The sequence below is a fragment of the Camelus dromedarius genome, chromosome 14 (assembly GCF_036321535.1).
Source record: "Camelus dromedarius isolate mCamDro1 chromosome 14, mCamDro1.pat, whole genome shotgun sequence".
NCBI classification, from domain to species: domain Eukaryota; kingdom Metazoa; phylum Chordata; class Mammalia; order Artiodactyla; family Camelidae; genus Camelus; species Camelus dromedarius.
The window spans coordinates 14,486,150-14,713,694 of record NC_087449.1 but is presented as its reverse complement, the minus strand read 5'-3'; the positions used below and the strand labels follow the sequence as shown (position 1 = coordinate 14,713,694).

The following is a 227,545-nucleotide window of genomic DNA, read 5'->3' as shown; positions in this document are numbered from 1 at the left end:
GAGTGTCAAAACTGAGGGTCATGATGCCAGCAGGGCTGGCTCCATCCTGAGACTGGATGGATACTGAAATGGCACAGTCACTGAAATCGTAAAGGTCTGTTACTGAAACATACCTGGATAGACACAGAAAGCCAATCTTATCTATACCACGAACTGACTTTAATTTTCAATCTAAGTAAAGACTTCTTACTTTCTGATACCACATAAAGTCCCATAAATTGTGAGTGCTTGGTTATATAATTATACTCAAAAGATAATAATATTATGATAAAACACTGTCAAAACTGAAGTGAGCAGATCAACTCCAAATTCACTTAACTGTGCTCAATTTAAGAATACTTTCAAACTTCAAATTCTGAAATTGTGACTGCTTTGGCTACCATGCATGCTAAACATGGGCTTCCTATTAGTAAGAGAGAGATGGATGGATGAATGCGTGAACTGATCAATGGGCAGATGAATGGATAAAAAATAGTATAAACGGAGAGTGAGAAAAGGAAGGAAGGAGGCAGGGTGGACAGAAGGAGAAAGAAAATACTGAGAATTTCAAATGGCAATGTTAAGCTACAAGAAGGCTGCTTAGGACAAAATAATTTGGGTCAAAAAGACTCATAAAATGAAGTAGCTGAGAGGTATAAGTTAAAATAGCACCACGGAAACGTGGGGGAAGATCTTTTTTCCACTTTACATCATGCTTTAACATATTGTGAGCAATCTCAAGACAGCAGAGAAGAGACAGAGTGGGGGAGAGCTATTTTAAGCATACTCTGTTTTTCAAATATCCATCGTTCACTGAAAAAGAAATCCCACCTCCGTCCTATTTAAGACAATACTGTGATAGGTTCAAGTTTGCTTGTCAGGGAGAAGGGCCAACGGATTTTAAATTACAACTCAGCAATATATCCCAGAGCCAAGTTGTCCTGACACGGGGTCACAAGGGTTGAAACACAATAATAGCCAACCCATTAACAGAAAAGCCATCATAAACTCAAAATGTGATATACGTACAGCAATAAACTGCTCAGCCTTACACAGGGACATAAAAGAGGAAAAGATTTAAAAAAAAAAAAAAGAGCAGAGGTAGCACCCAAATTTCAGAGAAGATGGTGGGCACACTCTGAAATCTTGTATCGAATTTGGGGGAAGGTGACCACATAGTCATTCTTTTGAATACCATTCACGGATGGGCTACTTTAAAATTCCCCCCAAACAATGAAAAGTCTAAGAACAGAGAAATTGTGTGATCTCTGGAACTACATAAGCACTGGAGTGCAGACAACACTGATGTATCAGCATCAAGGATCCTCTGTCACTCCTAACTCTATAAAGCTGGAAAAAAAATACAACTTCCCCATGTTTCATTTCTTCTCCTGAAACATGGATGTCTGCCTGACTTGCCTCTTAAGGTGGTCAAAGAGCTAACATTTGCGAAAACACTTTAAAAAACCATAGAGGACTACAAAACATAACGTAGTATACTTTAAAGTTAAGAATAGGTTCAGAATAGATGATAACTCGCTGTATTTCAGATCCAGCTCTCTTTTTTCTCTCCTGGCCTCGTATCTTCTGGAGGAAAAGTGCCTCTCTGCTTTTCCTTTCAATAGCCTCCACAACCAGCAATGTCCACTATGTAGAACGAGAAAAACCCAAATAAAAATAGTCCAGTCATGTTTCCTGAGATTCCTGTATTGAGCTTAACTGCTCACCTTGACCCAAACGTCCTTCCCCAGTGTTAGGATACCCGCCAGATTCCTCCCACCACCTCATCATCACACAGGCATTCACTGGCAGCACTGGAGGACCGACTGTAGCACAAGAATGTACGAAAGACACTCTCTCCAGTCTGGTCCTCTCTCCACTCTCTAGTCCGATGTTTATGTCTTAGAACGTGCCCCCCAACAACCTGGAATTAAACTACATATGCAGTGTTCCACTTTCAGAAATTGAAGATGGCTTTCTTATTCTGAGCAGCCTTCAAGACAGAAGATAAAAACAAGGATTAACATTTCTTTCAGTGACTTAAAATGTACTTCTTTCATTTGTCGATGACCTGAAGTCTGTCTCCTGTTCCCTTCTTCAAAGTACGAGTCATCAACGTTGGAGGAAAGCAGAGAGAGCAGCTTTTGAAAGTAGAAAGATGAAAAGGCAATCATTCCCCTTTCATTTGGCTCCCCTCTAACCCCTGCAGATTCGTTAGCAGATGATTATGAGAACCGTTTTCTAAGTGGAAGCCAGTATATTTGAGCACCTTCTGTCTGAGAGGGTAATAGGAAATCCCTCTATTTTTACATCAGGCATACCCATTCTTCTGATCCTGCCTTTATCATGCAATTAAGAAAAAACAACTCCTGTCTTTTTGGAAAATTTGTATCTCCTAAGACGCTATGGACTGTATGTTTGCATCCTTCAAAATTCATGTGAAAAGTCTAATCCCCAATGTGATGATATTTGGAGATGGAGACTTTGACAGGTAATTATGTTAAGAGTGGAGCCCACATGTTGGGTGTGTGTGTGTTTCTCTCTCTCTCTCTCTCTCTCTCTCTCTCTCACACACACACACACACACACACATACACACAGTTAGAAGGCAGCTATCTACAAGTCAGGAAACAGTCTGCTGGCAAATCACGAACTTCCCAGCCTCCAGAATTGTGAGAAATAGTTTGTTCTTCAAGGAGGCTTTTTTTGTTCTTGTTTTTGTTTTGTTTTGTTATAAGAGCCCAAGCCAATTAAGGCAAAGGATTTCCAGAGTGAGCAGTACCCCTTCCTCCAAATCTCTACACAGCAATAAGCATATTTCCTTCAAAAAACAAAAAACTGACTAGGTTGGGAAGCCCTTCTTGCTGGGACTTCTGCGTGTCCTCTGATGTTCTCCCTGGCTTTCCCTGAGAAGGGAAGACGTCTGTCATACCCTGACACACAGACAGAAAGCCAAGAAAGCATTAAAAATGGCCTGCATTGGGTGACTTGGGAACAAAACACACAGAAGTAACATAATACTTTTTCAAAAGGGTTTCTAAACCTAAGAATGAATTACTGGCCTTGGATACCACTAATCCTGGAAAAAAGCATACCTAGATTTACAGGAGAATTCAAATTTCTTTACCACCCATTGATTGGTAACATTTCCAAGGGACAATTTTACTTCCTTCATTTTAAATCAATTTCTCTTTTTAGCAACACCGTGCTTTTTGAGAGCACTGGGGCACAGAATTCATTTAATTTTACTTTTTCAATCAATGTCTGCGAGGCCCCCTCAATCAATGGACCACTCTGGCTCTCCATTAGACACCTCTCTGGGCTGCTCACTGGCCTTTTGTGTCCCGCGTACGATCGCTGTATTCTTGCAGCCCTTTTAGTCAATCTTACAGGAAACGTTTTTGTCATTTTCCACCTTTGCTCTTTCTGTCATTTTTAAACTCTGAACTTCACTGTGTAATTTTGCAGCTTCTCTTTTGAACTTGACATGTATTATGTGCCTTTCGTGCCCTTAATCACTTTTTGCACTTTGGGGTTGATGCTTGTTGGTCTTTTCTAATCCTACTGTATTGATTGCTGTACAGCAAGCATTCTCTCCTCTCCTCTAGGAACACTGTTTGTCCTTAAACTACTTTCTTTCCTTCCAATGGCAAGAACCACCGAATTTTCTTCTACTAGTCCTTTCCAGGAACCCTCAGGTTCTCCATAGTTGTAACAACCAAGATCTATTCACTAGAATCATAGCTACCTCTCTCTCAACATTAATTCTGCATACTCAAATTTGAAAAAGGAACCACAATGGCAAAAGGTGGAAAGGACTTACATGTCAACAGCAGGAAAGACAATGGCAAGAGAATATTCAGGAACAAGAACATGGTAACTTACAAATGATACCAGAGAGACAGTAAGAACAGTTTCTTAAAGAATTATAAAATGGGACATTGAGTTAAAGAATGATGCAAACACCTTAATCTTGTAGAAGTAAGAGTAACTAATTTTAAGGCTAGTGTGCCAGATACAAAAATATCAGCCATTAAGAATGCCAATACAGGCTACCATCTTCCCTTACGTAAAATTCTGCAACAGTGTCCCCAGTGGTCTTGTTGTCTCCGTTATTATCTCCCTCCAACTCGTTCTCCAGAATGCTGCCAAAATTATCTTAAAATGCATACCTAATCAGTTTTCTGCTGGAAAACTTTTCAGCAGTTCTCCCTTCCATCTAAAGCCAAATGTTTAGAAAAATCCCACATGTCTAGGCTCTGTTTACACGTCTAGCCTCATTTCTAACCACTTCTTCCCAAGATCTGTGTGCTCCAAACAGAACACTCTTTATGATCTTTCTCCAGACTTCTGTATGTGCCTTGTCCCCTTAGCCAGAATGCTCCTTCTGGCCCCAGCTCCTCGATCTGTCCAGTGCCTGTTCACTCTTCACGTAGACGCCTCTTCTTATCTGAATCCTTCAGTAAAAGTCAAGTACCCCGCTTCTGTACGTTACCATGGTTCACTGTATTTCTTCTCTCATAGCACATAATATACTACGTTATATTATCTTGTTTACTTATATGCACCCACAGAGGTCAGCAAGCAGTACGATGGCAGTGACAACGTTTAGCTTTTTTCACCTTGGTATTCCAGCACCCAGCCCAGAAGCTGGTATTTGACAAATACATTATTGGATGGGTGTTGCACATATATTTAGGTGATGTTATTGTCTAGTAACCCAAGGCTTAATTTGAATTGCCAATTCTAATCCTTGTTGAAAATCTTTCTAGAATAAATGCTGGCAGCCTTTAGCATGTATGTTAAGTAGGGTTCATTAGTAAGGTACCTTGGGCATGTGGGACAATTGCTGCCTCTGTTATCTCTTGCCTGTGACCGTAAGGGTGTGTGGTTGGCACAAGTTACCCATGCTGTCCAAAATCCAGCAACTGGTGCTCTCAGGGCACCCACCCAGTCCTCTGTGCCTGTTCAGAGGTAGTCACTCAGCTACCACAATCTCCCTCATCTCACTCCGCTGAAGAGTCGGGGGGTTTCTAGTAAACTGCATCTCCCACCATTGTTAGCCTGACAACAGGCACATCAAGGGCCTTAGCCCTCCTTCTAGGGACTGCCAACCCCTGTATATTCTGTAATGAATCAGTCTACTTTTCTGCCTTAGTAAATCTAGTAAAATAAGAAAAACTGAATTTCTCTGGGATGGCTTAGTAGCTTTTAAGATCTCTGGGCCATTATTAGAGTGTTAGTGTTCTGAGAACTACAGATTTTAGAGACCCAGAAAAGGGGATTGGAACAATACTAAGCTCCTCTAGAAGTTTATGAGATCAAAGACTACTTAATTCAATATATGCTGCTTGATTTGTAAAATTTTTTTCCCTTCTCTTCAAAATTTCTCCTGGAAGTGCAAGAAATTCTGTCAACTAAGGGTTCAACAAAGAGAAATGGAATTGAATCAGATTTGAAACATTTACATATCCATGTTTACCCATTAAAGCAACATCAAATTTTTCAAGAGAAAAATTCCTAAGTTATACTGCTGTCATAAATAGAAATAACAGTACTTCCCTGATTTTTCAAGAAACGACATTTTTAAAATGTCAGGGAAAGTGAGTAAAAAATAAAGCCTTTGAGCATTTGAATGGATGGGTCCAAATCAAAAATACTTTCCACTGGTTTATTAACAGAAAAGAAAAAAATTAAAAATGATGTGACTTACTGCCCAAAGTAAGGATATCATTGAGAAAGTATCTTCCTTCCCCTTAGGGCTAAGAGTAGAAAGTATTCTGCTATTGAAAAAATAAAAAGTGAAATTTCAGGTCAAGGATACATGAAGGTAAAACAGAGTGCTGTCCAAAATATTGGTATTTTATTGGAGAGTATAAAATCAAATGTGTTCTTAGTTATAGAATGTGGGATAACCAACCTGTCAGAGTTAAAATGGGCCATGAATTTTCAAAAAGGGCATCAGAAGAAATCATCTACAGAAAAGCCATTTGGTACTGCCTTTAAACAACCCTAGTTCCCAAATCTATCTGTTCATTTGCTTCCTTTTCTTTCTGAATATAAATTTTCTGGCAGACATTGTGCCCCATAATTGTCAAGCTTCCATGTTTCTTCTTTGTTGACCCAGTAATCGCTCTCAGCCATATCTCCTGATTTTACTCATACCACAAATTAAACTTTGGGAAATTACCAGTGACCCTAACATTTTCAAGTATCTCCTCCCCATTTCCATCAGACAACATAACCAGCAACTAGCTCTTAAATGTTTTTCCCAGACCACCACTGACAAAACCCACAGACCTATCCTGACTCTGTCCAAATAGGGTTCAGCCAATGAAAGTGAGTCACAAGTCAAGTCACATACCTGGACCAGTGATAGAAAGGTTGGGCACTTGGACAGATAAGTAACAGACATTAAATTTAGAAAGTGTGAGATGACCAGGGCCTAGAATGTCTTCTAAGTCTGGAACATTTACCAAGATGTGCTCCACAAAATAGTAACATGTGAAGATGCCCCCCAGACTCACTGCCAGGATCAATAAATATAGAAGCAGCTACACAATACAGTTTTTGTCTTGGAGATTCAGAAAGTGCATGAGCATATTAAAAGATTAAAGAAGCCTAGCCATGAAGAAACCTGTTTAGTTTTGTTTAACCTCGTATTTGCCAAACCTTTTTGACCATCGAATACTATTAAGATCCCAGAGTAGGGGAGAAAAAAGATCCCAGAGAACTGGTGTCCCCAGGAACAGGCTTCAGGAAAGGCTGACCTGCTCAGCCACGTACATTTGCTGCTGCTCCTCGACCCCCGCTAGGGCTACCCTACATGCCCAGGTGGTGGTCACATGTTTTAAGCAGTGTTCTTAAACTTCCATGCACATACAAATCACTGGGGATCCTGTAAAATGTAGATTCTAACTCAGTGGGTCACTCAGGGGCCTGAGAGTTGCATTTCTAACAAGGCTCCGGGTGATGCTGCTGCCGCTGGCCTGTATCATATTTTCAGTAGCAAGGTTCTAAGGGAACATTGCAACAGAAAGATCTTCACATTTCTAATCTCTTTATCCTACCCCTAATAGTGAGTCCTCTTAAAATACTACTTTCACTGTGTCTCTTTGCTGGTCAAAACCTTTCAGTGGTTCCCTACTCCCTGCTACATGAGTCACTCAACAGTAGAGATTTACTAAACTTTCACTGTGTGTCAATAGATTAACACATCCCCTGACCTTTTACAATCAGGAGCCAAGTGGGAGAGTAAGAAACAATGGACAGAACGCCAGGAGCCAGAACAAGAAGGGAAGTTATTTCTTCAGACGTCAGTTTCTTCATCCATAAAATGAAGGATAACCTAGGCTGGGGTATTTAATCCTCCGTGCGCACTGTAGTCCTTAATACAATCAGAGTCTCAGCCCAGACCAGTTAAATGCAGGCTCTCAGTATCTCCTGCATGAAGGCACAGGTAGGTTGTAAAAGCTCCCCACACGAAGCTAACGCACAGCCAAGTTTGAGAACCACCGGACTAACCGATGATTCCCAAACCATCAGCATCGGCACCAGCTGCGCACTTGTTAGAATGCAAGTGCCCAGGCCTCACCCCAGACTTACTGGATCAAAAATGCGGGGCAGGGTCCAAAAATCTAGGTTCTAGCCAGCTCTCCAGGTGACTCTGACCCCCTTTGAAAACCACTGTATTAGACAGTAAGTCACTTCCCTCCAGCTCCAAAATGCTATCAGTTCTTTGCCCTCTGACAGCCTTGGCAAGGACTTTTGCCTTCCAGACTCGTAGGTGCAAAGGATCAGCTCTGGAATTAGACTTCCTGGATTGAAGTCCCAGCTCTTACAGTTGACTGCTGTGCACTCTAGATGACTTCAGTTGTCGGTTTCAGGTCCTCATCTGTAAAATGAGGATGCTAATAGTACCTGCTTTCATAAAGTTGCTATGAAATTTAAATGATTTCATATCTGTAAGTCACTTTGCAGAGCAGTACTCAGGTCATAACTCAGTCATCACCCTCCTGTTGAGCACTTCCTTGGCCGCTATCCAAAACTGCAGCCCACCCCTACCATTCATTCCATTGTCCCCTCCTCAGGTTTATTTTTCTCCTTTGTACTTACTACTCTCTAAATTACTATGTGTTTCACTTATTGCTTTATTATCTGTTTTCTCCCACTAGGATGTAAACTCTTGAAGATCAATTATTTGTCCATTTTGCTAAAAGCTGTATCCCCTATCTAGAACAGGGTCCGACACATTGGAAACACTCAAAAAATACTGGTGGAAAAATAAATAAATGTTAACTATTATCAATGTTAATATTATTAGCAACCCAGGTTTTTCTTTATTGGAACCTAACAGTTTATACTTCCTATTTATGGTCCCAAATTGTGCTGATGTTTTATTCCATGCTTTATCTAAATTCTGCCCCATACCTAAAAATGCCCTTTTATCTAACTTCAGCCCACTTTAGGTCTTGAGCAAGTTCTACCTCTTCTTTTAATATTCCCTGATGACTCTAGCCCTCTAGTTCTCAGAATAGCTACAGTGTTTACTGCCTACACTACACAACTTAACACTTAATTTTCTTAATTTAATGTCAGTAGAATGACTTCTAAGAAATTAACTTTTAAAAAGCTGCATCATTTCTGCAACAAGAATTTCATGAAAACTGGGGAGGAAGGGCCCCCCCAAAAAAACGATGGGAAAGGTTATCATTAATTAGCCATGTTGTTCTCAAATAACTAAAATAGTGCTCTACATTTTACAAGGCACTTTTATACACACCAGCCTAGTTTTCACCAGATGATCTCAAAGACTATGGTCTCCCTGCTCTTAAATTTTCAAAATATCTTCAAGTATATAGAGAGAACATTTCTTGAGGTTGAAAATTAAAAATAAATCATGAAAGTCATACTAAAAGCGGAAAATGACCTAAGAAGTTGTTGCGTTCAGGTATGGCGACTAAGTAGCTCTCTTGCTCCCAGGCTGCCTGGCAGCTGGAAGAGACCCACCCTCATCCCCAGTACAGCCCTCGAGGCAGGCAGTACAGTCGATCAGAGCTGGCACACAAGGGGGCACCTATTTGCCCTACCAACTTAGTCTAACCATCTTGGTTCTAAAAGGAAAGGAAACATGCTAAGAAATTGAAAGTGATTTGTCCAGGCACATACATGGTAGCAGACCAAGACCAGAACCAGCACCCAACTCCTCAACCAGGGCTCTCTCCACTCCCCTCCCAAGTCATTTCTGAAATTCAGTATTTCAATTTCCATTCTAAAGCAATCAAAACACAAGACCCAAAGCTTTGACAGAGACTTTTCATATTAATGCTCATGAATATAATGTTGAAACAAAAAATGACAGCTTCAAGCCAAGTGATAGACAGGGCTGGTTAGTCTGTTATTTTTCAGTTGGGTTTATTTACCGAAGCCTAGAATGTGCCATGACTAGAAACAGACAAAACTGATTATTTTAATTCCACTGTCCTAGGAAAAAAGGGAAATAGTCTTCATTAATAGGAACTGGGCTCGACTCCAGTCCTGAAATAACATACTACTGAATCAACTTTTTAAAGGTGACCTTTCTCTCATTAATGGCAAAGTATTATTTAAATATACTTTAATCACTAAATTTAAATTATAGGAAAACACACATATTTAAAGGAATATGAAAAAGAGATGAGAGAGAAATAAACATCTATTTTAACATAATGACCACTTCCTCACCATGGAAATGATGCCTACATTATAGAATTATCATTTTTCCAAAGCCTCTCTCTAAAAGACAGTTTCCAAATGCTACAACCACCTTTGTAACTCATTTGGAATGAAAGTCACTTGCCAAATTTTACCTAGCCAATTGATAGCTCTATCTTGATTAAATCTCATTTTTAGGCATACTTTAATTGAAAGCTGCTTTTGGGGGGAGGGGGGGAACTATCTAACAGTTAGAAATTGCCTCTGGCACTGTCTGCATTACCCAAGGAAACCAGGATGACAACTGGCAGTTCTGTTACTGCATAGAGTTAAGCCCATTTAGCAACTATGTTCCTTAGTTACAAGGTACCAGCAGTTGGTCCTGTAACCTGTCCTTTCACCCTGATAAGGTGAGCCTAGCTCACAGTGGAGGGTAGGATGAGGGAAGAAGCAAACACATAGGATGTCTTCAGTGTGTACTCTGCTACCATGTCAAAGTAGGGGAGGGAGTGGCGGTGGTGCTCAGACAGCCAGAGGAGTTGAGGATCTGCACTGCCCCTGCTCCACAGAAAAGTGCAGTCGGTTCAAGGGTGCTCCGAGGGTCTGGATAGACACAAGAACATTCTCCGCGGGCCTCAGAAAAAACCTAGCCACAGACTGATGCTTGCTACGAGACCCCCAGAAGGCTGAACTGATTCTCCCCTCCACCCCCTTTATCAGTCAAGATCACTGGTGCTCCATGAATAAGCAAGAATAAAACCGAGAGCTGTGGTCAGACCCCATCATGCTAGCCTAGGCATGGGTCCTTTAAGCGAATAGATCAGCCAAGGCAAATCTTGACATCTAAAGTGGACCAGTCATCCCTGAACAATGTTTGTGAAACACTGAACCCTCTGCTTCCAGCCTGGTCATTCTAAAAATTCAGAGGTCGCACTCCCTGCACCATGTTATGTATCATTTTCAACCTACTTACTCATCTGGAAAAGCGGGCAACTACCCCAACTCACGTAGCAGAAATATTCTTGGTTGGCATCCAAGACACCATTAACAATTATGGAAAATACTTAAAAACACGACTATTTATAATAAAACTCCAAATTCCTTAAAACTGACTATATGCTGGCTAATCCAATAGAGTCAGTAGAGAATAAATTTGGGAGTTGGGAAGACTTGGTTTGGAATCAGTTTTGTCACCTCCTAGTTCTGTGACCATGAGCAAATTACTTATTACCTTTCAGCCCAAGTTTTCTCTTTTATAAAATAATCACAATGAAATTTATTTCACACTGTAGTTCTGAGGATTATTTGAAAAATATAGAAAAAGGCATAAAAATGCCTGACTCACGATAGAAACTAAATAAATATCTATTTCTTTCCCTCATTTTCATTTTTCTAGTAAAGAAAATACCTATGTTAAAATGTTTTTAAATGTTGTATGTGGTTTAGAAAATTAAGCAACATGCCAACGTCTTAGCCATGAAACTCTAGTCTATATGGCTAATTTGAAGCAACTACTATTTATGTATGTGATTATACATAAAATCTGAATGAATTATAACTCTGTGCATTCATCTAGTTGAACAATTTATCTGGATCTTTTTCCAGAAACATATCACAGCTTTATTTCAATCCCACTATGGTAGAAGAGAAAGAGAACACAGACACCTCTTCAGCTGAATAATAGCAATATTTTACAGCCTTTTTTCCATCAAGTGCTTTTCTTTTGTGTTCAATACCATGCATGTCTCAAAATAATTGTGCTTATCTGTCTTCCAAAGCCTGCTTACAGCCTTTAATATTGCAAATACACCCCGACTGCATTAGGAGCAAATATGTACAGTCCTGGGAGAAAAAAAAAAGAGGCAAAGAAAGGCATGTTTGATGCACATGAGAGAATAGGCAGGAACAGTCTTATGGCCAAGAACAACAGCAGGCTTGTCCATCTGTCCATCATGGAACTGAGGGAACTGAGTTGTGCACACTAGTTATCAACAGGAGGTGGCCATGTGGGCATCACACTAAAATAGAAATTCTGTCATCAGGAAGACAAGGTGAGAAAGGAAGAAAGGATTAACCGTTTCAGAATCAATTTCTGGGTTAGCAGGGTAAACACAAAGACTTGCTGCATGTTTCTTACTCATAGATTATAAAGCTTTTATTCATTCATTAAACATTTTCTGGGTGCTTTTCAGAAGCCAGACAATGTGCTATCCATTATGGATACAAAGAATAATTTCTTTTTTTAGCAATTCATTTGAAGGACAGAGAAGTAAACAAATAACTATAATACAGCAAGATGACAGCTAATGTGTATATACTGTGCCATCAGAACCCAAAGGAAGAAGTAATTAACTATGCAAAAATATGGCAACTTTACAAATTTGTGAGTCATCTTTGCACAGGGGCTATGCCAGTCTTCTTTGTAATATTCCAGTGTTGTTTTATGTGCTCCAGGAGTGAGGCTGACCACAGAAGTAGACTAGAAAATCCAAGAATGAACAGATGGGTCTTGATCAAGATAATCTTTATCTTACAGTGTAAGAAAAGTATTATTGCTTTTACCATCATTTATTGCAGTCTTTTTTTTTAAAGAATGGGAGCATGTTTAATTTTTGTATGACTTTTAATCTTATTAACTCCATCTAAACATGTCAATTTCTATTTTTATATAACATCAGTATGTTTGAGAGTGTGACCATTGGACAATAAGATAGATATAGATATTGATATAGACATAGATATAGAAATAAATGTAGAAACAGTTTCTTGGCTTCTGGAAATACTAGTTATGACATATTTCTTCAAATTTTACAATGAAACATTTTCTTTCAGGCAACTGCCCAACAGAGAAGTGAATATAAGGCATACCATTTATTGGCATTTTGCAAAATTAAGACGTTAATACAAATAAATCCTCAGTGGCTGTAAGACATACTATAAAGACTTCCTTTCAATTGCAGAAATGAATAAGGAGTGATGTGAGGCACTCCCATTTAAGCTGAAGTAGAAAGTCTGGGTAAACTGCCAGCTTGAAAATTCTCTTTAAATGTCTACTGGCTTTGTTGGTAACACAGTAGCACTTGGAAACAAAATTTACAACAGTTACAGATTAAATTTATTATTCATCTCTGAAGCAATTTTTGGTCCTAAATCTTTACCCAAATAAATCTTGACCAATCTTTACCTTTAAGGTCTCATCTTGATTATCTCTCTAGCACTGGCATGCCTCTTAGTTGTTCCCAAAGCCATGTGTTGCCCTGGAGTTATATGTATAAAAATACTAGGTTCCTCTCCCAGACCCCTCCCACAGTCACGGCAGCCAATGGCACATTCTGAAACTAATGCACGAGGCATTATCTTGCCTCCTGGACTAGCACCAGGCTCAGCCAGAGTCCAGGCCATCCGGGAAGAATACACTCCAAAGAGTAATCACAATCATTCTCCCTGCCACTGGCCCGATGTCCTCTCCTGGTGGCCATCAAAACGGAAATGCTTTATGCCCTGACAAACTCAACAGACCATAGTCACACTATTATGATTATGCATCTATCTGACAAGACGTGAAAATCCTAAACTGTATTTCTAATCTCTGCTTCAGTCACATAATTAACCTTTTCCACATGCCAAAATTTAATTTGTAACTTACTTACATATAATGAAAACCACAGTGCCTACATATAGATAATTGCTTATTGTTTGTATTCGGCCCATCTGTCAATTCTCTTTCAGTAATTCCTGGTCCCTGTTCTCGATGTGACTCTCATATCATGACACCTAGCACAACTTCACAGGTAATTTTATGTTTACCAAGGAGTCTGACTTATAAATGCCAAAGAGAAAGTCATTCATTAATTTAAAGTCAAAGGCCTGCAAAGCTGCTTGGCCTTAAATGAAGGCCAACGGAAGGATCAATTAATGCAAGTTAGAAAAAGTGGATATTATGTGAAAGAAATGGTTTCTTTCTGATGGTGGAAGCTGGGATGTCTCTTCTGGGTTACCTAATAGCCATTATGCAGAAAAGAGAGATAAATATTAAATGAGCAACAGGGAAAAGAGCTGGGTAACGCTCAACCTACAAGGGCGTCATAGTTCCAAAACTCCGGGAGGATGCCAGTCACGTGGTTTTGAGAAACTGTTTTCCCTTTAAGAGCTGTTAGCCACGATAGCAATGTCCTGATCTCTACTCACATAAGCCAGTCTAAACCACAACGAAGCTCAGCTGTAATACGGCTCTAGTCATTCTACCTCAAACACACTTAACCATTTGTAACACACTTCTAAATTTCAATTTGCGAATAAAATAAAAACCACTGTTTATTCAACATATACATACTACGTCACCAGCACCGTGCCAGTTTAATCCTTACTTGGGTCTATGAGGTGATTATTTTTACTCTCTTTCACAGAGAAGCAAACAGGCCTAAAAAGCTAATCTTCCCCAGGCATGAGAATGTTAATGACACTGTATATCTGCGTAACAGAAAATGTCCTGAAATCTGACATTCCCCAGTTTTCATTCTTGAGGAACACTTGCAGTACACATGCAGAGGGCAGAGGCTCTGGACACAGGACCCCCCGTAACCCATCCACGGGAGCCAGGGCCCCCGTCAGTGATGGCCCACGCACTACAAGGCTGTTGCAGCCTTCTGGAGCCTATACAGACTTAGACAAAGTCCTGGGCCCTTTTTTAAGTCTCATTAGACCTTCAGATCTTATTTTTAATAACCCTTTTAATCTTTTTAAAATTCTCAGCCAAAGATCAAAGCCGCTGCTTAGCTTTCAGCTACACACTCTATATCTTCCATTTTAATTTGTACTTATGCAACATTTTCCTTTTTTTTCTTTTCATAGCAGAGAATAGATGTGCCTTCTTGAAGGAATAAAAGTTGCCCTTAAGGAAGAGTATTCATTTTCAATAAACATTTACTAAGTAACTACCTTTTTGAATGTTAAAAGCTAATCCTGAAGAAGGTTAAAAAATTTTTTTGAAAAAAAAGGACAGGGTGGAATAAAACCTGGTCTTTTCCCTGCCAGGGGCTTAAAACCTAATTATAGAGACAGAAATAGTAGGAATTAGGGTCAAAATTTAAAGTGTAGCCTGATGGTCTCTCTCCAAGGAATGACTTCTGATACGATGTTGCTTCTCTAAGGAGCAAGCTCTGGCTTCCCAATGAGACATAAGAAAGGAGGCTGAAAATAATAATCTTTTAAAATAAATGTCAGGGAGCCTGGTTCTAGCAATAACTCTTAAGGTAGAAGGGACAAGGGAGGAGAAAGGGAGCAGTTTCAGAATTGACTTGAGTGTGATGGGGATGAACTGTTACAAACCCCACGGCCCCTGCTCACCACACCTCCCCCAGAATCACTGCTTTAGGGAGCCCCTGGGCATAGAAGGGGAGGGTGTGATACATCTCAGAGGTCTTGAGAGAGAAAACACTGAGGACCACAATGCCCAGTACGCCACAGGTTTTCAGGTGCAGCTCCTAGTGACACCATAGTGTGTACTCATTTTTCTATATGTCCTTATTTAATATGGAGCAAATAATGTTTTACCCGAAGGTCTAGATCAAGAGGGACTTAATTCAAGTAGGTGATTACCTTGGTCACTCATTAAGATTAGAGGCTGTTTCTTCAGAAGACCTGAACCATTGCAAAGTTGAGTTGCTTACAAAGGGGTCCGTGATAAAAATAAGTATGAAGGTGGTTATCTAAAGCAAATGATTTTAACTTATTAAAAGACAACCTTTGGGGAATACTCCCATAACCTACTGTGATTTATGCTCCCTAGACACCCAGAGAATTAGCCTCATTCTCTTCTAACATAAAATACTGCAGGTATCTACTCTCTTTTGAGAAGACTTTGTTCTCTTCTTTACTACTAAAATAAAATCCTCAGTGCCACAGTCTTCTAAATCTACCTCCGTTATTTTTACCACCTACTCTCACACTTCGCATCCACCTGTAAAGTGCAGCCCTAACCAGTTTACGTCTCTGTATTATCCTCCACCCATATGCACCCTTTCTCAGCATTCACATTTCTGTTTTTATGTTTAGCTGCCACAATGACTAGTAAATTGATTGTGGCAGATGGCGTAATTTTTTTGAGTTTAGCTCTATTGTTGTTCTAATTTTAGGGAGAGGGGTTGTGTATGTGTAATTATTATTTAACATATAACTTGCTGTAAAAAAATTTTTTTCTTACCGAAAAGTACTTTTTAAATGAAAGGGAAAAGCTGCTTAATTTTCTACCATGTAGAAATTATTAGTAAGATTTTGTTGTTTTTCCTATCAGTCCTTTTTCTATGTGTTTTTTAACTTTTTGTTTTGAAATAATTTTAGACTTACAGAAAAGTTGCAAAAATAGTAGTGCAAGGGCCTGTCTACTCCTCACCCAGTTTTTCCTACTGATAACATCTTCCATTATTATAGAACATACTTATCAAAGTCTTCTATGTATATTTTGACAAGATGAAATTATACTTTTTGTTCACTGCTTCTTACATTTAATATGATAGCATAAGGATTTGTTATTTAAAATTTTTCAAAAACATCATTTGAATGTCCAGGTAATGACACACGACATCAATGCATATTTTATTTAACTATTTCCACACTGCTGGATAATTAGATTGCTTGCAATCATTCTCTATTATTAAAAATTCTCATCAACACAGGTTATAATTTTTAAAAACATCTACTAATTTTATAGGTCAAAAAATGGACTATCATTATGAATTAATTTTTAAATTATTACTGAAGGTGAACATCTTACATGCTTATCGGTCATCTTTATTTCACCTCTTATAAATTATTTATCAGGTTCTTTGCCCATCTACTTGTGGGTGTCTAAATATGTTTCTTACAAATTTGTGTGAAGCTTGCATATGAAGAATATTAAGCTTTTGATTCAAAGACTACAGTATTTTTTATTGTTTGATGATTGTTCTTTTTGTTTTCATTTTGATAGTCCAAAACACTTTGCCAATTGAAAACAAAATATCTCTTTTACAGTCGTAATGTGTAACTGAAAGGCATTTTCATTCTCAAACTGAGATCCACCAACTACTAAGCATACGAAGATGTGACCGTTGGGAATTACGGGAATTTCTTTCCTTAAAAAAGAGAAAATATATTATTCAAACTTGACAAAAGCCGCAAAGGTACAAAGGTCAAAGGAGGAATCCTAAGTTATAATAAGATGCCATGTTGTACAAAATAAGGACAGCTTATGAAAGGAACAATTTGTATTGTAAGTTCTTAAAGTGTTAATTTGTATACTATTTTAGTGTCATAAATATTCATAGCTAAACTAAAACTTAATTTATTATTATAAATTGAAAATCAGAAAGCTATATTACACTGCAACAATGTGAAACTGCATGAGAGTCCCACAAACAGCCCAAGTTTTCTTGCATCTCCTGCCTCTGTCCTTACTGGTCCCTTTGCCAGGAATCTCTACCGCTCCCTCCCTCTACCCACACCACGTGGAAAACTCCTGGGTCTCACTGTCACTCCCCTCCACCAAGCCAACCCCTCCTCCTCGACATCATCTTAATTATTGTGTCTGCTTCTCCACGTCTATTTTTACTGTCTCATAGGAAGTTTTTATCGCTGCCCCCCCCCCCCCCGGTCAATAACCTGAGAACAAGAGATTCAGCCATCACTGAGCCCCAGTGCCTAGCAAAGATTTTGACATATATCAGGATCCCTGTTAATGTTTACAAAATGAACTGATTTATCCACATAAGGTAACAATCTTCAGGGAGACTTACAAGAAACTCAGCCTTGTTTATGTATTATACCAATAAATAATCCTGCAAGTTCATCTACCAACTCTGCCAGGGCTCTGTCTTCCTGGAGGCCACAGTTTCACCTTGGCACCGTCAGATGGTTTCTAGTCAATGACAGTGACTCAAGCGGAAAAGAACACCTTTCCTCAGGTAGACAATTAATAATCTTTTTTTTTTTTAATTTTTATGTTGAAATAACTTCAAACTTACAAAGAGTTGGAAGACCAGAAGAACAGCTGTGTACCTTTCAACCAAATTCACCAGTTGTTACCACATTGCTGCATTTGATCTCTTTCCACATACACACACTCAGACACAAACACGTACACACGCCACGAGACATTTTCCCTGAACCACTTGAGGGTTATGTGCAGAATCATGCCCTTTTATCCCTAAGTACTTCAGTCTTCATTTCCTAAAAACAAGGACATTCTCTTAGGTGGCCACAGCACATTTATCAAATCCAGGAAGATAACATTTACAAAACACTTTTACACAATATGCAGTCTACATTTCTTTTTCTCCCACTGTCTCAATAATGTCCTTCATGGAATTTTTTTCTCTGATCCAGATCAAAGACCACAAAGCACATACTGCTGGCATGACTTGTTAGTCTCCTTCATTGGAAATAGCTCTTCACACTTTGTTCTTTATTACATGAATATTTTTCAAAAGTACCAGAGGAGTTACTTTGGAGAATGTCTCCTTGAGCCTATCTGATGTTTCCACACGATTAGATTCAACTCATGCACTTTGAACAGGAATACTACATAAACAATGTTATGACTGCCTCAGTGTATCATGTCAAGAATCAAATCTCAGTTTATCTCATCAACAGTGGTGTTAACTTTATCATTCAATTAAGTGGTGTTAGTCAAGCTTGCCTGCGGTACAGTTACCATTTCTCACCTTGAAATGAGTAAGTAATCTCTGGGGAGATACTCTGATAATATATAAATATCCCATTCCTCTTCAAACTTTTAACATCCACTGATTCCTCTGAATCCACTGTTTCCACAGTGGTTGCAAAACGGTGATTTTCTACTTCCATTATTCCATCTACATTTATTAGTTTATGTAATCATTCTTTTCCTTAAATTTCTTCTCCTTGATTTGCATTTTTACTCCTTATAAGTATGTCCATCTTCAAAACTTTCAAAAGTTATTTTTAAATCTATTTTTAAACTTTGTCACATTTTTCTTTAACTTTACAATTTCAATGTTTCATGTTAAGAAGCACAGAGCTGACATTTCATATTGCTCCAGTTAACCATTTCCCTACTTCATAAAACTTTGTTCAAAACTTCTAAATCTGTTTCAGACTTCTGATTGTAATCCAAGACTAGCCCTGTCTCATTACAATGCTATCTAATCAGTAATGCAAAAAGTCTAACTCTGACCTCAGAATCTTGTTAACACATCTCTGGTTTGTACAGACTGACTCGTATTTTTATTATATTTCATTTCATAGTGAAGAATAAGAAAGATTTAATCTAATCTTATAATTTAGGTACAAGTAACCTTCAATTATACTAGTTTAATTTTGTTCAGAAAAGAATCAAAATGAAATCCTTGAAGAATGGATTGATCTAACAATTTTGGTGAAAACAAAACACTTTGGATGTTAACTTTCTAAAATTTAATGTTTTTTTCAATGTTTGTGTTCCCTAATAAGCAACCACTATATTAAACAATAATTTAGTCAATTTTGCTATAGTAATACAAATTCTTTATTTTTTGAGGTTATATCTTTAGTCAGTAGTTTAAGGGCTACGGGTCCCAAAATATGCTATTTTCCCAGGTCAGGTAGCCAAGACAAGAAGGGCCACTCTGTTTGAAAGGAACCACAAAGACGCACAGACACACTTAACACTTCTTATGTCTGTGGAGATTGTTTACCAATGAAATCATCAAGAAAGAGTCAACATCAATTGTGTTCCATAAAAAGTCATTTGAAACTTGGAAACTATCATTGAGGATCATGGACTGTCAGAGCTGGATAGGATCTTGATGGCTGTATTCAGCCCAAAACTCTTACTTTGTAGATGAAGAAATTGAGGCAAGGGAACATGATGTGATTTGACCACAATCTATTCATGTCAAGTGGTAATTAAAAATGCAGAAAGGAGGCTGATGATCTGAAGAGCATAAGTCTGTTAGTGTTTCTACAGCACAATTCTGGGCTTGTCAAGCCCTGCCTAGTTGCTCAGCTTTTGCACCCCTCCTCTCCCAAAAGCTGTGGCTGTAACCTCAGTCCCTGCCTGGTTTCTAGAAGCAATCCTGATTTTAGAAAGGTGATATTCAAGGAAATTTAGCCAACTGCTCTAGAACTGACATCAAATTAACCATGCTCTTCTTTCCTTAACTCTGACTTTACATGTAGGGGTTTTGCTCTGACTCTTTGACCTAATTCCCATTTTGAACACATGACTGACCTGCCCTGTTGGCCACCCACCCGCCTAGACTTTCTAATATTAGCATAACTGAAGATTCCCCACCATCTTGCTCTCTTTGCTAGTATACCTCTCTCACTAAAAATTGAAATTACTCTGTCTCACCTCCAACACCCATGATCCTTCTCATTTATTCATTTACTCAATAAGCACTTAAGGAGTACCACTTCTATGTCTTGTGCTAAGCACAAGTGCAGATAAGTAATGATGAAAAAGAGTGTACCTTAATTCATGGCCTTAAGGAACTTATGTTCTTGTGAGGGTGACAGACAATAGAAACAACTATGTATTACAAAGTGAGACAATTATCAGGAAGGAAACAGGAATAACGGAGTTTAGGCAGGGAAAGCCTCTCAGGGAAGGTCACATTAACGATGGAGATTTGAAGATGAAAATGAACTAGCCATGTGAAGCTATGGGAGGAGCATTTCAGGCATGAATACTCTAAAAAGGCTTGGGAGGTTGGAGGAAGTTAAACAGAGGCAACTGTGGTTGGAATCTATTGAGGGAAGAGGAAAGACATTTCAATGAGAAAGGAGAAGCAGATTATGCAAATCCTTGCAGGCCAAAGGAATGAATTTGGATTATAATATAATTGTAATGAAAAGTCATTGAAGGCTTTTAAATAGGGGAACCACATGATTTTCATTTTTAAAAAATTACTCTAGTGAGTTGAAAACAGGTGTTAAAACAAAAACATGTTACACGAATGTTCACAGAAGCATTATTCATAAAAGCCAAAAAGTGAAAACCACCAATGAACAGATGAACAAAATGTCAGCCACACAGTAAAATAATATTCAGCCATAAAAAGGAATGCGGTCCTGATACATGCTCCATCACGGATGAACCTCGAAAACATTACTTCTCATGAAAGAAGTCAGACACAAGAGACCACAAATGTGTTGTAACATTAATATGAAATGTGCAGAATAGGCAAATTCATGAAGATAGAAGGTAGATCAGTGTTTCCAGGGGCTGGGGGCGAAGAACGGGAAGTGACTGCTTAACAGATGAGGGTTTCTTTGTGAAAATGTCCTAGAATCAGAGTTGCAATGTTGCAAAACATTGAGAATGTACCAAAAGCCACTCAATTGTACACCTTTTAAATGATTAAAATGAGTAATTTTACATTACATGAATTTTACCTCAATAAAGCAAAAGAGCACTCTTTGGAAGCAAACTGCTTTGTAGGGGAGGGGGGCTAGTGACTGAAGGAGGTAGTCCACACCTGGACTGTGGTGACTGCAGAGGAGGAGAAAAGGGCAAAGATCCACTGTGTATTTTGGAGGTAACATTTACTGGATTTTCTGACATCAGGAACTGAGAGCGGAGGGAAGGAAGGAAGGAGAGAAGTAGAGAGAGAGAGAGAACGAAGGAGGGAGGGAGGAAGGGAGGGACAGATGAAAGAAGGGATCTAATACCCAAAGTCTTCACATCTGGAGGAGGAATGTGTTTTAAGAAATGAAGGGCTAGACTTTGGACACATTAATCTTGAGACACCCCCAATCCAGTATGGACTACCCTATATTAATATTCCACTTTCTAGTATATTTCCTCAACTTTTTTTAAATGGAGGTATTGGGGATTGAACCCTGCTCTATCTGTTCCTCCTACTAGCATCTAGAAGATTTGTTTTGAACAATCTCTGACTCTCCAAATCTACTCTCTCTTACTGCAGCTGAGTCCACAACTGGCTGTGATCTTAGACATATTGACAGAGGGACCTGACTGGCTAAAAATAATATTCAAATCCCTAAGCCAGGCAAGTGTATTCCTGTGGAGAAGGCACATTGGGCTCCAGTAACTAACTGCATGACACTCTCCTTACCAAAAGCATCCAATTCACTTTCTTCTAATTTTGTATTTCCTTGACATCCTCCTGTCCTTCATTTTATTTCCCAAGTATTCTTTCCCATAGGGAGTAAAATGTTCTGACAAGCTGACATGAATATCCAGCCTACTTGGCGGTTAATTCCCTCATAGAGCCTTGTAAATTGATGTTCTGGTTTATAATCAGACTCTTGTCAGTTTGGCTAGAGGCAATCAACTTGCCTGGGCCTGTTAACCTCTGGGTGACCATGTCATAGCCCAATCACTGAACACGAGAGCTGTGTGTCAGACTCTGGTCAACGATGATCCCTAAGGAAGGACACACACACTGTGACACCACACCAAAACAGCCACACAGACCTAACAATACAATATATCACAGAGTAGTTGTGAATATTAAATGAGTTAGTATATATTAAAGTGCCTGGCACATATTAGATTCTCCATAAACATTAGTTTCTTTTCCAACTCATTAAACCATATGCAACTCAACAGGGGAAAAGCCCAAGTTTGAAAAGTTTTCTGATGAACTAAAATGATCCTAAAATTGTTCCCCCACTCCCTCCCAATCTATCTCTAACTCTCTTCCAAAGAGTTTCCCTTTTTAGTGGTTTCTCATTTGTGCAACTACTTTTTGCCATTGGCTATCTTCATAATCATTCAGTAATGCTTAGAGAGATGATTAATGCAAACCAAAATTATGCCTAAAAATACCTTATATATTCTGAGGAATAAGTTACAAGTGCTGTGATCTTGGGCAAGTCACTCAACCTTATTACATGTCTGTGTCACACTAGTCAGTAACTGTTCCCCACCAGCCTATCTTACAATGTTTCTTAGTGTCCCTTCATTCTCCAAAATCTATACACTGTATTATATATAATATATATAGTATATATAACCACTGAATCCTCAGTATGTGTTATTGACATATATGTTGAATGACTGGATGGATGTATTTTAAAACCATATGTTCCTCACAACTCTCATAAATAAGCCCAATTTTTACAATAAAGAAAATGGAAATCAGTCACTAACTTGCTATCCATAAAACTTTAAATTCTTGTTTAAAGAAACATGATTTAAAAAATTGATTGATGAGTATTAAAAACAGACTCACGCAGGCTTTCTACATGCCAACCTCAACACCATTATAATGGGTGGGTAAGCCAGTGGGTAGATTGATGGACCAAGTGATAAACAAATTACCTTAATCATACAAAAATACACCCTGCTAATTTTAAAAGCACAGATTTCCAGGCCATTTTTTTTCACTTGGGCTTTCCCCTCACCTCTGAATGCTCAGAGAACCTTGCTCACAGTAACTAATTCAAGAAATCTAGCCCTCTGGAGTTTCTGTCATGTTTAAGAAATGATGACACACTTCAATATTGATCATCAGCACAGCACATAGAAGAGTTTACCATTTGCGGCTCTGTGATTTTGTAGTGACGTATTTACTTTCTAGATGTTATCTTTAGCTTTCTATCTCACACATTCCATATTTATAGCTATAAAATAATTGTAAGTGATAACTTTCCCAACTCTTTCACCTTTGTTATTAAACAATTTCAAGAATGTGGGGGAATTTGAAAAATTTAATTTCAATCTATTACTGACAGCATATAGCAGAAGCTAGTGCAATCGTTTGAAAATTAATAAACCAAGAATAGAAAAACTTGAGCTTACAGAAGTTTTACTGCCTTTTCTAATAAACCTCATGTTTCCAGAAAACATATTATTAGAACTATATTTCTCATTTCTGTTTTACTTCTTTTATCCATAATCACTATATCCTAGCTGAAAATATTTATATTTTCTAGACTTTGGTTTCCCTCAATTCAATTTAATTCAGCTTAATAAATATTATTGACTACCTGCTGGGAGCCAGCCCACTATTCCAGGTTTTTAGGAGTCAAAGATTAATAAGACATATTTTCTAACTCTTATGAAGTTCATAGTTTAATTAGCATATTGTTTTTTGTTATACAAAACCTCTGGCCTCACTTTCATTTCAATCAGAATTGCCCTACTTTTACCAGTTGTGTATTTTGTGGTTTGATAAAAGGTATTATGGCTTTAAGATGTCTGAAAACTCACTGGTCTGGAGGAAGTAACAGACATTTAAATACAGTGTTATATGGGTAATAATAATTGTATTTTCTTAGCCTGGGTTCTCCAGAATACAGAGCCTAAGACTAAGGAGTATGAGTCAAAGAACAAGATTTAGGGACGAGGGATCAAAGCAGGGAAGGAAGGAGAGTCAAAAAAAAAAAAAAAAAAGATTTGTTATTGAACTGACTGGTCACCCATACAGATGGTTGGATACTCAGCCTTATAGGACACCTTAATAACTTCCCAAGGAAAGGAAGCGGGGAGCATTTACCCATTACTCTGCTCTTCGTGGGTCGAGGATGTCCCCCCAGGACTTTAACTCCCCATCATTTCTTGTGTGACACATGCTGAGTGCTGAGCAAAATCCCAGGGATATTCCATGCTACTTCACCATCAAGTAAAGACTCTATAGAGGGTGGAGTGGGGAAGTGAGAGGTGAACTGAGGCAGGGCACTGTCAAGTTGTGTCTGCATGAAGATGAACAGCATCTTCAAAGAAATGATCAGTGCAGTTGTGGCTGGAATAAGAGGTGAGGCCAAGAAAATTTAAAGTGGTGCAAGAAGCATCTGCTGCAAGTATGTATAAGGGACAGACGCAGAACAAAGTAGAGAATAATTAATTCTGCCTGGAAGGAGAGGAGTCAGAAAAAGATTTACATATAACGCTCCAGAAAAAAAAAAATTAAATGGCAAAAGAGGGTGGGTATTCCAGACAGTAGGAACAGTTTTTCAATAAGACACAAAGGTTTGGACCAGCCAGATATGTTTGAAGAACTGTAAGAAAATCAGTATTCCTGGAATTGAAGCAGTATTAGATTAAGTTAGGGATGTGGCCAACACCCAAAACATAATGAATTTGATAAACCATGTTAGGAGTTTAAATTCAGTATCAGAAAAAATGGAAAGTCATTGAGTGGTTTTTAAATGAAAAGGTGAATTTGGGAAAGGGTGTAAATGGAATACTACAAATTAACATTATTATATTTGTGAAATGAGAAGTGGAATGTGTGAAAAGTAGGAACACAAAAAGGTAGAATATCACTTTAAAATAGGCTATACTAGTTAAGGATATATTTTTTTTAAGCCCTAGAGCAACCACTGAAAAATAATCATAATAAAAGATATAGCTAAGAAGCCAATAGAGGAAATAAAAATGAAACACACACAAACACAAAAATATTCAATCAGCCCAAAAGAAGTCAAGAAATGAGCAACAGAGGAAAAAACAGAAGGGACAAAATAGAGAAAAAAAGTAAACAGTACACTTAAATTCAAACATGTCAATGATTACACTAAATGTAAATTGACTAGTACCCCCAATTAAGAGAATAAATCAATGAAACATGGTTGAACCTCATGGATATTATGCCAACTGAAAGAAACTGGAAACAAAGTGTACATACTGAATAATTTAATTATTATGAAAGTTTAAGTAATACAAACCACTTTACTTTGAAATCGGATTAGTAGTTGCCTGGGATAGAGGGTTGCAAAAGACCGACAGTCTGAAACTGTCAAGGTACATGAGTAAATTTTTGAGGGAGATTAAAAAGTTCTGTATCTTAGTTGGCTTGGTGGTTATACAGGTCTAAACATTTTTCAAAGTCGTTGATCTGTACACTTAGAATGTGTGAGGTTTATTGTTTATGAATTGTATCTAAACAAATTAGATTTTCAAAAAGCAGCAAACATGTCTTAAGTTTCTGACTTGAATGAACCAGTAAGTGGTGATGATGGAGACAGTAAAGGAAGAAGAGAGAAGATTTGGCTTCACCTAAGAGGGCTGTTTCCTTGGAGTACCAGTTTGAAACTACACAACTATGCTAGGGGCTGGGAGAGCAAGGATGAATAAGACTCAGTTCCTCTATCTTGATGGGTAAGCACATAGTCTAATGGAGGACGTATGAAAACAACTTAGATTAACATACTATGAGAAATGCTCCTTTAGGCTTAGAACAAAGTATTCTATGAGAGAGATACCTAATGTGTTAATTTAAAATAATTGAAAATACTCAAAATTCCTCATCAATAGGTGAAAACAAATGTTTGTATATGTATACCATAAAAAATACTATTTCAACAATAAAAAGAAATGTGGTCAAACATGCAAAAACATGGATGAATCTCTAAATAATTATGTTGAGTGAAAGAAGCTAGACTCATTCTGCCTCAAAAAAAAGAAGACACACTGTCTGGTCCCATTCATATGAAGCTCTAAAAACTGAAAATAGGTGGTGGTCTGTGGGGAGAGGAGGGTGGGAAGTGATGGAATGGAGGGAGGACAAAGGGACATGAAGAAGTCATTGCGGGCGATGGATATTTTCATTACGGTGATGGTCTGAATCTTTTTATGAGCCCTCTTCCTCCAGGCAGAATTAATTATGCTCTATTCTCTTCTATTTCTGTGTCTTATATCGGTTTCACAGGTACTACATATGTCAAAACTTACCAAACTGATCATTTTAAATGCATACAGTTCACTGAAGCCAATAAAACTCAACAAAACTGTCCTTTAATATGCCAAAAAGAATCTTGGGGAATGAGAGAGAGAGATCATGTTATAGTTGCACTGAGTAGCACACAATCCACGTTACGACGTAAATTTTTAACACTAAATATAATGAAGAAAATGTTCAAGTTGGAATATGATGTTAGCCAACCCTCATTTAGTGTTTCCTCTGAGCCAGGCACTTGGCTGTTCCTCTCACATCATCCCACTTCATCCCCACATCAACCCTATGAAGTAGGTAGCTTTAATAATCCCAAGTTATAAATGAGGAAACTGAGGACACAGAGTTAGAAATGTGTTCAACTGTAACAGAATAACCAGCCCCAGTGGCTTAAACGAGAAATGGCTGTTGTTAAAAACAAACACCAAAAAAACAAGAAGGCTGGAGGTAGGCAACTCAGGTGTGTTGTAGCTGCTACGTGGACAAGGGCGGGAAGGCCCTTTCTCCTTCCGCAACACCGTGCATTGTGTGCTTATTGCCTCTAAGTTACATGGTAGCTCCTGCGCTTTCCAGCATCACAGGACTCCAGGCAGAAAGCAGAGAGACAGAGAAGCAGGAAAAGACAGAAGGGTCCTGCTAGCTGAACACCCTCACATCCCCAGGGGCCCCACCCGGCAGGCTTTTGCTTATTTATCATTGACCAGAATTGTGTCACGTGGCCACTGGGAGACTGCTAGAAAGCAGAGGAGATAGATGGAGGCCAAAGGGGCAAACCAGTGATTTCTGCCTCAGCTATTAACAGGTGGAGGCAGGCTTTGACCTAGATTTATTTACCAAGCTTGTTGCTAACTATGATTTTATATAAATAGAGTTTTCCATAAATTCTTCCAAAAGCCACCTTAGTATGCCAAGCAAGGGGGAAAAGTTTCATCCTGAGGAACATGGACTTGATAGAATATGAATGCTACAGGGAGCACGTAGGTGTTTGTTAAGTGACACATTTATTTCTTTGATAAGAGCAAGTGTAATTAAGGAAAAAGCTTTACTGTTTTTCCTTAAAGTGGAAGGAGTACAGGGACGCGAGAAGTGGGAAATGGTGACCTATCGTTTAACTCCACGTACTTTCTATCTAATCAATAGCTTTACCTCTCGTGTTACCCCGTGATGTAGCACCAGTTCCTGAATCTCATATCTAGAAAGTTCTCTGTTCTATCAGGGCAATTTTCACATTCTACAAGTTTCATCTGAGTGTGAAGAAGAGACAGAAGAGACAGAGGCAGAATATCATCTCTAGGAAAACAAATTTTTAAGACAAGGAAAGAAAAAGAAGGCTTAAATGTTTAAATGTTTCTACAATGACTGAAATCCAAACCACACTCCAGTCATAATTTCCAGCTCTGTGATCAAGCCCATACACATTATGTAAATAGCGTGTGCCAGTGTCCTGGTCAGTTAGACTGGATCTCATTCACTTGCTTAAGAATTCAGTAGAATTGAAAAGCATTTTTTCAAGTATTAAATATGATATGAGTGTTAATTGTTATTCATGAATCTATTAATATATAAATTTTGGTCAGTGAGCCAAACATTAAGAATCTACTTTTTCAGTCCAAATTATTAAAGCTTCATTATATATTAGCCCACTCCAAAAACGTAAATTCAGCAGCCATTTATTGAGAATCTGTGAGCCATGCATTGTGCTAGGTTCAGAAGCAAAATAAAGCATAGTCCCTGCCCTCCAAAAAAAGCCAGTCTAATGATGACAATTTGAAAAATGCTATGGTAGAGATGTATATACAATTGGCACAATAAATATCCTTCCAGTATAATTTCTGTTTCCTTCACATTTTTCATCTTTATTACTTCTTTAGAAGTAACAGCAAGATAGTTGAGTAAAATGTTCAAGCAATAGCAAGGCCACTGTAGAGTTTATGCCTGAGAGGTTTTAGAAACATACTATCTAAAATTTTTATCACTTGATAAAATGTAACACAAATTTTGATGTAGGCCCTGAGACCTTAATACTGAGTCACTGTCATAAAACCAACACTGTCTGATCTGAGAAAAACACATTCATGTGGAATCAAATTCCTGCAAAGGGAAGGAAAGTTCAGTGATCTCAGCCACACATTCCATGCCACCCCCCACCCAAACCAACAAAACACAAAATAGATTATTATAAAACAAAATTCATATAATCTCAATGACAGAGACTCAAGAATCCCAAAGGTATCAGGGAGTCAGTGTATAAACACTAAGGGCTAATCAACCATCTGCCACATTTCAGGCACCGTGGTAGATGTGCAAACATTGATTTGCTCACAAGAAGCCTATTAGCTATTGATAAGAAAAGTCTGACAAGCAGAAACCCATGAAAAAATAAGTGTGTTCTTAAAGTGTCAAACTGAACTGTTCAGAGTATTAGAAATTGTAGTAAATAAACAGTTCTTAATCAGTAGTAATTGGCTCAAACAAGTGTAATAGGAAATCATGATGAACGATTGGGAAAAAGAAGGCAAAACTGAGATAGGGTGGTAAGTGATGGGCAGAATATGAACATACTGAAACAGCAGGGGGATGTAGAGGAAATATTCTAGGGAGTAAGGAATTGGAGGAGCTGGTGGGAATTGGACTGGGATCTTATGAAAATTAAATGAAGTAATTTATGTAAAGTGCATGACACCTAATGATTGAGTGGCACATCCAGGACCGGTGTTAAACCTCACCTCCACACAATCTCAGAGAAGTTCTCATTAAAAGCAAACAAACAAACAAACAAAAGAACATTTACAGGGACATGAAAGTCAGCAAAATTTCAGTTTGCTGACATGGCATCCCAGACAGGAGAGACTCCATCTTAGATCCGGAAAGTTATTCCAACAGTATTCATATAAACGAAACTACTTTCAGGTCGAACTGATCTCCTTTGCAGTAACTCTCTATGCCCTCAATAAAACCTCACTTATTCCAGAAAAAAAAAAAAATGAAGAAACAAACAGCAACAACAACAAAGACAAAACAAAGCCTCTTTAAGAGTTTAAGTGAAGGGGAAGGAAATTTTCCTAGCCCTCCTAAAAATGCCTCATTGCATTCCCATCCTTACTTCTGAGTAGCTTGCTCAAGCCCCTTAAAATCACAGTAGTTCTATGAACATTTATCCCTTTACCACAAAACCTCCTCTCAAATATAATTAAATTATTCATATGATTTATGATGTAACTTCAGAGAAGTTGCCAATCCCCAGACTCACTTACTCATCCTTAGCACTTTGTATGGTGCCCGGCACAAAGCAGGTGCCTATCGACTACTCATTCAGATGTTTATTACATGACATCAAAAGCACAAGTGAAAAAAGAAAAACTAGATAAACTGGATTTCATAAAAACTTTAAAACTTTTTGTGCTGCAAATGATACAATCAAGAAAGTAAAGAGACAACCCACAGAATGGGAGGAAATATTTGCAAATCATACATCTGATAAAGGACCTGTATCTAGAATATATAAAAAATTTGATAACTTTATAATGAAAAGACAAATAGCCCAATTTAAAAATGGACAAAGATGTAAAGAGAGATTTCTCCAAATATGCATATAGCCAATGAGCACATTGAAAGTGGTTCAACATCATTAGTCACCAGGGAAATGCAATTCAAAACCACAATGAGATACCACTTCACATCCACTGGGATGGCTATAATAAAAAAGACAGTGTTGGTGAGAATATGGAAAAACTGGAACCCTCACAATTTGCCTACAGGAATACAAAATGGTACAGCCGTTTTGTAAAACAGTTTGACAGTTCCTCAAGAAGGTGAATCCCAAGTTACTCTCTGACTCAGCAATTCTACTCCTAGGTATATTCCCAAGAAAACTGAAAATATATGTCCACAGAAAACTTGTACACATGTGTCTATAGAAACATTATTCATAATAGCCAAAAAGTGGAAACCACACAAATGTGTATCAATTATTGAATGGATAAACAAAAGGTGGCATATTTCCAGACAATGGAATTTTATTTAGCCATAAAAAGTATTTATGAAATGTCCAGAATAGGCAAATCCATAGAGATAGAAAGTAAATAAGTGGTTGCCTAGGATTTGAGGATTTTGGAAGAATGGGGAGTGACTGCTAATGGGATTGGAGTTTCTTTAATGGGGGACGAAATGTCCTAATGTTGGTTTTTGATGATGGTTGCACCGTCCTGCGAATATACTAAAAAAAAAAAATTGAATTGGATACTTCCAATGGGTAATGGTATAATATGTGAATTAAATCTTGAAAAAGGCTGTTTTACAAAAGCTTTTACATTTTTGGCAGGTTTTTATTTGTCCAACAAAGTTTTGCCTATGGTGGATTTGGTCCTCTACCTTCCTGTGCCCCAAGACTGAGCAAATGCACCCAGGGATGGAAGTAGCCTCAGTTTCTGCTCAGTTTCTCAAAACAGCCTAGTCCCTCAAAAAGTATTTGTCCTCACTATAAATCACCTACTACATTGACAAATAAGCCTATATCTTACTCAGATTCCTAATTGAGTTACATTTCAGATGTATGCTTTCAGTGACCAAAACCTAAACCAAGTTGATAATAAATTAAGTACTCAATCCTATTTAGCAATGCCTACTGTAAAAATTCTAATAGGGTTAAAAATCAGCTCTGATTAAAACCACTTTGCTCCAAGACTCCCATACATCTACCCATGGGCTAATCAACACTCTGCTAGCTATTTGGTTGTGGCTTCTGGCAGCATACAAGATGTCAATGGCTATTTCCATGGACCACTTCTATCTGAAATCTTTTCTGTGCATGATCCAAATTTACTAGAATCATAATCTGCTCTTTGCAAAATGTGAAAAAGTGGAGAAATCAATTATGTGTAATTAGACATGGAGTCTCACTATACTCTCAGAGTTTATTATTAGTAAATTTCTTGACAATAGAAAGGACAAGAATAGAAGTATTTTATTACAATGAAGCTATGCTAGGGTAATTTATTCAAACTAAAAAAATTACTCTCACCCTGCTTAATATTTTTCTCTGTAGTATTTAATGCAAATTGGTATTCTTTACATGCATTTGTTGTTTCTTTTTATTATCTTTCGTCTCCCAGGGAATGTAAATACTATGAGGATAGTGACCTTGGTATTTTTCACTACGTATCTTCAGCACCTGTAACATCCAATGCTGTAGGGCTCAATATTCCAATGTTGTAAATGATCAATAAATATTTAATGAATTTATCATTTATGAAGCATTGGAAGAGTCTTATGATCTTGGCTGAATAAAATTAAAAACAAAATCAAATGCTTTAAAATTTATTTTATGTCACAAAATCCCTCCAGTTTCTTGATGATCCTATCTCTACTGTATACAGAATAAGATTTGACATTTTCAACAAATTGGTGAACAAAAATGTTTGAGGTTATCACTTACTGTCATACTATGGTTATTTAAAATGTTTCGCTTATTATTGCTGTAATTTACTATGAAGTGATGGCTATAATCTGATTTGCATTGGAATACAGGAAACGAGTAAATTTTATTTGGAGATACAGGTTACTTCCACATTAATGTAATATTTTTCATTATAACAAACACAATTTTAGGATTTTTCAGTAAAATTTTGATAACCATCCTCATTGTAGATGGGAAATATTAGAGTCTAATATAACTATTTTTATTATTCACATTTCCTTTCTCCTTTGCCTTACCCCTATCACCACTCCTCTATAGAAAATTTCAATTCCTAAACATTTTTCACTTTTTAGAAATAATTCCAAAATTTATATCATGACTTTTGCATATTTTATTTTTATGAGACAGAATTTAAAAGTAATTGCTAAGATAATAATGTATCTGTTGTCTTTCTATTTCTTATGAAAATTTCCCTTAATCTTTACCTTCAGCCAACTCAGGATCTGTATTCTGCCACAGTTTCTTTATCAGATCAATGACATCACTATTCTTAGCCATGATTTTTTTTTTACTGCTATGCTTTGTTCTAGCCATCATAACATCATAGTAAGCTTCACTATGTGAAACAACTCAGGAAATAGTTCACAGGAGAATACTGAGAAGTTTTTCAAGATATATTTGTATATTATATTTCAAAAATTTAGTCTGTTTTGAGAGTATCTAGAGTTCCTTTCAATTACTGAAATTTTTATTTGTTATTTTTTCTCTTTGATAGATAATAATTAGATTCTGGGGAATTTTAAACATAGATTACACATATCTTAATATCATTAAGATAGTATAGTTCAGTTTAGTACAGTATAATTTTAAACAAGAATATTTTATATGTGTATTATTCACAATAGCCAAGATGCAGAAGTAATTTAAGTGCCCACTGATGGAAGAGTAAAGAAGATATGGCATACATACATACAGTCACACACCCGTATACACACAATGGAACATTACACAGCCATAAAAAAGAATGAAATCTTGCCATTTGTGACAACATGGATGGACCTAGAGGTGTTATGCTAAGCAAAATAAGTCAGAGAAAGACAAATAACATATGATTTCACTCATGTGGAATCCAAAACAAAAACAAGAAATGAACAAATATAAAAAAACAGAAAGAGAGTCATAGATGCAGAGAACAAACAGGTAACTGCCAGAGGGGCAGGAATACAGGTATGAGTAAAATAGATGAGGGAGATTAAGGGGCACAAACTTCAAGATACAAAATAAATGAGTTATGGGGATGAAATGTACAGTGTGGGAAAATAGTCAATAATAATGTAACACTGCTATCTGTTATGTATGAAAGTTAAGAGAGTAAATCCTAAGAGTTCTCATCACAGGGAAAGATTTCTTTTTCTTTTCCTTTTATCTTGTATCTATATGAGATGACAAATGTTCACTAAACTTACTATGGTCATCACTGCATGATGTATGTAAGTCAAATCATTATGCTGTACACCTTAAACTTATATAGCACTGCATATCAATTTTATCTCAATAAAACCGGAAGAATAAAAGTGTGCAAAGAAAAGAATCCTTGCTTTGGTAGGAAAATAAAGGATTTTGGATGTAAGTAGAGTTTCACAGTAAAATCTCAGGGATAGTTTTACATCTCCCACAAAAACTGAGTTAAGCAATTGCTGAGGTTAACAGTTTAGGACCAATTGTCTTATCAACTCACTAACACTGAAGAAAAGGATAAGATGATAAGTGTAAATCAGTCTTTTTAAAATACTCATTTGTAACTTTAATGGCACACCAGAACAAGAAGGGGCCTTATTCAGAAACCCTTCTGTAAAAGAAGTGGTTTATCTGTTGTATCTACTCTGAAACCCAAAATCTTGAGATTTTCTACCTTATTACCCCAGTTCAGATACTATCTTTAATACTATTTGGAAAAAACTATTTTTCTATAGTATTTTAAATAATGGCCAAAAAGGATTAGTTAAGAACAATGGAACCAATACCATAAGATAAACTACATATATTTGTATATATTTATTTATATATATATATATATATATTTATTTATTTATTTATATATATATATATATATATATATATATATATATATACACACACACACACATACATATATATATATACAAATAATTTAGAATATGCTTTTATCCTGAAGGAATTTTAAAGTCTCCTCTGTAAGACAAGCCAGCACCACAGTCTTGGTATCAAATGTAAGGGAAGTGGTTATATTTATGTGAACTCATCATCCTAAACCACAGAATAACTGAAAATAGCACAACTGCTCCATTATATTATATATGGAGGCATTTGACTGTTTCAGTTTTCATAAAGGTGTCTGAAGATCACACAAACAGCTTATGATATTCAACTCTGCTTCAAACCAAATCCTAAGAACTGTCTTCAAAAAGTTTGACTGGAAAACATTCAGATTAGTAATGGAGAACATAAGGCAAGAATCCAAATTATGCTGCTAAAACTTTGAATCTGTACCCTGTAGCATATAGAAAAAAAGACTGGTTTATTTCCCGTGACTCTACATATTTAAATGGTGTGAAATTATATTAAAAGATTCTTGCCATCAAAGTCATGAAAACATAATTTCACCTCATATATCAGAATATTGTCCAAATACACTCTGGTTTTTTGCTACAAATTGTAAGATGCCAATGAATGATCTTGACCCAGTAATGACATGAAATGCACCGTAACCTGACAATAAACCCAAAGAAGCAGTACTGATGGCTTCCACAGGAAAAGTAGAGCTGTTTCTCCCTTTGGGAGAAATAGTTTCAAATTGAGCATTCTGATTTTATGCTGAAGTGATCCATGAGGAGAGGGGAAGAGCAAATTTGATTTTCAAGCATCAGTCAAAGGCATCAATTAGCACTATCGAAAGCTTATCAGTTTAGCTACGAGGATTTTGTGAATGGACCACCTTCCTCTTATCATGCCCCCAGCAGGAATGTCAGTATCTGCAAGTGACCTGGAGAATGAAAGGATAAATGATCAAAAATTATTTATAAATTGTTACCCATTCACAAACGTTTACCTGAAGTTTCCACCTCAGGTTAAACCTTAATGAGGTTGCCACCATCAGCGTCACTGAGTCGGCCCATTTCCAGAGCCCACGACTGGTGAGGGAGTCTTTCCATCTATTTCCATCTGAATAATCTCACATTAAATTATGCTGGAAAAAAAGCATTCACATTATTGAAAGGATGCAAAACACTGATTAGTTCATCCTCAAAATGTTTAACAAGATCTCAGCAGGAGATTAAGGGAAGTCTAGAGAGAACAATCAAGCTCTTTGCTAAATAGGAAAATTCACCTAGCCTTAGAAAATTGTCATTAATGTACAAAGTTACAGCAGCAGTAATTATGGCCAATGCCATATCCTCATATACAGGAACAAAACTCAGAATTAAAATGTGTAACAGAATGTTCTAGGAGAGTGGGATCATTCAGTAAAGGGATTCAACTTTATGTTGATGTTTGTTGTAACAGGGTCCAGCACTTTTCATATTAGCACTTGGCAGAACTACCCTTCCAGATGGTCATATCCATTTTCACTTCCCTACACATATTTCCTTCTCCTTCACTCCAGGCAGTCGAGTGGAAAGGTAGATAGTCTTCGGTGTCAGACCCAGGTTCAAGTCCTAGCTTTGCACTTACTAATTTTCCAAATCACTTTACTTCTTTGACTCTCAATTTCCTTCTCTGAAAAATGAGGGTAATCATTCCTACTTCCAGGAAAAATTATGAGAATTAAGTAATACAATTTATCCAAAGTGCCTGACACTGGAGAGCTACCATTTAAATGTGAGACGCTCCCCCTACCTGACATGGATAGAGCTTTATAAGCAGTAACTAGTATTTGAGACGCAAACTTCTGAAGTTTCCTGCAATTCAATTTGGCTTCCAAAACTTAATATGGAAAGTGCTATTTTTCACACGAATGCATTATCCAAATGTAAAAAAGAGAAAGAAAAACATTGCTATCTTTAAATAGCATACATTCCACTGCCGGCTACCTGTTGGTGACAATGAACCAGAAACATTATGCAGTAATGAGGTACTTCTGAAATCAGTGTTTGAGGCCTGTGAGAGCTGGGAGAAAACAGAATGCCACAGCACCACAAGTTACTGAGACTTAGTGCCTGATCATTAAAGTACCAGCTCATATAAAGTTAAAAGGGGCAGAAACTTACCCCAGCACTCTTATATTATGATCCAAGTACACATGATAAGTCACTTCAGTCTACTTGTAACAACAAAAATTCTTCTATGAAATGCAGAAATCATTTTGATAGAGTCAAATTAGCGACAAAAAATGCCTTTATTTTTCAAAGGTCTGAAACTGAGTCTATTAAAAAGGTCAATTCCAGCTACAGTTAAAGCAGAATATGTGTTGTCTTTCTTACTGTAATTTTACACAGTCATGCAGAATAGTCCTATCATAAAAGTTCCAATACCGGCATGAAAATAAATCATCCAGCTGAAAGGTAAATATTTGTATCATCTTTGGCAAACTTTTATTAAAACCTTTGTGAAAATATAGCTAGTTTTTTAAATAACTGAAACAAGTATATACATACGAATGAGGTATAAACTGTTATGAAGTTAGTTTGATACAATGCAGAGTACAGCAGAAATTATTTAATCCAAAAAGCTGGACAATGCATTTCTTTGTATAGTCAATAACAGATTTTAGCACAGACTTAAAGAAATGGTCCTTACATCTTCTGAAAGTAACAAATATCAAACAGCTTTCACTGGTCAAGTACTGGATGGGAATGTTGAGTGGATGCAAAGGTGGATACTCAATTTCCATGGTCTCTTTTAGACACCTAAGCTTAACGATTATATGATCTTGGAAGCAGATAAATTTAGACAGAGTCATACAACTTCTACAGGTATTCAGGTATCCCTGGTTTCTTCAGGATGCTGCACTTTTTTCCAAAGCAAAATGTGGAAAGAAAGTGTGCTACCTTCTTAAGCACAGCTCTACCTCGTATGTAATAACCCCAGAAGTTCCCCAGAGGATGTACGTCCTGTCCCAGCATTAGAATCTTTCTTATAATTTGCTAAGCAGAAATATCTGACAGTAACCAAGCAGCAATATTCTAATTATGTTACAGTAGATAAGCAACGATATATTTGTTAAAAAGAATAGGTGAGATTTGAAGAAAGATTTTCTTAGGGTACCTGGGGGTTTCTGAAGAATTGTGTATTCCAAAAATCCTAAGAAGAATGCAGAATTCCTATAGAGTAGCCAGCTTTCACGTTGTTGGATGGCAAAAAAAAAAAAAAAAAAAAAGCAGGGGAGGGGCAGGGGGAGGAACCTTCAGAGTAAATGACAAATGAGTAAAAATGCAGAAAACTGGAATAGTGTGGTATCACTTATACCAGTTGCTAACAGAAAAGACAGTGGGAGGTGACCTTGAAGGGATGTGTGAAATAAAACAAATGCTTAAGATTTAAGGTCTGAAAGAGCAACTAATATGCTAAAATAATTCTAAATGCTGTTCAGTTAGGTTGGGGAAGGGGGGCAAAGACCAGTTATGAGATAATTTAAGCTTTCCCACTTCTCTGAGATTGTTGTTTTCTGAATTAATTTTATTCCATACAGATATCCGAGGGAGAAGAAAAACAGAACATAGGCTACTCATTATTGGTAGAGCAATTTCTCTGAAATAGTAGCTCATAACTTATTAATGTGTAGCTACAGCTACCTCATAGTTGCAGTAATGAGCACAGTCTTTTCAGCATATAGTTATAGTCTATGTACCTAGACACAGGGTGTCCTTCCCCACTAATAATGCTAATTTGTGGATTGGTGCCTAAGAAATTGACATTGTGGGAAAGCAGTAAATTCTATTTTGTACTTTTTCTCCATACAGGAAGCCTTCACATGGAAATCGGCAAAATAACTGTTGTGACTACAGTAGAAAATCAGTTTAAATAGAAACTCTAACGTACAGTTTGAAAGCTCCAAGAGTCTCACTAAAGCTCAAGACTTTATTATCAATGAAGAATGTATTACTTCCTATTTTTTTAAACTATTCCCATTGAAACCCCTTTAGGGAATTGGTACCCCAAAAAACTTTTTTTTTTCCAAAATAAACTTAAAGCTTAACCTTCAATATACAGTTCCTCACCAACTCTTCTGAAGGACACAAATGATCAGAAGTAGTGACAGGATAAACAGGAGATGAAGCAGAGTTTTTGCCAATTAGCCATCTAGCTCTCCTTCTTAATTCTAACAGGTCCAAATACAGGCCTCTCTCTTTTTTACTCTCTCTAGTATATTTCCTACTTTGAGAGATTCCCAAGAGCTTGATCTCTTTCTGAGAATTTTTCCTTGCTTTTCCATTCTCCATACTTCTCTCTGCTTTTTCCTCCAGATTTCTCAAATTAGCACTTAGATTCCTAATTCCACAGCCTCTCACAATGAAGCAGACTGAAAAAAAAAAATCACCACTCACCTGTAATACTTCTCGCTCATCTCCATTCAATTTATCCCTCACAAAAATAAACCATTCTAAGTCACCGCATTCTCCCTTAAAGATGTTTTTAATTTCTCTTCTCAGAGGAATCTGATGGGTCCCCTGTGTTTCCCACATCAGATCCAAACTCCTAATTATATAAATCATTTGTCAGCAATCTCCATCAATATTCACATGAACATCTTCCTACCATTTGAATTGATGAATTTTTTCTCTCACACACACATATATACACATTTATACACATACACACACCTGTGTCTTTATAAGCACTTATGCTTGTTTACAGCATTTTGTCCTCTCTCAGAAACAGAAGGCTTCTCTTGAGCCAACCATTCCTCTTCTTACGCCCCTTGAAGAGGGTTTGTGTTCATTCCGTTTTCTCCCCTATGAATGTCTAGCCTCATCATTCTGTTTTCAGATTGATTTCCCCTTTACCCAGCTGAAATCTCACACCCCTTCTGAAGTCATCCCTGATCACCCACCTGCAAATATATCTTCTCATGCCTGCTAGGCTCCATGACACATACATCTCAAACTCTCTTAACAATACTTCAAACACTCTACTGTGTGGACTATATGCTCCATAGCACACAAGCTCCTTGCAGGTTAGAATTCAAGTCTAATTCATGATTCTATCATCCACAAATAATGCATATATAATATTGATTAATCAGATCCAGGTTCAATATAATAAAAGTACTCAAAATTATCTGCTCCTTCTGAGATTTCATTAAAAATATAATAAAGGAAAAAAAGACTAACTCACATCTCCGTTTTGTTTCCTCAGAAGCACTCTCGAGAATGATTTGAATACAAGCAAAGAACGTGAGCAGGAATCCCAGGAAACTTTTGTAGCAGAGAGAGAACGTGAGTCACGAGTCACGCAACAAGGGAGAGCCAATAAAAGGGTTCATCATCAAACAAGATACTGTTAGCACCTGGGTTTCAATCCCGCTCAGCAGCCCTGGAGCCCGTGGAGAACATGCACCTTGGAGAGATCCCAACCGGGGAGCAAGGAAGCTTGGGTGTTCACTCACCTGTTAGCCATTGGTTGAGGGCTGGTGGGAGGGGGCAGGCAAGCAGAGCAAGCTCCTACAGCCAAATAGAACCTTCACGCTAAGAGCTGCAGGTGCTGGCAATTGAAAGATGTGATGGGTACTGGGAAATTGGAAGTGATGAGAGGATATAGGTACCAACAGCAATCTACTACCCACAATAACAAAAAGAATGAATGGGAAAGAAATCATAAGTAGACATGAATTTTCAACAGATTCTTGGAAGACAGAAAGCAGACGAAAGACTAGTGATTGAGAAATCAAGAGGAGAAAGAAACAGCCCAGAAAACAAAGGAATAAAGGCTGAAGCTCAGGAAGGGTGGCAGGTGGGGGATGCAGGGGAGCTCAAGCTGCTTTTAAAAATCCTAGTCCCAGATAGCTTGAGACTCAGAAGTTGAGAGTGAAACACAGGGCTGAAAACGGATTAACTGCAGGTCTGTTTTGTAAGAGTTGACAAACTACAGCCCACCACCTGCTTTTATATAATCAGTTAGCTAAGAATGTTTTTTACATTTTATTTATTTATTATTTTATTTATTTTATTGCATGTGGCCAAGAGATCCTACATATTACTACCATGCCTTTACAGAAAACATTTACTGATTCCTGGTTTATAGAAGAGTCAACAGTCATACAAGCCCCTCCCCACAACCCTGGAAGTAAGACAGCCAGCTAACCCAGCGCACAAAACCTGAGCTGTCCTCTCTGATCTCACTAAGAAAAAGCAAGGCAGCGAGTTTAAGTGTTAGTGTGCTGATTAAAGCCTTCCTTTGCCTGGCCATTAGGGATCCCCAAGCTTAATGGCTGGTGCCCCAGCCACAAACCAAAAAAGCAGAGATTGCCAGTCAGGAAAACACCTCATATACCCAGAGCCCCGAGTCAGTTTCATTCTTCCATATAAACAGGCCACCAAAGTCACCAGACATTTGAGTAAAGCCTGTAATATTAAAGAAGAAAGATACAGATGAAGTAGCAGGGGAAAACGACCACGTAAGAAGAAATGATAATCCAGGGGATTTAAGAGAACTTTTTAAAACCTCAAAATATTTTTCTCAGAGATTCCTGAAAACGTAAATAGGAGGAAGATACAATTTTAAGAAAAAAGGAAACAGGAAAATGCTCTTAGATAGAAAATATAATTCAAGAGAAATATTAGAAGATAAAACCAGGGAAATCTCCCAGGACATAGAATAGGACAAAGAAACAAAATACGGAATAAAGAAACAGGAGGAGTAAGTCCTAATCCACTAATGAATTCTGGAGAAAAAGGGGAGAGGGTACATAGAGGGGAGAAGATTATCAAAGAAATAATATAAGAAAATATCTTAGCGCTAAAAATATATACATATATAAGTTGTTTGATTGAAACACAAAGGACGAAGATCCTTTAAAATTCCAGAAAGAAAAAAAACAGATAATCAACAAATAAAATTAGTCTGACAGATCTTTTTCATCAACAAAATTAAGTGCTAAAAAACAGTGAAGCAATGCCTTCAAAGTTCTGAAAGCAAATAATTTTCAACCAAGGATTTTATTTTCAGCTAAATGAATGGGACAGTAAAGCATGAAACTTGAATAAAGACATTTCTGGTTTGCAAGATGTCATTCATTTTTCCTCCTGTGCATCCTTCTTTATGAAGTTAACTTGAGGATGTTAAGCCAGAAAGAAAGCTTAAGACCCAAGAAACAGAGGGCTGTTCAGGAGAGAGTGAAAGGAAGTCTCAGGACAGCTCTGGAAAGGCCCCAGAGAGGAGCCAGTACAGAGGACCCGGGGATGCAGTGTCCCAGGAGGAAAAGAAGGTGGGGGGACTGAATGGATTGAGAACTCTGAAAAAGGTAAGGATATGATAAAGAATGTTTAAACAGATAATCCATTGCTATTTGAAGCTAGGAACATTCTCCACTGAGTGACAGAAAATTCCTAACATTAGCCTCACAGAGAAGTGCAATACCCATACACTATATATGGCTCTGCAGTAAATAATATTTATCTGGCAAGGTTAATGGAAATGTTGTTTATTGACTTGGAATATTGGGAAGCAGAAGATGAGAAACACTGAAAGAAAGAACCAGAGTTATAATGTGTTCATCTTACAAAGTGGGTAGTGAAGAGTACTGTCCACGGTTAATGGAATAAGAAATGAAGATTTAATGGAGTTTTTCAAGTACCAGAGGTAATCTGTAGGGAAACAGACTACAGTTGTCCTCAGTATCCATGGGGCTTGGTTCCAGGACCCCCGGGGATACTAGCATCTATGGATACTCAAGTCCCTTGTGGACAGTGGTGTAGTACAGTGTGCCCTCCACATCCACAGACTAGAACCAGTGGACACAGAGGGCAGACCTACTGATATAATTACATGTAGATAAAGGGAAATGGGACCATGAAGAGTGGTACAGATAAATTCAGTGCTAATCTAGCACACCAAGAAGAAAATTAAAAAATTAAATCAGATATAGTGGTGTGTATGTCTCTCTCTCTCTCTCTCTCTTTCTCTCGCACTCTCTATATACAGCCACTCCCTTCCCTACCTCCAGGGGTGACCAACTTTTAACAGTTTCCATTTTGATTCTTCTATTAGTTACTGCTGTATCTCTAAGATAGTGTGGCTTTTATTATAAATTCTTCTGTATTGTTGGATTTTTTAACCACATGAATTGATTATTTCAATACAATTCAATGTTTGTCAAAGCATGGATAAGTGAAAATGTTCTTTAGAGTGTTCCCATCACAGGTAACGTTAAATGAATGTGCTTAAATGTTGTTGAGTCTGATTCTGTCTCCTAAAGGTGACAATGATTACACGTAAGAGGAGTGACTCCACCCCGAACAGGCCCTGCTGCCACTAAAAGAGGCTGGTTTATTTTATGAAACAAATAGAAGCTGCTCTAATAAATATCACATAAATTAGCACAGGAATGTTTCTTTCTTCTCCTTATTGTGAGAGTATTTTTGCTGCTTTGAGAAATATGTACAGTGTTTTTGCCATATTGAGGTTCAAATATAAGACTTGCATCTTCTACCTCAGTATAATATTTACAGCAAAGATAATTATGCACCCCGTGCACTGGTGCACCCAATGCATCAGCAAATATGGCTAGAGACTCATTTCAGTCTCAGCTGAATAAGCTTCACGAGGTAGCACTTGGAAAAAGACAACACACCAAGAAAGGAGAACACATCAAAGCCAACACCATGAATTGCACCTAGGAGTAAATTGTGGAACTAGAGGACAAAGCCAGTGTTCTCCCTGTGGTTTAGCAGGCCTTTCTTATTTTTTGAGTTGCATTTTCAAAAATTGTTCCAGGTAGACAATGTTGCATCAATCTAATCTCAGGGAAGCCTGGACAGAAAATATGCCATCATATTGTTCAGTAAATGATCTAAATAGCACCACTTGGCTTTGGTCTACCTGACTTAAGCAAGAACACCCTAATAGTAAATTATTATCTGTCACTAAACTTGAGGCCTTTTCTTCTTCTGTGTCACCTGAAATTTATGCAGTTTTAAATAACAGATAAACCTTGATGAATATTTAAAATGATAAATATTCCTGATACTAAACGACAACCCAGCAGTGCTGACAAAGCAAACTGCTTAATAATATAAGAGCAGGAACAGATCTGGCTTGTAGGCGAAACTGGGGAGTAAGTAACCTTCAGTGACCCACCTCTGTTGCAGCCTCACTCCTACAAGCACCCCATAATCCAACACCTGCACCCTTCAAGATCAGCCCAATGCTATTTCCACCTTACAAAACACATCCCTTCTAAATGGGGCTCTGTCTTCTCCTATTAAATTAAATTATTAAATAGTGAAAGATACACCTGAAAAATTGATTATGCACGTATGAACAGTTATATGCAGCATGCTTGAGGACTAACAGGCGTCAAACACAAAAGAGCCTGCTGGGTCGGTAAGTGAATGGTAGCTCTACACATTCCTTCAGGGTCATAAACAAGGACAATGAAGAATGAAGAAGCCTTAGGGAGAGGGTGCTCTGAGAAGCAGAGTCCAGGGAAGAGGGGTGCTATCGCTCCTATTTTTCAGACAAAACTTATAACACATTAAAATGTTTATTAAAGTTTACACAAGTAGAAAATCCAAAAATTATTTTCTTTTCCTAAAACTACTTATTTCTACATCCTCCACATTTGTAATAGCTAATCAACTTCTTAAGTCCAATTTATGCATTGTTTCAATGCACCATGAGATTAAATCCCCTCACCAAATTACATTGTTTCACTAAATGCTTCCAGCCACAGGTATTATTATCTGTAAGTATGAAGTATAATGAGTTCAGACTTTTACCCCTTTGGTTTAATCATGCAGTAACAAGCACACAATATAGGAAGGAAAAACTGTAGCGTTTTATAATACTGTACTTATTCTGATGGGACCAACCGCCAAGTGACAAATGAATCATATTATTGACCGTGCACTACATCTGTATTGATTTGGTGCCTGTATTGCTGAATAGTTAATGGTATGTCAGTCAGTCATTTACAAATACCTGTTTCCAGGGGATGTCATGCCAAGATATAAAACATTTTCTATCCTGAGCTAGCAGGAAACTTAGCTCAGATCATAAGTAATTCTTTAAAAACTAAATGTTTTAACTCCATAATGAAGTTATAAAGATGAACTATATAGGGGAATCCACATTAATGTGATCCTACCTAATACAGAGGGTGTGTATTAAAATTGTCATCATCTGTTTTGCTGTGTTACATACTGCACGATGCAACACAAGTCATCTGGGCTGGGCTTGTATGGCAAGACTAACTGACAAAAGGACACCTAAACAGCTGCCATGTGGTAGGTTAAAGAATTGTAAGTACGTTGAGCCAAATGGAACTGTAAAGATACAGGAACACTGAACAATACCACTAGCTATGGACTCCTAGGAAACCCGGATACTGGATTAACCAACATTCAGGAAGTAATCAGGAACCACAAGAGCTTCTTTGAACCTAAGATACTGGAGAGCTTGAGACTTAGAAGCATAAATACAAACAGCACCAGAAATCTGTAGTAATCAAAATGAGAACAGTTTCCACCGCTATATAGAACTATGGAACATGGCTAACTCTTTCCCACTCCAGCAAGACAGGTACATCTCTGGGATAAAGGTGAAGAGGAAAAGAAACAGACAAAGAGATAGAGATGGACATGAACATAGTGCAAACCGCTTAAATTTTTATGAATGGTTGTATTGAAAGAGCAATTTTAGCCTAAGCAGATGAGCTAGATTTGATGGTTAGTAGGATTTTCCATGTTATAATTCTATAAAGCTCAATATGACCACATTCATTTCTAAACTCCTTAGATATAGACCCCTCAGTGTTTAAAATCAGGAGCTGTGGTGTGGTGCCTGGGTTTGAATCTTACTTGTTACCTCCTGAGTGAGTAAAGAGAAGTTAACCTTTCTGTGCTGATACTTCGTCTGCACAAGAGGGACAATAATGGTAACTACCTCACAGAGATGTCTCTATGGGTTATCTCTACTACTACATAGAGTATCTCTACTACTGAACAAGTTCAAAATGTTCAGAATTGAATTTCTGATCTTCCCCTTCCAAACCTACTCCTCCCACAGGATCCACATCTCCATTGTACTTTTCCTCTTTCCAATGTTCAGGGCAAAAGCCTTGGGTCATAATCTATTCCTCTCTTCCTCTCAGACACCACATTCTATTGGCTCTACTTTCCAGACACAAACAGAATCCAACCACTTCTCACTACACTCCCCACAACCCTGCTCCAAGAACCATAATCTCTGCTTAGACTATTCTGACAGCTTCCTAATTGATCTCCTCTTCTATCCTTGCCCCCTCATAGTCTATTCTCAGCACAGCAGTTAAAGGAATCCTGTTAGAATGTTAAGTCAGGTTGTGTCGCTTCACTGCTCAAACCCTACACTGACTTTGCATCTCCTTCAGAATAAAAGCCCAGGTTTACATGTCAGGTCCTTGATTATCACTTTGACCTTACCTTCTCCTGTTTCTCTCCTCCTCATTCAATGGGTTCCTGCCACATGGGCTTCTCTGCAGTACCAAAATGAATGTGTGATGCTGCTTCCACCTCAGGGCCTTTGCACGTGTTCCCTCTTTCTGGGCCTTTCTTCTTCCAGAAGTCCAGATATCTTTAGCACCTATTTCAGGTCTTTGCTCAAATGTCACAGTCTTAATGAGGGCTTCCCTGACTAACCATTTTGAAATTAAAGAATCTCCACATTCACTCACATACCCTTTCTTCCTTTACACCTTTATTTTTCACTATAAAACCTACCACCATGAAACATACTATGTTTTATTTATTAATTTTGATTACTATGTGTCTTCTCCCACTAGAATATAAATTCCCTGAGGGCAGAGGTTTTTTCTGTTTATTGTCCAGTATATCCCCTACAGAGCCTAAACTAATACCATCACCAAGTAAACACACAATAAATATTCATTAAGTAATTGAATTCAATAAAGTATAAAACACTTAAAAATGTGTCTGACACACACTAAATGTACAATAAGTGTTACCTCCTGTTTATTTAGGGTATTAGTTTATGTAATCACATCTAGTTTTTTATAAATCTTCTCAATATATTCTTTGATCACAGATTATATTAGTTGCAAAATAGTTCATTTATTAATGTTTTGCTTTTTTGTCTTCAACGTGCAATTAATTTAACATTAAAAACTCATGATCATAAAGCTCCAAAGACATTCTCTACAAGGAGAATCTGTTAAAAACTAGTTTTTAGTAGCCATTAAATACATATTTTTATACACTTCAAGCAGTCTCTAAATACATTTTCCCTATGTGCATTTTAAGTAAGTAGAATTATAAAAGTCCCCAATAATACAGAATTTGTATATATTTCTCTATTCATTGGCTATGATTTCCTAACGGTTATAAGCCAAATGAGTTTAAACAATTAATTAAAAGAATTTTACTCCAGCTCTGTAATACATTAGTAAAATGGCAAAGAAAAAATATAGCGTACCATTATTTTCCTCAGTAATTCTCTTTACCACTTTTTAAATTCCACACATAGCAGGATCATAAATGTGAACAGTACTAAGGTGGCTCTCTGGAATCCAACATAACTAGAGCTCTTTAATTAGCACCTCTCTACATCTATGGCACAATGATAGCAAATGTTCACAGTGATTATTCTGACCACTGTTACAAAGCTCTGATCATTTTGCACTTTTAGTGCTGTAGGTATTTTATTGTATTATAGTCTTTGCCAAATCAGCTATTAATCTATAATGCATACATAACAATTTTGAATTAGCCCAAATATTTTATTTACCAAATGCCTTATTCTTCTACCTAATAATGCAGGTATACTGGACCATAATACATGTTTTTATATAGCACTTTTGGGTTTCCAAGAAAAAAAATCATCTATGTTGCCAAATTTCTGCATTTAAAATATAAAAATATCAACATGCAAAATCTACCATATGAGCTAAAATGGTACATCATATTATAAATGTTCTCATTGATACCAGTAATATTGATTAAAAACTGGGATCTTTGGGCTTCAAATGCCTATTCTAAACCAAAGAATTAAAATCCACAGTTTAATTTCCTGAAGTCAATGGTTTCAGTGAGGAAATGAAATGGACTCTGAATTATGACCATTAGTACTAGGAAAAAGAGTTGCTTGTAATCAGCAAAATGTTACATTGAGATGACTACTGAAGCCAAATTAGAATGAAGGGAAATGCCTTAAATAATCAGCTGGATTTGGCCAGAATATATAAATTTAAGTCAGAAAATAAGAATAAAATCTAGGTCCCTAAGCAAAACTTTTAAAAGAATCTTTCACTCACTTCCCTACTCTAATATATTCCTCTTCATCATGCATTCTAAATACCCTTTTTTCATGGACCCAATGCATTCAGGAGATAACTTTCCTAGTAATTAAACTTCCTGTCAAGAGTCATATATAGTGGGTTAAGACCTAGGAATACTTTTGAAGATGAAAATAGTTTTCTCAATAGATAGGATTTGGGGAAGGCAGAGTAAAAACAAATCTGGAGAGGAAGGGCCAAGATGGTGGAGTAGAAGGAGCTCATAGCTCACCCTGTCCCACGAATACATCAAGAGTGACATCCAGGGACCCACACAGCCAGTCAGAACACCTGCTGAACTGTGACAGAACATCACCTTCTTCAAAAGACAAAATCCACAAGTCTGGTAGGAGAAAAGGAAAAAAGAAAGAAGAAAAAGGAAAATAATGTGGGACTAGTCCTACAGGGAGGGAGCGGCAAAGGAGGAGCAGTGCTCAATCACTGGGTCTCCCCCTCTCCCACGGAGAGGTCAGCGGGATGGAGGGGGAACCTCCCAGGCTCCAAAATGTATGGAACAGCCCTTGACGGACAGAACTAACATAAATGGACACAAAAGGTCCCCGCAACCCCCAGCCCTAGACACGAACCAGCAGGGGTGGGACAGGACAAGCTCCCCAAGCCCGGCGGAGGACTAAGGCCGGCTGTAAAGAGGCAGTCTCGGGGGACTGCGGTGTGCTGTGTGCCGTGGCTGGGAGGATATACAGAGCAGAACAACCTGGGTCGCCCATAAAATACAAGGGAAAAAAAAAAAAAAAAAAGCAACACTGCTGGTGTGCCCTGGGGGGAGGGGACCATGGCCTTTGTCTCTGCAGACCCCCCAGCGCCATTACTGGCGCACTCCTGGGAGAAGACAGGCGGGGCGCAGCCACAGCCACCATAGTCTTAGCTCTAGGCAGAGGCGGGGTGGAAACCTGAATACGCACCTAAGAGCTCCTCGACCTCACAGGCGGGACTGAGATTTGTTTACAGCCCCAGGCTGAGGGGAATGTTCTGCCCCAGTGGCTCTGTGAACTCGCCTCTAAGACAAACCCACAAGGAGCAGAGTTCGGGCACACAGCAGGGCTGAGGGCTGCTGCAGCCGTTTTCTCAGAGCCCGCATACGACGCACGCACCCTACACGGCGGTGTGGGGAGAGGCACTGAATGGGGAAGTGACCCGCCACCTACCATGCACAAGCGGGGCACTGGGACATGGGTTGGCAGGGGGTGTGACCCGCCACCTACCAGGTATGAGCGCGGCTCCGGAGTACAGGAGTCCAGAGTGGGCGCGACCCGCCCGCCCACCGTGCACAAGCGCCGCGCCCGGGATGAGGCATTGGGAGGGGCGCAACCTGCCCCCCTACCAGCGCTGGGAGCTGCACAGACCAGGGGCGCGACCTGAGGGCCTCTGGAACCAGACAGCGGAGTTTGCACAGAAGGGCGAGGGCAGGAGTGGTGACATCACAGAACAAAAAGGAGGCCCTGCTCAAAAGTCCACGCAGGCTCTGCCCACCACAGCGCTGGCCACACCCCCAGCCAAAGGGATAACAGACAAAAGGCACGAAAGGAAGATTCGGCAACCACCCGTACTTAAAAAGGACCTCCCAACAGAATTATCAAGAGCAGAGTCTCCACGGGAACACGTCCACTTGTTTCTTCCTTTCTTTTCTTTTTCTTTTTTTTAATTTTTAATTTTTTTATTTTTATCCCTTTTAAAATTTTTATTAATTTTTTTAAATTGGTCTCAATTTGATTTTTATTTCTCTTTGTTTTGTTCTTCTGTTATTGGTTATATTCTGTTTTCAAATCTTTTTCTTCTTTAAAATTTTTAAAAAATTGTCTCAACTTGATTTTTATTTCTCTTCATTTTATTCTTATTATTGATTATACTGTTTTCAAATATTTTTCTTCTTTTAAATTTTTTTTAGTTTTATTTCCACATCAGCTTTAGATAGATAAACAAACAAACAAACAAACCTCTTCAGGATCACAGTAGATAATTGAAACTCCATAATCCATAGTGCCAGAGAGATAAAAGTAAAATGAAGATGCAGAGGAACCACTCCTAATTAAAAGAACAAAAGAAATCCCCTGAAAAAACAATCAATGAAATAGACCTTGATAGTCTACTAGATAATGATTTCAAAAAAGGAGTGATCAAAGTACTGAAGTAACTAAAAAAGACTGTGTTTAGAGACAGAGAATATGTCAAAAAGGAAATTGAAACTGTAAAGAGGAGCCAATTAAAACTGGAAAACTCATTTGCTGAGATAAGAGCTGAGCTAAAGGCTGTAAAAAGCAGGCTAGATAATGCAGAGGAACAAATAAGTGACTTAGAAGACGGGACAACAGAAGTCACCCAATCAGAACAGCTGAGAGAAAACAATATAAGGGATCTATGGGATAATATAAAGTGTGCCAACCTACACATAATAGAAATGTCCCGAAAGAGAAGAAGGAGCAAAGGGGATTGAAAAGGTATTTGAAGAAATCATGACTGAAAACTTCCCAAACCTAAAGAAGGAATCAGATATCCAAGTACAGGAAGCACAGAGGGTCCCAAACAAGAAGAACTCAAATAGACCCACACCAATACATAGTATAATCAGGATGGCCAGGGTAAAGGATAAAGAAATGATTCTAAAGGAACCAAGAGAAAAATAGTTAGTCACAAGAGAACCCCCATAAGGCTTTCAGCTGATTTCTCTTCACAAACACTGCAGGACAGAAGGGAGTGGCAAGATATATTCAAAGTCCTGAATGAGAAAAAGCTGCAACCTAGGATACTTTAATCCAGCAAGGCTATCATTTAGAAGAAGAGAGAGAAAGAACTTCACAGAGAAGCAAAAACTTAGAGAATTTAGCAACACTAAACCGATGCTAAAAGAAATATTGAAAGGTCTACTCTAAATAGAAAAGAAGCAGGATTTACAGAAAGGAGAAAACCATAATGGGAAAGGTGATAACTATCATGAATTACAAATAGAATAAACATGAAGTTGTAAAAGAGGACATCTAAATCATTAAGGACATGAGAGGGGAACAAGAAAATATAATTTTTTTGTTTCTGTTTTTGTTTTTGTTCTTGGTAGGATGGGTTTGAGCTTATATTACTATCAGTTTAAAACAAACAGATATAGTAATGGGTTAAGACATGTACAAAACAGGTAACCACAATCCAAAAGTTTACAGCAGAGTCACAAAAACTACAAAGAAACCAAGATAATACGAAGAAAAATTATCAAACCACAAAAAGAAAAAGAGAAGAACAAACAGGAAATACCAAATCAACTGCAAAATTAAGTTTAAAATGGCAATAAACACACATCTATCAATAATTACTGTAAATGTCAATGGACTAAATGCTCCAATCAAAAGGCATAAAGTGGCAGACTGGATAATGAAACAAGAACCTACAATATGCTGCATATAAGAGACCCATTTCAGGGAGAAAGATACACATAGATTGAGAATGAGAGGATGGAAAAAGATATTCCATGCAAATGTGGTATATTTATACTCAGCCATAAAAAATGATAAAAACTGCCATTTGCAGCAAAATGGATGGCCCTGGAGAATGTCATTCTAAGTGAAGTAAGCCAGAAAGAGAAAGAAAAATACCATATGATATCACTCATATGTGGAATCTAAAAAAAAAAAAAAGAAAGAAAAGATAAATGAACTTATATAAAAGACAGAAACAGACTCACGGACAGAATACAAACTTACGGTTACGGTGGGGAGGGGATGAGAAGGGATAAACTGGGAGTTCAAGATTTGCAGATGCTAACTGGTATATATAAAATAGATAAACAATTTTATGTTGTATTGCACAGGGAAATATATTCAATATCTTGTAGCGGCTTATGGTGAAAAAGAATATGAAAAGGAATATATGTATATTCATGTATGACTGAAGCATTGTGCTGTACACCAGAAATTGACACAACATTGTAAACTGACTATACCTCAATTAAAAAAAAAAAAAAGAACAAATCTGAAATGACTCTCTAAACTTTCCTTTAAAAAAGAGAGAAAATTCTGAAAAGCCAAAGTACAATTATCTACACTAAAAAAAGAAATGTAGTCAACCTATCTCAATCTGCCAACCAGGAGGGAAAAAAAGGGAAGAATTCAGGGAGATTACACAAAAGGCTCAAGGAGTGAGTATAGCATTTATTTTTTATTGGTTGAAAATTGGAAATAATCTAGTGAGCATGTCTCTATGGTTGTACTCACATTACAAACACATCTATTGGTAAAACATTAAAAGCAGAGAGTCTCTTATTCATACGCTTCCTAAAACACACAATTGAAAAACCGATCTATAGAATAAAGTAAAGAGATAATATTTCTAGAGTCAAAAGATGTGAATCTATGTCCAAGCTATAAGACTAATAATATTAGAAGCAAAAAAGTAAAAAGGCAAAATCCTAAGTTAGGCTTTAAAGAATATTTATGGACCATTGTAGAATCTATGAGCCTAGGCAGTAAGAAGCAAAATTTGCAGCATCCTGAATAATGCATTCCCACAACAGAGAGGGTGAGATTCTCTTACGACAAACTTGTGATTTGAGAGTCATATGCAAATACATGTGTGTTCTTATGTTGTCTCAACCACATGGTGCACAGTCCTTTGATCATGGAGAGGAAACAGTAAGCACTAGATAACCAGGCTTGTTAGCAGAAAGGGCTGTGACACCTAATGTTAGTTCTGCTAAGAGGTTTGTAGGACCTAGAGAGAATAATGAGTTAGGACCAGTGTACTTAGAATATTGCACAAAGAAGAGATATTTTTTAATCAAAACCTACAAGATAGGATTAGTGCCCATGGAGAGAAAGAATTTTTCTTAGATACCTACTATCCACAATGCCTAACTATAAGTACTTGTCAGAAAGTCAGAAATATCCTAAGACAATGAAAGTCTTTTAAACAGATGGCATTATTCAATTTTGCCCATTTAAAACTCAGATCAGCCAGACCCTGAAGGCTGATGAAAATAGCCAAATTCAACATACAATGACTCCAATGATATAATTCTTTCATTACCTAAGGAGAATCCAGACCATTAGCATTAGTAGACAAAGGCTTTAAAAAAAGAGAGGAGGACCTAGCACTTATATCACAATATATGACCAAGCTTTTTAAAAAACCAAAGCTCATTGTCTAAAAATTGATCATGAAGTCCGTCAATATGTTCCAAGCTGTATCTTGGCTTTAAAGAAATAATGGAACTAGCTAACTGAACTGGCTTATATTCAAAGGCTTGGTCCACTGGCATAAAATAATAAAAACGCCAACTAGTTAATACCACTATTAGGACCAATGATTTAAAAGCTGCATTGTCAGCAATGAAGAATGAAATCTCAGGATTATAATGAAAACTCTCCTACAATAAACTCATGAAAATGATGTATATGGAAAGGTAGACAGTATTCCAAAAATAATATTTGAGCCCCAGTTATGTACAAAAGCATATCGAGAGCTGACAAGTTATTCTCAGCCACAAGCTGTTAAAAAGTCACACACACACACACACGCACCAAAAAGGTATAGATTTTTGTAGTTTGAAGATATTGTTAGGCAGGTAGATAAGTGGGGACACTGGGCAGGTAGGTGGAGGAGAGGGAAGGTGGTCCGGAAGATGGTATTATGCCCGCCTCCATCATGAAAAGGGGCTTTACTTCCTCTAAATGAGTGCCTGCAAGAAACTGGTTAGAACCCTACAGCCACAAATGTGTGGTAGAAGAAAGGACTTAATCAGACACAACCCAATGCTCATTGTAATATAAGTAGCATTGTGGTTTAGGCACCCCCAACCATGGGTTTTTTTGTGTGCATCATGGGTAAGAACATGCAAAAAGGGGCCAAACATGACTAAGCATTCCAGGGACAAGAGCCATCAATCAATCAGGAGACCACCTCTAAGCGAGGGCGTAAGGGAAAGGGGAGACAAAAACTGCTGCTTTTCCTCCCTTGGATCAGCCGTCTCCTGTTCTTGGAGGTGGACTTTACCTTTATTTTTTAATAAATCCTTTAAAATCTTTCACTATACAATGCACCGTCTCCCGACTGTAAACTTGACAAGAACAGGGGTCTTTATCTTTTGGAAGAACAGTATTACAAAAATGATTTAATCTAGCTTCATTTAAATGAAGCATTCCTATACAGTAGTTTTCTAAATTGTTGATAATTCAGAAAGCAGAATCCACTTCCATCATTTTCTTTTTCTTACAATTTATCTGAGAAAGAAACTGGCACCTTCATTATTCATTATTGCATGAGCTGGATTCAGTGACAATCAGGAAAGAAAGTCATTTTTCTCCTATGACTGCATCAAACGTTCTCTGTCAGGTCTCCCCTCCTCTACCCTCGAAAGCATCTCTTTCAGTTTTCTTTTCATAACCATTTCGCCATCAGGTATTAAAAAGTTCAGTCTCGTCTAAATCAAAGCCTTAATCTCATATTCGATTTGGAGTTTCTCCCCTCCTGCCGGCTCGGGGATGACTGATGTGTGGGAGGAGGAGAAGATGGGGGAGGAAGAGATGGGGGAGGGCTCTGCTCTGTTCTTTCTCACTCCTTTCTTCCCTCCCCACCCCCACCTTTGCCCTTTGCATTTCTCAATCCTGGGACGTGGCTGGGATGAAAAAGGGAAGTCTTGTTTATAATTCTCATTTGACTATTAAATGCACTCAGCATGGTGGGCTTCCAAATATTGGATCTAACATCTATGGATTTTGAGGAGACCTTCAGCAAGGTCCCATGACCTACGTGTTTCCTGAAACACACAGTAAACTCTTCAATCGACCGGTTTTAATCACCGTCACCTGCTCTCAGCTTTGCCCAGGAGGCAGCCCTATTCGATGGAGTTTAAGTGGCTCCCAGGAATTACAAAGGAAACACAGCTTGACAAACTGCTGACCGCTTCCTCCTTGCCCTGTAGTCGATGGCAGCTCTACTTAGCTGCCTCTTTTCAGCCTTCCCCAGAGGAGCAGTGGAGACAGGTTATTATCACACTTTGCTCCAAATTATGGGGGTCCACATGTCAGTTCCTCTCAAGAAAATGTTCACACTCTGCTTGAGGAGAGACATGGGAAAAGCAGGCTAGTTTCTAAAATTTTGCAAGCAACCATCCAGGGACTGAGATGCCAATCCACCATATCGTAGACAACTGTAACTTTTATAAGCAGTACTCTTGGGGTCCCCAGCACTTGACTTAAGGGTGAGGGAGTCATCCCCCTTCCCTCTCTGTAAAAGAAAACCCAGAAATGCTGCACTGCTTTCTACTCCTATGAATTCCTTTCAAAGATTCTTAAATGAATCTCTCTTCTCGTAAATAGACCAGAGGCCAATACAAGAATTGATGATCTGACCAAATTTCAGTAATCCCTGTGGGGCCATGTCTAGCACCTCTTTTTGAAGTGTGGAAGTAATTGTCACCCAGTGTCCTAAGCTTTGAGGTCTCCAATTTTAAGACAACAGGACATCTCCCATTCCATGTATTATAATGTGACTTTTGAATAAAGCTCTTTTAATGAGAATTTGTCTTTCTGAATTGCGATCCAACTACCCCAAAGGAGAAATCCCAAACAAAAGGCTGAAGGCTCTCACCCTAAATGGCTCTGTCCCTTTAGAATGAAACTGTCCTTTTATTGAGCTTCGCCTGTGGTCTAGGCTAGGTAGAAAGGACCTAAGCAAAGGTAATTAAAAGGGACATGACAGCAAGATCAGCACATTATTCTAATTGCATTCTTACTGGTGTAAATAAATCCATCGGCTTCAGTCGCCACACTAGCAAACTAGTCCAGGTACCATGTAACACTAGAGTGTGACACCTCTATCATAGTAAAATCACTATATACATTCTGAATTAGGAATGAATTAGGACACTATCAGTATATCTGTTAGCTAATTAGAGGAGCTAGAATCCTTGTATTTGGAAGATGGGTAATTCACTCACTTTAAGACTTAGGAAAATAAAATCCAACCATAGACACTATGCTAATTTTGGTATTTTGAGGGTTTTTTTTTTTTTAATTTCTAAGTAAATTTAATGATCAGGAAGGTAATTAATCCTGCAATGTCACATACCTACCTTTCTTAGTCTAATTTTATTCATAAATATGTAGTTAAGTAGTCATGGGAAAATGCTGAAATTCAGTCAGAAAATCTAGATTCATACCCATGGCCCCAGGACTTGATGGCTGAGTAATTTTCAGCAAATCAATCTTACTCAGACTTAGTTTTCTAATTTGTAAAATAGCAATGATAATAACATGGCAAGGTTGTTATGCTTTGTAAAAGAACTGTAAATCACCTTGCAAATATTAGCCTTCTCGCTCTTTAAAAAATCTTTTTTTTTTTCTGATAGATCCCATAAATAGAATTTACCTGCATGATTAGGAGCACAGTTCTTGAAGTCAGACAGTCTCAGTAATCATTCAATGTCAATAACTATTTGCTGAGCAAATAATGAAATACTTGTTCAGCCTCTTCCTGTGTCAGAACCCCTAGTCATGTGTGTAGAATATACAGATACCTACTTCAGTGATTCTCAGTCACAGTACATACTAGAAACCCTGTAGTTTCTGATTCAGTAAGCCAGAGACAAGGCCTGAACATATTTAAGCTTCACAGGTATTTGGAAGCTAACCCAGGGCGGAGAACCATTAAGCTCCCTCTTAGGGCTGCTGAGGGAATTAAATAAGATAATGTATAAAGGTACTGAGTATATGATTAATTCATATAAATATGTAGATTATATCCTGTTTTTAAAAAATATTATTTTATATATTTACAAAAATCATTTTATAGAACACATTTAAGAAATAATGAATTATTAAAGCAGTAGCTCTCAAACTTCAGCATGATTGCAATGAGGGGTGGGAAACTTGTAAAAACACAGATTGCTGGGCCCTTCCCCACAAATTTCTGATTCAGTAGGTCTGAGGTCTAGAGGGAGGCCAAGAATTTGCATTTCTAACAAATTCCCAGGTGATGCTGATCTGCTGGTCCAAGGATGAGATGTTGAGAACCACTGCATTAGAGAAACATCAGTCATATCTAAAAAGTGATGTACGTATAAAATAAAAAACAATAGGCAGAAAATGCAGTACCAAAATTTAATAGTTAAGATGTCAGTGAGATTGATTTTGTTGAATGACTTGAAATATACTCTTACATGGTTACTACTTTCTCAATAAAGTCTTAACTGATACCCTTACCCTGGAGGGAGCAGGGGAGGTGGCAAAGTATAGTCCCATTGCACCTTACATTGACTTGAGACATAGCACTGCGCTTAACAGCTTTGTATAGAAATAAATTGGTAAAGCATTACTTCCTCCCTTTAGTAGAAAGCAAGCTCCTTGGTGAAAGACTTACACATGGAGAACTACAAAACATTGATTACGGAACTTAAAGATGACTTAAAGAAAAGGAAAGATATCCCATGCTCTTGGGTTGGAAGAATCAATATTGTTAAAATAGCCATACTGTCCAAGGCAGTCTACAGATTTAATGTGATCTCTATCAAATCACCCAGGACATTTTTCACAGAACTAGAACAAATAACCCTAAAATTTATATGGCATCACAGAAGACCCAGAATTGCCAAAGTAATACTGAAGAAAAAGAAAGAAGCTGGAGGAATAACCCTCCAAGACTTCAGACAACACTAAAGAGCTATAGTAATCAAAACAGCATGGTACTGGCCCAAAAACAGACATGTGGATCAATGGAACAGAATAGAGAGCCGAGAAATAAACCCACAGACCTACGGTCAACTAATCTTCAACAAAGGAGGCAAGAATATACAAGAAAACACAATCTCTTTAGCAAGTGGTGTTGGGAAAACTGGACAGCAGCATGTAAACCAATAAAGTTAGAACACTTCCTCACACCATACACAAAAATAAACCCAAAATGGCTTAAAGACTTAAATATAAGACAAGACACTATAAACCTCCTAGAAGAAAACATAGGAAGATGGCGGAGTAGGACGCTCGCAGGTCACCCTCTCCCACAAATACACCAAGACCCACATCTACAGACCCACTCAGCCAACCAGAGCACCTGCGGAACTCCGACAGAACATCGCCCTCTTCAAAAGATAAAGACGCCAAAAATCTGGTAGGAGAAAAGGAAAAAAGAAAGAACAAAAGGCAAAGCAGCGCGGGACGGGTCCCGCGGGGAGGGAGCGGCAAAGGAGGACTGGCGCTCGCTCGCTGGGTCTCCCCTCTCCAACTGAGAGGCCAGCGGGACGGAGGGGGAGCCTCCGAGGCTCGGATCTGTACAGAGCAGCCCTTGACTAACAGAACTAAGTTAAACGGGCACAGAGCGTCCCCCCGACACCCAGCCTGAGACGCAGGCCGGCAGCCGCGGGCAGAGCCAGGCTGCACAAGCCGGGCGGAGGACGGGGGCGGCTGCACGGAGGCAGCCCCAGGGGAACGCAAGGGGCTGCGCACCGTGGCTGTGGGTGCACAGGGCAGAACAACCTGGACCCTCCATAAAACAGCAGGGTTAATGTGCTCTCGGGGGAAGGGTGCACACCCCCATCTCTGAAAACCCGCGGGAAGTTTTCGGGGGAAGAGAGGCGGGGCTCAGGCACAGCCGCCATATCCTCCGCGCTGAGCACCCAGGCGGGGGGCGGAAGGGCTTAGCAGCCTCAAAGGCCAGACTGATACTGGCCTGCAGCCCGGGGCAGATAGGATCCTTCCATCCTGGTCCCTCAGAGAACTTGCTCCACAAAGACAAACAAGGAGCTGGGTTTTGGCTCGGAGCAGGGACAGGGCTGTCCCTCGGTCTTCCCCGAGCCCACCCTCGGAGCAACGACCAGGGCGGAGCGCCGACCAGGGCGGAGCGCGCAGCTGCACAGAGAGCGGAACTACCGGCAGTGCAGGTAGAGCGAGAGCGGCCCCCCGCCTTTTGGGCAGGAACACAGCCCCTGACAGAGGTGCTGGGAGGGGGCACGACCCGCACTCCTACCTGGCCAGTCTGCAACATCTGACTGCGGCATCCGGAGGGGCAGCGACCCGCCCGCCCACAGCAGAGAGCTGCACCTGACCCAGTGTTAGGAGGAGGCGCGATCGGCTTGCGGACAGGTGCTGGGAGCAGCACAGAAGAGGGCGCCAACGGAGGGCCTCTGAAAACAGCAAGCTGAGCTTTCAACACAGGACGAAGAAAGAAAGACTTCACATTAAAAGCACACAGACTCCAGGAGAACACCGACAACCACCCCCCCCCCTTTTTTTTTTAAATTTGTTTTTACCTGTTCTATTTTCTATTACTCTCTTAATCTTTACTTCTTAATTCATTTCTATTTCTCTTGGGTTTTGATGTCCTGCTATTGATTAGACACAGGTTTCAAATACATCTATTCATCTCCCCCCCTTTTTTTGTAAAGGTTTTAAAAGGACGTCTCAACCCGATTAATACTCTGCTTCAACTCACTCTTCTATTATTTATTATACACTGTTTTCAAACCCTCTTTCTCTCTTCTTTTAAAATTCTCTCTCTCTCTCTTATTATTTTTTTCTTTTTTTCCTAAGTTCTATTCCTAAATAGGCATCAGATAGATAAAATCCTTAAGGACCAAAATAAACAACTGATACTCCATAAACCACAGTGCCAAAGAGGTATGAGCAAGATGAAGAAGCAGAAAAACCTTTCCCAATTAAAAGAACAAGAGAAATCCCCTGAAAGAAAGATCAACGAAATAGGCATCGATAGCCTACTAGATCAAGATTTCAAAAAAGGAGTGATCGAATTGCTGAAGGAATTAAAAGAGATAGTGTTTAGAGATATAAAATATGTCAAAAATGAAATTGAAGCTATAAAGAAGAGCCAAGTAGAACGGGTAAACTCATTGACAGAGATGAGGAATGATCTAATAGCTGTGCAAAGCCGACTAGATAATGCAGAGAAACGAATTAGTGATCTAGAAGACAGGGCAATAGAAAGCACCCATTCAGAAGAACTACAAGAGAAGCAAATAAAAAATAATGAAAATAGCATAAGGGACCTATGGGATAATATAAAGCGTCCCAATCTTCGCATAATAGGGGTCCCAGAAGGAGAAGAAAGATCAAAGGGGATCGAAAAGGTTTTTGAAGAAATCATGACTGAAAACTTCCCAAACTTAAAGAAGGAATCAGATATCCAAGTACAGGAAGCTCAGAGGGTCCCAAACAGGAAGAACCCAAATAGACCCACACCAAGACATATGATAATCAAGATGGCCAGAGTCAAGGATAAAGAAATGATTCTAAAGGCAGCAAGAGAAAAGCAAAGAGTAAGTTACAAGGGAACCCCCATAAGGCTCTCAGCTGATTTCTCTACACAAACACTACAGGCCAGAAGGGAGTGGCAAGATATATTCAAAGCCCTGAATGAAAAAAAGATGCAGCCTAGGATCCTTTATCCAGCAAGGCTATCCTTGAGGATAGAAGGAGAAATAAAGAGTTTCACAGACAAAAAAAAGCTGCAAGAGTTTAGCAACACTAAACCCATGCTAAAAGAAATATTGAAAGGGCTATTCTAAATAGAAAAGCAGCAGGATGCTACAGAAATGAGAAACACACAACTGGAAAGGTGATAACTCATGAATTACAAATAAAGTAAACATGAAATTATAAAAGAAGACATACAAATCACTGAGAGTGGGAGAGGGAGGCAGGGAAATATAGAATATATTTTTCTTTCTTTTTAAAATTTTTTTAACAGTAGGATGGGTGTGAGATCATGTTACTATCAGTTTAATAAAAACAGTTATAGTAATGGGTTGACAGATTTACAAAAAAGGGTAACCACAAGCCAAAAATTTACAAAGGAGTCACAAAAATTAAATAAAATCCATGATAATACAAAGGAAAATTACCAAACCACAAAAGGAAGAAGAAAGGAACAAAGAGGATATACCAATTCAACTGCAAAGATAAGTTCAAAATGGCAATAAACACACATCTATCATTAATTACTATAAATGTTAATGGACTAAATGCTCCAGTCAAAAGACACAGAGTGGCAAACTGGATAATAAAGCAAGAACCTTCAATATGCTGGATACAAGAGACCCACTTTAGGGAGAAGGACACATATAGATTGAGAGTGAAAGGATGGAAAAGGATATTCCATGCAAATGGAAAAGCCAAAAAAGCAGGTGTTGCAGTACTGATTTCAGACAAAATAGACTTTAAAACAAAGGCCATAAAGAAAGATAAAGAAGGACATTTTATAATGATTAAAGGAGTGATACAAGATGAGGATATTACACTCGTTAATATATATGCACCCAATATAGGAGCACCTAAGTACATACAAGAATTACTAACAGAGATAAAGGGGGATATTGATGGGAATACAATCATAGTTGGAGATTTTAACACTGCATTAACATCACTAGACAGATCTTCCAGACAGAAAATAAACAAGGCAACAGAGAAATTAAATACTACAATAGAAAAACTAGATTTGGTGGATATTTTCAGAGCATTACACCCCCAAAAAATAGGATATACATTCTTTTCAAGTGCACATGGAACATTTTCCAGGATCGATCATGTACTTGGGCACAAAAGAAACCTCAACAATTTTAAGAAGATAGAAATTATCTCAAGCATCTTTACTGACCACAGTGCCATGAAACTGGAAATCAACAACAGAGAAACAAAGGAGAAAAAAAGGAAAGCATGGAGATTAAACAATATGTTATTGAAAAAACAATGGATCAATGAGGAAATCAAAGCTGAAATTAAAAAATACCTTGAGACAAATGATAATGAAAGCACAACCACTCAAAACCTATGGGACACAGCAAAGGCAGTGCTAAGAGGGAAGTTTATAGCGATACAGGCCTTCCTCAAAAAAGAAGAACAATCTCAAAGAAACAATTTAACCCACCACCTGAATGAATTAGAAAAAGAAGAACAAAAATCCCCAAAAAGCAGCAGAAGGAAGGAAATAATAAAGATCAGAGGGGAATTAAATACAATAGAGATGAACAAGACCATAGAAAAAATCAACCAAACCAAAAGCTGGTGTTTTGAAAAAGTAAATAAAATCGACAAACCTCTGGCCAAACTCACAAAGAAGAAAAAAGAGAGAGCACAAATTAGCAAAATAAGAAAGGAAAATGGAGAAATTACAACAAACAAAATAGAAATACAGAATATCATACGAGAATATTATGAAAAACTATATGGAACCAAACTGGATAACCTAGAGGAGATGGACAAGTTTCTGGAAACATACTGTCCACCAAAACTGAATCAAGAAGAATCTGAACACTTGAACAATCCGATCACTAGAAAGGAAATAGAAATAGCAATTAAAAACCTCCCTACAAATAAAAGTCCAGGACCGGACGGCTTCACCGGGGAATTCTACCAAACATACAAAGAAGAACTCATACCAGTCCTTCTCAAACTCTTCCAGACGATTGAAAAGGAGGGAATACTCCCAAACTCATTCTATGAAGCCACCATCACCCTGATACCAAAACCAGGCAAAGACACTACAAAAAAAGAGAATTATAGGCCAATATCACTGATGAACATAGATGCCAAAATCCTCACCAAAATTTTAGCAAATAGAATCCAACAACACATAAAAAAGATTATACATCATGACCAAGTGGGGTTCATCCCAGGGACACAAGGCTGGTTCAACATACGCAAATCAATCAGTGTAATACATCACATCAACAAGAAAAAGGACAAAAACCACATGATCATCTCAATCGATGCAGAAAAAGCATTTGATAAAATTCAACACCCATTTATGATAAAAACTCTCGCCAAAGTGGGTATAGAGGGAACATATCTCAACATAATAAAAGCTATATATGACAAACCTACAGCCAGCATAGTACTCAACGGTGAAAAACTCAAGAGCTTCCCACTAAAATCTGGGACAAGACAAGGATGCCCACTATCACCACTCCTATTCAACATAGTCCTGGAAGTCCTAGCCACAGCAGTCAGGCAAGAGAAAGAAATAAAAGGGATTCAAATTGGAAAAGAAGAGGTAAAAGTGTCATTATATGCTGATGATATGTTACTATATATAGAAAACCCTAAAAGGTCCACACAAAAGCTACTAGAGCTGATTGAAGAATTCAGCAAGGTAGCAGGTTACAAAATTAACGTTCAAAAATCAGTTGCATTTCTCTACACTAACGATAAATCAACAGAAGAAGAAAGTAAAGAAACAATCCCCTTTAAAATAGCACCCAAAGTAATAAAATATCTGGGAATAAATCTAACCAAGGAGGTGAAAGAATTATACACAGAAAACTATAAACCATTGATGAAGGAAATTAAAGAAGACTTTAAAAAATGGAAAGATATTCCATGCTCTTGGATTGGAAGAATCAATATTGTTCAAATGGTCACACTGCCCAAGGCAATCTACAGATTTAATGCAATCCCTATCCAATTACCCAGGACAGATTTCACAGAACTAGAACAAATCATAATAAAATTCATATGGAACCATCAAAGACCTAGAATTGCCAAAGCATTACTGAAGAGAAAGAAAGAGGCTGGAGGAATAACTCTCCCAGACTTCAGACAATACTATAGAGCTACAGTCATCAAGACAGCATGGTATTGGTACAAAAACAGACATATAGACCAATGGAACAGAATAGAGAGCCCAGAAATGAACCCACAAACTTTTGGTCAACTCATCTTCGACAAAGGAGGCAAGAATATACATTGGAATAAAGACAGTCTCTTCAGCAAATGGTGTTGGGAAAACTGGACAGCAGCATGTAAAACAATGAAGCTAGAACTCTCCCTTACACCATATACAAAAATCAACTCAAAATGGATTAAAGACTTAAACATAAGACAAGATACAATAAACCTCCTAGAGGAAAACATAGGCAAAACATTATCTGACATACATCTCAAAAATTTTCTCCTAGGAGAAATAAAAGCAAGAATAAACAAATGGGACCTAATGAAACTTACAAGCTTCTGCACAGCAAAGGAAACCAGAAGTAAAACAAGAAGAAAACCTACGGAATGGGAGAAAATTTTTGCAAGTGAAACCGACAAAGGCTTGATCTCCAGAATATATAAGCAGCTCATACGACTCAATAAGAAAAAAATAAACAACCCAATCCAAAAATGGGCAGAAGACCTAAACAAGCAATTCTCGAAGGAAGACATACAAATGATCAAAAAGCACATGAAAAAATGCTCAATATCACTAATTATCAGAGAAATGCAAATCAAAACTACAATGAGGTATCACCTCACACCAGTCAGAATGGCCGTCATTCAAAAATCCACAAATGACAAATGCTGGAGAGGCTGTGGAGAAAGGGGAACCCTCCTACACTGCTGGTGGGAATGCAGTTTGGTGCAGCCACTATGGAAAACAGTGTGGAGATTCCTCAAAAGACTAGGAATACACTTACCATATGACCCAGGAATCCCACTCCTGGGCTTGTATCCAGAAGGAAATCTACTTCAGGATGACACCTGCACCCCAATGTTCATAGCAGCACTATTTACAATAGCCAAAACATGGAAACAGCCTAAATGTCCATCAACAGGTGACTGGATAAAGAAGAGGTGGTATATTTATACAATGGAATACTACTCAGCCATAAAAACCGACAACATAATGCCATTTGCAGCAACATGGATGCTCCTGGAGAATGTCATTCTAAGTGAAGTAAGCCAGAAAGAGAAAGAAAAATACCATATGAGATCACTCATATGTGGAATCTAAAAAACAAAAACAAAAACAAACAAACAAAAACAAAGCGTAAATAAAGGACAGAAATAGACTCACAGACAGAGAATACAGACTTGTGGTTACCAGGGGGGTGGAGGGTGGGAAGGGATAGACTGGGATTTCAAAATTGTAGAATAGACTACACTGTATAGCACAGGGAAATATACACAAAATGTTATGATAACTCACAGAGAAAAAAATGTGACAATGAGTGTGTATATGTCCATGAATAACTGAAAAATTGTGCTGAACACTGGAATTTGACACAACATTGTAAAATGATTATAAATCAACAAAAAATGTTAAAAAAAAAAAAAAAAAGAAAGAAAACATAGGCAAAATATTCCCTGACATAAATCTTAGCAATGTTCTTCTAGGGCAGTCTATGCAGGCAAAATAAAAGCAAAAATAAATAAATGAGACCTAATTAAACATAAGCTTTTGCACGGTAAAGGAAACCATAAATAAAACAAAATGACAACCTATGGAATGGGAGAAAATATTAGTGAATGATGTAATTGACAAAGGCTTAATTTCCAGAATATATAAATAGCTCATACGACTTAATAACAAAAAAACAAACAATCCAATCCAAAAATGGGCAGAAGACCTAAATAAGTACTTCTCCAATACAAATGGCCAATATGCACATGAAAAACTGCTCAGCATCACTAATTGTCAGAGGAATGCAAATCAAAAATCCAATGACGTATCACCTCATGCCAGTCAGAATGGCCATCATTTAAAAGTCCACAAACGATAAATGCCAGAGAGGATGTGGAGAAAAGGGAACCCTCCTACACCGTTGGTGGGAATGTAGTTTGGTGCAGCCATTATGGAAAACAGTATGGAGATTTCTCAAAAAACTAGATTTACCATATGACCCAGCAATCCCACTCCTGGGCATATATCCAGAGGGAACCTTAATTCAAAAAGGTACATGCACCCCAATGTTCATAGAAGCACTATTTACAATAGCCAAGACATGGAAACAACCTAAATGTCCATCGACAGATGACTGGATAAAGAAGTTGTGGTATATTTATACAATGGAATACTACTCAGCCATAAAAAAGAATAATGCCATTTGCAGCAATATGGATGGACCTGGAGATAATCGTTCTAAGTGAAGTAAGCCAGAGAGAGAAAGAAAAATACCATGTGATACCAATCATATGTGGAATCTAAAAAAGAAAAGAAAAGGAAAGGGAAGGAAAGGAAAGGAAAGGAAAGAAAAAAGAAAAGAAAAGAAAAAAAGAGGACATTAATGAACTCATCTATAAAAGAAACAGACTTGCAGACATAGTAAACAATCTTATGGTTACTGGGGCAAAGAGGGTGGGAAGGGATAAATTTGGGAGTTTGAGATTTACAAATGTTAACCACTATATATAAAAATAGATAAAAAAAAAAAAAACCAGATTCCTTCTGTATAGCACAGGGAACTATATTCACTATCTTGTAATAACCTTGAATGAAAAAGAATATGAAAACAAATATATGTGTGTATATATGTTTGTGTGTGTGTGTGTTTGTGTGTTTGTGTGTGTGTGTGTGTGTGTGTGTGTGTATGCATGACTGGGACATTATGCTGTACACCAGAAGTTGACACATTGTAACTGACTGTACTTCAATGTAAATGAATAAATATAAATAAATTTTAAAATAAAAAATTTTTCAAGAGAAAGAAAGCTCCTTGAAGGTAGAAATCAAGTCATTCCTATCTATGTACCCACAGAGCCTAGCAGAGTGCCAATAGACAATCAACAAAATGCTTAATGAATGATTGAAAACTCAATTTGAGATAGAGTAAATTTTGTGGGTTTTTTTAACTCTCATTGTAATTCCGTGGACTTTCATGGGACAGTATAAAAGTATATAGACAACCTTCTCCCTTTCATCTCTTTTTCATCAGAGCAGAGGTTCTGAAAAAAGGGGAGGAGGTACCTTTGGAAGATATCTGGCTATGTTAAGAGACATTTTTGTCTGTCACAACTGGAGAGAGTCCTACTAGCATTTAGTGTGTAGAGTTCAGGATGCTGGTAAACACCCTACAATGCCTGGGGCAGCCTCCATAGCAAAGAATTATCCAGCCCAAAATGTCAAAAGTGACTACATTGGAGAAACTCAGCATTAGAGGAATCCGATTAAGCTAGTTAAGCAGGTCCCAAATTCTCCCACCACCCTCCTAAACCAAAGTTTGGCCTTAAACCAAAGAAAGAATATCAATAGCAACAATTTACAAACATATAACAGTTTGTTTCACAGATAGCATTTTGCAACCTTGGGGCTCAAGGTCACACAGCTAGTCAGTAGTAGACTAGAAATAAAATACAGTCTCACTGTGAGGCGAACACTTAAAGACTTTCTTCTTAACTCTTAGCCCACTGATTTGTTATCTAATCCGAACCTCTCCAGCAGCTGCTCAACCACTGACTGCTCCTGATAGCTCACTTTCTGAGCCCAGGCAAGACTGCCTGTGTCAGGAAAGCCCTGATCCACCAACATCAGATGTTGTTTTGATAATAATTAACTTATTTTTATGATTTTCTTTCATTCAGTTACATGGCTCAGCTCTTCTTTTTCAGATTAGGCCTGTTTTAAATATTAATTCTAGTCTTAGACACGTTTTGCAACGTAGCCTGATGGAAAGATAATGAAACAGCATCCTTACCATCAAGAGCAAGAAAAACAAACAATTGTGAATTTCCCCTTCTCATTTTTCAAAGGAGCCCTGAATGTCATTCCAAAGACTCTGCTCCTGGAACAACTATCTGCCATCAGCACCACTTCTTGGCGTTTTTACTGCCTGGGGCGCTCCCAGGTTTCCCTGTCCTCACCAGCTCTCTTTGCTGCTAACTTGCTATGAAATACATGTCAACCATCAGGCATACGGCAGAATAATTGGATTTCAGGCAAACCAACATGGGAAACAGAAGGTAAACCTGGTCCGTTGTAGATGCAAATGGGGCAGAGAAAAAGAAGTGTGAAAAAACAGAGGCTGACCTGGTAACAGGCTGAGGCTGAGAGTAGTTTAGTGGGCAGAGCACCTTGGCTATAAGAAAAAGCTAGCTGGGACCACGCTTCTGATCTTGTGTAGCGCTCTCCCTCCCAGCAAAGGGAAAGGGGGAGAAAGAAGGAGGAAAGGAAGGAAGGGAGGAAGGAAGGGAAGGAGGAAGAAAGGAAGGGGAGAGGAAGAGAGTGAAAAAGGATAAGAGAAAAGGGAATGAAATGAGCATTTATTCAATACCTACTCCACACACATGATGCTATATACTTTGGCATTTATTATGTTATTTAATCCTCACAACAGTCCTGTAAGGTAAGATATTGTCTGCCTTTTTCAGATAAGGAAAGTAAAATTCAAAAAGACTAACTTGCCCGAGATCACATAGCTGGGATTTGAACACATATTTCTGGCCTCAAAGTCCAGAAAAAAGGGAAGGGGGTAGGCTCTGGGAAGATGCTGTTAAAAATGTTAAGAAAATTCATTTTGCAAACATGTGACCAGGCATGATAGGAAACTGAGTTAAGATATGGGATTGCTCTTTCTACAATAGGATATCCAATTCCTATACCTACTTCGTAATGTTTTCCTTTTTAAAAAAGGATAATAGTTATTCATTTCCTCAACAAATAATTGTGGAGCACTAAGCGTAAACAAGGCACTGTGCTAATTACTATCAAAGGTACACCTGTGAGCAAGGCATGCCCTTTATTGTCTACTAGAGAAGACAGACAAGTATACATGCACTTAGAACACAGTTTTATTCTGTATAGCACAGGAAACTATATTCAATTATCTTGTAGTAACCTATAATGAAAAAGAACATGAAAATGAGTATGTGTATGTATATGTATGACTGAACTATTGTGCTGTACACCGGAAATTGACACAACACTGTAAACTGACTATACTTCAGTTTAAAAAAATACACTTTGAAAAACAGAAGTAGACTCCTAGACACAGACTTACAAAGAGACTCACAGACATACTTACGGTTACCAAACGTAAGGGATAAATTAGGAATTTGGGATTAAAAGATATACACTATTATATATAAAATAGGTACATAACAAGGACCTACTGTATAGCACAGGGAACTATATACGGTATCTTGTAATAACCTACAATAGAAAAGAATCTGAAAAAGAATAGATGTTTATATAGAACTGAATCACTTTGCTGTACACTTGAAATATTGTAAAATCAACTACACTGCAATTTTTAAAAATATAGTTTGATAAATGCTATAACAAGTGAAACACAAAGAGGTATGAAAACACGTAAGTATTGACAAGAAGGACTGTCCAACGAAGTTTCAGGTTGAGATTTAAGGCATGAGTAAGAAAATTTAAGGCACCTTTCTTCTGTTAACACTAAATTTGGAGGAACTGCACACGTGTGTACATGTGTGTGTGCACACACACACACACGCACACTCAAAACAATACTTTAATTCAGGTCATAAGTGGAAGACCTCTGTTGCTCCCTCTGCCACGTCATCCATAGACAATAGAGCCAATTCCAGAACATGCAGTAAAAAGCAACACTGGACTAAAAGTCAGATCTGAATTTTAATCCAGGCTTGCCCAAGTTCTGGCTGTGTAACTTCAGAAAAGTAATTTTAGCCTCTCTGAGCCTAAGTTTACTTATCTGCAAAAGGAATTAAGCTAAGCCATCTCTAAAGTCTCTGCCACTTTTAACATACTGGATTTTTAACTCTAATGACTTCTAACTACATATCACAGCTTGCTAATCAGTAATTGGTTGGAAACCATCTCAGAATTTTAAATTTTTATATTGATGACTATTTCAAGTAACGTTATTTTTAAAATATACTGAACCCCAGTCACATGAATTTCACAATCAGTATTAAAGAGGGAAAGAAAAAATGATACCATAAATGGAAATATTGAAAAATTGAAATGAAAAAATGAAGTTCCAAAAAGGAAAAACATAACATGTTTAAACACAGCTTTAGAATCTTCAAAGCCAGATCCAACGTCATTAGTGTCTGCAAATGAAAAGAAATGTTAAAAGATAGAATTTCCTCATCTAGTAGCATGGTATCTGACTGCCTACAGGGTAGAAAAATAATAGGACTAAAAGTTAGAAAAGCTGAATTTCCATCTTAATAATACTTCATACATAAGTCAACCTTTTTAAAGTGTTCATATGTCAACTAGAAAATGACATTAAAAATTATAGTGAATTCATCAAGTCATATGGAAATGATAGTAAGCAACAAGATTCTATGCTTCCTCATCTTTAGAAATTGGGAAAAATAACTTCTGCAAGATTTCCCTACCTCTTGAAGATTAATGAGTTAACAATTATAAAGGTCTTATGCCTTGGAAGAAAGCTGTAATGCAACAGAAACAAGTAGAGGGACCATGGTACCTTTTTCTTTTAAATCATTTTAGTAAAAAGTAAAGATGATAAAACTCACAATGTTAATTATAACCTAAAAATCAAGTTGGCTTTTCAAGGTAAAATATTTTGCCCCAGATTTCAGTGAAACATACAAGATGAACACAAATACATAAATTCATTTGTCAATCTTTAAAGTTATCCTTGATATTATATATCTGCAATTTTTAGTGAAACCATTTTCAATAAATTACTTTGTGTTAAACAAGAATAATCCAAAATAAGAAAATAATTATAACAAAGGAAGGAAGGTAGAAAGAGAGGGAGGGAGGAAAGAGAAAATATCTTCCCAGGTATATAATTCTAGAGTAATGAGATTTAAAGATTCTGAATGTGGAAAAGTCATTTATTAGGAACTAACTAAAGACTATTTCTAGGTGACAGTGATGTATTCTCTGGAAAAAGACACTGCCTAAGGGCAGCCTTTCAAACTTTATTCACCGCCCCTAACCCATTGCCTATATTTTTTAAGCGGAACTTTCCTAACCAAGCTTACCAGATTTCAGTATTTCAAAAACATCTCAAAGGCCCTGACCCAGAAGTTACTTACTCCCTGTGGATCATGGAACTAACTTTTTTCTATAATAAAAAAACTTTCAGTGAGTTGAGCAGTTCCCTATTTGAAATTTTGAAGAAATAGAAATAATAATAGTCAACCCCTGATTATTCAGAAATACATGTTGTAAGATTATTCAGGTATAGTCTGGGAACTCTTCCTACTACAGGAAGAAGCAACACCTGTTCTGAGCTGTACCTATGGGTTTATAGGTTCCAGTTCATTGGGTGGTACTCTAGTCCATTTATCATCTTAAAAGAACTGCGTCTTTAAATTTACTCATATTTTCGTTCAACAAATTAGTATTGAACGCTTATTAAGTGCTAGGCATCAAGATAAAGACTTAGTAGTCTCTATTTTCAGTATATTTACAGCTCAATTTTATATTCATGTGAAAATGTACCATCAATAAAGGAAGAACAGGACGGAAAAATGAGTACTTGGAATAGAAACCTTAGGAGTTCCAGCCAAAACAAAATAATTTAGAATCACTTCTGTACCTTTTTGTTAGAACTAAAGCAATTATTACATATCTGACTCTAGGCTTTCTAGCAAACTTCCTGAGAATTTATAATGCTATTACAAGATAATACTACTATGATTTACAGCTAACATCAAATCTTCTAATATCCAATCAGTACAAGTCCCTCGATACATTAATAACAAATTCACTTCCTCTTTCATGGACCACACTTAACTGTTAGACTCAGATGCTACTGTGTCTCTTTAACCTAAAGAGATGGTTCAACACAATAAACATACATACACAGATGCTCATTACACTATTATATTTGCAGAGAAAACCTTGAAGATTTAGGTAATTGTGCTCAGAATATTAAAGCAATGCAATTAAATATTATCAAACATTAAAACTAAAATTATGAAGAGTGAATAAAATATAGAGAAATGTATATGCTTGATTCATTCAATAATATATTCATTCAGTATCTGTGAGAAACCCAGAATTATACTAAACATTTGAGAGTCAAGGATAAATATCACACAGTCAGGACCCTCAGGGAGCTCATAGCCTAGTAGTGGGCATCTATGAAGAGACCTAGAGGAGTGGACAACAAACACACACAGGGCAAACCCCTCTTGCTGCGATCCCATAAAACTCAGGTCCAATTCTAGATACATGATAACCTAGACAGAGTCAGGTTTGACCCAGGGAAATTCATGCAAGATGCAGAAAGATTGGAAGCAACCCTAGGAAAGAACAGAGAGTTTCTAGGATGCTGGTTTGAGCATAGGGCACTGTTGTCTCAGGCACCAAGCACAGACTGGCTGGCCTAAAGCTGCCCTATGGTGTCACTGGAACCAGGAGAGGTGGGGGTAAGCTCCAGGAATACTTTGACCCTGCAATGTTAACCAACGACTGATTTCCTGTCAGGCTTTCTTTCGGTTCCTTTTGCTTCAGGGCAATCGTAGGACTAAAGACACACAGGAGGACTGAGAAAGGAAATGGACTATTAAACTCAACATTTTAAATCAATATAGGAGCAGTAATAGATGTGTGTGCAAGATGCAAAGGGAGCAGCAAAAAGGAAGTGCTTAACTGTGCTTAGAGGAACGGGAGCAGGGTGGAGAGTGTCAGAGAAGATGGTGAAAATTTTACATAGAAAGTAGTGACATTTGTGCTGAGGCTTGAAGGATAAAAAGGAATTTTCAACATTTTACACACACACACAGTGTCACAAAGGCAGAGAAGCATAAAAGAGTGTGTGTGGCCCCGCAGTATTAGAATGGTGGATCATCAAGTTTAGGGTGGATGTGGGAAGTGGGAGAAATGAAGCTGGAAAGGTAATCATGGGTCAGATCCTAGAGAGTCTGGTATACCTTGCTGTGGAATTTTGATCTTTGTCCTGGGTAGAGGTAATGGAGGCCGTTATTTTAGGATTGTGAAATGATCAGATTTGCCTGTCAGGAGTATCATATTTGCAATTATGTGAAAAATAAATTAGAGGTGATTTAAGACCTAATGCAAAGATACCCGTTAGTGTATAGGTGGTTCTAATTGATACCAGAAATGATGAGCACTGAATTACGTCTGTGGCAGTGGAGGTAAAGACAAGTACAAAGTTAGGAACGACAGTAATGGCCAACTTAACCAGGGTTGAGAAGAGGCCTCTGAGAGAGAGTCAAGGACAACTCCAGATTCTCAGCTTGTGCAACCAGGTGGATAAATGTGACATTAAATAAAATCTCAACTATGGGAAATTATACACGAACAAAAACTAGATGGTTGACCTGCAAATAAAAAGTTGGCTTATTTGTTTTAATTTTCTATTGTATGTAAAAAAAAATTGATTGGGGCTACATCTAGGTTTAAATGCAAGCTTCTGCAACTTACTAGTTTATAACTTCAAGTAGATTATTAAATTTCTGTAAATTCAGACTTAGCCAATATCAATTTGATTATAATTAACCTTGTTTAAATGAGATTTAAAGTAGCTTATAAAAATACATATAATTCAACAAAACAAAGTATACGAAGTGAGACAATGAGGGGAAAGAAGAATACGGATATGAAAAACAAAATTAATCAATCCTCAAATGCATGACTTATGATAGTTTTGTGCAAGAAATGGGCTTCTTCTCAGTTCTGAGCTTCCTAGCTGTCTACTCATAGTGAGAAACTCAGTGAGCTCCATGATGCACTTTGTCTATTGTTAGCTAGTGACATTTCAGAGAAACTTCTCCATCAGGTATTCATAATGCAGATACTTCATAAAATAGTGATCAGCACGAGAAACAACTTCCTTGAACTTAATATGATGTTAAGTTTCTCAGTGCCAGTCAGTGTTACAACAGCTAAACACAAATCAGCAAAAACACGTCTATGGGGACCAAAATAACACAAGCTAGATAAAGAGCTAGCTCAGGGTCTGGCTGATTCCAAGAAGAAATTTTAGCATATCTAAAGAAACGAAAAGACGACATGTTTATTCAGGCCATCTCTCACAAAAAGCCCTCCCATAAAGTTACTCAAGGACACCATCTAACTCCAACAGTCTTACTGATGATTACTGAGCCACGGGTCAGCCAGTGGCAGTTTTCAAGGTTCTTCACCCTCAGTATATGCAAAAAACTAGTTTTCAGAAATACAAGATGCAGCATAAAACCCACACTAAATAGGGCCAACGGAAGAAAAGGAAGTCTAAACTCATGAAAGTTCTAAATGTTCAAAAGATAGTCCAGTTCTTTAATATAAAATAAGCAATTAGCTAAAAATATCGCCATTCAAATTCCTCAGACTTGCTTTAGTAAGTAATTTCCAATTAATATACTTTTAATCATTTAATGCTGCTAAAAACTTGAAAACGATCTGTTTCCCAAATAGGTTAAATAGGTTACGTGCCTCTCTTGACCCATTTAGACATACACACGGTCTACTAATTTGTTTATTCTTCATCATACTTAGGGCATGAATCCAGAGTCAGCTAGTGAGAATTTACAGAGGTTAAAACATAACCATTCTTGGCCTTAGAATTATGCACTTGGAGCATATGTCTTTTTGCTTTTGTGTCATTCCCATGGATTACTAAATAAAGTTTATGTGTGAGAAGTGTGATAACTATTCAATGCAGAATTTCCAGACAGTTTTACAAGGTTTACATTTTAATGTAAGTCTTTCTTAATGGTTGAGAAGAAGGGGAGGGATGGATTCCAATGCTATTCTTTATAACTTCAAGTCTGTCCTACCTCACACAGCTAAGGTATCCCTGGACACGTTTACTTACGACCAAAGATTTCTTTAAACAATATAATGTTCCCCTTTTAGTCACAGACATTCTTTCACTACAGTAAAGGTGTTAAGTCAGCAGAGTCAATGTCATTGCCATGGGAAAAGAATGCGATGACATTTTTCTGCAGCCAAACAAAATAAGTGTGAGGGAAAGGAAAAGAACAGTGGATAAAAAGGAAAAAACAGCTTAATTCAGAGTGAGCGATACTGTTGATACCAGAATTTGTGGGATATGAATGTAAATTACAGTGTTCTTTTATTCTCAGGAGCCTCGAAGTGGCAGATAGGTCAGGGGAAACCCTGGAGTAATTGTATAAATAAGTAAATTCATCCCATTGTAGTGGAAGATTTTTTTTAAAATACTCTTTCACACACACCTTTCTTTCCTAATATTTACATGCCAATAAGAGGGTCCCTATCTCCCAAGACAGAGGTGCAAAAATAATGAACCACAGATGTATTCATTATCTAATGCTGTATAATAAAATTTGGTGGCTCAGCCCAACAGTAACCACTGATGATCTCTCACAATTTTTGCAATCCAGAAGCAGCTGAGTTGGGTAGTTCTGGGTTAGGGTTTCTCAGGAAGTTCAGTCAGATGTTGGCTGAGGCTACAGACACCTGAAGGCTTAACTGGGCTAGAGGATCTGTTTCTAAGGCAGATCACTCATACGGCTGGTAAGTTGGAGCTGGCTGTTAGCAGGAAGCCGCAGCTCCCTCCCACATGCGCCTCTCCGCAGGAATGCTTGAGTGTTTTCACAACACCGCAGCTCTTCCCCAAAGTAAGCAATATAAGAGAGTACCAGATACACAAGAACAAGGCGGAACCCACAAAGCCTTTATATACATCATAGCCTTCTACTGTACTCCACGGGTCACATAGGTCAGCCCCAATTCACTGAGGGAGGGGAGTATGTAAGGGTATGAATACCAGTAGGCAAAGAACATTGAAGCCATCTTAAAAGCTGACTACCGCAGCAGTCAAACGGCTTACCACTTGAGTGGCAAAATAATTCCAGTCCGCCTCAGAGTTGACCCAGATGCATCTTTTCCCACTTAGACCACTTCAGAAAGTGAGAATATTCGTTCACCTTGTCTTGCCTCCCCATCTCTAGAGAGCCCTACGACCTCTGCACAATATCACTTTAGCATCTGTGAGCAGTTAGCCTACTTTTGGTTAGCCAAGTATTTCTAATTTTAAAAGTGGATCACAAACAATAAAGCTGTGACATTTCTGAGGAAAGAAGATCATCATCTTAATTCAGCAGGAAAAAAAATTGATCTACCTTTCTATGTTAGACTTGATAGACCTTCAGGAAAGTAAACAGATTAAAATACTGAATGTAGACAAAGGAGAAAGAGTCAGGGGGCTTGGTTATGCTTCTACCCACAGTACATAATTTATCCTTAGACCTCAAGAAAGTACCTAATGTCTTGGTATCTCAATTTCTTTATATAGAAAAGCAGATATTACCACACTCACGTGTATAAAGAGTGAAGTCTGAATATAAGTTGGAAATTGAGCTCTAGTTTACATGTATATCAAGACACATATATATAAGCATATCTTGACTTATATATAAAATGTATTTACAAATAATAAACTTGACCAAATTCCTTAGAGACATAGACTATTCACATTCGGCAGCATCACTCACCTCTTACTGAAGCATTCCTCCACTAACTCTGTGAACACTGAGCCTTCTAACTCTAACGTATTATGACTCTCAAAGCTGTGGGAGAAAAAGCTGATGTCATAAACACATTGTGTTCCAACATCACTCCTTAGTGAGCCAGATCCATGCTGAGTTACATAATCTCTGAGGTACTAACAGCCTTGCCACCCTCAAAAGAGACACTTGGAGTACAAAGAAAGTGGGGGTGGGGGGGACTCAACAAAGCCCCAAAGCTACAAAAATTCTTAATATATTTTTCATTGTTAATCCTTGGCAAAGAAGCAGTTTTGAGGTGGGAGAGGCAGTGGAGAGCTTTAAAATTATTATTTGTATCTCCCCAAAATATCATGGCACCTTCTAGCCACAAATGCTTAGGGGGCAGAAAATCATCCAACAGACCCCATTCCCCCCGCCTAAGCCAATATCGCCCCAGCGAGCTAGAGACCCAAGAGTATCATTTCCCTGCTAACTAGCTTCCTCCAACAAATGGCAGCTTTTATCATCAGTTTTTTTCATATTATTTTCATCTGTGAGGTTTATAATCCATCAGAACAACCTAATAATGATTAAGTAAAATCAAAGAACTGTTTTAAAAGCCTGTATGATTTTACTGCTGTAAATGTTTCCCAAGTGAAAAAATCCGTCAAAAGCATAAAGGTACCTTGATTTGAACTTCCTTTGTGTTTGAATTAGAGTGTTTCTCTTGGAACACTCTCACATCAGGCTTCTGCCTCTTGGCAAAATCATGAATTGGCTGATGTTGTCTTCAAGGCTTTCCCCTGTCCCCTTTCCCAGCATCATTCTTCTTTTACCGACCCCTTTCCGTTACCTAGGAGCCCCTCATGCTGCCTTCCACATTCCGCCTACTGCACAGTGATGTTCCAGACTCTTTCGAATCCTCCTTTCTACCATTACATTTGTTTTCCTAAAACTTGCTTGCTTTGAGAAGTTTGCTGGTGGGGGTAAGGGGGCGATGGGGGGTGGGGAGGGGATGACTAACCTGATCATCTTTACTAAAATGTTGAATTAACCCTCATTCTCTTTAGAATTGTTTTTTAAGCAGGTATCCCTAGAAAGGCTATCAACACCTCAGCCCCCAAAATTGTAGGTCTTCTGGTGAATAGTAAGAGGGGATACGTGAATATAGCTAAACTGTTTAGAAAAAAAAGTGAAGTCCCCTGGGTGGGCTTTACTTGGCCTAAGGATTGATGTAGGAAATCTGCGCTCCCCAAACCATCCTCAAGGATAGGAAAGTAATCCTAAACATCTGAGGGGTTTCCAGTTGGCTTCTCACTACACTAAAAATAAAATCTACACTCCTGTTTAGGGTCAAAAAGATCTGGCATCCTTTTACCGCTCTCTACCTCACACAGTACTCTCCAGCCAAACTGGCCTTCCTTCTGTATTTGAACATGCCAAGCTGCAACCTCATTCCAGCCTTAAGGTCTACGTTCCAGTTCTTGGCAAGCAAATTACTCTTCACCATTTGGTCCTCAGCTTAAATGTCACCTCTTCAGACAATCTAAAGTAACCCCACATTTGCTTTCTAGCATACCCTTATTTTATTTTCTTCATGGCATTGATCACTGTGAGATGTTCTTGTCCTTGCATTTGTCTGCCTGTTCTTTCAAGGGGCCCTCCTGGTGTACTCTTCGCTGTCTATCACTTTTATCACTGCATCTCTAGTGTTTGGCATGGAACCTAGTACATATTCAGTGCTCAGTAAGTATCACTCAGTAAATGCATAAATAGATGAATCCAAGCATAACTTAACCTTTAAACTTAAGTAACTAAGTGAGAAATCCTTGTTGTACTAATACTGGAAGAGGGAGTATTAATATCACTATAACTAACATAACTAACTTGTGCTTATAAGACTTTTGTTGATCACGGACTACAGCATTTTTTTCATTAAAACATTGTAAACATTAGATTGATAAATATTCTATCTGCCTTTCTGAAAAGCTGTCCTTTTGATGAGGTATCACAAGTGAATGTTAGTATCCCTTGAGAAATGCTGCCAACTCATCTTATTCTGCTGTCAACATTAAGAAACTGCACTTCCCTTTGGCCAATTTCTAGCTGTTCTGGATGTGTAGTACCTATTGCTAGAAGCCAATGAGCAACTTGCCTGTCACATGCTCCAACCAATGAGCTCTCCCTGCATGCAGTGTAGCTAAGCAGAGAAACAGCTCTCATAAGACAATAACACAGGCTGCAATATTGCTAAACCTGTAGTTTATTATCCAGCAAAGTTCACCTCAGACTGCCAAAAAACAAAGGAAACAACCAAACAAAAAAACCCCTAGTAATTTAGCAATTTGGTTTTCTACCAGGCAGTCCCTGTTTAGTTGGTTGTAGCTTAGAAGCATATGTCTGAGAGCAGTTCAGCAAGCCTGCAGTCAGATGTTTTTGTAGAGCTCTCCTCTTAAAAGGCAAAATTGAGACAAGTCAATGGATTGCAACTCCCTGGAATTGCTTTTGTTATCTATAAGACATCACAGTTAACTGTGCTTTGCTAAAGGCAAACTCCAAAGATTATTTTTAAGGTATCATTGCTTCTAAGAAATATTAAGTAACCTGGTTTTAAAAGAAAGAAAGAAAGAAACATTAGTGGGGGGGGAACACAACTCAGTAAGAGCTAAATAACATAACTTTTGAGAAAAATATGTAGTATGAGAAAACCTTATTTTTAAGGAACTGCAATGAAATTTCTTGAGACCACATATCTTAGGAAAGCTTGACTGTTAACTCTTCCAGAAGAACTGTTAAATGACAAAATTCTATTAATTGCTATTCTTCAATTTTTTCACTATCAAGTTAAATTTAAGAAAATACACACAATTCTGTCTTGGCATACAAATCAAAAACTTCTTGGTGTTTTTGAGGGGGAGTAATAAGGAGGTAACTGTTTAATCACATCTCTTACACTAGTTCACTTCTCATTAATTTGGTCTCCTTTGTATCTTTGTGCTTCTACCAAGATTAATTTCAGGGTAAGATTGTCTCCAGCTAGCATGTACTGTAAAACTGTAAAATTTTTTCCACTCTTCATGGACCATTTACAATCTGCAAGGTTTGGGGTGGGTATGAAATGTATTCCTGCCAATGGATAGCCACATCAGCAGTGCTGAAAACCAATCCTTCTGTTTCATTCATCGTGCCATATGGTTCCATAAAAAAGGAGCGAACCAAAAGTGCAGCTAATGCACCCTGTCAATCTGGGTTTAGACTAATTCTTTGATAGTATAATAAGGAAACTTCGTAGATGAATATATTCACTCATTCTTTCTTTAGTCGCCTACCACTATAAATATGTACTAATTCACTAGGAGAGAAAAAAAATCAGGTTTAAGGAGCTGTATTATTTTTAAGGAAATACATTGCAATAAAATTATTATTATACATATACGATGATTTCAAACAGGAAATCCTGAGTGTTTTGTAATAACGCCTTTCCAAAAGATTAAGGATCACGGTTTGAAACCCTTTCCAATTAGTGATTTGAGTACTCCGGGGCAATTAAAAAGCAAGCTGAAGCACCAAGATAAAGTTGTGTCCCCCTAGTGACCTCTAGAGTGGAGCTAAGCTCTCACAAGCAAGACTTAGGGAAAAAAGCTAAAAGCACGCCAAAGCCAGGCACGCTGTTGTAAACCTAGCCTATACATGCAATAAATAGTACACCCCTTCGCATCTCGGAGTATGGTCCTATTTTATGTAATCCCAAGGCGCAGTAAGTCTCCGCCTCCCAGGCCATCAGATCCTTTGGATCGAAATCCAACTTCCAACGCCGCTCCTTCCTCCTCCCCAACAAGCTCAAGTCCAGTGCCCCCGCGCACAGCCCTGCTCACCCCGCATGGTGTCGAGCTGGCTTCCACCTCTCTGCAGTGCTGCAGACAACCTCTCGGCCGCTGCTGGTTCCCCAGCTAGAGCGCGGGAGCTCTAGGAAGCCGGCGAGCGGCGACCTCTGCGAGTCCGCGCTGCGGACGCCCGCGGCCGGTACACCTGCTCCCCAAGCGCCGCGCAGTGCGAGTCCTGGGGACACCCCCCTGCCCGACTCTGCCCAGGAGGCTCCCTCCCGAGTCCAGCTCCCGACCACGCCGCGATGCCTGAAGTCACCCCAGCAACAAGCTCTTCCGTGTCCTTCCTGCCAGCGCTTCTCTCCCCTGAACTTTCCAACTTTAGAAGCCCTGGTTCCAAAGGAGCAACAGGGGTCCTGCTCAGCCAGTCACCGCCAGCCTAGGCAAGTCGGGAAGGGAGAAATAGCCTGCAGGGAGCCGGCCAGTAGCAAGTCCCCTTGACCGTTGGGGAAAAGGAGAGCTGTACATGCAGCTCGTATCTCCTCCTAAGGATGGAGGCTGGGAAAATGGATGCAGAACTTGTTACCCTGGAATGAAGGGACGGAGGGAGGAGGGAATAACAGAGACCATGAAAAACTAACTCTCTCACACTCATATAGAGAGAGACAGAGAGACAGAGAGAGAGACTGATTCTTAAAAGGTTAAGACCCTAGGAGCCGAGAGTCGCTTGTTCTCCCCACTGCCCTGAGGGAGGAAGGTGCTTGTGGAGTAGGAAAGGGATGAGGTAGAGAAAGAGTCTCCAGGTTTCCCCAGGTTACAAGGGGACAAACTCCTGTCGTAGTCTCCCCACCCCACCCCCCTCCACCGCCGAGGCAAAGAGAGGTGCAGCGGTGCTGAGGTCTCCCCACCTACCGGAAAAGGCAAACTCTTCCCCAGCACGCAGCCTTCCACTTGGCAGAGCCTGAATGTAAACAGGACAGCCAGAGGGGCAGAGCGCGGGCAGGAGGTGGGATGGAGAGAGGTGGAAATGGAGCGGAACTCACCCTTGATGCTGGGCGGCTTTCTCTTCTTGGCCATCTTCTGCCCCCTCCCCTCCCCCAGGCCCCCCGAGCGCTTCCTCCTGCTGCCGCCCAGTCCCGGGAGCCCCCGCCGTGGCTTCCAGACGAGCTCTCGCCTCGGCTTTCGGCTCAGCAAGCTCTTTGTTGCTGTGATGGCATCTGCGAGGCGGCGGCGACGACTGCCTGGCTGGGCCCTCGGCTCGGCTCGGCTCGGCTGGGGCGGGCGCCGCCGCCCGTCTGCGCTCCGCCGCGCAGCGCTGCGAGCCTCGCGCTCGCGCTGCTGTGGCTGCTGTGGCTGCGGCGGCAGCTGTGGATGCCGTTATACTGCTCCTGCTGCTGGAGGGGGCAGCGCTGGGTCCCCCGAGTGCCCGCCAAGCGCTGACCTCCCCCTTTCCCACACCCTCCCTCCCCCACTTCCCCACCCCTGGTGTCCCGTCTGAGCCGCCAGCTCCAGCCCAACCACGGCGCCCTCATCCAGCAGCCGTTCCTGGGGAAGGCGGCGGTGGCCGCAGCGGGGGGCTGCCGGGAAAGCCGGGACCCAAGGCCATCTGCGGCGGGAAAGGAGAAAGCCAAGCAGCCCGACTCTGGTGGGGCCCACATTCTGCCTGCCTCCGGGCCTCCGAAGACCCCTCCCAGCGGCAAGGCGCGATGTAAACGGCGGGGTGGGCCCTCGAATGGCACCCATCTCCATAAGTCAGCAAGAACTCTGGCCGACTGTAAGAGCACAGGCACCCGCACTCGAGACCGGGCCCCACCGCGGTCCTCTACAAAAAGCCTGGTCCCGGGCACCAAGCCGGAATTCCAGGCGGGCGATGAGCCCCGGGACGGGCGGATGCCCCTGCCCTTCCGGAACCGAGAAGGGAAGAAGGAAACGAGGTTAGTGGAGAGGAGAGAAATTAAGTTACAGGGGCAGTCCAGCGACAGACACATGGAAGAATGACCTAGTTCAGGCCCTAAAGCTCTTAATAGCGAACACTCAGGACAGGTCCCTTGGGGCTGTGGGGAAAGGTTTAAGAAAGTTCACGCTCTCACAGGTTGGAGGAATTAGCAGGGGGAGGAGTGATTTCTTGGCCTCCAGTAGAAACTTCGTTCCAGTGGTCGCGTTCTTTTCTCGCTTTGACTGTGGGTTTGGAAAGTTTTCATTTTCCTGGAGGAGCTGTCCTCCTCTAGCGTGCTGATCAGAGAAGGGATCTCACCAGTGTCCCGGGACACCAGGGTCCTGCGGAAGTTTAAGACAACATCTAAGAATGTAAAAGTAGTAACCAGGCTTTAAAAGAATGACGGAAGGGGTAGGTGGGGAAGGGGTTACCAGTATGCACGGGGGAAGGATGCCAAATCATTTTTTTCCTTACAGGAGCTGGAGTTTCCCCCAAAACCCACTTTCTAATTCACAGCGATTTTATTAACACGTCTCCTTTCCTCTGCCTACGTTCTCATCCCAACCTAATTATCTAAACATCCCGTGATTCAATTCAGTACCAGGAGCCAGAAGCTGCCCCAGTATCAATGCGGTGCTCCAGTAAGAACACTGGAGTCCAAACCCCTGGTTTTAAGCTCTAGCCCTCCAACTTCATAGCTTCGAGAACTTGCACAAGTCACTTAACCTCTCTGCTCTTCTGCTTTCTGGTTTGTAAAATATCACCTCAAAGATTTCTTCCAGCTCTGACAATTAATTCCGAGATTTCTTAGTCACAAAACCATCACGTTATTTTTTGCATTCTTCTGAATTTAACTTTATATACTGTATGACATTGAATAAGAAATCTGAAGAAAATGTGAAATACCCAACTCCTCTCACAACAAAGGTGTGCATTAGAAATAAGACACAAATAGCAAGCTTATTTCAATTAGCAAAATAGGTCCATTCTCAGGTGTACAGCTAGAAATGAGACACAATGAAAATTTCCTCTTCCAAAAAGCTGTCTCTGGTTTAATTCAAAACTACTCTTCATGCTCTTGAGGTATGTAAATATTAGGCTTGTAAATATTCTTAGTTTATTTTATGTGTTCATATTTTATCACTAAGTACTAATTATTACCTATATTAAGATAATGTCTTACAGTTTATTCACCAATTTTGCATACTTTATTTCACTTGATCCTGACCACAAACCTGTGAGTTCGGAAGGCAGGTTCTGTCTTCCACATTTTATACATAAGGACATGAGGTTCATGTAGGTGCAATTACTTGTGAGGCTCTTCTAAGAGCCTAACTTGTAAGGCTCTTCCCATGACACCAGCTGTCTATGAAACAGACCATTTCTGCTTCAGACCAAGGATAGTTTCCTGTCTTCTATTTATTCCACCCACCATGCCCATAGTATTCTTAACAGAGGGAGCTCAAACTTCTAGTTGATGAACTATGTCTATTTTTTGTACAAGGATATGATTAACGTGTGTTTACCCTTGTAGTACTTCAAAGTGTTTTTACATGAGTTGTCTCAGTTGAAGGCCACAACTATCACAAAAGACCATTGAAAGAGATTTATTGAGCCCAATGGAACAGATGAGGAAACAGAACCAGAGACATTACAGTCACATCTACCCAGGCCCTGGGTTTCCAAACCAGGCACTTTCCGAGTAACCCACAGTGCATGCTTTCATTTAAGGGTTGCAAATAGAATGCCTGTAGGCATCAGCAGAGCAAAAATACAGGACACAAGCAGTATATGTAGGCTGTACTTGAGTGAGGGGTAGGGACTTCAGGGTGCTGGGAGCACTGCACCACTATAAAGCCGCATGTTGCCTTAGGGGAATGGAAACCTGAGAATGTGAGGATTCTGATTTTTTAAGAGGAGTCAGGAATCCAGATTTCCAGGTAGAATATCCTTTCTGATATCGGTTAACATAAAACAAAGCAAAACTAGGCAGGCTTAACAGAACATAATTGCTAGAAATATACAACTTATGGGCTGTGTTTCTGTGTCTGTTTTTACATCCCATCAATTGAGTTTTATCACCAAAGAACAGGGACTGAAATGAATCCTTGGCTCTAGTTCTAATTCTGATGGTGTCTATATACCATTAGAATTAGAGGTTACCAAGGTTTAGGGTCAATTTAATCATGATTTCCAAAGATAGATTTGCAGAAATTGGTGTTTCTAAATTCCTGGCTATTCTTAGAGCCATCAATGAGAATGACCACAGTAAATCAAATAATTTTAAAGTCACATGTGTTTCTGCTGGGCACAAGGATATTTATGCATTTCATTTGATGATGATGATGATGACAAAGTATGGATGATGATGGTGATGACAAGGACAAAACTGGCCTATTCTCTATTTCCCCTGTAGGAAGATTCTAAATGAATTTTTTCAAAAATAGTCACAGTGCTAACATGGCAACTTTAGTTATATGTAGTGTAATCATTCTTCTTAGATTATTCCAGCCTTGTCATGACTACCTACAGGGTAAAAGATACTCAGAATGGAGGAAAGGAGTACATGTTCTTCATGTGGAAGTATTGTGAGCTCAACAGGGAAAATGAACTTGTCATACAAATTATACCAAAGACCAAAGTGAAAATATAATTCATATTACAAAAAGCATGATTGTCATTAATTGGGTGTTACTGCAATTGCCGTAAAAAGGTTGAAAAATATAACCCTCAGAAGAGTATTTTTGGCTGAAATATTTTCTATTGAATGCCTATCCATAAATTAACTACTGCAGTTTAGGGAAAAGGACAAGGAAAAACAAAAGCACCACTGATTTTGATCACGTTAATATTGAAGAATTTCAAAAGAATCCAAACTTGTCCCATTACTGAAAAAAATACCTAGTATTTTAAAATTTTAGGTACAAAAATATAATACTCACCTCAGCTGAGATTTTAAGGGAGTCTGCAATTTTGTGACTAGAGCTAAACAAAGGTAACAAGAGAAGAGATGGTGGGAAAACAGGGGTATAGTCCAACTAATGCATTAAAAAAAAATTCCTGCAACTCTTAAATAGTCAAAATAAACATGTGAAGGCGTGGGGAAACTGAGGCTGGCCTACCCCATCCCACACACCATACATGAGGCCCATAATAGCACTCCTCTCCTTTCTGTCTGATAATCAGGCTGACATAGATATTCATGACAACAAAAGTTTACCTGAATTTAGATGGAGGGTCCTGGAATGAGAGCTTATGGAATCTTTGTCCCTTTGCCTCATGCTGATTCCCCCACTGATGAATCCTGACCTTAAGAAATGTGATTTCTCTTTTGCATGTTTGAATTGCACAGAAAGACATGAAATTCAGAGACATCAAAGGTAAGTTCTAGGTTTCTCAGACAAAACCTTCTCAAAAAGACGCCTTAACACTTTACTACTTTCAGAGCAAACCTCTCCTACAGAGATACCTGCCTTACCCCTGATACTGCAATACTAGCAATTGAAAATACCATGCTGAGTCTGTGTGGAAGAAATTTTAATTTTGCTAAGTTCAATTTCCTAGTTGTCACCTAACCTCTAGAACTATGTCCTTCTAAAAGGGAGCCAATTAACAGGGAGCTTTTTTTGCACCCATGATGAAGTGTATGTGTAGGAGAGTTCAACCCCGCAGAAACCCACAAGAAACAAAAGAAAGCATTTGGGAGGGCCAAGAAATTCGAAAGCTAGATCTCTGTTCAAATCACTCAGAAGTTCCTCTGAGGGAAATGGCACAGACCTGGCCTGAGTTAAGCAGAGTATGGACAGAAGGACAGTCAGACATTACATACAGGTAGTCTGCTATGGATAACCCATAGTTAAACTCAAGATTTTAGGGATTCTATATAAACAACTAAAATTGTTTTCTTTAACTCCCCCAGTTGGCCTGCGCAAGGACAGAGTTCAGTCTGATCTCTACTAGCTTCCAAGTAATCACTTTGCCCCAAAAATATTCTCAAGCTGTCAGCAGTAACCCCCTCCATTATAAGACTGTTTATAACTTTGTTCTTCTAGTCAGTCTACCAGTCAACCAACCGATTCCTTCATATGTGAGTGAGAAATTTGCATGCAAAATAAATAGCATACAAAATAAATAAATGCTTCAGAGATATTTTTGACAACCGACCAAATTGTATTTTCCATTCTTTTCTCTTCTATTTCTATTTATTCTCTCTAACATCTATTCAACAAATACGTATTGAATAATACTATGTGCCAGTCATGTTCTAGATGATTGAGTATACAATGGAGAAATAAAACAATATGGTTCATGCATTCATGATATTTACAGTTTTACAGAGGAAACAGAACTAACCTGTAAATTCCTCATGGAAATAGAACATCTAAAGATTCCATCAGGAAATTCAGGATTAAAGCAGTTGTTTCCAAATTCCGAATTGATAAGCATCTCATCAATTTTTAAAAAATCGCTCACCCAACTTCAATCATATTTATTTGGTTATATTTACATTATGTGTGCTGTTGTACTAATAAACATACACATTATAAAATATATACAAAATTTTGAAAGTTTTAAAGGGTAAGGTTTTTTAAAATGGACCATCATGTCACCTCCAGGGACTGTTACGTTAGAGGAACTGAAGGAAGATCAATGCAACTGAAGTTTAGTGCATGATGATTTTAAGCAGGGGAAAATATGATATAATTTACCTTTTCAAATAGCATTCTGATGCCTATATGGGCAATTGGAGTAAGCCGAAAAAGTTAATTATATGGTTATGAGGTAAATAACCATATAATTGGTTATTTGGGTGAAAGGTAAATTTTCACACTAACACTCAGAGGTGCCCTGGAGCCCCTTATTGGGCCTAGAAGCAGTACACTCTACAGCAATGAGCACAGCTGGCAGCCAAATCTTGGTTTCTAAATATCGTCATCCATGGAACAGAGATAGGGATCCTCGAAGAAGCAACTCCAGGTCTGTAGCAGACAAAGCACTAGGTGAACCTGGAGCATTCTGATGTGTCAGAAAGCGAGGACGTGCTCAAGGACCAGTGAGGTCATGCCAAAAGGACAAAGAAGCCAGCTTGAAGTTGTTGCCCACTGATCAAATATGTGAAATTCTGAGCTTCAAAAAATACAAATAATGATGATAATGGATAATAATACATTGAATAAAATAAAAATAAAATTTATGAATCCACAGTGATATTCAAAAGAGAGAGAATTTTAGCTTTTTTTCTTTTTTCAGAAGAATAGCACTAGTAAGCGTAGAAGAAATGATAGAATTAGAAAATCATTGGGGGGAAGGTATAGGTTAGTGGTAGAGTGCATGCTTAGCATGCATGAGCTCCTGGGTTCAATCCCCAGTACCTCCATTAAAGAAAAAAATTAGAGAGAAGATGGAGAGAAAAAAAAAAAAACATTTTTTAATGAACCTACTTACCTCCCCCACCAAAAAAAAAAGAAAGAAAGAAAAAGAAAAAAATAAAATCATCATTTGGCAAACCTCCAATATAATAACTAAGGATCATCAATAAAGACTTTGAATAAAAGGTTGCTGGGAACATAATATTCTTACAGTCTCAAAGTATTATATCCTATATATTAGTTATTGATTGAAAAAGGAAAAATGTATCTTTATAATGGAGAGATTGTGTGGTCACCATCTTAATCAACTAAATAATCAAACTTAGCATCACCAATATTTGAACCGTGTGTCATGTGCCCCTTGGTAGGACTCGATAAGAAGTGCACAACCTCACCTATGTAGTTTTCTTGTCAAAATGTTTAACCTAAATCTACTCAAGAGGAAACAAGTCAGACAAAATCAAAATATGCAGTTTTATAAGACATTGGTCTTTTATTTTTTGAAATATAAAAATCAATGTCATGAAAAGATATGGGGACTAAAGAGGCAGAAATACCAAATGCAATGCATGAGCCTCAACTGGACCTTGGATCAGGATGGAGAAAGTGAATCATCTATAAAAGATATTTTGAACAACTAGAAAAAGCTAAATGTGGACTGTATATTAGATATGACCGAATTAATGTGAATCTTCTGATGGGTGTTGGTAGTACTGTTGTTATATGAGAGGATGTTCTTTTCTTATTCTTAGAAGATGCATACTGAAGTATTAAATTAAAAATATGGAAATGACTAAATATTAGAAATTTCATAAAGTTAAACCTAATAGTTAGATACGAAGGCCACGATGTCCACAACTTGCTTCCAAATGCTTAGGAAAAAAAAATTAATAGATGATAGATAAGTAGGTAGATAGGTAGGTAGATCAATTAAACAAGACAAAATGTTAAAAGCTGATGAACGCTGATGAAGGAACAGGAATGTTCATTGTAAAAATTTTCAACTTTTTTGTAGGTTTGAAAATTTTCAAAATACAAAGTTGAACAAGTGAGGGGGTAGGGTGGGATGAAAAACTCAGGTTTTCCCAATTAATGGTAAAACAGCTCTTTAAGATAAACTCAGTCTCTTGGGAGATGAATGCTCCATTTTTCAAGGGTTTCCCCCTTTTATTCTTTCTCTTCCCCTCTCATCTTTTGAGATCTGGGCACAGAAGACGTTGATATGATGTCTTAGCAATAGCCCAGCACAGGTGTTGCCTGGTCTACACTTGGTCGTCCTCCCCTGGCACCCAAATGATGTGTGGCTGCTGCGTATCTTGCCTCACCTGAGCTCTGGGCATTGGTCCACGTGTTTACCATGATCGCTGCTAAAACTGGAGCTGCTTGTCTGATCTCTTGGCATAGGCAATCCATGATGATGGCACTCAAGAAGCTCAGCCATCTCCTCCTGCGGACCAGGCTATCTATGTTGATTTTCACTGATGCTGCAAATCCTCTGAGACTTAGCAACACCCTCCATCTGGACCTCAACTTAGAGTTGCCCACTCACAGCTACCACTATTGTGTTCCTTTGAACAGAGACCTCTACTGAGACCTCCTCTGCTATGAATTCCTGGCAAGAATGTTCATGCTTCTTTCTAAATTACCCTTTATATCCCCTCAGAGTTGCTCAGGAACCTCTGTATCTCTTCTGCTATATGCACCAGCCATGGGAAACCAGCTACAAGTCTGCCTAAAACCACCATGACAAAATTCTTATGATACTGTGGCCATCCCTTGTTGCCACAAAATTTTTCTTAGAGGTTTTCACTGTCTTAGCCAGTGAGGTTCCCAAATTTCCCCAAAACGTTCAACCCACGAGGCTGCACTGTGAGTAAAGGACAGTCTCCTCTCTTGCCCCCTTGCCTCTCACACACACGCCTCACGTCTTTCCCCAGCACTTGCTACTTTTCATACAATGGGACTTCTTTTGGATCAGCACCTTCATCATTTTCCTTTCATATCTGAAGGATATCTTTGCTGAATAAAGTACTCTTGCTGGCATTTTTTTCTTTTAAAAATTTGAATATATTATTCCACTCTCTTCTGGCCTACAGGGTTTTTGCTGAGAAATTCACTGACAGTCTGATGGGCCTTTTTTTTTTTTTTTACAATTTTTTTTTCTCTTGCTGCTTTTAGGATTCTTCTTGTCTTTAATTTTTGACAGTTTCATTATAATGTGCCTTGGAGAGGGTCCTTTGCATTGAGATAATGGAGTAATCTATTAGCTTCATGAACTTGTATGTCTAAGTCTCTCCCCAGGCTTAGGAAATGCTCAGCTATTTTTTCTTTAAATAGACTTTCTGCCCACTTGTCTCTTCTCCTTCCAGAAGTCCAATTATTCTAATATATGTCCATTTAATGGTGTCCCATAGATTATGTAGGCTTTCTTCTCTCTTTTTTATTCTTTTTTCTTTGTTCTGCTTTGACTGGATTATTTCAAAGTTGCTATCCTTTAAGATCATTGATTCTATCTTCTGTTTGATCTGGTCTGCTGTAGACAACCTCCACTGCACTTTTCATTTCATTCATTGGATTCTTCAGCTCTGGAGTTTCTGTTTGGCTCTTTTCTATTATTTCTATTTTTTAAATTAAATTTCTCATTTTGTTCATGGATTGTTTTCCTGATTTCATTAAATTGTCTTTTTATTTTTCTTGTCACTTGCTGAGTTTCTTCCAACAGCTACTCTGAATTCTTTACCTGCTAAATTACAAAATTTCATGCCTTTGAATTTGGATAGTAGAAGATCACTGTTATCCTAGGATGATGTCATGTTTCCTTGATTGTTCATGTTCGTTGGCGTTTTGCATTTCTGTTCTTGCCTTTGAAGCAGCAGATACCTCCTCAAATCTTTACCTGTTGACTTCTGGTGGCAGATTTTTTTGTCAGTCCCACTTACCTGCTGCTTTCTCCAGCCCTGTATGGATACACCCGCTCCACGCTTATTGCGCCCTCTTGTGGCAGAATTCTTAAGATTTTTATGTCTTTTCTGGTTCTTAGAACTCACGGGGCTGGCGGCTAGAAACCTTCCTTTTGTTTTCCAGAAGGTGGCGCTAAAGCTCAAGTTTGTGATTTCTTGCCCACAGATCCAGGCCTGTCGGCGAACGGACTCCCTAGAGGAGCTTGCTCTCTCCGCTGCACTTGGGAGCAGACACAAGGAGACAGCTGCAGACTTGGAGGGAGATGTGGATTTAGCACTCGGGGCCTTGGGGTTGCCCGTGGGCGTGGCGGGGTGGGGGAATCCTTGGATGAGGTTTTCCTAGCGGCTAATGGGTGGGCTTCCTTCTGCACTCCCGAAAGTTGTCCACAGGAGGAACCTCATCCCTTTAATGCCCTTTGATGTTCTTAAAAGCTTTCCTGATCTTGTCCCTCCCGCTAGTCACGGAGGTCCAGCATCAATAGTCTGGGTGCTACAGGACAGAAATGGGCTTCTCCAGCAGTGTTCCAAATAGCAGGGTAGCCAGGCACTCGCCCCCCTCTCTCCCTTTGCCCCCATGGGGTAGGTCACCAAGGGCTAGTTCAGCCTCCCAGCTGTGCTGCTTTGCAGGCAGGGAGGCCCTGGCAAAGCTCTCCTCACCCTCTCCAACGCGTCAAAACTTGAGTTCTTTCTTGTTCAAGTGAAGGGCTGGAATCTCTCTTTGGCCAGGCTGTCCTTGTACAGTCTCTCCTGGCTTTCCTCTGCCAAGATCAAGAGGGACTATGGCCAGTTCACAAGCTCCTGCTGGTTCCACTGCCCATACCAAGCAAGGTCTGTCTGCCTGTTGCCCAATGCACAGCTGGGGCAAGACTCCCCCTGGGCCCCCTGCCGTACAGTATTGAATCTCACAACTCCCGCAGAGGTGCTTTGGTTCATAGATAGATGCCGAATTTGTTGTTTAAAGAGGAAGACGGGGACAAAAAGGAGGAGGTCTTATGGTGCTGACATCATTCCCCTGCTTCCGAGCATCTACTATGAATTGGAAGGGGACTTATAGTCCATCTAATTAAACTTCCCCAGTTTAAACATAAGAAAACTGAGGCCCGGTAACTTGAAATGATTTGGTGTACATGCAAATATATGGTGGAAAAAGACTAGGAGCTAGTCCTTACATTGCTTCCTAACCCAAAGCTTCCCAATTTTAATACGAAATCTTTACATATTTGAGTATGTGATAGACAAGTTAATGGTACCCGGGAAACCTATGAGGAGCAAGAAACCTGATTACCAAATTCAAAACTCTAAGACATGAAAGAAGTTCCCCTTTACCTCAGACCCTCCCTCATGGCTTCATGTCTGATTCTATGAAACCTTTCTTCCTAGCTTGTTTCATTGCTTTCATAGTTTCCTCTCTGAAAATTCATCTCATCTATCTCTACCAGACCAGGAGCCACCTCCCAAACCTGAAATGAATGTTTCATTTCATCAGTCACCTATTTAAAGCTCCTCACTACTCTTTATTGACTGCAGAATAGAATATTGATTACAGGATGAAAGGCAGGCCTAGATTCAAATCGTGGCTCTTCCCTGCCACTTTCTTTGATTAAACTGTGTTTCAAGCAACTCAGTTAAACATTATGACTTTTAATTTATACAACTGATGATCAGGAATAAGAGTGCAAGGCTTAGATACTAGAGTTCAACCAAATCTAAAAATACCCCTTACACATAGCTTAATTATTTCAGTAGAAAATGGAAAAAAAGAATTTTTAACACCTTTATTGTCGTTTGGTTCCTGTACGGTAAATTACACATATTTCAAATGTGCAATTTGATGAATTTTGATAGATGTGTACACCAATGAAACCTCTACACAATCAAGATAGCTAACATTTCCTTCATTCTCCAAGAGGCACAATTTTTGAATTCTCAATTTATCTCTTCCCACCCCATTTCCTCCCTAGTAACCATAAGTTTGTTCTCTATGTCTATGAGTCTGTTTCTGTTTTGTGGATAAGTTCATTTGTGTCCTTTTTTTAGATTCCACATATAAACGATATCATATGGCATTTTTCTTTCTCTTTCTGGCTTACTTCACAATTTTAAGGCAGCAAAAACATATATCAATAGCAGTCAAAGAAGGGGAAGGGTCATCATAACTTTCAAAAATTGGTAGCTATCAAAGGAAAACATTGAAGTTTCCAAATATTTATGGAACAAAGCTCAGAGCAGTAGGGCAAAGCTTTTAACATCATCTTCCAAACTCTGTAGGGAAGATAAATGAAAAAAATCCTGAAAAATTTAAGCCATCCTCCCACCCTGCCCTGCAACATGGGAAAGAGAGATTCAGACGAGATACGGGGATCCTTTGGAGAAGACAGAGAATTTTGTGAAAGAGGAAATGTTTCATCCCAACTACCTTCATGTCCTACCAGAAAAGGGAATTTTTGAGACTCTCTATTTCAGTATCTTCAAGCTGGAAGGAAAATGGAGAGGATACAACAGAGCAATCATAAACACACAGAGTTAATTATCTTCATCAATAAATGGAGATTTAGGAGAAAGGCAGACAAAAGAGAATTATTAGGACAAGAATCTCTGAGGGAGGGAAAGTGGAAAAGAGACATTCTTAATGTCTGAAGGGAAGTAACCTGCACACTTATTATTGATACAGGGCAAAACTCTCCTTTTATTATTTATCTTTTCCTCAGAGGAGGAAAGAGTGGGGGTGGGGAGAGAGAGAAAGAAATGGGTGACCGTGAAAAGGAAAATCTAGTGGTATTGAAGTATAGAATCCAATAAATAAAATGAAACAAAATTTTAGATTACTTTCTCTAAAGGAAACAAGGAACTCGGGACTCGCTGATAATTTGAAGGAATAATCCAAAGCCTAGTGATGTTCTTAGTGTGATGGAGATAAACCCCAGCAGTCGGACAGAGTTCAGCACAAGAAACATTTAATAAAATCCCAGGAGGGCAGCATGCAGGTGCCCCAACCAAAGATGTACACAGTCACAACTGAGCTCTTCCCCTGGCCCTGAACCTAAGAGAATAGCAAAGCAAGTGGAATTCATCCACACTGTGGCAGAGCAAATAGAAAGTGTAGACAAAGCTGCCCATACACCATATAAAAAAGATGAAAAGAAAGGGCACGACAACTTTGTAAACATATATCAACACAAATAAATAAATATGAGAAAGAATACAGATGAAGAAACCATTCTAGAAGTTAGCAGAGCCCCACAAAAAAAATATTTCTTGCAAATGCTTCCTCATACAGACTTAGAGAGAGCATAAAATTCATTTTTAAAAGTAATGCGTAAAGAAATAATAAAGGTTAAAAGGGAAAGTGCAAAGCTAAGAAAAACTGAGAACCATACTGCACTATGTTAGAGCTAAAACATTAGAAAGCACAGAAACAGCTCTATTGAATGTAATTTCAAAGTCCAAACCCATTCAAAGTTAACTCCCTTCTATCCCCTAACCTATGTGGAGTAGGGGATCAAAATTACCTTCTTTTCTTTCCTGGCTCCATCTCCCCAATTTGCTAGTCACTATATTTAATATCTGGAGGGTAGGAGTGTTGCTGAAAGATCAGCTCTTCATCCCTGATGAGCCAAATTGAAACTCAGAGACAGTGTCTTGGAACATAGAAGAAAAGAGACAGCTTTATTACTTAGCTGGGCAAAGGGGATTCACAGCAGGCTAGTGTCTTCAAAACTGTGAACCCACCTTGGGCATGGGGCAGGGTGATGATATAGCCATGGTACAAACAATAAACAATCAACAGAATCATTTTCTCATCAGAAGACTTAGAGTGGCGTCATGATGCCTCCAGGTGACCAATTCCATAAAGGCTAGTGGTCTTTCTATCTCTTTATCTTATAAGCACCCAAAGTGTGGTCTTCTTGGTATTTAGCCTGTTTTGTAAGGTTACAGTTCCATGACCTTCTCCCTGGAGAATGACTCAGAAACCAAGCATGATTATTGTTTTTGATTACTGGAATAAAAAAGAAATAGTAAAATTAATAGCTTTATTTAAACAATGGGCCTGGAGCTGTGAGTAGCAACCAGTCAGTCAGGTCAGTTGACCGTTTTAAGGGCAAGCATAAGAATAAGCAATCTGTTAGCCTAAGTGCGGCCATTTTATTAACTCTCCTTCAGGAGGGTGTGTGTTGGGGAAATGCAGCTCAGTTTTTGTGGCAGGTACAGTTGTAATCCACCTGCAGGGCCTTCTATGTGGCAGCAGTCAATTGCTGGCTCTATGGGGTACCTTTGTGAGTTCTTCACAAATCCCCTCGGGTTGCCTCGTCTGCCTTTTTCTGTCTGGCTCCTGGATTTCTGGGATCCACTCTCTGTTCCTGTTCCTTAGGCTAGGATCATTTCCACAGGGTCCTTATCAAGTCTCAAAAACATACACCTTTAACCCACCGCGGGAGGAAGGACAGTTTCAAAGTAGCCACCTTGGCATTCTGCCGCCAGATGGGGCAGTTCCAGCCACAGCATCTCGCCCTTAGAATAGTCACTGGTAAGACCTTCACGCCCCTAGAGACATGCATAAATTTCTCCAAGTAGCTCCCTAAAAAGAATGACACAGCAATTGAGGATGGGGCATAAACTGGTTAAAACCAACTGGGCTCAAGATGGCAGAAGATTCTTGAGCCTCATGATGCACTTATTGTCATACATTAGTTGCTAAATGACACACCTGCAGGCACCATGACAGTTCCTAGACTGACCATAAAAGTCCAAAAAGTGGGTGGGAGGGCCCAATTCCTGGAAATCCCCAACCTTTCCCGAAAATTGTTGCAATAATCTTCCTGTTTGTTAGCATATGAAATTACCCAGCCCACAAAAACAAACAACCCCTTACGCTGGGGCCACCTCTCTTGCCTTCTGAGACAGTCCACACTCTGTCTATGGAGTATATATCTCCCTGAATAAATCTGCTTCCATTTTACTATGGCTTGCTCTTAAACACTTTCCTGTGAGAGAGAAGAACCTACTCTCCAGCAACAGTGGTAGTAGCAGTACCAGTAGTTCTAGCCACAGTCATATCAGGCAATTTGTCAGGTCCGAGTTCAAGGACTAGTGAAAAGACAGCTTGGTCTATTCAATATATATATACTTTTTAATTCAAGGTTTCTTTTACTTCTGTTTACTCCCAAAGCAGTAAATATACTGCTGCTGATAAAAATAAAGTAAGAGGTCAGTGGATGCAGCTCCCCATGCTCATGTACATTCCACAGAAGCCCATCCAGAGTTTGCTGGAGTTGGCAGCCTGCCAGTTTTCCAGGTCAGAGGAGGATGCAGACTTCATGCCAGCTATATCAACACCCAGAAACAACTTAGACCTCCAGCAGTAGGCAATAACTCTGCTGTCCAGGGAGCCATATTCTCCAGGCTCTGAAATTCTTGCTGTACCTGCACTGGAGCCATCTCCTCTGAGTAAGTGCTGTGGTGCCGAGGAGTTCCCAACCGTGTCTACTTAAGGATTCCTACCACAGAGGGAGGCACTCTTCTCCTTCCCCTTCAGAAGCGGGTAGGAAGGTGCGTGAAATGCAAAGTGCTCCGGCACCTCCTCTCCAGGGAAATCCCTTTTTCTTCAACCTCAGCTTTGTATGTAGACTGGAGATAGGGGAACAGCGAAAGCTGGCAGAACTACTTAAAGACAGTACACTTAGAATGTCTACATGAATGGTCTGGTACCTATCTTCAAAATGAGAGGCACATATCATTTTGATGTCACCTTTGGGGGCCTCCAGTAGAGCATCCTGAGATTTGTCTACTATATCCTGATGCATATAATTACTGATGGGGTGTCTGTAACTTCCTTCAGCCAGAGACACTGTCCCCTATTCGCATTTTCTCTGCAGTGCCTGGGATGGTGACTTGCTCACTGAAGAGAGCATATAATTGCTTGGGAAATTGAATTTAATTTTAAGGAATTGCAAATTTCCACCTTCTTCCTTTCTACCTAGGTACATTCTACCCACTTTTCAGTACTGGAACAAGACTAACTTTTCCATGAATTACTCCAGTCCCATTTCAACCCCATTAATTTCTCCTTGTCTCTGAACTCCTCCAAAACTCTGTTTTATGTCACCATTTAAATTTTTGATGTATCTTGCCGCTTCAGTGAGACCCTGAGCTCTTTAGGGATATAGATCATCTTACACTTATTTGTTTAGAGGAGGTCTTAACTAGCATTTCAATAAGTATTCAAAAATATGCTAAATCAGGTAAAAATCATCTTATCTCTCTTTCTCTGTCTCTGTCTCTAAATATATATGTATATATATTTATATATATATATTATGGGCTACTTTTCAATTGTGTTTTATATTGCACTGCACTAATGAAATTCAGACAAGTATCATCACAGAATGTCAGAGCAAGAGGGACTTCAGAGATTATGAATTCTGCAGTTTATCCCATTTTAGTGTAGCAGGACCTTCCAAATGCTGCCTCCCTCCACCCTCTGCTGACCATTCTAGTCACTGCATCTTCTTGAGTCTCATTTCAGAATGACGATCATACCTCTAAGTTCCTAAAATTATCTAAACCCGGTTTTTAATTCTGCTTATGTAATCCCACTTGCTCACACTGCAGAAAAATTGAAATTCTACAACCCACAGGTAGTATTCATCTAGGCGCTTGGGTTCTGGAGCCGGACTGTCTTCATAATCCGTTCTTCCATAGCTCGGATTTAACATCTTAACATCTCTAGTCCCGGTTTCCTGTTGTGAAAATGATGATGATGATGATGATAATAATAATAATAATAATAATAGTAATAACAACAACAACAACAACAACCACCACCTCGCAAGATTGTTGTAAGACTAAGTGAATTAATGCCTGCAAATGACTTAGAACAGTACCTGAAAAAAAGCAAGTCCTCATTATTCTTACTGTTTAGTGGTGGTGGTGCAACCAAGCAGAACGCTATGGGGCCCTCCCTGGGGCAGACCTCTCCCCTCATGCCCTCTGCTATAGCTCTTCTCTGAAGTGCATAGATAACAGTATCTGATGCACATTTCCTGAGTTTGACAACTCCCACTAAATGGAAGATGGTAATTACTTGACAACCATGGATACATAGTCTCCAACCTACTGGAGCCTGGTGATTGATGATGTTAACTCCTGTGAAAATATCCTGTTACCTCATCACCAATCAAACAGAACTGTGCATGAGCTGATCACATACCCTGCAACCCCTCTCTCTCATCTTGCATTTAAAAATGTTTTCCTGAAACCCATGGTGGAGTTTGGGCTCTTAGAGCATGAGCTGCCCCCCCCAGACTCCTTGTCTGGTGACTTGTAATAAATGCTGCACTTTCTTTCACCACAAACCAGTCAGTAGATTGGCTTTACTGTGCACGGGTAAGAAGCCTCAAGTTTGGTTCAGTAACAGTGGTAGTTCTGTTTAATAATTTTCATACCAAAGACAAAAGTTTCTTATTTGTTCATTCTAGTACACTAAGGTCCTAAAAAAGACATGCACACTCTTCTCTACCTTTAAATCTCTGCACTGTGCACATGCTTGGCACAGAGTAATTTCTGAGTAAATGTTTGTTAAATGCAATGTATAAATAATGTGACTATTAAGAGTGCAGGCTTTGGGTCAGATGACTTGAGTTCAAATTCTGGCTCTGCCATTTACTAGCTGTGAGACCACTTTTCTGTACCATCATCACATATATAAAACAATGGTGATTCCAATTCCTTCTTCATAAGACTGTTGCAAGAATTATATTATTGTATTCATGAAAAACCCCATAAGGTCTGACACATAGTAAATGATCCATAAATGTTACATAATACTGTTTGTAAAGACTTCCCAAAGTAATGTGGACAAAAATGTCACCTGCCATTTCAGTAAACAAAGGGCGTTGCAGTCATAAAGCCATCAGCCACTGCACTGCTCCCTGAGCACCCAGGAGATTCAGGATGGAGAAAAACAGGATACTGGTCTCTCAGAGTTAAGGTGCATATCAAAGGAATAATTTCAATAAACCCAGACTCTTGCACCTTCCCATAGAGAGAAAATATTAAATTCATTAATTTGAGATATCTGGGGTTGTTTTTGTTTTGTTTTGGTTTTGTTTTGGTTTCTATAATTAGCAGTAATCGATTGAGATTTGACTACCTGTTTTTTTTTTTTTTTTTCTTGCCAAAGCTCCTATATATCTTGACTCCTCCCTTACCTCTTCAAACCTGTTCCTCAGAGCTGAGAGGCTGTTTCCAGGCTACAATCCTCAATCATGCTCTGAATAAAACATAATTCTCAACTTTTAGGTTGTGCATTTTTTTAAGTCAAGAGTTTTGTTCATTAAGTAACATAAGCAGACGTGTAAGAGCATTGGACAGACCTGAGTTTAATCCCTGATACTACCATTCATTAGAAACATGGTCTTAAACCGACTACTTAGCCTCTAAGCCCTGTGATCTGAACTAGAATTCCAGTAGTACCTCCTTTCCTAGATCTGTTGTAAGGAGTGAATAAAATGGAGTGGGTAAAATGATTAACACTGTGCCTGAGGCATTGTAATCATATAATAAATGGCTTGCTTTGTTTTGCTAATGTAGTTCTTGTTTTTATTATTTTGCCACTAATGAACTTTAAATCTAGATAAGAAACTAAAATATATATATATATATATATATATAAATAACTACAATGCAAAGTAAACGTCATAGAAATTAAAAGTTAACAAATGTGAAACTGAGCAGGGCACTGTGGGGCCCTCTTGGGTACAAAAACCTTTCCTTGTCTCCTATTTCTTATTTGTAGAAAAAAGCTTCAACCTCCTAGATCTTCCCTGAGTTCCAAAGGGCAAGTTCAAATAAATGAGGGAATGCAGAATATATCTTTGAGTTTCTCTATGTAGGAACTCAGGCCCCCACCCAGCTGGAAGATGGTAACTTCAGGCTGAGCACAAGATTCCTGGAACACCATTCTCTTACCTCACCACCAACCAATCAGAAGAAAGACACAGCCCTCCTCCCAAATTTTGCCTTTAAAAACTCCCCAAAACCATCAGGGAGTTCAGGTCTTTTGAGCATGAGCTGCCTGTACTCCTTGCTGGGGCCTGCAATAAACACTGTACTTTTCTTCACCACAACACAGTGTCAGTAAACTGATTTGCTGCATTTCAGGCAAGCAAACCCAAGTTTGTTTTGGTAACAAATGCTCTGATGATTTGTGAGTGGAAGAGATCAATGTAGGCTGCAGTGATAATATTTCCTGAAAGACTGTAGGGGAGCAGAATTTGCCTCTTTGGCATATTAATTGTTCTAAGCTGATTATTTTCTGAGAAACAGCAGACTAGGGAAGAGATCTAACAACCAAGTAGGAGTTACCCTTTTGTGAGAAACATTTACATTTTTAAAAGAAATCTCCATTTGTAAGGGTGTCTCCCTCTGTACCTGGAAGAGGAGGATGACCAAATAAAAGTTCTAGAAACTTTTATCACTGGAGAAGGCAAGGATGTAATTCTGCATCACAATTATCCGTGTTTACTGTGCTTTCCTGCACAGTAACACAGCCCCTCGTGGTGGCCTGCTCTCTCCCTCTTCAGAGACGGCTCACATTCTGTCTATGGAGTGTGTACCTACTTTTTTTTTTTTTTAACATTTGTCTATTGAGTAATAGTCATCCTACAATGTCGTGTCAAATCCCAGCGTGGAGCACAGTCCCTCAGCCATACGTGAACAACCCTCTCATAACTAACTCTGCCCACAGTCAACATCTTTTTTTGTCTTGAGCTGAGTACGGTATTTAAAGTGCGGATGTCAGCCATGCTGGGGAGTGGCTCAGGTTTCCGGGTCTATCCCATACATACATGTTATAAAGCTTTGTTTGATTTTCTCCTGTCAGTCTGTCTCACATCAGTTTAATTCTTAGACCAACCAGAAGAATCTAGAAGGGTAGAGGAAAATTTTGTCCTCCCTAAGAGGGGATGTATGACATCATTGTTGTGTTAGGTAGTTCAGATAGAAATGAGCACTGGGCAGGGGGAGAGGAAGGGGAAAGCAACAATCCAGAACACAAGGAACCTGAGCTGTCAATCAACCATAGCACAGGGAACCTGAGCTGTCAATCAATCAATCAATCAATCAATCAATCATCACTCAGTCATGAACCGGGATCTAAAAACAGGAAAAACAAAGAATCGGCACCATTTTTCCTCTGTTGGATCGGCCCACCCCAATCTTGGGAGTGTACTATCTTTCATTATTTACTTTTTTTTTTTACAGACAGGCCCCCCAGTCCTCCTGAGTCCTTTACAAAAGGTCTATCTAGCTTAATAGGAACTTTGGTAGTTCTTTAAAAAGGTCATCACCCATGACCTATCTTTATTCTCCTAGTGTTGAAACGGGATGGAAGTGGGTAGGTCATAGCCATTCAAGGAATGCTACAGCAATTAACATCAAAATGGTGAAAGATTCAACTCCCAGTAGGCCTTGAGGTTCAGGATGATGAGAGATTTAACTTCTAGTAGATCCTGAGCTTCATTATACGCCCATGGCAATGGCGTCCCAAGGCTAGCCACCAAAGGTCAAAGACTGGGAAATGGCCAACTTCTTGGGAACCCCTCAGCCCCTTCCCCAGGCTACTTAGACTGGTTCTTCCACTTATTAGCATATGAAGCCACCAAGCCGATGAAAACCAGCACACAGCACCTTGTGGCAGCCCTCTCTCTCCCTCTTCAGAGACGGCTCACATTCTGTCTATGGAGTGTGTACCTACTTTTTTTTTTTTTTTTAAACATTTCTCTATTGAGTAATAGTGATCCTACAATGTTGTGTCAAATTCCAGTGTAGAGCACAATCCCTCAGCCATACATGACATACATATATTCATTGTTACATTTTTTTTTTTTTTGCTGTGAGCTACCACAAGATCTTATATATATTTCCCTGTGCTATACAGTACAATCTTGTTTATCTATTCTACATGTTAAAATCCCATTCTGTCTCTTCCCACCCCCGACCCCCTCACAACCACAAGTTCGCATTCTATATCTATGAGTCTGCCCCCGTTCTGCATTTATGTTTTGTTTTTGTTTTTGTTTTAGATTCCATGTATGAGTGATCACACAAGGTATTTTTCTTTCTTTCTCTGGCCCACTCCACCTAGAATGACATTCTCCAGGAACATCCATGTTGCTGCAAATGGCGTTAGGCTGTCAGTTTTCGTGGCTGAATATTATTCCATTGTATAAACATACCACATCCTCTTCATCCAGTCATCTCCCGATGGACCCCCAGGCTGTTTCCATGTCTTACCTACTGTAAATAGTGCTGCCATGAACACTGGGGTGCAGGTATCACTTTGAAGTAGGGTTCCCTCTGGGTATATGCCCAGGAGCAAGATTCCTGGGTCACATGGTAAGTCCATTCCTAGTCTTTTGAGGACTCTCCCTACTGTTTTCCACAGTGGCTTTCCTTGCTTCCCTCTCCCACTCTTAATGATTTAGATGTCTTCTTTTACACTTTTGTGTTTATTCATTTTGTAATTCATGGTAATTATCACCTTTCCAGTTATGAGTTTCTTATTTTTGTAGCATCCTGCTTCTTTTCTATTTAGAGTAGACCTGCCAATATTTCTTTAGCATGGGTTTAGTGTTGCTAAACTCTTTTAGTTTTTGCTTGTCTGTGAAGTTCTTTATCTCTCGTTCTATTCTAAAGGATAGCCTTGCTGGATAGAGTATCCTAGGCTGCATCTTTCTTTCATTCAGGACTTTGAATATATCTTGCCCCTCCCTTCTGGCCTGTAGTGTTTGTGTAGAGAAATCAGCTGAGAGCCTTATGGGGGTTCCCTTGTAACTCACTCTTTGTTTTTCTCTTGCTGCCTTTAGGATCATTTCTTTATCCTTGACTCTGGCCATCTTGATTTTATGTCTTGGTGTGGGTCTGTTTGGGTTTTTCCTGTTTGGGATCCTCTGAGCCTCCTGTACTTGGATATCTGATTCCTTCTTTAGGTTTAGGAAGTTTTCAGTCATGATTTCTTCAAATACCTTTTCAATCCCCTTTGTTCTTTCTTCCCCTCCTGGAACCCCTCTTATGCGTAGATTGGCATGCTTTATATTATCCCACAGGTCCCTTATATTGTTTTCATTGTTTTTTATTTGTTTTTCTCTCAGCTGTTCTAATTGGATGTTTTCTCTTGTCCTATCTTCCAGGTCACTTATTCATTCCTCTGCATTATCTAGCCTGCTTTGTATAGCCTTTAGGTAAGCTCTCATCTCAGCAAATGAGTTTACTAATTCTACTTAGTTCTTCTTTATAGCTTCTATTTCATTTTTGACATATTTTATATCTCTAAACACTATTTCTTTTAGTTCCTTCAGTACTTTGATCACTCCTTTTTTGAAATCTTAATCTAGTAGGCCATCAATGTCTATTTCCTTGATTGTGCTTTCAGGGGATTTCTCTTGCTCTGTTAATTGGGAGTGGTTCCTCTAGTTCTTCATATTGCTCATATCTCTCTGGCACTGTGGCTGGTGGGTGGGTGGGTCACTCCCCCTCCTGATGCCACAGTCAGATGCTGCGATTGGGCGAGGCAGGTGGGAGGATTGTGCCCCCTCCCAGCACCATGGTCAGGTGCTGCGTTCCTGCCAGGGAGGCGGGTGGCCGCCTGCCCTCTCCCAGTGCCAGTCGCTCTGCTGCACTGTGCAGCTGCCTGCTTTGCCTGGGGTCAGTGCTCCAAAGGTGGGCTCAGGGGAGACTGGAGAACAGCCCCGCCCCTGCTCCACGCCAAAACTCAGCTCCTTGTTTGTTTTGGCAGTGTGAGTTCTCTGAGGTGCCAGGGCAGAAAGATCCTATCTGTCTCAGGCTGTAAACAAGTCTCAGTCCTGCCTAGAAAGTTACAGAGCCCCCAGTGCGGATTCAGGGCTTAGCCCCGCCCCCACCTGGGTGCTCGCACAGGAGGAGACAGTGCTATGGCTGTGCCCCACCTCTCTTCTCATGAGAAGCACCAGTAATGGCGCCACAGGTCTGAGGAAACAAAGGCTATGGTGCCCCTTCCCCCAGGGCACACCAGCCATGTTACTTTGTTTTTTTCACAATTTATTGGGGACTGAGGTTGTTCTGCTCCTTATCCCCTCCCAGCCACGATGAGCAGCACCTTGCAGTCCCCGGGGCTGCCTCAGTGTAGCCACCCCAGTCCTCTGCCCACCTTGGGCAGCCTGTCGCGGCCCCCAGCTGCCAGCTCGTGTCTCGGGCTGGGTGTCGCGGGGACACTTTGTGCCCGTTTAACTTAGTTCTTTCGGTCAAGGGGTGCTCAGGGCAGATCTGAGACTCGGAGGCTCCCCCTCCGTCCTGCTGACCTCTCCGTAGGAGAGGGGAGGTCCAGCAAATGAGCGCCAGTCCTCCTTTGCCACTCCCTCCCCGCAGGACTGGTCCCACACTGTTTTGCCTTTTCTTCTTTCTTTTTTCCCCCTCTCCTACCAGATTTTTGATGTCTTTGTCTTTCGAAGAGGCCAATGCTCTGTCGGAGTTCTGCAGCTGCTTTGGTTGGCTGAGTGAGTTTTGGTGTACTTGTGGGAGAGAGTGAGCTACAAACATCCTTCTACTCTGCCAACTTGCCTCTCCCCAAAAAGCACAATGTGTACCTACTTTTAATCTGAGCACCCAACCCCCACATCTCATGGCCTTTCTCTTGCCTTTCAATGTATCTCTGAATAAATCTACCTTCACTCAACTGTGGCTTGCTCTTGAATTCTTTCCTGTGTGAAGCCAAGGACCCACACTTAGCGGGGCACGTCCTAGGGGCTCAACCGAGACCTGGGACACAGCCCTCCTCATGCCCCACATCTGTTTTCCTGCATCAGTGTCAGAAGGGACTCCTGGGGCTCCTGGAAGATCTGGCTGTTCCTTCAGGTTTATTGTTCTGTGACATTCTTTTCTTCCTGGAAAATAACTCCTGGGCTTAGGTACAAGTTATTTAGGGTAGGGCATAAATCATGGGGTTGGGGTTGCTAAGCCCATTGTCACTCAGACAAGTTAAACAATAGCAGTAACAAGGAGGAAAAACAGGTTAGTCAGTTAGAAGTAACTCAAAGAAAGCAAGTTAACAGATCACAATAAATTCTTAAAGCTGCCTAGCGTCAGGGAAGCCATCTTGTGTATCTTTCATGGGGTCCTCCCTGGTATGAATCTTTCCCTGTCCCTCATTTCTTGTTTGTAGGAAATAGGTTTCATTTAGCCTCCTTCACCTTCCCTGCGTTCCAAAGGGCAGATTCAAACAGTTGCTGATCAGGAGATGGAGGGAATGCAGAAACAAAGGAGGAGCAGCTGAGAAATAATAGTGCAGCCTTGGGACAGGGTCCTGGTACCTTCTCAAGGAATACACATAGCAATATCTTTTCTTCTGCAGGAACTAAGGTCCCCCCACCCCCACTGCCTCCAACCCCAACCCCTGCCTCTTATTTATAGAAAAGCTGAAGCTTCCCAGGCCTTAGATGGTTTTTAACTGCAGGACATTGGGCCCACCCGATTGCCAGCATTCTGATTAAAAGTAACTTTCCTTTTTGTTACCAAGGCTGTTGCCCCCCCTGGGATCATACCCCTACCCCTTCCTCAAATAGAAACCAATTATTCTTATCTAAGTCTCAGGAGGCAGCTGCAAAGAGAAGAAACAAGAACTGGTTAGAACTGTGGAGTCCAAGATGGCAGAGGATTTGACTTCCAGTGGATCTTGAGCCTCATTATATGCTCATTAGCATGCTAACTGACACACCCCCCAGCACCATGACAGTTGATGATCGTTGTGACAACGGGAAAAACCCATACAAGGACAGAAGACAAGGCAATTGGCACCAGCGCACCCAGAACAAGGACAAGGATGATGGAAGCCTCACATAAAAGTTCACGTGGCCTTAGTGGTAGTGGGAGCTGTCTCCACTGGCCATCTTGGCCAGTGGCTCCCCACTCGGACGCTTTTTCCTGGCTTGAGAGCTTCCTTTCCTTTTCTTATTTTGAGAAATAAAGCAGCCATTCACTTTGTCCCTCTGCCTTTGCTGCAAATTTATTCACAGCCAGTAGTGAAGGAGTTTAAAGCAAACTAACAAACTCTCTGCGGACTGATTAAAAAACTGCTGATTCATTCTTTACTGAGAATAACTTTAACCCAGAGGCTCTGCTCCAGGAAGGAGATCACAGGCTGATGATCTCAGAAGAATGAACAGACCCTCCAGAGTTCCTCCTGAAGATTCATTGAATTTAAGAGGAATGTAGCACCTTGTAAAATGCCCTAATGGTTACCACTTTTTCTATAAAACCTCAACAGCCCAACCCCATGATGGGCTCACAGTCTTTAAGGCAATGACCTGCTGTCACTCCCTTTGCTGCTACCTCCGACTCTCAATTCGGCTATTGGGGTATAGAGGCCAGTTTTCTGGCAAGAGTGGCAAGGACCCACACTTTGGTGGGCCTTCTAATTTAGGAGTCTCTCTATTGGCTAACAAGTGTAGATTTTGGGACTTAACAGCTTCCATAATCAAATGAGACAATCCCCTATAGTGAATCAATCAATCTTTCTCTGTCTCTCCCATATATACCCATTTAGTCAGCACCGATGAATTGATTTGTTTCCAACAGGTTTTTTTCTAGTGCTAATGCAACATTGTAATGTATCTATTATATTATTCAAGCAGCACAAGTTACAGTGATATCTAAGTAAACTATAAGTGGTAAATAAATTGAAATACTTATAACTTTAAATTATATTGTAATTAAATTATTTTATGATTTAAAAACATAATGATGCACACATTTTAAATTCTGTATGAAGGCATAATATAATGTACAATCAAATAGAGTTAAAGAAACTAGTAATATGATTGGAATGATAAAGAAAAAAAGAGCCTGGAAGAAGGTATATTGCAAATTGTACAATAAATAGCACTTGAAATTTGCTGCAGCAAAGTTTAAAAGCTGTTTTTGTGTAAGAAAATCTATAGATAATAAAGTAGACTTTTTTAGGGCATAATTTCAGCAATTGCATAGGGAATTTGGAAAAAAAAATAGTTTCCCCTCAATAGTAAAACAAAACAAAACAAAAAAATCCATGAAAGCAACCACCTAGAATCAGAATCAAATGTCCAACACATATCGTTTTAATGATTTGTAACAGGATGCAGCTTGTAACTTTGGCCAATCATAAATTAGCTTGGATTTTTGACCACATAGGAATAATTTATATGGAGAGATAATAAAATATTTTATTCATGGAAATTAGATTAGAAAGTTTTCAGGAAAAGACTAAAAATGAAAATGGTATTTTACAAAAAAGTGAAAGATTTTCAATTAAGCAACCAAACAATTGGTTCCAGAATATGAGACCTTACATACAATATCAAGTACCATAGATTCGAATAATTTCTTTTAATTGCAAACACTTTTCCTGGCTTTAGATTAGATATACAATATGAGACACTGTCACAACTGGATATCCACATGCAAAATTATGAAGTTGCACTCTTATTTCACACTGCACACAAAATTTACTCAAAAGGGATCATAGACCTAAACGTAAGAAGTAAAACTATAAAACTCTTAGAAAGCATTAGAGTAAATTTTTATGATCTTGGGTTAGGCAAAGCCTTCTTAGTTATAATAGAAGCACAAGCAACAAAAGAAAAGGAGTAAATTGATAAATTGGACTCCACTTACAAACTAAAATCTTTTTCAAAAGATACCATCAAAAAAGAGAAAAAGATAGCCCACAAAATGGGAGAAAATATTTGCAAATAACATACCTAATAAGGGACTTATATCTATAATATGTAAATAACACTTACAACTCAGTAATAAAAAGATAACCAAATTTTAAAATGAGCAAAGGATCTGAGTGGCCATTTCTCCAAAGAAGATATACAAATGATCAATAAGCACATGAACAGGAGCTAGACATCTTTAGTCATCCAGAAAATACAAATCAAAACCACAAAGAAATAGCATTTATCATCTCCTACAATGGCTGTAATCAAAAGGACAGACAAGTGTTGAGAAGGATGTAAAGAAATTGGAATCTTCATATACTGCTGGTGGGAATGTAAAGTTGATGTGGCTTCTTTGGAAATCAGTTGACAACTCTTCAGATGTTAAACATAGGATTATCATATGACCTAGCATCTTCCCTCCTAGGTATGTACCCGAGAGAAAGGAACACAGACATTCACATGAAAATATGTACATAAATTTTCATAGCAGTATTTTATCCTAATAGCCAGTAAGTGGAAAAAACCCAAATGTTCATCAGTTGATGAATGCATAAATGAAATGTGATATATAATCACATAATGGAATATTATTCAGCCATAAAGAGGAATGAAGTCCTGACACATGCTGAGACAGGAGGGAAGAGGGCAAGGCACAGCGACTCAAGGAATGACAGCAATTTAACACCAAAATGGAAGATTCACCAAAATGGTGGAAGACTCAACTCCCAGTTGGCCTTAAGGATTAAGAGGTCTAACTTCTAGTAGACCTTGAGCTTCATTATATGCTCACTGTAACAGCGTGATAAATAACATGCCTTCAGGCGCCATGACAGTCTCAAGGATAATCGCAAAAGGCCAAAGAATGGGTGGTGGCCTAATCCCTGGGAATCCCAGCCCCTTCCCAGGGCAGTTGGAATGATCCCACCTGTAGGCACGTGAAACTACTAAGCCCACAAAAACGCAACACCATGCCTAGTGGCCTTTTTTCACTCTCTCCCCTTTGGAGATGGCCCGCACTCTATGGAGTGTGTACCTACTTTTACTTTAACCTGAGCACCCAATTCCCACACCTCTTTCCTTGCCTTTCTCTTGCCTTACACTGTATGCAGGGTGTAGCTCTCTAAATAAATCTACCTTTACTCAACTGTGGCTCGCACTTGAATTCTTTCCTAGGCGAAGCCAAGGACCCAGACTTGGCAGGGCACGTTCCAGGGGCTCAGTCAAGACCTGGGACACAGTCCTCCTCACGCCCCACATCTGTTCTCTTGCATCAGTGCAACATGGATAAACCGTGAAAATATGATAAGTGAAAGAAATCAGTCGCAATGATATTCTATCATTCCATTTATACGAATTGTCCAGACTAGGAGAATCTATAGGAACAGAAAGTAGATTAATGGGAGAAGGTGGGAATGTGGAATGACTGCTAATGGGTATGGGACTATCTGGGGGATGATGAAATGCTCTAATATTAGATAGTTGTGATGGTCCCATAGTTCCATGAGCATACTAAAAACTATCGTGTGTTTTTAAAGTGTGAATTTTAGGGTATGTGAATATATCTCATTGAAGCCATAAAAAAAAAAATGAAAGAGAGAGAAGGGTAGGGGAAGAAAGGGGATGGAAAGAGGAAGGTAGTATAGAAAAGAGGACAGGAAAGATAATGAAAAAGTGAGAAAAGCAAGAGCTGCAGTTGTGGGTCTTTATAAGGAATGGAGAGTAAAGGAAGAGATAGAGTTGTGAAGGAAAAACCGGGCTGGTCTGACAAGATAACTCATAAGTCTAGGAATGTGAAGGAGAGGCTGGGCTGGTTTAACAAGATAACTCACAAATCTAAGTATTGGAATACTGATCTGAGTTCTGCTAGACTAACTTGTAAATCGAAGTTAATTAGTGTTGGTTTGCTGTTTATGTTTTTTTGCTAGCCAGCTGGATTTTCAAAGACACATATCTGGCTTTGGAATGTTGGTTTGCTGCCTCCCGCCTCCACTTTTGTGATGCTGCTGCTGCTAAAGCTGTTCCATGCCTATTGGCCGAATACCCCAAGCTTGTACTTTACCCTATAAAACCTCATATGCACATCTTGAAGGTGCTCAGAGCTTCGGAGCAGAAGCCTCTCTGAGCCCGCCGGCGTAATACATCTGAGTACTCCAACCCTCCGAGTGGTGCTTGTTTCTTGACTGGCCTGTCGTTTCCATAACAGAGTGAGATTTGATTGTGGTTTCAGAATGGAAGATAATAAATCAACAGAAAAAACAGAAAAGGATTTAACAGATCATAGCCATGGATTATAAATAGAATTGAGACAGGAGGGAAGGGGGCAGGGCACAGCCACTCAACAAATGACAGCAAACAAACTGGTAAAGATTTACCTCCTAGTTGGCCTTAAGGCTTAAGCAATTTAACTTCTAACAGAATTTGAGCTTCATTATTTGCTCATTGTTAACAGTGATCAAATAACAGGGCCGCAGGCATCCTGACAGCCCCAAAGCTAACCGCAAAAGGCCAAAGAATGCATCGGTGGTGGTCCAGTCCCTGGGAATCCCAGCCCTTTCCCCAGGGCAGTTGGATTAATCTCACCTGTAGGCCTGTGAAGCTATTGAGACCATAAAAAGTGACAACACCACACCTAGTGGTCCTTTGCACTCTCCGCTTTGGAGATGGCCCGCACTCTGTCTATGGAGTGTGTACCTACTTTTACCTTAACCTGAGCACCCAATTCCCACACCTCTTTCCTTGCCTTTCTCTTGCCTTACACTCTATGCAGTATGTATCTCTCTAAATAAATCTACCTTAACTCAACGGTGGCTCGCACTTGAATTATTTCCTGTGCGAAGCCAAGGACCCACACTTGGTCGGGCACGTCCTAGGGGCTCAACCAAGAGTGGGACACAGCCCTTCTCATGCTCCACATCTGTTTTCCTATATCAGAATCGCTATAGTTTTCTTGAAGAGATGTAAGTAAAAGATTACAATCCTTATTTAATATTTTTATTCTTATATTATGTACATATAACTGTGAGGAGGTTAGGCCATATAGGACCTAACCCTTTATTAACATTATATTATAAAAGAGGTTTTGTACAGAGAGCATACAGGAGAAATTACTTGATTTGACAAATAGCTTTGAGAATCTCACTGAAGGTGATATTTGAGCTGCCTCTCATAGGACAAATAAAAACGAGATGGGGATCTAAGAGGCAGGGTATCAGTTTGTCCAGAGGTATGGCGATGTGAAAAAGTATAGCATAAAAGAGAAGTATGAGGGAAATGAAGCAAAGAAATTACTTGGGGTTAGGAAGAAATGGTTCTTTTCCATTAGACAATGAAGTTTTAACTTTATCCCATAAATGTTAACAAGCCATAGCAGGTGTTAAAATTAGAGATAACTATCAGATTTTCATTTTAGAAGGGTAAAGGCTTCCTTTGATTTCTTCTGATTCCAAGACAAACTGAGTTCCCACTTTTCCGAATTTCCCAGGTCTTTTTCATTTAGCTCTTAACGTTCTGCCTTGGACACAGTCTGAGTAAATACATTATAATTTCCCAGAAGATAAAGTGGAAGGTTCTTGTAGGGGAGTACAGTAACACTGTATAGAAAGTAAACAGCTGAATTAGAATGAGATAATGGCTACCCTTTACTAGACAAAAAAGTTGTAAGATTTAGGCTGTGAGTTATGAGGTCTTGGGAATTACTAGAAATATTCATACTCCTGGCTTGCTTGGTTTTCACTGGTTTCATTTTAAACTTGCTTTTCATTATCTTTCATGTAGAGCTATCCAAATCTTGGCAGCTTTACAAATCCCTGGACTTTGTAACATTACAGTTATTATCTCAGAACTCTGGGTCTAACTGGGAGAAGGTAACTAACAGAATTCCTCAGGCAGACACTCACTTTCAAACATTCATTCGCTGAGCCAGGAGCTTTAGATAGGGTCATCTTGCACCCCTATTTCCAAAACTACTCTCCACATCCCCACACCTGTACAGTAATAAATAGCCTTGGGACTATTTGGAAAGGTCAAATTTACTTACGTGATTAGATTCCCGTTTGTTTAACTTAACTAAGAAATGACAGAACATCTTTTCGCTTTGGGGGCAGCGTTTGATAGTAAAGTGAACTTTGACTCCTTAGAGCAGAAACGATTTGGATTGGATAGATTCCTCTAGGTTAAAGGCAAGGTCGAAAGCCAGGGAGACTTCGTTCGCCAGGCGCCTCTCCAAGCCCTCTCACCCAGATTCCCGACCGCCCGCGGCCCCGCCCGGTCGCCGCCGGCAGCCCGCCCAGCCCCCGCTCCCGCGGCCCTGTCGCCCTCCGGGTTCCATCTCCGCACTGCTGTCAGCCTCAGCTTCCCCGCAGGACGCGCATCTTCTGAACTCAAAGGACCAGCGGGAAGCAAAGCCTTTTCAGGGGCCTCCCCTGAGGACCAGTCAGGCCCCGAGAGCGCGTCAGACCCCTTCCCAAGATGGCGCGGACGGCGCAGGCGAGGTTACAGGCCCAGCGAGCATTCGCCTAAGCTGCCAACGAAGCCCCGTTCCGTCTTCCATTCTCGTCCACCCTCTAGTCCCAGCCTTCGGAGGCCCCGCCCCTCCTAAGCCCCGCCCGCGCCCACGAGGGTGGTTGGGGCAAGATATGGGCGGGGACAGACGGATCCCGCGCCTGGTGGATCCGCCGTCTCGACACAGCCGGCTGGGTTAGAGACTGAGTAGCGGACCCGGAGTCGACATGGCAGCGGTGTTCAGGCGAAGCTGCGGGGTGAGAGGGAGAGCTGGGCTCGGCGTGGGTGGGGAATGGAGGTTGTGGTGTTTGGCTAGGGGAAAATGGAGAAAATAGGTGCGGCCCAGAGGGGTGCGAAACGAGGTGAAGAAGGAGCCTGCTTCGGGGAGCCTTAGCGCCCCCTACCTGCTCCCCGCAGCACGCGCACCCCCTCCTCTCATTGTGGGACCAAGTGCTTCCTGGGTTTTCACTTTCCTGTATCCCCAGTCTGCAATTGCCCCGTATATTGGCAGCGTCCACTCCTCGGAGTATCCTTTTTCTTTCTTGGCCCGAGAACTTTCCAAAGATTTCCCCGAGGATCCCATCCTTTGCAAAGTGAACCCATCTCTCAATTGGGCAGGGCCTGTTTTTGCTGAACTGGGCTAGTACGTCTTGGAGAAAACTATCTGCTTTCTATCCCCAGCCTAAGAAGGGAGTCCTTAGTAAATTTCATTCCTCATGTATACTGATGAAGATGTATACTGATGTATACTAGAAAATGCAGCATTCAGATAGTCTTACCTTGGGTGCCTGTCAAGTTACCGGGTCCAAGTCACGGGGGAAAGAGAAAACAAGCAGCTGAACTTTGTGAAACTTAATATGTTTAATACGCGTTTGGTTTTGTAATGTGGTAGAGGACGCTTACACGTTGTGAACGTTTAAAAAAGTGAAAAGAAGATCCTACCGCTGAATTTTTCTTGATGCTTGTCTTTATGTTCTAGTGTTGTGTCACAGATTTTGAATTGTCAGTCCTAGATACATTTTGCTATCTTAAATACTATTGATGTATTCACACAAGACTGTCATTTAAATGTCATTTATAATTAAGAAAGTTATGTCCTTGACCATAATAGGAGCAGTTTTAGAGTTTAGAATAAAGTCTAACGGATTATTGCTCAATATTTGTCATTGTTATACAAGTTAGTGGGCTCTGAAGGCAGAAATGGGGATTTTTTAAAATGATTTTAGACTCTGACACCAGGAAAAAAAAGACACGGATTTCTCAATCTCTCAAAGAAAGAATATAGAGAAACCTGATCCAGAAAACTTATACAACTGTGTCTTTTCTTTGACACGCCCATAAAACTAAGACTCTTATTCCTAAGAAATATGCAAATATGTTTAACTATAGTTGTACTGTTACTGCAGAGTTGATGCTTGAGTAAAGTTGCTGCCTTTTGGAGATTTGGAATTCCAGTGTTCTGAGCAGAGAGCCCAACGTAATAACCAATATTTATATGGCATTATTGCTTCCAAGATATTATATTATTTTAGTCATCTCAACAATTACCCAGTAAGATTAGCCCCATTTTCCACGTTTGAAAAAGAAATTAATTAACAGGTGGGTTGGCATTTTTTCCCTCCCAGTGGCTACCTTTGTACTTTGTTTTATGTAACATGTTTTCCTGAAAAATCATACGTAAGCTTTTTGTAAATTATTTTAAATACACTAATAAGTCCCTATTTAAAGCCTCTCAGCACACCATTTTACCTGTATTGTGAGGTCTAATTTTTGTCCAATGCTGTCTAAACACACATTTAGAAGAGTCAAGTATTTTGGTCTGATCTTTGTGGGAATTTTTTTCTTTATATAATCTGTTAACCAATTAGGTTAAATTGAAAGAGCCGTAGAGCAAGGTGGTAAATGGCATTGGCTCTTGATAGTGAATGTTAGAGTAATAATTCTGGTTCCTAATAGTACAGTGACCTTGATCAATTTTACTTGACCTTTGTGAGCCTCAATTTCTTCACATGGAAAACAGGAATAAAAATAGTGTCTTAATCTTAGTCTTGATCTGGAGATTCAGTGCATTAACATGTAGAATGTGACTAAATGAGAATAGGTTTAGTCTATGATGACTAGACAATGGATATCAGAGAAACCATGTTTTACTTCCAAAATAAGATTAATGAAAATTGCAAAGAAAATGTGAATTTTTAATACTGTAATTTTTTCAAAATTGTAGTATAAAGTATGTTATTATTTTGCAAGGATCATTTAAATTAAGGTATTTGACAGTCTATATTGTCACTTTAAATGTAGGTAGTTCTCTTTGCAAGTTGAAATTGTCATCTACAGAGTGGACAGTTTCTTCTCACAGATTTTGGAAAACAAGCAAGTTCTGTCCTTGATCTTTTAGTTTTTAGTTTCTGCTTTCTTTCAATGTCTAGCTTACTAGAATTGTCCAGAGATAGTTCTGTTAAATTCTTCGAAGTGTTAAGTGTTTAATTTTGGCTGTCTTTAAACATTTACCCAGGAGTTCCAGTATGGTTTCCAGTTTGATAACTGTAGTAAATCCCAAGTGGTTACTTTTTGTGTACATTAAACTGTTATGAGTATAAAAATGGGTTGGAAAGGAACAATATCTGATTATATTTTTATATATCCTTTTGAAGAAATATGAGTATATTTCAGATATTAAGTAGTATATTAATGGTTTAAAACAAGGTTTGCAAACTTTTTCATAAGGGGACAGCAGATATTTTTGGCTTTGTGAACCATATGGTTTAAAAACTCTGCAGTGAAAGCAGTGTGGTATGGCTGTGTTCCAATAAATTTTATTTACAAAATTGATGGGGACCATAGTGTGCTAATCCCTGGCTTAGAACATTCTAAGAATAATTATACACAACAGAGGAAAATACAGAACATGGCTTTAGACTAATTTGTTTTGTTAAATAGAGTGAGGTATCTTAGAAAATGGGATCCTCCAAGGGGAAGATTCCCAGGGGCATAGCTGGGAGGATCACAGGGACAGGGTATCAAAGTTGATGGACTAGGCAACTCTTGAACATAGTATACCATCCTATTGTTGCCTCTTGTTCCAACTTTCCAATCACAAGTGTTCTAGAGCTTCTGGGTGAGATTTCTGAAATAATGGCCTGAAGTTTACTACAACCCTGACTGTTACTTGCCTTGGAAACACTCCATTTTAGTAGTGCAGATACTACTGATCAGTTTTATTTGCATTGTGTTTTAAAAGAATTTCTACTGTGATAGGTGTTCAAATTTCTGATAATTGGCTTAATACAGAAATCAAATTATGGTTGAAGGCATTTAAGTAATTACTCAAACTATGTTCTTTTAGATATGTATGTATATATAATTATTCTCATTTTATTGTACTTTATACTCATTTTACAGTAGATCTGACACAGGCATTAAATAACTGCAGAGAGACCACTGGAGAGAAGGGAGTGCAGGGAAACATGGGAACCCGAAGGGAAGAGACTCAGATCAAATGAGAGCAAAAAATATGAAGGGTTCATCTGATCTGTGTGTAGGGTGTGGAAGCTGCTTTTTTTTTTTTTTTTTTTTTTGAATGGAGGTACTGGGGCTTGAACCCAGGACCTCAAGAATGGTAAGCATGCACTCTACCACTGAGCTGTTTCCCTGCCCCGTAAACTATGTTGTTGAATATGGTCAAACAGGTTGCTCTACTCATTTGCAATTGTCAATATTCTCTTATTGGATTGATGTTTAATTTATCAAATTTACTGTAAAAAAAAATTGTTCTTTATAGGTACTGAGAAGTCTTTCTCGTTTTGACTGGAGATCACAGCATACAAAAGCTGTCCTAAAACGTGAACCAGGAGCGGGATTTAGTTTTGGTATCTGTTCTGTTCTGCCTTTTGACTTTAAACTTATATTTGTTATATATATGCAGCTTTTTATATGTATTTGGAATGTATTTGTAAACAAACTTAGTAATGTCTGTCAGTGAGTAGAATCAATCAGTATCCATAGATTGTTCATAGTTAGTCACACTCATTCTTTCTGATCTTGTTTTCTTCTTGAGCATAATACCCTATTCATAAATCTATATTAGCACTATACGTATATATTCCTGCCATTTTTCCTAAGTAAATAGCCTCAAATAAATAACAGATTCCGTGATACATATGAATATTCTCAACTTAGAAATTTGAATGCAACAAATACTTATTAAACACTTATTGTATATCCAATGCTAGGTACCTGCTAATAAGCCTGTTTTGGCCATAATATATCTGAACTGCAATTTGGTGCTAGTAGATGTGGTTCTCAGTCTTGAGATCAGGGAGCCATGTGGTGTCAAAGGGAAAAGGAGTAAGATTTTCTCTCCCCTTTTCTATCTGAAACAAAGTCCTGGGCAAAATAGTTGAAATAATAATCCCTTTCTTTAGCATCCGTTGGCCCCTAAAGTGCTTCTTGCTTCAAAATTATTACCTTTCCTCTAATTTAAAACCCATTTTCTCAGTTCCCTTGGTTTCAGAAAATAGTTAAAAGGCAACTGAGATAATTAACTCACACTCAGGTAGAAATAAACTCAAAACTCTGTAGAGTTATCATTTTGAGTTTTATTCTTTCAAGATTGTTAGAGTATAAAGTTTTTTTTTTTTTTAACAGAATTAAGTAAAAATTTTGAAGCAATGTAAGGATAGCAGTTTGGGAGACTGGATCTTACTTCCTTATTGAGATGTTAGGTTTGGTATGATTGCTGTTTAGTTTCAGTTTGTCACATACAGGTTCATACTGCAAAGTGAAAGACTAGCAGGAGAAATCTATGGTGGTTTGCTAAGCGGCAGAGTATGAGATATGTTTAGAAGAGGGTGATTGTGAAGCTAAAGTAAAGAAGTAGAGGCAACACCTGTGACCAGTTGCATCTGGTTCTTTATCTATAAAATAAAGATAATATCTAAACACAGGATTTATTTGAAGATTAAATTATATAATATATGTAAAGTCCTAGCACATAGTGACTGGATTAAAGAAAGATCTCATATAATACATAATAGATCCCTGCCTTCCCTACCTTTTACCCACCCACAATCTTAATATGAACTGGCCCCAATTTTAGAAGTAAAGTTGTGAATGAGAGAGCGAACACTAGGCTGAAACTCTAAGTATACTTTTACTGCTAACTCCATTGTAAGACTTATGGGGTTATCATTTCCTCACTCTGGGCTTTTGTTTCCTTATCTATAAACTGAGAGATTTGTTCTTAGGCTATTCAATTCAGCAGCAAATTTCTAAAACCTTTTACATTTTATTTCTCACATCCCTATAGTCTTATGCATTCTTGCTCATTCTTGCTTCCCTGCCTTTGCTCTCATTCTTCTTGTCCAAAATACCCTGTATCTCTTAAATTTCACCTATCCTTTAGTGTTGGATGCAACCACAATAAAACTGTATGACAGTGTGGATTTGAAAAAAGTGCAGTCATAATTGGCTCCTATTCTCAGTTCAGCCGTCCTGTTTATTTCATTAATTTGAGAAACCTTCCCACCACTTTTGCCAGATGTTTTGTGCTAATTTATAAACTTAAATTATCTGAGTTTAAAGGAGGAGTAAAATTGAAATTATGGTATTAATATTTTTATATGGTATGTTGGAATGAGTTTTATAGGTTTGTGGTCACTAGTCATGTCTTGTCTCCCTGTTAGATTGATTCTTGAGATCAAGGCATGTCTGACATACTAGTTTCATTTCAGTCTGCTCTGATGAGTCCAGATAATAAGTAAGAAACCTTTTTTTTTTTAACCTTAACCTTTGGAAGAGAAAAACTCGTTTGTATCTGTTACTCATTAATAAAAGCTAGAAATCTTACCTACTCTTTTGGCATTAGCATTGACATACATTTATTCGTATAGTACAGTGAAATCTTGATTAGTCTGAAAGCACATTATAGGCTTTGATCTTTTGGTTATCAGGGGTTAAAGTCATTATAAATATAGGTTTCCACATACTAATTTCATTTTCTCAACTCATTGTCCTGTTTTAATGTTTTCTAAATAACTTTCCCTTAGAGTTAACTGAACAGCAGAAAGAATTTCAAGCTACTGCTCGTAAATTTGCCAGGGAGGAAATACTGCCAGTTGCTGCAGAATATGATAAAACTGGCGAGGTAGGTATATGCATTTTAAGGAGAGAAAAGTCTTTTACATTTTTTACAAGATTTTAAATATAACTAGATCTTAAGTGTAATTGACTTTTTATTTAAAATATTTTTTTTCTTTCAGTACCCTGTCCCAATAATTAAAAGAGCCTGGGAACTTGGTTTAATGAATACACACATTCCAGAAAGTTGTGGTAAGCTTTCTTAACATTTTTAATGCTAGGATGCATATGAACAAGAAAATTTTTGTTTTGAACAAGAAAAATTTTGAAACTCTATTCAGTCATTCTTTCAAATATTTGTTGCCATTAAATGGTTTTCTATTATGTGCCCCTGTTCAGACTTCAGTATTTGACAGCTTTTAGAAGCCTTGCACTCAACACTTTAGAGGCATTTTTCCATCTTTATAACAGGTTCCAATGTTAACTTGATCCTAATTCTTGGTAACTTCTCTCTCTAGAGTTAGTCAGTTGGTTGCATTTTAATTCTACCTTCAATTTTACATATTATTGAGACTTCTTTCACTCCTTCCACAGTCAGAGGGTCAAAGTTTTAGCAGAGTTGAATCAGATTTTTACAAAATCACGTTGAAACATAAAGACAGATCCAGATTACAAATAGTAAGAGAATTTTTTGTAATTTTAAAACTTACTTTAGCGAAGTATAATTTGTTACTGTACTAGCGAGAAAACTTAGTTTCTTGTGTTATAGACATTGTATTTTCAAGTTTGCATTTAAAATCAATTAGGATTTATTGGAAGTAATTTAAATAGTTTACCTTTATTTCTATCGAGATGTGCTATATATTATAATGGGTTCTTAAAACATTTTGATACTGTAGGAGGTCTTGGACTTGGAAGTTTTGATAGCTGTTTAATTACTGAAGAGTTGGCTTATGGATGTACAGGCATTCAGACTGCCATTGAAGGAAATTCTTTGGGGGTAAGTAACTTGGAAAATTATTGCCTACCTGAGCTGTGCTAATGAAGTAGTACTGCTAGGTTAGGTTAGTGGAATATTGCTCTCTTTAAAAAGATTCTGCAGTGAACCCTAGAGTTCTTCTTTCATGAGTTGATCATTCTGGCCCTGTTGTCTTCAGTACTTGGAGTTCTAGCTGTCCTTGTGGGGAAACTGTACACTTTGGCTACGGCTTCAGTGGCAATTCTTAGGTAAGGACATTTCTGGGGAAGGATCAGGATGGCTTGCTGTCACTGCTGGCGATGCTGAAATTTAGTGAGTTGATTCTTAGGAGGCCTGATCATATATACCTTGTCAGTTATGGTAAATTTAATTCTTGTACATTTTACTATAGTAGATATTTACATATTGTATTACCAACAAGTCCTATGTAACTTAATTTTATGAAAATACTTGGGTTAACAGATTTATACCATTATGGTTCTAGATGTCTAACTTAGAGGCAGAATAAAGGCCAATTCTTTGGACTTACTCCCTGGGGAAAGATAGTTCTCTTGTTCTGAATTATAGTATTTTAATTTTCATGCCTAATTTAAAAAATATCTTTTTTTTAACATCACTTTTATTTGGTTGATAGCAAATGCCTATTATTATTGCTGGAAATGATCAACAAAAGAAGAAATATTTGGGGAGGATGACTGAGGAGCCACTGATGTGTGTGAGTATGTGCAGCTGCTGCTTTATTTCACATTTAAAGAAGGGAATAAGTGTGCTCCTTTCCCTGTTCAGTCTATACGTATATATTGTACTATAACACATTAAGACCAAAGCAGCATAGGGACAATGATGTTTCTGGGATGCCAAGAAAGTATCATAACAATCCTCTAGCTTATTTGCAGGAGAGAAATACCTACTTAATGGAGCACTCTGGACTAGAACTGAGTGGTTGTGTCAGGAAGTTTAGATTGACTACATGACAGTAGGTGTTGCAACTAGAAATTTTTTGAACTAATAAATTAATAATGTGACTAAAAAGGTAACAGTTTGTTGAATGACTGACTTGGGTAGGACATTTATAGATTTTATTTAATTCCCTGAGAATTACTTAACAAATTTTTAGTTGAATTTCTTGAAAAAGATACTTTTGTACAGTTTACACACATGCATATTGCAGCTCTGTTCTGAAAGTGATTTTACATAAGAATTTTTATTTCTTTTGGTTATTAGATTTGAATCTAGGATTTGATTGTGATACCAAAATATAGTAAATTGTTATTAAGTTTTGAGCTAATTTTGAGAATTGGTCTGAAAGAGTATAAAATAATATTTGAAAGTAAATATTTTTTATTTAAATCAGGTACCTAAATTTCAGGCAAACTAATTAAGACATTTATACATATTTCCTACTTTCTTGGCAATTTGTTTCCAACAAATGAGAGTTACTTAGTAGGCTGTTTCTCAATACCAAGAGTTGTGTGGAATATCTACATTCTTTTCTTATAACATATAATATTAGAAATAGGGTTTAAAAAAATTGTAGCACAGAGATGCTTAGGAGAACCTAACTTAATGCATTGATATGAATATTTGTAATTGTCTTAGTACAAATCTGTATTTCTAAGATTTAAAAAAGTCTTTAAATGTAGTTCAAATATTTTAAACATTTCTTTGGCAGTTTCTGATTAATACCTTCAGTATGTATAAAAATACATTTATTCTTGTCCCTAAATTACTCTAACTTCTGAATTAATGAAGACTTCCTGTACATTTTCCCCCTAGTACATAATATATACTCAAATATGTACCTACTGTAATTGATGTACTCAAAATATGAAGCCAAGGGTGAAAATGAAAATAGGTATATTAATTGTAATTATTGATTAATTTATACTGAGATTCAGTTATTTAACTCCCAATAAATATTTATAAAATTAACTACATATAATACTATGTTTTATTTAAACTTTTTAAAATTAATATTTAAAGTTTTTTCTGATTGTAAAAATAGAGAAGATTTAGAAAGTATGAAGAACAAAAATGTCTCTAATCCCTCAGATGGTGAAGTTAACTGGTATTACAGACCTATTGTATACTCTGTTAGATTTTTTTAATGCATATAAATATTTTTCACAATAAGGGTCATATATGCAGTTTTGTATTTTTAACACGCGTATTTTTTATGCTCTACTTTTTAAATACTGTGACATTTATTACTACATAATATGCTATCTAATTGAACTACTATAAATTATTTTACTATTCCCTATTGTTGAATATTTAAATTCCTTAGATTTTTGCTTTTAAAAATAATTTCATGGTAAAAATTGATACAGAAAAATATGATAAGTTTTTGGATTTAACTTTTAGTACAGTTATAGTGTTAGTGCATATTCATAAGATTTAATCTCTTACCACATCATGTGATCAGTTATACTACTGTTGAGGAAGCAAGTGCAGAAATAAATAAGGGCCCCACTGTAATTATTTTTCAATATCACCTGGTGGAAAAAAATTTTTGAAAAATTAAAACTAGTTATATTATTGCATATATATTATATATATATAAAATGTTTAAATAATAAGTTAGAAACATACTTGTTTTTCAAATATTGGATTAAATCTTTTAAAAAGTATATACCTAAAATAAGCAGAATTTTTAAACAGTTAGAAACAAATATTAGACTATTAAGCTTGTTTTGGGCAAGATATTCAGTAAATTTATTTGTCCAGCCATGGTCTAAGAACTCGGAAGTGTTTGTAAAAAGCCTAACAATGGTACGGAAAACTCTTGTTATAAAACCATGCATTCCCAGGGGAACTAAGAAGTAGCTGAAATGTAACTGAAACAACACTGAACTTGTGGGTCACAAGACCTGGCTTCAAGTCATAAAATAGCAATGTGATCTTAAATAGTTACCTAACCTCAAAGTCACTTCTGAACACAGGGTGTATAACATCTAAAAAGGATATAGTAAAGATAAAACAAAATGCTATTGTTTTTATAAAAATATCTTTACATAGTGTGCCTTTTGTAAAAATATAGTAGAGAAATTTGTTTCATACCTAGTGACCAGGGGAAACTTTGTTTCTCTTAACTTTAACTCATTCATCCATTCATTTACTCAGTATCTGAGTTCCCTGCTGTATGCCAGACTTCAGTTTATGGGCAGTTTACACTTATAACTGGTATTTTTTTGTTTTGGTGAGTAAGAAGCGTAGGGCCAGTTATATAGTCCACCACCAGTAATTATTTGAACCTCAAAGCATGTGTTGCATTATATTCTTCTTCTTTCTGATTTTATCTTTATTTTCACTTCATCCTAATTTTTTTAAAAGACATGTATTGTATAAACTACCTCTAGCCCCCTTAGAGTCTAAGGCAAAAACTAAAAAATTTAACAGAGAATAAATGCAAAATTGCCTAGTAAACTATACACAGATAAGGTGGTGATGTCATCACCAATAAAGAAAGGTATAATGTTATACTTAATTCCTTTAAATACTTGAATACTGTGTACCAGGTGGCTTGGAATTAAAATACTGAATAAAACTGGGCCTCCGCTCACAAGATAACAATCTGGTAGACCCTTAGATCCTTACCCAGAATGTATTATTCATAGAATTATAGAACTCATAGAATTATGCAAAATAAGTAAATAATAAATTCTTCATAAATAAATACTTGTGCATAAACAAATGTTACAAATTTGCTTGACTTCTAGTGTGATAAAGACGAGAGCAAGTTGTGGTGGAAACAAAATGGCTTCTGCTGAAAGGGCGTTATAAAAGTAATTTCCGTTACTAAGAACAACTCCAAAGAACAAGCCACTTTGTAGGGAAACACACAGACTCATATGCTTGATAAACTCTAGAAACTGTGCTTTATTGTAAAGCAGAGGAATGGCTAATAGCATATTTCAGGGGGAGAAAAATTCCCAAAGGTACTTAAAATTTTTGTACTTTATAGGGTTATCTTTTCTGGAGAGTTCATTTATATAATACCCTTTTTTGTTATGATGGTGGAAGCATCTTTGAACCTCTAGGTAGGAAAGTAACCTGGTTGACTCACGTGACACCTGAAACCCCTCTACAGCACCCCTGTGAAAAAGCCATCTAGGTCCTGTTTTCATGTCTGGGAATCACAGCCTCCTATAGCAGCTCTGTTTGGAAGGATCTTGGACCATTAGAAAGCTCTTCTGGATTTCATGCTCCTGAGGGAAAGGATTGTCTCACTTCCTTTTATAATTTTATCACCCAGTACCATAGTAGGTGTTTAGTAAGTTTAGATAATTTCACAATAGTTTTCTTCTATCAATTTCAAATTCTCTCCCTTGGCTGTATAACCCTTCAGGTATGTGAATATGGCTATCATGTGGATCTTGTCTTTTCTAAGCTAATAAGCCCCAATTTTTTCATCTTTTCTTCATATAACACAGTAAAGTCCCATCACCTTCTTAGTAATCACTGACTCAAAAGTGTTATGGAGCTAAATCTAGTACTCCCGTATGGTCTGCTGAGTACAGAGTAGGATGGTTCCATCACCCTTATTTTAGATAATATACATACTTTTATAAATATAGCATTGTTGATTTACATAAAGCTTACTCTTGACTTAAATTACCAAATTGGTCTCCCCATCAGGCATTAAGTTTTGGTGTATTAACTGAATAGTCTATTAACTCTCCAGTTTCAGCCCTTCTCCCCTGAGCTTTACCTTCCTATATGTGCTAATCTAGTAGACAGTTCTTCTTGGCTAGACTTAAACACTTTAAACTAAATGTGTCCCAAACCAAATTAATTTCTCCTCACTGTTTAGAACTGCTTCTCTTCTAGATTATCCCTATTTGAAAGCTTCCTAAACTAAAAAATTGAGAGTCATCATAACATCCTCTTTAGCTCCTCAGCATCCTATTTAGTCATCATGTCCTGGGATTTCACACTACAGTTCGCAAGTTCATCTCATCTTGCTTCTTAGTTAAAGCTTTCTTTCTGGCCTGCACTATTGCAAAGCCTCCTAATTTGTGTCCCTAACTCCTGTCTTATGTAGGTACCTTCTGCCACTTACTAGATCTGTCAACTTGGGAAAATTATGTCACCTCACTATGTTTCAGTTTCCTCATTTACAAAATGTAAATTCCTAGTACCTATGCCATAGGATCATTGTGAGGTTTAAATGAGTCAAGTGCTTAGAACAGCACCTGGAAGATAGTAAAAAGTTGTTGCTGTTGTTATTATTATTATTATTATTATTATTATTATTATTATTATTATTATTATTATTATTATTATTATTATCCCCTCTTAAATCTGTCCTTTATGCTTGTGTAATAATAAACTAAAATGTGAATCTAACTATCACTCTCCTGCCTTTACAAAAGCATTGTGTTTTCATTTCATCAATGGCAGTGATATCTATTTTTTGTTTGTTTGTATGTTTGTGAACCCATTTTAGAATGTGACATCCTCAGAAAAATGCGTATGTATTCCTCACTTTTGAACACCGGCCTGTTCTAGGTTCCCCTGAAGCCCACTTACTTGATTCCTTAAGCTTCTGTGGCACAGTAGCAAGCGTTCTAAACTTTTGTTGAATGCATAGAAGTGTACTCTCCTAGGCATGGCGTATGCCTCAGCCTCCGTGACCAGGTCCCTGTCTGCCTTGGTAGCCTGCTTTCATGGCTTTGAGCTTCATGCTTTACATTCGAGTACTGAACCGCTAGTCCTTGGTCTGGTACAACTGCTGTTTCCTTCTTCCGTGCCTAGATCTGCTTGCCTCGCTTACTTGTCCTTCAAGATCATTCCTCCAATGAGGATTACTTGCCACTTCCCTTGCCACTCATCACCTCCTGCCCTGCTGCAGGTCTAAGTCGTTGTTTCTCATGTCCCTGTGAACCCTTACTACTTTGAATTAAAATTAACTGCTAAGATTTCTCTCTTTGGACAATAAGTACCTTAAGGATATGGAACTGGTGTCTTTGGGCCTGGTATTCACAGTCCTGGTCACTCAGGTATATCCATTACTGCCTATATTTTGTCACATCTCTGTTGAAGAGCCTTAAGAGGCCCCCCTTTACCAGATTAAATTTTAGCTGCTTAGTGTAGTATAAAGGGGTCTTTGTCCTCTCTTCCCTTCCTTTCTTTCTAGACTCATTTCCTACCATTCCCTTACCTGCACAGAATATACATGTTATAGAACTTGGGTACTTTTGTGTTGCAAACACCGGGTAACCCTGCTTCTTCTCTTGATATCATTGCATATATTATTGCTTCTTCTGAGAGTACATATTCCCCCTGTTCCCTACCCTCTAAGAATTCCTTGTCCTTTGTGAGACTTAATTTAAGCATCACCTCTGGGAAGCTTTCTGACACGCTAAATCTAAAATACTTTCTTAAATCCATTGTGTATAACTTTAATATATATATAATTACAATATATTACTCACCTCCGCTGTTGCGTTGTAAAATCTTGAAGATAGGATGTCTTTCGTTTCCGGTTTTTCCATCTCCTCCTTCATAACCAGTACATAGTAGGTGCTACTCAATAGATGTTTGAGTGAATGAGTATATGTGAAATTGAATTTAACTTGGTTGAAGATATCTAACATTTTAATTTTTGATATGGTTTATTGGTACCCTTCATCTAGTTTTAAATTATATATTAAATGTTTTTACATTTGAGCAGCTAGATTCTTTAGGAATATTTTATTTTTAGGTATTTTAAAAAATTTTAAATACTGGCTTAAAAAATAAAATACCCTCCTTGTTCTAAATGTTCATAATTTAATCATTAACATTTAATCATTTCCATATACTCAAGGCCTACTGTGTAACAGAACCTGGAGCAGGCTCTGATGTAGCTGGTATAAAGACTAAAGCAGAAAAGAAAGGAGATGAGTATATTATTAATGGACAGAAGATGTGGATAACCAATGGAGGAAAAGCTAATTGGTATGTTGTTTAAAACATCTCTGTATATTGCTTCTTAATTACTTTATATTTAGAATTTCCCTTCTCTTCTTTCCTGTATTATTAAACCACCACAATTAAGTTAAGTTTTATCCATGGAACTGGAAGGTCCATAAAAGATTGTAAGTAGTTCAGTGATTTTCAACAACTATTTTTAAGTCCTGAACTATTTCTTTAAATTGCCTCAAAAGTTTAATTTGTGAAATAAAATTAAACAAAAATACCTACCTACTCTGGCTGAATCTGATTAGGAAAGCTGGAGCTCCCTCTGCTGGGCTTACCACTCCCACTCTCCATACCAGGACCTCCTTGGAACTGTTTCCCTAAGACTCCAAGGAAAAAGGAAGCCAGTGGTATAGCACATTTCTCTCATTCTGAGCAATATACACTACCTTTTAGAAAGGACATAATTTTAGTTGAATAAAATCTAAGAGGTCCAAAAATAATGACATGAAGTTCAACAAAGAGTCATAAATGCACTTAAATATAAAATGTTGAGGAAAAACATTTGATAGCATTGTTTGTGGGAAAAAGATGAAGAGAGGTTCAATAGGAATCAACAGTGTGATGTATTTGCCTTTAAGGAGCTAATGTGATTTTTTGCTGCAGTAATAGGAGTATAGTATCAAACTAACAGGGAAAAATGGTTCTGGGCAACACATTTTAAGACATGCATTGACAAAATGGAATAAATTCAGAAGCCAATACATGTCCTGCATTAGGATGAGCCCAGAAAACAGGTCCTGTAAAGAGTAAAGGAATTCGGTTTCATTATGTTGGAAGAAGTTTGAAATTTTTGAAACAATGTCACACACAGAGGAGAGCAGGCTCATAGTGTTTGCTTCAGAAAGCCAGTTTAAAAATAATGGGTGAAAGTGAGAGAAACGTAGAAGAATAAAGCTCAACGCAAGGATGAGCATTTCAGCAACAGTTCTGTCCAATGTGTGTTAAGTTATCATGATAAATACTGTATTTATTCACTTATCACTGTAAGCATAAAAATAGAACCTCTGATTTCAAATATAAGTATGCTCCTCAGTGCTGTTTTCTGGCAAGTAAAGCATTATTCCTGGGAGTGAGCATGCCAGCAAGTTGTTTATTTTAAACATCTATCAAACACTTTATGAGTGTCTGGTATTATGGAGTACTGTGTCATTAAGTAATCATAATGTCAGAAAATAATAAACAAAACGTGAAGAGACAATTAAAATGTCACAGGTTGAGAGAAATCCAACAATGCAATTAGAAGCTTCCATAATTTTAAGAACTCATGAAGTCCAGCTTTTCATGTAGTAAGACTAATTAGGTAACATATGATACTAGAAAACAATTTCTACTATTTTTTAAGCTATTATTAAGTAAAACTGTAGAGTGAATAATAATTTATTAGTTTTAAGCATAGAAAATAAATTTAAGGAATTAAAATTTCCTATATCAGGCTATTTAGAACATGGGCTACGTGAATATTTGGATGTTTTGCCTTTTCCTCATATTTTGTTTTTAAACCTTTCTGGGAAAAATTCTTCTGGAGAGAAAACCCAGCTGATATTCATAATAATTCAGTTCTAACAGAAACACTGATTTTGTTGCATAGAGAGGACAGTAGTCAGAATAGGAGTTTGTATCTCATTTCTTTTCACAGGCAGCCCCATTTACCTTCCTTTTCCAGAGAACTTGTTTATCCCTTAAATACTTAAACCAGTCTTGGCAAAGAAAGAGTGTCAGTTTCAACACACACGTACTTTCTTTTAATTTTACGTTATCTTGATACAAGGAATTTTTAATTACAGCTCAAACTGCTAAAGAAAATTAAATACCATGTTAGTTATGAAGCAAGCCTGGGTTGAAATACTAGCTCTGCTACATTGTATGTAACTCGAGCAAGCTTTTAAACCTCCCTAATTCTTCATTTCCTCATCTGTAAAATGGGGGTAATAATCATTGGGATTGTTGGGAGGATAACTGAGATGCAGTCACCATGCGTTATCTGCTGATAGCATTATCTTTATCATGTATGTATATTTGTATATGTTAGGTATTTTTTGTTGGCTCGTTCTGATCCGGATCCTAAGACTCCTGCCAATAAAGCCTTTACTGGATTTATTGTGGAAGCAGATACCCCAGGAGTGCAGATTGGAAGAAAGGTGTGTATATTTGTCAGTAATTAAGGCCTCCAATATTATTTTAACTAAAAATTTCAAAATTACAGTCTGTTTCCTTTATTGAAAATATGTTGTTTGTATTAAGTTACAATAAAAATTAAGCCATAGTTGATGTTACCAGGTGAAATAGTTCTTACTGAAGATTTTAAGTTGAGAATAGTTGTTTCAAGAAATTACTTGAAAGAGTGGCTATTTGTGGTGCCAGTCTACGGAGAATGCCAGTAACAGCTGTGAGGGATAATGAAGCGGAAATCAAAATATGATTTGTATGGCCTGCCCAGTAATAGAGTTTTAGACATTTCAAAAGACTTTCCCACTCTTTTTCCTTCCTCACAGGAACCTTTCAGGTAGGATAAGTGGCATTATGCCACTTATGGATTAAAACAATGTAACATAAATTGATTACCCAAGGTCATACAACACTCAGAGAAAAATCTTCCTGAGAAAGTGTGGAAATGGCAAAGAGCCGTGAATGGGGGAAAGCAAGAAAAATTTTATTTAAACAAGAACAGGTAATTTAACATATTTGAAAGGGTTAGTAATCTGAATGCATGGAGATAATTTAGCAATAACACTTAAAGTAGACTAAAGAGAAAAGAAATTAAAATTTAACAAATCAAAAAAGAAATGAAGTCATTAAAGTAGTCCAAGTGAGAGCTGCGGAAACAAGGTTTAAGATTGTAACTCTGAGAAAAGAAAGAGGAGTCACAAGTTTTCAACTGTAAAACTGTTGTTTTCAAAATGAATTTGTAAAAAAGAAAACCTATTCATGACCAAATGATGTCGATGTCTATCAGGCAAAGGAGGAAGTATGGAACTTAATTAAGAGTTACATGAGCATACTTTCTTCCTCCCAGATGGATAAATGTTCAGATTGTCTGAATAGATATTAGGCTAAGGGTTGCATACCTGAACTGGAAAGGGTAGTTTGAGTTGAACAAGTTGTGCAAACTTCTAAACTATTCATATGTATTTGTGTAATTCTGTTTTATTAAAATCCATGACAATCTCTCCATTGTACCCAAGCCTCTTTAAAATGGACGCATGTTGCTTAAGTATGTAGGAGGCGTAGGTTTTAGGTTGTAGACTATTAAAAGTGGGAGATACTTTACATATTATTTATAGTCTCTTTATTGAACAGTAAAACTGAGATCCAAGTGAAGTGATTTACTCATGGTTACATACTTAAGAGGCAGAGTTGAGATCAATGCTCAGGTGTCTTAGGAACTTGCCCAGTGCAGTTTCTGACACTATATTATGCTATGTTTTCTTTTAAGAGTAGATATTAAAGGTAGACTGCACTTTACAAATAAAACTATAATGAGATTGTTGTGTATAACAAAATATAACTGTTACTGAACTCAGGTCTGGATGCTTGCTTCTCAAAAATCAATACTGAGAGGCAGTTATTGGTAGAAAGGAAAGTTGCTTTTAACCAGAATGCTGGCAATGTGGCGAGAAGGTAGACTTATGTCCCCCAAAGACCAACTCCCAATATTTTGCTCAGCCATGAAAATTTGAAAGGGAAAAGGGGAAGTGATCTCAGTTAATCGTTGAGATAGGGGATCAAGTTCATCGCCATCTCCCACTGCATGCAGGCTTGTAGACTCCTTGTGATCTTTCTTCAGTTGCTATCTCGTTCACACAGTTTGTGAGATTGCTGAAAGGAGAGCTAGGGAAGAGATCTCTTCATCTATTAATTACTTATTCTTCATGTCTACTTCTTTGACCTATGGACAGAACCAATAGTTAGGCGAGGTATTGTGTAGTCAAACGATTTGAAGGGTGTGCTAGAGCTGGAGATGAGTAGAGCATGGGAGCATTTGAGTTAAAAGTTACAATATGCTTTGCTAAAGTGGCAAGACAAAAGGAGTTTCCTGCTGAGGGTGGTTTCTTGCAAAGAGCTGTTTATAAATCTCCCCTCCACCCCCATCAGATACCGTTATATTTCTGTGGGATTAGGAACAAAGTTCTGTCTTCTGTAACTGCTTCATGCTGAGAAAGGGCATCGAGGTCTTAAGGTGAAAGATACCGACATGGATTTGAAGTATCTCTGCTGACAGTTTTAGTTGCCCGCTTACATATATGGGCAGAACAAGCTGCAGTTATTTTGATGTTCACAGAGATATAGATTATTACGAGCTATATAGTAGTGTTATGAATAGCTATTATGATAGTTTTAATTCCATTCTCTTGACACCAGTTCTTGGAACTGTGCTGGCCATAGATTCAGTGCTGCTCAAGAGGGAGCAGCTTATGTCATGGCTGCGGTCTAGTCATCATACAATTAGCTTTTTCCCTCTGGTGGCAGTTACAGTACCTGTAAAACAATTCAGGATTGTGCACAGACAGTGAGTCTGTGACTCTCTTGTCCTAATCAGTAACTAAGCCTGTTCTTTTGTGACTCAGGGAGGACTGGGAGATTTTAGCTTTTCTACAAACAAGAGGCAGGGGGACGTAGAGGGCCTTAGTACTTGGCAGGGGGAGGGGGTGACACAGATTTCTGCTTAGTTTCATAAGTACTAACAGTGGTTGTGCTTCTTCTAAGCAATTGGTTTGTTTTTATTTATGTTTCATTCATGTTTCTCTTTTAGGGATGGTTGCTAGAAAACTCAGGGCCAAATTTATGGCCATCTCTAGAAAGTGTAAAGGTCCTGACAGATTATACTTTTTTCAGTAGTAAACCCATTTCTGATTTTAGCTTGCTAATTTTAGTCTTTCTTTTTTCCCATTTTCTCACTTTAGAAAAATCTCTAATTCAATAAATATCTATTGAGTTTATTACTATGTGCTAGGCACTATTCTAGATATTGAGACTACTGTATGAATCAAAACACAAAAATCTCTGCCCTTGGAGAATTTACTTTCTAGTGAGAGAAACAGATAAGTATATGTTTAAACCTCTTTAAGTCTTTTTTGAAATATATTGAATTTCAAGTTTGTGAAATTTGATGTTTTTCAAAACTTTTGTGTTTTAGAAACTATATGGCTTGAGATGAGTCCAGGAAGCATTTTGGTCTTAAATGTTCTGGTGATTGGATGAGTCTGGGAAACAGGATAGAGTAAAACAATGTTTTTGTAAACATCCGAGTAAAGGTCTAAGGTATTAGAGTTTATCAACTTTAAAAGACAAAGAGATGTTAGTTTCTCTCTTGTTCAAACTATGTATTATTGTCACTGTTTCTTCGGGCCTCGAAGCAGACTATTGGTATTAAAGAATTTGTTTATAGCTCTATGTTCCCATTGACCCCACTGCATATTAAAAATGAGATTACTTTTTTTTTCCCTAAGAAGGGTCATGATATCTGCAACTTCTCAAATAATTCAGCAAATAATACTAATAGTTATACACACACACACACACAAAACCCCACAGAAATAAAGCAAATGTGCCAAAATGTCGACAATTGGTGAATCTAGGTAAAGGGTATAGAGATACTTGTTTTACTTATCTGGCAGCTCTTCTATTGGTTTGAAAATTTTCAAAACAAGAATTTGAGGGAATATTGTTACCTTGGCAATTTCTTGTGTGTGCACTTACCACATACCCAGCACTCAAGAGAAATGAATATAAGGACCTATGTTTATAGCAACTTTATTTATAATTACTGAAAACTTGGGGGGTGGAGGGGAGCCATCTACTTGTGGATAGGATTTATGGTACATCCATATAGTGGAACACAACTCAGCAGTAAAAGAAATGAATTACTGATCAGCAGCAACATGGATGAAGCACTATGCAGAGTGAGAAGTCAGGCATAGCAGGCTGACCTTATTCCACTTATATGACATTCTGGAAAAGGAAAAACTTATGGACAGAAATCAGATCAGTTGCTTGAGGTTGGGAGTAGAGTAAGGGAATTGACTAAAAGTGGTACAAAGGAACTTTTTGGGGTGCTGAAGTATCTTGATTGTGATGTTGATTACACACACATACATTTGTCAGAAATGTGTTTGTAAAGTGGGTGAATTTTTCTATATGCAGATTCTATCCTGTTAACCCTAATTCTAAGACAGAGTTCCGGGAAAACAGATACAACTATTACCCAGTACATTCCTTTGCTAGCTCTGTTAGTTAAGCTAAAATTAAATGTTTCAAAGCAGATTCTGTTTGCTAAATGTTTTTAATGACATTACATTTTACCACATTTACTATGGTAAAAAAGATAATCTTCAAACATATAATGAAATTTGTCTTTGTAGGTAATATGTACATGTAGACTTTAGGCTAGTGTTGGTTTCAAAGTTTGTGAAACACTGTTTTAGACTAGGAGTTGATGAACAGTTTTTGGTAAAGATCCAGAATATTTTGTAAATACTTTAGATTTTGAGGGCTACATGGTCTCTGTTACAGCTACTCAATTCTGCCATTGTAGCAAGAAAGTAGCCATTAGGTGATATGTAATGAATTGGTGTAACTGCATTCCAATAAATCTCTCTCTACAAAACAGGCATTGCAGGCCTGTTTTGTCTACCCCTGTTTAAGACAATTGCAGAAAGTCATAAAACAGTGGTTAAAGCAAAAATGTATCCTAGCTCAAAGAAATGTTCCTTAATATATATCTTTTTCCTTATTAGGAATTAAATATGGGTCAGCGATGTTCAGATACAAGAGGAATTGTCTTTGAAGATGTGAAAGTGCCTAAGGAAAATGTTTTAATTGGTGAGGGAGCTGGTTTCAAAATTGCAATGGGAGCTTTTGATAAAACCAGACCTTCAGTAAGTAATATGATTTGATAATCTTTGTAGGATTTTTTATTTATTACATTGAGTGGTTTTAACATTGTGTGCTTGGTGTGTATTTCCTTTTTAATATCTGCTTCTTTTATTAAGGGTGGAGAGATTGTTTTTTGTTTTAGACTTCTTCAACTCTCTTGTTACCTATTACAGAGATTATTTTAGCAAATATAATATTACTGTAGTTGTTGGATTTACAAAGAAGCAGCTCACATTTAATCATTCCTGGGGAATATGTACTCATTTCCTCCTTCCTCACATATTAGGAATATTTTCCATAAGAAGCTTTCCCTTGTTAAACAGAAGGAATGACTTGTCTCTAGGCTATGATCCTGAGCTTTAAAAATGCCTTCCATTAACCTTTAATTCATAAATAACATAAATATAAACACTTGTGATCTCCCCCTCCCACCCACTTTATTGCCTTAAGGTATAGGTCGGCTTCTCTTTGTGTACCATTATACTGTGTGTTTTAAAGACAACATCAAGTTTTGCTTTGTAAAATGTTAAATTTCTAGGTGGCAGCTGGTGCTGTGGGACTAGCACAGAGAGCTTTGGATGAAGCTACCAAGTATGCCCTGGAGAGGAAAACATTTGGAAAGCTGCTTGTAGAGGTAATTTTAATACTATACTTGCTTTTTTCAAATGTAAAAACAATCATTTTCATCTAAATATTTGAAAGTTATCTTTTAAGTACAAACTGCTATCTTTCTGCTTTGGTAGCAAGAAGATAATATGAACAATCAGTGTGGGCTTTAAGAATAGATTTTAGACTTTGCCATTAACTGTTGTCCACTTTGAGAATTATGTTAATTAAGAGGACAAAGAGCAGATACTGTTTGAGTGCCTGTGCTGTACTGACACTGTGCTACACGTTTTAAATACATCATCTAATTCCTCTAGTACTACCCTTGTTTTGGTAGTACTGTGATCTCCACTGAAGATCAGGAAACTGCAGCTCAGAGAGATTAAACAATTTGTTTGAGGACAAATTTTTGTTAGCGTTTTATTAGCATTATTTGTTATGTTATCAATGTCTTACAGTTTTCAGAGTACAGGTCTTTCACTTCCTTGATTACATTTATTCCTAGGCATTTTTTTCTCTTCGATGCAATTGTGAATGGGAGTGTTTTCTTAATGTATCTTTCTAATAGATCATTATTAGTGTATAAAAATGCTACAGATTGCTAATAGTTTTTTTTTTTGTGGAGTCTATAGAGTTTTCTAGATCATGTTATCTACAGACAGTGACAGTTTTGCTTCTTCCTTTACAATTTGGATGCCTTTTATCTCTTTTACTTGTCTGATTGCTAGGACTTCCAATTTTATGTTGAATAAAAGTGGCGGGAGTGGGCAACATCTCCTTGTCCCTGATTTTAGAGGAAATGTTTTCAGCTTTTCACCATTGAGTGTGATGTTAACTGTGGGTTGGTCCTTTACTATGTTGAGGTATATTTTCTCTATACCCACTTCGTTGACAGTTTTTATCATAAATGGATGTTCGATTTTGTCAAAAGCTTTTTCTGCATCTGTTGAAATGATTATATGGTTTTTATCCTTCATTTTATTAATGTGTATCACATTGATTTGACTTGTGAATAATGAACATTCTTGCATCCCTGGGATAAATCACACTTGATCATGATGTATCATCTTTTTAATGTACTACTGAATTTGGTTTGCTAATATTTTGTTGAAGATTTTTGTATCTATATTCATCAGGGATATTGGCCTGTAATTTTTATTTATTTTTACTTTATTTTTTGGGGGGTGGTGGTGGTCTGGTTTTGATATCAGGGTAATGCTGTCTTTGGAAAATGAGTTTGGAAGCATTTTCAATTTTTTTGGAATAGTTTCAGAAGGATAGGTGTTAAGTCTTTTTTTTTTTTTTTTTTTTTTTTTATGTTTGGTAGAATTTACCTGTGAAGCTGTCTGGTCCTAGACTTTTGTTTGTTGAGATTTTTTTTCGTTACTGAATCAATTTAATTACTATTAATTGGTCTGCTTAGATTTCTGTTTCTTTCTTATTTAGTCTTCTTATGTCTCTAGGAATTTATCCATTTCTTCTGGGTTGTCCAGTTTGTTCGCATATGAATTTTGTAGTAATCTCATGATATTTTGTGTTCCTGTGATATTGATTACAACTTGTCCTCTTTCATTTCTAATTTTATTTATTTGGGACCTCTCTTTTTTTTCATGATGAGTTTGGCTAAAGGTTTATCAATTTTATTTATATTTTCAAAGAACCAGCTCTTAGTTTCATTGATTTCTTATTTGTTTTAGTCTTGATTTCATTTATTTCTGCTCTGCTCTTCATTATTTCTTTTGTTCTTTGGGATTAACTTTGAGATTATTCTTCTTTTTCTAGCTCTTTTAGGTGTAAGGTTAATTGTTCACTTGAGATTTTTCTAGTTTCTTGCGGAAAGCCTGTATTGCTATAAACTTCTGCTTTTGCTCATAGGTTTTGGAATGTTGTATTTCCATTTTCATTTGTCTCCAGGTATTTTTTGATTTCCTCTTTGATTTGTTCAGTGATCCATTGGTTTTTTGGTAGCATGTTGTTTAGATTCCATGTGTTTGTGTTTTTTGCAGGGTTGTTTTTGTAGATGGTTTATAGTCTCATATTGTTGTGGTTAGAATAGATGTTTGGTATGATTTTAACCTTTTAAAATGTATTGAGACTTGTTTTGTGGCTAACATGTGGTCTATCCTGGGGAATGTTCCATGTGCTCTTTATTTTTTAATTTATTTTATTTTTTTTTAATTGAAGTATAGTCATTTACAATGTCAATTTCTGGTGTATTTTGCTCTTTGGGGGTCATCAATATATTTTTCCAAAGCTGGAAGCATATGACATATTTGAAATTTTCACATATCAATGTATGATGAACATATTTCCATCCTATAGCGTATCTTGGCCATATAACTCATAGAACACTTACTGTCTCTTTTTGAAAGTATTTGCCCTAAGTCTCCTGTTTGATTATGAACCTCTAGTGGATAAGAAACTTCTTTTATTTGTCCTTGTCAGGGCACTCACTTTCCCATCAGCACCTTATATAGTGCTACATTATTTTTCATTATCTATGGCAATTTTCTTTTAAAAGTCCCAGGAGATACTTAGAAGGATCCATGTAATTTTTTTAAATTTTTATTTTATTTTTTTGGTGGGGGGAGGTTATTAGGTTATTATTGTTATTATTTCTTATTTTTAGAGGAGATACTGGGGATTGAACCCAGGACCTTGTGTATGCTAAGCATGCACTCAACCACTTGAGCTACACCCTCTGCCCTTATGGTATTTTTGCCAAAAATGCATAACTTCATTCCAGTCCTGTGAAAACATCAGACAAACCCAAATTGAGGGACATTCTACAAAAAATAACCAATAACCAAAAATAACCAATATTCTTCAAGAGTGTACTGTGGTCATGAAAGAGAAGGAAAGACTGAGGAATCCCAGCAGCCTGAGACAGACTAGGCAGAAATAACAATTAAATTCAGTTGGAATCCTGGATGGGATCTTTCGACAGAAAAAAGACATTAGTGGAAAACTTGGCCAAATTTGAATACAGTGTGTAGATTAGTTGATAATATTTTACCAACATTAATGTCCTGTCCTTGATCATTATACTATGGTTTTGTAATATGTTACCACTGGAGGAAGTAGACTGTAACAAGTCTAAAATTAGTTTTTGAAGCTAAAAAAAAAGTTCCAGGAAAAAAACTTTTAAATTAGTCATCTTTAAATTAAGATATCTTTAAACTTTTTTTCTTTTTAATTCTAGCACCAAGGAATATCATTTTTGCTGGCTGAAATGGCAATGAAAGTTGAACTAGCTAGACTGAGTTGCCAGAGAGCCACTTGGGAGATTGATTCTGGTCGCCGAAATACCTATTATGCCTCTATTGCAAAGGCATTTGCTGGAGATATTGCAAATCAGGTAGCTACTGATGCTGTGCAGATTTTTGGAGGCAATGGATTTAATACAGAATATCCCGTAGAAAAACTGATGAGAGATGCCAAGATCTATCAGGTAATGTTAAAAATGATTTTTGTGTATTTTTAGGGATCATAATATTCAAAATGTTATGGTAGATTTCTGATCATTTGAAGATTTTATGGCACTAGTAATAATAAATCTTTATCATAGATGCTTCTGAGCCTAGATTTTAGAACTAATTAAGGCAAAGAAAAATGTGACCTTGAAGTTTATGTCTTAAAGAGAACAGGCTAGCAAAATAAATGGTACAGAAATGTGCAGTATGTCTGGATCAGCCTTCTTTGATTCTTAACATCCTAGGTAATTGTAACCCACCCTTTAGTCTCCTAAAAGTATGCATATCATTTAAAATTAGTTACTTTATTTTGAATCTTACCTGACAACTCTTGAAACCATGTGTGGGAGTTAAAAAACCAAGGAGAGGAAGAGAGGAGGATGAAGTTCTAAAAAATGATCTAGATGACTCTGTCTTCTAAGTTAAGTTGGTGGTTAGAAAAACCTAGAGATTGGAGTAATTTAGTAAATAAGATACAAGTGCCCATGCCCACATGTAACTTAAGTAATTATGACTCATACTTCTCAATATCTTTTCCATAGCTTCCCTCTACCCCTAGCAAATTATTTGACAAATCTAGAAAAAAGTCATTTGAAATCCAGAGGTAGAATCATAGACTGTTAGAGAAAGACATTCAGAAAGTGCAACCCCTGAGTTTAGACCTGAAAGAACTAAGGGTCAGAATTTGTTCCTTATCCAAAGTTACTGATTCATCTGGTAATGCTCGCCCTCCTCTGGCGCCTGTGGTGACTGCTTTTTAACTTTTCTCTGCCATCAGAACTAACAAATGGCTTGGGTTAGGAGTTTCAACTAGCAATGAGGGGTGGCTATTAGGAATACCTAAGTGAACAAAACCAAATCCTTCCAGCATTTGCAACTCCGTTCTCTTTAGCAACTCTGTTCCTTAGGCAGAAAGAAAAAAATCAGGTTTGAGAGTAAGAATAGAAAATGACTAAAGGTGACAACTAGCTAAAAGCAGTTCAAAAAAGTTGGATAAATATTTTAGAAACAGTAAAACTTTAGATTTCCAAACTGTTTGAAATGTTAATGTCTTTGTATTTGATGCTTTAAGACTGTCCTTCAAAATTTTGCTAAAGGAGTTTTTGTAACAATTTAACTAATCTTTAGAGAATAATTTTCTATTTTCAGAAAATCAAGTTTCAGAATCACTTTAGACTACAGACTCTATATGGTTTGAGTCAGTTTGGTGTTGCAATAGGAGCTTAGAGTGCTGTCCAAAATACTGAGTAAATCAAAGTATTTACGTAGTGAAGATATTTAACCTACTTTTTTTTTTTTTTGGCAGATTTATGAAGGTACAGCACAAATTCAAAGGCTTATTATAGCCCGTGAACACATTGGCAGGTATAAAAATTAACCAGATCGCTATGTTAATAATTCTTGAATAATTAGAACATGATCTACTATATAAACTCCAGGAAAGAGAAAGGGCTTTAAGATTTTTTCCAGTGAAAATTTAAAAATAAGCACTCTTATACTAAACCTATGCAACTGATTCTAATAGTGGTTTTCTAGTTTTGTTTAACTTTATGCTTTGCCTTTTGCATAATATATTTTGTTTTATTAAACTACGTATTGTCCTTAGTTCCACTGTACTTGAATTACATTAACCTAGAAAAATACATTTGTTTTGTTATTTTGACCTCTTAAAATTAAAGTAACAGGAATTCCTTGGAGTTTTCATATTTTTCCAATGACAGAAAAGTGGATTTATGAAAATATTAAGAAATGTTCCAAAATTTACATTGAGAAAATACTGTAGGATTTGGGAGCCATTCAATAACTTGCCAGGAGCTTTGCAGACTTAATGGAATTGTATAATAGAAGTTCATTTTATTACAATTTGGGAAGCATTTGTTTTCTGATTTGTACAGTAATAGTAAAAATTTGATGTTCATATTCTCCCATTATACAGTGCCCAGAAATTATTTGAAAATCTTGTTTAATTCTGAGCCCACATTTCACTTGCCTTACTTAAAATAAATCAGTAAAATTTCCCTTAAATTATTTGTATATGACTCTTTTGATCTCCAGTTAGCCTTAGTTCTGCAGTATACAATCTCATTTTGTGTGCATACATTCTAAAAATAAACTTAAATAAAATTGTCTGTTCAGTGTTGTCTGTCTGTTTGATTTGTGTATCTATTTATATTCTTTCCAAGAAGTTTTACTACTTCATGTAATAGTGTATATTTGATTTATTTACTATGATGGAAAAAAATTGTTATGATTTTGAACTGCATAAAGTTACCTGCTCATTTTTCATTAGATTGCATTATTAGTTACCTCAGAAAATATCAATATAAAATAATATAAGAACCAGAATATGTAAATACACTATTTCTTTGTAGTTCTAAACATCAAATGCTGCTAAAATATGTTATACTAGATGGTGTTTCTGACACCACTTGCAATTTTCCAATTCTGATTCCAATTGAGCATTCACAGTTCAATCCTATTCTGACTAAGACCATTAAAGTTGGATGGCTTTCTTTTGTCTAGGTTCTTCATTTTTGGAAGTAATGATTATACTATTGGTAAATCTGGCCTAGCTCATATTTTCTCACAAGTGAGCATTATGTGTCTATCTTGAAGACTGAATACATTTATCATGTGTTATTTCTGATGCTGTTTCCATTCTTGGATTTAGTTGCATCATAAAATATATAAAATTCTTACTAAATTATATCCCAATTTCCTCACTATCTGGAAGGGAACTCTAATAGCTATGATTTAAAAAATATTTTATACTCTATTCAAAGTTTTGGCATTATATTTTTAAAATATGTAATTTTTTGGGGGTACAAACATTTGGGATTCTTCTCAGATATTAGAAGAATTAGAATTAGAACTAATTGTCTTATAGCTAATCTCAGGCACCTTCAGTGAATATAAAAGCATTATCAAGTATCAGCTAGGAGTAAGACATTACTGAGAAGAATATATAGTCCCTGATTTCAAGAAATTTGCAATTTCTGCAGAGGAGTTAGAAACAAGCATGTGAAAAATGAAGTGTAGAGGGGAGGGTATAGCTCAAGTGAGGAGCGCATGGTTAGCATGCATGAGGTCCTGGGTTCACTCTCCAGTACCTCCTCCAAGAATAAGTAAACAAACCCAATTACCTCCCCCCTCCAAAAAAACAAAAAAACAAAACAAAAAAACAGCAATTCTGAAAGACACATAGAAATACTCTAGCCTCAGTGAAAGGTGGTAATTTCAGTATTAATGGATTTCAACCCCCATTATACTTATACTTAACACTGATAAGCAGAAAAGACACATAGCTGTTTTTTCCCCCTTAACCCAAATTACTAGACTTATCTAATATGTCCAAAGATTCGTCTTAGTTATATGTACTTTAATTTTTAAATGTTTCTGAGCCAGTAGTTTCTATAAGAATGATTTTCCTTAAAGTCTAGCTCATTTGAAGAATTATAAGTTAATTTTTAATTCTTCTGTTAATTTGGGGACTAACACATCTATTTATTTATCTCTAAAAAAAAAATCAGAACAGATGGAACACTACTCAGCCATAAAAAAAAATGAAATAATGCCATTTGCAGCAACCTGAATGGACCTAGAGATGATCATACTAAGTGAAGTAAGTCAAAGACAAATATATGATATCACTTACATGTGGAATCTAAAAAAAAATGACACAAATGAGCTTATTTACAAAACAGAAACAGACTCACAGACATAGAAAACAAACTTAAGGTTACTAAAGGGGAAGGAGGGGAGGGATAAATTAGGCGTACGTGATTAACAGATACACACTACTATATGAAATAGATCAACAAGGATAGCACAGGGAACTATACTCAGTATCTTGTAATAACCTATAATGGAAAAGAATCTGAAAAAGAATATATATCTGAATTACTTTGCTGTATATCAGAAATCAATACAATATTTTAAGTCAACCATAATTCAATTAAAAAAGTCTTAAATGTTCTTTTTTTTTAAACAGCTAACCTTCAAGGTCTTCTTTGCAGTTCATAATTAAGGACAGGATTTTACATTTTTAAGTGTTTTTAATCTCCAACTTTGTCTAAAAATTTTCTTTTAAAAGGCTCCAGAATTCTAGTACTTATACACCTGCATCCTACCTATCCAGAGTTCCTTTCATTACTGGAACTACTTAGGAAGGCCTGCAATTCTAAGACTTTAGACAAGATTTAGTTTGCTTGAACTGAATCCAAAAATGGAGGGATAAAGAAATCAGGGACATCACAAAATATATAGAAGGTAATACAATTTTACAAATGTAATATGGAGCGTGGAACATGTAATATTCTGCTTCTACATTTGCTCTTTCAGCACCCCTCCTTTATGTGATTCAGAGCCAAAAGAAAGTGGGGAAATTACAAGGCGGATTTTTTAAGATTAAAATTATTAGGGCTAGAGATGGTCATCACTTAATCTTGAAAGACTCAACTCACCAGAAATAGATAATTCTAAACATAAATGCATTTAATAAAGTAGCCTCAAACTATAAATGGGGTTAGCAACAGAACTACAGGGAGAAATAATCTATCATCATAGTAGAGTCAACATTGTCTCAATTACTAACAGCCAATACATATTGTGTCAGGAACCCTTGAAATCGTTACCAAATGCAATACATTTTAAGGGTTTGGGGTGCCAACAGTTTCTAATGGGTGCTCAAAAATGCTTAAGTATGAAAGTCCTAAGAAATAATAATTGGAAGTACGTGTATTAACACACCTAGGAAAACTGAATTCTGTCGAAAGCTCATAAAAGGCACATGGTGTTTCTTTTTCGAAAGTAATTTCCACATATTTAATATATTAGCACCTCCTAAAGTGAGGTCGGGGGGGTAGGGGGGTGAGGGAGTCGGATCCGTAATGGCCAAAGCAAACAGGAGGGGAATATGAACATGTCACTTACATTCACGCAAAAAACATTTATTGAACATTTATCCATGTGCAACTCTATTGATTACCAGTCATTTCAGATCTTCGGAGTTCAAAGAGCCTCAAGAATAAATTATTTCTTAGAAGTTATTCAGGTATTTAAATATTACTCAAAACTGTTTCGAACAAACCGAGATTACGGTAGGAGAAAACTGGCGCCACAACTTTGGGAGCAGGCAGCGAGGACAGCTATGAGGAATCCATGGGGTCCTAGGGCAGCCGTGGAACTGCTCCTTCCTTCAGGCAGCAGAGTAGTCAGCTATGTCGGGGAGTGGAGGGGACCTGAGGGATGCTTCTGCGCAGGCGCGTGCCGCCTAACTCTACCCGGGAAGAAGCCAAGTTCTCTTTTCGCTTTTGGAAATGGTGAGTGTGGACGTGTTTTGAGTTGCTGTGCAGATGTGTCGGGAGGAGACTGGGTAGGGTAATATTAAGCAGCTCATTTACCAGTGGGTTGTTTAACCAGGTATTGGAGAATAGTTGGGTTAAGTCACGGGCCTTGGAAGGTTTTTTTGAGGGCTCCGAGAGAGGGTATTACTCAGCGTTTTCTTCAGACCTCTGGGCGCAGTTGGCCGCTTCTAATTTTATGCAGACTTCCGCCTATCGGGCGGGCTTTAGGATTCAAAGACCCCATTTCTTAATCCCTCAAAAAAGCTGGGCCGGTTGGTAGTTCTTTTTCCCTTCTCTCTCTACTTTGTTTTCGTTCCGTATGTATATATTTGATGGCTCAAAGTCACTGAAATGGTCTCATTGAAGATCTAGTAAATTTTAGTGGGCTATGAAGGAAATTCACTACTTAATGTTATGGTAATCATCTTGACCTACTTAAAATGAATAAAATGTAGTCACAATTACAAAGACCTAGTTAAGAAATGTGGAGAACTAGAGCAGCGTCCTCATCACGTGGGGGCTTGTTGAAAATCCAGGAGCTAAGACAAAAGCTGAAGATGACGCTAAAGGGGCTGCTTGTTTAACTTTTTTGAGGGATGCGTAGAAGATGCTTGGGAATTTGAGTTTCTAAGATTAATAAAACTTTATTAAAGAATTTAACTGCAAATTATGGGATTGCTAATTCTCATTATACTTAAGCTTGTTTTCTGCCACATGTAAATCGTAAGTTGTCCTGAATTGGTAAACTTTTGATACTCAGTGTTTATTTTGCTTAGCTCTTTAAGTGAAAGATAAGCAGCGACAGATGAAGGTAATAAATTTTTGGATCGATGATGAGCTTGCATGTATTCTGAATCTAAAGTTGATTATTACTACTTTAGCTCTAGAATTACTCTGAGACCTGAAAAATACCTGAATCTTTATGAGGGCCTTAGTGCCTAAGTTTCTTTTTGGTCAGAGACTAGGCAATTTTTAAATTGAAGGTTTTTTTAATGGCAAGATGAAATCAAAGTAAAGTTCAGACGTGTGTTTGAATATATGCTCTGGGGCCAAACATTAAACTATAAACATTTATGAAATAACTTTTTTGTTGTGAAAGGGCACACCGCAGAAGGATGTTATTATCAAGTCAGATGCACCTGATACCCTATTATTGGAGAAGCATGCAGATTATATTGCATCCTATGGCTCAAAGAAAGACGATTATGTATGTATGTTTGTGTGTTGGAAAGTCTTGTTTTTTTTTTTTTTAAAGACCATTCTGCATAAGCAGGTCCATGTTTCTTAAAAATGGTATATAACTCTTGCACGCCAAGGACTGAAGTTGTCCTTGACGTGAATAAAGTGAATGTACCATTGGATATATGTGTTTGAGGGGCCCTCAGAATTAACTATGGTTCTTACCAATACTTAATTAGAGGCTTTGGCAGACAAAGTAGATTCCTGGACATTGTCCAGGTTTGTAAGGATTTTGAGGTGTGGAATATATTTCTGTGTTTTGTGTTTGTTGTTGGGGTAATGCTTTCAAGGTCAATGATGTGTTGGCATGTATTACCTGAATTTACTGTGATGTGTAATATCACTTGAAGCTCTAGAATTACGCTGAGGCCTTGAAAAAGTTTTACCGTAAGTTTGAAACTTTGAAGAATAGTTTCCCCAATTTTCCTCTCTGGGACAATTGTAGAAGAAATTAATGAACTTAAGTGGAAATAAATGTTTTCACCTGTAGTATCCAAAGAGCTGAATTGTTTACCATGTTGGAAAACACGTATTGATGAATTCTTGAATTAAGTGTTAGATTCCCATAACTTTGTAGCTGTGATGTTGTTGGGGCTTTGTTTATTTTTTTTCCTTGGATGACTAAATGGTTAGGGCTTGATTTTTTTTTTTTCTCCCTGCCTTTTTATCTAGTGCTCAACTGCCAATTTTTGAAACCCTGAATTTGGATTCAGAGCAAATTATTATGTCTTCCGACCCAATTTAAAACCTTATAAGATATAATGGATTAGTGATGCAAAATTTAATGGGCTTCATACCACTTTTTATGTCTCCTTTATTAACCTTTGTTAAGCTATTTTATTTTTCATACTGTAGCCAATTTGGTTAAGTAGTTATGCTTTGAAGTGTTTTGGTTGGCTCTTTGGAGAGATTAAAGCCTTAGTTATATCACAGATGAGTTTAACATATGCTTAGGTAGTGCTCCCCCCATCCCTGCCCTGCCATTTTAGAGCCACGAATTTAAACTTAATACTAATGGTGTTAGGATCAAGTGAAATAGTAAGAATATGGCCGTTTAACTTCGTGTGTTCAGTCTCTTTAACTTGGCATCAATTCAAACCTGCACATTAAAGCAATTCTGTATTTCAGGAGTACTGTATGTCCGAGTATTTGAGAATGAGTGGCATCTATTGGGGTCTGACTGTAATGGATCTCATGGGACAACTACATCGCATGAATAGAGAAGAAATTCTGACATTTATTAAGTCATGTCAACATGAGTGTGGTGGAATAAGTGCTAGTATTGGACATGATCCTCATCTTTTGTATACTCTTAGTGCTGTCCAGGTAAATACTAATTAAAATTGGGCCATCTTGGTGTAGTGTATTCTCTTACCTGAGGGGAGAAATTGAAGCTGACAAAGGTCAGTATCTATGTTAAAAGGTCACCTACATCTTTTCAAGTGAAGTCTATTCTACAAGGTCAATGATGTGATGGCATGTATTAGCTGAATCCAAAGCTGATGAAAATCCTGAAATTACCCTGAGACCTTGGTTGGTAAAATGTTTATATTTGAAAATCACTAAGTGGAATTTTAATATAAGTGAGGATCCACAAAAAAGAGCTTAAGTCTAAGTATGTGAATCTTGGAGGCTGAGTCACAGTTTATACGTAAGAAAATAGTGCTTTGTGGTTAAAGGTTTGTGTTTGTTGGTAATACCTGTAATTCTGTTGCGTAGTATAGGATGGATAGTCTGCATGTTTGAGAAAAGTTCACAATATGCATAGACATGAACTTGCTTGACAGCAGGTAGTTGAGGATTATCATTAGAACAACTTAGCAGTGTGAAGAGGTACTTACCATGGTTTGTTTTTGTTACAGATTCTTACTCTGTATGATAGTATTAATGTCATTGATGTAAATAAAGTTGTGGAATATGTTCAAAGTCTACAGAAAGAAGATGGTTCTTTTGCTGGAGATATTTGGGGTAATTTCATTTTAATTCATGGCACCCAAAATACCAATATTTAAATGTCTTATTTTGGTGTTTATTATAGTAATAAGCTTTTTTGAAGATTTTAAAGTACAATGAATTTTGGGGGCTTTGCTAATAATTTGTAAGGAGAATTTTTAAGTTTTTCGTCTTTTCAGGTCCCACTAAGCAGCTGGTCTAACTGGAGTTAACGGTCTGCTGGAAGTTCCAGCATGCACTGTGCTAGTTATGTCAGCATACAGGAGTACTGGCACAGAGAGGGCCAGTCTAAAAGATAAGGTAGGTGAAAATTTTTCCCCAATATTTGGTGGCTTTGTAAAGTTTTTTAAAAACTACATGCAAGGGGGAAAATATTTTTTAAAAAAACTTTACAAACTCACTGAATATTTGAGTGGAGGGAGGGAAGGAAGAGTGTTCAATGTAGTGATAAACGTAGATATCTCTGCTTTAGGGCTGAATACAGTGCAGGCCGGAGAGACCAGCTGCTTCATGGGATGTGAAAATCTATATGTAATAGGGTAAGTTTATTGTCATTCTTAGAAATTGACTGGCTGGTCCTTTGGGTTTTGTTAGTTACCTTCCCTTTCTGGGCACTCTGTAAGCAGCCTAAGATTATTTGCTATATTTTTGACAAAGCATTTTTCTAGCCCTTAGTTTACTTAGAAGTAAAGTGATGACCCTTAAGATTTGATTTAGCTTTTCTCCTGGTGACCTAAAAGTACATGTTAAGTCTTAGAAATTTAACTGTGGTAGTTGTACAGGTTGTCTTTTAATTGTACTATATAATACGACCAGAAGCCTCTGATAACAAATAATGTTTTGGTGTGATCCCTTTATTTTTAGGAGAAATTGATACAAGATTCTCTTTTTGTGCGGTAGCAACTTTGGCCTTGTTGGTAAGTTTGAAATATCGTATTGGAATGATTGAGCATACGTGAACATTCTGGAATTTAATAGGCATTTTTTACTCTGTTTACAGGGGAAGCTGGATGCTATTAATGTGGAAAAGGCAATTGAATTTGTTTTATCGTGTATGAACTTTGATGGTGGATTTGGTTGCAGGCCAGGTTCTGAATCTCATGCGGGGCAGGTAATTTAATAATCCAGATTAAAATCTAATGATCATTTTTATAAAGTTAATTTTAATTGAAGTTAATGTTAGAAGGAATGTTACTTAAGTGTTGCTTACTGAGGAAGGCAATTTTACAGTTGTTTGCTTTGTATAGTCTCCTGTTGGTGAAACCCTGTGACCCAGGCAAACAGTTTTGTAATTAGCAAAAATGCATTTTGATTTTCCATTAGATTTTAACTAAGCAAATGTGAAAACTATTCTTCCTACTTATCCCAGACACCTGTTTGGTTGCATACATAATTGTCAAGGTTTGCTTCTAGCCATGAAGAAATTTTGACAATGGTATTTCATTGCAGAGTTGGATCCTAGTAATAGTATGTTGGGATTTATTCAAATAATTATGTGGTGTTTACACATTTACAATTAGTGTTCACTGTCAGCAAGCTTTTAGACATAAAATAGAACTTTGACAATCTAAGTAGTTTTTATCACTGTATTACTATCGAAAAACTATTATACACATGTACTTTATGTCTGTAATTTTAGATCTATTGTTGCACAGGATTCCTGGCTATTACTAGTCAGTTGCATCAAGTAAATTCTGATTTACTCGGTTGGTGGCTTTGTGAACGACAGCTGCCCTCAGGTGGACTCAATGGAAGGCCAGAGAAGGTATTGTTTCATAAGAAATAGTTTTATAACCTTGAGTGAGCACCACTTTGTCTTAGATTTTTTTGATACTGTTAATTGATATTGAGCTCTTTACCTTCCTCCATTGCAATTTTTCAGCCTACCTCCTAAAAGATTCCCTTGGCAAAAGTAAAACAACTGGAGTTGAAATGCTTATTAACTCTGGTGTTCCTTTAAAGGACACTCATGGAAAGATTGCATCGTACCGTTTGATTCTCCTTAATGACAGATCTATGTCTCTTGGTCTTTTTTTACCCTGAAATTTTAGACTCTAGAGTTACCTAAAGGAGAATATAAAAACAGCAAATACTCGTGGCTTTAAAATATTTGTATTTATAGTATGAATTCTTAAAGGGTCTTTCTCCCCATCCTTCTGAAGGTCTTGTATTTTTCAGGCATTTTGAAATGAAGCTATTTCTACAAACCTTTTAGTTCTGGACTTACACTAAGGGACCGGTTATGCATTAAAGCTTTATATCTGTGAATCAAAGGCCACTTGCATCATGTACAGATATATCCATGTCCACTAAAGTACAGAATTAGCCAAATCAAAGAGATTGTTTTTTTAAATTGGGTACATTTTCATTTAAAATCTTAATTTTATTACTTCAAGGAAAATCCCAACTTTTCTCTCACACTTGCTCTCACAGTTGGGTCTGTAAAGACTAGATGGTAAATATATTAGCTTTGTAGGACATATGGTCTTGTTGCAGCTACACAACTGTCCTGAAGAGCAAATGCTGACATAGACATTAAACAAACGGGCATGGTTATGCTCCATTAAAGTTACTGTACACACATACAAACTTCATACTGTTTTTCTGTCACAAAACTGTTTAAAAATCAAACTATTCAGTTGTGGTCTAGATTTGACTGAAGGGCTGTAGGCTGCTGAGCCCCTGACCTAAAATAAAATAGGGCATGTTGATGCTTTTATCTGGGTCATTGTATTTTTAATTTTGCTTACTTGATATTTCTTTTTTTTTTTAACATTTTTTTATTGAGTTATAGTCATTTTATAATGTGTCAAATTCCAGTGTAGAACACAATTTTTCAGTTATACATGAACATCATATATTCATTGCCACATTTTCGCTGTGAGCTACCACAAAATCTTGTATATATTTCCTTGTGCTGTACAGTATAATCTTTTTTTAACATTTTTTATTGATTTATAATCATTTTACAATGTTGTGTCAAATTCCAGTGTTCAGCACAATTTTTCAGTTATTCATGGACATACACACTCATTGTCACATTTTTTTCTCTGAGTTATCATAACATTTTGTGTTTATTTCCCTCTGCTATACAGTGTAGTCTATTCTACAATTTTGAAATCCCAGTCTATCCGTTCCCACCCTCCACCCCCCTGGTAACCACAAGTCTGTATTCTCTCTGTGAGTCTATTTCTGTCCTTTATTTACGCTTTGTTTTTGTTTGTTTGTTTGTTTTTGTTTTTGTTTTTTAGATTCCACATATGAGCGATCTCATATGGTATTTTTCTTTCTCTTTCTGGCTTACTTCACTTAGAATGACATTCTCCAGGAGCATCCATGTTGCTGCAAATGGCATTATGTTGTCGGTTTTTATGGCTGAGTAGTATTCCATTGTATAAATATACCAAATCTTCTTTATCCAGTCACCTGTTGATAGACATTTAGGAGATGTGTGTTTATTGCCATTTTGAACTTATCTTTGCAGTTGAATTGGTATATCCTCTTTGTTCCTTTCTTCTTCCTTTTGTGGTTTGGTAATTTTCCTTTGTATTATCATGGATTTTATTTAATTTTTGTGACTCCTTTGTAAATTTTTGGCTTGTGGTTACTCTTTTTTGTAAATCTGTCAACCCATTACTATAACTGTTTCTATTAAACTGATAGTAACATGATCACAAACCCATCCTACTGTTAAAAAAATTTAAAAAAGAAAGAAAAAAATATTCTATATTTCCCTGCCTCCCTCTCCCACTCTCAGTGATTTGTATGTCTTCTTTTATAATTTCATGTTTACTTTATTTATAGTTCATGTGTTATCACCTTTCCAGTTGTGTGTTTCTCGTTTCTGTAGCATCCTGCTGCTTTTCTATTTAGAATAGCCCTTTCAATATTTCTTTTAGTATGGGTTTAGTGTTGCTAAACTCCTGCAGCTTTTTTTTGTCTGTGAAACTCTTTATTTCTCCTTCTATCCTCAAGGATAGCCTTGCTGGATAAAGGATCCTAGGCTGCATCTTTTTTTCATTCAGGGCTTTGAATATATCTTGCCACTCCCTTCTGGCCTGTAGTGTTTGTGTAGAGAAATCAGCTGAGAGCCTTATGGGGGTTCCCTTGTAACTTACTCTTTGCTTTTCTCTTGCTGCCTTTAGAATCATTTCTTTATCCTTGACTCTGGCCATCTTGATTATCATATGTCTTGGTGTGGGTCTATTTGGGTTCTTCCTGTTTGGGACCCTCTGAGCTTCCTGTACTTGGATATCTGATTCCTTCTTTAAGTTTGGGAAGTTTTCAGTCATGATTTCTTCAAAAACCTTTTCGATCCCCTTTGATCTTTCTTCTCCTTCTGGGACCCCTATTATGCGAAGATTGGGACGCTTTATATTATCCCATAGGTCCCTTATGCTATTTTCATTATTTTTTATTTGCTTCTCTTGTAGTTCTTCTGAATGGGTGCTTTCTATTGCCCTGTCTTCTAGATCACTAATTCGTTCCTCTGCATTATCTAGTCGGCTTTGCACAGCTATTAGATCATTCCTCATCTCTGTCAATGAGTTTACCCATTCTACTTGGCTCTTCTTTATAGCTTCAATTTCATTTTTGACATATTTTATATCTCTAAACACTATCTCTTTTAATTCCTTCAGCAATTCGATCACTCCTTTTTTGAAATCTTGATCTAGTAGGCTATCGATGCCTATTTCGTTGATCTTTCTTTCAGGGGATTTCTCTTGTTCTTTTAATTGGGAAAGGTTTTTCTGCTTCTTCATCTTGCTCATACCTCTTTGGCACTGTGGTTTATGGAGTATCAGTTGTTTATTTTGGTCCTTAAGGATTTTATCTATCTGATGCCTATTTAGGAATAGAACTTAGGAAAAAAAAGAAAAAAAAATAGAAAGAATTTTAAAAGAAGGGAGAAAGAGGGTTTGAAAACAGTGTGGATCCTATCTGCCCCGGGCTGCAGGCTAGTCTCAGTCTGGCCTTTGAGGCTGCTAAGCCCTTCCGTGCGGATGCAGGTTTCGCCCCCGCCCCCGCCTGAGTGCTCAGCGCGGAGGATATGGCGGCTGTGCCTGAGCCCCGCCTCTCTTCACCCGAAAACTTACCGCGGGTTTTCAGAGATGGGGGTGTGCACCCTTCCCCGGAGAGCACATCAACCTTGCTGTTTTATGGAGGGCCCAGGTTGTTCTACCTTGTGCACCCACAGCCAGGGCGCGCAGCCCCTTGCGTTCCCCCGGGGCTGCCTCCATGCAGCCACTTCCGTCCTCCGCCTGGCTTGTGCAGCCTGGCCCTGCCCGCCGCTGCCGGCCCGCGTCTCAGGCTGGGTGTCGGGGGGACGCTCTGTGCCTGTTTAACTTAGTTCTGTTAGTCAAGGGCTGCTCTTTACAGATCTGAGCCTCGGAGGCTCCCCCTCCGTCCCGCTGGCCTCTCAGTTGGAGAGGGGAGACCCAGCGAGCGAGCGCCAGTCCTCCTTTGCCGCTCCCTCCCCGCGGGACCCGTCCTGCGCTGCTTTGCCTTTTGTTCTTTCTTTTTTCCTTTTCTCCTACCAGATTTTGGGCATCTTTATCTTTTGAAGAGGGCGATGTTCTGTTGGAGTTCCGCAGGTGCTCTTGTTGGCTGAGTGGGTCTGTAGATGTGGGTCTTGGTGTATTTGTGGGAGAGGGTGACCTGCGCGCGTCCTTCTACTCCGCCATCTTCTCCGTTTCTCTGTCGCTTACTTGATATTTCTGAGTAAGTTAATCGGTAGGGAAATAACCACAAGTGATTTATTAAGATCTAATGAAAAACCTGGGCAACTTTCAAGAATTAGAAGAAAATGGATGGATGTGGGGATTGCTAGGAACCTGCACTTCAGAATCTAGGACAGTTTTTAACATGCCTTTGAATCACCCAGGGATCTTGTGGAAATGAAGAGTTTTTCTTAGTCTAAGGTGGGGTCTTCTGTATTTCTTAAGTTACATATTTTGAGGAGCGCTTGTTGAAAATGCTCTACCGAGGGCAATGGAGCAAGATATCACCATAGGTTTCATGAGCCTTACTGCCAGCCTCTTGGATAAGGGCCTGATATGGGCATTCATTGCAGATAGAAATTAGGTAGATGGATGGTTGTCACTGAGTACTGAAACTGAAACATTTAACCTGGATTTCTGTGGAATGAAGTGTTTGGTCTTTTCCAGTGATTATCTTTAATCCTAAGTAGTTGTATTTCTGGATTTCAGTGTTTCAAACACTCATTGTTGGTATATCGCGATTTCCCCTCCCCCTCCTAGTATTTTGATTAGTAAATAAAATTGTGGCAACATTTATTGGCTTTTTCCTCCTAGTTACCAGATGTATGCTATTCGTGGTGGGTGTTGGCTTCCCTAAAGATAATTGGAAGGCTTCATTGGATTGATAGAGAGAAACTGCGCAGTTTCATCTTAGCATGCCAAGATGAAGAAACAGGAGGATTTGCAGACAGGCCAGGAGATATGGCAAGTATAATTTTATTTGAGAATAATGAAAGATAAAACAAATTAAAGAAATTTCTGGTTACTTATTGCCAAGAAATGAGAGTGTAGACCAGGTTCTGTGTTTAAAACCCACAATTTGAACGTATCTTTATTTCAGGAAACATTAAGCATACTTTGAAGTAAAGGAAGTAAATACAGTGGGCTCCATTATTACCACTGTTACACCAAGCAGAGTTTTAGAAGTTTTCATTCTGTAATTCTCTACAAATTATTTTTTTTTAATAGGTAGATCCTTTTCATACTTTATTTGGAATTGCTGGATTGTCACTTTTGGGAGAAGAACAGATTAAGCCTGTTAGTCCTGTTTTTTGCATGCCTGAAGAAGTACTTCGGAGAGTGAATGTTCAGCCTGAACTAGTGAGCTAGATTTAAATCCCTCGATGCAAAAGTTGCATAGTATAGTTTGCCTTCTTAATGTTTTGGTATTTGAAGTGCTTAGCAAACTTGATGACTACTACTGTGTTAATATTTTGTAAATGAATTGTGTCAATTAATTTTAATAAATTATTGTAATTATACATACTGTAAAAAAACCTTTATTGTATCTTAAGCTTTGTTTTCTTCAGGAATGCTGTTATTCTCAGTACAATATTTTGTTTATGCTTCATTGTATTTGTAAATTTATCTCTCTCCTTAACAGCTTAGTTGAACTGTTTAGCTGAAGTCTTTGTTCAGTCTGAATTTTCCATGTACTCCCTTCATGTTATATAAATAAATACAGTTAATGTAAATTGGTCTGTGTTAATGAGAATGTTAACTGATAAAACTTGATGAACCTCATGCGAATTAAAAGGTGCAAATAAATGGCTGTTGGAATTTGGGAATATTTCATAGGTTTGTGGTTGCTGAATTGGTCATAATTTAGGTGACAGTTGACCATTTTAGACTAGGACTGCAGTCTGAACTCATCTATTCCCACTTTTTAACATTTTACGTCAGAATGCCAATGGATGTTGGCTTATTTTTTCTCCCACCCAATAAGGGAATAGTTGATAGTTGCCATGTTTTCTACCTTTATATTCAGAAAGACTAAAATAAACACAGCTTACATTCTTGGTGAATATAAAGTATTTTAATGAACATTTTTCTCGATGGAAGTTGAAATTTTCACAAGCATGTTTGCAATACCCCGTGTAAGTCATTTTAAGAATAATTCTACACATGAATGGTGATGAGATTGAAATGTCTAGCTTGTTTTGACAGTTCACTACTTTGAATCAGAGTTTGAGTTGAATTGCCAGTATTTCTGAAAATTTGGAAGTCATTGGATGGAACATAATTTTATTTAAATGGCATCATTGGCAGTTGGAGTTTTGAGGACCATCGTCATTGCATGTGGGTGATTTTTATGGTGTGAAACCATGGTACTAAAAATTGAGAGGTTGGAAACTTCTAAACTGCTCAAGAGATTCTGGTTTCCTACTGTACTGTGGACCTATCCCTGTGCTTTCTGGGTGAGTGCAGTCTTGCAGTGATAATAGCCTTGTATCCGGATATTTAAACTTTAAGGGGCTAACGACCTCTTTAGCAACGAGGCCAATGTTAAGATGGTTTGTACGAATGTGAGCATTAAATTTGTTTCCACTGTCACAGGTACTGGATGCACAGTGATGCACAATTTGTAATTAAAAAGAATCTAGTGTATTTGAAGGTGCGTCAGGAATGTTAGCACCAAACCCCTTGTGATAAGGGAAATAGGGTGCGTTGTGAGTAATGGGTATACTAAGTTGGCTGATTGTTGATGGGCCCTAAATTCTTTTCGGCTGATACCTGAAGATTAATCTTATAACCAAATTCTGCGGGAGGTTACTGGGCCTGCGGAGAGTACACTTACCTGTGTAGACCGGGAGTTGGGTTTGGGAGGTCAGGGAGCTGAGTGGATGAGGGAAGCTGGGACTGCGCCTGCGCTCTGCTGTGCGTCCGTGCGCATGCGTCTCGGGTTCCCGCTCTTTCCCGCGTTGCTTCGATTCTTCAGCTACACGAAGTGGCGCTCAGAACTCTCATACTTGTTTCTGAGAGTTTGTGAGGATGCTGCGGCCTGAGATGTCACCACCCTCGCCTTCCGCCTCTGCATTGGCGGAGGCTCGGTCACAGGGTCCCCGCTGCAACTTCGGACTCCAGGAGACGCCCCAGAGCCGCCCTTCAGCCCAGCCGTCTGGGTCCACGCCTCCAGGCACGTCGGGAGCCGCGGGCGACCGGAGCAGCAGCAGCAGTCTCCCTCAGCACCCGCCAGGCGCCCGGCCCGCTCAAGGCAAGGAGTGGCTGTGTGAATCCCGGAGGTTCAGGGAGCCGCGGTTGGTGGTTACCATAGAGAAATTTTAGTTGAGGTGGTCGGAGTTGAGCGCAGGCGCTTTGGGAATATGCGGGGTCTGCGTGATTAAAGGGCTGGACTCTAATTCGGATTGGTTTTGTTACAAGGCTGCGATGGCAGATGGCTGAGTTCTGAGCCCGGCTCAATAACATCCCTCCTCCCTGTCTGTATATGACAGATGACTGGATTTGTGCATGAGTTTGGTTACAGGAGTGGTGAACGTCTTGGCTCCTGACCTTAAGTCTCTCAGTCCTTCCAGGATGCCATGAAAATAGGCTAAATTTAACGTTTCATCTAATTCAGTTGAATCATATGTTTAGTATGAAAAATGTCCCTCAAGACAAGATGCATGTTATTTTTACTCGTTCACTCTCCATGGAAAAACCATTTTTTCCACGCAACGTTGCAACTCGGTGTTAAACATGCCAAATCCAGTGGTTACTTTTCAGTGACCTTTTCACTGTATTTTTATTCTTGACCAGGCTTCTTTTGAACACTCTTAAATTGGTCTCCTTAATTCTACTCTCCTGTTTTTCACCTACCTTCCAGAGAAGTATGCTCAGTTTTGTTAGTTCCCAAATTATTAGTTTTTTTTTTATAAGAAAGACAAGTGCAAAGGCACAGAGGTATGATATAGCATATTATTCTCAGCTCCTAACATAGCTATTTCATCTATTTTGGGGCTTGTCTCACTATGTAAGATGGGGACAAAAGAATAACATTCTGTAAATTAAATGTTAATAATAATTATTCTGAGAATAATATTCTCAAGGAACTTATGGTTCATTATGGAAGACTCAAAAATCAATAAGTATAATTTTTAAAGAATTTTATTTGAGGTGTTTACAGATCCTGAGGTATGTAATAAGGGGAGCAAAAGTGGCAAAAGAAATTTTGCAAAGGAAGTTCAACTTGAACTAGTATTGAAGGATAAATAAGACAAAGAATGTCAGCTAAATGAAAGGAGGAGAAAAAACCAGAGTTCATTTTTAAGAAAGGAAGACGTGCAAAGACACAGGAAAAGTATGATACAGCATGTCATGTTTGCAGACTGCAAATAAAGCTAGAGCAGAAGGGTGAGCTGATATACTATTTCTTTTCAATGTAGATAAACTTGGAGTACTTGCAGGAATTCAGTCTGGGAGTCAAATAGGTTTTGTCTGCCATTCCAAAAATGGGTCTCTGGCTTTGGTGAGTGGGTAGATGTTAGTGCTATTTCTTGGTAAAGGGAATTTTGTAGGAGAAGCAACTTAGAGGAAAAATGATGAGTTTTGTTATGGATATGCTGAGTATGAAGAACCTCTGGGGTATCCATATATTCATATTAAGGCAGTTGAATATATGGATCTAGGGCTAAGAAACTTGGGCTTTATATGAATTTGAAGCCAGAGGAGAGAAGGTAAAGAAAATACAGCAAAACAGAGGTCAAGGAAATTGGAGGAGAACTAAGACAAATAAATTTCAAGGAGGGGGGCTTAGAGTCTAAAAGTAACCTGAGAGTAAGAAACAGCCCTTTCTGTCTCTAGTTTCTAGCAACCACTCCCTTAGCTCCTTTAAGTCTCAGGATGGTAATGGAATCTCCTTTGTCTTGGTTCTGCACGTTTCTTTATGATGATACCCTGTATACATCTTTGTAAATATTGGCCTTTATCAAACTCTCCTCAAATTATCCTAGTTTGAATGTGTCATTGAGTCCTCCTGGGACCCATACAAAGAAGTTAGATTTTATTTTATGGTAGATATGGTGAGTCACTGAGGAATTGTATGAAAGGGAGACATATGGTGGAATTTCTTTTTCAGAAAGATCACTGGTAATGATGTGAAGAATGGATTAGAGAGGCATAATACTGAAGGCAAGAACAATGAGGAGGCTTTTGAGAAAGGCTCAAAGAAGATACAGGCTTAAAATGGTCTAGGAGGAGTGAAGATGGAGAGAAATTTTAGTGATAGTAAAAAAAAAATTGCGAGATTTGGTCACCAACTGGATGTTTGGATTGATGAAAGAGGAATTAAGAATGACTCCTAAGTTTATGTCTTATGTGACAGGGTGCAAGATGGTACAATTGACCATTACTGGTAGTGAAGAAAAATAAATTTTGAGGGAAAGGTAATGAGTTCACGTTGGGACATTTAAAAGTTCTGGGAAAATATCTAAAGGTTTACATCCAAAGAGTAGTTAGATATAGGAACCTAGATAGAGCTTTCTGTGGTGATAGTTGAAATATTGCATATCTGTGCTGTCGAACGAATATAGTAGCCACTAGGCAAAAGTGGCTTTTGAACATTTGAAATCTGGTTAGTGTGACTAAACTGAATTTTAACTTTTATTTAATATAAATAGCCACATGTGGCAAGTAGCTACTATATTGAACAATGCAGATATAGACCTAAAAAAGGTTTTTGCATTTTTAAAGGGTTGAAAAAATAAAAGAATAATATTTTGTGACATGAAGATTATATGAAATTCAGATTTCAGTATCCAGAAGTAGAGTTTTATTGAAACACAGCCCTGTTCCTTCACTTACTCATTGTCTATGGCTGTTTTCCTGTGATAGTGTCAGAGTTGAGTAATGGTGACAGATGGCATGGCCCACAGAGTCTAAAATATCTACCGTCCAGCCCTTTATTTAAAAGTTTGTTGACTCATGATTTACAGTGTAGGAGAGGAGTTAAAGCTGTACATGAAGGTTTGAGAGTTGCCAGGAAATAGATATTAATAGAAACCATGCCCAGAGAAAGTGTACAGTTTTGATTTGTGAGAGAAAGTGAAAAAAACTGTTGAACCTTGGAACGCCAACAGTTAAAGGGCAGACAGAGGAAAAAGGACCTGGTGAAGGAAACTAAAAAGAAGTGGTTTAAGGAGAATCAAGATAGAGAGTTACCATGGAAATGGAGGGGAAGAGGAGGAAAGAGACCTAGTATGTATATATTTTTAAAAACTTCTATGTGCCAAAACACTGTGCTAGGCTGTTTATTTACATTCTTTCAAATTTTATGACAACCCTGTAAAACAGGTAATACCTTATATCATAGGTAAGTACCTACACAAGGAACTGAATCCAAATGAGCCTGCAACTTTTTACACCAATTGTGTGGAAGGAGAGAGCTTCACTGAAGAAATTAACAGAGAAAAAGAGGTCTCATAATTACTACATAAAGTAAATATACCTGGTGTATTTCAAAATTAGAAGGTAGTTCATGATTTAGCAAAAGTAGTCTCAGTGAACTTGTATAAGCAGAAGCCACATTAGCAACCACCTTACCTTATATTTTAGTACAAGATTGTTAGTAATGTTATTAAATGTCATAATTTGTAGTGTTAAAGAATCATTATCAGATGACGTTTAATAGCAATTATAGGGGTTAATACAACATTGCATAATTCTGAATCTTTAAGAACTGATATTTAATTTTTTTGAATTTAGGTTCATACTTTAAAAACAAAAGATCTCATGCAGAAAACACATTTGCATCAAATTTTACACTTGGGACAAGCTCATCCTCTGTGCGAGATAGTAATTATCCTCAAATACTAAAAACTCCATTGTCTGCTGGAAATCCCCAGAAATCAGGTTATAAAAGTTGGACACCGCAAATGGGATATTCAGGTAAAATGAGTGGAATATTGGCCTAGGTGATCTTTTGAAACATTTGAAGTTTTGTAAATTATGAATTAGTGTAGCTAAGTTAATTTGAAGTTATTTGCAACTCATATGGAAGACTGAACGATAAATGCGTCAGTTTAGCCATATCCATAATTTGAGGCTAGCTTAATAAGGCTATGTAGTTTGTGATATTGTTTGTTAATAAATGCAGGTTTACATTATTTTTACCATTTTGACAAAAAACCCACAAGAAAGAGAATGCCTGTCCTTTTATATGATGTTTAAATGTAGAAGTTGATTCTGATAATACTATTGAGTGGGGTTTTTTTTAATATTTAGATTTTAGTTTTAATCTAAATTTTGATTTTCTTGAGGGGAAAATGAGTGAGATAGGTCTACGTGTGTAAGCATTCTTTAAAGTACATGCAGTGGAATTTCTTGGTTACAAGGTTTATAAATATATACATTTACAAAATGATGACAGTTTGTTCTTCCAAGGTTCTACCAAGGTACACTCTTATTAGCAGTGAGTTCTTGTTGATCTACATCCTATCCAACATTTGGTATAGTCAGACTCCTTAATATTTACCAGTCTAGCAGCTGTGAAATGCTACCTAACTATAATCTGAATTTGCATTTTCCTTGTTATTAATGAGGTTAATTATCTTTTTTTAATTGTCTGTCTTTGCTGGACTATAAACTCCATGGAGGCAGAGAATGTAGCACTTAGGATCCAAACTGAAGTAGAACCATACAATGATTTAAACAGGGGAGATTTAATATAAAGAATTCTTAAGCTATGATAAAAAAAGTAGCTATAGGATATAAGAAAACTCCGTAAGGGCCTCTAGGGCTGAGGTGACTCCCAGGAGGTCGAACTTGGAAGTGGGGACCCTCTGCAGTCCATCTCCCAAGGCTGGGACACAGACCTCTTTGGAGGAGGTGAAGTTGAACCCACTGAATGGCAGTTTCAGTAGTGCCTGCAGATTGGGTAGGCCAGAGCTGGCTTGCTGTCCAGGGCAAACAGGAAGCAGGCAGGGTGGGTGAACTACAGCTGGTGGCGGGAATGTAGCTGTGCAGTGGGAGTGGTTTGGAGGCCTGGAGCACACAGTCTCCCTGTTGGGAGGGCAGTGACATCAAGAGGACTGGGCAGACTTGAGAAGAGAGTGAAAGAGCAGAGGGAATTAGTTTATGGGCAGAAGGCCTGGAGTGCAGGATATCTGTATCAACAGGGCTGTGGAAAGGTTGTTACCACGCCCGCTGAGTCTGTGTGATTGCCAAGGACAGCATATTCTGGGTGTACAGCTGGGCACATCACCACCAGATGTCTCCATACCTACACTGCTGGCCCACCATGCTGCAGTGAAAATTGCAGGAAAGCCCTTCATCCTGCACAGTCCCTCCAGTGCCTTCTACTGAGAAAACACTATGCACACTTTAAAGGAGAAAGGCTTATAGGAATTCTGTCCATTATTGCAGAGCTTATATTGAAATGTGAATTTGGAGTTGAGTGACAATAAATTGATAACTGGCATAACTCCTTTGGCTATTCAACTTCCATATATGCCATTCTACACACATTTGGACTCTTACAACAATAAAATGACTATTTCTATGTAACAGAATATATACATCTGTACTTACAAGTGAGGGAGTTCTCACTCTTTCCGAAAATGACAAGATTCATAGTCCCAACAGTCATTGTATATTAATTATCTCAAAATCAGTCATGGTCCCTTTGAATATTTTATTACTTAAAGATTACATTGTAAAGTCCTCCAATAACTTGTGCATAAAGTTTTTTAAATTGAAAAAAGAGAGAAGAAAATGTTTAGTTTATATAAATAAACATGTATATGACAAAGCATAGAGAAAATATCCAAAGCTACCACAGTTTTTGTTTCTATAATTGGTCATGAGGCTTTAGTTGATATCTATGGCTTCCTTCTTCCACTACCCATTCCATATTTCCCTTACTAGCAGCAATAATGGTGGAATGACCCTAACCTTCATTCCTGAAGGGTCTAGATCCTTTGTCACTCTGCCTCTTTTTGGTGTCTGTAGTTTTCCATTAACCTTTTCTATTGGAAATACTAAAGGGTGCCTAAGAGAATCCCCTGGGTTCCATACAAAATCTACTTTACCTGCATTGTGTTTAGCAACGTGATATCCCCTTGGCAATAAGGATCGATTACTCCATCGATAGATAACCCCCTCCTTTTTTGCCTGTTGGTTCAGTAGCATAAATAAGGAGCCCCAAATGGCCAAGGGGCAGTCTCTTCTTCCAATTCGGTGGAACCGTTGTTGTGTCACCTGGGGAACCAGTAACCTTGTGGAGACTAAGATCTCCAAACCAGCAGGGCTCAAGTTTGTCAGGATGGGAAGCAACATTCTTTAGGAAGGTTATGAGAAATAATACAGCACCTGTGATTCAAAGTGGAAACTGCATCATGTAAGACGGAACCCCAATCTTTTGGGGTGTTGTCTCCCAGTTGGCACCGTAACTGGGTCTTCAATAAGTCATTCTGCCTTTCAACTAAGCCAGGCATTTCTGGGTGATGGGGAATGTGGTAAGACCAGTTGGTTCAATGGCCTGAGTCCATTGATGTATGTATTTCTTTTGCTGTGAAGTGAGTTCCTTGATCAGATACAATGTTGTAAGGAATACCATAATGGTGGATCAGGTACTCTGTCACTTCATAGATGGGGATGTTGGCATTGTGGGCAAGGAAGGCAAATTCACATCTAGAATGTGTGTTTTTTCCCAGTGAGGGCAAATATCAGCTCCCTCCTTGATGGAAGAAATCCAGTGTAATCAACCTACCATGAGGTGGTGTGCTTTGCCCCTGCGGAATGGTGATATATGGGCATGTTGATCTCTGCTGTTGGCAGAAGAGAAAGTTCATGTCGTTGAGCCCATGCATATAGCCTCCATTCTTGCTACTATGGCCAATTTGTTCATGGCTCTATTGAGGAAACACTGGAGTGGATGGGAAAAGAGGCTAATAATCAACAGAGTGTATTATTTTGTCCACTATTATTGTCTCCTTTACATTGGGTGCCCTTTGGTGAGCATTCACATGAGTCAGATATTTTCAAAGACTACTCCCAATAGAAGAGATTCATCCACATACTTCTTCCCCAACTTTCCTTGTCAGTATCTTCCAACCCTGTTTCTTCCAGGTCCCTGACCACCCAGCTAACCCATTAGCAACTGCTCATGAATGAGTCCGAATCTATACTTCTGGGTTATCTCTCATTCCAGACATGATGGAGAACCAAATATATTGCTCATCGTTCTGCCCAAATGAAAGTTCAAAATGAACAAAACAACTCAAAAAAGTTAGAAGAAAATAGTAATGTATATCAAATATCTCAATGAAGGAGGAATTTCTTAGCAGAAAAGCAATGGAAGAAATTATAAAGGGAAAAATTGTCTATACAGAAACCTTTTTGATATCAAAAAAAGAAAGATTGGTAGCAACTAAATTATTGTCATTGATTTATAAAATTCTCATAAAAACAGATTAAAAACATTAGAATGCAGAAAAAATTGTGTAAAAGGTGTAAGCATCTCAAAATATAGAAAACAAATGAATATATTAAATCATGTTCAATTTTGAGAGTAATTTTTTAAAATATAAATTTAAGCAATAGTCATTAGATTGGTCAATAGTAATAACAATAACAACAATAGTAATAATAATACATTATAGAGGTTAGTAGTGGTAAAGATTCAGCAAGACTGGGTTTTCTCATATACTGTTGATGAAATTAAAAATTGGTACAATTCTGAAAAGAAATTTGGCAATATTTATGAGATCCTTTAGACAGTTTTCCTTTCTTCCAGTAATTTGACTTCTAAGGATCCACTTTGAGGAAATAATAAGAGACCCAAAAAAAGCTTTATGTATGCTATGATGCTCATTATAGTATTACTTATAACAGAGAGATAACAGTATAAATGTTCTTTTTAAAGTTTAAAGGAGATGTCTTCTGAGTGTACTGAATTTGCACTGGAATTTGGTATTTATTTTCAAGTTAAAAATAGGAAGTTCATATTTGATTGCAGAACTTAAACTGACTTCTGTAGATTTAATATAAACTCAATCACTATGTATCACAAGGCTTTCATGGCAAAAAAGGTTCTGAGCACAATAGATTTTTAAAATGAACTCTTAAGTTGACTTCTGACTAAGATAACATAAATGTGTAAATAATTTTGTAGGTATTATAATAGAAGAATGGAAAAGAAAAAATGAATCTAGGTTAGGGAGGGAAAGGAGGGGCTAAAAGGGATATAATGAAAAGTTGACAAGAGAATAAAAGACAATTTTGCTTCTTTGAAAATAAGATTTTAAGTATGTTTAGCCTGATGTTTAAAATCTATGAATAATGCTTTATAATTTCATATACTTTACAAAACACTTCTATATTATGTTTAATTCTTACAAAACTTTGAAAAAGATTTGGTATTTCCAGTTAACATACAGATGAAGAAATGGTAGCTTTAGGAAGGTTAAACTACTGACCTGCATATTTATGTTCCGTAAGGCACAGATCTCGAAATCAGTAATATATGTAGTGGTTAAGGACACTAGCTCAGGAACTAGGCTGCCTATGTACAAATTCTACTGGCTTCATTCATGCCTCAGTCTCCTTAGAAGTAAATGGAAAAAATAATGATGTCCATTGATAGAATCATTGTGACAAATAAGTTAATCCAAGCAAAGAACTTAGAACATTCTTGGTATGTTAATAAAATATCTAATATTACACAGGTATTTTATAATTGGAGTTTATACTTGTGTAATGTTTTATACTTTATAAAATACATTCATATATATGTTTGATCCAGCCAACTCGAGTTAGGTAGGGTAGTTATTGCATTATATTTTTATATATGATTTATTAAGAAATAATCTGCTTAAATTCATATAGCTTTTAAATGACAGAGTAAGAAAAGCTATTTTCTGATCCGAAATTTAGTGTTTCTTTATGATTTCATTCCACTAAAGTGCAAAATAAGACAATATGTAAGTTTATCATTTTTAAATGTGAAGTTAAGTTTTGACAAAATACTTACAGAATTAACATTTTTATTTGGTCTGGTTATGAGAAGTTATTTTTTGTTGAGGAAAACAAGATTTTTCCTTGGATTATTAATAGTTGTGTCCTAGATTTCGTGCTTTGAGATCTTATGAGGAGGAACTAGAAAGTATTATTATTAATGTTTATACATTTTGTTAAAAATTTTTTTTAACAGCTACATCCTCATCTGCGGTTTCTGCACACTCTCCATCAGTTATTGTAGCTGTTGTAGAAGGGAGAGGGTTTGCCAGAGGTGAAATAGGAATGGCAAGTATTGATTTAAAAAGCCCACAAATTATATTGTCTCAGTTTGCAGACAACACAACATATGCAAAGGTAAGTATTTATACTTGTAGGAAATGGTTCATCTAGAGGGCACTATGCAGATTTTCAAGTCCGTGCTTTTCTAGTTAGTTTACTTTTTGGTAAAATAAAGATTATTCATGATTACATCAATGTAGGTTACTCTGAATTAAAATAAAATTGTTTTACATTTGACTTAAATTTTTTAATATATTTTGCTCTGAAATAAAATGCTTTGCTGTTACTTGAACATTCCAAATTTATATTAGTTTGTAAAATTAATGTCTTCATATTAATAGTTCCTGGACTGATTTCAAAGATAATGTATGTAATAATGCTATCTCCAAAGGGCTGTTTCCTCTGGACTGTATTTGAATTTTATTTTCCAAAGATAAGGGAAACTTGTGTCTTAGATCAGTCATAATTTAGTCTATCAACTTGTTGCCTTCCCTTCTTACCACTCATCATTAATTTGTGTCACTGGCCCTATTGTCATGGGAATTTGTGTGACTTAATCAGGTAGAGATAGTCTGCTCCTAATCGCTATATTCTAAAAAGTTATTTGACCCAATTACTATTATTAAAAGATATTAAATATTATGTTATTTTTAATGTTTTATTGTTCTTTATTCCTTTCCCTTAGAAACCCTTTGTGTTTCCCCCTTATGTAGGCTTCCTTTTCCTACCGAATAATTAATTTTTAATATACCTAACAACCTGCATGATTAATAGTACTGCATACTAACTTTATCCCTGGGTATTTCACATTTTTATGCAATTTAAAAAGAATAGGATAAAAGTTTTTGTAAAATACAGGAATGTTTGGCATATTGATTGAGAATTTGTGTCTAGAATAGTTCCAAGCAATAAACCTTATGTTGTGAAAAACGTCAGTCGTAAAGCAGATATTTCTCATCTGTGTTTTTGTACTTTTCAACTTCTAAGCTGTACCAGTGTGGCCACACTGATTGAATCACCATAGTTACACTATTGAATGTATTTGTTTTTCATAAACATACTGGATAGATAGATAAAATACTAGGTAGATAAAATACTGTGTAGAAGAATTTAAAAAGTCTTTAGAAATATATATCTGATAAGTTCAAATTAATTTTGGGGCTTAGAGCTGATACAAACTATTGTGAATAAAATATAGCCTATGTTTATAATATTTCATACTTACGATTTTATAGGATATATGTTTAACATATCACTATTAGAAATATATTTTAATTGAAATCTATAATTAAGACAGTTGTGTTTTTTTAAATCTCTGAATTAGTTATAAGTACTTATCTCTCAGAAAAATATGAAACTTTTTTGGTTTTAGAGAATCCTAAGCTTACATTTAAGAAATTGTTTATTCAAATGATTTTTAGGTGATCACAAAACTCAAAATTTTGTCACCTTTGGAAATAATAATGTCAAATACTGCTTGTGTTGTGGGGAATTCAACCAAGTTGTTTACTCTGATCACAGAAAATTTCAAGGTACGTGACTTTTATTCTCAATAGTAATGTTTAAGATCTTATTTATTTAATATCCATAATATTCTAAAAACAATAATTTGAGTAACTTTATATTTACCCTGAAGTACTCACTAAATACAAGGCTTCAGCTAAGGAATTATTAATACATATAATAAAAATGACAGACAGTCCATTTATTTGATCTTGTACCCTTGAAATACTTTAAACAAAAGGAAAAATGTTTTAGGTAATAAGGGGGTTTCCCAGAGTATATAGGAAGCAGACCCTTTGAGAAAGCATGGACTTCCTTAGGTATAACTCCTTGGAAATGAGTTATTGTGGTGCCAGACTAGTTGAAATTAAAGTTTATTCTTGTAGGGGATAGCAGTTATCAGCAAGTACTTTTTTTGAGGAGGGTTTGAGCTGTGTTACAGAATTATTTCAGCTTCCCCTGGCAGCATGATCTCACAGCTTACTACTCTAGCCTCCCTCTGGGGACTGTGACAGGTAATCCTCCAAAGGTGAAAGCAACATATATTTACTACACTTGAGATGTAAGACAGTAAGTATAGCCTGGTGCTTAAGAGTAGAGGAGTCACACTGCTCTGGTTTCAAATCCTGATTCTAAATGACTTTGTGCAAGTTAACCTCTTTAAGCTTCAGTTTTTAGGGTTTTTTTTTGTCAATAAGATAAGGATAATAATAGGATCTGCCTCCTAGAGAATTGATATTTTATATAGGATAATCAGAAATGGTCTCATTATGAGGTTCCATTTGGGCAAAGTCCTGAAGGGAATGAAGGAGAGAGTCATAGAAGTATTAGGTGGAAATGAATTGTAAGCAGAGGGAAAAATCAATATTATTATTATTATCATTATTATCACATTTACCATAAAAAGACTTTAAGTAAATAAGAAGCAAAATGAAGTGGAAGGAGCATGGACTTTGTAGTCAAAGAAATTTTAATTCAGGTCTCAGCTCTGGCATGTATCAATCAGATGATACTAGAAGAGTTACTTGACTTTTCAGAATTTGACTTACAGGAAAATTGTAGTTAATACAAGACTTATATTATAGGTTATTGTAAAGATTAAATGAGATAGCTGTTCAAACAATATTGGCATATAACAAATTTTCTACCTGCTTATGATTTTTTTTTTGGTCTTACAGCTCTTTCACAGTCCATTGTTATTATATTATCCTTCTTGCTTATTACTTTTATTCAAAGTGGGCAGACTTTTTACTTCACAACTTCATGCTTTTTTTGTGCTCTTTTTAAAAAAGTTCCATTATCTCCTTTTCTTTATTCTAAATAAATCGAATTCATCTCATGTAGATAGCATTTCATAGATTCGATAGCTGGAGTTGGTGTTTTTGTCTTTCTCAATTAGTATATTACAAAGACTTACCCTCTCTCAGTTATGATAGAGTATATGAGGCTGATGTAAAACCTTTGTTGCTGCTGTTGCTGTAGAATAAAATTAGTAGAAGGCAGAGACTCGTATGTTTATTTTTTATTATTATACTTAAGATTCAGTTAAATTTCCTGTGAGTATGACCTAATAAGAGCTACAGACTACTATAATTCACTAAGCAAGACAGATCATCATTCCTTTTTTATGAGTAACTAAGATAACTTATTTGACTCTAGGAAATAATAAATAATGAAAAATAAACTTTATACAATATTTAAGCCACCTACTTGTGTACTAGCATATGTTTAGAAAAGTAGTTTCGGGCAAGTGCATGAAACTTAAAATTTATTTTGAAATTAAAAATTCTTTTCAGAATGTTAATTTCAGTACTATCCAAAGAAAATACTTCAATGAAACAAAAGGATTAGAGTACATTGAACAGTTATGTATAGCAGAATTCAGTACTGTCCTAATGGAGGTTCAGTCCAAGTAAGTATGATTCAGGGGAAGTAATAAATCTCTAGTGTGTGTTCCGGGGGGGCAAGGTCTTTTAAAATGTTTTGTTCTTTGTTATGTCCCTACCACCTAGAAAAGTGCCTAGCTCATAAAACATGCTTAGTAATTATTAAAATAATAAAATAGCTAACTAAAATTTTTATGTAAGGCATATCTGACTAACTTAATTTGCGTAGAATTTCTCCAAATTTGTCATAATCTATTGCCCTAATGGTTGATGTTCAATTTACTGTGGGGTGAAAAGCTCAGCTAGCTACAGTAAACTGGAAATGTGAGGGCACAGAAGTGAAACACAGTTAGAGCTGTGTTCTTGTTACTTTATCCTGTTACTTCTTAAAGATTCAGAATGAGACAGGGAATGATATTTTTGGAATGGATATTTCTAGGACATACTAAACAGATGCTTTCTTTGAGCCAGGTTGGACCACTTGTTTACTGAGTTAATCACAGCAACTGCCATCACCAAGATGAAAACACACTTTCCTATACATTGGGACTTCCTGACTGTACCTTTAAAGTTCTCAGACTTTTCAATATTATTTGAATACATACTTGGAATGGTACATCAAAAATTTTCACAAATTACCATTGAATGTTGTCTTCTAACATGTGATTTATTGGTGTCTGATATCCCTTTAAGTCTCAGACTTCAGAAAATTGTCTGTTTTTATCCAACTTACATTTTTAGAGGTTATTTAACTAGTTATCAAAAATAAGGAACACTTGGTATGCTTTTCCCCTTTCAATTTAAGTGATGCTATGCAAATATTTTTAATTTTCCTAATATTAAGATAAAATAAATGTACCTTTTATAGCAATAATTTTTTTTTATTCTAAAGATTTATAGTGATGTATCATTGGTCACTTTACAGGTATTACTGCCTTGCAGCCGTTGCAGCTTTATTAAAATATGTTGAATTTATTCAAAATTCAGTTTATGCACCAAAATCACTGAAGATTTGTTTCCAGGGTAGTGAACAGACAGCCATGATAGATTCATCATCAGCCCAAAACCTTGAATTACTAATTAATAATCAAGACAGTAGGTAAGATCATCCAGTTTTTTTTCTTAAAAATATCAATATATTTTTATATGAATAGTTTACATTTCTTTAAATTATTCATTGGTGAAATATTGAAGGAACATATTTTTAATCATTGTACCATCGTTGCTGAACTGCTCAGATGTTTCTCCAAAGACTGGTTTTAAAAATATATTTGTACTAAGCAAGAAAAAACCCAATAGCCCATTTCAAAACTAGGCAGAGGACTTGAACAGAGACTTCTTCAAAGAAGGTACACAAAGAGCCTATAAGCACATGAGAAGCTGTGCAGCATCACTAGTCATTAGGGAAATGCAAATGAAAACCAAAGTTACCACTTAGGATCGTTATTATCAGGTAAAATGGAAGATCAGCAATGGTGAGGATGCGGAGAAACTGGAATCCTAATCCAGTTATGGTGGGAATGTAAAATGATGCAGTCAATTTTAGAAACAGTATGGTGGTTCCTCAAAAAATTAAACATAGCATTGCACATGATCCAGAAGTTCTAATTCTAGGTATATACCCCAAAGAATTAAGAGCAGGGACTCAAACAGATACTTGCATACAAGTATTCATAGCAGCATTATTCGCAGTAGCTGAAAGATGGAAATAAACCAAATGTCCATCAACGAGTAACTGACTGAATAAGTAAAATAAGTTGTATACATACAATGGAATATCATGCAGCCTTAAAAATGAATGAAATTCTGATAAATGCCACAAGATGTATCAACCTTGAACAGATGCTGCTAAGTGAAATATAACAGACACAAAGGAAAATTATTTTCATCCCACTTATATGAAGTACCTAGAATAGGCAAATTTGTAGAGGGACTGGGGGAGGTGGGAACAGGGGAGTTACTATTTAATGGATTCAGAATTTCTCTTTGGGATTATGAGAAAGCTCTGGAAATGAATGGTGGTAATGGTTGAACAATGTTGCAAGTATACCTAATAGTCTGAATTGTGTCCTTAAAATGGTTAAAGTGGTAAAATTTGTGTTTTGTATGTTTTACCATAATAAAAAAGAAGTTATTGCATCCAGAATACTACAAAATTAAAATAGCCAGTTTTAAAATATTAAATACAGAAAATCTGTAATCATTTGAGAAGGTAAAAATAGTTGAATCACTTAGTCTTTGGTGTATGACTAGATTGCTTGTTTTATTGGCTTATTATTAGCTTTAGTTAGAGTACCAGGAATACTGACGGTAAGCACGAAAGAGAGGGGGAAACGCACACATGTGTGTGCAGGAACACATAGAGTATTTATAGATTTCTTAGTGGGATACCTAATCTAGAATCAAAATGTTATTAGAAGATAATGTAATCAACATGTGGCAGTGTTTACAGCAGGGATAAAACCATATAGTTTAATATGGGTTCAATTTTGTACAGAGAATTAGTGAGTCATGGTTTTTCTCCTTGAGGAATTACAGCCTGGAGGAGGAGACACATAGTATCACAGTATCATTAACATGTGCTAAGAACACCAGGCCCTCAGTATCTGAGGGACCTTGCAATTGGTTGAATCTGCGGATGTGGGACCTGTGGGTATGGAGGGCCGACTGTGCTAGGCCATAGTATATAAGGGACTTAAGCATCTGCAGATTATGGTATCCGCTGGAGGTCTTGGAATTAATCCCCTGCAGATATGGAAGGATGACTGTATAGTGGTATGAAAGTTTGTGTAAAAAGTGATGGGATCCTAAGAAAGGTAGTTGGGCTTAGTAAAGGGGTAAAAGGGGAGTAATTAGGAAAGGCTTTCTAGAGGAGATAATACCTGACATAAGTTTTGAAGTATAAATAGAAGTTACCCAGATAAAGAAGTAGAAAAGGTGATAAGACAGTGAAAAACAAAGTCTTGAAAGCATGATTTTCAACACAGCAATATGGTACATGTAGGGAAGCTAGAAGCTAGTTTGGTACAGTGCAAGGTGGGAACAAGTAATCTTAGAGAAAAATCTCAGCTTTCAGTAATTACATGTAACTTCAGATATCAATGAAAGGGATAAACTTAAAATGACTATAAACTTTAGTATTAAGAGTATTGAACAGAATAAAGAGTACTTTAGACAGTGGAAACCTTAATGTACTCAGTACCGATTTGAAAGCCGTAGTGTTTAAATATTTGTCGCTTTATGCATTCTTATCTTGGCTTCACTTTCCATTTTGTGAAATCTCCAGACAGTATTTACTCTTGCAAACTTAGAAGCCCAAAATATCTAATTTTATTATTTACTTTAATCTTCAGGAACAGTTTAGATCTATCTAGATAACTGTTGGTACTACTTTTAGTAAAGGTAGGAGCAGTGCTGTATACACTGCTTTTCATTATCCATCAGTAGAGTAACCTCAACACCTTTGCAGTTCTGTCGAATAATGATGGTCTAAAATTATAATCTTTTTAAGGAGTTTATAATTAATTGTAGTTATTCCTTCTCAACTTAGTGAATAAGTAATATTTTTTCTATTGCTAGAAAAAAGAGTTAAAATAATATTGGAAAAAGTACTCTGCCATTGACTTTCTGTGTTAAAATAACATTGGGTAACAGAAAATCAGTAAGGCTGGTAATTATTACAGTGTTTCATATTCAGTTTTACTTCGTCACATTCCATAGTTAATCATTATTTACCGTTATTATTGCCAAACATTGCTTGATTTCCTGCTGTATGTTAAATGATAGGATATTTGCCCTCTAGGTGTTCATATTACAGTTGAAAGAAGTTGAGGTCTTTTCACAGACTTGAACCTAAGAATATTAGGTTAAAAGGTGGATATTCTACCTAGTGAGCTATCTGAATACCTCTAATGCTTCTAAGGATTTGTCACCTGTTCCATATAATGTTTCACTCATTGATTTCTATATAGCAAATGGCAAGTTTAGGTGTGCTCCTCACTTCCTTTGTTCCTGCAGAAGCCAAGTTCTCAAAAAGTAAAAGAACTGTGCCTGTTCTGTACCTATGATGAACCACCGCCTTACTCCCAGCCAGGACTTGATTTGAGTAGTTCCCTAAAAAAATGTTTAAATTGATGTATCGAAAATCTGGTAGTTTGATGATTTAAGAGACATTCTTATTTCCCTTCCTCTCTTCACCCAGATTCAGTGTATCAGTAAATCCTCTTGATGACTCAACCTTTAGAGTATGCGCCTGTTCTGGATCACTTCTTACCATTTCCAAGGCTGCAATCCTAACCCATATCTCCATCATGTTAGCCTGGACTACGATATAGTATAATGGCCCCTAAATTGTCTCTCTTCTTCTCCTATTCCCAACCTAGTGGTCAGAATATAATCCTTTTAAAACAAAAATCAGATCTTGAAAGTTTCCTGCTTAAAATCTTCCAGTGCTCTCATTACATTTAGAAAAGCATTCAGACTCTTTACTATGGCCTACAAGGATTTCTGTGTCCTGATCTCTGTCATCTTACTCATTCATTTCCCTTCATTCTTACCCTCATTTGCAGTCCTCCATCAGCTTTGATATTCTTTCTGGTTCTGGAGCCAGAAAGACTACCTGGGCTTAAATTACTGTTCTGGCCTTTTTAAACTGGTAACTCTTTTCTTACTGTTCGCTTACTTGGAAACCTTGGACAAGTTACTTAATTTCGTTGTGCTTCAGTTTCTTCCCTTATAAAATGTGGTTAATAATAGCATCTATTACCATTATTGTTAGAATTAAATAAGTTAATATATGTAAAGTGCTTAAAATAATGCCTGGAACATACTCAGTATTCAGTATGTGTTAGCTCTTCTCACCATCATTGGTATCGTTGTCCCCATCTCATCATTGTCAAATGGACGCTTTCTTAACTAAACTGCCAAACACACACACAGGTCTTTCTCAACCAGCCTAACTAAAGTAGCCCTCCTTTTCATTCTCTGTAGAGTCCTGTTTGTTTGTTTTTAATAAACAGGACTCTGTACCTGAAATGATTTTCTTTCTTTCTCTTACTTACAATTCTCAACTTCTTATGTTAGAACAGATTGATTATAATAAATACTCATTTTATCAATGTAAAAGATGTGTCCCCCTTTAAGGATATATTATTGCTATCTTGCTATTATTGACGGAATGCCATGGACTAGATTATTTTATATTAGTCTGAGTATTGTAGCTGGTCTATGCAAAAAAGCCATTAACTAACTGCAAAAAAGATACAGTTGAGTCTTGTTAATCAAAGTGTGCTTCACTAATTGACAGCATACTTGGGAGTTTATTCAAAATGTAGATTCTCAGGCCTCATCCCCGACCTACTGAGTCAGAATTCTCATGTGATCTGTATGTGTATTAAAGTTGGAGAATCACTACTGTTGATTACAGGATTATTTTGAAAGTTAAATTGCAGTTTTCTTGGGTTTTCCTTTGTATACATAATGAAATTTTCCTAACTTATGTTTTCAAAGGAGTAATCACACACTCTTTGGTGTTCTAAATTATACTAAGACTCCTGGAGGAAGTAGAAGACTTCGTTCTAATATATTAGAACCTCTAGTTGATGTTGAAACCATTAACATGAGATTAGATTGTGTTCAAGAACTGCTTCAAGATGAAGAACTCTTTTTTGGACTTCAGTCAGGTAAATGAATATCATTTATCACTTTTACAAATATAAACTATTAAAAAATACATTTTTTTAACTTTTTAAAATTGAAGTATAGTTAATTTATAATGTTGTTATTAGTTTCTGGTGTACAGCATAGTGATTCAGTTATACGTATGTATCTATATTTTCCATATTCTTTTTCATTACAGTTTGCCATTGAATATAGTTCCCTGACATTGTCTTCTTACAAAGATACCAGTCATGTTGGATTAAGGCTCATCCTAAAGATCTTACCTTAACTTGATTACTTCTGCAAAGATCCAATTTCCAAATAAGGTCGCATTCAGATACCAGAGTTTAGTATTTCAAAATTTCTTTCTGGCAGACACAATCCAACTCATAACATGAGATAAAAGAATTGCCCTTGGCACCTGGCTATTTGTTCACTGGCATGGCAGTGCAATTTTCTTCTTAAATCTGTAGGTGGAAAGACAGTTTATATGCACTGATCCTAGTCTAATTCCTGATTTCTAGCAGCTTGTTCTGTCTTCTATACCCCCAGTCCCTCAACCTCCCTACCTGTTGTTCTGGTAGTCTAAACCGAAGTGGTACATGAAAATCTAGAAGGCGTTTATAGCCTAAATATTTTCCTCAGTCCAATTCTAAATACCTTTAAATTAGTATAATTCAAGTATTTGGCCTTATATTGACTATAACTCTGCATTTCCAATGTTGTTGAGTATATTAATTTTCTCCATATATTCCTATGTATTTAGTGAGACTTTGGGAAAGGTACAAAAAGGTCACTAATAACTGGTAACCCTTGTTCACAGCAACACCTCATCTCTCTTCTCCCATTCATTGCCAAACTTGGTGAAAAGCAGATTCTTGGCATACATTATCTTCTCTTCATCACTACATCTCAGTCTGCTGCAGTCTTATTTCTGTGCTCACCACTGCAATGAGATTGATTTTGTCAAGGTCACCTTAGCAGATGTTGTTGGTTCTCTGTCCAGATCTTCCTCGGTCTCTTTTACCTTTCTGTGTGTGCCTCTCCCTGCTCTGTGAGCGTTTGCTTCTAATGGCTTGCACCTGGACTCTTTCCTGCCCTCAGGCTCCTAGAGCACTTTGCTCTCAAGCACAGAGTGCCAGAAGTGCTTCGTGGCTCTTAAATGACTGAATGGTGTGGGAGTGTCAGGGTCCAGCTGTCTCACACTGATTTGGCAAAAATCATGAATGCAACTTAAAAGTCCAGAAATCTTCTACAGGATTGGTTGGAATTACCTTCCACGGGACTTCACCTGAAACTATACTTCTGCGTGGCTTTGTCCCCTTTCCTGTCTTTTTCTTCTTTACTGGTTTCTCTTAGAAGTATATTCTTAATAAATCACTTGCACAAGAATCTTCATCTCAGAGTTCTGCTTCTGGAGAACCCAGCCTAAAACACTCACCCATAGTCTCAGTTGGTCAAATTTACCAATTGGTAAATTTAATGGACACATATCAGTTCTCCTACGTGAAATCCAGCTTCTGTGGTACTGCTGAAAAAATCTTATTGAATTACTGCCATTCTTTGCTCCTGATTGTCTTCCTACTTCTTTGGGTTTTTTTTTTTTTTAAGCTCTATCACTTATTTCTTTTAAAAGTTTATATGTCTATCCAATCAAAACCAACAGGGTATCTCCCTTGAAATATTATCTTTATGATTTCCAAATAGACTACAGGACTGTGTACTATCTTGGAATGTCCTCCAAAAACTCTGTATTGATCAAATGGGAGAGAGAAAGACTTCTTTTTAGGCTTGTTTTCCTTTGCTCATTCCCTAAATGCTATGGCTCTTCAAAATTATGTCCTAAGTTGTCTTTTTACCCTATATAGTCTTATTATATGATTCACCCACCTTCCTGGTTTTGTAGTTACCATTCATATATCCATAACTTCCAAATTTATATTTCATGCCCAGGTATCTCTACAGACCTTCAGCTGCGTATGTCTCACTGCCTACTGAGCACTGAGAGATGCTCCTCAGCATCTCAAATTTAATGTGTCCAAAGTATGACGTCTTCTCTTCTAAATCAGTCCCTTCTGATTTCAGTGAATGGCTCTACGTACAAGCTTTTTACCAAACCAGATACCTGGAAGTCATTCTTGATACTTCACTTCCCTGGCTTTAATCATCAAATTCTGCAAAATCTCTTCTGTGTAGCTCTTGCATATATTAGCTTCTGTTATCAGTACTGCTGCTCCAGCCCAGGGTACCAAATATCCATTATCTGATGTGCTGCAGCAGCTTCCTATTTAGCCTTTCTCCTCCAGTCTTGTTCTTTAGAGTCTGTTCTCTATATTGCGGCCTGAGTGGTCTTTTGAAAATATAAATTTGAGCATATTACTCTTTAATTATTAATTTCCTGTTGTTGATGTAACAAATGTAGTGTCTTACAACAGCATGAATTTATTATCTTACAATTCTGGAAGTCAGAAGTCAGTTTTACTGGGCTAAAAGCAGTGTGTTAGCAGGTCTACGTTTCTTCGAGAGCCTCTAGTGGTGAACCTGTTTTCTTGCCTTTTCCAGTTTCTAGAGGCCATCTGCATCCCTTGGCTCATGGCCCTTCCTTCATCTTCAAAGCAGCAGAATAGTTTCCTCTCTGCTTCCTGACCTCTGCTTTTGTCCTTATTTCTTCTCTCTCTGGCTGATCCTCCTGCTTCTCTCTTATGAGGACCTTTGTGATTACTTTGGGACTAACAAACAATCCAGAATAATCTCTCCATTTCAAGATGCTTAATTTAATCCCATCTTCAAAGTCCCTTTTACCAGGTAACATGTTTGCAGGTTCCAGGGATTAGGATGTGGACATCTTTGGGGGGCTGCCACATACCCACTTGCATAAAATCCTTTAATCTCTTCTTATTATTTTTAGGATAAAATCCAGACTCTTCTGTATGGCTGTTTCTTTGCCGTCTCCCACAATAATGTCTTGTTACTCCTCACTTTCCATTCTGCCTTCTAGTATCATTGAACTTTTAGTTACTTGAACATGTCTTCTCTCATTTTCTGGCTTTAAAAATTTTTTTTTAGTTTAGTTTATTTTCATTGAATTATAGTTGATTTATGATATTAGTTTCAGGTGTGCAACATAATGATTGAAAATTTTTATAGATTATACTTTATTGAAAGTTATTATAAAATAATAGCTATATTCCCTGTGCAGTGCAATATATCCTTGTAGCTTTTTTTATTTTGTACGTAATAGTTTGTACCTCTTAATCCCCTACCCCCATTTTGCCCCTCTGCTCCTCCCTTTCCCCATTAGTAACCACTAGTTTGTTCTCTATATCTATGGAGGACAGTATGGAGGTTCCTTAAAAACTCTAAAAATAGACTTACCATGTGATCCAAAAATCCTACTTCTGGGCATATATCCAGAGAAAACTATAATTTGACAAGACACGTGCACCCCAATGTTCATAGCAGCACTATTTACAATAGCCAAGACATGGAAGTAACCTAAATGTCTATCGACAAATGACTGGATAAAGATGTGGTATATGTGTGTGTGTGTATATATATAATATATATATTTTATATATAATATATATATATATGTAGATGTGGTATATGTGTATATATAACATATTATATATGCATATAATATATATGTTATATACACATACACACAATGGAGTACTACACAGACATAAAAAAGAATGAAATAATGCCATTTGCAGCAACAGGGATGGGCCTAGAGATTATCATATTCTGTAAAGTAAGTCAGAGAAAGGCAAATTATCATGTGATATCACTTTTATGTGGAATCTAAAAAATGATACAAATGAACTTATTTACAAACCGGAGATAGACTTGCAAACATAGAAGATGAACTGTGGTTACCAAAGGGGAAGGGAAAAAGGAGAGGGGATAAACAGCAAGGACCTACTGTATAGCACAGGGAACTGTATTCAGTTTCTTGTAATGGAAAAGAATCGGAAAGTATATATATGTATGTGTGTGTTTATATAATTATTTATATATATATAAATAGTTGAATTGCTTTGCTGTACACCTGAAACATCATAAATCAACTACACTTTAAATAAAAAATTTTAAAAATTAAAAAAAGCAGTGCTGCTGTGAACATTGGGGTACATGTATCTTTTCGAATTAGTGTTTTTGTTTTCACTGGATATATATACCCAGGAGTAGAATTTCTGGATCATATGCTAGTTCTAGTTTTAGTTTTTTGATGAACATTCATGCTGTTTTCCATAGTAGCTGCATCAATTTACATTCCCATCAACAGTGTACAAGAGTTTGCTTTTCTCCATATCCTTGCCAGTATTTGTTATTTTGTAGCTTTTTTGATGATAACCATCCTGACAGGTGTGAAGGTATCTCTTTGTGGTTTTGATATGCATCTCTCTGATGATTAGTGATGTTGAGCATATTTTCATGTGCTTTTTGGCCATCTGTATGTCTTTTTGGAAAAATGTCCATTTAGGTCTTCTGCTCATTTTTTAATTAGATTGTTTTGCTCATACAGTGAGTTGTATGAGTTGTTTATATGTTTTAGATATTAACCTCTTATCAGTCATATCATTTGCAAATATTTTCTCCCATTCAATAGGTTGTCCTTTCTTTTTTTGATGGTTTCCTTTACTGTGCAAAAGCTTTAAGTTTCACTAGGTCCCATCTGTTTATTTTTATTTTTATTTCCTTTGTCTCAGGAGACAGGAGTCAAAAAAATATTGACGATTTATGTCAAAGAGTATTCTCCTTTCTAGGAGTTTTATGGTTTCAGGTCTTACACTTAGTTCTTTAATCCATTTTGGGGTTATTTTTGTATATGATGTAAGAAAATGTTCTAAGTTCATTCTTTTACATGTAGCCGTCCAGTTTTCTCAGCACCACTTACTCAAGAGACTATCTTTTCCCCATTGTGTATTCTTACCTCCTTTGTTGTAGATTAATTGACCATGTGTGTGAGTTTTTCTGACTTCTGTATTTTGTTCCATTGATCTGTGTCTCTTTTTGTGCCTCCCACATTCTGACTTTTGCATTCTGCAGTATTTGTTTAGAATCTTTCTTCTTCCTTCCTTGCAACCTCTTCTCCCAAGCTCCTCTTTAGCTAACTGCCATTCATCATTTACCGTTCCACTTTAAATGTTCCTTCTGCTGGAAGCCTCTCTGACTCTGTGAGACTACAGTGAGTTGTGTTAGGTGTCTTTATTACATGTTGCCTATAGGATCTTGTTATGGCACTTACCTTACTGTATCTTAAGTGCATGTTTTGTTGGATGATTCCAACAGGGTGGAGTAATCAAAATTAAGAAAAGCCCACTAGAATTTACTATTTTTTTTCCTGGTAAATGTAAGATAGATAAAGATGATTAAAACAAATAATATTTGCAGGTAAAACTGTTCTGTTTTATTATTTGAAGATAATATTTTATATAGTCTATATTGTAAACTGTAACATAAAGTTTAAATACTCATTTTCTGCTTGTTTGTTTTAGTTATAGCAAGATTTCTTGATACAGAGCAGCTTCTTTCTGTTTTAGTCCAAATTCCAAAGCAAGACACGGTATGTTTATGTATACATTATATGTTATATTATTATACATTATGTGATATAACTTGTCTTAATGTGATGTAACAGTTGGAAAATATGAAAATCTTTCAGAAAAGTACTTCATTTTTAATATCTGGAGTATTTTTATGCCTCTTTAAAAGAAACTTTTTTCCCCCAGTGTGTTATCATATATGATATGATTGAAATTGAAAGTTTCTTAGTTGAGGAATTGACATATTTTCATTAATCAAATATTTACTTAAAGATTTTATATATAATTTAAAAACTTAGATTGTAATAATATTTGCTTAATAAATAATTGGGTGAAAATTATGTTAGATGCAAAGATTATAGATGCTCTTAAAAGGTGATCTTTATGTGAAGTTTGATTAGTTTTCAAATATGCTTAACCTTTAAAAATGAAATAAAGTCTTTGGATATTTTTCAAATTTAAATACTTAGTGCTTATAGGCACATTCTATAAAGAAAATAATAGATGGTTTTCATTCTTTCATTTAAGGTGAATTGAAAAATATTTATTTTAATGAAATACATGTACAGATGACTCTTGAATAATGGAGGTGTTGGGGCACCCACCTCTCCCTTGCAGTAGAAAACTCATATGTAACTTTACAGTCAGCCTTCTGCACCCGATGGTTGTGTGTCTGCAGAATGAACCAACTGTGGATTGTGGAGTACTGTATTTATTGAATAAAATCCATGTATAAAAATTTTTTAAAAATCCATGTAGGAGTGGACCCTCAGTGTTGAAATCTATGTTGTTCAAGGGTCACCTGTATATTTTTGCTCATGTGCTTAAAAAAGGAAAGAAATTTTGTACATCAGTAAAATTTGATTTAAAATTTGACTATTTTGCAAATGCACTGAAGGCTTATCTATGTTTAAGAAGCCTTTCTGTATTGTAGAGATAACACTCTTAAGGTTCACTTGTAATAAAAACATTAGATGGAAAAGTTTTGGCTGTTGGGCAGGCACAGAACTGGAAATTTCCTTAAATAATTGAAACACCTTTAAATTCAATATATACAATTGAGAGATAACCTAGAACAACTGATGTCTGATATAAAATTGTTTTCATAAAAAGAAGTTAGAGACATTCTTTACTCTCTAGTTTTCTCATAGAGTTTGTATAGAACTGGTATTACTTCTTCCTTAAATGCTTGGTAGAATTCACAAATGAAGCCATTGAAACTTGGAATTTTCTTTGTAAGAAGGTTTTTGATTATAAATTCTTAAATAGATATGATGCTATGTAGGTTACTTGTTTCTTCTTGAATGAGCTTTAGTAGGTTGTATTTTTCAAAGACTTTGTCATTTCACCCAATTGGCATGATATTATTCATAGTAACTTCCTTATTATCCTTTTTATATTTGTTGTTTATTAGTGCTATACCTCTCACATTCTTGATGTTAGTAACTTGAATATTTTCTTTTTTTTTTCCCTCCTGTTAGTCAGTCTGGCTAGAGCTTGTCAATTTTATTGGTCTTCTCAAGAACCCAGATTTTGACCTTACTGATTTTTCTTTCTTTTTTTCCCCGCTTTCTGTTTCATTGATTTCTGCTTTTATTAGTTTTATTTTCTTTCTTCTGCTTACTCTGTGCTTAGTTTGCTCTTCTTTTTTGATGTTGTGAAGGTAGAAGTGGAGGTCATTGATTTGAGACTTTTTTTCTTTTCTAATACAGGTATTTAGTTCTATAAATTTCCCTCTGAGCAATACTTCAGCTATACTTCACAATTTTTATATGTTGTGCTTTCTTTTTTGTTCAAAAAGTTAAAAATGCTTTCTAATTTCCTTTTTGATTTCTTCTTTGATTTGTGGGTTAATTACGAGTGTATTATTTAGTTTCTAATATTTAGGAGCTTTCCAGATATCTTTCTGTTACTGATTTATAATTTAGTTCCACAGTAGTCAAAGAATGCATGTTTTATAATATGGGTCTTTTAAACTTTATTGACACTTGCTTTATTTTGAAAAACTATTCGTTTGGACCACTGGAATTATGAGAATTATTTTATTTGTACAAACAAGAACCAGTGAGGAAAATTCATCTTTTTCTGTAACTGAGAAATTTGGATTCAGTTTTCCTTTTCCTTTTCCTTTCCTTCCCTTTCCCTTCCTTCCTTTCTTTCTTTCTTTCTTTCTTTCTTTCTTTCTTTCTTTCTTTCTTTCTTTCTTTCTTTCTTTCTTTCTTTCTTTCCTATTTTTGGGGGGGGGCGATAAACAAACTTTATTCTAGGAAGAGAGATAAAACCATTTGAAAATTTACATATATGTACTGTTCATTGGATTCAGTTTTTCAAATACCATCCATTCACAAATACCTTTTGTGTCTTTTTCAATTAATCTTAGTCTCTTAGTGCTGCTCAGTATTGAACTGTATCTCCTGTTGCTACTATGGGTTAAGCTGTACCCACAGGGTTGAAATAGAAATGAAAGTTGGATACATGAAGTGAACTCTTACTGTCAGACTTACAGGAGACTAGTGCATCAGACTTACCATGATGGGACAGGAATTTATAACCATTGTCTAGGCTGTTATCCTGTTTAGACTGATAAATAAAAGTGAATAGACTGTGATAAGTGTGAAATGTTCAAGAGGAAAACCCATTCATGTATTAAATGTTTATGGTGTACACATTTGAATTTTTATCTTGATAGGTTAATGCAGCTGAATCAAAGATAACGAATTTAATATACCTAAAACACACCTTGGAACTTGTGGATCCCTTAAAGGTAATTTATATGTGTGTATATTGTATAAAACATGTCTAATATCAGTTTTTTAAAAACTTTTTGTTTTGAAAAAATTTCAAACTTAGGGAAAGTTGCAAAAATAGAATAATTAATTCCCATATTCTCTCTTTTTACATGTACACACATACTATGGTCCTTATTATTACTCTTACTGAACCATCTGAGAATAAGTTTCAGTACCTAAATACTAAGGTGCATATCTCCTAAGAACAAAGGTGTTCTCTTGTATTACCACAATACAATTTTAAAATTCAGGATTTTTAACATTGGTACAATACTATTACAGTTGATTCTTGAACAACATAGGGGTTGGGGTGCAACCCAACTTCGTGCAGTAGAAATTCCATATATAACATACTGTTGGCTCTTTATATACCCAGTTCCTCCATATCCACAGTTGTTCCGTATCTGCAGTTCTGCATCTGTGGATTCATCCAACCACAGATAGTGTAGTACTGTAGTATTTACTACTGAAAAAAATCCACCTGTAAGTGAACCCATGCAGTTCAAACCCATGTTGCTCAAGGGCCAGCTGTATATTATGTATAGCTCATATTCACACTTTTCCAATTGTCCTAATAATGTTCTTTATGGAATTCTTTTTCCTGATACAGGGTCCAATTCAGGACCATGCATTATATTTAATGTAATTTTTTTTATACTTCTTTAAACTGAAAAGTTCTCAGCCTTTCTTTCTCTTTCATAATGTTGACATCTTGAAGAGTAAGGGTCAGTTTTTTAATAGGATATTCCTCCATTTGTGTGATTGTTTTCCCATGATTAAATTCAGCTTATACATGTTTGGCAGTAGTACCAAATAAGCAATGTTGTATCCTTCTCAGTATAGAACATCAGGAGGCACATGTCATTATTCCCTTCTTGTGATCTTAACTTTAATCAGTTACTTCACTGTAAAGTTATATGTATGTAATGTGTGGAGAGATACCTTAAGACTGTGTAACTATTCCTCATCAAACTTTCACCAATTGAATTTGGCATTTATTAATGACTCTTACCTGAAGTAACTCTGATGATTAAAAATGGTGATTTTTTTCATCTATTTTAAAATACTACATGATTCAAAATATTGAAATTTTTTTCAATTAAAAGATAAAAAGAACTGATTTTTTTAAAAGAAAAAATAATGAAAATGTGGAAGAATTTTGTTATAGAGTCCATTCTAATAAATATATATAATGAACACAATTTGGCAAGATTTCAAAAGTGTTGTCATCTTTCTTAGAATGAAAAAAGTATAATAAATTATTCCCCCAAACTGGTAGATTTGATGAAACACATATTTCAAACTCTGGTATGTAAAAGGCAAAGTAAAAGCCAAAGAAAATTAGGAAAAAATTATAACACATAACAGACAAACTGTTAATTTCTATCATCATAGAAATCATGTAATTGATAAGAAAATACTGGAATGCCAGTAGAAATATGGAACATGATAAAAAAAAAGAAAATCAGTGGTCATTAAATAATACTAAAAATGTTCAACTTCATTCTTAGTCAAAGAACTGCAAATTAAAACCATAGTTTTCATCTGTCAAAAAAGCAAAGTTTTTTTCCTTAATGGATGCAACTTACTGCTAATGAGAGAACAAAAGAGGTAGACAATTTCATAGATGGCTGGGAGGAGTACAAATTGTACATACCTTACAGGAATGTTTTGCAACATATATGTTTTGATGCTGTAATACTATTTCTAGAAATCTGTTCAAAAGAACTGCTAAGAGGTGTTGACCAAGATTTATGTCCAGTGATGGTTGTTTCAGCATTGTTTATATTCTATTAGTGTAAGTAGTGTAGAACTCCAATAATTATGGGGAGAGACTCTTTGCTTCCCACAGGTGGAATATTATGACTTACTAATTTTTTTTAACTATGAGAACTTTCTGATGCTTGTCGTGTAGAATTAAGTAGGAAAGAAAAGGAGCATGCAATAATATAAAATTTTTGATTTGAAAAAGTAAAAGGAAATGTACCATAATACTTAGAGTATTTATCTTTGGAAGAGTGGTAGAATTATGAGTGATTTAAATGTTTTTCTTTATGCTTCTATGAATTCTAGCTTTTATTGGTATATAAATATTATTTTTCTAAAATGTTAGCATTACCTCATAGCAAACTAAAATAGGAGCTAAAATGTCAGGTTATCTATGTTGTCTCCTCTTTTCTGTTTATTCAAATAGTGCCCATTCATAGTTTCCATTAAGCAAAATAAAATCCCTACTTTTGCCGTATAAGAGTGTTGAAGTTGCTCTGTTTACAAATATATAAGATATTCTTTAAATTTAATTTATATTTAACCCAGATTTTGGGATTATGTGTAGAGTAATCTCAGTGCACAATGATAGCTGTTTAAGTACCTACCACTAATAAATAGTTTAGTGTTAATGGTTAGTTGGAAGACAAGAAAAATAAGTCACAGTAGAGCAGTGGATGCCACTTATTAACCATGTGCTCTTTATCTTGAAAATGGGCCAGATATATTCTGTCTTCACATATCTGAAATTTCTTTTATGAGTATACAAAGGAGAAGATGAAGCAAGAAATCACTTGATAAACTATAAAGTATTAAACAAATGTAAAATGCTGCATTTGAATAATGTCATAATTTATTATCCTTAACTATCTTTATTTTATTCTTTAATAGATTGCTCTGAAGAACTGTAACACACCTTTATTAAGAGCTTACTGTGGTTCCTTGGAAGATAAGAGGTCTCTGTCATTCAGCTGTTAATAAAATAGCAGATTATTCCATTCTTCCTGATCATAACTGATTTTAAGGACTTTAATTGTTTTCTATACAACAATTCCTTGAGTTTTAACAGAAACTTTAAACTGTTCATCAGAAATCTAATTGTACATTGCATCTTATAAATACCAATAAATAGGATAATAGCACATTGAGTATTTGTGTTAATGGCTATAATTAATTAGAATAGCATTAAAATTGAAATCATATGCAATTTTAATGTTTCTTTTTTTAGCTTTTCTCTGTGGAAAGACTTGCAAGTATAAGAATATATTATTTTCTTTTGCTTAATCATGAAAGACCTAATGTAACCAAAAAATAGTCTATATGAATACTGCATAAGGTCTAAATGCAGTTTAATTTTAATATTGTTTTTAGCAGTGGCACCTTGGTTCTTGACCAAAAAGACTTGTAATACTTAAAAATGGTTACTTTATTGATTCAAGATTCTACACTTTGTGTGAAGCCAGGAAATGAGGTTAATAGTAAAATAGAATTAATTACAAATAAAATACAGGACAGAATAAAATAAAAATTAGAAAAATAGGTATTACTAGACTTCTGGTTTACATGATCCACACTGACAGTTGTAAGGTTCTTCTTATACTGTCTCATAATACGCTTAGTCTCCCTTGCCCCAACTGAGGGCAAGGACTGTATGTTAATCCTTCTTTGAATCACTGCATCTAACACAATTATTGCTACATGGTATAAGTAAATGTTTGTTGAGTCAATGAACATGAAGCTAGAATTTTTAAAACAGTGATTCAGGGATATATTTTATACTCACAGACACTATGTATGATTTGAGAGATCTGTTTATTAGCAGTTGTGAGATTGTCCTTGGTGGTCCCATGTTATTTTAGGAGAATAGTTAAGACTGACAGAGTAGTTTAAAATTGACACGGCCACAGTCCTAATTAATTTTAAATATGTATTTTGCTTAACTATTTTCAAAATAATTTTCAACAATGATTTTTAAGAAAACATGTTATTTGCTATCATTAACTATTATTCAAATTGTACATTAAAATAATCGACGGTCTTATTGCCTACAATGTTCTTTTTTAGGTTTGGAATTATACTTGACAAGATTAAAACAGTAATTAATGATGATGCGAGGTACATGAAAGGATGCCTGAACATGAGGACTCAGAAGTGCTATGCAGTGAGGTCGAACATAAATGAATTTCTTGACATAGCTAGAAGAACATATACGGAGATTGTAGATGACATTGCAGGTAATTTAATTACTTGAGCACATTTTTTCTGTTTTTTTTTAGAAATAAAACAAACTTTTTAAGGATATAATAATGCTTTTTTGCTGATTATAATTAGCCATGCATTTTTTGAGAGGGAGCCCTCAAATTGTTTTTATTTTTATTTTATTTTTTGTTGAAGTATAGTCAGTTACAATGTATCAATTTCTGGTGTACAGGATAATGTCCCAGTCATGGAGCTTGCAAAATAGTAGTGGAGACAGATAATAAAGAAACAAACACATACACATATATATACATATCCATATTGATATATAAATTATACCAATCATATATAGTAAATTGCGCATGGATATAAGAGATATAAAGAAAATAGTCAGGTTAGAGGGATCAGAGAGTGACTAGGTGTGGAGGCATAGAGGATGGGAATGTTTTTAGTACAAAGAATAGCCTAAGAAAGGAATTCCACCCTCTGGCAGTGGTAGAAACTGAAGCACAAACACATGAGGAAATCTTAAGGGTTGAGAGAAGAAATTTGTTAGGATGGAATAGGGCATTCCCTTACAGAACTAGTAAGATAAGTTTAGAATAGTAGACTAGGGGTCAGAATTTAGTCTTTGAAGGCCAGTTTGGAGATTTTTCCCAAGGAAAATGAAGAGGCATGGAGATGTTTTTGCTCTGTGAAGTGTAAATGATCAAGAAGATATGTTGAATGAATTTAAGTGGAACAATGGAAAGTGGAGATATTTTAAACTATTAAAAGTTAATAAAGCATTATTTAGGATGATAGTAATGTCTATGAGAAGAGAGAAATGCAAAGATTGAAGGAAGAATTGATAAAAATGAATAATTGAGTAGATACGTAAAAAGGAAATGTAGCCGTTGGTGCTAATTGAAATTTCTCGCCTGAGAATGGTTGTACCACTGAGAAAAGCAGGAATATTATTGGAGGAACCATTTTTGAGGATTAAGGATGTTAGTTTTCTCAAGTAATGTTCAGAGCATTAATGGTCATCATGTTAAAAATATAAATTTAGAACTCTGTAGTGAGTTTACAGTTGATAGGAAGTTTTTTTTTTTAAGGAATTTTATTTGATGATTCATCTGTTTCCTTTTTGGAGTATTTTGTCTTATAAAATATATTTTGTAGATACAAATTATTATACATAAAATAGATAAGCAACAAGGATTTACTGTATAGCACAGAGAATTATACCCAATATCTTGTAATAACCTATGCTAGAATATAATCTGCAAAAAAACCTGAATCACTGTGTTATATACTTTAGATTAATGCAATATTGTAAATCAACTATACTTTAATTTTAAAAAAGTAACAAGACCTTCCTACTTATATATAAAATAACAAGAAAAAGTTATGTGATTTTTTTAAACATGAAGAGTAATTTTCTCATTAAAATTTCTTTGTTTTGTTTTTGTTTTTCTTATTTCTGGTCATTAGGAATGATATCACAGCTTGCAGAAAAATACAGTCTTCCTTTGAGGACAAGTTTTAGCTCAGCTCGAGGGTTTTTCATCCAGATGACTACAGATTGTACAGCCCTACCCAATGATCAACTTCCTTCAGAGTTTATTAAGGTTCATTCTAGAGTTGGGGTTAGGAAATTATTATTTCTGATTTTACAGAGTTACATTTACATATTTTCAGGCACTTCTTGAGTTTTACATGCCAAATTTCTGAATGTTCTGTATATTGCTTCTCTTACTCCTACCCCTCTACCTAACAGCTTTACTAATCTAAGAATGACTTAGAAGAATTTTTTAGAGAAATACCAAACACAGTGCTTCCCACAGTTCTGGGAGCTTGATATGGGTAAAAAGGGAAAATGAAGAAAGACAGTCCAAAAGGAATTTTTGATCAAAAAAATTTACAAAGTACCGTGCTTTCTCCTGTTTCAGGTTGTTCTCAATGCACATCTGCCTATTAAAGTTTTAAAAGTCCTGATGTAAAGAAATTTGCTTAATTTTTTAAATCCAGTGTTGCCAAACCTTTGGACCAGGGTGATGTTTTTTCCTATATACATGTTAACTCCTCCACAATATACCAGTTTGGTGAAGTCTGACTCACACTAATCTTTATTTTCTCTGCCCCCAGTGGGTACCTTTTGACAAAAACAAACCATTTAACTTTCAGGTCTTTAAAATATGTACTATATTACCAGTAATAAGGCATGGAGGAAATAAAGAGTGGATTGAGAGCTTGAGTGAGGTTCAGATATGGGGCAATGGCTAAGACAGGGATTAGAGATGGAGTGAGGATTACTATCTGCTATGCATATTATTAGTAATAAGATGTAGTGTTTTAACATTTCTACATGGCTATTTTAAGACCTGTAAAAATAGTTGTGTCAGATAGACCAGGTAAAAAAATTCATCTTTAACTTTAGTATTGATCTTCCTTTTCTCTTTCACAAACATTATTTGGGACTTTGTGGTACTGTGTCTCAAAAACTAAAGTGATTAACCTAAATACTTGTATTTCTATTGTTTAAAGTCTGTATGTTTTACTGCATAGGAGTGTATCTGTGTCTTGACATTTGTTTTTTAATCTCTTAACAGATATCTAAAGTGAAAAATTCTTACAGCTTTACATCAGCAGATTTAATTAAAATGAATGAAAGATGCCAAGAGTCTTTGAGAGAAATTTATCACATGACTTATATGTAAGAGCATTTGAAATTTTTGAATACTGAATTAAATTGGTTTAACTTGAGGTACTCTGGTAAATTTTATTAGTTGACAGGTTGTAGAAAATTGTAAAGTTATGAATGTTAACAAGCAAAGAACATTTCCTGAAAAAAACAGTTAAAATTTTAAAGTCTGTCATTCTGATTGGGATCACTGAGCCTCACAGAAGATTCAGAGCAAATCTTAATTATGAAAAAAAAAATATCCCATTATACTAGGTTGTAGAAGAAGCTTGGTACCCAACCAAATTTCCACATTTCAGCAATACTTCATTCATTCTTTCAATGAAGTTTTAAGAAATGTCATAATGACACGAGCTTGAAATATCTCTAGTACCGCGTGGTACATTCCACCATGATGTATAGCTAAGCACGTCATGAGCTTATCTTGGGCTTTGCTCAGTTTATTCCTTTCCTTTAGTGTATAAACACTCAATTCTCATGCCTTAATACTTATACAGCAACATCACAATAATGCCAATTGTTCATGGCACAATAATGCCATGAATTTTTACTGTTCATGGAACAGTTGCAATGTGTCTAGAAATAAGAACTAGGACAGTCAAAATTGATGAGCTGAGGTAATAAAGATGGCCTTTCAAAACAATTTCAGATCATGGACCAAAGAAATTATAAGATATAGTAAGTTTGGGGAATGTATTTCTCTATGTGAAGGCAAAATTTTTATATTATGTCACAATATGATAATTCTGCCACATAAAAGCTTAAATATGTTGTTAGGATGTTTGTGTATGTGTGTGAGAGAGAATGGGTGAGAGAGAAACTACATAATAGCTTTTGTGTTGAATTTAACATTGCAAAACTAAAATTATTAATAGATGGGATCTGTTGAAGTATAGTGAGGGCTTGATTTGACCTTTATAAAATATTTCTATTAATAAAAATTTATTTTATTAATATTTAATCCAAGCAGTGATTTCAGAAGCATGGTGTTAACACACAAGAAGATGGATTCTTTGCTGCTAAGTAACGGTGACCTTGAGTATGATATTCAATTTCCTCATCTCTAAAATGAGGCAATAGAACAATAGATTTTATGTATAGTGTACAATTCAACTGTGAATGTTACTTTACCTCAGGCAATGAATTTAATATTGTTTTACAATTATATTGTGTGTCCCTTTTTAAAAAGCATTACTTGACTTACCAAACATGTACTTTCAGGATAGTATGCAAACTGCTTAGTGAGATTTATGAACATATTCATTGCTTATATAAACTATCTGACACTGTGTCAATGCTGGATATGCTGCTGTCATTTGCTCATGCCTGCACTCTTTCTGACTATGGTAAGTTATTTTCTTTGGAATAAATACGTTGCATACTGAAATTTGTATTCCATTCAAAGAACTTTATATAACAATTATGAATATTTTACATTTTTTTGCCCGAAATATAGTCTTGTGCCTGTGGCCCTAGACTAAGACTCAACACAGAGAAAATGAAATTACCCTTAAAGTTTCTTTTAAAATTAAGAAAATTATTTACTGAGAAACTGACAAATCAGAAAGGAAAAAAACTGCAAGAAACTTAAAAGGTTCTCAAAATAAGAAAGACTGTAGAGCTGTCTTCTTGGTAGAAATAATGATGATCCAAATGTATAAAGTTCAAATCTGAAGCTACATCAGAAGCAGTAGGATACTAATAGTAATAGACATGAGAGAAATGAAAGTGAAAATTTTAAAAAATTTGCTATTTAGATGTGAGCATCCCAAGATCAAAAATCCTATCATTTATTTTTGTATCCCAAGTTTATACACAGGCTTTGAATACAAATGTTAAGTAATTTTCTAATGTTAAATGAATACTTCAAGTTAGCCCTCCTTGAAATTTCTTATCCAACTTATCAGTAATAACTGTACTCCAGTATGTAAATTTGCATAATTTGTATGTAATAATTAAGGTTGAGTAATTGTAGGATTAATAACATTAATAACATTAAAATTTCTAGTTAAAACCAGCAGTAATACTTCCAAAATATTATGTTAATTTATTTTTATAATGGGAAAGGTATTTTACAAGGTTTTTTTCATAGTTGGTATTTCTATATTTCTTTTGAAAATGTTACATTTTTCAATTGGTTATTTTATAGGCCAAAACTTTTTAACTTTTTATCTCTCCTTGGGGGTCATAACCTTACTTTAAGGATCAGCTATTTTAATAGTAGTTTTCTTAACTAATAAGATATTTGATGTTGCTCCATTTTGAAACTCCAAACTTATAAATAATGAATTTTTGGTATTAAAAATGATTTTTAAATAGTTAAAAATTTTTTTCAAATTAACCTCACTTTTATAATGAATGCTTTCAAGTTTACCCATGTGTTTCATCTAGAGGCCTGTAGCATTTAAATTTTTACTTGTCCTTCCACCCTCTTCTTCCTCCCTTCACCTCAGAAATTATCCATAGAGACCTGATCATTATTTCTTTCTATAAATTAGCAGTATCTCTTTTGTCTTCTCTATCCTCTGAGATTTCTTTTTAGACAAAATTTCTATAAGTTTGGGCATAAAATTATTATTTTATTTGGTTTTACTCTATATCCATACCTCCTTTGAAAAGCTAAGTATGCCAAATTTGAAATAATGCTGAAGGCTAGGATTAAGTGAATGTGCAGTTTTGTAGTTGTCTTTATACTTTGGGATAGAATAATGATATTGTTGCTAATTGACCCTAGTAAAATCACTAAATTATATACAGTACTTCCACATCACAAAATCTTTAAGTATAAATAATCTTTCAAAACCTTTCTATTTTTCTCTTTAGTTCGGCCAGAGTTCACTGATACTTTAGCAATCAAACAGGGATGGCATCCCATTCTTGAAAAAATATCCGTGGAAAAACCTGTTGCTAACAATACCTATATTACAGAAGGGAGTAATTTTTTAATCATAACTGGACCAAATATGAGTGGGAAATCCACATATTTGAAACAGATTGCCCTTTGTCAGATTATGGCCCAGATTGGTAAGTTATGGATTTACTTTATAGTTAACAATTCTACTCCCCATTTAAAATATTTTGTGTCCAATATTTGAAATCCAGGTGCCTAATTAACCTAAGAGCAGTTTGGAGTAGATTTTCTTACCTGAAAGTATGATAATGTCTAGTATATAGACCATAACTTTTATTATTTGGTATTTATTAAGCTCCATCCAATTTGGATTACATTGTACTGAAAATTTTGTGGGATATAACAGAAGTAGGAACTTTCTCATCATTGCTATTAATGTTGTATCAACTGTTACTAAACTGAATCATAAAATTGTCTGAGATTCAAAAACTTTATTGTGAGAAAAAGTAAAATAAATAGGATAAACTGCTGCCTTTAATAACCCATGTAAGATTTTCCCAAAATTATAACATTGGGCAGAGAAACATTTCCCTTGCTTAACCTAAAAGGGACCAATAACTTGGCCACAGCAGTTGATCTATTACACAGATGTGTGCACTCACGCATAAATGGCTGTCACAGGCCGAACGTTGTTATGTATTTCTTAGCATAAAGGCACAACTCACCTCTTATCTCGGAAAACTGGGTTCCTTGAGGACTATGTGAATCAGAGATGAGATGATTGGTCCTAATACAGTGGTTCTCAACCAGGGATGGATTTTGGTTCTCCTTACCCTGGAATTTGTCAATGTCTGGAGACATTTTTGATTGTCACAACTAAGAGGAGTGTAAAGTCCAAGGATGCTGTGAAACATCCTACAATGCACAGGATACCCACTTTCTCCTTTTCACCCTGCAGCCCTCACATACACACAAGAAAGTTTTATCCAGCCCAAGATGTGGTTGAAGAACCCTGGTCTAATGTAATGTAATGGATTATAAAGGAAATACAGCAATAATAATATTGGTCATATAGTGCAAATTTACCCTTAATACTGGGAAAGAAAATCAGAGAGGAATGAATGAATGAATGAATGAAGAGTAAATATTTTATTGAGTTTATAGTTTAAAAGGACATTGTAGCCAACTTCCCTCCCCTTGTAAACATACACATTCATAAGTGACATAATAATCTTAACTTCTTTTTGACTAGTTATGAGGTCTGTCCTTTAAAAAAAATAGGCTAATTATTGGATAGCTATAATTATTAGAACATTCATTATAATGAATTGAAATTTGACTTTCTATAACATCTACTCATTAGTCCTAATTCATATCTTCTGAGCATTTCAGAATCATCTAATATCTCTTGGGAATAGCCCTTCAAATATTTGGAGAAAATTGCTATTACTCTACTTCTCTTGTCACTGTCCATCTTCAGCCTATAAAATACCTTAAAGTATATATAATATCTGATTTGATTTGATTGTAAAGGAAACAGAAGGACTTGAAAGACATGAAAGTTAAGAATACAGGCTTTGGGACTAGACCTAGCTTGTCTAGTTATTAGCTCTATGATCTTAGGCAAATTACTTAACCTCCTTATTTTTTCTCTCTGTAAATGAAAATAATAATAGTACCATGTTTTAGAATTGTTGTAAAGATTAAGCAAGATAATATTTATAAAATGCTTAAGGGAAGGGTGTGGGAAAGAAGGAGACTTTCCAGATAGACGTAAGAGCATGCTCTAAAGCACAGAAGCAAAAGAACAGTATGATGTTCCCTGGGAATTGCAAGAAGTCCAGAGGCTTAGCGGTTCCTCACCTAACAGAACAGAGTGGCTGTGAGAAGTAGTAGGCTGTAAAGCTGGAGAGATGGGCAGGAGTCACATCTTGAAGGGCCTTAGGTACTTAATGGAGAGACTGAAATTTATCCAGAAGTCTACAGAGAGCTATTGAAATTTAAGCAAGAGAATGGCATGATTGGATTTGACTTTTAGAATGATCACTCTGGCTAATGTTATGGTTAGAGGAAAGCCAGACTAGCAGCAAAATACCAACCAGTAGGCTTCTGTGATAATTTAGACATGATGATAAGATGTTGAGAGCCTTTTTGGTGGAGGTAAGAGAAAAGGGAAAATATGAACATATATAGCACATATGCTGTGTTCTGTGCTTGGTACTTTCCCATTCATTTTCCTACTTAATCCTTCTGGCTATCCTGTGAGAAAGTTGTATTTAAGATAATATGCTCTCTGAGATGCAATCTTTATAATTATTTTTATTATTACTGTTACTTTTATTTTTATTAGTATTATCCTGACTTGCTTTTTCTGCTTTCTAGTCCTTATTCTTCAGAGGAGGATCTTATTTTTCACCCTTGCCTTTGTTTTAAATCTTGGAATAATCTGGCTTTGTTTCTTCACTCATATAATTTCACCATTTTGTCTGTACAGAGTTCTGTATACTTGATACTTTTCCCATTCAACTATTTGTATATTTTTATCTTCTTATGATTTTAGAATGCCTTTTGTATCTGATTTTGTATGGATAAATACATTAATATATAGGTACATTATATATTAATAATAGGTACGTTAATCAGATTGATTTGTTTTCCAAAGATAAATATTTTAAATTAGTTAGCCTGATGGTTGCTCAGACAGAAACAGTCTTGTGGATGAAAATTTACCTTTTTAGAAACATTTAATGTTTACTTGCATTCTAATTGTGGTTATTTCTGCATATTTCTAATAATAGCTATCTCCTGACATACCTTCCTATGATTTTATCAACTTGAGCTTCATAAGCACTTCCTTCAAATTTTCATATTTTAAATATTTTTATCGTCTAACTATATTATTTAAAATTTTTATCAAGTTGATAGCAAATTTTTCTAATGTACTTGAATATATATTGTCTTATTTGAACTTCCACATAAGTTTGTACAATAGGTAGGGTAAGCATTTCTATTTTATATGTGAGGAAGATGAAACTGGGAGAATTTAAGTGTTGTCCAAGATTATACAGTAAATGGTGGAGCGCGGGCCATGTCTTCTAACTCCATATTCAGTGATCTCTCCACCATGTAATCCTTAGATAAGCTAGTAAATAATGAATTGGTAGAAGATTCAAAATGTTAGTAGTACTTATGTTTTATAAAAGCAGCTCAGTTTAGCTTGATCTGATATTTTATAGGATCATATGTTCCAGCAGAATATTCTTCCTTTAGAATTACTGAACAGATTTTTACAAGAATCAGCACTGATGATGATATTGAAACAAATTCATCAACATTTATGAAGGAAATGAAAGAGGTACCCAAACTCAACTTTTCTTTTTTTCCTTTTTCAGTTTTATTAGGTAGAATTATTACATTTCAACTGCACATACACATTATATTGCATGTAAATATACATATATATATACAGTATATAGCACTTTTTTTAGTTTACATATATGTACTAATTATTGTTTCTAAGAACAGATTAGAGCTTTAGCTTTTTAAATTTACATAGCTATCAAAGGAATAAAGCCAACTACAAAATAAGAGTCAATAGAATGCAGTAATCCAGTCATAAAGGACAGACAAATGTGTTTACACATATTCAAGAAATCAGTCATCTTAGTTATAAGTAATATGTAATTTTTCTTATGTTAAAAATGTATTGAATTCTCCCACTAATGGTCAATTATAATGTAAGAAAGTATTCTTATACTAAAGCAAGCAGATATGTGTATACTGCTCTACAAGAGCCAGAGGGCAGTCAAAGACAGCTTCCTAATTTCTCTTATGAGGAAATGGAAGCAAATGTTTTATTGAAAAATACAGCTTTAAAGAAAATGCTTGTGTTACTGAATGATAAAAACGTGCTTTCATGTTTTTATGTGAAATATATAAAAGACTTCAGAAAATGATGACCTGTTCAGGAACATTTTGCATAGTATCTATTGTTCCTCTTAAGCTTGGTTTTAAAATAAAAGATCACTGTGTTAGAAGGCTTTTTAAAAATATCCATTTCTGTGTTATTGTAGGATTTTTATTTCCTGTAACAAAGTATGTATTATCCCCTATTTCTGATCTGACCAAATGTCAAGTAGGCTTGAGGGGCTAAAGGGATTCAGTATAGCTCTTGAGCTGTCTTTTGTAGCTAGGAATTTCTGGATCACTATACAGTTGTGTAATTTTCTTTAGATAGATGGAGAATAAAGTTATCTTTTGCCCACAGTAAATGAAATTTATATAATTATTTAGTATGTATTGAATATCTATGGGAGAATACATCAATGGACCAGGTACTTAAGGTGTACTTTTAAATGGTCCTAGCTCTCGAGAAGCTTAGTCCTGTGGAAAGGTAAAATGGCTATGAAGGTTACTATTGTATCATGATATAAAAAGGGTGGAATTCTATTTTTTGAGAAAGGAAGTTAATTTCAGTAGAGAAGGAACATTTCTGCCAGTGAAAGTCTTGGTCTTTTTTGATAATGGATTTACATTTTTTTGTTTAATCAGAAATCAATGGACTTGGGATGATTTTCCCTAAATTTTTCTTCTCATTTTTACTGTCTATAGAGATGTTAAAATAAATTTGAGAGATAGTTTAGAGAGTGTCTTGACAATAACTGATTAGTCATTTCAATGAGAAGAGAAGAAAATGACCGTCTTTGTGCTTTATTTAAATATTTAATTCATTGCTTTATTTCACTGTATCTGAAACATCAATATTTTAGATAATGGTTATTTACTTTGTTGTCTCATACACATATGCATAATTCTGTTTATGTACGTATCAGCTATTCTATTGGAATTGTTAGTCATGAGATTTTTAGAGAGAAAAGCAATGCATTAGTTTCTGCTCAGCAGGATTTCTCTGTAAAAATATATTTCACATGAGCTAATAGACTGGATATTTCCTCATTTTTTTTTCTATGATAGTGACAGCTGTTTGGTTACGATGAATAATATTGAAATTGTATTTTCAGATAGCATATATTCTACATAATGCTAATGACAAATCACTTATATTAATTGATGAACTTGGCAGAGGTACTAATACAGAAGAAGGTATTGGCATTTGTTACGCTGTTTGTGAATATCTGCTGAGCTTAAAGGTATTCTTGTCTATTTATTTTAAGTTCATTAATTTTGAATACTCTATTTTTTATTGAATGAAAGATATGTTAAATTCTGTAGTGCTTTACAATTTTCAGCATTTTCACACAGAACATTTCATATAATCTCATAATAACACTTTTTTTCCCTACTCCTATACTGCCCCTTGCCCCTTCCCTTTTACCACTGGCAACCACTAGTTTATTCTCTGCATATGAGTCTGCTGCTTTTTGTTTTATTCACTAGTTAGTTATATTTTTTAGATTCCACATATGTGGTATCATACAGTACTTGTTTTCCTCTGTCTTACTTCACTTAGCATAATGCCCTCTAATTCTGTTGAGTCCTTTTTATGATGTATTTTTTTATATATTTATCATGATTGGATTTTACAGGCACCTACAAATGGCTCTTTAAGCAATTTTAGGTAATAAAAACATATCATAGCTTTCATATTTTTGTTACTTTATTTTAATCGAAGCAGGAATGATTAGTATGATAGTCATGATATAGAAAAAAGAAAAGAGGAAATCAAGAAATACAAGAAATATCAAAACTAGTCACTTGGCTTTAATTTAATCAAATTGCAAAACATTTGCTAGTGAAACATTTCAGTTTTTGACTGTGTGTAATAACATTTGACTGTGATGTCACAACATGAAGTAAACTAGGTATCTGAAGTAACTTTATGGAAAATCTCTTTTACTTAAGAGTTCATTCCTTTAAAGAAAGCATTCTTTTATAAATCAACTATGTAAAACAAACTATGATCTTTGCTCTATTATTAAGCTAATTTATAAAATATCTTTGTAGATGATCACTCAAAGTAGATAGTGGTATGCAAAAAAATAACAATATTTTTCTATATTTAAAGCACCTTAAAATATCACTAAGATGAGATTTTTCACTTTAAATGAGTCTGTAATGATTTATTATATAGAATGAGAAAACTTATTTTATACTTTAAAAAAGGTGTATGATGAATCAAAAGTAATGTTAATAGATAACAATCTGTAATTCTAATATGTCAGTTGATAAGATACCATGCAAGACAATGCTAATTCTCCTCAGGATCCACCCTTACCACCCTTCTTTGCTTCTAGACCTATAACTAGACTCAGATCCCAGGAGGCCCTTAAAGGTGAAGTACAAAGTGTGGCCCATGAGGAGGCACAATAACTTTAAAAGAACTACTTGAGTTTTCTAATTTATACAGATAGAAACCTGAGGAGCATGTGTAGAACTGGATATTAAAGATGTTTGGATAATGATGGAAGGAAGTAGGATAAGGCCAAATTTACTGATATTGACTCACTGAGCAGAGGTTTTGTTAATGTCACTCAGGATGTTTGGTTGGTTGGTTAAAACATGAACTAAAGGTAGCCCATAGTGACTAGCTTGGAAATGCTAGACCTGCCTTGGTTTAATATAGAGGAAAAGATTCAAAGGCTTAGAGAGGCTAGAATATTATTGTATATTTTTCACTTAAAACCTACTCACCTACCCTGCAAGGGTCCAGAAGACACACCTTTCACCATTACTGTGAGAAATAAATTTATGAGGAGAGCTCCAACATCCTTGAAATGCTCTGTGTTCACTCTTTCTGATAGGCTAGATCTTATAGTGGAAACTGCAGTCATTGAATTGGGAAGCCTAAACACAGTGGGAGTAATTGGATCTTGGGGTGGCGGGAGGCAACTGACGGTACTCTACCACCAAAGGCGAGATGGGAGTGGTTACCAAAACAGGCAGAAGAGCCAAAGCAGCAATCAGAACAGTCTTGACTGGGGCAGTCGAGTGCACTGGCTAGTTGATTGTGGTGTTCCCTAGAAATGAAATAGAAGGGAAGCATATCGTATTATACACTTGATGTGTATAAGCAGAAAAGTTTTAGGTCAAGTGAACAAAAACCTAGCCTGAACCATAAAAAAAGAGAGTCAGGGCCTCTCAACCAGTTTCTAGACCTGAGCCAGTTTATAGATCTAGAACCTCTTAAATGAAGGAGAAGCCAGGTTCCCTTGAAGAAGGACTCTGGTATGCTCCAAAAATTTATTCTATTTAGTTTTCTCCTGGCTTTCTCCAAAGGAACCTACAGCCTTTTACTGGGGTAACTGTGCATTGGGAAAAAGGAAATAATCAGGCTTTTTTAGGACTACTAGACACTGGCTCTGAACTGACTCTAATTCCAGAGACCCAGAACATCACTGTGGTTCACCAGTCACGGTAGGCATAGGGAAGACATATGATCAGTGCAGTTTTAGCTCAGATCTATTTTATAGTGGGCCCAGTAGGTCTGCAACCTGTCTTGTGGTTATTTCTCCACTTCTGGAATGTGTAATTGGGATATGTGTACTCAGCAGCTGGCAGAATCTTCACATTGGTTCCCTGACCTGTGGAGTGAGGACTATTTAAAGTAGAAAAGACCGAATAGAAGCCATTAGAACTGTTTCTGCATAAGAAAAATAGTTGCCCAAAGCAATACCCCGTTTCTAGAGAGATAGCAGAGATTAGTAACACCATCAAGGACTTGAAAGATGCAGGAGTGGTGATTCTCACCACATTCCCATTTGACTTGCCTATTTGGCCTATGCAGAAGATAGATGGACCTTGGAGAATGATAATGAATTATTGTAACCGTAGCCAGGTGGTAACTGAAATTGCAGCTGTTTTTACTAGATGAGGGTTTATTGCTTGAGCAAATAACACATCCTCTGGTACCTGGTGTGCAGCTAATTGACTAGCCAATGCTTTTTTTCCTCCATACCTATCTGTCAACAAAGCAGTTTGCTTTCAGCTGGCAAGGTCAGCAGTATACCTTCACTGTCCACCTTTAGGGGTATGTCAGCTCTCCAGCTCTCATAATTTAGTTTGCAAGGATCTTGATCGCTTTCCTTCTGACAGGATATCACACTGTTCCATTACATTGATAACATGATTCTGATTGGACCTAGTGAGCACAAAGTAGCAATCACTTTAGACTTACTGGCAAGACATCTGTGTGTCAGAATGGGGAGACAAATTTGACAAAAGTGCGGGAGCCTTCCACCTCAGTGAAGTTTCTAGGAATGCAATGGTCTGGGGCATGTTGAGATATCCTTTGTAAGGTGAAGGATAAGTTGTTATATCTGGCCCTTCCTACAACCAAAAAAGAGGCAAAATGCATAGTCGACCTCTTTGGATTTTAGAGGCAATGTATTTCTCATTTGAATTTGTTACTCCAGCCCATTTATCAGGTGACCTGAATACTGCTAGTTTCACGTGGGTGCCAGAGCACGAGAAGACTCTGAAAGAGGTTCAGCCATGCAAGCTGCTCTGCTGCTTAGGCCTTATGGTCAAGCAGATCACTCGTGTTTGAAGTGTCAGTGACAGACAGAGATGCTGCTTGGCACCTTTGTCGGGCCCTTGTCAGTGAGTTACAGCATAAGGCACTGAGACTTTGCAGCAAAGCCCTGCTGTCCTCTGCAGATAATGACTCTCCTTTTGAGAAACAGGTCTTGGCTGGCTACTGTGTGTCAGTAGAGACTGAACGATTAACCACGGGCCACCAAGTTGTCATGTGGTCTGAGCTGCCTGTCATGAGTTGGGTGTTATCTAACCCACCAACCATAAAGTTGGGCAGGCGCAGCAGCACTGCTCCATCAAATGGCAGTGGTATATACATGACTGGGCCCACGAGGCCCTGAAGGCACAAGGAAGTTACAGGAAGAAATGGCCCAAATGTTCCTGGTCCTCACCCCTGCTGTGCTACTTTCTCACCTTGCACCTGTGGCCTCACAGAGGGTCCCCTCTGGTCAGTTGACAGAGGAAGAGAAGGCCTGCCTGGTTTATGGATGGTTTTGCATACTATTCAGGTACTCGAGTGGACAGCTGTAGCACTGTAGTCCCTTTCTGGTACATATCTGAAGGACACTGGTGAAGGAAAATAGAGTGGGCAGAACTTCAAGCAGTGTACCTGGTTGTTCATTTTGCTTGTAAGGAAAAATGGTCAGGTGTGTAATTATATATCAGTTCATAGGCTGTGGTTAATGGTCTGACTGGGAGGAGTGGCCTCAGGAAAGGAGGATTTTAATAATCAAGTGAATAGGATGACCTATTCTGTGGATACAAGGCAGCCTCTTTCCCTAGCCACCCCTACCGTCACCCAATGGACTCATGAACAGAGTGGCCATGGTGGCATGGATATAGGTTATACCTGGAATCAGCAACATAAATTTCTACTCACCATGGCCAACATGCTGCAGCCACCCCTGAGTGCCCAGTCAGCCAGCAGCAGTGACCAGCGCTGAACTCTGATACAGCACCATTCCCTGAGGTAGTCAGCCAGCTGCCTGCTGGCAGGTTGATTACACTGGACCACTTTTCCAGCATGGAAGGGGCAGCAATTTGTTCTTACTAGACTAAATAATTTCTTTGGATACAGATTTGCCTTCCCTGCATGTATGGCTTCTACAAAAACTACCACCCATGAGCTTAACAGAATGTTTTATCCACCATCATGGTATTCCACACAGAATTGCTTCTGATTAAGGAACTCACTTCATAGCAAATGCAGTGCAGCAATGGGCCCATATTCATGGAATTTACTGGCCTTATGTTCCCACCATCCTGAAGCAGCTGGCTTGACAGTAAAAATATAATTATTGCTACTTACTTTTAAGGAGCTTAAAGTTTATTATTTTTAGCCTACTACCTTTAATGCCTAGCATAATCCTTGCTATATATAGGCCCTGAATAATTATTTATTAAATTAATTAACCTAGCGTTACTATAATAGATTGGTTTAATATATAAAATTTGAAGACATTACTGTTATTATGAACATGGGCCCTGGATTCTAAATAGTTTAGTAAATCTCTGAATATTTTTCTGTTGCTGTAAAGCAACAGAATTTATAAAAATTTATAAACATTTAGTTTGTTTTATACCTCCTTTTGATGTGTTTAGTAGTTAAGATTTTTTATTTTTCTGTCATATGGGAAACCATTCTTTCCCTTGCTATCCGCTTTCCATAGTTGATAGCTATTTGCCAGTCAAATATTTTGTTTTTAATGTCTTAATATTTAAAATTTCCACTAATCACCCATTTAGTTTCTCACTGGTAATGTCTTAAAACATTATTTAAATCTCTGTCTGCTTCATTAACCCTGGGCAGGAACCCACTATGCTGGTCATAAGTCACTGGAATCACCTCCATCAAAATCACCTGAAGTACTTAGGGAAAATGCAGTTTCCTGGGGCTCCACATTACAGCTACTGATTGAGAACATGAGGGGGATAAGCACCAAGAATTTGCTTTAACAAGCTTGCCAGTGGATTACTAAAGTTTGAGAATCATTGTACTAAGCAGTGTTTTCAAAGTCTTTTTTTTTCTCCTATACGTACCTAACCCAGACATAATGCAAATATCAAAGCAAAAACCTTTGTAATTTCAAATACCTAAGACAATCCATTGATTCCACTTTTCCAAAACTACTTATATGGGAGGGAGATACTTCTAAAGTTGAGGGAAATGTTATGATTTTATTTGTGGATTACTTCTGCAATGATTATTCAGTTAATAGCTTTATTTCTGGTAAACTTCATCCTTTCAATAGCTTTAGTTTTTAGTTTTTTTTTTTTTTTAGGATTTTATTTTTGCATTTCTTCTCTTTCCCATAATGTAACATACATGTGTATGTAAACATAATAAACATGTTTCCTTCACTGACCATACAATTTCAAAGCATTTTAAGGTGAAAATTGACCATGTTAGCTTCAGAGCTATCAGTTTCATTTCTACATTTCTGTTAAGCTACTTAGAAAGTTACACTAAAATTTTATGTTTGAATGGTTAAAATAGAATTTATGGTTTATTTAAAAATACTGACTTTCATTATTATATATTCTAGGCATTTACACTGTTTGCTACACATTTCCTGGAATTATGCCATATAGATGTTCTGTATCCCAATGTAGAAAACATGTATTTTGAAGTTCAACATGTAAAGAACACCTCAAGAAATAAAGAAGCAATCTTGTATACCTACAAGCTTTCTAAGGGACTCACAGAAGAAAAAAATTATGGTATTACATACAGAAATTACGTCTATACACTGAAACATGACATACTTTTGTAAGACAAATCTTCTCCTCTTTACTTGACTGTCAACCTAAGCAACTTTCCCTCCCGTTCTTTTGAGTGGTTATATGCTCTAAGACTGTTTTCTATGTCAAACTCACATTTATGTACATTAAACTTATTTTAAAACATATTAACAGTGACTTTCTAGAATTGCAACACACGAAAGCCCCAAAAGTATAGTTTCTAGTCTTAGAAAAATGTGATTTTAGCTTATATTTGCAAGTTATATAATGAATTGAAAATTATATACTTCTTATACACTCTTTCAAGTAGCAGGGTCCTTCCTCCGTTTTCTTCAGATTCAAGGAATTTGATAATTAAAGTTTAAGTCTTAAAATGGAATGTATGACCAAATAATATGTATTCAGAAACTTGATTAGATATTTTCTATCTATATCATTATATGATGTGTAAAATTGCAGATTCAGGGAATTTTCAATTGCCCTTTGCATATACAGTTACAAAAATTATTTTAGCTATGAATGTAACTTTTGTGAGGGAAAAAAATCACCTTTGTTTTGCTATTAAAATGGGAAAATCAAATTAATAACTTCATTTGTATCAGATGGTTAATCTTTATAAGCCTCAATTTCATCTGTTAAATGGGGTTATATGAGGGCTTATGAAGATTAAATGAATTATCAAATACAATCTTCCTAGCATAGTGCCTAGCAATTAGTAACTTCTGAATAAAAGCTAGTGTTGTTTCTGTTCCCCCTAAAGCAATACATACACTATTAGCACACAGGAGAAAGTATATAAGGTATTTATACAATCAGACGTTGAGAACATGAGAATACTAGTTGATAGTTGAATCTGCATGAATAGTCATCTACCTTTATGTCTTCTGAGAAATGTCTCCCTCATTGATGCTAGATAGATGAATACTCAGCTGTAGGCTTTTCCGACCACACATTCTTCTACCTTGCAAAACCCATATACTAACTGAATTTGTAGTTGGAATTTCAGTGCTATTACTATTATTTGATTTTTGAATTCTCTCTTCCTTTCCCTATCATGTTTTCAGCTATCTCATAGATATTTTGAGTGGTAATTGTTATTCTAATTTGTCTTACATGTCTTCGCAAGTAATTAAATCTAGTAATTGCTCAGTTGTCATCCAGAACTTAAGAAAACTTAATTTTGAGAATTGTTAAGTAGTTCATAAATACCTAAGAAGGAAGATTCAAATCTGTGAAGAAAAGACTAATACTGGTTCAAACAAACACAAGGATACCAGCAATAACAATATTGAAGCCCCATTGTTTATCATTTTAGGATTAAAAGCTGCAGAGGTATCATCACTCCCACCATCAATTGTTTTGGATGCCAAAGAAATCACAACTCAAATTACTAGACAAATTTTGGTAAGAAACTTTTTAGCAATACAAATTGTTTTTCAAATTCAAGGAAACACTTTTAGTGTACATGTTTATTATGGCCTAAACAAACTAAAAAATAAATGGATCTAAATATATGATAATTAATAATTGAAATATTTAAAACAAAAACCTAATTACTAAACAAAGAAAATCCTTTTTACTTCTCAAAACGTTTTTGGTTTGGTCGATTATAATTTTTCCCAGCAAATCTACTAATAAGATAGGAAACCAAAGTTAAACAGTTCATTATTGCTACATTAACTTTATGATAAATAAATCTCTATTATAATGTAAGCATTAAAAATGAGAATCATTATGCACAAAATTTTCATTTTTTTATAGTTTTCAAAGCTCCTCTATCCATTATCATATATAAGCCTCAACTCTTCATGACGCAGTTAGTTCTAATAAAAGATAAATAATAAAGGTATTATTTTTACTTACATTTTTACAGCTGAGGTTCTCAGAAGCTAAGTGATTTGCTAAGAAGCAGTAGATCCAACACTAGATTCACATCTGTTAGCTAAAAATTTGGAAATCTTTTTTTGTTTGTTTTTTTACATTAGGTTGCTTTATATTGTTTTACAAATCCAGTGTGTTCAGTAAACAAAGCTAGATGCAGTAGGAAATTTTCTTCAGTGTTAACAGTTTCTTATGTCTTTCAATCTTTCTTATTCTGCCTTCAGTTTTTATTGTATTCTTCAGTCTTTTGACCTCCTAGGCTGTCTTTATGACTTGCCCAATTATCCCATTGGAATTCGTTCCCCAGTAATTTTGGCAGTGCTTCACTTCTGAAGAACGTCTCATTGCCTAGTTCTTCAGAATTCTTGCTAAATTCCAATTATGGCAACCTATCCAATAGCCTTCTAGACTTTGGATTTCTTGATGCTGCTCAAAATATATTTAAGACAGGCATATTTTATCCACTGCAAATTAATATGTTCTAACTTTAGTTGAATATTTTACTGGATAGTTTTTTTCTTCTCTACTAATCTATGTGGTTTCTTATAGTAAGTCTTTGAAAATGTTTCTGCTTTTCCTAAGCCCTCAATAACCTTACTCTCTACAAAAAATTTAGTTCCTATACTTTTGGAGAGACTTGAGGTTGTCCTAATGAGTCCTTGATCCTTTCTTCCTTCAGAATTCTATTTTGGAACTTCTGTTCTTCACGCATTTCTTTTCCTTCCTATATCAGAGGAAGACATTACCTTTCCTTTTTAAGGTTAACTTTTCTACCTTCTTTCCATCTCCATTAAATTTCTTCTCTTCTCCTTGTATCCTTAGTGTTTTTTCCCACTGAATTTTTTTTTTCTATGAATGTAGTTAGGTTTTTTCTCAAGAAAGCTTTTTTTGGGGGCGTGGGGTGAGACAGGTAATTAGGTTTATTTATTTAATGGAGGTACTGGGAATTGAACCCAGGACTTTGTGCATGCTAAGTGCACACTCTACCACTGAGCTATACCCTTTCCCCACCTTTTTTTAAACCTTACTTCTCAAACTGTATTTCTCTTCCTTTTATTGCCAATTCTCGAAAGTAATTTGTACTTGCTTCTTTTATTTTCCACTTGCAAACTGAATCTTGTCATCACTCTACTGAAAATTTTCTCTTAAATACCAACTAATCGTAAAATCTTATGGCCTTTTTTCACTTCTCATCTTCCTTGTTATCTCTGTAGCATTAGACACCACCCTTCTTTCCCTTTTCATAATTCTGTGTCTTGGCTACTGTGGAATTGTCCTCTACTGGATGTTTTCATTCTTCGACGTCTTTGATTATTACTTCTTTCCTTTTTTCACTAGTGTTTTTTTATTATTCCACCTGTTAAATAGAAGTATTTCTAAGATTTTACCCTTGTTTCTTTGTTTAAAATTCTATATTCTTGGTGATCTCATCCTTTTCTCAGCCTCCATTTTCATTTCTTTTTGACTCTGAATCTGTATATTTTTCTCCAAATTTCTTCTTGAAATCTTAATTTGTGTTCACTCTTCAATAGGTCCAAAATTAAATTTGTCATCTTCTGAAAAATCTCTCATCTCCACTTTCAGATCTCCCAGTGACCCACCAGAGTCTGAGTCCTTCTTAATTACGTCTCATTAGGACGATGCAGTAGGTTCTCTCTCTCTTTGAACCCATCATTCTATTTACTTCTACCTAATTGTCTTCTAATGCATAGTTCTTATCATGTTTCCTGCTCAGAAACTTTCAGTTGAACTCCTTAGCCTAATGTTGAAAGTCTTCTATGATTATTTCTTAAAATATAATCTGAAGATTGCCTACGTTAGAATCATCTGGGATTCTGGGTACCATCCCAAATTTTAAAGGGTCTCCCATGACTCAAGAATTTATATTTTTAACCAGTTTTCAGATGATTCTTAAGCATACTACAGTTGGTTAACTACTGTTTTATGTTCTCCCTTGATTTACTACCCCAACCTTACATAACATTACTCAATTTAATTATAAGCTACATTTCTGCCACATTGAATTACTTGTTTCATTATTTTGACCTGATTGTGTACTATGTTTTCTAATGTGTCTGCTTTCTCTGTTTCCTCCATCTGGAAAGCTCTGCCTTCTAGGCTTTTCTGTCCATTTAGATTCTTTCCAAATACTCCATCCTATTTTAGCTTTTCTTGATCCAAGCTGGAAGTGAACTTTCTTTCCTCTGGGCATTTTGTATCTCTCTTATGGGACTTTTCATTATCACCTAATCAATTGCTTGTAAACATGTCTATTTCACTGTAAGACTGAGCTTTCTGAGTTCCATTGTCATGTCAGGATGACATTTTTGTGTTCCCCATAGTCATAAACACAAGGTATAGGGTCTGGAATATAGATAATAATAGATATTCAATAACTTATTTAAAAAACTGATATTTGATCAATCACTGTATCAAATAGATACATGGGTGAATATATGATAATCTTATTCTACCTCATCATATTCATTTTCCTGTAGTGAAAGTAGGGAAAAATCTGGAATTGCTTGTTATTGAGAAGGACTTGAAGGGATTGTATTTCTCTTAGTGAACAGAAACTGACTAGGACTTTACATAAACAGTTAAGATTGAAATGCTGATTCCCCTATCTAGTCAGGCAAAGAGGTGAATGAAGAATTTTCCAACTGTACTCCCAGCCCTGAAGGGAGATACTCAAGGATTGACTGTCTATCTAAAGGTCTTCCAAAGTATTAGAAGATTCCCATTTTAAACACTATTTCTTGGGCATCCTTAAGTATAGTTTGTTAAGAATTAAGGCTTAATTTCAATTAGCTATTTATGGTGATAATTTGAAAAATGTAACTTACCCCTCAGGCAGTATTTTATTTTAGGCTTTGAAAATTTCTGTATATGAACTCCCTTGAGGGACAAGCAGTTTACTGATGACCCATTCTGTCCACCATTTTATTTGTTGGGGAATTAAAGTAGGAGATAGCAGATTAGTATTCTTTATAACATTTATAATTATGAATACTGCATAGCAATGAGCAGTGCTGTTTTCCCAAGCCATTTTAATGAGAAGGCGTTTGTAGAACATAACTCTGGTGGGTTTTCTATTACTTTTTGGTATTATGTTGAGAAATTTGATGTTTTAGCAGATTTTTTTTTCATTGAAAATTGGTTTTCAAGAATCTGTCATAAAATAGTAAACACTCATGAGAAATTTTATTCTCCAAAATAATATTTATTTCTTCTAGTATATTATTTGCTAGTTGGGTGGAACTGACTTATCTAAAGGGATTGGTTAACCATTTGAGTTCTTATCTCTGTGAAAAGAGAGAATATTGCCAAAATAAAAATCATAGTATTCATATTTTAATTTTTATCTATATTTTTTCAATAACAGCAAAACCAAAGGAGTACCCCTGAGATGGAAAGACAGAGAGCTGTGTACCATCTAGCTACTAGGCTTGTTCAAGCTGCCCGAAACTCTCAGTTGGATCCAGACAGTTTACGAACATATTTAAGTAACCTCAAAAAGAAGTATGAAGCAGATTTTCCCAGGTCTGAACAAGTTTCAGGGGAGACTGAAGAATAATAGCAAATCACATCTTGTACTAATTAAATAATATGTCTTAATATGAGAAACCTAGAATTCATTTTTCCCAAGAGAAAAAGCAAATGATATTTGCTAAGTTTTATATTTTAATTGAAAATTATATTAACCTCAGAATTATCATCTATATATTCTATATAAGAAAATACTTGTTATATACCTTGAGATGAGAACTTTTTAAAGGGATGATTTTTATGTTAGAAAAAAATCAGTCTAATGCACTTTTTTCTGATTTATGACACTTCATGTTATTACATCTTAAGTTTATTTATATATACAAGTTATGGTTTCAAATGTTATTGTAAATACTTCAGCTAAAAGAAGCCTTTCTTTTTAGATCAGAAGACTTATGTGAAGTTTTCTTTTACCCTCTTAAAATGAAGTGATATTTTTTATACTATTATTATGACCCAATGATTTCTTAATTAGTACCCCCAAATTCCAACACTGGATGCTGCTGAAGTTTGTTAGAATGATATTGAGAATTTTAAAGTATTCTTTTGGCATTCAGTATAGTTCTAAAGGGTGAAATTCAGCAAATAGTTCTTTTGTAATGCAGAGAGGGGTAGTTACCAAGTAGCCTGGTGTTCCATTTTCTACTCACCAACCTCTTATCTTTTCCCTTTTCCAAATTTTCACTTTTGACCATCTTTTTTAGGTGAGTAACAAAGGCAGCAGGAAGGTAGTATTTATTTGTTTAACCTCAATTGTTGGTTCACAAGGGAGCATTTTATAGAACTGTTTTCCCATAGGCATGTGGCTCACATCACCATTTAGAATTAACCCAAAGGTTTGCTGGGTTTATAAATGGGCAAAAGAAAATGGAAGATCATCAGTTGTTCAGTAACTGCAAAGAGCTGTTGTCTTCTCAAACACTATTTCTGCAGTTCCATCTCAGTAGATGACTTAGTCACATAATCTTAGCCCAAAGACCTAAGACAGAGAAGTTATTACTGGAAACTAAGTTTGTGGAACTCAGGGAATACATTCAGTAAGCTACAGGAGTCATAGAAATTTGGAAAAAAAAAAAACTGTTCAGAGACTGGTTAGGGCCATATTTTTGTTAATGTATGCATATTTTATCTTACAAAATTCAGTATTAATATTTTGACTTTAACTTTTTCTCAGCATTCTAAGTACGTATTAGTAGCTAGATATATTGAAAAAATGTATCCTTTGAATGATACACATACTTTTCTTGAAAAGTAAATGTAAACTAGTGCTATTAATTACATTAGATATGTATTAAATGTCCTATTGGACTACATATTCCCTATTGTCATGCTTTATAAATAGAGCACAACGGTATTTGAATTTAACCATTAGCTACATTTTAATTCACAGCCTTTGAAATGAATTACATTTTATGAAGTCATTCCTAAAAGCAGATGTTTTAGGCTTGTGCAAATTTCTAGAAGGCACTGGGGAAGGAAAGGGCATGGCAGATTGTTTGGGAGGGCAGGGAGGAAGCAATAAAAGATGGAAGGAGAGCAGGGCCATGGAAGAAAAGCAGGCAAGTAGAGACAGGCATGAAGTATTAAATATGCTGAATGTCATTTCCTCAAATGTATTAACTTCCCTTTACATTTAAGTCCAATATTAAGTTCCACCAGATTTTCAAGAAAGTCTTCATCATTTAGAGCTTTTGATGCAAAAACTGCAGCCAATAGATTAATCCCTTTTATTTTAGATTTGGAATACTGAAATAAAAATGGGTTTATATCTTCTTAAAATTTAATTACTCTTTCTTCAATCGTTTTGTGTGTAGCAGAAACATATGAAAAAGCAAATCAAATGAAGATATAATTGTTAAGTCATGGTACTGCAGAATAGAGGTGAATACTAGTGCGACAATCCATTCTTTAATTTTCAGGTCTATTTGCTCTACTCTTCAGTACCTCTTCGCCTTTGCCTTTCTCTAAAATTATAGATCATTATCTCATAATCCAGCCTTTTAAGATAAATGTCCATAATGTTTTTGCAAACTCCTTTAATTTCTACGTCAAAGCCAAACTTTTAGTCTGTTCCACTTTTCTCCTCCCATAAAGTAATCATTTTTCAAGTCTAAAAGTAAGGTATATGGGAGTAGAGGAAAAAGCTTATCCTTATTCCTAGGAAGTAATACATTTGTTTATTTAATTTACATACAATAAAATTAACTTTTTTGGTGTACAGTTTTTATGAATTTTAGCACGTTTATGGATTCATGGAACCACTACCATAAACAAAAGATACAAGACAATTCTGTCACTGCCAAATGATTCCCTTAGTACTGTCCTTTTGTAGCCAGATTCTTCTCTGCCCCCTAACTTTAACCCAGCAATCACTGAGGATGGTTAAGCATTCTTTTCCTGTAGTTTTGTTTTTCTGCAATCATATAGCATATAACCTTTTGAGACCGGCTTCTTTTACTGAGCATAATGCATTTTAGAATTGATCCATGTTCTTGGGGCCTTTTTGTCGCTGACTAGTATTCCGTTGTTTGTATGTAGCACAGTTTATCAGTTCACTCACTGAAGGATATTTGGGTTTCTAGTTTTTGGTGATTATGAATAAAGCTGTTACAAATATTTGTGTACAGATTTTTGTGTGATAAGTTTTATCTGTGTTAAATAGGAATGAAATGGCTCTGTCATATTTAACTTCATGAGAAGCTGCCGAATTATTTTCCAGAGTGGCTATTCCATTTTGCATTTCTGTCAGCCACGTATGAGACGTCAATTGTACCACATATTCTTTAGCACTTGGTGTATTGTCAGTTTAAAAAAAAATTAACCATTCTAATAGGTATGTAGTAAGGGCATTTACAAATTTTAAAGCTATTCTGATCACTCTTTAGCAAGCAGCAATTTTTAAAGCACTTTTTCCTAAATTATTTTTTATCTGCTTTTTAGTTTAACCTCTCTGGTAGCACATTTTAAAATCTTCCTCTTTACACAAGAGTTTCAGAGTAGGCCTTACTGTTAAAAAAACTAAAAGAATCTCATTCAATAGTATATACTGTGGCGCAGGCTACATACTAGGTGTGAGGAGCCCAAAAGGTGTCTTGACTTTGAGGTAGGCTTTTCAGGTGTAGTAAAGAGAAAAAACACATATATTTGGGTTGGAATACCATGAACACAAAACGTTGTAAACTGACTATACTTCAATAAAAATGTATATACACAAAATAAATAAATAAATAATAGATGAACATATTCAGAAGAGTAATGGCACGAAAAAGTGTACAATTCTTTGTGGACCAAGGAAGTTTAAAGGGTAATAAAATATGTCAGGTGTTCAGAAAGGGAAGAGCATTTTAGACAGAAGGATCAGAATATGTAAAAGCAAAGAGGTGTGAAGCAGTAAGCAGTTTGGTTTAGTTCAGGGATAGAGTGCATGTGAGCGAGTGACATAAAGATGAAGTAGGTTCTAGCCATTTCTCCTTTAGATGACTGAAGAGTTTTAAGGCAACTTGCTGGAGAGTGGAAGAGGGTGGTGGTGGTAGTAGGGGGATAACATGATTAGATTTCCATTTTAGAAAGATCATCTGAGTGGTAGCATAAATAGTTTTGGAATGTGTGATTGAAACCAGAATCAAAGAGACAAGATAGTTTAAGAAACTATTCAAGTAGTCCAGAGGAGAATTGATGAATAAAGGTAGAAAGAAGTTAGAATGGAACAGGGGTGTGTGCGTGTGTGTGTGTGTGTGTGTGTGTGTGTTTATGTAAGAGGAGAATAAAGAGGGTGGAGTGGATGGTAGAGGAGAGAAGACAGTGATTTGGAGATCTTAAGGAGATTTAGTGCTGATTAACTAGATTTAGTGACTCATCAGATTTTTTATTGAGTGGAAGGTGTCATGGATTGAATTGTGTCCCCTTGAAAAAGATACATTAAGTCCTAACCCCCTGTACCTCAGAATGTGACCTTTTATTTGGAAATAGGATCATTTCAAATCTAATTATTTAAGATGAGGTCATTCAGGAGTGGAGTGGGCCCCTAATCCAATATGACAGGTGTCTTTATGAAGATTACCATGTGAAAACACACTCAGGGATAACGCTATGTGAAGACAGAGGGTTGAAGTGGCACATCTACAAGCCAAGGAATGCCAAAGATGGCTGGAAAACCCCTAGAAACTAGGAACACGCAGGGAAAGATTCCCCTACAGGTTTCAGAGGCAACATGGTTCTGTTAACACCTCAATTTTCGACTTTCAGTCTACAAAACTTTGAGACAATAAATTTCTGTTATTTTAAGCCACCTAGTTTGTGTTACTTTGTTATGGCAGCCCTAGAAATCTAGTGCAGAAGGGAAGAGTTAAATATGATTGTAGCTTGTGATACCATCAACCATGTTGAGAAATATGGAAGTAATAGGAATTCCAGTAGAAAAGTTCCAGAAATTTAGATGCTGCTTATTGCTCACTCTCTGGCATAGGTATAAACTATATTCAGTAAAAGTAATGACTAGATCAAATTCATTAAGCTCTCTTAGAGTTGAAGTAAGAAGAGGATGGAAGAAAAGGATGGAAATTAGAGAATAAATGTAAAAAGTTTTGCTAAAATATTTTCCCAGAAGAATCACTTAGTCTGGGTCAGTAATCTATGAGTGTTTCTTTATAAATTAGATTAAGGGTAACTTTTCTTTTACTTTCTTCATATTAGCACATATTTTCAGCCAAAGTAAACTATCTTACATGCGACTGGTAAAATATTTAAATATCAATATACTTTGTGTTGTATGAACTTCCTATTTACATTTATGAGCTTAAAATATGCTCAATAATAATTAAATATAGTATAACTAATTGTAATAAGTAAGCACTTCTATAGTTCAATCCTATAATACGTGTAAGGGAATGAAAGTGGAAGGAAAGGAAAAGCAAGTGATCTAGTTATATTGTTACTTTGCTGTTTTCCATTCTGTACTTTAGAAACTTAAATCATGCAATTGTTTTTATCTTACTGTAGGACCAAAATGGATATCCTTTTCTTATGAATTGTCAAAGTTTTCATAGTCCCCAGATTGCATGTAGACAGTGGGAATGAATACTGCCATAATCTGCTAAAATGGATCTAAAAGCAGTGATGTGGGAAACAGATTCTTATTGTCAAGAACTGTGAAGTGACTAAGATTTTTTTTTACCTTGCTTGCAAACCAGCAGTTTGCAGGTTGAATTTCATATTTGCTGTCCAAAGACTAAAAACTGGGTTAGAAATAAAGGAATTTATTACTAATGGCACAGTATGCAGCATGAGCTTCATGTTTGTGTTGTTTCCACATACCGCTACCATCTACGACATGGAGTAGTCCAGGCAGATGAGCACACAGTGGATTGGTGGTACAGCTGAGGAACCCCAAGCTTGGGAAATTCCAATCTTTTATAATGAGCTTCAAGCAAACCTGCTTGACCATTTCCCCAGAGGGAGACATTGCCTTTATTATATTAGATATTGAGCAAACATGCCCCCTGCTCAGAGGGAGCCGCTATCTCTGTCTTCTAAGGCTGCTCACTATACAAACATATCTAAAAAGATAGTAAAGAGTAAGGCAGTCAGTGCCTCTTCTCATCAGGCAGGTGAAAACATGGGAGACCCATGGAGAATTATCTCCCAGTTCTCATCTTTGTGTCGCAGTGACCACATAGTTATATAGAGAAAAATCTAGTACTATAGATATTCAAAAAGAAAAGAGCTAAAAAAACTATAGTAGAATACATTCTAATTTTTTAAAGATAAGTTTCTTTGTAACCAATGAACATGCAGAGTTAACTGATAATGTTTCCATTTTGATGCAATACTGGGTCAAAATTGTTCATTTCTTTGTTTGTATTAAAAGGTTTGTATTTGGGAGTGGGCAGAATGGGTGAAGGTGGTCAAAGAGGACAAACTTTCAGTTATTTAATAAATAAGTTCTGAGGATGTAATGTACAGCATTGTGGCTATAGTTAATAACACTGTATTATATATTTGAAAGTTGCTAGGAACGTAGATCTTGAGTTCTCACCACAAGCAGAAAATTTGTAACTATGTGTGATGATGGATGTTAACTAGATTATTATGGTGATCATTTTGCAGTATATATATTTGTTGAATCATTATGTTACATACTTGAAAGTAATGTAATGTATGCAATTACATCTCATTTAAAAATACCATTGGACTAGTATTTAAAGGTATCACATATGAAAACATCCAAGCTCCATGTTGTAACTTAAGGCTAGTTATTTTCAAATATAATCCATTTCTATCATCCTGCTCCCAGTACTTTAGTTGACTAATTCTTTACCTTGTATTGTTTGCGACCATGGCTGCTACAGAACTGTAAATTATTCTTTGAAGGAAGGGATCACATCTTAATTTCATTAATTATTTCCCACTACCAAACACAGTGTTTTATTTGCCAAATAACTCAATAAATACTTGTTACTATGAATACAAAAGATAAAATAATATTTACTTAACTTAGAAATTCTGAGAGCTTCAGAGCTCAGAACATTAATATGACCAAATTTTCCACAAGTAAAAAGAATACTGTAAGGCCAAAAACAACTTTTAAGAACAGAATAAAAGTATAAATCTAAAATATTTTAAAAATGCATATAATTTGTTCCATTGTAGAGAAGAGTATGTGTAAAGCCATATGTTGATTTAAAAGTGATTCAGTTAGGGTGTCATGTGAAAATATATTTTCTAATGGAATGTTCAAAGCAATAAAAGTTTGTGTGAAGTTAATAGTTTATTAACTGCTAAGCCATATAATGGTTAGCATCCTTAAAGAACGCAGGAAAAAGATGTCCATTAGCTTTCTAAGTTCAGGTAGTTCTGCAGACGAACAGGAATTAGAAGGGAAAATATTCCATTTGGGAGCATATTGTTGGTCAATAGTTGAGCCCTGATGGTTATTCTGCAAAGATGTAATAGTTCACATGGATCTTTGTATCTTGTTGGAGGAATGTAGTCCAACCAGTTTGAAATAATTGGACGTCTTCCTAAACTTAGTTGTGTCTAAAGAAAAGGAAAATATTTTAATTTTGTAGTATTAATTATTGTATTAGTCCAAATTATTAACATTTAAAAATTTTATTTAGATTCCTAAAATTATCTTAAATTTATATAATCCTTACAAATATTTTTTCTAAAGCATTTTCACCTGAAGTAAGTATTTTATTCCCATTTTATTCTCAAAATGATATATGAAGTTTATATAATATATCTGAGGACACAAAACATTATTTCTTACAACTATGAACCTGTATATGTTTTTAATTTTAGACAGATCATACACTTATGTTTTTATCAGCTTCTCCTTTTAGAGTAGTGTTGCCAATTTGACCACTCACTGGAATTATCAAGGGTAGTTTAGAAAATACCAATATTGAGGTTCTGCTCCAGTTAGGCTGGGACTGGGGACAGACAACATAAATCCTGAAAGTTGCCCCAGGTGATTCCAACCATTGTAGAGTACAGCTTTGTAGTGCTGAATGACGAGAAGACCAGACAGGAGGCCCAACCATATGAAGATAACTTTTTAAGTTTTAGTTAAAGTACCCTTTTAAAGATTTAACTCTAGAAGCCAAAATTATTAGGCTGACTTAGAAGTAAAGGACATTGCTGTATTATAGAGATGCTTCTCTAGTAGAAACTGCTCTACAGACCAAGTGACACTTTAACTTAAATGATAACACAGTTTTTCATTATTCAATAAATGGTTGTTTAAAGAATATCTTGTATAAACTCAGCACTGAGCTCGGTGCTTGGGATAATTGCTAGGGTATGCAAAATACATCATCTCTGTGCTCACAGAGCAGGTAAAAGTAAAGATATCTAAATATATATTTACAATAAAACTGCTAGAAAATGTAGAAATGCAAAGCAGGGCCACTAAAAGTGTTTTTTAAGCTGGTTTTTATGCCATCTTCTACCTTCTTGCTCAGTGCTACTTCACTTATTAAACTGCACCTGACTGGAATCCAGCTTTAATGTCTTTGCCACTCAGGCAGGTGATTTTGATTAACTCCCTCTATAGCAGTTTTCTGTTTTGAGTGTACCTCAGGAACATGCTGGTCGAGAATCAGTATGTCCTATAATAATTATGCAGGACTGACACTGGACAAAGACAAGCAAATTACTGAAGATGCAAAAATTAAATTTTTTGTTTGTTTTACAAATTGGTTGCCAAAATAATCTGATCAATTTGCACCCCTGACAGTGGCCCAGGCACGGTTGATTAATATGCATTGTTGAGGCTTAAAAAAAAAACAGCAAAGTTATATTTCTTGGGAGTTTATTTCTGAAGTCCCACCTTTCAAGATAAGGGGAACTGCTAGATTCCTTGGTAATTTGACCGGTTTAAATTTATAGGGGTTTGTCTTTAAGAAAAGACAAAGAAAGCTACCCCTTTAATATGTCTTACTTCTTGCTACTAGTAGACATGATACAATTTGATGCTGAAACTTGCAGTTCATTTTGACAGGGTGAACATGTTCTCCAGATAGTTGTTTTTTTCCTCTAAACTTTATCAAGGAGAAGTTCTCCACATTTCTGAGGGGTAATTTTCAACTGGACAAACGTTTTAAGCTTTTATTTATATTTTCATGCTTAAAATTGTTCAGGAATTTTGAAAAGGAAAGTATATTTTTGCATATGTGATTGTGTTTGTAGGGAGAAATGTAACTCACTTTAAAACATTCTGTTGGAAAAGAGATCTGTTAAATTTTTAATTTGTTGTATTTTTAAGAGATATCCTAATAAACAGGTTATTATGTAATTAGAATGTAATAAGAACATATATCTAGTTAATAACTACTAAAATAACTATACATTTAACTTAAAAATTCTTTCGTATTTAGAAGACAAATTATGAAATAAAGAACTAATGTTCAATATGATTTGAATTTTGCCTATTTTAAATTTACAAGTGTATACTCAGTGATTAATTTTCACTAAATCTATAGAATTAAAAATTAACTTTATTCTTGCCTTGCAATTTTATCTTAAAATTGATCAATATTTGCACCCAAATCCAAAGTACAATATTTTGCTTACCTCTATTTCCCTGATTGAAATGACGGAAAGCACTCTGGAACACAGCACTAAACATGTTTTGGCATCTTCCTGGATGTCTACCAATTCATGATCAACCATTATTCTCACTCTTGAAGGGTAGAGCAGTATTGTTAACACAATGTTGATAGGGTTTTTTTCTCTTTCTAAGATTCCATATTGCAGGAGGATTTTTAAGATACTGGATTGTCTTGTCTGAGCTACGTAGAGTAGAGGCGTGATGCCACTCAATGGGCTTGGACAGTATACTGGTGTGAAAGTTCTGTGAATCAAACAAACAAAACCGCACTGAATACAGAGTTAAAGAATGTGGTAAACACTTTGTCTTAACAGTAATGGTAAAACAGTATTACCTTAAATAGTAAATATCTTAGATAATTTTAATGTAACTTTACTTTTATATATTATATGTATTAAAAAGAGTTTTCCACTCTGAATCTAAGCCTACCTGAAGATTAAATAATAAGAAAACTCTTACTGCACATTTAACCCCCCTTTACGCTTGTAAAAACAGACAAAAAAAGATTTATAGAGTGTGGAAAGTGTTTACTTTTAGTAATAGCAATTCTGTTTCTCTAAGAAATCCATAGTGATTAGAACTAGTATTATAAAACTGATGTAGTTCTGGAAAATCTAAAATGGAAAAGGTGAACAGACTTATAAATTTCACTTTATTATTAGAACAAAATTATATAACCCTTTTGATATATGTTTCTTTTGTTGTTGTTGTTCTTAATCGTATATCAGACTTCAGGTTGAATTGAGTTTGAAGATTAGACTAAAAAGGAGTAAGTGCAACTACCTTAGTTCTATGTTTTTCACTTTAATAAAATTAGAGTTGGTATTTTTAGGTTTAAGAAATGTAAGTTATGATGAGAGCCATATCAGGTCCTTCAAGGACAGAATTTAATTTTCCTTCTTCAGTAGAGTTTTGAAAGTTTTCTGAAATCTTGTTTTTCCTGGACTTGAAAATTTCTCTTCCCTTATGACAGAAAATTTTATTTTTTTCTAATTGCATATAGCTCTTGTAACTGCTTCATTTAATAGACATTTATGTTTGCTATTGAATTGATCACTATATGTAGGTAGAACATGGTAGAACCACTCACAGGAGATTTTGTATTATCAAGCCTTGATTTAGCCAAATAAACATGGCTTTTGGGACTAAAGAAGTGGAACTTTATTTGTGGTCCTTGTTTCTGGAATTCTCTTGATTTGTCTAATAAAATACTAACATAGCCTTCAGGACAGCATATAAACTATAAATATTAGTTTTGGACAATTAGGCAGAACAAGGAAAACATTATTCAAAAAGAACTTTAAGATTTCAATTATTAATATGGGAAGCAACATGATATGATGCTAAAAACAATGGAGATTTAAGGGTTCTAGGTTCTGGTTTTCCTAACTAGCTGTGTGATGTTGGATAAGTCAGCATCTTTTGAGTCTCAGTTTTCTTATGCATTTATGTGTTTATTCATTTGCTCATTCATTCATTAATTTATTTAACACTCGCTTGTCCAGAGTGTCCTGAGTACTAGATATGAAGAGATATATGAAAGATACAGTCCTTGATCTCAAGATGCTTATTATAGTCTAGTAAGGGAAACAGACAGGTAATTCAACAAATACAATACAAGGTGATAATTACCATAATAGAAAAGACGCTTGGGGTACTATAGAAGCACTGAGACTCTCTCTGGAATAATCGTTGCCTGTAAATTATCCTGGAACTAGAACTTGAAGGATTAGTAGGTGTTTGCCAAGAAAAGGATTGGAAAGAATGTTTTATTTACAAACATGAACCAAAACCAACACTGGAGTATTGTTATGCATGAACTAGCTATATAAAATGAATGGTTTGTATTCGATAAGTTCTCTGGTTGAAGTGTATTTGGGGGTCCAAGAGACCTCCCCTGTGGTGATTCCCTTGTCAGGAGTTCTAAAACCCACAGTTTGAAAATTACTAGACCAAATAGTTTATCTCCAAAGCTTCACTGAGCTCTGAAATGCCAAGATTTTGTGATTAAGAAATAAATTGTGTGGTGTAGTGCAGAATAGCATTTTAGAAATTAAGAAGTGGGGTTTTGTCATCACTCTGTCAGTAGTACTATATATATCATTTTAATTCTGTATAAAATACACACACATACCCCCCCACACACACACACATTCATAGAATCATCTCCAGATCAATATTGTCCTGGACATCTATCTCATCTTCTCCACAGATACTTCCAACATATATCCAAACATGAACTCCTTAACTACTTCTGTATTCTCTCTCCTGATTATTGGTATTTACTTTCCCAAACCACCACTACATTCAACTCTTTTACATTTCTTTGACTTGTGTATGTTCTTCCCCTCTGTTTTCAGTTCTGGGACAAGTCTTGCTCATTGTATAAGACCCTGTCTAATAAACTCTTGTGCAAAGTTTTCTTTGATTGCTTGACTTTTTCCTTACTCCACATGGCACATTGTACATAGCTCCATTAAGCCCTTACTGTTTCGGACAACTTGCTTAATGTCTCTAATCTTTCATTTTCTTATCTTCAAAACAAATGGGTGGGCAAGATAAACAATAAAGTTTTAAGCTCTATGGGGCAATACTTTTTGTCTGTTTAGTCCACTATTATATCCCTAAATGCCTAGAACAATGCTTGGCCCATAGTAGATACTCAAATATTTGCTAATTGATTTTTTTTACTATTATCCTGAAAAAAATATTAATTTTAAATTTATTCTGTAGCTCTTGGGTCTAATAAGATTTTTAGTGAAGCACAATCATTTAAATTTTTTAAAAGCAATCTAATTTATTCATCTTGCTAACTCTTAAGAAGATATTTGACTTAAGAGTCTTATAAGTATGGGAAATCAGAGGACTTGGGAGACAAAAAATACTCCAAGTGGCCCTTGTTAAGATTTAGAGCTATTAGTTGATTTTAAGATATTGAGGTTGACATTACCTTTAGAAGATATTTTGGACCCAAAATGTTGAAAACGTAACTAAAACTCCAATAGGTTTAAAATGAGATTTAAAAGTCTGATCTGTACCCAAATGACATTTGAGTAATCCTCATGTTTAAAGAGCACGTTACTGTAAGCCAAAATTGGCTTAATCTGTACCGACAGTTAATTATAGCAGTACTTATATGGATGGAATGAGACAAGCAAAGCAAGAATCAGTTTTTAAATGTGAGGTTAATGAACTGAACCCTCTGTTTTTGAAAACCTGTCATACACACTTATGAAATGGGCATAATATTTCCATATAGACATGCAGAGAATGATTCAGTTTTGTAGCTATAATAATTATTTCTAATTTTTCCAACTATTTTTCTTTTAGTTTCTAGCTGCCAAATTTAATAGATGTTTATTCGTAATAATTTTATCTCTGATACTTGACACAGGTTTTTTTTTTGAGATGTTTTCCCATGGCCCTGTGGGACCATTCTTTTCAAGTTATGCATCTCTTTGACTATTCATTCTCAAGTCTCTTTCACTGGTTTCTCTGCCTCTGCCCTCAACATCTAAGTAAAGTAGATGTAGTCTTTTAACCAGCTTTCATCTGACTAATTGTTGTCAGAAAATTTCATCTATGACCATAATTTTAACTACTGTCTTTTAATTTATTCAACAAATATTTATTGAATATATGCTACATGCCAGGCACTGTTTTGTGTACTCAGGATATATGAGTGAACAAAACAAAGTTGCCAGCCTTCTTGCTGATATAGTAGTGAGGGGTAACAGACAATACAGAATGAACATAGCAAACAAGTAAATTTTATAATGTGTTAGAAAGTTTGATAAGTACTGTGGGAAAAAGAAAAAGGGCAGGATAAGAAGTATGGAAGTGCTGGGAGGTGAAGTGAGGTCATTTTTCAACTTAATTTAATTACATTATTTTAAAAAAGTGTAGTTGACATGCAATATTATATACTGGTTTCAAGTGTACAACATAGTGGTTTGATATTTATATACATTATGAATTGATTACAATTAACATCTATCACCATTCAAAGTTATTACAATATTATTGACTGTATTCCTTATGCTGTACATTATATTCTCATGACTTACTTATTTTATAACTAACAGTTTGTACCTCTTGGTCCCCTTCACCTATTTCTCTCAATTCCTCAATACCCCTGCCCCGAAGCCAACAGTTTGCTGTCTGTATCTATGGGTATGTTTCTGTTGTTTTTGTTAGTTCGTTTGTTTTATTTTTTAGATTCCACATATAAGTGAAATCATACAGTATTTGTCTTTATCTGTCTGACTTATTTCATTTGGCATAATACCCTCTAAGTCTGTCCATGTTGCCACAGATGGTAAGATTTTGTTCTTTTTTATGGCTGAATAATAATCCATTGTATATATGTATATATACACACGCACTACTTCTTTATCCATTCATCTGCTGATGGACACTTAGGTTGCTTCCATATACTTGCTATTGTAAATAATGCTGCAGTGAACATAGGGGTGCATGTATCCTTTTGAATTAGTATTTTCATTTTCTTCAGTTAAATACCCAGAAGTAGAATTGCTGGATCATATGGTAGTTCTATTTTAAATTTTTTGAGGAACCTCCATACTGTTTTCCATAGGGACTGTGCCAGTTTGCATCCCCACCAACAATGCACAAGGGTTCCCTTTTCTCTACATCTTTACAAACACTTATTTGTTGTCTTTTTGATAATAGGCATTTTGGCAGGTGGGAGGTCTCACTGTGGTTTTGATTTGCATTTCTCTGATGATCAGTAATATTGAGCATTTTTTTTTCACATATCTGTGTACCATCTGTATGTCTTCCTTGGAGAAATGTCTATTCAGGTCATCTGCCCCTTTTTTAATTGGACTTTTATAATATTGAGTTGTGTGAGTTCTTTACATGTTTTGGATATTAACCACTGGTCAGTTATACTGTTTGCACATATCTTCTTCCACTCAATAGGTTGCCTTTCCATTTTGTTAATGGTTTGCTTTGCTATCCAAAAGCTATTTAGTTTGATGTAGTTCCATTTGTTTATTTTTACTTTTGTTGTCCTTGCCTAAAGAGACATATCCAAAAAAGTATTGCTAATACTGTTTATATAAAAGAGCATACAGCCTATGTTTTCTTCTAGAAGTTTTATGGTCCTCGTCAGGCCTTACATTCAAGTCTTTAATACATTTTGAGTTTATTTTTATATATAGTGTAAAAAAGTGATCCAGTTTGATTCTCTTGCATGCATGTAGCTGTCCAATTTTCCTAACACCATTTATTGAAGAGGCTATCTAAATAGTTTTTGATGGAGTCTTCAGGGTTTTCTCTATACAGTATCATGTCATCTGCAAATAGTGAAAGTTTTAGTTTTTCAAGTTGAATGCCTTTATCCCTTTTTCTTGTCTGATTGCTGTGGTTAGGACTTCAAGGTTGAATAAAAGTGGTAAAAGTGGGTATCTTTAACTTGTTTCTGACCTTAGAAGAAAAGTGTTCAGGTTTTCACCAATTAATAATATGTTAGCAGTGGGCTTGTTGTATATAGCCTTTAATATGTTAGGGTGTGTTCCTTTATAACCACTTTGTTGAGTGTTTATATCGTAAATTGGCATTAAATTTTGTCAAATGCTTTTTCTGCCTCTATTGAAATGATTATATGGTTTTATTCTTTGTTTTGTTAATGTGGTGTATCAGCTTGATTAATTTACAGAGACTGAAACATTCTTGCATCCCTGGAATAAATTAATCATTATGTGTTATCCTTTTAATGTATTGTTGAATTTGGTTTTTTAATATTTTGTTGAGAACTTTTGCATCTATGTTCATCAGGGATATTGGCATGTAATTTTCTTTCTTTCTTCTTCTTTTTTTTTTTTTTTTTTTTTTTTTTGGTAGTGCTTTTATCTGCTTTTGGTATCAGGGTAATGCTAGCCTCATGGAGTGAGTTTGGGAGCAGTCTTTCCTCTTCAATTTTTTGTATAGTTTGAGAAAGATTAAGTCTTTTTTGACTGTTTGGTAGAGTTCACCTGTGAAACTTTCTGATCCTGGACTATTGGCATTTTCCAGTTTTAAATAGATTGATAGGAGAGCTCAATACTGAAAGGTAGCATTTAGATAAAGAAGAAGGAGATGAAGAAGTTAGCCATTTGGATATTTAAGGACTCTAAGGCAGGAGATGGTACCTGAGGTGGTGAAGGAAGAGCAAGGAAGCCAGTGTGGCTGAAAGTGAAAAGGGTGAGAAGTGGTAGGAAATGAGGACAGAGATAATGGGATATCATATCATGTAAAGCCTTGTAGATCTCTGTGAGAATTTCATCCTTTACTCTAAATGGAATGGAAGAGTCACTGGAGATTCTGAGTAAAAAAGCAGCATGATCTCACCTTTGTTGAGAATTTGTTATGGGATAGGAGTAGGGAAATCTCTTAGCTTGGTATAGGTTGATAATAGTGGAGATGATCAAGTTTTGTGTATTGTTAGAAGATAAACAAAACAGATACCCCTATTAAGATATGGAATGTAAAAAAGAGATGTCAAGGATGACATTACATATCTAGCCTTCTACTGCACATTTCTACTTGGATATCTCTTAGGCTATGAGAACTCATATGTCCAAAGCTGACTTTGTAGGTCTCTTGGAATAAATTTGATAGTTTTGTGGCATCCATTGTGGTAGACTGAATAATGGCCTCTCAATATGGCAAAAGGGATTTTGCAGATGTAATTAGGATAAGGATATTGAGAGGGGAGATTATCCAGATGGGCCCAATAAAATCACAAGAGACCTTATAAGAAATGTCAGAGGAGGATAGTAGCAGAGCCAGTGAAGGCGATTTGTAGATTACTATTTGAAGATATGACTACAGTGTTGGCTTTTTTTTTAAATTAGTTTAGTCTTTTGGGTGGGGAGGAGAGGGGTTGGGATTTTTATTTTTTTGATGGAGGTACTGGGGATTGAACCCAGGGCCTCTCGCATGCTAGGCATGTGCTCTACCACTTGAGTTCTACCACTTGAACTATACCTTCCCCCACTACAGTGTTGGCTCTGAAGATGAGGAAAAGACCATGAGACAAGGAATGCAGGCAGCCTCTAGAAGCTGGCAAAGATAAGGAAATAGATTTTCTCCTAGAGCCTCCAGAAGGAACCAGCCCTGTGGCATCTTGATTTCAGCCCTTATAGCCTCATTTTGGACTTCTGACCTTCAGAACTATAAAAAATAAATTTATGTTTTTTTAAGTCACTAAGGTTGTGGCACTTTGTGACAACAGCAGAATGAAACTAATACAGTCATCAATCAGTCTCAAAATGTAGAAGTCTGAAGATTAACTCTTCTCTCTTTCTTTCATTTTCTACTTCTAATCACCTACAATGTCTGGCTATTCTATTTAGTAATATCTTTTCTTTCCCCCATTGCTATTGTTTTAGTTTAAGTCCTCACTATAATTTACCTGGACAGTTCTGATATCAAAGGATGGCTAGGGGTTGGAGGGAATGGTGGTGGAGAAAAGCTAGTTCTTCCCCCAAAACTATTACAAATACGCATATAATCCTAGCACAGTGGGCATGCTATGCAAATTCAGCTTCAAGAACTCCTCTAACCATCTCCCTTATTTCAACCAGATTGCTCCCCTCAACCCCTCCTATACAGAAATTCTGGAGCTTCTATTGTACCTGGAGTGTTTGAGCAGTCTGCTAACTGGTCTCCCTGCCTCTACCTGCAGCCTCCCTCCCCATAGTCTCATCTTCAAATGGGAGCTGATGAATCTTCTCATACTACAGGTTTGACCTCTGACTGGACATCACCCATGGTGTAAATTTCAGATTTCTTAGTATAACCTACAAAGTCCTTCAGAGTTTCACTTCTACTAGGCTTTATCTCTCACTACTACCTGATTTCCATCTCACTCTCTAGCAATTGCTGAATTGCCTGTAGTCACTGGATACAACATATTTATGTCTCTCTTGGCTTTAGTCAGCCTCTCCCTGCCTAGATTACATTTCTTCAAGGGAAGGACAGGGAAAACTCCTTTCATCTTTTAGAAATCAATTTAAGACATCACTTCTTTTAGAGAGCCTTCTGAGATACCCGCTTCTTCCCAATTGTGTTAACAATGTCCTCTGTTATTCCTACCTGTACATCAGTTATTTTTGAACTTACAATATAATTATAATTTTTTGTATGGCTCACTTACTAGTCTGTGAACTCTCCAAAATCAGAAAATATGTCTACTTTGTATTTGTATCCTCAACAAATAACACAATGCCTGGTGATTAATAAATGATTATTATTTTAACTGAACGACATCATCTTTACTTACAGTCTGTCATACAGTTGCATTTATATGTTTATTGAAGGTTTACTGTAAAAATGAACAAAGTTAAATTCCTTTGCCTCATTAATTCTCTCTCTTCTCCTCCAGGGACCTATTTAGACACTTCATTATTATATTAGGGAAATTATCAAACCAGAGTGTATACAGGGGAAGGTGAAAAAGGAATGATGTTGTTATAGAAATAAAGGAACAGACAATAGGAAACAAGATATTCATTATGGGGACATAATAACTGTGTTCAAATATTTGAGAAGTTATCATATAGGAAAGAGAATGAATGGGCTTTGTTCTTTATAACTCTGGGGACAGAGTTGGAGAAATGGAGACAGAATTTAGTGCACTGTGAGGAAGAAGAATTTAATAAACCTGAATGAAAATTCACTTTTTCATCCAACATAATCTTGATTAACCACTTGCTATGTATCTGCATAGTTCTAGGCACTGAGGATTCAATGTTGAAGAAGCAGTCAAAGTTCCTCCTTTCATGGAGCTTACTTTTAGCAAGAGTAGATAGTGAACAAACCAATGTGTGACTGGAATATAGTGTTCAAGATGGAGAATGACATGAGATTGGATTTTGGAGGTTGGATTTGGGGCCAGATCCTGTGAGACTTTTTAAAAGTGGATATTGAACTTGGATTTTATTCCACTTGTATGGGGAAACTCTGGAGGATTTTAAGCCTGGGTAATATGACCTATTTTACATTTTTATGAGATCACTCAATCTTTTGAGTCAAGAATAAATTATAAGGGTTGAGAGGAAAGAATGGAAGCTGGAAGACTCTTTAGGAATCTATTGGAGTTGTTGAGGCAAGGCGTGATGGTGACTTCACCTATGTTAGAAATGGAGGAGATGAAAAATATAACTACTTAGGATATGTTTTAGAGATAAAGTCAAAAGGATTTGCTGATGTGCTGTGCAAGAAAGAGAAGAATCAAGAATAAATCCTAAATTTCTGGCTTGAGCAACAGAGGCTGTTAATCAAGTGGAGAATTCAGTGGAAGGAGCAAGTTGGCAGGGAGAGGGTGAGTTAGATCAATATTCTGTTTTGTTTCTGTTAAATTTGAGATGCTCTGTGGAGATGTTGAGCAGACATCCTGATATAGGAGGAGGCTGGAGGTCAGAGGAGGGGTCAGGGCTGGAAATAAAGATTTGGGAGTTACTGGCATATCATAATATTTAAAGCCATGGGAGCGGGTAAAATCTTTGAGGGAAAGTGGGTAGTCAGGAAAGAGAAGGGTCCCTGGGAAAGGAATGATTTACTTAAGGAAATAGTTAACTCACTACTACTAGAGCTGTTCAAGCAGAGACCAGTTGAACAGCAACTAGAGATGCTTTACAGGAGCTAATTCCCAGAACGGGAGTTGGGGACGTTTGCTAATGAAGTCGGGTTCCATCTGAACTTAAAATTCTGTAACTCTGAAATATCCAAAAGATGTTGCAGAACATAGAATTGACCTGTAATGTGTTTTACTTTGTGGATACATCTAAGTCAAAATCTATTAATTTTAAAACAATTTATTACTTAAGGCAGTTGTTAATGGCACTCTATCATTTTCCACTGTGTTTCTTTTTCTTTCATTTTTTCCTTTCCTTTTGATTTTCTCCCCTTGCTCTCTATTAATTTTTTTTAATTTATCCTCTTTTCCTCTGTTTTACTCCGTTTTTCTTTCCCATGGACTTGCCAGGGATACACACAGGCATTACTTAGCCCAGCTAGTGACACTCAGTGTTAGAAGCTGCTGATCTCTGCTATAGCCACAAATATATTGGTCCTTAAAGCAATCAAAAAGTGCTATTTGGGGGTTTTATTTATTGATATTCCAGACTTCAGCTATCAGTTTATGTACTTGGGTTATCATTACGGAAAGTAATCCAGTGGTTCTCCAAAACTGCAGTGATACACAACTCTGCTTCAGGCACAATCTAAATTGGTGTAGTCTGAAACTGATCTTATCTGTCTTGTTTTTCATTGCATACATGGTTCTATCATTGTGTCTAGTGCAGTGCCTCATATATAGTAAGGTGATAAATACCTTGTTGAATGAACAAATGCATGTCTGTTCTAATCAAACTAATAGCTAAAACCTAGAAGTAAATTGGAGCTAATGCAAACTATGTGACTTTAAAATTTGTATTACAGACTACAAAGAAGTCATATTGGATATTTTATTCTCATAAGATCCTCAGTAATATTCCTTAGCTAGATTGGCATGTTCAGAATGTGAAAATTTGGTTTTATAACAGAATGAATCATGTATTTGACTTTCATTGTGTTCAATTCTGGAGAATTTAGAGTCAAATTTATCAATGTTTAACTAAAAATAGGGAATTATAATGTTTAATAAGTATTACGAGGTGAATATGTGTGAATATTCCGAATCACATTTTAAAAGTCAATTTATATATATATATACACTGTCATTATACATTCTCAGTATTTTCAAAAAGAAGAGATCACAGTATTATACAAAACTATGTTTTTGACTAATTAGAGAAATCTAAGTTGTCTAACATTGCATTACCTTGTGCACTAACATGTAAGTTTTATAGAGCAAACTGCTAGTTATTTATTGTTACATAATAATATACATTCAGGCAAAAACTTATTGAATAAATAATGAAGGAATGAAAGAGTGAACAAATGAATGAACAATCAAATCAGGATTCCTTATCCATATATGGTCACTATACATATAGATTTTAGAAAAACGTAGTATAATATCCTAAAGAGAAATTTTCTCCTTTTATAGTGAAATATATATGAGATTATTACCTCCATATCAGTGCCAGGTTACAACTTCTGTCTTGAACATAGTCTTTTGTCTTCTTGAGAAGCAATTCCACAAAGTCAGGATTACCTTTTCTGGCAAAAACCCAGTACAGAATTGTATTCACACATATTTCAGTAAATTCAAGATTAAAATTTAGTTCGAAATGGTATCCTGATTTTTCCACAAATGCAATGTAATCTGTGAGTAGAATGTCAAACCCATCCAAGTCGACATACCTCAGAATTTTTGCCAGTGTTCTGTAAATCCTGGGTTCATAACAGTGATATCCCCACTGTCCCAAAAAATGCAAAGATGGTCTTTTAACAATTTTGTCAATGAGATTGCAGAATATATTGCTTCCTAGAGCAGTTTTACGACATAATTTAGAAGATTTACTCATTGCTACTTAAGGCAACGATACAGAAGTAAAATCACAGGAAGTCATACTGTAATCCTTCAGTTACATATTTTGATAATGTGGTAGGCTTTACTCCACAGACAGGAAGTGCCCTTTAAACTGTAGCCAGAAAAAATATCATGTGAAATATTACCATTCAAGTACTGGATGACATCACAATAGCTGGAGATCTGTCATCAGCATAGGTCAGAAATTTGAGATATATGTAACAGGTGACATTTGGACATGTTAGGCAGAAATGGCATGTGTGAGAGCTAAGATATAATATTTTTAACTTTCTAAGAGTTCAGTTCAAGCTAGTATGTATGTTAATCAAGTGCTAAAATCACAGTTTATACATTAGACAAAATAATAATAATCAGATTAATTATTCTTTTTAAGCTATCATGTAACAAAGAATGACAGAATGAAAAAATTCAAGTGCTGTTGTTCTCATGTTCTGCGTGTTCTCACTTAATCCTCACAGAATATTTTCCCTATTTTAGTTGAGGACACAGGCTTAGATAGGTTGAGAGGCCTGCCAATAGTCACTGTATTAATTCTCAGAGAGGAGAGACATCATACAATATTAAACTAAATTTAGAAACTTTGTTTTAGAATTGTAAGTTGTATAGAGATTATTCCTCTCTATATTAGGCAGATATGTACGTTTGGGGCATTCAGAGTACTTCAAGCTTGTTATGGCATCCTTGTCCCAGTAAAATGAAACAGAAATATGTTGATTGTTTTATCATTATTTAGCAGTTAATGCATTAGTCACCTTTCTGTTAAATTTAATAACCTTGGCTGTATTTATTAGCAATTTTAAGGATACTTAAATGTTTTCTTTTTTTCCCTTTGCATATTTTTCTTTACATAACATGAATAATGTCTCTTTAGTAATGGGAAATTATAACTTTAGATTTGCTGTAATTTACTTCCACTAATATTTTATTTTATAAACTCTAAATTCCCTTTTCCTAGGATAGCATGAAAACCTAATAACTACTGTAATCTTTCTGAAAACCAAGAGTTTTGTTGTTTTCCTCTACTTTCTTTTTATTTTCTGTACCTCAAAAAAAGATATTTTAATTGAACTATTTTTATTGATTTCTTAATAATACTACACATAAAGGTTGTACAAAATTGAAACATTATAGAGCCAGTGAAAATCCCTCCTAATTACATTAGCAGTTTTTTTAATAAAAATACAATTTTTAATTATTTATTTTTTAAATTTGAAGTATAGTTGATGTACAATATTATGTTACAAATGTACAATATAGTGATTCATAATTTTTAAAGGTGATACTCCATTTATAGTTATTATAAGATAACTGGCTATATTCCCCGTGTTGTACAATATATCCTTGTAGCTTATTTTTTAATACATAATTATTTGTACCTCTTAATCCCCTATCCCCATGTTGCCCCTCCCCTCTTCCCTCTCCCCACTGGGAACACTAGTTTGTTCTCTAGATCTGTGAATCTG

The 227,545-nt window shown here is 36.7% G+C and overlaps 4 protein-coding genes and 4 non-coding genes across 9 annotated transcripts; 6 read left to right on the top strand and 2 right to left on the bottom strand.

Moving 5' to 3' along the window:
- Positions 1–12,030: 12,030 nt before the first annotated feature.
- Positions 12,031–12,135, bottom strand: LOC116157015 (U6 spliceosomal RNA). The gene has a single exon (XR_004140980.1). It is a non-coding gene; the product is annotated as a U6 spliceosomal RNA (small nuclear RNA).
- A 98,601-nt stretch (positions 12,136–110,736) lies between these two features.
- ACADM (acyl-CoA dehydrogenase medium chain) lies at positions 110,737–137,743 on the top strand. Its single transcript, XM_010989043.3, has 12 exons — positions 110,737–110,885; positions 114,410–114,497; positions 116,676–116,773; positions 116,889–116,958; positions 117,606–117,706; positions 118,320–118,400; positions 124,497–124,627; positions 126,681–126,789; positions 131,386–131,526; positions 132,063–132,158; positions 135,333–135,581; positions 136,910–137,743. The coding sequence occupies exons 1-12, from the start codon at positions 110,856–110,858 to the stop codon at positions 136,979–136,981; spliced, it is 1,266 nt and encodes a 421-aa protein (XP_010987345.1). The 5' UTR covers positions 110,737–110,855; the 3' UTR covers positions 136,982–137,743.
- A 1,437-nt stretch (positions 137,744–139,180) lies between these two features.
- On the top strand, positions 139,181–151,469 carry RABGGTB (Rab geranylgeranyltransferase subunit beta). 2 transcript variants are annotated; one of them, XM_064493446.1, is made up of 9 exons: positions 139,181–139,225; positions 142,048–142,155; positions 143,316–143,513; positions 144,050–144,155; positions 145,005–145,057; positions 145,141–145,251; positions 145,780–145,905; positions 150,455–150,604; positions 150,869–151,469. In XM_064493446.1, exons 1-9 carry the CDS (start codon positions 139,196–139,198, stop codon positions 151,007–151,009), a joined length of 1,023 nt encoding a protein of 340 aa, XP_064349516.1. In that variant the 5' UTR covers positions 139,181–139,195; the 3' UTR covers positions 151,010–151,469. The 2 variants fall into 2 exon arrangements, with proteins under 2 accessions (XP_064349516.1, XP_031321267.1); XM_031465407.2 differs by lacking the exon at positions 139,181–139,225 and adding an exon at positions 140,823–140,924.
- On the top strand, positions 141,774–141,852 carry LOC116157038 (small nucleolar RNA SNORD45). The gene has a single exon (XR_004141000.1). It is a non-coding gene; the product is annotated as a small nucleolar RNA SNORD45 (small nucleolar RNA).
- On the top strand, positions 142,477–142,560 carry LOC116157037 (small nucleolar RNA SNORD45). Its single transcript, XR_004140999.1, has one exon. It is a non-coding gene; the product is annotated as a small nucleolar RNA SNORD45 (small nucleolar RNA).
- On the top strand, positions 143,648–143,719 carry LOC116157035 (small nucleolar RNA SNORD45). Its single transcript, XR_004140997.1, has one exon. It is a non-coding gene; the product is annotated as a small nucleolar RNA SNORD45 (small nucleolar RNA).
- A 101-nt stretch (positions 151,470–151,570) lies between the features above and the next one.
- Positions 151,571–205,492, top strand: MSH4 (mutS homolog 4). Its single transcript, XM_010989044.3, has 20 exons — positions 151,571–152,894; positions 156,380–156,562; positions 161,826–161,986; positions 163,333–163,443; positions 165,211–165,326; positions 166,226–166,399; positions 170,809–170,981; positions 176,460–176,527; positions 179,197–179,271; positions 181,955–182,019; positions 183,128–183,297; positions 184,739–184,875; positions 185,857–185,960; positions 187,170–187,294; positions 188,772–188,972; positions 192,036–192,154; positions 193,821–193,949; positions 199,839–200,013; positions 201,350–201,438; positions 205,301–205,492. The coding sequence occupies exons 1-20, from the start codon at positions 152,672–152,674 to the stop codon at positions 205,490–205,492; spliced, it is 2,790 nt and encodes a 929-aa protein (XP_010987346.2). The 5' UTR covers positions 151,571–152,671.
- Positions 205,493–212,211: 6,719 nt separating this feature from the next.
- ASB17 (ankyrin repeat and SOCS box containing 17) lies at positions 212,212–226,182 on the bottom strand. The gene is made up of 3 exons (XM_010989045.2): positions 225,659–226,182; positions 214,540–214,819; positions 212,212–212,499 (listed from the first exon to the last, which is right to left on the bottom strand). Exons 1-3 carry the CDS (start codon positions 226,054–226,056, stop codon positions 212,293–212,295), a joined length of 885 nt encoding a protein of 294 aa, XP_010987347.1. The 5' UTR covers positions 226,057–226,182; the 3' UTR covers positions 212,212–212,292.
- Between the last annotated feature and the right edge of the window lie 1,363 nt (positions 226,183–227,545).

Excerpts from the sequence above, each read along its gene's own strand:
- ACADM (XM_010989043.3), top strand. The coding sequence starts at position 110,856 with ATGGCAGCGGTGTTCAGGCGAAGCTGCGGG. Across the intron at positions 131,527-132,062 it reads TTGATAAAACCAGACCTTCA|GTGGCAGCTGGTGCTGTGGG; the intron begins GTAAGTAATATG and ends TTAAATTTCTAG. Across the intron at positions 132,159-135,332 it reads TTGGAAAGCTGCTTGTAGAG|CACCAAGGAATATCATTTTT; the intron begins GTAATTTTAATA and ends TTTTAATTCTAG.
- MSH4 (XM_010989044.3), top strand. The coding sequence starts at position 152,672 with ATGCTGCGGCCTGAGATGTCACCACCCTCGCCTTCCGCCTCTGCATTG. Across the intron at positions 170,982-176,459 it reads CTTTTTTGGACTTCAGTCAG|TTATAGCAAGATTTCTTGAT; the intron begins GTAAATGAATAT and ends TGTTTGTTTTAG. Across the intron at positions 184,876-185,856 it reads TTCCTTCAGAGTTTATTAAG|ATATCTAAAGTGAAAAATTC; the intron begins GTTCATTCTAGA and ends ATCTCTTAACAG.
- RABGGTB (XM_064493446.1), top strand. The coding sequence starts at position 139,196 with ATGGACCTAGAGATGATCATACTAAGTGAA. Across the intron at positions 142,156-143,315 it reads GCTCAAAGAAAGACGATTAT|GAGTACTGTATGTCCGAGTA; the intron begins GTATGTATGTTT and ends TCTGTATTTCAG. Across the intron at positions 145,058-145,140 it reads TAGCAACTTTGGCCTTGTTG|GGGAAGCTGGATGCTATTAA; the intron begins GTAAGTTTGAAA and ends CTCTGTTTACAG.
- ASB17 (XM_010989045.2), bottom strand. The coding sequence starts at position 226,056 with ATGAGTAAATCTTCTAAATTATGTCGTAAAACTGCTCTAGGAAGCAAT. Across the intron at positions 214,820-225,658 it reads AACCTGGCACTGATATGGAG|AACTTTCACACCAGTATACT; the intron begins GTAATAATCTCA and ends TTTGATTCACAG. Across the intron at positions 212,500-214,539 it reads TTTCAATCAGGGAAATAGAG|ACACAACTAAGTTTAGGAAG; the intron begins GTAAGCAAAATA and ends CCTTTTCTTTAG.